The sequence below is a fragment of the Aspergillus tubingensis genome, assembly GCF_013340325.1.
Source record: "Aspergillus tubingensis WU-2223L DNA, scaffold_8, whole genome shotgun sequence".
NCBI lineage: Eukaryota > Fungi > Ascomycota > Eurotiomycetes > Eurotiales > Aspergillaceae > Aspergillus > Aspergillus tubingensis.
The window spans coordinates 2,955,951-3,203,398 of record NW_023336282.1 but is presented as its reverse complement, the minus strand read 5'-3'; the positions used below and the strand labels follow the sequence as shown (position 1 = coordinate 3,203,398).

Genomic DNA, 247,448 nt, shown 5'->3' with positions numbered 1-247,448 from the left:
ACGAGAATCTGGGAGAGGAGAGGGAAAGGAGAAGGCGGAACAGGAAAAGATGGAGATATCGCACTGGTGCGAACAATTTTACGACGGCGTCCGAGCCGGTTCAGCGAAGCCGTTGATAGTCGCTGGGGCGGAGCGATCAGTATTACGAGAAATGGTAATACTACCTTTACCTTTTTTTTTTGTGTACTAATCATTTTGTAGTATTTAGTATCCGTTGTTACCTACTGAGTAACCATGGTTTATCTCCACTGCCACTTAGCAAACACCATTATGAAAGACTACTCGCACAACATACACAACACATACCAGATATAATCATTTTCATCCTGGTTTATATCGAGTGTAAAATACTCCCATGACCTGTACTCTCCTTTCAAATGGGGTAATTCTTTCGGAACGGTATTGACAGGAAAAGCCATCGGCGTATTTTGTGAATTGGAGAATACTGGTCTCTAGTGGGGCCATGACCGCCGAGCCATGGATGTCTGGAGCTCACTAAACCACGCAGTGGGGCCGATCCAGGGACTGGATACATTCAAGTCTCAAAAGGACGGACTCTCGGTACGGGTAAACCTACGGTATCTGAGTAACTACCCCTGAAATGCTGGAAATACTTAACCCCCTCGGACTAACGTTTCAGAGAATGCGAGCAAATATGGTATAGAAATCACCCGGTTAGGAAGGCGTGAGGTCATCGTGGCTGCACGATGTAGTCAGATATGAGCTGAGAATTCTCCAGGTTAAAGTTGCATCAACTATCCAACAGATATCTTAACTATTAACTCCAGTCTGAATCACCCGGAGACCCGTCATTTTCCCATCCCTTGCATCCCCAGGTAAAATGGTCCGTCCAGTCAAATGCTTCAGTGCTAATGCCCTACACGGAACTTGGACCTATCTTTTGCATCAATCTGCTGCCAATTATCGGAGATTTCTTTTCATCATTACCATCACCATCACTATCAGCCTAGCCACACTGAGGCTTTGGATTCTGCAGGCTCCAATATCCACTGTCGATTATTGAAGGCTGCCTGTCAGCTATGTATAATGAACGGTGTCTGAGTGGATTACGCCCCTCATGGAGTGACCATCAGCAGCGAAAAAAATACACATCGGGGTGGTGTCTATTGATACTCATATATAGCGATCCTCGTTGGACCCGGTAGTGGTATCCCGATAGGCTGGTGCTTTTGCACAATTCAGCAACGATTGGCCTTAATCTCGGTACTGGACCGTCGATCCTCGAACGTTTGCTGTCATGACGAGGAAGCAAATCGAGTCCCATCCAAGCGCTGTAGGCTAAGAGCAAGCGGAAAGTCCGGTTGGCATGTTTCTCCTGAGCTTCTAGGTCGGTGTTGTTATTCCCCTTTATCCAGTAGAGAAGTGAGTCTCAACCGGATACGTAAGCGGCAAGCGGTACAGCTGCATATCAACGGGATCCCCACCGTGGAAGATTTCCACCCGAAAGGTTAGTTTGTCTGGGCGGGTCGCTCCCTTCCCCTTCCAGCGTTCCCTGGGACGGCACTATACTCGCTTGGGGGTTAGTCCACTTGGTCACAATCGCTATTGAGAGCATTGAGTCGCCTTGGGCTTATTACAAACCTGGTCCATTTTTGCTCCGGAGAAACGGAGGTAACGGAGAGCGCACCACACGGACAATGAAGCAGCACGTCCTCTCATATTTTTCCATCCACTTATGCGCCAGTGGCCACCAAGCGGGGATTCTTCTGAATGATGATCATCAATATGACCGACCATCGTGCTGGCTGCCTGAGGGAAGGTGCGCGCTGAAGTCCAAAAATATGTGCTGTGGAGGAACCGTGGTGCTGGTGGCGGTTCTCCCCACTTGCGCCCGATCGGAACTCGCAGGTTCGGTACGGAGTATGGTAACCAAACACCCAGAGTTACATCGTCTCGTCCCTTCCCGTATCATCAAATTGGATAATACCATGTTGCCAAAACTCTATATTACACAACACCGGACAGTCGCAATATACCTAGTCCGTACTAGGTAGAGAAAGAGGTTGCCCGCTAGTGCAGACTGTGTTGCCACTGCCTTGCACAGCTATGGAATGCTTTTTAGAGCATTGTGCTAACTGTTGTGCCCCCGTCCCTAGTGAGGCCTCCCCGACCCTCTGTAGCTTACAATTGAAATCGATGAGACTATTGAACCGGACCCAAGGATTCAGCCCCCAGTCAGCAAGATCCAAGGTAATCACAACGGAAAAAGCAACACGCTGACTCTTACCCTCTGCAACTCTATTTTATGACGACGGATGATCAGCCTAGGGTTCGCGCCGTAATAGAGGATTCTCTGGTCCAGGCTAAGGAGCATAAGGCTTTTCTGGGGATTGCCCGGCACAACCTCAGTCACCAACTGGGGGTTTAGACGTGGGCGATCTGGCTTCTTGACGGGTATCTTTCTCTTCTGAACACGGCTGCCATTTCCGAAGTTGCCTCCAAGGCCAAAGTCGATACGTTTGTCGATGTGGCAATATTATCCTACTAGTCCCTACCGACCAAATAGTCAAAATGACACACTAGATACCTAGAGACGGGCTTCCACCACGGAGGCAACCTCGGTATGTGGGCTTAGTACGCCATACTAAGCGCATCGTGCACCATCATCATTTCTAAAGCTCTTTGCCTCAAAACTGAGTTAACTGCCAGTCTTTCATCCGATTGGCTGTTTAATCAACTCCATACCATGGTCGGTCCCTCGACACTTAGATACATCGCCCATTTTCTTCGCCTTTTCCATTATTCTTCTCAACCGTGGAACCGCGAACCGTGGCAAGAAGGCAAGCAAAGCTGAGCCAACCAAATCGCGATCACGTTCCACAACAATCAATCTTGGGCGCTGTCAGATTCAGATGACGGCACAGTTCGCATGCGCACAGTGGAATAATATTTACTTACATGGTACCTACAGATCGGAGGACGATCCGGCCACAATTAGCAGTTGAATATGACTACCCGCATCTGTGTTACCTCAGCAATGAATATAATGATGCAAGATCACATAACTACCCAACAAGACCCCAACATTACTCACTAGTTTTCAGGAACTATCGCAATGATATGCAGAAGAGTGCATTGGCCCCATAATCATGCACGGGTCTTGAGTCGGTGATGAGAGACGCCCTCACCTGCCAGTGCCCAAAGCCCCTAGATTATTATCCTGACCCTACCCCATCATGGCGCTGGACAGGTCAAATATCCGCCTTATGACTTCAACGGCCAGGGTCAAATCTTGGTTAATGGACCAGTCGGACAAAGAACTGCTTTGGTACATGTTGTATTGGGTTAATCTAGACTGACGTTTTCTGCAAATTGATAGTTAATACGGAGTATTATCCGCTACTCTATCCGGCGTAGTTCGGGTCATGACTACGGGCGCAACCATGCTGGAAAGAGTAATCCCGACACATTGCAATATCTGAGATAAAATACCACTCGCACCAAGACTTGACGGTGTCTATTAGCTCCTTTTTATTCTGGTTCCTTTCGGCCCCTAAGCAGTCGGTAATTGGAGCTAGACTAACTAGTTCACTGTATGAAGAATACAGAAATGCTGGGGGCGGGCAGTAATAGTATTCTTGTTATAGAATACTTCCCCTGAAACAATCGTGAAACCACCCCTGCAATATCCAACTTTGGGGCAGAACTTAGCAACTACTTGACTAGGTTCACCATGCCATCCAAGCCTCCTTCCCCTTATGGTCAGGTTGGCCAAATGACACTCGATGTTTCAAACACACACAAAGTACCGATTCACTCCCATCGATGCAGGCACCTGCGGGATTTGCTTTTAGGTGTGGTCTGATCACCTCCGTCCTAATTGTCAGGCAACACGAAATTAACTAGACGCACAGATGAACACAGTAGAATCTACTGTAGAGCAGTGCATTCATTCCTTGGAATTGATGCGACTTGTCATGACCGATGTGCCCTAAGTTTATGATATGTAAAACTCCCCCTCTGCCCAGCAGCGCCACTTACAAGGCAAATTTCCTACTTTTCTTTTTTCTCTTGTCCTCAATTTCTGCATATGTCCAATGACCTGCATTCCTTCAATCAATTAAACCTGCATACAGTAGCCACTCCCTGCACGGACGCTTCATTTTTCAGCTCCTGCTACTGCTGCTCCTGCTTCGCATTTCCCGGAATGCTCCCGAGTCCCGACACCTACTGCTACTCACTGACTCGTCTTACCCCGACTTCGGCTCCCGACATAGATAGTATCCAATGCAGCATTGACACTCCCGCACAGTCCATCTTTTTGACGCAAGGTACTTTGCCTTCCCCTCCAGAGTTTCCCCCATACTGTAAACTATAACTATAGTTAACTTGTCACTAAAAAACTAAGCAAGTAGATTCCCCGACGATCTTCCGTAGATAAGTCGATTCCTCCGGCGTTTGATAATCCAGGATCGGGATTGTCGCTGGCCTACCATGGTTCGAGCACAAGATTAGGTAGGTAGACTACTACTACTACTACTACTACTACTACTACTACTATAACCTTGCCGTGCATTTCGGAGTACCCCGTAGGGACCCGACGACCTACCTACCTACATACGGACATGTCTGAAAGTGCCAATTCCAAGCATTGATTGGCGGATTCATCAAACCCTAATATTGATTCTAGATTTCTCAAACACCAATCAAAATACCTTCATTGCCATGATCCCTGTCTTTGTCAGCGGGACTGGATATAAACCCATCCCCACTGTGCGGGCTGTCGTAAAAAAAGGGACACGGGAGAGAGAAAGAAAATATGTAACATACTTAGATAGGACGAAAGTACGTACGTCATTACTAACGGATGATTCTGGTTTTTCGAGACTCGAGTTGTCGGACTAAGTTGTTAGACTCGAAGTTTACTTTGATAGATGTTGGGGTTGGGTGGTTAGTACCCATAGTATTCGGGCCCGCTTTCCGTTTAGGTGAGCGGCGCTGTGGTCACTGAGGGAGGAGATTTCGCGGAGTAAGTACTTTAGTCGCAGAGATGACTTGAATGGGTTAGGTGGTTGCTGTCAGGTGTCGATCATGAGCGGTTTATCTGGGTAGTTATCGTATGTTCTTTAAGGATGTTCGGTCAGCACTTACTTTGGTTGCGGTTTGTGGGATTGTTTACTTTTTGTAGATTTCGGTGTCGTTATTGGGATGGCTGTGTATTACGCTGTCTAGCTACGATGTTATTATTTTTTTTGGCTCATGGGTTCTTTCGATTTGGGAATGGAGAGTTTGTAGCTGTAGACGGTGTGGAAGTTGAAAATGGCACATGCACTATCGTAGTTCTGGACACAGTTGCCAGACCATTAGATATCCGGGAAATTTTTCAAGATCTGTAACATAGATGTTTTTTTACTAGGTACAAGTTATACTAAACTGATCTGCATCAACTTTGAAACCCTCAAGAGGACAATACCATAATGGTGCTACTACAGCCTCGGAGTGGCCGATGCTGTCACAGATCTAATTCATCTAGATATCTGCGGACACTGTAGTTACTTACTAAAATCTGTGATTGTCGATCTGACTAACTGAGTAGAAAGACTTTCGCATTAATAGTACAAGGTTACAGCAGGATGTCAGATCAAACAATGGATCGATATTCCGCGGCAGGTAGTCCCGTCATGACCATGAACAGTATGAATTTCTGCAATGACCTTCTTATTTACTTAATCCTCCACCGTGCTTCCTAGTACACATAAACGGAATAATTTAAGAGTTATTTTAGTGAGCATAGACAATTGTGTCATACTATAGAGTAAGAAAGAAAGCACCTCACCCACAACACAGCTTTATGTCTCAGCAGAGCCCTCATTCTCACTATGCCAACCTCAACCCCGACCCCTCATTTCTTTGATATCATATTCACTTGGCAAAACCTCTTATCGTTTCTCGATCAATTAACTCACATTCTCTCGAGAATCGATACCCTTGATACTAAGTACAATACTATGTCAAGCCTGAAGCCTCTGGGACAAAACCGCGCAGTTTTCTGCGTCCAAGCTCATTACGCAGCAGTTTCAGCGAGCTGGACGTGTTTCAGTAGATCATACCATGTAGATGATCCCTTCCCGCTCTGATTCAACATGTTGCACCATTTTCTCGCATAATGGTCCGCTGGTGCGAGATAATGTCCGCAATTTTGTTCCGGGTCGTAAGGAATAGATGTGCCAGTCTGACCCACAATATGCTGTGCACCTATGTAGGTGATTTATGTAGGGAATAAGGGGCACTAAGCGGCCAAATGCACGTGTGCATTGCTTTGGAGGAGTGAGCAAAGTATCAGTGTTGTGGTACAGGCCGGGGCTGTGAAGGGCAGCGATGTTGATGATATATGAGGGGTTCCATGCGATATAGGGATGCCATATTATGTCAACTTTCAAGATGTCCATTAGTAGAGCTCGTTCAATGATGCCTGCTTAACTACGGCATTGTAGACTATTTTCATCATTCGCACTATTGGCATCGATGAAGGCTGGGCACGCTAAGTCTATGTCTTAGGTAATAGGGAGAATTTGACTTGTGACAATGTAACATTGACTGATGACAAGACCAAGTAAGGTTCAACTTAGCCTAACAAAACTCTTTGAAGAGGCCCTATGCCCCGTGGGCTCCATAGGATTGGAGGATACTATGATGGTAGTCTACAGATCTAGGCCACGGTCAGGTTGGAACTGACCCCGCAGTCTCCGATAATTATCCTGGGCTATATCCATACGCAAATCCCTGTTACTACTACGTATTACAACTTCTAATTAAGAATATTAATTTCCTTGGCTCACTAGAAACGGCTTCATTTCATTCCCTTCTTCCCAGGGCAATAGTAGCCGACTATGCCCCTCCCCGCATGGTACACAAAAGACCCAGGCCATGCAGGACATAGTGTGACACCAACACCACCATGCATGCAATAATACCTGCAATAACTATCGACTATGTCGTGCAATGCGAATTACAAATCCTCCAAGGCTTAAGTGAACTTGTGTCACCCAAACCCATAAACAATGAAAGAAAAAAACATGCCACTTTCGCTACGTGGTATTACTTCACCAATACCAAAAAACCAACCATTCATTCATAGGTATTAACAACGCCATTGTAACATACTTTACCAAGCCCATTTTCAACCCGCTAACCAAACTTTATCAAGAGAAACAAACACCCCACTATAACGAACAAAGTTCACAGCTCCCAGAACACGACAAATGGGAAAATAGCCTCTGGTTTTCTAGAACACCCCAGAATGCCATTAGGGTTTGGTATCCGAGTCAGAGGGAGAAAAACTATCGTCGGACAGCAGTCCAGAAAAGGCAGTATGTCCTTTTTTTTCCTCTTCTGTTTTCTCCAGCTCAATGCTACTAGTTAATGGGGTTTTAGTTTTTTGCCCTCCCATTCGGAGTGTGGAAATGAAATCGAAAAGCAAGTTCAAAAATTACAAATTGCAAGTAATCTATCATCCTGGTAATGTAAGAATGTTACATTGCTACTGGCTGTAGGTAACTCTCCCAACACCGCTCCAGTTGGGGTCAAGGCCACACACACACACACACAGGCCATGATCTACACATCTGCATCCATCTCACCCGCTGACCCAAAATCTGGAATTCCGGGTTGAACAATCATAAAGTAATTGGACGGAATTAGCCCCCAAATATATCCGCAATTTTCCCGTGTATGCAACCAGCCCTGCTACGCCTTGCTCTCCGTGATTCTGAGAAATTGAGAATAGCTCGTTCTTCCTTCCCTCTGGAATAGTGAGTAGTATTTTACGTACTAACCGGTTACACAGGAAAGCAACTAGCGCCGATGGAAAAGGATGGTCCGCTGGAATTCCATTTTCTAGCCCCCGTGACGAACCATCTCCGTGCGTAAAGTAATATAGTTTCTTAATTTGGGTCACCTTCAGCTTATCCACTTTCTCTTGCCACGTTTCGCAAGGGGGTCGCTCCCGTCTTGGGCTGAGTTGCTCCGTCTATTCCTTTGATGCTCGGATTTGAGAATCGATCTACATCTATGGCTGCGTCATGGGCTGATGTCGTGCTCACCGTTAATGGGATATATGTGTGAAGTAGTATATACATCAGCACTGCCTCTTAGGATTCAGTGTCGTGTCTGTCAGACTTCCTTCTGCGGTGTGCTAGCATTCCTGTCCTCTGCCGACGGATGATGACACTTTCGCCCCATGGCTGGATACTGATGCTGACGCTACGCAGAACATGTTACATGTATACACCCTCGGTTGGGGCGCATTTACCACTCTCTGCTTCTTTACGTTCCATTGCTGGAAGCTAGGCAGTCGCATATGTCTTCTCGACAATGCAATCGAACCCACAACGATCGGAGGTCTTGGGCCGTTAATGCTTCGCTACAGTGGGTTCTACCATGATTGTCTCGTTCCGCGCAACAGAGCAGTCGAATCAGATCCAGATCCTATATCTCTGCTGGGCTCGACTCAGGTTGTATGACATCAGTCCCAAGCCTGACCAGCTCCCTCCGTGTGCTAAATTCTCACCAATCGCGTATATGCTAGGACATCGGCTATCGCGGGATTACCCTGGCAATGCAAAGCTCCCGCAGTATCCCTATCGTGGGCCAGATCTCGCAAGCGTTCATGCAGATGGGTATCCTAGAGGATTGGAATCCTTGCGCGTATATCTGTTGGGTAGTCGGCCATTGTTGTTGGCTATCAGCCATCGTGTCAGCCTGTCATGCAGATTGCTGGCCCGTCGCACATGGCTGAGCAGCACGTGGCGCAACGAACTGGCCCCAAGCTGGGTCTTACAAAATTCGTATTGTAAGTATACCAACTTATAAATGTCTTCTATTTCTGGCCCCAACTAACACCGCCATAGTGTAGTCGTAGTGAAGGTGGCTTTGACAGACCCGTATGCATGGGGCCAGAATGTATGCAAGGCATGCGGCGTCTGTTTCAGGTATTGTAGGATAGGCGAAGCTGTCTGAGCCAAGGCTGTCTGGAGAGCCGAACTCAGTTAAAGGCTTCGTCTCACCCACATTTGCATTTGGAGGGCAGAATCAAGAGATAGACGCGGTGAGCTGCTACGCTTATCGGATATAAATCCTAGCTCGGAAACCATGTGTTCGGACTTTTGTCCGCATGAGCTTGATGGAAGGTTATAACTGCCGGTGGTCATTTGCTGATGCAATAGCGACCACTTCTGCTGAACCGGAAAACGCTGATTCCAAGTCGGGACAGTAATGATATGGTGCACATATTAACATGCTCTCACGCATGTCGCCATACTATCTGTGAGGACGTGACCGCCTTTGTTGAATCAATGCTGAGACAGGCTCGGAAAGACACGGAACCCAGTACTGCCTTAGGCTAAGAGTCGGTCTGGCCAGTGATCGGGTGAACAAAGGTCCGATAAACAGCGAAGGAGTGATGTGGTTGGTTGGCCATGGCGATCAGAGGGGCCCGTTCGCCGTAACGAGCTCAATGGCGCAATTGACAAGCTCAGTTGATGGAAGAAAGATGAGCCTGTGGATTGATAGCAGTAGCAGAGAGAGAGAATTAAAGGAATGAGTGAATTGAGGCCAGTAGAAGAATAAAAGAAGCAGCAGGCGTGAAAAGAACAGGTGTTTGTGTGGTTTGCAGGGGCCCTACACCGGACGGCCCCGAAGGGAAGGGAAGCGGGCTTAGATAAGCCGCCTGCCGAATTCCGCCTAGCCGCAGGGGAAAGTTTGTTCCCAACATCTCCGTTGAGGAAGTTGAAGATAACAGAATCTCCCTTCCTCTCCTCCAGCTCCTCTATACCCTCCCCGGTTGGACCCTCCCTCTCGTCCATCATGTTGTTCCGCGCTGCGGTCCGTCAGTCCGCGCCCTTGAGGCGTCAGGCCCTCACTCCTCTTGCTCGTCGCTCCGTCACCACCGACGCCGCTTCGTCGCATGCTGAAAATGTCCCCCAGGTTCGTTGAGAGCTCCCTGGATATCCCGGGTTGACCTCCGCAATGGCCTCAACTAATGCGATTATCATCTGTCTATAGGAGGATGACAAGCCCTTCACTGTCCGCCTCTCCGACGAGAGCTTCGAGACCTACGAGATCGACCCTCCCCCGTACACCCTGGAGATCACCAAGAAGGAGCTCAAGCAGATGTACTACGACATGGTTTCGATGAGGTATGGCCGCCGTTAGGCCCTTTGCTTTTTTCCACAAGCCTCATGCAGAATCTAATCTATCGCTCAGACGTATGGAGATGGCCGCCGACCGTCTTTACAAGGAGAAGAAGATCAGAGGTTTCTGCCACTTGTCTACCGGTCAGGAAGCCGTCGCCACCGGTATCGAGCACGCTATCACCCGCGACGACAAGGTCATCACTGCCTACCGTTGCCACGGTTTCGCCATGATGCGTGGTGGTACCGTCCGCTCCATCATCGGTGAGCTGCTCGGTCGCCGTGAGGGTATCGCCTACGGAAAGGGTGGTTCCATGCACATGTTCGCCCCCAATTTCTACGGTGGTAACGGTATCGTCGGTGCTCAGGTCCCCGTCGGTGCTGGTCTCGCTTTCGCCCAGCAGTACAACGAGGAGCCCACCACCTCCATCGTCCTCTACGGTGACGGCGCCTCCAACCAGGGTCAGGTCTTCGAGGCCTTCAACATGGCCAAGCTGTGGAACCTCCCCGTTCTGTTCGGTTGTGAGAGTAAGTCAACTTCACTCCTCCGCCATTGTCTTCCATGACAGGCATAGCTAACAATCTTCTGCTAGACAACAAGTACGGTATGGGTACCTCCGCCGCTCGTTCCTCCGCCTTGACCGAGTACTACAAGCGTGGTCAGTACATCCCTGGTATCAAGGTTAACGGCATGGACGTCCTGGCCACCAAGGCCGCCGTCAAGTACGGAAAGGACTGGGCCGTGGCCGGCAACGGCCCCCTGGTCTACGAGTACGTCACCTACCGTTACGGTGGTCACTCCATGTCCGACCCCGGTACCACCTACCGTAGCCGTGAGGAGATCCAGCGCATGCGCAGCACCAACGACCCCATCGCTGGTCTCAAGCAGAAGATCCTTGACTGGAACGTCTGCTCCGAGGACGAGCTCAAGTCCCTCGACAAGGCCGCTCGTGCCCACGTCGACGAGGAGGTCGCCATCGCCGAGAAGATGCCCCTTCCCGACAACACCCCCCGCATTCTCTTCGAGGACATCTACGTCCGTGGCTCCGAGCCCAAGTGGATGCGTGGTCGCACTGTCGACGAGACCTTCTACTACTAGATATACCCATAACCACTCCAATCCAAATCTAGATATGTTTCTTTAAAAACACAAGGCTCCCTATTTTCCAGTGTGAAGAAATGAACCTTCAGTTGGCAAGAACTCTGGATGATGATGACAAAGAGAGAAAAAAAAAAGAAAAGAAGAAGAAAGGAGGAGCAAGTGAAGGAAAGAGGTCATCCTTTTGTTTTTTCTCTCTGTTTGAAAACACAAAAGTTTAGACCGCGCACGCACACGCACATCACGCAACCAGACCATTTGGGATTTGGCAGGCTCCTACCTACTACTTACTTACTACGCAAAGGCATCCATACCATGGATATGTTTACTATGTAATTTAGCCCGGGAAATTTTTCTGTTTTTATTTATATTTTTTGCATTACTCCAAGCTTTCGATATCTTGAAGTTTCAGGTCCTCTTCTACTAGCTAGTATGTCTATACCTGTAAAGCATTAAGTTAGAAGGTAATGCCTCTGGGGATAGCTTAGATGTCTGTCGATAGTGTCGAGTGAACACTACTTCTTACACATATGGAACTTGAGTGTAGTGAAAGTATAGGTAAGTTAGTTATATATGTATTGTTTCCCCGAAAGGTCATAGTGAATATATGAAAATGGAAATAATGGAAATATGAAATGAGAAGAGAAAGGATGTTGCCAGCAGTCAGTCACTCAGTCAAGTCACATATCCGTACTGCAGCAGTCAAAGAGTATAGGAAAAGAAAAGAAAGCTAATAGAAAGAGATAGAATATAAGATAGTCGACATACTCGTCCATGGGTATCATCTGGTAAAAAAAAAGAGGACGCACGAATATTTAAACAGAAAGCAAGAGGAGATAGTGAGTATGAGAGAGAAAATGAGAAAATGAAAATGAGGGAGGAAGAAAAAGCGATTTGTCAAGCAGGCTCCTGTCTCAACATCTCAAGGATCATTTCCTGCGTCCGCTGCACCGAGTCCAGTTTCTCTTCAAGTGTAGCTCGATCTTTTTCTAGCTCGGCACGCACTTCAGCGCGCATTTCCTGTCGGAGTTCATCTTTAAGTTTGTTGATGAAGTCGGATGACAGGTGCGTGAGTCCGGTTTGTGCGACGGACGCAGGAGGGGGATCATGTGTAGCCGTGTTGAGTTCCGCTGGTTGAGCGTCCTGGCGCTGTTCGCGAGCACGGGATCTGGAGGGTGACGTCGGTTTCTTGGGCGCAGATGAGGTAGGTTGGGTATTGACCGAGTCGAGGTGACGATTCAGTTTTCCCAGTGTCTCCAGCATAGCGCTCATCATAGAATTATCCGTCCCTGATGGCCGATTGTTTGTTGTTGTTGCTGCTGCTGGAGTGGTGGAAGGCGTTTCCCGCTGTTGTGTCGCAAGCCCATCCGGCACACTAATCGCCGGAGATGGGGTCTGTAGTCCTTGATTCGAAAACATACTATCGAACCCTGGGGGTAGTCGCACTGTGCTCTGCGAAACAGGAGTCACAGGTCCAGGTTGGTGCTGGCTGACAGTAGGAAGCGGGCTTGCTGTGCCCTTCCACTCGTCACTGGGACTCATAGTCCATGTATCCCATGGCCGGTCTTTCCTCTTCCTCGGTTTGCGCGAATCGCGCTTCTCGATCCGCCGTGCCTCTGCGTCCTCCCACCTCCGCCATGTAGGAATCCAGGCGTCCACTGCTGCCCGCCACCGGGGATTCGATAGGTCTTCGCTCGCGTCCACACCCTTGTCGCGCTGCTCGTCGAGGAACTTCATACGCTGTTTTGTAACCAACTCCACTTTACGGCGCACCGAATGCCACGAGTATGGGTGTCCCTGGTCCTGGGTGAACTCTTCTGTAACAGTCATCCACCATTTACAGAGATTACTGCGCTGTCCGAATTCGCTCGCATGCCGGTTGCAGATGTTGAACAACGAGACTTCTTCAAGGGTGGTCAATCGTTTTCCATGCTTGCGCGACCGATCGCCGTTTGGCGCGCCATCGGGATCGTCGTCATGGTCTTCCATTGGATAGGGTCTAACGACACTGGCTGCTGCTGCATGGAGTGCGGCTCGATTAGCCGCGGTGCCGTTAGGCATAACCCCGGCGGTAGTCGTAGGTCTATGTGCGGACTGTCGGGAAATATTCGTTCCCTGAGCTAGATTATCGGGAGATGTGCCGTAATCGGGATCTGCGAGAGCGTCGGCGTGGGTGGGGTCGCGCGCACCGGGATCCGTATTGTCACTTGCTTCGCTTTCAAGGGTCTCAGTCAGTGGTTGTTGTGATCGCGAATCGATAATAGCTGGTCCAGGTTGGCGCGTTTGCGGGCGTGCTGGTTGGTGATTGTGTGGATGAGAATGGGTATGAGGATGGGAGAGGGCAGTTTGCGGCTGCGGCTGCGGTGGTGTTTGAGAAGGCTGCGGCGATGGGTGCTGTTGTTGCTGCTGTTGCTGTTGTTGCTGGGCTATACGAAGATTGGAAGACGACAAGGTGGGAAGAGGTGTTGCGCGCGATATCATAGACGGGAGCCATCGTAACCCAGGCACTTGTAGGGAGGATTGAGTAGTGGAGGAGGGGGAGTCGATGCGAGGTCCAGAAGAGGCGGCGGCGGCATTGGTCGTGGAGCCATGCCAGGGATACATTGACATGGTCTGTGATACTGAACTGTCTGTGCGACTGGCGGGGTATAATAAAGAAGACAAGAAATAGAAAAAAAAGGACGATGGGGATGAAGCAGCAGCAGTGGACGCACTGCCGGCGTGCTGGAGATTGAAGAGGAAAGAAAGAGGAAAAGGAAAGTCGAAGGTCGAAGTCGAAATCGAAATGAAAATTGCTCGGTCGGATTTGCAATTTCGAGGGTTGACAGGCGAAAAGCCCCCCGCCGATCGGGGCCCGGCGTGTATTTTTCAGCTGACGGTAAGCCGACCACCATGGTCACTTCCCTTTTTGGCAGGTATACAATACATGCGGTATTGCGTCAAAATGGTAGACAAAGAGATCATACGGAGACTGTGTTAAGATAATTAGACTGTATAGCATAATTTGAATGTAGAAGAGTGACAATAATAGTAAGAAGTGAGGATATATTTCATTGGTGATTTACATTTGTGATCATCCTGCTCCAACACCGCTGCAACATGATATTGACCCTCTCCTATCAACAGAGGACCAGACAGATAAATATAAAGATACACGGTGAGCACACCGACAATGCAGAGAGAAAGATCTAAGAAACAATCAAACCAGCGACCCAGTAATACAATAAGACTGTGGAACATGCCCGCAGAACAGCGAAAATAAACCCAAAGAACAAAAACAGATGGGGGCAACTAATTAGTACAAGCATTTCTCATGCGTCTACCGCCGTCTCAGGTACCAGTGGTATGCCAGCGCTCCAGTCGCAGGACTGAAGGGCGACGGCACCTCCGACAAGCCCGGACGAACCACGGGGTGGCGCAGGTAAACGGCCGCACAAGCCTTAGGGTGCACCTCCAAGTAGCGAGGGATCGTGGCAAAAGCGCTCATGAAGTCCCGCGGCCGCCAGGGCGTAGCGTACGGCTTCGAATGGTCGATCGGGTTATCACGCATCTGGACAAGGGCACGACGAAGAATCTGGAACTCCTCATCGGTCAACTCGGACGTGTCCACCTCCTGTTCGGGGTTCTCAGCAGCCTGGCGGAATGCCTCGGACAGCTTATCGCCGGGCTGAGTCTCGCTGTCTGCCTCAGCAGCGGCCTTGGTGTCGGTGGACTTCTCGGAGTTGGCAGCTGTGGTATCCTGTCTTTCCTTCTTCTCTACCTTCTTGGCCTTGAGCAGCAGAGTCAGCTCGGAAAACTGAGCCTCCAGGTTGTCGGCGAGAACGTTTGAATCAGAGCGAGACAGCACGCGACGGACGGCCTTCTGGAATCCACGCAGCTCCTGCTTCCGCTTGGCCGGAAGCACCGACTTGCTGTCGGCCATGATGTTCTTGGCCTGAGACAGCAGAGCCTGCAAGGTCTGGCGCGGGGACTGGACCTCCTGCTTATCCTCCTGCTTATCCTCCTCTTTGGCCTCACCCTCTTCCTCGGCTTCCTCGGCCTTCTTTTCCGTCGCCTTCTCCGCTTCCTTCTCAGCAACACGGGCCGCGCGCCGGTCGTACTTGTTCTTCGGAGCACCGGTGGCAAACATGACACGGTCGGTCTCGACCTGGAACAGATCACCAGGGTTGAGCAGGTAACCGGGGTATCTCATCTGTCAAACGTAATCGATCAGCATCAATGGCAGCGCCTGAATGGGAAGGACCATGCAGCGTTCCAGGCACACTCACCTTCTTTCCATTGACCGTGACGGCTCCATGAATGACAAATTGCCGCGCCTGCCTCGTACTGCTGGCGAACATAGCCCGGAAGACGGCCACATCCAGCCGGCGCTCTAGGGGAGCAAAAGTCGCCTGTGTATAGGGAAAAGGTCTGTCCAATTGATCGGTCTCGACTCTCTCGAGCCTCGAGACTTTAGAGTACGCGGCTGGATCAGGCCGCGGCTCAACACCCATACCACGACCGGCGGACAAGGCAGAACCATCGTCTTTGGCCAGTTTGGCGGGATCCATGGGCATCACGCTGCGAATGCGGGGAGAAAACATGCGCACCCAGTGCTTTTCGGAGACCTGTTCACCATGATATCCACGGGCCATCGATTTGGCATCCCATTTTTGCTGGAAATGAGTTCGGAACATGGGGTTCTTGATGGAGAACCGCTTCATGTTATATAGGTTCCATTTGCTCCATGATTGCCGGACTTTCTAAGCAAAGCATACAAGAATTAGCAATTGCGGCCAGATGAGCAAGGAGACAGAGCAAGGAATATTTTCATACCGGCTTGCTCAGATGCTGGGTCGCCCTGTTCCTCATGATGGCGAGATGGGCAGGGTATGGCCTGCTAGCAGATGTCTTCTTGTCTGTCTCGCTGCCCGTCGGCCTCTTTTCCCATGCTTTCCCGGCCGCCCAAAACTTCGCAGGCGCACGTGATATCAATCACGTGTGGCTGAACTGCTTGATGCCATCTGTCTGAGGCATCAAGTGCCTTTGACAACCTGTGTCTCTGATTGGCGGAACCAACCTCGCTTACTCTTAGCGTTCTTTCACCGCCTCCACCCCCGGGTATATAATCTTCGCTCGCCCGCCCAACTTTTAGAATCTTTTTTTCTTTCTTTTCTTCATACTTACCTTGTTTGGGTGGCTGCGATCAAGAAGGCGGTCCACCACGGATTGGTCCCTGCATTGCACAGCGCGGCGGAACAATCCGTTCAACGGCCTTCGGGTCATTGACAGGCGTATTCTTTGGCACTCCTCCACTTTGTGGAATCTCATTTCTTTTCATCATTTCTTCGCCTTGTGCGGGGGTATGGAGAAGAGAACACTTGTAGACACGTAGTAAACATAAAATAAACATGTTGCAGACAAGGGTAATACGCGTTTGACAAGTGCTTGGATTGACCCTGTGTTGTCGCGAGAAGCTCTGCTTGCTGCAAAGCAAGGGGGAGCTGCCCGTACCCGTTATAGCATACAGTTACCTACGGCTCATGTCCTGTCCGGTAGGAATCAATCACTACTGTCGAGCCATCACTGCCTGTTTAGACTATCCTTCCTCCAGAATACTATCCTGGGGCGAGCAGTACTCGAGTCTTCCCATTGAATCTCAGATACGGTACTTTTACTTGGCCCATTGTATATGTTTCTCGTGAATCAGAGAGCTCGAATGAGCAGTTAACCCGGTAGATACTCAGTCTAAAATCTCTCACTCAGGCTGCGACTCCAATTGCTCATAGCCAAGTTTACTACTTCACACCAGACCCTACCGGGCCACCACTACTCATATTATGACTTTATCTACGTAGAGCCTCCATTCAAGTTCAACTTCTGGAGTCAAGGATTCTCTATTGGTCATGTAGCCCAATCATCACTAGACCTTAGTGTTAGTTCTCCTTTTTCTACTTACCCCCCAACTGGCACTTACGGGGACAAGATACTTCGACTACACGATAGATATTAGCCAACACATTACAGCTCTACTATAGTATCTGATCATGTACCACTCTCACGGCCTCTGTTCTGTGTTCTTCGCCTTGTGTATCTAAAAAATCAATTCACCTTTGTTGTTCCTCTGACGGATATAGTACCCTCTAACTCGTCTTTATATATAGTGCCGGCATCCACCGCGCAAGCAAACTAGCAACGGCGGAAGTAGCCTTACACCAAAAGATGACACCATTGGCGTAGTAGCTGAGAATACTCATTTTAATTAGTACTAGGTAATGCCTCCACATCGAGCATCAATTCATCCCAGAAACCACCGCAGCCCTCGTCCAAGCCTGCAAGCAGATACTAATTAGTCAAGGACTTGTTCTAATATTATACCTTCTCGAAGTAAGTGCTATGTTTCATTATAGCTCTAGATGAATATACTACCAACAATTAACGGTAAAATGTCTTGCTTTGGTTGTGTCGTTTAGATGCACATTTGGATCTGATTTAACGTCCACTATTTACTACTAGTATGCGCGGGTCAAAGGCCTGGCACTAAGAGAAACGTGACGATTGGGTGGGATGTTTAGATGCCTATAAATACATTGGAAGCTGGCATTCATTCAACAGACTGGACATTTGCATTAAGTTATCATATTCTATCGTATATCATTACTCTGGTATCGTTGGTATCGTTGTATAAATATTCGAACATCCACCCTTCCACATCCAACCATCATAAATTATCGGTGAACACTCATATCAGCAGATCAAATCTGCCTCAGCTACAGGCAGCAGCTTAATCCTCCCGCTTGGCATTCGGAAATGCCTCCTCTAGCGCCTCAGCTTCCTGCGGCGTTACGGCATCATCGAGGATTTCATGGGCCATTTCAACAGTGTCGTCATCAATCCCAGCTTCTAGCACTAAGCCTTCGCTGAACGCTAATCGTGTCATGACCACCAGGAATTTTTGCTTCCCGCCAGGAACGCGGGACAACTTGGGCTGCAGATCTGCCTGTTCGCGATGGCGCTGTATAACGCTATAGACGAGGCACATGAGCCCGTTGACCAAGGCCGCGTGGAGGTCCTTCTCCGGTGGTTGTGTATAAAGAGCTTCCAGCTCATCATGCATCACCCGGATTAATCGCGCCAGTGCGGTGGGATGGGATGCGATGACCATGCTGCCGTGCGTGCTGTCCGGTATACGGGGATTGAAAGCGACGCTGGTAAGGAAGGCTAATGCTTCTTGCCGCATGCCGCAGACCTCATCTGGACTGTACGGCTCCTGTCCCTCGTCGAGCAGCGGTGGTTCGCTTAGCAGGTTGGCGACGCGATCCACGATGTAGTTCTCAATGGTGAGCTGAAATTGCTCGGTATCTTGGACGGGACCGAATGAATCAGCGCGGATGCTGGCTGAAAGTAAGCTTAGCATCAGTGTTATGTCGTCAATGCGCTGCGAGCAGTTCAGCATTGTCAGCACAAAGTCGTAGCGCACATGTCGCCACAGCTCAATCACATCCTGTCCTACGTGCATCCGAATGCATGCCATGTCATACAGCAGGCCAAGAACCTTGGTCGAATCGACCAGCGGTTCCAATTCGGATAAGGGAGTCTTCCGCGCCTGACCTAAGTTTTGTCGGGAGACAGGAGAGGCCTTGAACCGGGGGATTGCGTTGACTTCCGCGGATACTTGCAGAACCGGCACTAGGTGCGCGTACAAGTCACGATCAAATGCTTGTAGGCCCTCCAATATGAGGCAGTGCATGATGGAAACGAACATGGGGATAGGTTGAAAGAACTTTTCTGTCAACGCACGAGACCACAACGATATGATCGCCCGTGCGTACTCTACCATGTAGTTCCCAAGGTTCAGCTTCTCAGTCTCCTCCAAAAGGATGGTGGAAAGCATGCGCTGTGGCTCTGACGGGAATGCCAATCCAGCCATGACTTCGATATCGGGCTTCTCATCCGGGTGTGTTCTGTGATTCATGAGGCGTTTAATTATGCTGGGGTCCACAACGTTAGGTACTGCGCCTATCTGAGCCTTATCCGGCACAGCATCTAGCATTGCATCGTCCGACAGATCTTCGGCCAAATCAGCTGCCACTGGCTCCACTTGCGGGCTTAACTGCAAGGGTGTCGTGGTATCCTGGCTGTGCTTTCTTTTCCTTTTTCCCGGTACGAGTGGTGTGGTTCGCCTGGAACGTGCTGACTTGCTGGGAGAAACGGCGAGAATTTCATCATCGTCGAAGCCGTCGCGGAATGGTAGCACCTTCGACTTCTTTGGAGTCACCGGTGGCGCCTTTTCCTCTGCTCGACCTTTTGCCTTGAGCTGATTGGCGCGCATGGCCTCCTCTGCTAGGTCTTGCCTTAAAAAGGCGTTTTCCGTGGCGAACATCTTGCCCTCCGCACGAGCCGCCGCAACCTCCTCCTCATGTTTCGCTATCTCATCCGCCATTGCCTTTCGCAGAGCTGTCAGTTGGCGGTCATAATCGGCGATGAGTTTGGCCTGGTTGGCCCGGATGATGGAGATCTCGCCGGCTTTCGTTGCAGCAATTGATTTGGCTGCAGCCAGCTCCTCGGCCATTTGTTTTTGTCGCGCGCTCTCTAAAGCTAGCTATCGAGATGATTAGGTCACATAAACTCAAGGATGGTGGTTTTGCATGAATACCTTTTCGCTAAGCTCAGCATAGGCTCTGTGTAGGTCCTGAAAATGAGAGGCGCCATCTTCTTCGACCTCCATGGGGTCCAGTAGATCGCCATAATCATCTTCTGCCACGGCCGTCGCAGTAGCAGCATTTGGCTGATGCTGAGCTGTAGCAAAAGTTGCCGCCTGATCCAGTGCAGCATTTGACTGAATTGGGACCCCATTGTCCAGAACCTCGGCATCCAGCTCCCCTATATCCCACACATCATATTCGTTACTCAACCCGGTATGCAAGGCAGGAGGAGGTTGTAAGGAAGCGTTGGAGACGAATGCATTATCGGAAAATGCCCCACGGTTCTGAGCTGAAAAGGGTCGCGACGATCTCTTTACGTCAGAGACCGAGTGTTGTGGTTGTTGTTGCTGATGATGTTGTTGGGCAGGGTTTGGGGCCTGAGTTGCGCGATAAGCGTTCTGCTCCAATTGGAACAAGGTACCGGGAGGGATGTCGTCGAAGCCATCATCGGAGAAGAAATCATCGTCGTTATCTTCCATGCCCTGGATTGGACGATCGCCATGAACGGAGAGGGTGGAGATTAATTGAAAAAAGGAAAGCGCTAGTTGGTTGAGTTATTGGGGGGAAAGATGAATGTTGAGTAAAGAAAGTGAAGGAAGGAAAGAAATGCGGGATGCGGAAAAGTTGACGTCGTGTTGGGGAAGAGAGAGAAATCCAGATGGAACTCTCAAAGTTGGTTTGTTGCTTGCCAGTTGCTGCCTCACGGGATCTCATTCTCTTCCCTCTTCAACAACTTCTCTCTCTCCTTCTCACTCCGACCAACCCGCACCTTTCCCTTCTGCCTTCGTGACATCCTGAATTGACCCGGATCCACAGCAGTTCGCATAGTCTCCAAGACCCTCAACTCTTTTCTCCTCCTGGGGATCTGATCTACTACTTACTTTAGTTGCCCACCGCTCGTGCTCCATCCCGCTGTTCCCCCGGTCGCTATTATTTCACATGAATTTTCGCTAGACGACGATCATTGCTCCTTCGCCTGCTCCGTCTCGTCTCCCTTTTTTTCCTAACCAAACTCGATTGTCTCCTGCGCTCGCGCGTCTCGCCTGGTCGGTCAAATTCCGAGCTTGATTACTCTCCCCGCAGCCATACGACTCGAGAAGCCGCCGTGCTCCGTCGCTCTCCCCTGCTCCCCTGTACATAACTTTTCGTCATGTCCAAATCGCGTCGGAACGTCAGGTTCCCACGTCGGATGTCCAACTCCTCTGAAGGTCGCCGCTTGAGCATCTCGGATGCCAGCGATGTCCTCTCCGACCCCGGTAGCCCGGCCAAAGATGGCAGCGTCACCGCGCCTGCCACTATTCCCGAGGAGGTGAGAGAGCTACTGCGAGCTTCCCGGAAACCCCCGTGAAGCTGTTCAAACCCTGTTAGACAAAAGCTGACATGACGACCAGAAATCCGAGAAACCCCAGTTGTCCGATTACGAAAAGAAGAAACAGACCTTTATTACACGTACGATATGGACCTTTGTGATGATTTTCGGCTTCTTCGTGGCCATGTTTTCCGGCCACATTTACATCATCGGCATCGTTACCGCGGTCCAGATCATCTCGTTCAAGGAGGTTATCGCCATTGCCAACGTGCCCAGTAAGGAGAAAAACCTGCGCTTCACCAAGTCGCTGAATTGGTACTTCCTGGCTACTACCATGTACTTCTTATACGGAGAGAGCGTCATCTACTACTTCAAGCATGTGCTTCTGGTGGACCGGGTGCTGCTGCCTCTGGCTACTCACCACCGCTTCATTAGCTTCACGCTTTATGTTATGGGTGAGTTTATCTCTTAGCGCGTACATCCTCGCCAGTTTCCTTGCTGATAGCTATTCCTAGGCTTCGTCTTCTTCGTCGCGTCCCTGCAGAAAGGACAGTACCGGTTCCAGTTCACCCAGTTCGCATGGACGCATATGGCGCTCTACCTGATCGTCGTTCAGGCCCACTTTGTCATGAACAACATCCTGGAGGGCATGATTTGGTTCTTCCTTCCCGCCTCTCTCGTCATCACGAACGATATCTTTGCCTACGTCTGCGGTATTACCTTTGGTCGCACCCAGCTTATCCAGCTGTCCCCCAAGAAGACAGTCGAAGGCTTCCTTGGCGCGTGGATTTGCACCATCATCTTCGGCTACTTCATGACCAACATCCTGATGCGCTACAAGTACTTCATCTGCCCCGTCAATGATCTGGGTGCCAACGTCTTGACGGGTCTTCAATGCTCGCCCAACCCGGCCTTCGTGCCTCAGCCCTACCATGTCCCGGAGTGGACCGGCATGCACAAGACCTTCCATATCGAGCCCATCCAGTTCCACATTCTGATTTTCGCCACCTTTGCTTCCCTCATTGCTCCCTTTGGCGGCTTCTTCGCTTCCGGTCTCAAGCGTACTTTCAAGATCAAGGACTTTGGCGAGTCGATCCCGGGTCACGGTGGCATCACTGACCGCATGGACTGCCAATTCATCATGGGCTTCTTCTCGTACATGTACTACCACAGCTTCATCGCGGTGTTCAAGGCGAGCGTCGGAGATGTCATTGAAGCTGCCATCAACGGTCTGACGGTCGAGGAGCAGCTCGAGGTCGTCCGGGGCCTGAGCAAGTACCTGTACAACCAGGGTACTGTCTCTGAAACAGTAAGCCAGCCTTATACACGGTCTACGTTTTGAATCATAACTAATGCATTTTACCTAATTACAGATCCTGGATTGTATCAACACTGAGCTCCGCCGTTAGAGCGGAGGTATGATGAATCGACCCACCCTTGATCCGACGGATCTCCGTGACGAAAATCCTATCCTTCTCTTTCTCTCTCTATAGTTGCTGTTGAGGGTAAAAAAATGAGCTATGTCCCATCTATACACCTTTCTAATCACGTCTTCTAGCCTCCCGGGATGCTCTCACTCGTGAGGACAGCACCGGGAAGCTCTTTCTTTTGGAAATTGTGCAGCACCCTGCATGCATGCATGTATTTGTCACGCTTTCGCTACTTATATTTACTATTCCTTGCTCTTGCATTGGGGGTTGTTGTTCATTGGTGTATACATGTTTTTTTTCAAAAGGGCGATAAAGAGGGAAGCAGGAATCAGGCATAGGTGAAAACAATTGGAGGGTGAGGGTTGGAATGCAGCAGGAAAGCGCGGATACGAAATCCTGAATCCTGCAACATGACTTTGACATGACTGATACTATGGTAGTTATAGTCATCTTATCATTCTTTATTCCTGTCCTCCATCCCTCTCTCACACACACACTCTCTCTCTTCATTGAAGCTCTTTCCCGAATACCGTATTCTTCTCCTGATATGCTCTTGTTTTGTGATAAGAGATGAGGAATGTAATAATGTAAGAAACAGGACAATAACGCAGGAAATTGTGTAAACGACAATTCCAACTTGTACTGTGTTTCCGTCATGCTATATCAAGTTATAATCTCAACTTCTACCCCCTATCCCGTCCGGCATAGATACTTACAAAATGCACGTCTTAGCTACTCAGACTGCACTTGCGCTACATAACACTTATAATACTAATGTACAATGTATAATGATAGAAGTTTGACCTTATATATAGATAGTAATATACATTGCTCACTTTGTCACAGTTAATCTATGCGATAATTTATTAAAGCACTTCTATATAGGTGCAGTCATCTTCTCATGGACTGGTTCTATCCTCCTCGTGACCTCTATGTCACCAGTTACGCCAAGTATTTTGACTCAACAAGGAATCCAGATGACCTCTGTCTGGGGATCTCAACATGTCGGCACACGGCGCACGAAAAAACCCACCAGTGGGCTCGCTCACCAGGAGTCACATTTCGGCCTTGTCGCTTGAAGATATCTGTCCGAGAGCCATCCATCACTCGATCAACGATTGAGCAGAGCGCGGATGTGCTCGCTCGCCTGGGTGAGACCCGTTGGGTAACGACACGACCATGCTCGGTGATTCACCCCGCCTGCTCAGACGAGACGGGCCTCTATGCAGGATGCATTGCGTTAGTAACACATGCAGAGCGATGTACGTTCCTTGCAGCGGGAACGCAACCCAATATTCATCTGATATATGAGAAATTGAGAGAGTGTGTTTCTGAACCAATTCACTCCTCAACCTCGTACTCTTCCATCTCGACTTTAAAGTACGCGGCAACGTGGGATTTCTCGGCATCAGCGCACTCCGGATCCAGCATGAAGCGCACGGCGCCGTCGCGGCCCTTCTCAGTCGCTCTGGGACGGTCTCCATTAGCGGCGACGGGAGTAAGAGGGTGCAGTTTAGCGGTGGCGTCCTTCGCGGCTTTGTCGCCGTTCGTGGCCTTGCTTTCACGAGGTTCCGGAACCCAGTTCGTGTACCGGGGGAGTTTCTGGGACTCGGCTTCGGTGTTCAGTGGAATGCGGACGGTGAGGAAGCGATCCGCTGGGAAATGGGGACCGACGGTGGTGTGTCCGCGGTTGTGGGTGTACAGTTCTAGGAGGTCGAAGAGGGTTTCTTTCGATTTGGTTAGCCTTGAGAATCTCAGTGCAGGGAACGCGGGCTCGGTCATACCCATTACTTCCTCGCGACTCGTCTTCCAGTTCGCGTAGTCAACGCCTTGCTCTACGGCCTCGATTCGCTGGTCAAGTAACCGCCCCGCCAGTTCCAAACAGGTGAAGGCCATGGTGGAGGTCGTTTGCTTGATAGGCGCGTACGTGCGATAAAGGTCTTGCGAGATGCGATACGCCAGGTTCGAGACCTCCGATTGCGACGTCAGCCCGTACTGTCGGGCGAGTTTGATAAGAGTCTTTTGCGGATGACGGGTCCGGAAGTCGAAGCCGGATGCCTCTAGCATCAGTCTCTCCAGGCCGATGATGCCTCTGGCGTGTGCTTCGAAAACCTGCCTTTATTAGCATGCACCTCCTGAGAGAGAGGTCAGAAGTCGCAGCATACCGGATTATCAGGAGCCATGTGCTCCTGCGGCGGCAGCTTGAGATTATACGCAGCGCAAACAATCTCCCGGGACCGCTTCAACGTGTCCTCGATTTTGCAAGCAGTGAAGAGCGCAGCTGCAGCGGCGTCCTAAATCAAAGTCAAAAATACGTTCAGTGATACAATAGGGGGCACGAAGTGGGAAGTACCATATAATTATACTCGTTGTCAGGATGAACGAGTCGGAACTTGTGGTAGTACACCACAGCCGTGTTGAAAGTGCGGATCGGGCTAACTACCTGGTTAGCTATTTTGAGCAGTAGAGAATCCGGCGCATGGGCACCTACAGGTAGAGCACACGGCGGACGTTATCGATCCAGGTCACGCCTTGCAAGCGAAGGGATTCTTCGCGCAGCGGATTGACTCCCATCGCGGCAATACATCGCTGAATGGTCTGCTCGAAGATGTACGGCTTGGCTACCTGGATGAAGGATGGGTGGATGGGCGGCGGGTCAGGAATGGCAGCATCCGGGGAGGATGCTTCATCCTTTTTGTCGGGAGCCATGCTGGGGTTATTGATATATGAGCGATGGCTGGACAGGGAAACTCTGGTTGGGATGGAATTAATGGGATGCTTCTTGATGCTGATGGAGCCGACGACGGCCATTGGCCGGCTGGTCATGTGACGGGCGCATTTTCAAAGAAGAATTACAATACATAAATTACGATACTTGGTATGGTATAATGACTAACCGGTGTAGTTGCATAACAGTGAACATCTCGACATTATTGTAATTCAAACACACTGCTCTCATTCTAGCAGACATCAGTAGTGGGAACTAATTACTAGCCATGGTTACAACCTGGAGCTTCTAGCTTAGCGACCCACTTAGCTTTTCTGTTCGCTTAGAAGTAGTATTGAAGTATCTCTGCTTACTATCAATACCTATCCTATCTACTTGAACCCCATATTGTATGGCTAGCGCAGGTTAAGTTTGTTCCCGTGTCTGAAGGATATTTGATTGAACTAATTGATTTCCTTGTCAGATGTAGCCTGGACCAACTGAGTACCTGGAACCTCTAGTCACTTCCCTCTAGAAGCTCAAATGAGTAGTACCAGACTATATAGTTTGTATATAGGTTGTTGAGACTATACTTAGTTCCAAAGCACAACGTGATAGTATGGATATATCATCTCATCAACTCATGGAATCATTGATCATCAATCATGGAACCCCCTTCCCCTCTCTTGTCGCCCTCGCCAACCAACTCTGCGCCTTATCATCCGCATACCTTTTATAGATGGGCAGATAATGGACCGCCTCACTCGTCGTCTCCTTCGAACTCCTCCGTCCCTCCACAGCCTCCAACCACTTCCTCCACTTTCCCCAAACCTCTTCATCCTCCCCTCCCTCCCCAGGCTCCGGAATCCCTAATCCGCCCTTAAACTCATCAAACGCCCACAGCCGGAAAGCCCACGGCGCGAGCACCAAATCCGGGAGCGACACCTCGGAGCCCCAGAAATACGGGCCCGTGGAGTCGATCTCCTTAGCCCATTCCTTCAAAGTGGAGAGGAACTCCTGACGGGCTTGGTTCAGACCCTCGATTCCGCGCGTCGAGGGCTGGTACTGGAGAAAGCGGTGCAGGGTGGGTATGATGCGCGAGGTGACGTAGTCAATCCAAATACGGGACCGTGCGCGCTGGTAGGGGTCCGAGGGGAGCAGGGGCCGGTGATTGGGGTATGCCTCTTCGAGGTATTCGAGGATGACGGTGGATTCGTAGAGAGGCTTGGAGGTGTTGGTTGAGGGGTCGGGCACGGAGATGGTGGGGACGAGGCCTCGTGGGTTGAGGGCGAGGAAGGAGGGTTCTTTGTGGTAGGGGTTTATCTCGATGTACTGGTAGGGAATTTGTTTTTCTTCGAGGACAAGCCAAACACGTTGGACTGGAAATTGATTAGTTGATTACGAATGCGATAGTGAGAATGTATGAGGGTTGTGAGGTATACCGAAGCTGCAAAGGCATTAGTAGAAGTTCCGAAATGGTGTACTTTGGTGGGGGGACTTACGGACAGAACCAGCCGGCATACAGCTTCAACGGCTGCTCGGCTTGGTGTCGGTCGACTAGTGCTTTAGCTGCACCGGTAGCTTCGGGGTGAACGTCTGCGTCGGGGACGGGCATTGTGAGATGGATGTGGAATTGACGATGGGATGATCCGGTGGGCGGCAGGGGCTGTTTATTTATACTCAAGGGATGGTGTCATGGGCTTATTAATTGATGGCATCACAACCCCGCATGCGGTAAGGGTCAGATATGCTTACAGTGAAGTAGTGATAATGGTAATCTACTAAAGATAAGAGTAGAGAATAGCTCAATTGTGATACCAGCATGAATGTCGCCTTTAACGAGCAGAGAACAATCAACGTAGATGGCATCTCAAGGCATTCTAGAAACGAGCTCAATAGCAGCTACTCTGTCCGGGTCAAACATTAATCTCCATATTTCCTCAGCAACTTCTGCATAATAGATACAGCGCCCGATCGGTATCCGGCTCCAAAGATCGCATGGTGGTTCAGATGATGGTATCTGTGTTTGGTTAGCTTCTTTCTCGCGGATCTAGATAGAAAGCCAGGAGGACAACTCACAGCTCGTACAATCGCACACGGTCCTCATATTCCTCCACTGGCTCGGTTTTCGGCACAATCTTGTGATAAGCTGTGAAGAAAGCCGATCCAAACCCGCCAAACATTCTCATTATCCCCAATTCATATTCGCTGTGTGCGTAGCATGCCGACGGATCGTAGACCACATCGCCGACCTCCTCGTCATCCTTGCGACCGCTACCTACAATATGACCGCGATCTGCATTTCCACTCCACAAATCCCCATGGACAACGACAGGTATAATGCCCTGTCCATTCCCGTCCCTGTCGTAGCCTAAGTGTCCGTCCCGCAGCAACGCAGGGACCACTGTCCGCGCCGTCCGCTCCACCAGATCCCGCAAGCCAGCATCACGACCATTCCGAGTTTCCGATGACTCGAGGATGGTGAGCAGCCGCTCATTGGCATAGAAGTCCGCCCACGAGTCGCAGAAGCGGTTGGGCTGCTTGGTGTCCCCGCAGAAGGTCGGAACAGGGAATCCGAATCGACGTCGTCCCGTTGCAGGGTCGGGGGGCGCTGGTGTCGAATGTAATTTGCCTAATCGCTGGGCTAATGTATCTCCTCGACCTCGACGGCCACCTCCTCCTAATTCCAAAAACTCAGTCGCTAGGAAGAAGCTTGTCCCAGCGCTTTCCTCCAGCGGGCCCCAGGCGAGTGCTCGGGGACAGAAACCGGGCACGGACGTCGCGATCGCATTGAGTGATTCATACTCCCCACGGAACATCTCCTCTGCAGCCTCGCCATTTGGAGAGGTCTTGACAAAGTAGCGACGTTCTTCCTCCCCTGAGCCATCGGAGCGGGGAACTGTAGCTCGTATTGCACCAGTGTTTGTGAAGCCCGACCCCAGACCGGCGGTGGACAGGCTGGCTTTGGCGGGGTCAGGGATGGAGAGGGCACGCAGCAGCGTGGCAGGCACGGGGGCCATCGTCTCAATCAACACACACGCGACTGAAGATGGAACAAGGGTCAAAGTCAGGAACAGAGAGGAGAACAAAGAGGGGGACCACGGAAAAGAAGGGGAAACCAGGACGAAAACAAACAGCAGCGAAGATTGGCCGGAAACGATTTCAGCGGCAGGCCTTCCGATGACGTCGCTCGGACCTTATCTTATCGATAAGATAACCCGCTGTGGATGCCTGAGTTTGAAGATTGATCATTTTCACTGTGGATGATGGGAGGATAGAATGTCATAGGAAAGAAGAGGGCCCAAAGCGCCACGAGCAGAATTCACACAGTAGGAATGGATGAGTCTCCTGGTGCAGGTCAAGCACCGTCTACGTGAGTAAACCAACGCTTTGTACACAACAACCCCTCGAACGCCTCCCAGATTGTCTGGGTTTCCACTTATCCAGTCCAAATAGTCCGCAGAATCCAGGCACCCGAATGCATGGCTAGCCTAACATGAATAATCCTTTTTTCTTCACTATGTGTGCGTCAAGTGATTGACCAGATCCTGGGCTGTCCGTGTCCGTTCCCGCACGTCCAGATCGGGATCATCCCCAAGACTGGACAGCCGATCCATGACTCCCATCGCTCGTAGCCGGAACGCCCGTTCTCGACACCCTTCCTCCTCACTCGCATCATCCTTGTATGTCAGGTTAATCACCACCCACACACAATTGGTGCGGACTTCACGATGGGTATGATTGAAATACCCCATTAAGTAGCGTAGCAAGTCCCGATGTGATACCAAAAGCTGGCGGTGCCACGGAAGGCCCGCAGCGAGATGGATCATGACAAAGGTAACTGACACCAGGATTTCTGTAGGAACACTCAGAGGCCGGTGCGCTGACGACTCCCCCCGGTGGGGAAGTTGGATCGACCGGGGCCGGAGCTTATCCGCCAACGCATCCAAAATCAAGTCCTGTCCTATCACCTTGAACAAATGATCAATCATTTCGGCTGCGCCTGGCCCGCAGATGATATTGCGCAACAGGTCGAAGGTCTGTTCTTGTACTGCAATATCATCCTGCCGGGCCTGGGTTGTCTGGTCGAGATTACCGTGCAATGCCAACTTGCGCCGTCTCGTGGCATCCGGAAGGAACATATCCAGGCTCATCTTGGACGGGGGCATTGTGTCTGCCATCTTCATGTCCTCATCTTGCCCAGCGGCGTTATCAACCGGGTTGAGCAGGTCCACCTGCTCCCCTGCTGAGTTGGCTCGACCCATCCCCACGTTGGAACCGTTGTCCATCTCCTCATCCATCCCTCGTTTGGCCAATGCGTTGGTCGGATCTTGGGTGATAATCTGCCGGATATAGGCGGGGCTCAACCCATCAATAATTCTCACCTTAACGTCGTTGGTGGAATTATATGCTACATGCTTCAACGCCCAGAGCGACTCAATGCGAAGCTTGGTGTTCGGAGAGTGTGCATGCTCACAAAGGGTGGGGAGAACGTCGGCGGTAATAATGGCCTAGACCTGTTAGTGCATTCTCTTATGTGGCAGAAGTATGGCAGAACTAACCTCTTTCATTGGACTGAAATCCAAGGCTAGGTTACATATCACCTGTGTCGCAGCGATTTGCACCTCAATATTGGGGTGCTTGATCAAGACAAAGAGAGGCGTCGCCACCCCGGCATCGATCATACTCGTCCTCAGAACACTGACAGAGCGCGTCAGCATCCGCGCGGCACCGCAAGCAGCTAACAGGGTTGAAGTCGGGTTGCCATGCGAAGCGGTATTCTTAGGACCTGACGGGTCCGCCGATTGGTCGTCCGAACACGGCTTCAGTGAGTCGATAATGTACGGTACCACGCCGTTCTCACAGACAGCCTTGCGATACTCGTCCTTGAAAGGGACTAGAGCTGCTAGAGCCTTGAGAATATTCTCCCGGTATCGCATGATATGGCAGTGAACAGGAGAAAAGCCCAGGGAACCCAGGCGGCACTCTGCGGGCAATGTGTCGGGGGGACTATCGATACTTTCTTCAGCATCGGCATGCCACATGGGACGAGTGACATCCTGGACTGGATTGTATGTTTCTTTGAGCAGTTGAGAGAGTCGTTTGATGGCATTGCCATCGACTGCATGCCTTTGCAGCTCGAAATCATCGATCACTAGGGTAGCCAGCACAAACGGGGCCTCTTCACGAAGACGTTCAGTCGAAGGGATCAAGCCTCCGTATTGTACTCCATCGTCGCCGTTCATTTCGTAGTCCTTATCAAGCATCCGAATCAAGATCGGTATCAGCAGGTAGCACAGCATAGAGACCCGGCGCTTCTTAGTTAGGCCCAAGCGAAAAAGGACGGTCACAAGACGAGCCGCCATCAACCGAACCATACCACCTTCCGCACGGACAATATACAGGAGCCACGGAATGATGGGATTTTCCTCGTCTTCAGAGGTTGGAGGATCGTAAGCGGACATCGGCGTAGAATACGATTGGCTGTGTCGGCGGTGCGTGGTACCCTGATGGCCTAAAGGCGGAAAGTTGGGAGTGTTCGCCGGTGACTTGCTCTGCGACAAGGGAACCGATGGCAAAAGGTGCTCCAAGGGACTTGCGCCTGCATGGCGGGGAACGGCGGAACCAGAAAAGTAAGTTGAGCCCCATGGTCCCTTCTTGATGTCTGTCGGAGCAAACTCGGGGAGCTGCCTGGGAAACACAGTAAGTATACCGGGGGATGAGAGAAAGTGCTCTGCGCGCCACTTGGAATGCTCGATTATGACCGTGACGGCACGAAGAATTGGTGCCAGTTTAGCTCCTGCTGGTGCAGGGGCTGGCAGAGAACCGAGAGCACCTGTATCCTGCACATGTGCTTCCGCACCGGGGAGCACGAAGCCCTGGGCAACGATGAAAGAAGCCACCTTCACGGCCAAGGCGTCTAAAACCCCGCACTCCGCCAGGATGGCCTTATGAATTTCCTCCGTGCATAATTTACCAACCAGAGATGCAGTAAGTTCAATGGCTGCTTGATCGTGATGGCTTTCATACTCCTGGCCGAGGATACGGGCTAAGCAGCCAATGTGATCGTTGGAGAAGAGCAGATCGGCCAAGCGGGTGTCCTTGGACGATAGCTGTTGACTCTGGAGCGGCAGTCGATCCGCCACGTTATTGAGGGTTCGGAGAATCGGCAGAACGAAGAATGAGGGACACCCCGGCGCAGAGAGGATGGACAGAAGGGCCGGGAGAACACCGCTGGCGAAAATGGGGGAAAGGAAGGCCGCACCGCCTGCTCGATCATCAGTTCCCGTGCCGAGATAAGAGTACGTGTAAAGTACCCGATTGACCAGAGCGTGAATTTATATACCTTGTGCTAAACTCCCCAAAATAATGACTGCTTGAAGGCAAGCTTCATCTTCCTCCGATGTAGGATAGCGGAGCTTGGATCCCCCATTGAGCTCCGCGGAAGCTGTGCCTTTTCCGGGAGACTGCCGGGCGGCCAGGATATTGGCTAACACGGGAAGAATCCCCCATCGAACCCAGGACTCTTTGCGCTGGTCATGACCAATTGTCTCGTTCTTCAGACTTCGTAGGGCAGCTGCCTGGGCAGACAACGTTTCTGCATTCTGTAGTTGTAGTAGGAGTGGAGGGGCCGAGGCGCGAGTCATAGTGCGCAATCGCCGCCTCCCGCGGGAGGGATCTTGAATGGATTACGTCGGAGAATTTAGAGGGTCAAGCTGATCGCGTGGAAATTGGCGGTATGGAATAAAAGAGAGAATAAACTGGACAATGTATGGGGGAATAGGGAGGGTAAGAGATTCGAGGATGTGTTTGACCAGAGGGAAGGTTGCGTGCGTATCGCCAGCTGGCCGGAGGCGATGGTTAAGCAATTGTGAATTGTAATGGCGTTGCAACTGAAATGAGTGGTGAAAGTACCGGATTAGTACCACAAGGAAAGAAAATGAGATTCCGAGAAGGTCTAGCAAATATGACAGAGTAATAACAAACAGTACAGGCTATGTACGGAATGAAGCAGAGAGATAATAGATAGAAACGAGATCCGCGACCAAGGGATCTGGGGTTTGAGCTGGACTGGGGGAGATTGGGGGGAGCTTCTGGACGTTGACTTAGTGGTGATACTTTGGTCCTGCTGCCCGGGGAGCCATTGCCTCTTACCGCTTTCGGCCGGAGCCGTCAGGTGATGTCACCTGATGGTTGCGGTTGCGTAGTAAGCTGACAGTGCTGAGTCATCTATCGCCGGACACAGCAGGGCCATCATGTGATTCAGCCCTATCAGTATTGGCTGCAGTCTCAAGTCTCAAGAGGTAGTACTACTACTGTAGTAAACCATGTATCCCATGGTATTGAGGTCGTGCCCCGACTGCCAAACAAGGGACGCAATCAATTGTGAACCGTAAGGAGACATGCATGAAGAACTATAGCTTTCAATAATGGGGAAGAAGGGAAGCAATGGTGTCACTAAGTAGAAGCTGCTGTTTGAGGGTTTCTCGGGGAGTTGGAGAGGAGTTGGAGTAGTTGTTACTAGTAGTGAACCGAAGTGCGGGTGATGGGGGTAGATTGGTACGCAGTATCGCATGATCTTAACAAGTGACCGGGAGATGGATGTAGAAGAAAGGGTCTCCCTGAAACTCGGAAGGACAGGAGAGAAGCTTCTTGGCCTATAGACCAAAAGGGATGCAGCTCCTCGCCTCGTTTGCTCCCCTGGAATCGATAGATTGATAGGTCTGTGTCACCATCACCTGACGCCAAGTTACTATCTATACGGGACTACTAGTAGTAGTATACACACACACTGTTATAAAATACAGAGCAGGCACTTCTGAGTAGCTCTACGCAGTGCTCCATATAGTATGTCATGTAAGATCTTCTGGGGAGTGTCAAAAAGACTCCGCCTTCCCAATTCATGGCTGCACTGTACCCAATTGAGTATCTATCTCCTATTACGAACCAGCAAAAGAGCGAGTCCGAAGTACAAAGTAGTAATTTGAATCTTTTGCCGAGATGCGTCAAAAAACAGGGGAGTTGTAATACGGCAGACACTAAACCGAGATTAGACCGACCAGCGGCGACTCCTATTGGTGAATGGGGCCACGCAGGGCGGGATTCCCTGCTTTGTTCCCTGCGTATCAAACCGTCCTCGTACTGCCCCATACTGACTTTTACTCACTTTTAGTTACTGTCAAACTTACACGGGCCGGTTTGAAGAGAAATTTTCCCAATGAAAAACCCCCTCTCTTTGCTGGATCGGCGTCATTGTTAGTATATGATTTCTCGCTCGTCGGAGTTCCTTGCTCTCTACTAGTACTTTTTTACTTCTTCTAATCTCAATCCTCCTCCACTTTCTTTCCCTTCTCCTCTCCCTTTTCCCTCTTCTCTTCCTCTCTCTCCCCGCCTTTCAGCCTCCTTCCATCCCTTGAAGAGCTGAATATTTTCGCTCCTCTCCCTTTCTCTCCCCCGCAGATCACGATGCGTCTGTGCACGCCACCTTCACCCCTCGCAGCAGCACAAGGTTTCGCAGCGTCTGCCAGCTCCGTTGCACGTCGTTCAGTCGTGCGCCCACGTGGTGGCCTCGTTGGGCGGAAATGCTAGTTTCGTCGCCCTCTCCGTCCGCCGCCCTGCGACCATCCCCCTCCCCTTCCACCACCACCACTACTACCAATACCACTCATCATTCCCATTCTCATCCCCTTCCCCATTCTCAGTCGCATCCTCATCCGTCCCCTCACTCCCAACCTTCTTCTTCTTCTTCCTACTCTTCATATCCCCGACAGCCTGCGCGTCAGCATTATGAGCCCGCCGGGCACGCTTCTTCTGCAGCTGCATCTTCCAACTCTCGTTTCGACCCGCAATCCTCTCGGCTGGCCATCGAAGAACTTCGATCGGCCCTAAACCGGCATACCGTTGGCTCATCCCCTCCCGGGCCCTCAGGGGATATCCCTCGCGGTCGCATGTCCGCCGGGCTGACCTCCTCTGGGGGCGGAAGTAGCACCACGTCTCATCCGCCTGCTGACGCCGCCATTCCCGCCTCCAATCCCATGCGCCCTGCTCAGGATCGTCCTGCCAATAACGTGTCTGTCCCAGCCGTACCTGCAGCCTCCGTTCCCGCCTCAGGTGCCCAATCTACGTCGACTCCCCCAATGCCGGTCCCCAACAGCGCTGGCTCCGGGTCCAACAAACGTAACAGCCCGAACGACCCTCCGGTCGGTGGTGAGCGAGCCGCGGGTCTAGCTCACGCTGACCTCGAGGGCTCTCAGACGAAACGAATGCGACCGGACGTTCCGGCAGTCAAGTTGCTGCCGGAGCGGTACGAGCTGGCGGATCCTCGGGATATTGTTGTGTTGATCTCGAGTATGTTGATGGAGCTGATCCGGTTTAACGACAAGATCCCTCTGAATCAAGGTCGCTTGACTCGCTTCCACTCGCGGTCGCCGCCGCGAATTTCGGTGCATGACTACCTCCAGCGACTCACCACCCATGCTACGCTGTCCCCTCCGATCCTTCTGAGCATGGTGTACTACATTGATCGGCTCTGTGCTCTATACCCCGCCTTCACCGTGTCCAGTCTGACGATTCATCGATTCCTCATTGCGAGCGCCACGGTAGCTAGCAAGGGTCTAAGCGACAGCTTTTGGACCAACAAAACCTACGCTCGGGTGGGTGGTATCACCATGACCGAGCTAGCCCTGCTTGAGTTGGAGTTCCTGTTCCGCGTAGAGTGGCGCATCGTGCCCGAACCCGAAGTGCTTGTAGACTACTACAAGAGCTTGGTCGAGCGATGTGATGGGTATGCGATCGGACGTGACAGTTGATCCTTTCTTTTCTCCGACGTCGACATTTGAGGTGCTTGCGAGCCACGCATGAAGATTTAGATCGATTGCATATATTTCTGGGCTTGGATGGCGCAAGCTATGGATTACTACTACTACTATCTGGAGAGTTTGTGGGAAGACGATGTGTTTGTACCAGTACATATCACACATACACGGACATGGAGTTGATGTTGTTTCTGCATATTATGATGGCGGGGAGCGATCGATATCCTTTATGGCTGGTGTTGTTTGATTTACCGTTTTCCCGTTTTTGTTCCTTTTGATCTTTTCCGTTCTAGTGTCGTGTCTGGTTTTTACTCGTATACACACCCTGTACAGCATTCACAATACATGATATATTTCACTCTTCTCGGACGATAGAGGGATCGATTGGCCCACTATGTTCCACCCACTCGACCCATCGCTGGGCCCGCTCCGTTACCCCGAGTGGTTTAGGCGTCATCGAAAAAGACAGTGCTGGCTGTATTTGCTTACCCGTGCAGAAACATGACATGACGTCTTTTCCTACTCCTCTAGTCCCAATCCATCTTCTCTGCTAGGGCTTAGGTCCTAGGGCACAGGGTCTGCAATCCCGTGCATCCAGACGGAAAGTTATTCAGCTTCATCTTGCCGCTCTCACATCTCGACCCATACGGCGCAGCTAATTCCACCAAATTGAGCATTCGCATTGAAAGAATGCCGTGATCGGACACATCGGCCATCCTCACTCTTCCCCTCCCATCGTCAAACTACCCCTCCTCCACCCGCAACCCCGCCATAAAAGCCATCACCCCGCGAGACAACCCACCAAACTCAATGGACGTCGAGGAGCTTCTCCGCGGCATCAAGCCCCTCGAGGGCCAAGTCACCGCAATCCGGACCGTCCAAGAAACACGTCCCCGCGAAGACTACGGTGCGCCTGCCCAATCTTCCCCACAATGACCTTACACGCATCTAACAACACCCCCAGCCGACGCCTACGTCACGGAAGTCAACGTCAAATGTGCCTCCAAAGTGATCAAGTGAGCTCTCCACCCCCAAACACACCTCAACCCCCTCACAGCTCACCTCCATCTCCAACACCACAGAGTCCTGGACTCCCGCTTCCCCCGCGACTCCTCCCAACCACTCAGCCACCTCCGCCGCTTCGCAAAACACAACCAAATCCCCGAACACCTCCGTCCCATCCTCCTGCGCGAGGGATCCTCGCCGGCGCAGACTATCTTCGTGCTCATCTCCCCACCTCTCCCTGATATCGAGTCCCTCCAAGATGCTCTATCGCCATTCGCGCCCCCGAACCCTGCTCCGGAGGAGAACAACAACAATTCGAGCCTCACCTTCCACACAATCCGCATCCCCCTCCAACCACCCCTCACCCCCGTCCAAGCCGATGCCTGGTCCAAAAGCATGTGGCCAGTCGTCTACAACCCCGCCGCACCGCGCGCCATGATCGCCCCGCCACCGCATATCCTCGCCCGCGCGCGCGACTCCATCCAGCCCAAAGCAGGCCAGTACCTCGCTCTAGCGCAAAGGGTGGCAGACGAGGCGGAGCGATCCGGTCTAGGTCGCCGTGTCGGCGCCGTTGTCGTGGACCCAGACCTTGAAGCAGAAGCAGCAGCAGCCGACAACAATGACAACGACGATGGAATCCACTGGTCCGACGCCGTCGTGGCAGTAGCCGGCGACGGCCGATACACCCGGGCAGCCACGGGCACAGAAGAAACCCCCAACCCTCCGAACCAAATTGCAACAACCTACTCCCCCGACCACGAAGGCGGGCCCGAACTCCACGCCCTAATGCGCGCCGTGGACCTCATCGCCAGTAAACGTCGCGAAGACCGCCCAGGCTCATCAGCTACAAACCGGCCCTGTCTTACCGAGGTGGAGAGATACTTCCTATCTAAATCAGACGTCGACACTACCGCTGCTGCTAGTACACAACCAACCGAACCCAACTCCGAATTCGAATCAAAGGAATCTACCCCCGTCCCCCCACCGGAGAAATATCAAAAGACTACAGAAACCTCCGCACAGCCTATCCATACTCACACCGAGACAGAAGCATCAGCGTCAGCATCGACATCGCGCATCCGCCCCCGCTCTCAAGGCGGATACCTCTGCACTGATCTAGATGTATACTTGACCCATGAGCCATGTATCTGCTGCAGTATGGGTCTGTTGCTCTCGCGCTTTCGGGCTGTGGTGTTTCCTCGGTCGGGGAGGATGGTCTCGGGTGGGTTGGCGTCGGAGCCGGTGGTTGGGCCGGTTCCTGTGGAGGAAGGTCGGGACGAGGTTAGGGATGAGGATGAGAATGTTGCTGAGAAGAAGGATAAGGATGATGATGGGTCGGTGGAAAGGGAGTATTATGGGTTGCATTGGCGGAAGGAGTTGAATTGGCGGGCGTTGGGGTTTGAGTTTGTGGAAGAGCAGGGGAGTGGAGAGGGGAGTGCTGAGTTGGGAGTGGCGTTTCATGCTTGATTTTATGGTGTGGGTATAGATGCATATGGTATAGGCGTCATGAAAAGGGCATTGTGTGGGTAGGTAGTGGGTGCAGTATTGTTAGTATAACTACCAAGTCCTGATCCAATGGACACCAAAAGAGTTTGAGAAGGCTACGTCTACATATTAATTTACAAAAAGCATCATGCTAACCTCGTCATTCATAATATTAAGCTAAGATATTATCAAATCAATGACTGGTTCCATAAAACCAACCAACTATTCGCATCTCATATGCAAGCAAGCGGCGGCTAGACATTTCCGCGTTTACTCATCCAGGCATTATTTCATCAAAGACCAGGACGTAGACCATTTTTGTTCTGTAACTTCTTCTTTTCCAATTCATCCCCGCAGAAGCCGGGCACGGCGCGACAGAGGCGCAATCTTGCGAATGATGGGGTCGTGAGGCGAGGTTTCGGCAACAGACATGTACAGCGCCTCGAGCCGTTGGCTGAGGATGTCCATGATTCTAGGCACAAGCTCGCGGATATCCGGGTCCTGATGTCTTGTTAGTACAGGTGCATGCATTAAGATCAGGTGATTAAACATACCATCGGGTTGACCGTTTGCAGGACCACTTCCAGCCATGTCAGACGCTGCATGATGTTGGTCTGCAGCGACGAAGTAACAGCAACGCCGACAGACAGACTGACAATAGGCGAGAGACTGGTCAGGTAGGAGGGATTCAGGCGCACAAACAGGTTGTCAAACAGGTCAGCCTGCTGGGAGGATTGGAGCCACTACATCACAATTAGCAAAGTCCTTAACAGTTTCATAAAAAAGACGCACCTTGACTGAACCCTCTTCGAACCGACCGGCGTTGATCAGTTCAGCGATTTCTTCCAATTCAACTCGCTCGGGAGTGCTCGTGTCGGTAACCGCGGGTGCAACAGGCTGCTGCGGCTGCTGCTGCTGTTGCTGTTGCTGCTGCACTGGTTCCGGCTGGGCCACCGGGGAGGCCAGGGCACGATTGAGTCGCAAAACTTCGCCCTGGAGCTGGGTCTGTGCCGTCGCCATGGAAGAAACAGTTTCAGAGAGTTCTCGCACGAGGGAAGTGAGCTGGTCAATCTTGGCGGCGTCATTCTGACGCTGCAGCTCGAACTGTCTTGCCTGAGCTTGCATCTGCTTCTCCATGGAGCTGGCAACCTTCTCCGCAGACTGCGCAGCAACATTCCGAATAGCCGGGGCAACGGTGTTGTGAACAGCCTTGGAGACCTCGTTCTCTACCTGGCTAGCCAGCTTCTGGCCCACAGCATCCGACAAGACTCTCATCAAATCGGGGTGCTGGACGGCGCGAGTGACGGCTTCAGGGAGGGCCTGGCGCAGTTCACGGGGAACAACACCTCCGATCTGCTGAGAAATAACGGTGTTAAGTTGCTTGCCGACAGCAGCGGTAGTGATATCGCTCAAAGCAGGCACAACCTCAGTCTGAATGTTGCTCGACACGATGCGAGCCAGATTCTTCTCCACATTGTCAGACAGGGTGCTCGAGACCAAACGCAGGACTTGATCCTGCTTGGCTGCCGAGGCCGCATCCCAGCTACGGCGTTCTTCATCGAAGCGCTGATACAGCCCTTCCACCTCACGGCCAAGGCTCTTGCTGAACTCGGATGACACAGCACTCTGCAAGGCTTCCAGATGCTTACTCAGAACAGCTGCAGAGTCGACAGTCACCAGGCCAGGTCCAGAGGGCGCCGAGGGAGCAGAAGCCGAGACGGGGGTAGGCGCAAGAGATGCCTTCTGTACATCGCCGTTGGATTGTTCAGCACTCGCAGGAGTCTGAATAGAGGCAACAAAGTCACCAGTGATGGGCTCAGTTCCGGTTGCAGGTTCCTTGCCCTTGACGGATGGCTCACCCGTTGGGGTGGCTGTCGCAGCACTCTTCTTCTTCTTCTTTTTATCAGCCTTGTCGGTGCTAGTAGCAGTAGTAGCAGGCTCAGGCTGTTCTTGGGCGGGCCTCCTCGTCACCAACTTGGTGGGAGACTGAGTACGCAGAGTGCTAGGACCGGCGGCGGCAGGAGCAGCGGCAGCCTCAGTGTTCAACTCAGGGATCTTCTTGGCGATCTCCTTAACTGCAGGCTTGGTAGGAGTAGGGGCAGAATCACCGTTGACCGAAGGCTCGTCTGCTACATAGGTGGGGAAGGTCTGCAGTTCAGCGATATCGATGAGGCCCTCTTCCAACGCATTGACAGGGCGAATGATCTTGTTGTCCGAGGTCCATCCCAAGTCTTCTTTCTTGATGTTCAGGCACGTCACTCCACGGGAGTGCATAACGTAGAGTTCGAACAAGCCGTTCTCGTCGCCAGCGCTCTTAGTGACCGGGAGAAGGTCCAAGCTGCGCAGCTGTCCCTTGGAGGCGAAGGAGATCTCGCGGATGCCGCTCATGCATGCGGTAGATTCCGGCTTTGGCAGGCTGCTATCCTTCTCACCCGAGCGCTTGATGAAAGAAGCCTGCGACATCGCCTGCAGGTTGTACCTGGGGGCGGACAGGTGGACGAAATAGATGGAGTTCCTGGTGGGATGTCCGACGACAATGATGCCTGACGCAGGGTGGTAGGCGACACTGCAGATGGCGTCCGACTCGTTCTCATGGGGGAACTTGAGCTCCTGCACAGCCTTGCCCAGCCCAATATCCCAGAGCTGCAGGGTGTGGTTCTGCTTAAGACCCACCAGCACGTAACGAAGCGCCATCGACTTGACATAGGGACGCAGCTTGTCGATAAAGAGCACCGAAGTGGGCCACGACTTCTCGGTAGGGGAACCCGTAACGAAAGTGTTCAATGGAACTCGTACCTCAGCCGGGCCAGGCCCAGCGGTAAAGAAGGCAGGATTGCTAATCGCCTCCCGGATGTCCCAGAAGCGCAGTCGGCCGGTCTTGTCAAGAGAGGCAATGACGGTGTCGTCGTCGCTAAACATGAAGTCCTTGCCGGCCTTGCCGGTCGAGATTTTCAGAGCACGCTCCTTGAAGAACTTCTCAGTGTTGACGACGCGTTGGGGGCCTGCGACACCATAGCTGGGGTTCATAGCAGCCTGTGGCGAAACAACATAGATGTTCTTTCCACGGCCAATGGCAAAGAAACCAGGATGGCGAGAGCTCCGTTTGGCCCGCGTTTTCAGCTGGCCGCCCGAAGTGTTCTCGTCCGAGGCCGGGAAAGGTGGGAAAATGAGGCTCTCGCTCTCGAGAGCGTCCAGTTCGAAAAGATCCTTATCGGCGCGCGAGATCAAGGCCCAGTAGACTGCACCGCTCACGCCAATACCAAGGAGCGCCTGTTCCTCGGTGCTGCGGCCAGTTACCGCCTGCGAAGTACAGACAGCAACGTTGAACACGCGGTCACGAGCGGAGCGGAACACTTGCTTGTCACTTCCGTCGTCCTGACGAATGATACGCATGCCTCCATTCTTTGCCAATGCATAGACGATGTAGTCGGAAGTAGCGGACGTCAAAGAGCGATCAAGCTGGTCGAAGTCCTTCTTAAGCCGAGCGATGTCCATGATACCGTCATCTCGCAGAGTTGCAAGTTTCCCAGCGTGGGCCTTGACGATGATGGAGATGAAGGGCTTCAGAGGGAAGTTATGCACGGAGACGACACGCTCTTCCTCCTTCTCAGCGCTGTCCTCCGCGCTCTCCCAGCTGTCGGCCAGCGCATCGCCGCTGCCACTCTGAGAAGTCTCCTTCGCAGCAGGGGACGGGGCGGTGCCTTCAGTTTCTTCCTTGTCGGTCTTGTTGTTGACAGGTTCAGTGTCCTCCTTCGCCTCAGCCGCCGTCTCGCGCAGGTGAGAAGCAACAGACGAAATAACTGCCTGAGCGCTCTCTTCCTGAGCTGACGCGATCTGAGACACCTGCTGCTCCGCAGCTTTGGAAGCAGCAGTATCCACCTCACGGCTGATTTCCTCCACGAGCTTGTCAACCACTTGTGTAACAGCTTCCTTCTGCTCCTCGGCCAGAACGGGCGATGTGGCGCGTTTATCCTCGGTGGACTCCACGGGGTTGGGCGCCGGCGCATTCTCAGCCTTGGTAGCAATGCTGACCTTCTTGGTCTTCATGATTTCCACGGCTGGACTCTCACTCCGAGACTTAGGCTGAGGAGACTTGACTCGAGGGGAGGCGGCAGCCAGCTGCTCAAATGGATTGACGTAAGTAAACATCGATTCCTTTCCAGAGGGCTTGTCTAGATTCCCAGACAGAGGCTCCTCCGGACGGGCAGCCGACTCTCCGACAACCGGACCAGATGGCTGCAGGATGTTTCTCAACTCTGCCTCGGGCACGGGGGACTTGATGGGAGAGACAGTAGATGGAGACTGAGAGACAGGTCTCACAGGTCCTTCCGACACGTCCTGTGCGGGCTTGGGGCGGTTCAGCAGACGAAGCAACATCTCCTGAGTATTCTCTGCGGTCGGAGCAGCAGAAGAGGAGCTCTCCGCCACACCGGGACTCGCAGCCGCCGCCCCAAGCTGACCAGGGTGAGTACCCGCCGGTCTAACAGGTGGAGCAGTGGATTGACCCTGTCCAAAGAGCGACGCGACAAGGTCGGACGCAGAGATGTTCCTCGCATGGCCCGACGAAGCCTCTTCCGGAGCAGCAGCACGCGCCTCGGGGTATTTGGGCTGATCGATCCCAGCCATCACCGCGGGCGACTGCTGCTGCTGTTGCTGAGCAGGAGCAGCCGGAGGCTGGTTGAACTTGAGGAGGTTCAACAGGTTGACAGCACGGTCGGGGTTTTGCGGCAAGGGCTGATGATGCGGCTGCCGCTGCGGCTGCTGCTGGGGATAAATGTCCGCACGCGGAGTGGAAACGTTGGGACTAAGGATATCCGAGCCATGATGAGGCGGAGTATTAACCGGCGACGGGCTATGGATATTCGACGAGACGGATGGATGACGGTAGCCGTGGTGGTGGAGGTGTTGAGGGTGAGGGTAGCTCTGGCCGTCATAGGGCGGCTGGAACTGCTGCTGTTGCTGGCGGTAAGCAGGCTGGTACTGGCCGGGGTGCTGCTGCTGTTGTTGCTGCATGGGAGCATCATGAGCAGGGGTGCCCGATGGCGAGGGGCGCGGCCTGATGCTGGCCAGAAGGGCCTGAAGATCATTGGGGGTGGACATTTCTGTCACTCGCCGGGGTGGAAGAGGCGACCTCCAAACGAAATTCAAGCTCTAAAGGTCGTGCGAAGAAGCTCTCTTTCGAGAGACAACAAGCGAGGCAAAGGAAAGAGAACGCGAGAAAAAGGAGCAGGCAGACTCGCGAAGGAGAAAGAAAAAAGGAATGCAAGCAGAACAAGCAAGAAGACCAAAATGACGGACTGACTATAGTACACAACGAAGGGGGAGAAAAGGGAGAAGGGAAGGAAGAAAGGGAAAAGAGGAAGAGAGAAGAGAAAGCTCGGCGAAGAGCGAGTCGAAGCGAGAAGCGGAAGAAATGAACGGCGGAGAGGTTTTTGTGGCTAGTGAATTTGGCAGGCGGTGTGGCTGATTTACTTGCTTGTATGGTCAGGTATGGTATGTCTGTATGTATTGGGAAAAAGGATGAAGGGAAAAGGAAAGGAAAAAGAATCACGAACCATAAATACCATATCATCATCAGTACTAGTTATTATACTCGAGTCATAATTCACCGACATCAGTTTCACTTACAATTCAAATTCACACCTCACCAATTAACTGTCCATCCTCGGAAGTGAGGTACCTCGAACAACCTTACCGGTACCCTTCCCTTACATTTCCCTCGCCACCATCTCTTACTTACTGTCACACTGTCACCGTCACTCAACCAAACCAAACCACTTTATCACCGATCGACATCATTGCCGCAATTCCGTCCAAATACCTACCACCTACTACCCTCACCAACCACTATCCCAAACGACCACCGACAAAACCAGCACCATGTTCTGTCTCCGGAGGTAAGCAAGCAAGCAAGCAAGCCAACCTAACCCATCCAACCATACCGATCTCTCCAAAATCATATCATATACTAAATGAAACAAAATACAGCTGGCTCCCCCTCCTCTTCATCCCAACAAACGCCTCTCCCCTCTTCATCATCTCCTTCGTGACCCTAACTTACATCCTCCACCGACCCTGCATCTACTGCTCCGCGCTCCTCCTCATCCTCTTCATCTCCTCCTGTCACTGGTCCGACAAATGTTTCTTCGATCTCCGCGGTGACTGGTTCTCTCCGCGTTACTCCACCACATTAGATACCACCACATCATCCAACGAAACCCTCGCCAGCTACGTCTTCGAAACAGTCAACAGCACCACCAAGGCCCTTGCCGGCGCCGTCGTCGAAGAAGCGCAACGCAGACTCGCCCTGAATGGAACGTTACCCGCGGCGGCGTCGACGGGGACGACGACTTCCGCGCATGATGAGTGGACGGGTATTGGGCTTGAGTGGTTGAGGAGTCTTTTGGGGAGGAGGGAATGGACGTTGCCGTGTGTGGATGTTAAGGTGAGGTTGTAATTTAGGGGGGTGTTCACTTATATTTATATACTATATTGGGTGGGGAAAAGGAGAAGGGGATGGTGGTGGTGAGTGATATGGAGGGATTTAGATTTATATGGTCTAGTTTCTGTGGTTCTCTTCTCACTTTGCCCTCACCCTTCATTTCAGTTCATTTTATTGTTTTGTCTTGTTGAAAGAGATCGGCATTCGCATGTTGTGTATATCTTACTTCTCACTCTCACATCACCACAACCTCCCCTCATCTCTCTCCTCTGCACCCTCTCTCCTGTTCAAGTCCGCAGTCGAGATGGACGTCGATATAAACATAGAGAAATCGCGGTGGACTTGCAGCTAGCTGCATACATGATGCATATTATATATGTCCTCCTTGAAGAAAGACCTGGTATGGAGTGGATTCGTGGGAAAATTCTCCGGTGTAACCTGCGGGGCTTTTATGTACATAACTATCATCTTCTTCAATCCTTGTCCTATCTTGTGCTGAAACGGATTGTCGTTGATAACACGGGTGCATATGGTAGTCACTCTTATGTTCATGGTGCCATGTAGGTAGTTGTGGAAGTACGGTAGCAATTCTTGGGGTATAGATAGTTATATCATTATCGCCGGTCTCTGCACCCGAGGTCATATTATAGTACTGGTGATATATCGAGCGCGAAACCATAGTCTCCTGCAAATGTTGGTAAGGAAAGTAACGTCATCGTACTAATTACAATGCAAATAGGTATCTAGCTGGAAGCAAGAATTAAGCCCAAAGATAGGTAGGTACCGGCTGCGATCACACTTGTCAACAGGGCAAGTAGAACACATCCCACAGTAGATAGAATCAAGTCATAGTCGAAGCATAAAACCACACCACGTCGCATCAAAAACATCATAAAACGTAAAAAGGTATCACAAAAGATGGCGAGAACATAGCCCGTCGTAAACTCCGTGGACGCGTCGAGTATGCGAAGAGCAAAGGGCGGGTATCGAAGCACCGATGTGCAAGGATCGTAGAGAAGTAATATAAACAAGTCGGACATGAGGAGGGAATGAGGGGAGTATTAATGGGGGACGAGGAGCTTTCCGCACTGAGTGCTCTAATGGTATGCACCTCCGGTTGTTATCGGCATAGGCCAATCGTCTTCGGTAATGCTGCTCCAGAAGCTCCATATCGTCCCAACTGCCAAAAGAGTGAATAGTGTCTCGAACAATGCGCCGTTGATCTTGCTGCCGGAGGCGTGGCAGAGGTGAACGCTGATCACGTATTCAAAGATTTGTCCGATGGCGAATAACAGGGCAGCAGCAGTCAAGTAGACTATCGACAGGTTAGAGTCAGATGCAACAGAGGAAGATCATCCGGAGATAATTTGTGAACATACTCATTGGTCGAACTTCGCCCAAGATCCGAACAACTAGGACAGCCTCCAACACATAAAACGCGACGAGGCAGATGAGAGGAAAGAGTTGGTACAGCACATAGAGGGCAATGTTGCGATAGTTGTTTGCCTCGGTTGTCGCGAATTCACCGGTCCAATCGAAAGCCGTGTCCAGGGCGATATAGCCCGTACCGATGAAGAGAACCAGGGCGGAGGCAAGGATTAGACCGATGGAGGCCGGGGTACCGTCGTCGAGGAATTGATAGCCCACCACGGCATTTAGAAAAAGAATCCAGCATGTTGCGGTGATTGCAGCGACATGTGCAGCGGAGAAGCCCTATGCATGCTGATTAGACACAGCAATCCGTGTGAGGAGTCGCACCACTAACCTTGCGCACTGCTGCATCCAGAGGGAAGCCGCCCACAGAGAAGATCTCGCAGATTTCAACGACGATAAATGCCAGCAGAAATATTTGCATTTCCCTATTCCAATCAGCACTTTTCCCTCCATATTCCTTGTCCAATCATTTGTCGCGTACCTCCTTCCGACAGCCGCCCGTTTGCGATCCGACCTGAACAGCAGGAACAGCGATACTAGAATGGAAATGAACGCGAGAAGAATCGAGCCTGTGGAGATTAGCGCTAAGAATTCCACCATGAGCCTGTCTGGTATGCCATACCCAGATTGCTGAGGTAGCGGTTATCGCTGAGTTCGATACCGTGAAGCGGGCATCCTCCGTACGCCTCATTAGGGGGTTGGTTGTTGGAGACAAAGAGCTATCGGAAGCACATGGTCAGCCACATGGAATGTATCAATTGAGCATTGACGGCCGATGACAGGAACAGGAAAAGGCAACTGGGGATAAAGCAAATTGGGGAAGGGAAAACGTACATTGCAGACGGGCAGTGTGGAATCTCGACAAAAGTCCTGCACATGCAGATCATTCACGGTCAGCTTCTTCGATATTCCGGCAGATGCAGACGATAGATCAGTCGCAAACCCACGTTGAAATTGCCAAACTGTGTCGAACCCATGGCTAAAGAGGCACGAAGCGCGACACCATGCAACCAAGGTCACGGAGAGTAGGTGTGGTCAGACGGTGGTGGTGGTGGTGGTGATGACGGTGAATAATTCGATCGAGTTCGGCAGACCCACGTCGGTCACGATGGCTCCGCTGCAGATCTGGAATGTGGGAATAAGAAGAGGGCACCAATTATGATTACACAGGAGTGTGATAAGGAGCAATAAGAATTATTTTTTTTGACAGGGTGGGAAATTCGGCTTGAAATGACGGGAGAAAGAATGGGGCCAACAGGGACAGAGAGTGAGAGAGACAGGCTGCCCACGAGAAGGGAAAAAGAAGAGAAGGAAGAGAGACCAGGGGGAGGGGAGGGCCTGAGAGGCCGGGTTCACAATTCGACGTGCAGTCGGACAGTTGAAAGAAAGCGGGAAAGGATGGAGCGGATTGATCGGAAGATTGAAAGACGAAAGAGGAACCGAAGGGGAAAGGAAGGGTAAATAATATCAGCAAGTCGAGGGAGACCGAGGCGTGAGCCAAAGATTCGTGAAAGCGATAATCTCAAACACCGGCGCAGGTGGACGATCTGTAGGGCCGGGTGGGTATGTGTACTACAGTAGTAGTATTGTAGTGGTAGTTATGTGTGGGGACGGGAACAAGCAGCGTCGTCGAGTAACAAAGTCATACACAAGTCTAGATGAGACTGTGTGAAAAGATGAACGATCGATCAAGTTAAGATGAGAATAATAGAGAGGGAAGATAGAGAGACAACGGAGCGAGGAAGGGAAGAAGAAGATGATGATGCTGAGCCACGCTGTCCGGGCGAAAAGCGTCGGAAGAAAGCGAAAGAGAGAGAAAAGGAAGAAGAAGAAGGGGAGGGGAAATGATGGGGAGAGAGATAGTACTAATTCAGTACACAAGAAATAGACTAATCAATGTCGAGTCTAGCTCTGCTGTGCTGGAAAACAGAGCGTCGAGGGAAAAAGATGGGATGGAATTAGTTCCAGACTGGCGCGGGTTTAGCGTTGAATTGGGAGATCTTTCGGGTGACGATGATAGGCAGTGCGAGTCCATCCCACCAGTCAGTCTAAGACTACTAAGACCCAGAAGGAAAGAAAGGCCCGTTGCGCGACGCCATCCACAGCCAACGAATGGCCCCTAAATAAGGCATTGTCCGTCATAACTGGAAACCCTGCAGCTGAAGCGCAGCAGATCCAGGAACCAGATAGGCTGGCAAAGCGGGAATTACTTCATGCGGCTGGTAAAGACTGTGTGAACACTGAACAGAGACACAGTCTATACTAACAACAACCCCTGTACTTCTTCCACTTCATCAGAGTTTTGACCCCCTGTGGAAAACATATCCAGAATCTTACAATTCAAGTACCATGGATCATGTTCTCCCTTTTTGCCATCCATGGCTCGGGCTTTCCTGAAATTTTTTTTCTCCATTTTCTATTCTGGTTCCGCTCTCAACCCGCGTCTTGGTCCCAGTCATGAATCATGGCAAAAATAAAAAAGAAATCGCTACATACTACTTACGTATTGGGGCTAATAATAGCAGTTGACAGGCAACATTTTCCTTGGGGCTTGATCGATCTTGCATGAAAATCCGGATGTGAAATGCCGCTGCGATCTTCTTAGTTCTTCCATCCTTCGACTGTACTTACTACTTACTTACTATGATGTGTCTTACCCGCGCGGTTCCTTCGCCGAATGACGCCTGCAGGACCTCCCCAGCCACACACAATATCCACACACCCTGTCGGTCAGACATGGTTCAACAACATCCATCCTATGTTCATGTTCATTCTTACTTATGCTTCCCGGAAAACTATCTGATGCTGCATAATGTCGTGTTCTCTTGTAGTAAGATGCATGTCCCGTTTTACAAAGTAAATTAGATCTCACCCAATCTCACTCATCCTAGTGGGACTCACAGCCAAGCCAGGATCTCTGTCTTGTATCTGTCTGCTCGGCACCCTTGCATCCATACCTTACCTGTGGTATATCCAATTGATCATACTACAAAGGAATCGTCTAAAGGGAGGTTCAGAGAGCAACATTGCCCTTGTAAAACTAGTAGATGGAACAATCTGCAGGACGGAGAATGCCGTCAATGCCAAAATGCTGGGCAGATGGTGGAAGTCGTCACACCGATTTAGTTTCCCGATATATTGTCGTTGCCTATTGATACCATCATCCACCCACTGCAACAAAGTCCGCAGATCCCATCCTCTAGTACTCTAGCACACGTCTTCAATCTTCAACTCCTTCCCATCATGCTCTCCCAGATCCAGCTTCAGCGTTCGCCCGAACAACTCCAGCAACATCTCAAAGCACACCTTGGTAATAGCAGGGTCATACCGTCCCTTGCTGAGCTCATCGCGAATAAAGGCATCTATTGAACCCTTGTCAGCGACCACACCCTTCTACTCCCCCCTTTCCTAAACAGGTCAAAATGGAGCACCTACGTTGAGCCCAAGCCACTTCGTAAAAGCTAAACAAGACTCCCTTGTCATGAAGGGTCTTGCGGATCAAATCCCTTCCCTCGGGCGGAACATGGGTATCGTTCTTTCCAAAAATCTGCGACAACACACGAACAATCCCTCCTGTTAGCACTACTTATTCCCTCGCGCACGCGAAGTGGACTTGAAAGAATGAAAACGCAGGGATCCGATCTCACCATGAGCATCTCGCCCTTGATATCCCCCGCCCGGGCCAAACTATCATCATTCTTGCCCAGCCCCAACGTCTTACTATGGATGTCCGTGGCAAAGTAGCACACCGCCGCTTTCACGCGGCTGTCCAACGCGCAGCGATACGCCAGATGTCCACCAAGGCACATACCCGTCGCACCTACACGGCCATTGCACGTGGGGAGTGACAGAAGATAGTCGACGCACAATGAGGCGTCCTCATCGTAAGCCGCGATTTTCTATAATAAAAATCCCTCAGCATGGCCTTGCCCATGTTTCACGACACAAATTGTAATTGAATGAAGTGGACAAAGAATCTACTCACCTTGCTTATCTTCCACTGATTGCCCTTATCCGTATCCTCGGCATCATACTTCAACGGCTCAGGGCCTGTGAATTCATGATAACTCGAGGGTGCCGCACAGATGTATCCCTGTCCGGCGATTTGGCGAGCAAATCGCGCAACGGGGCCAGTTACTATATGTATAGGTGTGATCAATAATGATACCTTCTCACCACAGGGAATCCTCCTGGGATTGATTTGTGAGATCGAGCTTGCGACCTACCTTGATAGATTTCACTAAAGACAACTACACCGGGGAACCGCGCCTTAGGATATCCGGGAATAGTAGGGTGGAACACATAAATGCCTGAATTGGGAACCAAGTCAGCAATATTCAATTTGATGGAAGATTAGTAGACATCCTCAAGTGTAGCCGCAGCTACTGGTGGATTATAGGTGAATCTCAAACTCGAACTACTTATGGGTAACATACGCATAGTTCCACTGCCGTCCGCCTTGGTCGGCACATCGTGGAAAGATTCCTGGATCAACATAGTGGATTAAGCTTGCAATTGTCGTAGACAAGGCGTAGTATAGAGCTATTCGATGTTTGAAGGAGCTCAGGACAAGCAACCAATCGTCAATTGTAGAGTTTTAATTCTGAATAGAACGTTATGGCGGGGCTCAGTTGTTGTTGCGATAAGATTCCCGAAGATGGAGGGGTAGTCATGTGATTTGAAGTTGAGGAAGGCATTGGGATGACGATGTGGAAAGTCAACCATTATATGAGTAATTTGTGGCAGGGTGATGAATTGTACTTTGTTCGAGCTGCAGTTTGACCATATCATTGGTATCTGCCTTGTATTAATTAGGATACAGTGAGATGCTTGCTACCTATTGGTCGCAACTAGGTTCGGGAATACATGAAGAATGAAAGAAAGTTGAACGGAGACGAATGGAGAAGAAAACAAGAAGCACAATCTAATAATGTACATAGAATGTTCATAATCTAACAGGGTAAGGTGAAATGCGATACTCGAGGAATTATCCTCATGCAGAACTAAAATCAAGACATAATGCATGTACTGCAGCGTAGTCGAGCCACGACTCGAGCGCATGGATCGAGCAAAGAAAGAGATTACAACAAGATATGGTAAAATCGGTCAAAAGCAATGAAGCTTGTAAATGGTAAGGCCCTACCTGCACCTTAGACCAGGGGATGTGAAACCCCCAGGTTGCGCTGCGAGGAGTGGGCTGCCGCATCGAGACGCTTAGAAAACATACTAGCCGTGAAAGTCAGCTGTCGGTCTGCATTATCAACACTCGGCAGTGAACTTACCGGGATGAAAAGATAAGGAACCTGTCTCTCGTACTCCCTCCAGGCCTCGCCGTACTTGTTCCGGCAACGCTCAATATCGCGCATCGCACGGTGGGTGATCATGCAGGCAAAGAACAAAGGATAGAACCAAGGAAAGGGGCTGCTGAACCCAGTGATGAGACCCCAGTTAAGGGCAAAGTACAGGTCACAGGTGTAGTGGATCTTGCGTGCCTTGCCATCTGTAGTATACGAGTTTAGCGCAATGTATGACATGAAAGGTAAGATATGAGCAGCACTTACACCAGCCGTCGACGAGGATCTTCGAACCATCCTCAGCCGTAATGGTCTTGGGGTTCTTCAGCGTCTGCCAAGGCAGCTGAGGGAAGGTGCTGCGGAACACCATCGTTCCACGCTCCTGTTGGCGGTAACGGTTCTTCTGGCTGTTGGTCGTATCCCACACCCAGTACACAAAGAGGTAGGCAATGTAGAGGAATGTGAGGAAGTAGCGGTTCCAGTGGTACGTGGCCGGGTCGTGGTTGGCCAGGTAGATTGTGCAGTGACAGTAGCTCAGAGGAACACCAGCGAGATTCCAGAAGATCAGCATGAAACCCCATTTTTCGTAGTACATATCCCTGCAAATAAATCAGACTGTGACACACTGTCGCAAGTTCCGGGAATAACTTACCAAGTTGACACAATGCACTCTTCACCCTTAGAGCAGGCGTTCGCGTACAAGAAGTGCGCCATGAGAAGGAAGCCAACTTCTCCAGAGACGTAGCCATAGACTTCATACTGCCTGGCCGCGGCACCCAAGGTAACGAAGAGCAGAATGTACCAGGGAAGGCGAACTTCAAAGAACATCTTAAAGTCCAAGATCCCAAACATTCTGGGGTTAAGCTCGGCACCCATGAAGAAGTCGTAGACATGGTACCCGGTCATGCGATGTTGCGCCCCGCGTGCCAATGCCGAAAAGTAGGCCACGAAAGCAACAAGGAACCCAGAAAGGATAGCGACGCTCATAAGAGGGCCGAACTCGTCAATGATAGTGTACAGCTTAAAAATGCCAGTAACATGAAGCAGGGAGGCCAGCACAATGGTGGTGTAGAAGGACCAAACAGCAGAGCAGTAGTAGGGCAGCTGCTTGCCTCCCAAGTGCGGCAGAGGACGACCCATCACAGTGATACCGGGAAGATACAGGTAGCAGATTCCCTCGAAGATGAAGAACACCCAATAGATCGTCCAAGCCTTGAGAGACGGGAAAGCACCTTCGTATACCAGGTGTCCCAGATGCGCAAAGAAGTCCGCCATACTCTGTCCATCGGCGGGGCGAGGAAACTTGCCATCGTAGTAGGTGGCACCAATCCACATGTAGTACATCAGTAGCGGGAATCCGATCATCATGGACGCTACACCGAACGAGCCTCCAAATTCAAAGTGGCCGCTGTAGTCGACTTTGGGGTCCTTCCCCTCTTCCCAACCATCCACAATCCGAGCCTTCTTGACACCAGAATTCTCGGCATGACCATTGGTCGCGAATGGCTTTGACTCTTCCTCCACAGGTTCAGTCTTGATCTTGACAGAAGTGCGTCTCCGGGTTGTCGACTTCGACCCTTCAGCTGTCGAGTCGGAAGGTTCCTCTGACAGTCTGGCGCTGGCGCTGCGGGTTACTCGGCGGCCAGGTGTCTCGATGAAGCCGGGTCGCTCCATTTTCCTAGAGGAATTGATCGACCGGTCAGCCAGAATCAATTACAAGAAGCAGAGTGAAAGGTTCGCATGCGAAGCGCAATTGGGGTAGACCGAAGGTAAGATAATTTCACGACTGGGGTTCCTCACTCGGTCCCTGGTTCATCGTGCCTTCTTGTTCTCTCCCATGGAACTCTCACTCCCTTGCGCAGTTAAATGACTTACTTTGGGGTTTTCCCCGTTTGGGATCGAGTGACGGTCATTGTGTGCTGACCATAAGAGGCCTCAGGCCAAGGGTTCTATAATTGATTGGGTATAAGTGAAGGGAAGAATGGGCGCAATTGACGCGAGGAGAAGGGTTAGGGAGATGAGGGAGAATCTTTAGGCGGTCGCAAGAACAACAACAACATTCAGGTTGGGGATGCACTAAAAGGGAGTGGGTGCGTTGCCCGCTGCGGCAGGATCATCGTCCCTGGAGCTTATTACTGCAACCAACAATAATACTACCCGCGGAAGGCTTGTACAATCCCACAATAAATGAAAGGGGTAAAGGGTCCGATATAAAGCACGGACTATCATAAGACGAACGGATTAATTTAATGAATCAATAACTACTAGTACTATCAGGTCATACAGAAGGGTCATGGCTCGCTGGCTTCAACCATAATTTACCAACAAAAACAGACAGGAACAGCAGCCATTCGATATTTAGCATATCACGAAAGCATTCCACGTCGTTGAACTGTCATGCATAGAGCCCCACTGATAGCCACAGGCATTCTTTGAAAATGATCCAGCAATGTTTGTACAAACATCAATATGTTTTGGTATATGAGGAGGGATGCGTGTGCTTTGGCGGAAGAGCAGTCAGTACTACTTAGTGGGTATACTTTTTCTGCTAATAATGAAACCCGTGCCTTAATCGTCTGCCGTACAGCACGTGCCTGAGGCTCCGGTCGGCCGCCAAGGCATGACATACTCGCCCCTCCCTCAATCTGCCTCTCCTCTTCCGTTCTGCCTCTACTACTTTTTACGGTAGGGGAAGCTTCAGGGTTCTGGTGCTTCTCCTTTCCTGGTGCTGCCCTCGGGGCTTCTGTAGCCCTTCTTTCTATCTTTCATTGTTCGACTTTACCTTGCTCAATCACAATCCCCCTCCTGCCTCAGTCGGAGGCTGTACCGCAACTCCAGTCATATCTCCGCATTTTCCTTCATAACTGCTTTTTTTGCCCCCGCCATACGAAGGTACTTTCACGCCTTTACCTTAGAAGGCAGAGTGAATAATGTCGGGCAATCCTAGTCAGATTCCTACCACATCTATGAAAGCGGTGAACATTCCGAGTCAGCCAGCCTCTGCGACATTTACTCCATCGTCATTCGATAGCGGCTCTCCGCGGTCTCAGCGGCGCCCGGGAGGTTCTGGCAGCTTTGGAGCTGGCTTGACATCTCAGGCTAGGAACTCAGCCACTCCTAGGCACAATCAGGCTCTCAGGAGTCAACACAAACGACAGCGGCGTCCTCGATTGCTGGATGATGAAGATTACAGCGAATCGGTACGTATCTCGAAGCTCTAGGGAGCGGCTACAGCTACACCACCCTCACTCCAGCCACATCATACTGCCAGAATCCCCTCCCTTGTATCAGCCCTACTTGGTTCTCTTTGTGGATCCTAATGCGAAGGACTTTGGGAAGTTTCCTTGGGAATCCCTGGACATCGTATACGCAAAAGGCTTACATAAGATGCTTAAGGAGGGGCCTGCGCATGCAAGATAATCTGGGGGTTGTAGCAGAAGTGCGACAAGTGTGGCTGCAGTCACTCACTATGACTTTAGTTACATCTTTTGCTAGCCTTATTTACTGACTCATCCGTCTCCGCAGGCCATCATGAGATCCACGACCAGTCGCAAGGGACAGACGTCCATCACTCATCTGATGAACTTCTCCCTTCCCCCTCGTCCTCAGTACCATCCTCCACCCCGTAATACTCGCCGCTATACGTCTTGGGGTCCAGGTTCCGGCTACCATGCCATGGACAAATCTCGCTACGTTCATGCCAACTATCGTTTTATCGTGACGCCGAATCGCAACTACCATGCACAAGCGGCCAATGCTGATGTCCATCTAGACTGGGACTCAGTTATGCAGGTCTTGGTATCAGAGCAGACGCAGTCAGCTAGTTGCCCCATCTGTTTGTCCACGCCGGTAGCGCCACGAATGGCTCGTTGTGGTCATATATTCTGCCTTCCTTGTTTGATTCGCTACATGCATTCGAGTGACGAAGAAAAACCGGTTCCTGAGAAGAAGCCACGTTGGAAAAAGTGCCCCATCTGTTGGGACTCTGTGTACATCTCCGAAACTCGGCCTGTGCGATGGTTCCGTGGCCAAGAAGGGGACCTCCCATTTGAAGGGGGTGATGTCGTACTAAGGCTAGTGAAAAGAGAGCCTGGAAGCACTTTAGCACTGCCACGGGATGGAGCTGAGGGGATTGCGCCAGATGAGGATGTCCCTTGGTATCATGCTGCGGAAGTGGCTGACTATGCGCGCATAATGAAAGGAGGTGAAGATTATATGAAAGAACAGTACGACATTGAGATTGATGAGCTCCGCAGGCAGGAGCTTGAGGATGAGCTTCTATTTGGGGATGATACTACTTGGACACGGAAGGCGGTTGCAGCGATTGCAGATGCCAAATCCAAGGTAGAAGGTATAGGGAATCCGCCTGAGATTGTGCGACAGCCCGTCCCAAGCCAGGAGCCAAAGGATCCCGTCGCTGCACACTCACCACCAGAGGAGGTTGCTGCCATGTATGCATCGCAGCATGCAATCAAGTCAGGCCAAAGTTCGTCTGCGGAATCTATTCCCGCGTCAGATACTGGGCCTGGTTCGGCCTCCACTCCGGAGACGTCCAATGATGTGGATCGTACATCTGAAGCTTTGGGCCAGGTTGACTTGAATACAACTTCTACCCCGAAAAAGAAAAAGAAGGATCCTGGACACGGCCGAAATAACATGCCCTCAAAGCGAGGTCCTACTACATCTGACCATGCGTTCTTCTTCTACCAAGCTCTACCACAATTCTACCTTTCGCCCTTGGACATCCGCATCCTGAAAGCTGCATTTGGTGATTACTCTTCATTTCCGGCCACCATTCTTCCAAGGGTTGAGCGTATTTCAAGCGGTCATATTGTGGACGACGAGCTACGCAAACGAGTCAAGTATCTCAGCCACTTGCCTCAAGGTTGTGAGGTGAATTTTCTCGAGTGTGACTGGAGAGATGTAGTTGTACCGGAGGTGCTAGAGACTTTCAAGTCCGAAACTGAAAAGAGGCGGAAGCGCAACAAGGAGAAAGAAGTGCGAGAAGAGAAGGATCGCATTCGAGCGGAGAAAGAAGAGGACGAAAAGCGCTGGGCAGCGGCGCGCCGGAAGAGGCCTAGCATAGGCCCCATCGATGAACCTCCCTTCTCCGACCGCGATTTTCAGCCGTTATCGGGCTCTGCTGGTGAGCCTTCTGGCTTTGATATAGGTTCTTCCTCTGCCTCGCCTCCTCCCTCCTCGAGTCCTCCCGGATCTCGTACGGTGTGGGGAACCGTGGCCGCTCCGACACTTTCGGCTCCATCGAGCTCACAAGCCCCTGCCGATGGTTGGCTGCAGGGCTGGGAAGAGGAGCTGTGGGCCCAGCAAGAAAGGGAGCTCATGGCTCAATCGGCTGCTGAGGCGAACACTGTAGCCTCTTCCTCTGGCGGGAAAAAGAAAAAGAACAAGAAAATTACGCTTATGTCGACCAATATCCAAAGAGGGGCATAGAAGGTGCGACTACCTGTGCGTCTTCGTCCACCAGCTCCTGGTGATCTACTTCATCGTTTACAATTTTTTTATACGGTACTCTGTGGATTTTTATCAACTATATCACGAATATTATGTTATAATCATATGTGGGGGGTTGTTTGCAGATACATTTTGGGAAGAGCATGGGTCAGGAGTCGAACGTGTTTTTATGAATTTTGATGGCCACATATGTGTACCAATTACAACAAATAGATAAAAATGATAAACAGCTAGATAGATGAAGCTTTTCTGTTGGGCTCATTCGGAGTCACGGCGCGTCTTTCCAGATGGAAGGTGCTAGTAACCTAGCTCTCTTTCCTAATCAGGACAACACAGTCTCAAGAGAATACTGATCGGAGAGAGATCTAAAGAAGATGAAAACTTTGATCATGATCCAATCCATAGTAGACCACTACAAGCTTGCCTGTTATTATTATTATTATTCAAAGAGTAAGTATACCTGATTCAAGAAAGAACGTAACATCTGGTGAGGCTCTGTTGGGTTTGTTGGTGAATCTCCAGGGCCGGCGATCCTGCCGCAGCGGAGCCTCAGGCACGTGCCGTCCGCCAAAAAAACATCATCCATCTCAGCTCCAGCAATCTACCCACTTCCCCCCGATTGTGCTGTCCGGCCCTTTACCTCTTGTCTTCACCACCTCCCTTTCTTGTCTTACTGGCCTGCTTTATTACCTCTCTGGCCTCATCTTTCATCTACATATCCTTATAGCTTGACCCCGCGTTCTGCACAAGGTTCGTACCACGTCTCGCCCAACCAACCCTTCCCCGATCTTTTGCGCAACGTCCAACTTCCGTCGTACACCACGCTGATCCTTCGAGCACAAATAGGCGCCAAGCTTCGGTCTACAATTACCTTATCTTAGCTTCCAGTGTCCCGCCCGGGGCGTTAGGATGGCTGCTTAGACGGGTGCTCGCCCCCCAGTCTGCTTCCTTTCGCTTCTTGACCTCGTATGGCTCCCATTGAGGCAACGCGTGGCTGAATAGTCAAGGCGACTCTACGACTGCCTGGACATGATGAACCATCATATGCCCGCAATGCCCCATGGGCAGCCACCCATGCCTACTCCTCGTCGACAGCAAGATGTTCCTTACACTGCAGCTCCTCCCAACATGCGATCCCCTCCTGCCTACATGGGGTACCATCCCCATATGAACGGCCACCCTCCCCCGGCCGCATACTCGCCCCAGCAATACCCTCAATGGTACCCACCTTATCCTGCCATGCAGCTCCCTCCACGCCCATACCAACACCCTTACGGACCGATGTATGTGTCTGCCTACCCGCCCTCTCAGCCTATAATGGCGCCGGCCCATATTCCTCCCGTGTCTCTTCCCATGCAGCCGAGGACCTCCACTCCTTTACAAAGCACCATGTCTCCGCCTGTCGGACTTCCACCTTTGCCCATTACGACTCAGGCACAGTCTCCCGTCACTGTTCCTGTGCACCCGGCGCCAAGTTCCGCTGTGTCATCGTCCCCCGCTCCTGCTCCTGCAAAGGTTTCTCCCGAGCCCAGGGAGCCTTTCCGCCCACCGGTAAGTGGTATAGACTGGCACGCACTCAGTACTTCGCCTGACATAAATCACCAGCTACCTTGGCTTTCCGTTCCCGACCACCCTTTCCCTGCTCGGATCCCGGGCAGACGTAGGAAAAGCCGTCTTCTCCCTACGTCATCTGTGTCCGTCGAGCTTCCTACCAAGGAGCCTCACCGGGCTGACCAGCCTGAGAGACAAACCGAAGTTCAAAGACTGGAGCCGGAACAGTCGCCGTCGGAACCCCAAACACCAACCTTGTCCGCCGCGCCATCAGTTGCGAATTCGACACAACCCACAACTCCATCTTCAGTTGCACAGAACCTCCCTCTGCGTCCTCAGTCGCAGTCCAAGGGAGCCAAACCGACGATCCCGGTAGTCCCCGTGGTCCCAGTCGTTCCGGCGCCTAGTACTCCTCGTCAGGCTACCAAGGATGAGTCGAGTCGCTCGTCGGAAACCCCCAAGTCGGTCAGTGGCACAGCTCAGGAGAAGACAAATGAGGACATTCAGGAGTTGTCCCAGAATAAGACGGAGGAACCTGTTAAGCAGGCCTCGCCTGCCCCTGCAGCGCCAAAGTCGTGGGCGGATTTGGTCCGGTCAAAAGCACTCGCTAAAGGAGCAAGTGCTCCCAACGCGTCGCCTGCTGTGTCAAATGGCGTTATCAAGCCCAAGAGCGAGTCTCTGGCCGACGTCTTGACGACACTAGGAGACGATGTGTCACAGTATAGCGATAAAGTTGCCTTTCTCCAACCCAGAGGACTCGTGAATACCGGCAACATGTGCTACATGAACTCTGTATGTTTATCCAAGTTGCCAGCACGAAGTGCTACTAGCTAATGACTTTCCTCCAGGTGCTTCAAATCTTGGTTTCCTGCGTGCCGTTCTACCAATTTCTGGATCATATTGGACGGAGGGCGTCCCACAGTTTCAACAGCGACTTTCCGATGATCGACGCATTGTGAGTAACCTGATTTTCTCCATTCTTAGTTCCTCGGTGTTCTTCTTGTCGTTATTCGTCAGTCTTGCTAACCCCTTACAGGATCATGTTCATGAGAGAGTTCCGCATCATTGATGCTGCACACACTGAGGAACAGCTGAAGCTCAGGCTGAAACCAAACGAGCTCGAGGATTACGGCGAAGCCTTTGTTCCGGAGTTTGTTTACGAGGTTATCAGGCAATTGCCACGCTTTAGGGACATGCGGGTAAGTCTGATTCCTTCCCTAATTTATGGGTCCATGCCAGCTAACACGTAAATGTTTTCTCAATACAGAGAGGCCATCAGCAAGATGCTCAAGAGTTTTTGGGCTTCCTTTTGGAAGAAATGCACGAAGAGTGCAATCGTGCCGCCAAAGATGCCCCTGCAATTACGTCGGCCTCTGCGAACCCCGAGGCAGAGGTCGCAAATGAAGAGTCCGGCGATGGCTGGTTGGAGGTCGGTCACAAGCAGAAGGCTGCTGTTACGCGCTCATCTGGCCATATTGCTTTGGAATCGCCAATTACGAAGATCTTCGGTGGAAAGATCCGGTCAGAGTTCAGGGTGCCTGGTAACAAGACTTCTGTGACCCTCGAGCCCTACCAGCCACTTCAGCTTGACATTGGAGCTCCTGAGATCAACAATATTGTTGATGCTCTCAAAGGACTCACTAAGCCGGAAAGCATTCAAGGGGACTTCAATTCTTCCCGCGGTCCCAATGTTACAGCGACCAAACAGATCTTCATTGAAACTATGCCGCCAGTTCTTATCCTTCACCTGAAACGATTCCAATACGACAGTGTGACCAGAGGCACACAGAAGATTTGGAAAAAGGTTGGATACCCGCTCGACCTGGAGATTCCTCGCGAGGTCTTCCCGCCCAACAAGCGCAATATCATGATGGCGCAGGGTGGCCTGCCCAAGTATCGCCTCGTCGGCGTCATCTACCATCACGGCAAGAACGCTAGTGGCGGCCACTACACCGTCGACGTCCGTCGTCAAGACGGACGTGAATGGATCCGTTTGGACGACACTCTTATTCGTCGGGTTCGGAGTGAGGATGTTGCGCAGGCCGGGGGCGAGGAAGACCCCAAGGTTCTTGCGGCGGCGCTCGAGCAACACAAGCGTGATGGACCGAATGCCAACATCTTTGATCACATTGACCAGGACGACTTGGAGCAGTCCGATAACGAGAGAGGCTGGAGCCAGGTCAACGGCGCCAGCGGCCATTCAAGCAAGAAATCAACCTCAGGTGCAGCTTCAGCACCGTCTTCCGGTGTCCGCACTCCTCTTGGACGGTACGGATCCCGAGATAACAAGGTGGCTTACCTGCTATTCTACCAACGCATCGATTGATTTGGCATTTTCTGGAGAGAATCAATCTCCAGGAGCGACCGGTGAACTATCGAGACGAGAGAGAAAACCAACAAGCGCAATTTGCTTCTTTACATCCTCCCGTCCTCTCCTTATATAGGGAGAGGTCACAGCATTCCAATGCTGCCTGGTGGTACGCCTAATGTGTTCTGGCGCCTACCCAAACACGTATCAACCATATACACTAACTCAATTTTTGTCTGTCGACTGCGCATACAACATGACATCGACCCGGCGGTTCATTAGAGGTCCGTGTTTTCACCGACCATCAAGGGTCGCTGCTGCGGAAGTGGAACGGATATTCGGGGAGTTGTTGGGCCCTTCTTTCCGACTATCCGGACAACTTCCGTCGCGCAAGGACCCCGTCTTATTTGCTCGCGTTTAAATCTACACCAATGGTGGGCATTTCCCAGACTATTGCTGTGTGCTTTGCTTTTACTTGTCATTATTTTCCCGTTCCCTTCCGTGTTCCTGATGACATTTTCCCTGTAGCTTATCCATCTATCTCGCTTATGATCTTGTGTGTTCGCGGTGCTGTATCTGGTGAGATGTCGCTCTGATATATACCCCTAGTTTCCTCGCATAGCCCTTTGGTTTGCCTCGCTGATGCAGATGGGTTTTTTCTTGATGTGGCGTGGACGGGTTTATAACGACTGCATGATTTTCCTTTTCTCCCCCAATAGACATGTCTATCCAGAAAAAAGAAGGGCTGTGGAATTTTTGGTCGGCGGCTGGCGTGCATGCTTTATTTGAACGAAGTTGGAGATGAGGAGTCCGGAGGATGGTGATGAGCATGATACAACAACGCCTTATGATGGAGTTGAGTTCAGGTCAAATGATGGGAACTACTGTTGATTTTCTTTGACTCCCAGATGATTTTGGGCCAGTTGTGGTGCAGCAGATCCGCCCATCATGGCTGGTTATTCTATGTCTTTTTTTTTTTCTTTTCTTCTTGTTTCCTTTTTGCGCCATCACACACAAACACAAACCTTCGTTTCAACAAAAATCACACATACATTTTTCCTATACTCTCCCTATCATATTAATGACGAGATACGGCGGATTGCAAAATAGGGTGGTCATCAAAATCAAGGCATGGTTTAGGGTGGGATGAATATTTATTTATTTGTTGATCTATTTCAGGCACGACTTGAAGAAAAAGCATGTTTAGGCAATATTACTATATCTATAAAATCATGGACTTCCATTACATCATCAACTAGTAGTAGTCATCACCCACACCATCACGACAGTATGTATATTCAGCTAACTAGTAGTCTATGTAGTGAACTAAGTTCTAATGAATCACTGTCACTAGATCCTGACTAGTAGGCAGAACGTCTCTTTATACAGCATCACTTCTCTCACTCCCACATATTGTCATCTCATCTATACACCACCCCATTCATCTCTATACACTCAACCATCCACAAATGCTCAGCCACACACATGCACCTCAACTCTAACGTTCATCATCTATATGTGCAGCCAATCAGCTGCATTATCACCGTATACACATCACGAGCATCATCTTGTGAATAGAGACTAATCACAAAAGATCTCCATGCAGCTCCAGCCTCAGCTCCAGCTCGCAACAGCAAGGATTCATCACCGAATCCTGCCCAGATACATCTCCAAGCAGACTAAACGTGCTGTTCGACTGCCGGAGTCGGACTGTTACTGTTGCTGCTCTCCTGTGGACTATCCTGCTCATTCTCCCGAACAATCAAGTTAACAGGTCGAGCAGGTTCATCCGCAGTCGCTGCTCCAACCTGGACTTGCTCCTGCGAAGAGGTGGTCCGAATAACAGACCGACCGATCTGGAAGACGGCCGGGTCGGGCGGTTCCCGTCCTGCTTGACCGCGCTTCCGGTTCCGGTTGTTCGTGGGACCTACGCCACGTGTCGCAGTGCTGTGCGTATGCTGCACATTAGCGATCGGTACGGGGTCGGGTTCAGCTATGGTGCTGGTGCTGAGGGCTTGGGAGATTGTCCGGGGGAGATGGTAGCCGGCTTTTGCTAGGGGGATACAGAGACCATGGACGATCTGCGGAGGGAGTCAGATTATATAACAGGTTGGTGGCGTCAAACTTACGATGCTGCAAATGACCAGGAACCAGACTACGACATTCACGGCCTCGGACACCTTCGCGGCGTCTTCGCGGACTTGACCATCGACGGTGATCTGGTTCAGAAATTCCCGGCTGACCGACAGGTAGAAGACAGCTCCGACTCCGATAGGTCCGAAGAAGCCAACAAATGCTGCCTGGTAGAAGTGCTCGATTTGGTGGATGAGCTTGTGCATGGCGAAAATGATGAGCATTCGTCGGACTAGCAAGATTAGGATTCCCAAGAATATCAAGCGATAGATGGGAATCACGCTGTTGTTCAGGAACGATGACCACGGGCAGACAGCACCGAACCACATGAAGACCGCCAAGTTCAGCAACATATCGATGGTTGGCTGCAAGGAGTCATCCATGGTTTCCAGACGAAACCAATCACTGCCTTCGTCAGCAACGGAATCAATGCAAATGGGTGTCGATATCTTACTCTTGCGTAAACACATTGCCGGCAACAAAGCAGGCCAGGAGGTCATCGGTCCCTATCAACCCACATGTGCCGATGATAAATAACTTCATTCGGTTAGCAACGTGGAATGACCGAGAGAGGAATTCAACCTACAGAAAGAGCGATAGCGAACACAAGAAAGCTCTCCCGATCAACGTAATGCTTCTCCTCTGCCCAGTGAAGCAGCTTACGGGAGAGCCACCCAACTACGATCCCATAGACAACACTCAGGATCACAGTATAGACCCAAGTTTCATAGAACCACAGGCCTATAGCTTTGCCAGCGCCTCCACTGTACCCCTCGCCGCCCATTCCAATATACTTGAGCAGATACAATCCAAAATAGAGAAAAGGATAGCCGAGACCATCATTGGCACCTGACTCGGCCACGATAATGCGCTGCAAGGGCCGAGGCACATTCTTGTCGGCAAATTTCCCCTTTACGATGGAATTGGACAGGACGGGGTCGGTAGGAGTGATGCACGCACCCACGACAAGGGCATGGAGAAAGGGAAAGTTCGGTACCATCGCCCAGATGACCAGGCTGCTACACATCCACATGGCAGCCATCCCAGGGCCCAAAAGGAGCGACAGGCTCTTCCATTCTATCTGCAAGTACCGTTTGGGGAGCTGGACACCGGCAAGGACTAGCTGGACCCCGAGAACGAGACGGGTGAAGTACAGGGTGATCTCTTCTAGGTTCTGCTCGGAACCAAGTGCATACTCTTGGGGTCTTATGAAGTTGGCTGCATGAGGGGAGAAGATCACTCCAGCTAGCAATGAAATCACTGTACAACGTCAGTCATCCACCGTCTAATCAGCGACGACACGCATAGCCGAGGGGAGATCGGTAGTATCGGGTGGAAGGTTGGAAAGGCAGGACGGACATGCTTCAGAAAGATAGAATCTCTCCTTGAAGAGGTAGGACACCAGTCCGAAGACGGATATAAATCCTCCCAGCGTCGCACAGACGATGTTGAAGTTGATCAACGATAGGGTAGGCATCTTGCCGTTGCGCTCCCCCAGGTGCAGCGCACAACGTCTATTGCTGATTATGGCTTGATCCCAAGCAAGGATGCCGGAATCTTGAAGGTTTACAACTCGCTATCCAGCTGGAGCGCGGGGTAAAAGAAGGTAAAATGGGGGGGAGAACAGAATAATCAAACTAAGTCACAAGCACGTGTTATTCAATCATAATAGTATAGATATCTTTGATGGCAAGCTCTCCTGGCATCGGAAGAATGTGAAATTCCTCCAACAGCTGGATCTTTAACAAGACGAACGTCGTCGTCGAGAGCACGAGTTTCCAGCCCGATAAACTTCGGGGGGTGGGAGGAAGTAAAAAAGGGCGATACGAGAGACCAGACACGAGGCAAGCAGACGCAGGCAAGCACAGACGCGACGAATGACCTCGAGCGACGATCAGACTCGATATGAGCGACTTTACGCCAGAAGCGATGCGAAGATGCAGCGGTACGTGGGGAGAGTGGGAAGGAAGAGGAAGAAAAGCTAATCGGGGAGAGGAGAAAAAGTTCCGGGGATCCCAATCAGTTCCATTTTGGTTTGCTAATGGCCCGTGCCGCTTTCGGGTAAGGCACACCCTCGTGGTATTACTTTTATGTCCTACTACTCTACAATCAACTCTTTCTTTCAGCTGCCCGTCATACAGGTCATATCACCTACAGCTGGCCCGTATCGTGCCAAGTAAGGCATCAATTCATGCTGCAGTTCTAGGTCAACTTTCTCTCCCGCCCGGGGGAGGAACACGTCATTTCTTGAGACCGACATGATAGAAGTCACGGATCGCATCACAACAGTCTACTCAGTACGTCGACAAACAATACCCATCGCCATCATTGATCTGTCTCTGGGAGCATCTACGAGGATACCTCGCGATTGGTAGCTCAGAATTCGTCGTCATCCTCCTCAAAAGCCTCGTCCGGAATGTCCCTGACTGCTTCCAATGCTGCAGCCTTCTCCGAGACTCCTCGTCGAGCACCACTCACCGCCAGACGATCGGCGGCCTCATTCCCAGGGTGGGAGCTATGTCCCTTGACCCATTCGAACAAGGTCTTCACCTTCAGCTCATTGCGTTCTTCGATCTTCGAGAGAATAGATTCAACCAGGTCCTTGTTGTCCACCGGCTTGTTGCCAGCGGTCATCCAGTTGTTGCGCCGCCACTTTGTAAACCACACCGTCACACAGTTGATCGCGTATTGGCTATCTGTGAAGATGGTCACGTCCCGATGTCGTGGAGCTATGTCAACCGCCCGGAGGATGGCCGTCAGCTCGGCACGCTGATTGGTCTGGCGACTACCTTTGAGGGGCTCGGAAACATTTCTGCTGGGAGAACAGGCGTCAGTATTAGCCAAAGGTAGACCCTCTCCGGGATAAAGACGATGCGACAACGCTAAGGTGAGCGTCAGGGGGGACAAACCGGGAATCGCCAGGTCCAAAGTAAACCCCAACACCCGCTGAGGCAAGCGCTTTGCCATTTTTCAAGGAGCTACCGTCCGTGTAGATGCGCAGCATCCCCGGCGGACCAGTAGATTTTACCTTGGTCGCGGCCTTCTGGTCCTGTGATTTATAGACCACTTTTCCTGTTTTGGGATCCAACAATACATTGGGGTCAAACCCATCCTCCGCTCCGGTCGGCAGAGGGCCAGTGCCCGCCTCAAAAGGTATACCCTGCGCATCTGCAGGGACCCCGTTCATCATTCCCGGTGCACCGGCGAGCTTCTGCGATTCCGGGGTCTTTCCGAACGTAGCGCCGGATCCTTGGCCTTCCCTTGCAAACTCCTCTGCCTCCTCCCTAGTCGAGAATTTCTTGTAACGTGGCTTGGGAAAACCTTTGATCTGCTCCTGCGCTTTTGCCCAGTCCGTATAAACACCAGGTATTCGACCGCGCTGGACACCGTAAAATCTCGTGGGTTCAGAATCCAGGGGAGTACCGCCGCGCGCAGCGGGCGCACGGGTCCCGGTAAGGAACGCATTTGCTTCTTCGTACGAAGGGAAGGCCTGGACTGAAAGAACAAGTCAGTTTCAGGCAACTGAATGCGGACTATCCGGGAGTTACTTACAGACAGCTCCCTTGTACCCGGTAACCTGGGTCAAACAATCGTGCCAATCATAGTAAACACCGGGCTGGTAGCCAGCCTTCACGGCATAGTATTTCGCCGCGGATGCGCGCTTGCGTTTCGTTCCAGCCGCTACTGAGGGTGATTTCGAAGTCGGAGATGCTTTCGTGGCGGGACCCGGAGTGGGAGAAGGGGTGGTCGTGGTGTCGTTCATGACGTCGTCCCCGCAATCTGGCGCGGTCAAGAGGAAGGTTTTTAGGAACGAGGAAGGCTGAGAAGGATAATTCGAGTAGAATCTCTTCGGAAGATTCCTGTCGCGCGGATCAACTGAACCAGATCCAGGGGCCAGAGATCTCAACCTGCAGCTTGAAATGGAACACCTAGGTCCCAACTTCGAAGCTGTCAGGCAAACCCAAGTGAGACGCGTGGTGGGAACAATCCGCTGCTCTCTGACTTGACCCTATCACTTATGATTTACAAAGATTGAAATCTGGGCGACGTTGTTGAGAAAGGAGTTCAGACAAACGCGGGTCTAAAGTTTTGGTGGACGAGCGGGGGGGGATGGCAGAGAGGTCAGAGGAGGAGGGGGGGGGGGTGTGGTCAACCCCCATCATCAAGCAAATCCCCGACCATAATGCGGCTGGATCCGATGCGCCTTTCAATGGTGTCCCAGCTGACCTCAATGACAGGCTCACTTTCTCTGATGGCGCTCAGTTACTCTCAAGTCTAGAAGTGACTTGAATATTGTCAGATTTGTTAATCATCGATGGTCAACAGGGACAGGCCTGGGTCAGATTGTGGACCCAACAGGGGTTCAGGCATTCGGATGGAAACATTGGCTTGGAATCACTGATGAGTCTGGAGACTTTCCAAGACGATGTTGAAGATGCATGAACAGAAGTCAGAGGACTTTTTCCTACCTTGTTCTAGTGGTAGCGGATTGCCTGATTGAACTGGGTGGTCTTCCTCCTGCTGCTGGCTCTCACATCACGTGATTGATGAGTAGATCGGTTGGCCAGACACTATGGATATACCATAGTCACTCAGAATTCTTGGGATTTCAAATCAGTATACTCTGATTGTTATACTCAAAGGTTGAGGTAAGTAGCACGATTCAGAGCAAAGTATGCTGTGAGCAATGAAATGAGTTGTAGGCCCAGTACTTATATTGTACCTACTAATCACTATCAAATATATAACCGCACTGAGAGCCAACTCTCAATTTAAACCTAGTAGCTAGAGAAAATGAAGTACCCCATTGGATTCTGTTGTAGCTCTTTCAGGCCCTAATACTTACTAGTCATGCCTTCAATTGGCAGTGAAGAGGTTCAAGACTGTTTGTGCAAACGTTTACTGGACAACAACAACCTTCGCTTCAGGATGTGACCGATATGTACGGTCACGGTCTTCTTGAACAAAGTGCCAGAATAAACTCCCGCATTGCCCGAGTACCATTAATTTAAGTAGTAGTTGGTGATGGAAATGTTCAGAATCTGATTTGACGGTGGTTGCTCTTCTTGCCAGACATCATCCAGGGTGTCATGCCTGCGATTATTGCCGGAGTAAATAGCCTCTTGGTTGCTCTACAAACCCATCTTCTGCAATGAAGGCGACATCAGCATCGTGAATAATAAGCATCAAAAGACCAATCTCACAGTGGCAGAGATTGACAGCAATATCATAGACAAATTGAGGACTTTAAGGGTGTGTTTTCGGGATCGTGCTCCTATACTTCCGGGCCAAAATCATATGTCTCCGGACCCTGGTGGGAAATGAGACTGCAATAATGTGTGCAGCAAGCTAATCCTGTCCACGTCACCCAGCCACGCATTGCCCCTGTGGGGAGTTGGGTCCAGTGGGGGTCAGTACCCTGGCTGGCTACTTCGGCAATCCAGAGTATTGGAAATTCGGATATGGATCGCGATAACCATATAGAGGTTCTATTATTGGTGGAGGCAAAACACAGGATTCAGGGAATATGATTGAATCCGTAGGATTTTTGTATTTGTTATCGACGAATAGTTGTAGTGGTCCGACTTAGATTATAGGGCATCTGGTTGTGTCAAATCTGACGCTGAGAGCAGCCCCTGGAGTTTGCATTCTGATCAAACCCACCAGGGAGAAACACATGATCTGGTTCTTGATCCCGTTCTCAATCTCTCCCTCATCTTCCTCCCTAATCCATCCTCTCTAACCAGATCAGATTGACCAAACAGGAAATGGTTATATGAGACGCCATGATTGTTTCGTTCAATCTGACAGAATATCTGCCATGCCCAAATGACTCCTTCGGCAAGACTTCGGAAGAAGAACATCAGGGAACTAAACTAATCAATGGGTTCGCGTTACGAGGCTTCTTCGCACCCACAATGCCAGACTTAACAAACGGACTCCGCCTGTTTGAAACTACGCCACTTAAGACTTGTTTCGAGCTTAGAAGCCCCTCGTTGGATCTAGGCCTAATCTACTAGGAGAAATGTTCCTCTGAGAAAAGGTGCATATGGTTAGTGTTCATTCTCGGCGTGGTTCCGGGTTGGATTCACCAGCATTACTGTTATCAGAGCAAATCCCGGCCATTTTTCAGTTTCCACACTTCCTTCATCGCGAGACCCACCACCTCAGCCCTAGCGCCGGTCCTTGAAGGCTTAGCATCTCTGATTTAGCTCGATAGCTATTCACTTACCCTGCCCATGAATTATAGCTTGAGAAAGGGACCAGTCAACGAAAGGATCCATCAGGGCTGACGTGAATTCTCAAGGGTTTCCAGAGCACAAGCAATTTGCCCTCCGCCGGCACCCGTTGGCTTTCCCTCGGTCTTATCATTGTTTCCTACTACGAGGGGGAAAAAAGTACCCGAGTCTGATCCTCTATCCTGCCGAATAACAAGAAGCTTGTGTCTCTTACATAAGGACCGGTGCATGCATGGCAAGATTCGTGACTAATGTTCACCTTCTTGCAGTGATAACTCAGGCGAACCACCGGGACCAATTAGCGCACATTCCCCGAAGGCATGTCGGCAAACCCAGCAAGAGGGCAAGATGACGCGTTGCCTGGGGTTAGACTGTCGCCAATCACCCCCGAAAGGGCCGAACTTATCGCGTCATACGGGACGCCGGCGGTTTCACGAGCCACAAACACCAAAGACGTCGGGATTTCCGACTTGGCTTCCCGGAAGCCGTATATTCAGGACAGGCACGCTATCTAGGAAAGCTCGTGGTTTTTAGAGTAGCTATACGTAAGATGCGTGGATCTATCAAGTCCACTGACCAGTAAACCGACTATGATACGACTCGTGCCGTACATCATTCCTCACAAGGGGTCGGCGCAGGTCTCACAATGAGGATGCTCTAAGTCTAATAGCAGAGGATAAATGGTACAATAAATGCCCACCTCGATCTAGAAATTCTGGATCATTTGTTCCCAGATAACCTCACTCGCTTTCTCTAGCAGACCCTTACTATTTTTTTCGTCACTCCTTATTCTTTCCTTTTGTCCCTCTTTATATGGTTCCTCAGTAAAATGAAAGTCCTCTCCTTCATCGTGGCCGCGGCCCTTCTGGGCCTGACCGGTGCGTCTTCTTCGAACTCCAGCCTGGGGCTGTTGAAGTCAGACGGTGGTAAGTACTGGACACTCACCTGTACGCTTTCGCTGAGTCGGTCCACTAATGTCATATACAGTGGCCCTGGGAGACTGGGACTCCGCTTACCAGAAGGCCTCTTCCTTTGTCGCCGGCCTGACCACTGATCAGAAGCTGGCTTTGATCACGGGCAGCAGTGTCAACTCCACTAATGGCAGCTTTAGTGGCCTTACTTTCCTTGACGGTGACATGGGTCTCCAGAACTTCTACTATGTATCCGCTTTCAGCTTGTCTTCAGCAGTTGCTATGACCTGGGACCGCGATGCCATCTACGCACAGGGCAAAGCTGTCGGTTCTGAGTTTTACAACAAGGGAGTCCAAGTTGTCGCTGGCCCTACTTCTCAGCCATTGGGACGTACGCCCTGGGGTGGGCGTAATGTTGAGGGTTTTGGCCCCGACCCCTATCTTAATGGCTTAGCCACTGGGTTAACAACTAAAGCCTACATCGACGCTGGCGTTATCCCAGGTGCTAAGGTAAGTAGTAGATGCTGTCTCCCTAGGATGCTGCTGTTCTTTGACTGACATAATTTGCACTACTGCACAGCACTTCCTTCTCTACGAACAGGAAACAAATCGGACTGGCGGCGGCGGCGGCGGCGGTGGTGGTCCTGGCGGCGGCGGCGGTATGCCTTCCGGAGGAATGGGGCCCGGCTCGTCGAACACTTCATCCATGGGCGCGAAGCCTACAGGATCAATGGGCCGTCGTGCTGTCAGTCCCAGTTCCGAGTCGGATAGCGGCTCGGCACCATACTCTTCCAATGCCGATGACAAGACTCTGCACGAGACGTATCTTTGGCCTTTCTATGACGCAGTCAAACATGGTCTGGGTGCTGTGATGTGTGCCATGACGAAGGTTAATGGCACACTAAGCTGTCAGAACTCCGATTTGTTGATGAAGCATTTGAAGACTGAGCTTGGCTTCCCGGGATTGGTGTGGCCTGATACTAATGGCCAGAGCAGTGCTTTGGAGTCTGCTCTCGGCGGCGAGGATTACGGTTCCAGCAGTATCTGGAGCACTTCTACCATGGAGACTCTGTTGTCCAATGGCTCTCTGAGTGAGGCTCGCTTGGACGATATGGCCATCCGCAATCTGATGGGTTACTACTATGTGAACCTGGACAATGGGCTCCAACCCGAGGAACAAAGTGAAGATGCGTACGTCGATGTGAGACGCAACCACTCCAAGCTGATTCGGGAAAATGGAGCCAAGTCGATGGCCCTGCTGAAGAACAAGAACGCTCTGCCATTGAAGAAGCCTCATGTGATGAGCGTTTTCGGTGCCCACGCTGGTCCTGTGTTGGGAGGGCCCAACACGGCCATGGACATCGAGGGTTCGGGACCGACATACCAGGGTCACTTGGCCACCGGCACCGGTTCTGCTCAAGCATCCTTGCCTTACCTAGTGCCACCTTACGTTGCACTGACTAACAGAATCATTGAGGATGGAACAATGATGCGGTGGGTGCTCAACGATACCTATACCTCTTCTAGCACTTCCGGCTTGATCACAGAGGGGACTGACAGTACCGCCGTGGACCCCTCGTATGCCAACTATGCCACCAACTCCGATGCCTGTCTCGTCTTCCTGAATGCCCTTTCCGGAGAAGGCGCTGATCGTACTGAGCTCTACAATGACGACCAAGACACCATGGTCAACACCGTCGCCGATAACTGCAACAACACAATCGTCGTCATCAACACCGTCGGCCCGCGCCTGATGGACCAATGGATCGAACATGACAACGTTACTGCTGTTCTCTACGGATCCCTCTTGGGCCAGGAGTCCGGTAACTCCATTGTCGATGTCCTCTACGGAGACGTGAACCCCTCTGGCCGCCTCATCCACACCATCGCCAAGAACGAGAGCGACTACAACGTCAAGCTCTGCTACACAGCGCAGTGTAACTTCACCGAAGGTAAGCAGCTCTAACACATCACTCTTCTCCACATCCTCGCACGTACTTACACATAAATCCTCATAGGTGTCTACCTGGACTACCGCTACTTCGACGCCTACAACGTCACCCCCAGATACCCCTTCGGCCACGGTCTCTCCTACACCACCTTCTCCTACTCCGACCTGAGCATCGAAAAGCCCTCCACCCTATCCAAGTACCCCACCGGTGAACAAACCGTCGGAGGACACAGCGACCTCTGGGATATCGTGGGAAGCGTCTCCGTCAAGCTCGCCAACACCGGCTCGCTCGACGGCGCCGAAGTCCCCCAGCTCTACCTCGGATTCCCCACTGCTGCGCAGCAACCCGTTCGCCAGCTCCGTGGCTTTGAGCGCGTCGAAATCGCTGCTGGCAAGCAGAGCGAGATTACCTTTAAGCTGCGCCGCCGTGACATCTCCTACTGGGATGTTCGCGCCCAGCAGTGGCTTGTTGCTTCGGGTGACTACAAGGTCTACGTGGGTGCAAGCTCGCGTGATCTGAAGTTGAATGGCACTTTTGCTGTTCAGACTTCGTCTTAGATGTAAATTAGAACTGGGAGGGCGGGTTCCTTTTGTCTCTTCTTAATGGATAGCGGATATATCTTTTCTAAGTGATGTATATAGCGGCTATTCCATTCCTGTTGATTAGGACTTTTTCACCCTTGAATGATTGTTGAAATGTACTTTTTTTCGGAATTACAATAATCACAATCAAACAGCCACAGAGTAGACAGCTCTTGTTACTACTATAATTAGGGGTTCAAGACTTTTATTCTTCATGTTTCATAACAAGCTTGACCGTTAACCTACTTTACCTCAGATCATATCAATCATAACTCAGAAGAAGCTACATGTTGTCGACCAGAGAAGCATACATCTACAACAAACTGTAATATTACAGCTTGGCTCCTGGCTTCTCTGCCTCCGTGACCCAAAGAAGCAGCTCATCTTTCCCAAACTCCTCCATAACTTCCACAGGTAGATTCACGCGGACTTCCCAAGCACTCTCACCTCTCCTAGCGGGATTTCTATCAGGTAGTATCAGAGTCAACCCATCGGTTCGGCCGTCGATGGTATCAAAATCCAACAGTGGCCCCAGTTCGGTACCCCAGTCCGAGGTATATATGTCAGTTTTTCTAAGGCTGGACATTATGACCTCCGCAGGGGCACCAGAAACGGATGAGAGGTCATCGCACTCTTCCACACGGCCTATGAGGCCACGGATCTGCTCGTCTTGAATCGACTTGCATTTGGCTCGAGACATCAGGGCTAGTTTGAGTAGTGCGTTGATCGTTTCTTTGTCCATTCGCTTTCGCATTACAGGAGGGGTTTCCTGTGGAGTAGGTATATCTTTCCACTCGCACTGGGTTTTCGCTAACACGAGGCTATTCCCCAGGTAGCTTCTTGGAAGAGGAGGCTGGAGTACTGAGCGAACCTCTATATTTCTGGATAAAGAGGATACGCGCGGCAAGTCTGACGAATGCTTAGAAGCATGTCGACGACGAGCGCGGGATACAGAGAGCCATGCTAGAGCAGTTACCAGGTCGTCACTTGAGATGGTTTCTAGTTTGTACTGGCTTGCAGTCGGTGAGGTTTTCTGTGACGTTGAATGACCCTTGGCAAGCTCACGGGCAAGTTCGTTGCACGAATCCTTGAGATAGTTGACTCTGTCTGTATGCATAGTATAACGACGACAGATGATTGGGTTGGACTGGCGTCCTCGTATTTCCTCATAGCTAATCTCACAGTATGCATCCTTGAGGTCGGGGTTGCTGGTGGTGGTGGATTGGTTTATCCTCATTCTTGCCTGCTCTTCTTTATCGAGGTCCATCGGAAGAGGTTTGGGAGCGGCGCTCTTTTGATCCCGTCCAGAGCAAGATCGAGCTAGGGTGTGCAAGACTATGGTGACGCCTAGCGAATCCATTACCTGGTGATGCCAGGCGAGGCATAAAACAAGCCCGTCTTGCATTACATTGGCCTGGAACCGCACAGCAGGTATGGGGTTGGAATTTGAGAGTGTCTTCGGAACGTTTAGCATTTCATAATCGATGACTGGGGAGGCTAAAGCATCTGTTATAGTGTGTTGATGGCGTTTGAAACGTAACAGGGGGCATTGGAGGAGGTCCGATGTCGTCGGTGGCTGCAACTCGGTGACGTTTCTTCTTTTCTCCTTCTGCACCATCGCAACATTGCCAGCCAAGAATGGCCACTGGGATATCAAGTCTGATAGGCCCAATTCTAGCGCTTCAACTGCTTCAAACGGCTGTTCAGGTCGAAAAGACATATAAGCGAACACATGATGAGGAGGGAGCAGGTGATCTAGAGGCGTGAGGGTATAAGACTGGAACGACGGAGTATGAGTTCTGGCGGTCATTTTGTATGCCGAAGAATCACACCGAGTGTCGTGAAGGGATGGGTCTTTGAGATCCTATATATAAATAATGCCGTGGAGTATATAAAATTCGAAAACCTAGTCGAATGAAGATAGAAAGTCAATTGAACTTACGCGCAGATGATGGCATCTTAAGCTTTCAATTAACGTCCTGTAGCCAGGTTTCGTCTGTATGTATGAACAGGTTTCTTCAGGGTTAGAGGAGGCTATAGCATGTAGATAATGATTGTAATGTTCCGCCCACTGTCCGTTTTATGGATGTGGCTCGTAGATAGCCAGTTGATGATAGGTTGTCCGTCTGCAAGCGTATCCCACAGTAGACAGAAGCACGCATGGTAGAGGTGGAGTATGGTAAGGTTTCGTGTCGGGAAATGCTCAATTGAGGAATTGACATGATCTTTTGAAATGACACGTTTGACCAAGTTTCAGACTCAGCGAATGTATAGTTCTGGTTCCATTGATAACTTCGTGATGCAGTCAGTATACCTGGGGTGCTCATTGTTGATCTCTTGCACACTTGAACTAGATGTAGTCGCGATAGCGCATCCCACTTTCTCGCCAAGCCAAAGCGTGACTGCATAGAAGCGACTTGTTTCATTATAAGTTGCTCTACTATAGGGGGTTAATGCTCTTATATTAGGGAGAGTGATGGTGGTCTCAGATGGTGGGGATTTTTCGATTCTAGAAATCAGACGATGCAACATCGTATCCCAAAAGGGACCCCGACATCATGACTCAGCAGAACAACCCTCTTTCACCAAATAATTATTAGCTAGCTATAAAACTCAATAACCCCAAAACATACTCAATTGAGGGCATAGTCGAGCTGGATACTTTGCAAAGAAAAGCAACATGTCCGACAATGACCTCCTTGCCACCGTATCCCAAGAACTCGCCGGGACTCGATATGCCTCGTCCTCTCTAACCCCACTAAGCGGGGGAACCGCCAACTTTGTCTATCGAGCTCAGCTTGATCAACCGCTCCCAGATGGAACAAAATCCGTTATAGTAAAGCATACGGAGGCATTCATTGCCCTTAATCGGGAATTTAAACTCCCGGCTGAGCGCTGTGTTGGTATCCCCTTGTGAAGTCAAACAGACTACAAACATTGAGTTAACATATTTCATATAGCTTTTCGAGGAATCTATCTTGAAGGCCCTCGATGGATTCTCTAGTATACTTGACACTACCAAGAAGTCTGAGCCACACGCTAAAGAAGTGATGGTCAAAACGCCTCGTCTCTTCTCATTCAATCGCGAAACCAACACTGCTGTTATAGAAGATCTCCCGGACTCTCTGGACCTCAAGTCCTACTTAATCTCCACAGCTGCTTCCAACAACGTCACTCAAGAATGGGCATTTTCCATAGGTCGTGCACTAGGGAAATGGCTACAATCATTCCATCACTGGGCTGATAATGAGGCCCAGTCTGGGGTGGCGGCCGAGATGGACAAGAACCAGTATATGAGAGACTTGAAGTTCATGGTCAACTACGATGCTCTGGTGAATACAATTGATAAATACCCGACTATACTTGGAGATTCCCGGGATGTGTTCAGCAAGGTTCGGGAAATGGCGGCCGCAGAGCTGAGTCGAAAGGACGGAAGTGGGTTTGGGATAATTCACGGTGATTTTTGGTCGGGAAAGTCCGTACCTCCCCTGCCTTGATAGAACGAAGAGCAAGCAAGCTGATGCAACATAGTGTCCTTATCCCCAAAACGGCCCTCGAGCAATCAAATCACCTTCCCTTATTCATCATCGATTGGGAACTTTGCCACTGCGGTGCTCGAGCCCTCGATCTTGGCCAGATGTTCGCTGAGCTCTACCTGTTGAAGCATTTCAAGGACATTGATGCCGCGACGTGGATTATTCAAGGCTTTATGAAGGGGTACCAGGATCTGGATGATGAGACGGTCTTTCGGGTATTGATCCACGTTGGCGTCCATTTCATTGCCTGGGCACCTCTAATTCCTGGCTGGGGTACCTCGCAGCAGGTTGAAGATGCTGTTCGTCTGGGTAGAGATATCGTCACCAAGGCATGGGAAAAGGATAGAAGCTGGTTTGAAGGGGTATGGAAGTCACTGTTTCGAGATCGGTAGATCATTCTGAATCTCAACACCGTTCTCCATGTATCTAATCAGCTGTGATATTGGGTGGCACGGTGAGAGACAATTCACCTAACTGGCCCCACCCTTGAATCATAAGCCAAGCTATCAAGGAGACTTGAACGAAAACCCGTGCACATTGCCGGTTGATTCAGTGACAGAAATTCCCTTTTCTAAGAATAGGCGCACCCTACCTTATTGGGCAATAGGGTCAAACGGCGGGCCCTGTTGCACCCCAACCCAGTGATCGTGCTTTTGCTTCCTCCCATCATCTCATCATTAGACACTGACCACCTCACTGAACATCTACAAGCCATGGCTCCATCTAAGAAGAAGCGAAACCAGCCCAAATCGAATCCCTCATCATCCAAACGTCACAAGATCGTGGAGACAGCTCCTGAGGCGCCTGACCAGTCCGAGAACACTGTCCCTCTACCGACCGTTCCACTCCAGGCTCAGCCTGTGAGCCCGGTAGACTCATCATCCAGTAACGTCTCCTTCAAACTCCATCAACGCCTCGAGCGCTATGACGAGCTTGAACCGTCCGGCATTATAGTCGACGTTGAGCCACCGGACCATGTCAAAGAATATGCATATAGCACGGTCCTGGGTAGCAAGAAGCTCCGAATGGTTGGGCAGAGCAAAGTAGTGGAAGCGTTCATGGCGAAGATAGCTGAGCTCAGCCGCAGAAATAACATGAAACATGAGTGGGTAGGGCTCATACATAATGCCATTCTTTACATGAACCTAGAGAACAGGGTAGCGTTCAGGACTGTTGAAGATAAAGGTATGTGAGACAAAATTTTCCCTAAGTGTTGATTGTCTTTAGCACCAGATCTGACATCCCAGAAAGAGTTGCAGAGAGACATAATGACAAAGCTCATGCAAAGTTCAGAACACCGACCTCGACCTGACATTTGTGTTGGGTTAAGCGAGTCTCACCTACGAGAGATCCTATACAAAGACCCGGACGATGCGGCCGCAAGAGAATATTGGAACAAGTTGAAAGAAAAGGATGGAGTGATCAGTGATCCATACGCGAAGCCGCAGTATCTGCGCTTTCCATTCTTCATCGTGGAAGTCCGGGCCGACTTTAACGGGGATAATTTGCATCAGGCCCAGAATCGAGCTGCAGTTGGTGCTGCAGGTGCACTCTGGATGCTTCAGATGCTCTCTGAAAATAAGAGTGGTACGAAAAGCGCGAAGTCCAAGAAGGGCTTTGATGTTACCAACCTTCCGGTTTTCTCACTTGTCTCGGAGGGCGCTACATTCCAACTCTGGGTTCATTATCGGAAAATGGTTCCGGGGGACAGCACGGACAAGATCGAATACTGTTCTGCCCACGTGAAATCATGGCATGCAAATGGTGAAAAAGCCTGTTATAAGATTCTGAGAAATGTTTACGCCATTCTAAGATGGGGAGTGGGTGAATACAAGAATAAGGTGGTTGAGGCGCTCAAGTCATATGTATAATGGCTCTTCTTCGACTACTGCTTTTGCTGGTAAGGGTTCTTCCTATTTGTTTAAGATATTCTACAGAAAAAATGCTAACCCCTGGTCTTAAAGACTTTGCTATTGAGGGGAGACCCTATGTTTGGGCTCTATGAGATCACAAACCCCCATTCTTTCTATTTTTCAGATTTATACTTTTGTCTAGGAATTGGTTGTTTTGTCGTGGTTTAGGAGTGTTCAACATCTCTCTGTTTCTGGCTACTTATCGGATTGTTTCATTGGTCACTTTAATACTTACTGTTTACGGACTACAATTTCTTACTTGGGCCACTGATATTCCTTCATCTTTCAATACTGGACACTATCATTGCTTTATCATCAAAACAATATGAAATATCAAAAAGCTTGCTATACTTGTTGATAGTCATTAGATATCTTCATGCTTCCCTCATTTACCGAGCTATCACTGTTACGAGTCTCTTTGCAGTAGACTGTATATGCATTCTACGGACAGTCAAGTCAGGCTTGCAAGTATCGGCTACCGCCATGTCTATTTCTGTGCAGACTACAAAGAACAGAGATGCTAGGATATATACTCGCATTCCAGACGAAGCCCAGTTCATAGTTTGGCACGGTATGTGCTCCGGATACCTTCCAGCCCTGACGGTCCATCGTAGATTTGCTGTTCTGCAAGGCGGGTGTTGATCTGTCGCATAGTCGGTTAGTGCTCGAAAGACGCTAAAAGAAGTGGAATGCAGCCGACACTTACATGTTGGGGTCCTAGATCCTCCACACGCTCAACACCGAGTAACCGCATGCATGTCTTGGTCTCGTCGGACAGAACTAAATATCCCAGTCAGCAGATGTCCTATCTGATTCTCGGATCCATATACGTACTCTGCAGAGTGCGCTTGACACCCTCAACACCACCGGCTCCTAAGCCCCACAGTGCAGGGCGTCCAATACCGACGCCCCTGGCGCCCAGACAGAGTGCCTTGACAACGTCTGTGCCACGGCGGATACCGCCGTCAATCCATACTTCCAACTTATCAAAGACCTCCGGGCAATATTTCCGGATTTCGAGTAATGTGTGCACAGCTGGAGGGGCGGTGTCGAGAGCACGTCCACCATGGTTGGAAAGGATAATGCCTTTAACCTGGGGAGTGTGGAGGGATGCAATGTAAGCATCCTCGTGAGTCTGAAGACCCTTGAGGACAATGGGTAGATCGGTTTGCTTAGCCAACCACGGCAGAGTCTCCTTCCATGTTAGGGTTGGATCCGTGCCCGCGAAAAGCTGACGTCCGACACCTCCCCCTCCGTTGTTGATATCTTTCGAAGACTTGTCTGCGGCCTTTGTGGCGCTCGGAACTGGTGCTGATGCGCCCACGGTGTTGCCGCGCTCGTCGTCCTCTCTCTTTCCAGGCACAGGCGCGTCCAGAGTGAGAACAATGAACTTGATTGCCTTGAGCTTGTTTATGCGTGCCAGCATGGCCTCGCTCTTCTTCCGGTCTGTTTGGACATACAATTGCCATCCAAATACTTGGTCTGGTGCGGCGTCCTGCACGATCTGCTCTGGGGTCATTGAGGCGTTGTTGGAAATGATCTGCATGGCCCCGAAGCTGCGACAGGCCTCCGCAATGCCAGCTTCACCTGCTGGATGGCCCAAACGAGCCATGGCTGCGGGGGAGACGTAGATTGGCATGCCGATCTTGTTGCCCAGAGCTGTAGTATCCAGATCACATCGCGTGCAGTCGATGAATACCCGTGGTCGCAGCAAGATGGATCGGTAAACTTCAGTATTGAAATGTTTCGTGATTTTGTCGTCAGAGGCTGAGTAGTAGTAGGCCCATGCCTTCTTGCTGACATTTCTGGTGGCCACTTGCTCGAAATCGTCCATGTTAAGTAGACTCTCCATCGGAGGCGGGCCTTCCTTCTCCCCCGCATCTGAGGCTGGCTCCGCTTGTACTTTCGGCAGCGTGTCGGCATTTACCGTTCCCAGGAATGCTTCGGGCTTCAGATTCTCCTCCAGAATGCCCGGGGGGTGAATAGGGTCGTATTCCTCTGTGGCATCTTTTCCTGCAAGCTTAAGAATTATTTTGGCACCACCAGGGTGCTCTGAGAGAAAGTCGGTAACCTGATTGAGTTGGAGTGTTTAGTTTCGGTTAAGCCACAAAAGGATGTATGATTGGGTGAACATACATCGTAAACTTTTCCGTAGAGTATTACCCAGCAGCTCTCTGGAGTGTTGTGTTTTGCGACTGAGGGTCTTCAGTTAGTTTCTAGAATGTGACTCTATCTTGAGATGACAATTGTGCGCTGCATGGGGAATTCCGGGGTATACTAACCTTCCGCCGCATCGAATACCTTGCTCATATTGCTATTCAGAGAGATGTTTGGGTCGTAGCAATTGGTCTTGTTACAATTGTCGAATGCGACCCGCGAGAGGGAAGAGGGAAGAGAGATGAGGAGAAAGCAAGGTGAGTCAAGAGAGAAAAAGACGGTAGGAGGGAGATGAAGTGTTCGGAGCGGTGGCCTCGAAATGTCTCCTCGCATTCAACTAACCCGGTTAAACCCACCCCCATTTACGGCTCGGCCTGAACTCCGACGAGGAGACAAAGTTGGGGGCGGCGATTGAATGCCGCCTGTTTGGGAAATGTCGGTCGCCGACGGGGACTGCTTAGAGAAAGACGATCGGCCATTGGTGGACAATCCGGGGGCCCTTGATGTCATGGCTCAAGCCTGTCTCCAGTTTTCTCTCGGAAAAGTACTTATCTTAGTATGCTCTTGAGCTTCATCTCTTGGATATGAGTAACCCATTTGCAACTCTACAATTGACCCAGGAAAGCAAGTCCTCCACGTAGCGAAAAGGCTATAGGCTACAGGCTACAGCAGACGATGCAGCTTAATGCCAAGTTGAGCCATCAGGTGCCATGGTCGCGTGCTATTCCTCTTCCAGTGCAGCTAGACCACGTGAAAGACCAGGCTGCTTAGCTTAATCCCCTCATCATCCTTCGGCTTGCCCAACGTCCATCTTGAATTTTTCATGTCGACTTGTCGACTTTCGAGGCGGCATACTTTTTGGGGCCTAACTTCAGCCATATCGGAAGTCCCCTCAGTTCGCTTCTCATCACCAAACGAGGAGCCAAACAGTCGCCCCTTCACTCCAGTATCCCGTCGATCGGAGAACTCGAGTCGTACCACTCAGATATTACATGACACGTCGTGATGTTTGAGGTGCGTTGGCTGACTGGCGATTACCACACGGCTTATTCTTCCTACAATGAGATTTGCATCTATAATGATGTCTCTGTACTGACTGGCTCCAGCGTCGCGCCGCGGACCGTTACCGGCTGCGGATGCACCGTGCCCGCACAGTCGCGCTAACTTCGGATGAGATTGTCGAAGTACGAGCAGCGCAGCGGACTTTCGAAGGCGCCTACATCCGTACAGCTTTATCCCAATTTTCTTTCGCCCTGGTGGTATTGAAAATCTTCACCAGCGAGTTCTATAGCACTGGAGCGCTTTTCGCCATCTACGGCACGGGCGTGCTTATCATCGGACTCTTCCGTCGTCAACAAGGCAACCGGCAATTCTTTTCCGAGATAGGGGAAGATGGCATTCGTCACAAGTTCAGAACTAGTGGAAATGCCGTGGTGGTGTTGACGGCCCTTAGCATTGCCGCCTACGCGACCCTTATCGCGCTGACCGTGAGGCTGGACAAATAGGCGGTCACGCCTCGCCAAGACACTTTAGGCAGTATGTCTACAACCTCACTGCGTACCTGCCAAGTACATGCAGAATGCGACGGGCGCATCCCAGGCTTCTCGTTTCCTGCTCCAAGTGCAGTCGAGAGACGTGGCACGCGGTGTGCCGAGCCGACTTCCGCCAACATCAAGCCATATCGACGTTCCAGCGCAAAGTTGAGGGGTGGCCCAACAGGGATAAGCTTGCAGCACGAGTAAGACATTTCCTGCCCGGGTATGTGGGACCTGCGGTTTATGACGAGATGGAGCATTACCGCTTTCAGCCACCCGAACTGGCAGCCTCACTGTCTAGGATCATCATGTTGTCAATACTCAAGGCCTTGCTTGCAATACTCTTAGTTCATTACACGGCCGCCGTCGCCTACGGAAGATTGTCACGACTCTAGTCTCGATTGCGGACATGTAATAGTGGTGGCGCTACTGACGATACGTGACGGTCCGAAGCGTGCTCGGGACGGCGTGTCGAATCTTCGGATTGATCTGCAGTTCTCCTTGCAAGTTGCAACATGTCCCGAAGGGAATAGTTTCTATACATTACCTTCTTGTATGGTTAATTCGTCTCTTCGTATTCAATTACTGAGGCTCATATTCATACTTCTATTCACGACCCCTTCCCGACTTCACCAGCTCTTATGTAGCCCTCCAATATATAAACTGCAGTTTCCTCCGTGCAGTTTCCTCCGTATCCAACTCTCCCCTTCATAAAATCCCATCATCTTGGATACGTGGCACCTTAATAGCCGGGTCGATGAATTTGATAATATAAATAGCCAAAGTATCATATACATTAAAAAACTAGTCACAAAAGCCTTCTATCTCTGGGAAAAGATAATCTTGACTGTTGTAGATGTCTTGCTCATCGACTTGACTTATAATCGTCTCTTGGCTTTCCGTATCACTAGGAAAGGACGAGGTCCACTCCACAATGAGTGCCTTATCTGTTGAAAGAAATATGGTCCCGAATATAATCAATGGAATCTCTCGGTAAAACCATGACACAACTGCGTTGGCTGAGCACTTTCAACAAAGAGACCAGCGTAAAACATGAACGATCTGCAGAAACAACAAATAAAGCTCATTCATATTAAGCAAAGTCGCTTAGACGCAGAATTGAAGCCATACCACAGTGTCAGAGCAATGGCACTGCACTGGCGTGTTAGCACAATGCATATGGCACACCATTACGGGCTGCACAACACCCTTAATGGCAACTTATCGCGGACATGCCAGAGGATCTATTGGTGAACAGAAGAAATCCTGGACTATATTTTTAGAAAATTATCCAGTCACCAGTGGCGATATCCTCTTATTAAATAGAGCGAGTTATAACAGCCCTCCATCGCACTAATCCTCAGATGCTAGAGAGCCGATACGGACGACAAGCTGTCATATACTCTGCAGCGAGTAAATAGTCCGTATAATACAACTACCAAAGCCCATCATTACCAAGGGATGTCCTTTCGATATCAAGAGCCTCTTGTCACGATGGCCTGGTATCAAAAGACTGAGATTTTCGACTACACTACCTACACTACAGGTATGTCCTGGAATGAAGACGATGTCTCTTCCCACAGTGAGGGGCTCAAGATGTCCCTTCTTTATTGAACACATTGCGAGAGTTTGGCCCAATTATTTTTGTCCTTATTGGTTCAAGTTAAAGCGTCCTGGAAGACGCTAGTCTAGCGATCTGCAAATCCTATTTTGGTTGCTTATAGAGTAGCTATAATGGCAATGGTATGCAACCAACTCAGCGCTGTATTATATGAGTATATATTACCTTGGAGGTTGAAGGAGACCAACATGTGGTCACAGGTTGATGCACTTGATCATCGGACTGGGCAGAACGTGGCCGATATACAGAATTTGATTTAGATGTCCAACGAAGAGTCAACCGCAATCAGCCATAAGATACCGGGTGGTTTGTCGGTACCCTAATACTGACGTCTAACTTAGAAATCAACAAGTCACACTATTGTCAGCATTATGTTTTGTGCCAGATGGCAGAAACGCCATGGAGTCACAGGAGAACGATTGTTATTCTCTTGCGAGAGATATAAATGTCGACGAATGATATGTGGGGTGACTCGCAATCAGAGATGAGACAGGAGTACAGAGAAGATTCAATCAGAATATGGGACAGGCTATGGGGGGCATGTTTCTGTCAGAAGGACTTGATATAAAGTTCGGCGACTTCAAAACTTGTGTCTTGCTTGAGGCCTACAGTCGCGTACCAGACTCATTGGTACGAAATATAGCCGGTTCTCCTCTTGCAGTTGGGGAATTTAAAGTTCCATGGGTTCCATTGCATAAGATAAGAGATACTCTGAGCAATAGAGATGGTCGTTTCAGATGGCTTATTGGCAAATCATCACTGACATATGGAAATTTGGATATGACATATGGAATTTAGATATAGCAGCTCACAAGTCAATGTGGTATTAAAGATATATATAAAATTAGTGGTTGAAGGTATAGCCACTGTACATACTACTTTTCGGCCAGCAATAGAAGAGAATATTCATCATGTTTTGACCCTATTTATCCAGAACAAAGAGTGCTTAGTACTAGCTAAACCTGAACCGAAGGGCTCTGAAACGTAGCACTAATGTAACTCAACCTATTATAGAAATATCCGGTTGCAGTGTAGAAAGCGAAGAGCAACAGCTCTTTGTTTGGATGCCTAGCGGATGCTGATAGCTGTCGCTTCGTTTAGCTGAATCGGGACAGGGAACTGCATGTCCTGCAGACATCCGGCTTGGAGTTGGACCACAATCCATGGCCAGATCGTGAAATAGATCGAACTACATTCTGGGAAATAAAATGCTGAGTCGGTCAATATCTCCGTCCACTACTTTTGCTCGCATCCGGACTGAAATGATCAGGTTGTGGATTTTGAATATATTGAACATGACAACCTGATGTATACGGAGAAAATACGAGGCCGAAACTAGCAAGACTGGGTAAGCTGCAACGGAGGCGATCGGATCTGTACAGTGCAGGACAATGTAGATGGAACTTGGAAGGATTGTTGACTTGCCTTGCTGGCACTAAGACATCTGACACCCTTACCTGGGCCAAGCATTCTAGATTTTCTCGGTGACTATCGGTACTATCTATCTGCAAACTTAGTGCGGAATTCAAAGGATTCACTTTAATGGTTGTTTTATTTGCTTTTAGCTCTATGATCGACAGTGCAGAATGACTAGCGGACCTGGTTGGACATTCTGTAACCGCAGTAGACTAGATACATAGTTAAAACCGGGTGTACCAAGTAGTGTTACTTTCTAAATATGTACTTTGGTACATAAGACCACATATTGTAAGAAGTAGCAAATTAGTGGATATGATTTGACATCATGGGGTGGCCATGGATGTTGATCAATCCGCGGAAAAGCTCCACCGTTTGTCATGAACGAGTGGGCGGGAGTGACTTCATCAGCAACGGACGTGACCCTCTTATATGCCCGGTCGCAGTTGGAATCTCTTTGACCTCCAAGACCCTCCGTCAACCCAGATGATAAGAATCATCCAACCGAATTAGCCTTTACCACCTCGTGCACAAAACCCTGGCCTATAACTTCACTTATTAGTTTCAACTGCGCCCTGCAGTTTTGCCTTCGGAAGAGCCGGAATAAGGAGCTTTGCATTGCATGGTTCCGCCGCCCTGGAAGAGCGTTGCGTGCTGTGAACTTAGCTCCGTTCTGCGGGATTCTGCCAGCGTCTATCTAACTCAAGAAGACGCGGTGGTGCAGTTGCTACCGCGTGGTGGTATAAAATTCACGACCGCGACTGTAGGGTTTCTCTCTCTCTCTTCAGAAAGAAGTGGACTGGCTTGCATTCACGGAAAGAGCGAGCAAAGTGACGAGTTGTGTGCCGAACAAGTGAATTTGAAGTGACGTTTGGTTGGGAGCGCGGATTTGACTCATCCCGCCCGCCTCACAGCGCGACGACCAACACAACATCTTCCCCCTCACTCTTTTTTCTCCATCCTTTTCCAAATAACTAACAGTTCCTACCCCTCGATCATCATCATCGCCTCCGTGAGTAAAGACTGTGGTTGACCCAGTTTTGAGGTCGCTGCCAGCATTAGATCGGAGGTGATTCTCACTGTTGTCATCCTCTCATTGGCTCTCCCTCTTATTCTGTTGTTCACCTATCGATTCATCTTTGCATCTCGGCTGCATCCCTGCGCCACTCGCGGGGATGTCTCAACACACCGATATTGCACGATCCGCCATCATGACGTGCGCGTCGGCTCCCGATCACCAACGTGTCGGTGCTCCAGGAAAACCAAATGGATCCGTTTCTCACTCGGGAACTGGGAAAGACGCTAATCTTATGCCTCCCCCCAAATCACTGGTCGGACGAGCGCTAGGCAACGAACTGCATTCCGATTCCCACAGGGGATCGCAGGTGCCCAAGGATGGTGTCGGGTTTGCCCTAACAGACACTCCGATTTCTACCGCACCCTCGTCTCCACCTTTGTATGTTCTCCCGCCTTTTCCTTGCTCCTGTTGGTCCGTTTCTTTTTCGTCTGCTGTCTAGATCTGTTTCGGGGCGTTTTGCTTTCGAATTCTAGATCGTGAAAGCCCTTTTTTCCTTTTTTAAGATTTTAGTTTATTATGTATTCCCCCGGAATGATCGACGGCTGTCAATTCGGGTTATATTGGCCCGGCTGATGACCCGGTCTTCCCCGCGCGTTTGCTTCATACTTCCTTTTCTCCGAGTTCATCCTCTTATCTTGGTTCTGGGATTGGGCCATGTGTCTATCTTCCCGGGAGTCGTCTCCTTATTTGTCGCAGCTGTTTCTGGACACTGTCAGGAACAGAGTTTGTGGCGTTGCAAGCTAACCAGCTATCCACATTAGTACTGCCAATACTACTCCGTCGACCCCGGGTCGAATTCGTGCCACTACCCTCGATATCCCAGGTCTGACCAAGTCGAAGGTCTCTCCCGATGGACGTATTGCTCAACGTGATGTGGGCTCAAAATTGGTTATTGTCATGGTCGGCCTCCCTGCTCGGGGAAAGAGTTATGTCACCAAGAAGCTGGCCCGTTACCTTAACTGGCTGCAGCACGATACCGAGATCTTCAACGTAGGAGAACGTCGTCGTGTGGCCGCCGGAAAGTCTCCAGCTACCGATGGAAGACGTCCGAGTCACAGAGCAAGTACCATTCATAGCGAGCTCGTTGATTCCGTGCGTCGGCTCAGTGTCAGCGTTGGCACTATGAATCAGCCGTCGAAGAAGAGTGACCTTAGGGCCGAAGCAGCTGCGAATGCCTCGGAGGTCGCGGTGACCTCGCCCCCTGAAGTTGAAGGCAACGTCCCGCCTTTCGATGGCAGCCTTCCGCCTCCTGCTGTCCCTACCAAGATCCTCGTCAACGGAAAGGAAGAGGATCCTTCCGAGAGCACTATCGTCCCACCGATGAATGCGTCGCCGGCAGAACAGGATACCATACGCGAGGCGTCTCCCGAGCCCATCGACCAGTCAGCCAACTTCTTCGACCCTAAGAATCAGCTGGCCGTGAAGCTGCGAGAGCAGGTGGCCTTGGACACGTTGGATGAACTGCTGGATTACATCCTCGATGAGGGCGGCAGTGTCGGCATTCTTGACGCCACAAACAGCACCATGGAGCGCCGCAAGGCAATCGTCGATCATATCCGCAACCGTGCTGGCCCCGAGCTGAACATCTTGTTTCTTGAAAGCAGCTGCGTGGACGCGGAATTGCTGGAAGCTAACATGCGTCTGAAGCTGTCGGGCCCCGATTACAAGGATCAGGACCCTGTCAAGGCCCTCGAAGACTTCAAACGACGTGTGGCGCTCTATGAGAAGTCCTATGTTCCTCTCGGCGAATACGAAGAGAAGCACAGCATGGCGTACATTCAGATGATTGATGTTGGACGCAAGATCGTCTCTCATCAGACCCATGGCTTCCTTTCGTCGCAGGTTGTCTATTATTTGCTCAACTTTAACCTCTCCCCGCGTCAAATCTGGATTACCAGACACGGTGAAAGCAAGGACAACCAGCTGGGCCGCATTGGTGGTGACTCCGAATTGAGTGAGAATGGCCATCGCTATGCAAAGGCGCTGAACCGTTTCATCGACCATCAGAAGCAGCAGTGGGAGTTGGTTCAGAGACAGAAGGAAATGCTGCAGCGTTTGCCCCCTCGTGCTGGCGATAGCACTCCTCCCAACCCATCGTACATTCCCCGCGACCGGCCTCGCAACTTCTGTGTTTGGTCGTCGATGATGCAACGTTCCGTGCAAACCGTCGACTACTTCAATGAAGATGAGTATGATGTCAAGCAAATGAAGATGCTTGATGAGCTCTATGCTGGCCAGATGGAAGGAATGACTTACGATGAAATCCGCGAAAAGTTCCCTCAGGAGTACGCAGCGCGTCGGAAGGACAAGCTCTACTACCGCTACCCCGGCCCTGGAGGCGAAGGGTATCTGGATGTGATCAACCGGCTTCGCGCCGTGATCATTGAGGTGGAGCGGACGACCGACCATGTGCTGCTGGTCACTCACCGGTCGGTCGCCCGCGTCCTGCTGGCTTACTTCCGTGGCCTGAAGCGCGATGAGGTTGCTTCTTTGGATGTGCCTCTGGGGATGCTTTACATGTTGGAGCCCAAGCCGTACGGTGTTGAATTCAAGGCGTACCGTTACAATACCGATACGGACTGGTTTGACTACATTCCCGACTTTAAGTTGCAGCAGACTTCCCAGTACTAGACTACGCTAAATGCCCGGTCTAGCACGATTAGTGACAACTCTGCTCACCTTACAGATGCCTTCTACGAGCAATGACTCTTGACGACGTTTCTCTTCATTTCTTCAACTTTGCTTTTCTCTTCTGCTTTTACTCGGTGTCATGGAGCCTTACGCTGGACTGGTTGCCAGCTGTTGCTTCCCCCCATTCCCTTTCGCATACGTGTATTATCCCGGGAGACGTCCAGTTGCGTATTCACTGGGTCTTGGCTTTAGCGCGCATTTGCTTACTCCGGCGCCGGAAGGGTTGCCTTGTCTCCTCTTTCTGAATTCATCCGGGGATATTACTTGCTCGCATTTGTCAACTCGGGCGTTTGGGGATCTTCTCTGGGGTTGCAAATTCTCCTCCCCACTGCAAAGACTTATGGTTGTGAATTATCGGAGGACTTAATGGGCAAAAGGATGGGCTGTCTTATAAGACTAGACTCCACTACGTTACACTTCTCTCTGCTTGTGTTACATATTTGCTGCCTCCATAGAGCAATGTAATTTGCATGGGATCAACAGTACCTGTAGATTGCCTTATATACCCATTCTAACATCGTAATCCCCTTGATTCAAGAACTCTTCTTCACCTGCTTAAACACCTCCAAAAAGGTCTCCGGCTCATCCGCCCCTTCCACAGCATACTGTCCCTGAACCATATAATACGGCACGCCCGTCACCAACTGCCTTCTCGCCTTCTCAGCCTCCAAATCAACCTCCTTCCCTCCCTCCTCCCCATCCAACAACCTCTCAACTTCACTTCTCTCCAACCCAGCCCCAACCCCCGCCTGCACCAACACCTCTCGATCCGTCACATTCTTCTCCTCTTCAAAGTACGCCCGGAACAACTCCTCCGCCACCCTCGTCTGCAACCCCCCAATCACCACATTCTCTTCTTTCTTCTCTTCTACATCCTTCTTCTCCTTCTCCTTCTGCCCCGCATACCACATCAACCGATGCGAGTCCCGCGTATTCCCCGTCCTCCCGCCAAAACTGAACTTGATCCCTTCGCTCTGGCCCACGGCACCCAGTCGATCGAAGATGGCAAGCGCACGGTCGCCGCCGAACTTCGACTTGTAGTATTCGGTCTTGTCCAGACCGGGGAAACTCGGCGAGTTCGGGTTCAGGTAGAAGGTGTGCCAGGTTAGGGTGAATGTGTCCGCGGGGTGGGTGGCTTTGTGGGTTGTGATGGCGCGGGTGAGGCGGCGGTAGCCGACGTAGCACCACTGGTTGGTTTTATGTTAGTATATTGTCTATTTGAGAGCAGGTGTTGGTTTGGAGGGTGGGATGGGCCGGGTTTTGAGGGGGGTAGGTTTAGGTACCGGGCAGACGGTGTCGGAGATGATTTGGATGTTGAAGTTGGTCATTGTGTATATTGACCCTTCTTTAGGTTGATCTTGTATTGGATTAGGTAGAGGAAGATGAATCGTGAAGAAAGATGTAGCTGTATAGTTAGCTGGTCAATGGGGACAATCTCAATGGATTTGTCAGCAGATTAGCAAATTGTGGGGGAGATTCAACCACATGGACTGCGATGGAAACAGTCATTGGTGATCTGCTTGTAGAGCCCGAGTTCCGATCCATCTATTAGCAAATATACTAGTATCGGGGCTGGTCTTCATCTGACCAGTTGGAAAGTGCAGTTGAGTACTAAGTACTAGTGATGCTGCAGGCTGATCCTCCCTCTTTTTCTTCTCCCCGCATGACATCATCTCACTGGTTTGATTGGCCGACGGAAATCCACAGAAGATGATTGACAGACTGAAGTATCTCCTGTAGGGGTCCAATGGGTGGACTTTCCTTCAATAGAGAGTCAAACAGAGTTGATTCAACAATATTATATCACGCCCGGCACTGACGCGAGTCCGCCTTGGCCTCGACTTGCTGGCAGGGCTGGAAGGCAGGGCCGGAGTGCTAGCCAACCCGACGCATGGCCTTGTACCATACGGCGCCTGAGACCGGGTGTTGCAAAGGTGCAATATCTGACGCATTGGCAAGTGGTCTAGGAAGACTTTGGTTAGCAACGTCCACAAGGCCTCGGCAGTGTTCTTCAATTGAGCCATCCTTTGTGATCGTGCTGACCGTGAACTCGTGCCATGACTCCTTAGTGCTGGAGCACGGTTGCAACGACAATAGGATCAAGGTGCTACTTTTTGTGTCCAGTGTGAGCATTCGGGGGAATGTCACGTTGGGCAGTTTGAGAGGGAGTTCGGAGATGGAAGTCCCCTCTGGGATCTGCCCAGTTGCATACGTCTTCTGGTAGATGGTTTCAGTAGCCATAGCAATGTAGCCCGCCGCGGGGAAGATGACGCTGTCTCCGAGAAGATGGTCGCGCAGCCAAGTGATGTCGTTTAGCCGCAACACATTCTTCCATGTTGGATCAGTCCATGGGCTGCCGAGGATATTGCTACCAAAGAGGTCATGATAGGGGAATTTTCGGAAGCGCCAGTCTTGACTGGATTCGCTTTCGTGCCAGTATTTCACGGAGTGGTTCCACTGGTAGTTGGGTAGGTCCGACACAAAACACAGGGCGAGCTTCGCCTCCATCATCGTTGAATGTTGTCAGGGATATGGGGTAGCCCATGGCGAATAACGTCCCGGCTGCATGTAGCAAGGCCGAGATCGCGTTAGGGCCGCGCTTCCAGGCCGAGACATCCTTGACTGATGAGGAGGCGGCGTTTTTTGGTCTGGTTTATCGGTCCGGATAGTGCGTCACTTGGCCCAGTTTCGAAAAGAAAATCCACAGCCTCTAGTCCCGTTATCAGCTCGTGTGTCGCCTGTCTAAAGAGCACAGGCGAAACCATGTTGACGACCCAGGAAGCAGGCCCTGGTGGGGTTTCGAGTATCTTGCCGGTGGTCGACGACACCATTAGTGAGTGCTTCTTGTTCTTACTATGCTTCGGCCACTCGACATGTTGCCTCAACAGATTCTCATATCGCCCAGCGAGTACATCACCTTGGCCGAGAGGGTGACGCTCTGCTGGCTGTTAATGCAGGCAATCTCAATAGTAGTGCCCTCCAAGTATGGTAAGACCTGGTCAGGTCCAAGACCAACAGCCATCATCCCGACAAGTGCCTGGTAAACGGCTTCGAATGTAGCTTTACCCCGATAATACGCTATCAAGATAGCCTGCTCGGGGGTGATGTAGCCTGCCGCGACAGCTGCTGCAATCTCCCCGGATGAATGCCCGATGACCGCTTGAGGCACCACATCGGAAGCCTGAAATAGAGCTAGCAGTGCCAGTTGAAGTGCCGTGACAAGCGGCTGTGATAGTTCCGGACGTTGGACCTGGGCACCGTCGGCCGTCAACTCTTCGTAGAGCGACCAGGATGGCGCATCATGAGCGTCTTGTAGTATTCCATCCAAGTGCTGGATCGTATGTGCGGCTAGAGGGAAAGTTTCAACGAGCCTCTACCTAACATATTCGAGATTGTCTTATTTGGAATCAAATTATACATGATATTAGGACTGCTCTCATTGTAAACACAGCCTGGTCAGGTGACAGGACCGGGGGTATAATCCTTCTTTATAAGACGTCCTCTCCTCCATCTGCTTTCCCCCTCCTTGCTTGATCCCCCCATCTGGTGGTAATCTTTCCTTACCACTTCTCCTTGACAATGTCCAAGGCTCGAGGACATGCTATAGTTTCCTCCACGTCTAATTCCCGCACTGATGCGACTGGCAGCACTCTTGACAATGCCACTCCCGCACCCGCACCCTCCCCGTCCAGGGAGTCCGGAGCGCGTCTCACCACCACCACAATTGCGTGGACTATGATGTCGCTTTGTTTGTCTGTGCTCCTCTCCGCTCTTGACTTAACAATTGTTACTCCTGCAATTCCCGCTATAGTTGGCACGTTCAAATCTTCGGCCAGCTATATCTGGGTGGGAAGCGCTTATACCCTGGCCTACGCAGCCATAACGCCAGTATGGGGCTCGGTCTCCGACATCTGGGGCCGAAAACCCATTATGCTCATTGCAGTCGCTGTTTTTCTCATCGGCAGTCTTGTCTGTGCCCTTGCACCGCATATGGATGCTCTGATCGCGGGACGGGCCATTCAGGGATTAGGTGGCTCCGGAATGGGGATCATGGTCAATATTGTTGTCAGCGATATGTTCTCGCTACGAGATCGGGGGTTGTATCTCGCAATCACTTCGCTCGTATGGGCAGTTGGCAGTGCCATAGGGCCTGTTCTGGGTGGCGTTTTCACATCGAGGCTCACTTGGAGATGGTGTTTTTGGATTAACTGTAAGATGTTTCATCTAAACTGATGGCCCTTAGCTTACTTTCTCGACTGTATAGTACCAGTCGGAGCCGTCTCCTTCCTGGTCTTGCTCTTCTTTATGAGGGTTCCGAGCCCTCGAACACCCATTGCCGCCGGCCTGAAAGTCATTGACTGGACAGGCACTCTTTTGATCATAGGCGGCTCTTTAGTGGTCCTCCTTGCCCTTGACTTTGGCGACGTCGTCTACTCCTGGTCTTCTGCAACCGTCATCTGTCTATTGGTTTTCGGAACGGCAGTGATGGCGCTGTTTGTGGTTAACGAATGGAAGATTGCCAAAAACCCAATTATTCCAGTTTGGCTGTTCACCTCGCCGACCAAGATAGCGCCTTATGTTGTCTTCGCGTGTAATTCATACGTGTTTATTGGACAAGCATATTACCTGCCCTTATATGCGCAGTCCGTTCTGGCCGCAAGCGCGCTAAGATCAGGCCTCTACCTTCTACCACTAATCGTCTCATGTTCCCTGGCCGCGGCGGCAGCCGGGATCTTCATGCAGCAGACCGGGAAATATCTCCCGGTGATGTATATTGCCCAGGGCTTTTTAGTTCTCGGCTCCGGTCTACTAGTTAGTCTTGAGTTTGAAGCTAATATGACCAAACTGGTCATCTTCCAGATCCTAGTCGGTATCGGTGTAGGCATGAACATCGAAGCGCCGATCCTTGCTGCTCAGGCGGCAACCAGTATCCGGGATACAGCAGCCGTCACTGCGACAATGGGGTTTGTCCGGTCTCTCTCTACAGCTATTTCGGTTGTTGTCGGGGGTGTGGTGTTTCAGAATGAGATGAGTGCGAAAAACGAGGAATTAGCAAGCCAGCTGGGTTCCAACTCTACTTTGGCCAGCGATTTCAACGGCGACAATGCCGCTTCGAGTGTGGAGGAGATTAGCACTCTCGGACTAGATGCAGTTCAAGAGACCTTGGTTAGGAAGACGTACTTTGAGGCGTTGAGAATGGTGTGGGTCATGGTAGGTCGTTGCGATATATCAACACGTCGCATTGCTCTCTTTCAAAACCTTCAGTGCATCTGTGCTAATGTTGTGCCCTGTGTGCTATTAGTATGTGGCATTTGCTGGACTAGCTACCGTTCTTAACCTGTTTGTGCCAGCGCATAAGCTTCGGACTGAGAATGAGGGCGCCGTGCTGGGGGCCGACCGGTCAAGGCAACAGGGGAGCCCTGCTGCTGGGGCCGCCGAATTGGAGTTGCGGAATGAGCGAGAGGATTAACGTTGGCTGTAGTGTTGACATACAAACCCAAGGGTAAGTGACTGGGTCGAAGTCCTCGGTTGCCAGCTACGCAAACATTCTACGTAGCCTAACCTGCGATCGGTTACGTCCTCATCATGCAGCTGCAGTCATTATAGTTTCTTATGGCCTTACGTACCAGATCTAGTGCATATTAGATATACGTGGTAGATTTAGACTTGATTGTCATATAGATTTCGTATGCAAAATGCTTGAAAGATCAACGAAAGGACAAAGGTGTGCTCTTATGAATCAATCCGCAGGCTTCCTATCTCCGATGAATAAGCTGGCATCCTTCTAACCAGTCTAAAACAACTTTCTGGCTTAAAGTGCGGCATATTGTGTCGGAAGCCCAGCAGGAGCACATGATGAATCTAATAATAAGCATGGGACCGATGCTAGTGAGCATCCAGAAGGCCTTTAATCGGAACAGTTTCAGTAGTGACCGACACACTATACATAGTATATACAGTCTATAGAGTTAGTGGTTATCTATTAGACTTAACTCACAAGCAGGAATTACCGTAATATTGCCTTGAAAGTCCGTCGACTTTTTGGCGAAAGATAGACGGGTTTATACTAAATTGGGCGGCATACGGCGGTTAATAGCGGCCATCGGGCAAGTAGGCGGGAGCTATGAGGCGGCAGGTGACTTACTTAGTACTAAGGCTAGGTAGTATAGTTACAAAAGCAGCAAGAACAACACGGGCGCGATCCTCGACGTCATAGGACAGGCGGTGGATAGCGGCAGACCGACAGTTCAATGAAGCAACTGTTTCTGGCATCCCCACTAACCACATGGCATCGAATAGTTATTATTTGGTTACCTGTTGACTAGGCATCGAATAGTTATTATTTGGTTACCTGTTGACTACTACTTACTCTTTGCCCCTCTACACCCTCCCAGATCTTAGGAACCAGAGCCAGTCTTGCCTTGCTGCCTCCTCTCCATGATCATTTCGTTCCTTCTTCGCTGCCATGATTCCATCTGGGCCTTTCTCCATGCCACTATCCTCAACATCCCTCCATCCCGACTATATATCTTCCCTACCTTGGCTGGTTCAGTCTGGTTCCTGACTCTGGCGTCTTTGCTTCTGACATGGCTGGCTCGTGGAATGCCCGTCTATCCGGGCCAAAGTAATCCTCATGTCGCGTGGGTGTTCTCTCTACCTCAATTACAAACTACATACTCGATGGATATTAATTTCGAGGATAGCTTCATCTCCGACATTGCCTCCTTCGAACTAAAACCCCTCTTCCTCATAGGTGCTTCTATGACCGCCGTAGGATTCGTTTTCACAGTAGCTGCCGTGCACGTCATGCGCTACGAGCCCGGTTTCGCCTTGGTGAAATGCCCAGTTATCTCTGAAGAGACCTCAAACAACCAGGGGAACAATAATACCTACACCCAATCTAGCGGCCACAACCACCGAAACGCCTATAACCACATAACCGGTGGCGGACATAATGAGGGAGAAGAAGAAGAAGGGGAAGAAGAAGACCAAGAAACAACCCGCACTCTCAAAGTCATCTCCCTGTTATCAATCCTCGCAGCCGGAACGGCCAGCACAGCGCTCATCCTCCTCGGGGTAATGGATACATTCCGCTATAAATTTGCCCATCACATCTTCCTTCGCATCTGCTTCGGATGTCTTGCTATACAGTCAGCCGGCACAGCGATTGTTTACTCAACGGAGGTCCTGAGTTTCGTGTCGTATCTGTACCATTGGGGGGTATGGGGTAATGATTGGGGGAGGAAGAGGAGTACACGAGTTAGGATATTGTATGTGCACATTATCCCTCCTATTCTTCTGCATTACATCGCCAGATACACACATCGTTTCTAACATGCCGGGAATATATAGCGCATCCCTCTCCACCATCCTCATCCTAATACAACTCTTCCTCGGCGTGGCCTTTATCTCTCTCACTATCCCCGAAGATGCAAACGATTACAGAACAGCTGGTATTCTCGAATGGATCATTGCGTTCCTGGGAACGATCTATCTATGGCTCTTCTGTGGGTTTTTTGATCGGTAGGACTCCTCCATAAACATCATATTATCACCATCATTACTGACCGCCAGCAGAACCTCCTTCGAAGGCTACGTCCCCAGCATATTATATAACGCGACACCACATGGCAAATTCCTCGGCCGTCCCGCAGTACCAGTGGTAGGAGTAGCCGAAGCTGAGTCTTCGTACAACCCTACTGATGATACTTTGGATGTGGATCCTGAGCGGGCGCCGTTGCTTCCTCAGTCTCAGTCTCAGTCTCAATCTCAGGGTGGGCTTGGGACGAGCTATACGTGATGATGATGTAGATGACAGTTATGTTTAGATATGATATACTATGATGTGATGCTCATGTAAGGCGTGGCGTTGGGTTTGTGTGTGTATATAATTTCATATTTAGCTGTATATACAACTTGTATGAAGAGAACTCAACGATTTATGATGAGGTTGAGGCTATAATACTAATGTATGAAAGTAATAACTAAGCTGACTTAAAGGTACCCTATAAATATAATATTCACTTCTCATTTTCATGTTACTCGCTCGTGTCGACATGACAAAAACCCATCTAATCACATAATAACATGCTAAAGATACGTACATTGACAATACACCACCCCCATATATACTTCAAGTAAAGGGGGGTGGGTGTGTCGACCGTCTCATACAATCTATTTTGAATTTACAGAAGTTGTGGTTGTGGCTGTGGCTGTGACTGACTACATTCTGGGGCCACAAATCGCCTTAAGAATTGAAAGAAAGGGAATCATCTCACAGAGTCTGACCACCTTGGTTAACGAGTTGCCACATGTTGGCCTTGTTCAGGAACGCAGTCGAGTTGAGCCCGGGAAGGGGCTCCATGACCGCAGGTTCACGGTTTCGGAGCTTCTCCATGGTAGAGTTGTACTAGATTTGAGGTTAGTTTGAGCTCTTTAGTAGGGATGCAGGCGGGATAAGAGCCTACCTTAAACGCAAAGTTTAATACCAAGGCAACGGCCAGACCCACGCAGACCACGATCGGACCAAACATGTTATCCAGGTCCTTTCCGCTCCGTTGGCGGATCAGGCGGGCGCGCTTCTCGTGCATGTACCATCCCCAGGCGGCAGCGAAGATGGCGAAGCAGGTGTAGACAATGGATAGGGCGCGAGCAATGTCATTGTGCTTGCCAGCTGCGTTGTACAAGCCCAAAGATAGCGAAGAAAGCAGGATGCTAATGTGGAGCCACTTGATAAAGGTACGCTGGTTGGCGAGCCAGACCTTGGTCTCGACACGGACTGGGCCCGAGTCCTTGATCCATGTGCCCGGCTCACGGACACCGGGGGGCAAGACTACATTGTCTGCAGGTGCGCGGTTCTGACGGGAAATGGTGAAGGAGGGGAAGAGAGAGGCCAGGCGCTTCATGGTGACTGGCTGTTCCGCCTCTGCGGCGGACTGTTCGGCAGGCTCCTGACGCTCAGGGGTCGGTTGTGACATTGTCGGGGCAGACGGACGAGGGATCGGCTGTACAATTTGGGAGGATTGGCGGCGACGTGAAGGCCCCGTCTCGGTGAACATCTGGACGGGGGACCCGACAATGTGTCGAGTTGACGGTGTCTTGCCTCCCAAGAAGCTCCCGACAGCCATATCGTCTTCGGCACGCTTCGCCAGACGCTCCTGTTCTTCGTGGAAAGCCGTCTCAGGGTCCCGCCTGATGTCACTTTCCAACTCACCGAGCCAGAAGGGGAAGCTGTTGACATAGTCTTCGAACAACTGGGCGACGCCATGTACGAATTTGGAGAACCGCGGGGCTTCCTTCACGAGATGGGACACCATCAAGTCCTTGACCCATTCCGCGCTACGTGCCACATCCCCTCTGATTTTGATCTCCAGCAGGCCATGGGGGAAACGAGCGATTTCGCCGGTTCTGATCGACTGGAAGGGATATTCCATGCCAGCATCGTCAATGTCCCTCCGGTGCCATTCATGTGCGTCACGGCACGGGCGCAGCTCGTCCAGCGCATCTTCCCGGATGAGTGCCAGGTTCGTATCAAGAGAAATACGAATTCGGTCATCTCCAGGGATCTGGAAGGCAGTGCGGGTGTAGTTGGCGCGGAGCATGGGCTGCAGGTTGTGCTCCTTGATGAAGGATTGGAGCTCATCGACATCCTTCTTGAAAGCTTCCGCTTGTTCGGAGTCTCCGTTGCCCATGTTCTCCATGCGATGCACCTTCTTATCGAAACGGTACTCTCCGTCCAGGAACTCCTTGACGTGCTTCTGCTTGAGCTGCACCTTGACCTCTCGACTGCGATCATCATCGGTGACCACCTTCTTCTCCAGGAAGATGGCGGGCTTATCCCGTAAGTTGCCAGTCCAGCGCAGCCGCAGCGAGCCCGCTTCAGGGGCACGAGCCACCTTCTGGGTGTAAAGGTCGAATTGCGGGTTGTCGAAGTAGAGGGAGGTAATCGTGGGGTCATCGGGGATGGTGTTGAGATCCTTGGAAGTGCCAGGGTTGTAGATGAGGACAGGCAGTTGTCGGAGGATGTAGGTCTTCACCTCCAGGATGTTGTCTGCATGAACCCAAAACTTGAATGAGGAGTAGACATCCTGACCGACACGAGGCTCGACGGGGTCCTTGGCTTCGATTATACCTTGGCTGAGGATCTCGCGGGCGAAGGAATACATCACAGACAACCGACGGACCAAAGGGGAGTAATCCTCCGAGTTGAAGGGAAGTTGCGAGAGACGCACTTGCAGCAGAGGCTTGACACGGTAGCGAGTACCACGCTTGCGATCATGCTTCTTTGCAGCTTTGAGGAAGCCGGTAAAGTTGATACGGCTGTACTTCTCGAGCTCTGTCACCTCTTTTGTGATGTTGTCCAGTTCCTGTAGGACATCGGAAGCAACACGCTTCTTCTCCTCTCCATCCACCACGGTAGGTGCATCATCCTCGGGTGAGGTTGTCAACGGGCGCAAGCGGGCTTCGCAGGTAGTGGTACGCTCTCGCAACTGCTGGAGGGTTTCCATCTGAAAAGCATTGACCTTATCGAGCTGGACGTTGATGAGCTCTTGGACGAAGGCTTCTTCATCCTGCTCGGTCCATGGGTTGCTTTCGGAGTCACTGCCATCACCAGTGACATCATGCTCTCGGAGCAAGACCTTTAGCTTATTGTAGTCGATGTATTTGCCCGCCCAGGGGGCATAGATAGAGTTGCGTAGAGTCTTCCCGAAACGCATGACTGTGATGGGCAAGTACGCACGCGACAGTTGAGAAGATCGGAGGCGGGGAAGAGAGAGAGATGGACTCCGGGAGAGACTAGAGATGTAAGGAATGTCGTCCTAGCGGAGACGATTCCGGGAACCACGGAGGGCGATCGATGCAAGGGGGATAAGCAATTAGCTATATGCACCGTATTTTTGTTATCGGGGTCGAGAAGAAATTTTTCAGGAGGGAAGAGAAGAAAGAGAAAAAGAAAAGAAGAAAGTGGCGAGGGGATCAAGCAGCAACAGCATCATGACTAGCAAAGAGGACTAGATAGCGACTACTTTAGCAGCTTCAAGCCAGAAGGACTGCCATCGCTGTATCCTCGCACGTGCTCCCGTCATTCCTTCCCTATGACACTCTGATTGGCTAATTGAGTTCAAGCTATCCCCGGCCAGTTGAAAGCTAGTATCATCTTGATATTGTGGTATCAGTAATACCATTACCATACTAAGCCTCGGCCCCATCACTAATCTCCGGCCTTCATCTGATGTTATTCGCATCCCTTCTGTTGCCTGTCTTTCGCTGACACCTTATAGGCTCAGCTATAGGCATTCCGTGCCTGACACAAATTCCCCTTTCCCCCAGGCTCCTGGTAAATGGATCCACCATCGATTACAATGTCCGCCTCGTTGGCCCCGTCCCTCCATGACGTCCTGTCAGACTTACACAACCGTCCATATCCCCATGTCCCCAATCCGCCGTCGTGTAAGAAACGTGCCTCTGTCGTCTTGATCCTCCGTGTCCGTCCCACATACCACCACTGGCCCGATGCCTCGTCTGTTTCACCTCCAGATGTCTCTGCCTCCGTTCCGCAACGGCTGCAGACGTTCTTCGCCCAGGACTGGGTTCAGAATGGAGAACCGGAAGCTCTCTTTATCAAACGAGCGTCGCGCGTCGGCGATCGCTGGACTGGCCATGTCGCCCTGCCAGGAGGGAAACGGGATCCAGAAGATGTCGACGATAAAGCAGCCGCGATTCGAGAAGCCGTGGAAGAGATTGGACTGGACTTGACAACGAGTGACTGTATTCATGTGGGAAATTTACCAGAGAGAGTAGTAACTTCAAGTTGGGGAACAGTACCGTGCGTGTCTTCCCCCGTCTCCTTATTGTCACTTAAAGAAAGCATACCACTGACTGTATCCTTTCTAGATTGATGGTGTTATGTCCATATGTCTTCTTGTTAACGTCCAGTGACTCTCCCACCCTCCGATTGCAGCCTACGGAAGTCGCTTCGACCCATTGGGTACCCCTCAGAGCCTTGCTTTCTTCATCCCTAAGAACGGTGGAACATGTGGACATGACTCAGAGGTTGGTGAATATGGGCGGGCTTCTGGCCCGCCTTGCATATCGCTCCATGATGGGCTACATGCAGTTTTCTGCCATCCGACTGGCTCCAACTGAAAGCCTACAGTGCAACTCGACCCCGGGCTATCTTCCAGAAGGCAACCAACCGTCCACATCTCTGTTTCAGCGATGGAAATCTTGGTTCATGGGCAGTCAGACGCACTTCGGCAGCCAGGACCGGCCACTCCTCCTCTGGGGCTTGACACTGGGTATCATGGCTGATTTTCTAGATATGCTTCCACCTCATACCGCTGTACAGTTATGGAAATATCCCAATTTCACAGCACTAGATTTGCGATTCATCATAAACGTCCTGACCTATCGTCTGCGCAAGCACAACCGAAGCCAGGTCCGGTCGGGTGCCCGGCCCAGCAACACGGCGGTGGATAGCCAGACCGCTGCACTGCCGGTCACGAAGACCACAGCGACCCATGGGAATGCGGAACACAACCAAGTTGGCATCGGAGGGCTTGGAGTAGGTAGGTATTTTGGGTCGTCTGATACAGACCCTACCGGCAGTGCATATGCAGTGGGTATCATGCTCCGGGGCTACTATGAACGGGTGCGGATTGGCATCTACATCATTGTGGCCTGGAGGATCGCACTGGGCTCTACAGCCGCCATCTATGCATGGAAGCTGCTTCGTCGGTTAAAGTAGATATTGAATATGTCCATGCCTCAGATTTTATATATAACCTCTGTGAATAACGATGTTGATGATGACACACCTTCCCATCATATATTTCAAAGTGTCGAAGCAGATCCCATCATGCGGCGAATTAGGTACTTAATTTGTTATTGCCCGGTTCTCGATTAGATAAGAAGGTGATTGGGAATCCGTATGGTACGGTTTGGTTAGAGACCGGGGTAAATTACACCAACAGGGCAAGCGGTAAGGAAAAAGCAGCTAAGCTTGAGAGCTCGAGTCGAGATCAACTTCTAGTGGTGAATCTTAGTAGTCATGTTTATTGTTCCCATTATCTATTTCCCCCCTTCCGCCGCCCGTCCTGATCCACTTCACTTACCCTCAGCACCACCGCCTCAACTGATAACCTCGGTGCTGCCAATCCTTTGCGCCAGGAGCTATTATGGCAGCTACACAAAAGCTATACCCTCGCGCGACCGTCAAACGCGTCGTCAAGGCGCACTCCAACCGCAACGTGAGCAAGAATGCCGATATTCTGGTAAGCTGCGACACTGAACCCTTGTTAATTACTATCACCGTTCACTCAGAAACTGACGTGCTCGTCTTTACTGTATAGATCTTCCTGGATTACATGCTGTTCATGCAAGAGTGAGTCGACGTCATTGTTTACGGGTTACAATCACCTGGGAATTGCTTGGGCGGAGTAATATGAAGCTAGTTGCTAATGTCTGCTTGTCTTTGCAGACTGATGCGGGAATCCTCAATTCAATCGCGCAAAGCGGGCGAAAAGAACATCTCCCCAAACAGTGTTCGGAAGGTGACTGAGGTATGTTTGCTTTGTTGGATTTCAAGGATAGCCTGTTATGATCTAGGCTGACTATGGATTTCCGGCGATTTAGAGAACCCTTCGGAAGTTTAAAGGATAAGCTTGTGCACCGTGTGCGGTTCGGCCTTCTTCTCCGGGCTCCTGGAGAGCATGTATGATGTCGCGATGGCCTTGTAGTGACGGGATTATACTATAACGAGATGGCGTTGGACTTGGGGAGGAATATCCGTAGGAGGTTGACTTTTGCTCCGGGGTTTATTTTATTTTGCGCACCATGCCTCCCCCACGGGACAATGACTGATGAGACTTGGTCAGACGATGATGGGAGGTGTGCGCGGCGTTTATTAGGAGTTGTTTGTGATGATACCCAACGATCATGGTGATCTAAAGCAGCAGGGATTCCCCCTGTTGAATATCAAACCTTTAATGCGTCTGAGACGCTCCTCCAACCACAATTTCTTTTGTAGGCCATTGAGTTCACAATAAGCTGCGCGATCGTCCGAGCGTCGTTTTGGGGGCAAAAGTTGTTGGGCTGGCGGCGAACAGCACGCGACAAAGCAAAGGCGGCGCTGCGGTTCGGAAGCCTTCCACCCGCATCTTCGTCGTCTTTCGCTGTGTCTCTCGCTCTGTCACTTCTGCCGCCTTGGCTTCCTTTCCTCTTCTCTCTCTCTCTCTTCTCTCTTCCTACTCTTCTCCAGTTACTTTCCCTCAACTTGCGCAAATACCCTTCTCCCTTTCCTCCTTTCCTCTTTATTTCTACATTACCTTTTTTTCTTTGTCCTACTACCCCTCTTCTCTACCAAACAACTAGATTCCCTCCCAGCGTCTAGCATCTCACAACTCAGCTACAATGGCCGCCGCAGCTGTCAACACCAACCCTCCTCCACAGTCCGAGACCTCAGAGAAGCACAAGCCGAACCATGCTTCTAGCCCTTCGATCGCTTCCAAAGCAGAGGTCAACGGTTCCGATAACCATGAGCATCAACACTTCAAAGAACTTCAAAAGTGAGTCATCCGAGAAATCAGCCTCGGCGCTTCCCACCATTTGACCGGGGAAAAGAGAACAAGTTAGATAGGATACTAATTACAGTGCTATAGGAGCCTGCGCAATGCTATGAAGAAGCTGGTTCGTTCACCCGACTCAAATTTAGGTCCCTGTACACCGCTCACATTTGCCCCATCCAGAATGCGACCGCTAAGGTTGACGCCATCATCGCCGAAAACCCTGGGAAGTCATTGGACGAGCTCGTCGCGGAGAAGAAGATCAACGTCGATCAGAAGGCTCAGGCCCTGAAGAAGCCTTCCCTCCAGGCCGCTGTTGCTCAGATCGAGGAACAGATTGCCCAGTTCAAGAGCTTCGCTGCCTATTACGAGGAACGCTTGGTCAGCCAGAAGGCTGAGCTGGAGCAGGCCCACAAGGAGCAGCTTGAAGCTGTTCAGAAGCAGGCCACCGAAGCTGCTAGCGGTGTTAGAGAGACGGAGCTCAGACAGAAGCTGCTTAACTTGAGCAAGTTCCTCTGTGCGGCTGCGCGGGTTAGAAACTCTGGAGACGAGACCTCGAATGAGAGCCGTGCCTTTGAGGGTGTCCTTTACCAGATCTACGGCGGTACTCAGGATGCTGTCTCTTCCATGCTTAAAATCATCGATGGCGTGGACGAGAAGGTGGTTGGCGTTGACAGCACTCTCCTCGATGTCACCTGTGAGCACTGCCGTCATCCCATGTATGTTGTTTTGCCTGTTGCTAACGATAATCTGTTGATCAGACGGAAGAGTAAAGCAGGCCGCTGCTGAGCTTGCTGGACCAACTGACGAGACCACCACCGCCACCACCGAGGCCGCTCCTCAGTCGGACCCTACTATTGCCAACGCCAGTTACACCGAGCTCCAGGATTCTTCTTACAACACCGACGCTGCTGCTACCGTTGCTAACGAGTCCGCTACTGCCGCTGAGCCTGAGGCGGAACAGGTCCAGCCGCCTGCTCAGACTCTCGTTGGCGAGGGTGGTAACGCAGTCGCGGAGGCCAACTGGGATGCCAATGCTTCTGGTGTCTCCTCGGCCAACACCGAAGGCTGGGTTGAAGTCCCTCGGGACCCCGCCGAGACCGATACTGGCCTGGAGGCCACACCTGCAGCGGCGCAAGCTGAGGTAAAGACCAGCCCGGCTGCCGAGCAGGGCACCGAGAATGTTACTGTGCCGAAGGACGGCTTCGAGCAGGTACACCACCACCAGAGACAGCCTAGTGTTCGCGGACGTGGTCGTGGCGGACATGGCCGTGGACGTGGTGATGGTTTCCGGGGACGCGGACGCGGCGAGTTCCGTGGCCACGGTCGTGGTCGCGGCCGTGGTGGTCGGGGCCGTGGCGGAGCCAACGCCAATGGCAATGGCGCTCCCAGTGCCGCTCCTGCTGGAAACCAGTAAGCCAGTGCAGCTGGGAACGGGATCGATCCGTCGCCTGGCTTGGGGGTTGTGCTCCTCTGTGAGAAGTACATCTCAAGGCCGACACGGTCCTGATGCTGGCTCCTTGCCTTCTGAATGGCACTGGGCCTTGTCCATGCTACATCTTTACATCTTCCCCGCTTTTATTATTGCAGCCGTCGGGGCGTTGTGCTTTCCTTTGTCTATCCTCTCTCATACTAATAAACTCATGGGTAATGGCGGTGTCATGGTTGACGAAAGCAATGACTCTTGAAATGATTACAACACGGAGCTATGAGGGCGACACGCTGCCGATGAACCAGTCATCCGGTAGCATTGCTCGACGTTTCTTTTGGATTCTCTTCCCTAAGGTTCCGGTTGTATATGTTTGCAGTTATTGAGCGTGCATAATGTTGCTCTTTCATATCTTTTCTTTTACCTTGTCTTTCGAGCTGTGATGACCGCTTCCACGGGGCCATTGCATTCGGATGGTGGCGGCAAAGCTCGTCATATTGGCCATCTACTATTCTTTTCCTGTATTTTATTCATTTGCATCTTATGTTGACATGGAGGGTTGCAGGCCAGGGCGGTTCGCAGCGACAGGAGCAGGGGAGAATGTCTGGCCGTTGACGGCCGGGACGAAGTTGCTAGGAATATAAGGTCAAAGTGCAGCTCGGCGGCAATGGAAGCCAGCGGCACACTTACTTTTCCTCGCCAGATTGGACGAACCAGTATAAGACCATTGTAGATGCAAGTATGAATGTAAGCGAAATGAATAGATCAACTAGAATTGACCCGAAAAGGCAGCCAAGGCCGAGTCCCGCATCTGATAGGGCTCAGGGCTATGACATAATTGGCAGGTGCCTCGGAGGAGAAGATGCCATCGTGTTGTTGTTCTTCTTCGACCTGCCTTTCTTATGCTGCTGAACGCTGCTATCCTTCGTTCCATTTCTGTTCCTCATGTTTAATTAAACCCCTTTTATTCGCTCTCTTCTTCCGCTCTTCTTTTCTCTCTCTTTCGTCTTGACCTTCTAGTGTTTCCCGCACCTCGCCGTCTCACCACTATGGCGGTCGCCGCAGACCAGCGGAAGAAGATCCTCAAGGTCTTGATGACCTCGTTGCTCTTGGATTTGGTATGTTTTGCTGCTGTTACTCTCGTTCTCATGATTTTCTTTCTCTAACCGTTGATCTAGATATCCTTTACGTTCATTCTACCTCTCTTCCCATCTCTCCTCTCCTTCTACCGCAACCAAGACCCCTCCCCAAACTCGCTGCTGAACCGCGTCTTCCACTATCTCAATGCCTACAAGAACTCCTTCGCAAAGCCCATCGACTCGCGCTATGATATTGTTCTCCTCGGTGGTGCTCTCGGATCTCTCTTCTCCTTTCTCCAGGCCCTAGCCGCCCCCTTTATCGGCCGTCTCTCCGACCAGCGCGGCCGCAAGACTGCCCTCCTCTACTCCATGGTTGGCAACACTCTCAGCGTCGCTCTCTGGGTCGCTGCTACCGATTTTCGCACCTTCCTGGCCAGTCGCATCGTCGGTGGTCTTAGTGAAGGGAATGTGCAGCTGGCCAACGCCATTGCAACCGACATCAGCGACCCCAGCCAGCGCGGCTCGACCATGGCCCTGGTGGGCGCCTGCTTCAGCATCGCCTTCACCTGCGGACCCGCCCTAGGAGCGTTTCTCTCGAACATCACCACTGTGGCAGCAAATCCCTTCGCGACCGCAGCCGGCGTCTCCCTTCTGCTCATTGTCGTCGAAACCGCATACATCTACTTCTGTCTGCCGGAAACCCACCCTCGTTTCACCAAGCTCACTCATACCTCTTCAACCACCACGTCTGCCTCGAAGGCCCCCACGTCCACATCCACCCCCACTCCCAAACGCAAACAACACACCAACAACCCCGCCATCCTCAACGCAATCCACTTCCTCTTCCTCCTCCCCTTCTCCGGCCTTGAGTTCTCCCTCCCCTTCCTAACCGCCACCTTCTACGCCGGCAGCCAAGCCAGCCCCTCCGCTCTAAATGGCCGCCTCCTCTCCATGATGGGTCTAATCGCCTCGCTTCTCCAAGGCACTGTCGTGCGCCGTCTGCCCCCACTCGTGACAGTCCGCGCCGGCGTCCTTGCCTGCACCGTATCCTTCTTTATGCTCGCGCGCGTTTCCTCCCTCTCCGGCCTTTACGCCGCCGGCAGCCTCCTCGCTATCACCAGCGCCACGGTCGTCACGGGCCTCAACAGCCTGGGTAGCTTCGAGGCACAGGAGTCAGACCGCGGTGCGGTCTTGGGTAGACTCCGTAGCTGGGGCCAGGTCGGGCGCGCGGCGGGACCGTTGCTCTTCTGTTCGTTGTTCTGGTGGGTTGGGCGCGAAATCGCCTACACCACGGGTGGAATCGCGATGGTCACCGTTTGCGTGGCTGTGTTCACGTGCTTGAAGTCGCCGAACATTCCTGCCAAGGCGTAGTTGTCAGTCGATTTTTGTTGGATTGTTCGAAAATTCTGTGACGATAAAGATAGATTTATAGATTGATGTCTTCTGTTGAGTGTACGTTATGCATCTTTGCGGTCTCATCAACATGATGTGCAATAGATCAGATAAGATTTACTATCTACTGGCTGACTGGCTGTATCAGTGAGTAGTACTAGCAAAATATATATCCACGATACATTACAGAATACAAAACATCTTCAATAGTAGTATAGTACTGGGTATAATACACATTGGAGAGGGGGTGGTAAGCGAAAGGATACATATAATTAACAAGACAAGGAGTGGAGAAGAGAGGAGAATAAATATGAACATCTAAAACACCGAAAAATCGCCACGAACTGATGAAACGAGCAAATCAGATAGCCAGCCACCGTGAACAAACAGAATCAGATTAATTGAATACAATTTCGAAATCGTGCAATTCCCTTTCTCTTCGCACCGCCTCGCAACTGCCTCTACAGTTTGTTCCCCTCGGTAATGGGAGTAGAAGAGATTCTCAAAGAGTGGAGTATTGAATAAGCAAATGGAAACCAATATGGCCATATACCCATATCAGTAATATCGGAAGGGTAAAAACGAGGCCTGAGGGCCTACGATCACCGACCATGAGGATAATAATGTTGTTCATGATGGTACCGATCCCTATCGAGGTACTCCTGCGCATCCTGCCAATGACAGCCCTGCATAGCTAGCCCCGGCTCTGCAGCAGGGTCGAGCGATCCTCTCGCCTTACCGATCAACCAATCAGTCAGAGTCACGAACTTGGGCGTGCGATTCCATCCGCGCGCATCATCCGCGTGCTCGATCGTATGCGACGCAATGCGACCTTCCTCGTCGAAGGAGAAGATAAACAGGCCCGTGAACTGCTCTTCCTTCTTTAACTTGAAGATTGGGGCATCCCCGCCCAGCAGGACGCTAAGGCCTTTGTTGATCCCGGCTTTTGAAGATGAGAGGTGACTGCCATTACTCTTGTTGGTGCCTTGGGTATCGCTTGGTAGCGTGGGAGATGCGGCGGTGAACGATGTGCTGGAATGTTCCGAGTTGGAGGAAGTGGATTCGCTCCGCGGCTCGGTTCGCCAACGCACGACGAGACGCTCGTCGCTGGTATCGTGGTCGTTATCCGGTCGTTCAGGTTCGAGGACCGTTCCTGCGCGGACAATGCGCTCACTGAGGATTTGGAGCTTCACATTTCCCAGTAGGGGGAAGCTGCTCCATGCTACTGGGACGGTCCAGAGCGCGGCGCGGTAGAGTGTTCGGCCCTTGACGGTGGGGAGATGTGGGTGCGTGGAGGGGAAGAGGTGCAGGGCTATGCTTGGGGAGAGGATGTTCGGGGGTAGCGGGTTGATGAGAAGGGTGGGGAGGAGAGGCGAGAGGATGCGGAGAGCTGTGGGAGGTTGGCTCGGTCAGCACCGGGTCCATTCTGTAGGATGTCCTGTTGCGAGGCACTCACTCTTTCCAAGCTTCAGGATGCGCTCGTCGGGAGGTTCATGATCTCGTTTCGAGCCCCCGTCAAGAGGATCCAATACAGATGGCCGGAAACCAGTTTGCGAGAAAAGTGTCGGGGACTCGCGGGTCAACTGCGGGCCATGTAGGATATCGGGTCGTGGCTGGGCCAGAGTTCGCGGGGAAGGAGAGACGAAGTATTGTTCTCGGGAGACAGGTGGTTTTATCGGAGAGGGCGTTGTAGGAGGTAGTAGACGACGTCGGAGAGCGCGTGGCGCAGGGCCAGAGACCAGCTTCGGCGGCATTCCCGGAGGTTCACCCAGGGAGTTTGTGTTGGGAACAGATCAATGCATGCCTTGCGGGATGGCAGCGGAGGGGTTGAGTCAAGTCATAAGCTGACAGATGCATGAGACAGCAAGTGCAGAGGGAAGATGGAGTGAGGATGGAAGGAAGTCGAAAAGTAATGGAAATGGCATCGAAATGCAAATGGAAGTTCAATCGAAAGTAAGCGGAAGATGACGTCGGCCCGCCCCGTCGCAGCCTGAGGCAACACAGAAATATAGATCGAATCAAGAAAACGAAGATCAAGAATGCATAAACTCCGTGCATTTGGTATCTATTTACATCCGTAGCATATGATCAAACTGCTTTCTCATGCCAATTCATCATCATCATCTGCCCCCATGTACCGTCGCTCTGCCAGCTCACGGATCTTGTCCTCCAGCACGCCTCGTCCATAACGCTGCGCAACCTTAACAGCTGCCTCCACCATCTTGCCATTGCGGTCGCGCATCATCTGCACCAGTTCCAGAGCCTTCATGCCTCGCTCTTCACCCTCGCGACATTCCACCGCCAGTAGCTGCAGCAAGAACTTGTCCACCTCCAGCTCCTTCCGCGCCAACTCTGCTCGCTGGCCGGTAGTGGCGTTGGTAGATCCCAAGAGGTCTTCAAACAGCGACAGCATGATGTTGCTGCGAACAAACGCCTCCTCGAGTCGTGGCCCCTCTCCGCGTGTGCTGCCTTCTTCCTCATCTTCATCCGGCCCCTTCCCAGGCGTGTCCGTGATGGGGACGCGGAAGTCGAATTCACTCAGCAAAGGCCTGGGGAAGTACGGGTATTTATCCCCTCCCTTGAGAATGATGCAGTGGAACTTGTCTTGAGCCACGGCAACGGGCCAGTAAGTCTCCTCCTTGCGGCCGCTCGTAAGACGCTCGAGCTGTCTCGTATCCAGCAGCGGTACCCAGCGAGCTTGCCCGTTTGTGCGCCAGTGTTGCAGGATGAGCAGAACGCCTTCAGAGTCGTAGATACATGGGTCCTACAGACAGTCATTAGCACATCGAACCTGGTGAACCTGCTCAGGGTTTACTCACTCCTGCATCAGAAAAGAAGACACTCCGCAGCTCGGCACCCTCAGGGATGGCGACCACATCCTCATTCTGGCACACTTCGTCCCGCTTGACATTCTCCACAGTGTACCGCAGGGTGGCAGTACGACCATCGCTTCCTAGCGGGCCATTGCCCACTGTCATGATATAATCTCTCCAGGCGGCGCAAGTAACCGCCGGGCTCTTTTGTCGGTACACTTTGAACGGTGTGCCGAATAGCGTATATACACGGACATAGTCCTTTGTCGTGACAGCGACAATGTAGGAATCACTGAGCGCCAGCGCTGCCATTTTATCAGCACCCTCAGTCTCCTTGGGTGTTTAGTCGGCTGGTGCTTACCTCGAATGAACTCGCCCTTCGGCAGCTGTGTCCGCCAGTCCGCACGCGTCGTCCACGTCTCATGCGGACGATAGAAGATCGTAGCAGGGCTGCCGTCTGTGGGGTTGTTGGAGAATAGCGTTCCGTGCTCATCTAGATATCGTCAGCCACACCGTTGATCCGATCTAGGAGATCCATTAAACATACTGAGACACGCCCGGTCGTATAGATAGGGATCAGTGAAATGGAAATCGCGATGAAGTTCACGGTCATAAAACTCCACTGTCACTGTGTTGTGGGTTTCTTGATCGACTGTCCAGACACAGCCGGTCAGGTTCAAACCTAGTAGAGTCAGCACACCTGGAACCAGCACCACTTAAGCTGCTTGAGCACACATACACAGATAGCGTCGGTTACCCCTCCAAGGCGTACTTCCCGGCTGAAGAGGGGGATGCACCTTAGGTTTTGCAAACGAGGTCAATAGCCGCTTGTCCGGACGGCCATCTGCATCATCGAGATGAGAGCCCGCACGCTTGCCCCGTGCAAGATCCTCAGCATACCCAGCCCCATCATCGTCCTCCACGAAATCCTCCATGCCGACGTCATAGTCGAGGACATCATCCAGTGAATCGGGTGTGCGCGCCCGCCGTTCAACTGATTGCTTGGGCCGGTTCGCCAGCGGTGGTCTCACGTTGTTCGAGATCTCAGTCAAAGGTCCAGAAAAGATCGGCGCAGCCTGAAGCGGCTTCTGGAGGAGTGGTTGGTGCTCTCTCGGAACAATACCGTCATAGATGAACAACTCTCCGTCGGATGTCGTGAACGACAGCGAATTATTGCTGGGGTGCCAGGCGAGATTGATCACATTCGCAAAATCGTACCGTTCCAGAACTTTTTGAGTCTTCGTCTCCCAGAGCAGAACCTGGCCATCTTTACCGGCAGTCGCCAGTAGTGCCCCATTAGGCGACCAGCTAATCGCCGTGACCTCTCCGTTATGCCCACCAGAGAACACTTTCTCTTTCTTCCACTCGCCCACCGAGAAGATAGCAATATCCCGAGTCGCTTCCGCAGACGCAAAGGCCGTTCCATCCGGATGCCACACAATCCGCGCGGTCGCTTCATCCTCCGGTTCCAGCCTTCGGATCACTCCATCCACCTTACGGACCAGTTCAGGCTCGTCGGAAAGCATCGAATAGATGTAGAGCATCCCGTCCGTACATGACACTGTAACGTACCGCCCGCTGGGGTCGAAGGTGACATGCTTTGTTCCCTTGGCTTGTTCCCGGAGATATTTAACCTTTGTCATGTCCTCGATGTTCACGATCTTGACCGTAAGCTCACTAGCAGTAGCACCCAACTTATTAGCCATTCCCCTGATACCTCAAGTGCTCAATATAGAGGTAGGTTACTAACTCGCTCGCAACAGCCACCCACTCCCCTTCCTTCGAAACGGCAATATCGCGCACCGGTAGCGCGCATCGAACAAGTAGCTTCTCCATCCGGCCAGACTCGATTTCGTATTGCCAGACGGTACCGTCTTCGGCGCCCATAATGAATGATTCATTCTGTCGCGGGATGTATTAGCATATTATCCAAGTGTATTGATCACGCATAGCATGTCAGTAGAGCATACAGTAGCTCCAATTCCAAGATGTCCATCCACACCCTCATCAATTGTCTTCGGCTCTCCATCCTGTCCAACAGTGTAGATCCGAATCGCAGAGTTAGAACCGCCCGTGATAACACGACGTCCATCCGGTGTATATGCTAGTACTGTAGTCCCGGGGGTATCTGGCAGGCAATCACACAATGTGAGTTAGGAAGTCGAGGAAGGTATAGGGCGATTGTATACTCACGGGCTGGTCGGCCCCGGGGACGCATAGCTTCAGTAGCCATGGTGGGGTGACGAGAAATATGATGCCTCTGGTATTATGAGAAAATAAAATAAGTAGTTTCAACGCATCGATCTAGCCCCGATCTGACATTGTATGTGACGCTCGTGGTTGCGATGCGGAGGTGAGACTCTCTCCGGCTCTCCTGCAACGCGCCGCCCGAGTTGGGGAACGCGTTCCGCGCGTTGCATCTACTTTTGCCTATTCCGGCGGGAACAAAGGGCTTAGGGCATTGGGTCAGGGCTGTCGATTATCTACCTATCTCTTCCCTACGACAACTCAATATCAATGGTTCACTTTCCATCATTTAATGATGGCCCACTCGCTGCGAGAAAGTCAAAATCAGCGCCTTCCTGTGCCTGGTTCACCGATCGTTCATACAGTCCCCGATAACCTCTTTTCTGTTTGGCATGCGATTTTTCCGCCCCGCTAGCTTTGAGCGCCTGTTTCCGGGCGTCAATTCGCCGTTTCAGCTCTTCATCTGAAATCTCAAGCTGAAGCTTTCTCGTCGTAATGTCGCAAGTAATTAAATCTCCTGTTTGGACCACTCCGAAGGGCGACTCCCGCAGCGCTGACTCGGGTGATATATGAAGAACAATAGTACCTCCTGCTGTTCCGGACATGCGTCCATCGGACAGCCGCAGCATGTCCTTGACGCCTGCGGAGCCAAGCTTACGAGGGATAGGTATCAGGCCTGCTTCGGGCATTCCAGGGTTGCCTATGGGTCCGATGCCCTTCAGAACCAAGACTGAATCTGGAGTGACCTCGAGGTTGGGATCATCGATGCGCTTAGCAAGATCTACGGAGTTCTCGAAGACAACGGCCAGTCCGGAATGAGAGAGCAAACGTCGATCCTTGGATGCAGATGCTTTCATGACGGCTCCATCGGGCGCAATATTTCCCCGAAGAATGACTAGCGAGGATGAAGGGTGGAGAGGATCAGATAGCGGTCTGATGATCTGCTGCGAAAGGGGAAATGTCCTGAATGGTGAAGAATCCAATACTTCGCCCAACGTTTGACCGCTTATGGTCATGGCTGAGAGATGGAGAAGTGGGCGGAGAGTATGAAGCAACGCCAACATTCCACCTGCATTGTGGAAATCGTTCATGTAGTTGTCACCACTTGGCTTTAGATCAATGAGGAGTGGTGTCCGCTGGCCGACTTCCTCTATAGTCTGCAAAGTGATCACCCCTTGTAACTTCGGATGTCTGTTCACAATAGCCATTAGGTGTACAACGGCATTAGTCGAACCTCCGATAGCTTGTAACACCGTGATAGCGTTCAAAAAGGACTCCTTCGAGAGTATATCTTGAGGTTGTCTTCCAGCGCGTGCCACCACCACTGCATTTGCCCCTGTTTCCTCGGCCACTCGGATTCTGGCTGAGGAGACTGCTGGCGCGGACGCACCACGGAGCGGCATCATACCCAGAGCTGCTGTGATGCATGCCATGGTACTGGCAGTTCCCATAACCCCACACGTTCCGACCTGTAGCAATTATAATCAGCAAATATTAAGGTCTTCTAGAGGATCATATACTATAATACGAACCGTCGGGGCCAGCTCCTCATTAATAGCCGATATTTCTTCAATATCAATTTCCTTCGCTCGAAACGCTGCCCAGTTATTCCGGCAATCCGTACAAGCCCCAATGCGTTGCCCGCGATGACTCCCCGGCAACATCGGACCCGTGATAAGCGGAAGGATGGGTTTATTGGCAGAGATGCCGCCCATCAACTGAGCAGGAACAGTTTTATCACAGCCTATGATATGTTAGCTGAACAGAATTTTCTGAATTTATTTTCTGTGTGTCTAGAGATAGGAAGGGGAAAGGTGGCATGTCCATACCTCCAATCATAACGCACGCATCCAACGGCTGAGCACGAATCATCTCCTCGGTATCCATACTCATCAAGTTCCTCAGAAACATGCTTGTTGGATGAGCAAAGCTCTCCTGGATACTAATCGTCGGAAACTCGATAGCAAGCCCTCCCTGGAGATGAACTCCCCGTTTCACGGCTTCGATCAGCTGAGGGGCATTGGCGTGGCATGGATTGAACCCGGAATAGGTATTGATAATGCCAACTATGGGGCGAGAGAGCGCCTCATCGGAGTATCCCAGGGCCTTGATGAAGACCTTTCGCAGGAATAGAGAGAAATGCGCATCACCATAGGATGATAGACCTTGACGGAGTCCAGAGGTGGAGGTTATGGGGGTCGATAGGTCATAGTCACTTTGAGGCAGGGTGTGCGATTCATTCTCCATGGTTGACATTTTATGAGGGCAAAGCAAAACGATATTTTCCTGAAAATCGAATGTTATCTGCAATTGAGATGGGGCGTAATGATGTTATAAGAGCGATTGTGGGTAGGTTGCCCGGATTCTTTTCCGCAGCATAAGCTCGTCATACCCCCAAGTTCTCTCTCCCCATTGGCTTCGTATGACTAGTTGCTAGCTTCAAACCGAAAAAGCACTAGGTTCGGTACCTGGGTAGTCTACCTAACCTTCGGGCTAAGTCGCCAGAGCCTTCTCAATCGACGTGCTAGCGAACAGTTACAGTTGCTGTTAAGAGGAACGGAAGAGAACGATGCAACTTTTCGGCCCGAGCATTGATAACCAACCGATCAGCCTCAATTAGCTTAGAGGATCTATGAGCGAGAACATAATGGAACTGAACTCCGTGTCAATAATCTAGTCCTTCTCTGGTACAATGCCAAGGCACAGGCACTCCTCCACTAGCAAACTGGCTGTGTAGTCTCGGCTCCATCTCCGCATTACAAAAATACAATCCAAACGAAGTCTTTCAAGCGTGATTGGTAAGCTATATAGTAAGAGTCGGACACAGTTCCCAAGTAATTTCAATTCTTCAGCGATCGGACAGCGTCATAAGAGGTACCTGGGACACTTTGAGGCAGACCATCGGCCCCTGAAGGTGGAGGGAAGGGGGGTTTGGAAGTGCAAGATAACTTTGGCAGTGACACGGGCTTATTTTGGAACTCCTGTAAGATGTTTTCCATCACTCCCTCCATATCACAAAGATCCGTGTGCTGTGGAAATCGTTCGGCAGGGGAGATATCCATTATGAATAGAAGAGACCTAGATCAATGCAAGGCCAATGAACGTATAGAGAAGTGCATCACAAGGGTTGAAATGCATATATACTGATCATTAAATGGCCCGAGGAGACGAGAAATGGTAGTGCCGCTTATAATGCATGTATAGCGGCAACCCACTGGCGTCTCTATGAAGTGAGGCATTAGGGCTAATAACATATCCGTCACTGGCCGACAAAGTCCAAACAAAACGACGAAAAGACGAGAAATCCAGGTGACTCCGAGTCCATCTCCGCTGACACAGCAGGTTAGGTGGGATATAGTCTTCCGATTGGAGCACCAAGCCTTCTCGAAGGATGCTCAGGGCATGAACTGATCAGCGCACTAAACCAAAGATCCTACTTACTTTTCCCCTCAGTTGTCCTATCGGAGCGCTAGAACGGCACTCCGGATGCAGGGGCCAGAACACGTATGTTGATCCGTTTGCTCAGATTCGCTCGAAAGACCGAAGCATGTAAAGGACTTGATAGAGATTAGACATGTAACCTCAGAGCCATCTTTAACTATCTTATTTGCGTGTATCAACGCTGGTAACATGGACGTGGTCTTACAATCTAGGTCATGCCACGGATGGCAGTCTTTCCTGACAGCAGATTATTTTGGCCTACCGTCACAAGTAGCCGGCCTCCATAATTACTTTTCTTTGAGATACTCCAAAGCCGACATCTGGGAAATGTTCCCAGCGCCGTGATTCTCCGTCATCTAGGAAGAATCTTCAAAGACTCTTGAACGATAAAGGAAGGACCAGTGGTTGCAAATGATCTGTGGAGATGAATATGGCAGGTATGCACATCCAAAGGTCGAAGAAGGTGATGATATTGTGGAGGCACAACTGCTAAGGAATATGTGTGCAGCGTCATAACGCCGCATGAGGACTCGGCTGTTCCTAGTCGGTCTACAAACTTTGTCAGAATCACTGACTCCTTAAATTGATTAGAGGTATTTCAGATTATACTCGTAATTAAATGTACTATAGCCCCCACCGCTCCTTAAGCACGCTGCGTGATCCGCACCCGGACATCCTTCCGAGGCAGATATGCCGCGCCAGACGGCCGATGTTCAGGAATGGTGAAGCCTCCCTCTTGGGCTGGCTTGACATCCCACATGGTGATGATTGCCGCGGCGAACGCAAGGAGCTTCCTCTCTGCAAAGGCACGGCCCTTGCATCCAGATACTCCGCCACCAAATGGCTTGATGGTGTGCACGTTCGCTTTCCTCTGCCCAGTTTCGGAGTCGGTCGAGATGAACCTCATCGGGTCATAGTCACGAGGATTCGCGAAGTATTTGGGGTCTGTATGGAGAACAGCGTGCGGAATAGCCACCGTATCGCCCTTCTTGAGTTCATAGGACCGAGGCTGCGCTACGCCAGCGATGGCGGCATCTTCAGCGGATTCCGTGATGGTTAGGTCAGCGGTAACTCCCCGAAACGACAGAGGCGCTGAATCCAAGCGCAATGTCTCATAGAAGCTTGCCTTCAACAGCGGGCACGACTTGACTAGTGCTTCTGTATCGATTGACAGCTTGGGGGCTTCTTGGAAAGCGAAGCCGCTTTCCTGCCGGACAATCTTCACATAAGGAGCGACCTCCTTGCGAATTTCTTCCAGGAGCGTAGGGCTGGCATACATCCGAAGGAGGTGCCAAAAGACAACATTCGGGGAGTTTCCATTCATCGCCCAAAGCAAGGATAGATGTGTAGGTGCGCTAGACCTTGCAGAAAGTCCTAGCTCTTTGCATTTGCGGATCCGCTCCTTGATAGGTTCTGAGATGTCGTCAAGATCTCGAAACGTGAGTCCAGGATCAATCCCATCATCCCAAGCAACAAAGGCCTGATGGTACTCTGTAAGAGAATCGAGGAGCCGTCTACGGGCAACATGCGCTGCAGAAACCCCAGGGTGGGCCAACCGAGGGATGCCCATGGACAGAGGCACAAACTGGTTGTCCAGCGTGAACACATCTTCCAGCAGGGCAGGGAAAGCCTCAAGAATGGCCTCACCCATGAAGATTGCCGTAGTGACGTGTCCAACGAACCTTCTGATGAGGGCGAAAAAGTTCACCTCGCAGGCAAGTGGGTCTTCCCCGTCAATGACAATAGCCTGGCTTCCGCGCTCCCACAGCATCTGGTCCACGATGCTTCGGCAGTTGGTCACCAGATTAGGGATCTCCCGTTCAATCAGGCGGGTAGCGGTTCTTGTGCCTTCGGTCAAAAAAGGCTCCCGCATAAGAAGGTTGGGAATATTGTGGTTGAGCGTATGATGGTCTACAGGATTCAATTTACGAATCACGCCTCGGTCGCCAAAGATTTTCTCAAGGGCATAGTTGATCAAGTCCGTCGAGGAGGTACCCCGAGCAGCCAGTACCGAGTTAACCATGGATGGGGACACGACAACATCGTGTTTGGTGCCACCCATATAGATTCCAAACACGGCCTCCTTCATCGACTTTCTGTAAAATTGGTGAGAAGTTTGCAGCAGCTAATTGGCTGTTTTAGAGACAAACCTGGACTTTTGAATGAGATCGACATGGTCCCAGGCAAAGGCCGGGCCATGGCCTAGCCAGGGTAGCCAATATGGCACCGTCCTTACGGGACGCGGACGTCCCTCGGAGATCCCACGGGAACGACTCTGATACTCGGTGATGAGACGAGTCACCACGCAGATGGAGACCAGAATAGCCACTATGGCTGGCCATCCGATAGACTTGAGAACCTCGCCGACGAATCGTACAAGATTCCCTGGCGCTAATAAGTCATACTGTTCCATCGTAATGAACGAGGAAGAACCGGCCCGAAAACGGGGGCAGAATTAGGGAAAAGAAGGACGGGGATTGCGATCACAGATGAGATGACATGAATATCCAGAAAAAGGGATCGCAATTTATACCAAGTATAAATGAACAATTTCCATTCAGAAGGGGAAGATTAAAGAAATAGAAACGTAAAAGTAAAGAAAGATTTGTGCAACGCCTGAAGCAAAAAATAGAAACGAGAGTTTGATGCTGCTTTGAAATGATGGCCAAACTGGATTATCAGTAAATTACCGTACGGGCTGTGACGCTTAGCTCAGCCACACCTGATTTGGCCTGCGGCTAAAGTCGTTCCCGGTTAGTTTCATCTTCAACTTGTTTACTACTTAGTACTTACTCTCTGTACTATTTATGGCTCATCATTCATTCAGTGCAACTAACTATTTATTACTATCAATGATACAGGAATATACACATTTTCCTCGTGGTCAATGCTCTCGACGCAACACCTTCTGTAAGATGGCACTCTCGTGCTCGTACTGGCTGATCTTGTTCTGCGAACTTGCCACCTTCTGCAGGAGCCATTGAATCCGTGCGCTGAGCTCCCGGGGCTGCTTGGGGAGAGATCCCAATACCTGCAGCTCCTGCTCATATTTCCCAATGCTCTTGTTTTCACTACTCAGCAGCTGCTTGACGATGTCCAGGTCCAGCCGGCTACTCAGCGTCTTGTTCTCCGTTAACCGCTTAAATACCGCCCGATAGACAGGCTTGCCCGGCTTCACTGCGTCAGGACATCCGTTGACGGAACTGATTGCGATAAGCTCGGCTTGTTCAAGGGCTCGGAGGGTGGCCTCGCCGTTCTCCTTGAACAAATCGGAGAGGAGAACTTGATTGTACGGCAAAGTGCCATCCTGGGAGTGGGCTAGCGTCTTAATTAAATGCCAGGCCTGTTCGTGGCTCCACTGTTTGGATTCAATGTCAGGGTCAAAGACGAACATCTTCAAAATCTCGGATGCCGATTGTTCGATGATGCGATTAACTGCCGCTGTTTTATTTTTAGCCATACGCGCCATTGATCAGCCAAAGTGGATCCAACCTACCTCTGGGCGTTTCTCCAGTCTCGATGCGCCGTGCCATGAATTCAAGGTCGGTCACTCGGCCTCCCAGCACCTCTATGCAGCTATCCAGGGTACCCAAGTCTCCTACTTCTTCCATGTTCTGGCCTGAATTGGCTCCATCCTTTGCCCCATGCTCAAGATGGCTGAGGACAAATTTCCTGCCCACGTCGAGCGAGCAATCGCCTAGGGAAATGGTCCGGAACACTGAGTTTGGCAATGCCTTGCTCAGAGGTTTGGAGAAGGAAACGTCAGTAGTCAAGAATACTACATGAGCGATGTTTCCAGTCGTGAGGCCTGCAGCCCACTCGGTGATCTTGTCGTACACCACACTGCTCTCAGAGGCATTATGCAGAAAGTTGTCGATGACTACGACGGGACGCTTCTCAGGGTGAGCTTCTAGGTACTCCTCGTCTGAGAGGTGTGCCTCCTTGTCGTCACTTTTCCTGTTGGACAGGGCAACCTTCTTTAGAGCAGTGGCAGTATTCTGCCAGATCTTGCTGAGCTGCGCATCCAATGTCTCGGAGAAGCCAGCCTTGGTGCCGATCATGCCCTGCGCAGCTAGGTCGATAAAGCTGCTCATGCTGTTCATCCATGAGAACACAGGCCGGTAACCGACCTGGCTAGCAGCACGGGCTATCTTTGCAGTATCGCCTTTGGCGTCTTGGATCTGTTTACAATCGATGACGACCTTATACTTGTAGTTCTCAAGGGCTCGGTCCAACACAAGCTCTCGCTTTCCCGTGCCTCGAGGGCCGTGGATGACGATGAACGTCTCGGCATTTTCCATCAGCCAGGACTGCAACTGCTTAATGTCTCCCTGGCGATCCTCCCAGATCGCAGTGAGACGACGAGGATCTGTCCTCTGGCGCCCGAAGTAGATGATGTTGGCCTTGTTGACCTGATTCCGGATCCATTGAAGGACACTGTTCTCCTCAGTTTGCAGAGTGGCTTTGATCTTCATTTCGATAAAGAAGGTGCGAATAGGGTCGAAGATGGTCACGGTGATGGCCGCAATGAGTGCGGCAATGGCAGGGATCACGATCCTCGGATGGTTCAAGATCCAGTCCTTGATGACGGATAGCTTGATCTTCCGCTCGTACTTGATCTTGATCCTCGTTCCGGACTTGCCGCCGCCTTCTTGCTCCGGGATGGTGAATCCGTGCATGCAGTTCTTGGCCATGACTGCGTACTTTTGCCGCGTGAATGACACAAAGGCATATCTCGGGGCGATCTTCGAATCTGTCGGCTGTCTCTCAATGTCCCGTAATTTTCCATATCTCCTGAAGAAAGAATACAACGTTTCCGTGGTCAGTTCCGTTGCGGCTCCATCAACGGAGCCTGGCAGGAATTCCACGCGCAGCCGCTGGCTTGGGATGCGATATAGATCCTCGATCCACGGTCTTCCATGCACGTGGGCAACCTTGACCTGCTGAAACGGGTTGAACCAGGGCCGGATAGGATTGTGCTCCAGATGGTCCTGCACAGCGGTTACAATGTCAGTGTCTCGGACACCATCCTTGCGAACATATTTCACAAAAGCACCGCCTTCTCTGAAGCGCGGAATGACTTCCCGGATGTCGACGTTCAGGCTCTGGGGGAAGACACGGCGGATTATATGCAATGGATCCGACGCCGCCAGATGGGGTCTGTTGATTCTTTTCAACGCCTCTTCGTAGGTTTTAGTCCCGCTCAGCGGGCCTTGTAGCAACCATTGTAGCTTCGACGGAAAGATATCTACTCCCAGCATGGATTGTTAGCAATGCATACAATGCAGTATCTGAGACGCGAAACCCATACTATTCACAAATACAAGACCCTCGTCGTCTTTCACGTCAATGTGCCCAGTCTCGATGAAAGAGGCATGTGACGAAGTACGCCGACTAACGATGAACGCCTTTGTCAAGGAAGGAATCGCAGAAGGTCTACTGAAGCGTGCATGGGGTAGAGTTGCGCGCGGCACCACCGCTCGATAGGGGAGTCGCATCATCTCTGCAGACCTCACAGCATTGTGCAGGAAGCTAGAGGGGTTCCTGAAGAACAAGAGACGCTGTTCCTGGAGTCTCGAACTATGACGTCGACTGGATGATCTGGACCAATACATGATGTGACGGGTATTATATCTTTGCTGGTGCGGGGCAGCTCCGCATTACCGTCACGGCGCGTTCGGGTGAAATTTAGGATTCGATCCGCTTTGAATCCATTCAACTTAATTCCGCCGCCTCTTCTTGTCCCCCATCCAAACATCCCCCGGAGACTCCCATTCTATCCTCCATTGAAACCAGTCACTGCCATGGGTTGGTGGTGGAGCTCCGCCCCTGAAGAGGGCCAGTCTTCCACGCCTGCTGCCTCCAGTTCTCCTGCCTCACAACACCCTCTAGAGACCACCTCCGCACCTTCACAACCACCGCAACCCCGGACTCTCACCCGCGAGGAGCAGGCCGACGCAGAATGGAAGACGCTGATCGCCAGCCTGGAGAGCGATATCAGTGGTCAAAAGCAGCAGCAGCAGACACCATCCGCTGGTAATTCCACATCATCCGATTCCGCATCATCCCCATCCAACTCCGCCGATCCTCAAGCACCTCCCTCGTCCATTGCCCCCGAATCCCTATACGATGATACCATGTCCTGTCGCTCCGCATTCGACTATGCCTTTTTCTGCCAGTCCTTCGGAGGCCAGTTTGTCAACGTCTACCGCTATGGTGAGCTGCGGTCCTGCAGCGAACACTGGGACAACTTCTGGATGTGCATGAAGACCCGCACGTTACCGGATCAGCAGCGCCGGAAGGCAATTCGCGATCACAACCGGAAGAAAGCCATCAAGTACAAGACAGGTCCCAGCAGCGAAGACGTGTGGGACGTGCGGACAGAGCCGGTGCAGAATGCGTTCTCTGGGGATTTCGCGGCCCTGGAACGGGAAATGCAGGCAGAGGAAGAAGAAGCAGCGCGGCAGAAAGCTGCTACGGCCTAAAAAAGAAGCCAACCAATCATGACCCCATCCATTTTTTTCGTCTTTGTGTCAGATCTCTTCACACATACCTAGGGATCTCCCATTTTTTCACATTTGATACCATGTAGATGGATACCTATCTCCCGAACTCCTGGGGCACGTTGTACAATAGCATTAGCAGAAATCAATCACCCATCATCATCTGAGCATCCCAATTGTCTCAGCCACCATCCTCAGGACAAAGGAAATATCCGTCTCTAACGCACACAATAAAGCGACTTGCTTCCGACGGACAATCCCGATGTGTCTTTATTCCTCTTGACCTATCCTCCTCTGTGCAGCTCCTATATATAGACCTCACATAACAACAGCACCCTTGTCATCACCAGCAACCACCAACAGCCAACCACTGGGCCATTCAAGCACCATGGCTACGATATGAACTTCTTCAGGAACAATAAACATCTGATATGATGCGTCCTTTTGGGTCTTTCAAGAAACCTCTTCGCATCAAGCAGAGACTGAAATTACCATTAACCGCCACATATCGCATGCGCACGCTCTTCCATCGCATTTCTGCCATGCTGACTACCACCAATAATTATACGGAAGACTCAAGTTCTGAATCTACTACTACTATCAAGGCTAGCAGCCTCACCAGGAACTACCCTAACATGGACGTGAATATGACCACAAATATGGAGAAGACGCTGGATAATATCGAAGGACCTGCCTTCCCAGCTCAACGTCGTCAACTTCCTCACAGACCACCAACACCAACACCACCACCAGCATCAATATCAACATCAACATCAATCCCACCACCAGCCCCAACAACCACCCACCCCCCATTCCCATTCCCATCCTCATCCTCCTTCACCCACCCTCACCCTCATCCTCACTCTCACCACCAACAACAACCACCACCACCCTACCACTTCCACCCCCCCAAATCCGTAACCTGGGGTCCCATCACCGAAATCCCCATCTACTCCCCTTCCCCAACTCCATCACCCCAATCCTCCCCCTCCACCTCCTGGATCGACCTCAGCACCACAACAACACCATCATCAGCAACCTCCTCCACCGCAGCCCTAACCTCCTCGTCCACCTTCTCCCCCACCATCCCCAAACCCAGCCCACCACGAAGCCACCCCATCATCCACCGTCCCCTCAAACCCATCCGCAAACCCCCCACCCAACTCGACAACGAAATGTTCTACCGCAACCTCTACCACATGTCTCAGATCAGCACGCTCCGATTAAACATCGTCTACGACGCGCTGAGTTTCCTGGGCGGGGACTTCCTGGACCAGGTCCTTCTCATGGAGGAGGGGTATTTGATGCAGGTGGCGGTGATGCATGCGAGACAGGCGCAGCAGAGGGATTTTGCAAGGTTTTCTGTTGCTGCTGCTCGTGCTGCTGGTGGTGCTGGTCCTTTCGGTGGTAATGGTGGGTTTGGGGCGGTGATTCCTCGTCGCCCGAGTCCGGTTAAGGGGGGTCGAGTGGAGAAGAGGAAGATGAGGAAGATGATGAGAAAGAGAAAGGCGTCGGATGTTATGGGGGCGGAATTTTGGGAGCAGGTGAATGAGAGGGAGGAGGGGTATGAGATTGATGAGGATGAGGATATGGATACTAGGGATTGGGTGTAGAGCTGCCCGTCCTATTCTATTCTACTATACTTGTCTTAGACTGGCTTGGCTGGGGTTAAGAGGCTGTGTATATACCACGCTACTGGCATGCGTCAAGTATATGGGAGTCCGGTCATATGCACTTACTCTGCGGAGCCATACATACTACTTTGATAGATGGTATTTCGGGATCTCTACTAGTGCGTTCTTATGAATTGGAAAGGGGGGTACTTGGACTGAACCATGGGATTGATATGGTCATGAAGAGAATATGTACATCAAAATGTATTGGACGGAAATCACAAACGCTCCGACACCTAGCACCTCTTTTGAGAAGGAACAGAACGCTGCAAATCATCCTTCGAAATAGCAAAACCAAATAAAATATAATTTCATCGGACTGTATCCCTCCCTAAAACTTCCATGAAGACGGACGCAACGTATCGTAGTAAAGATCAAAGTAATTGCCGTGATAAATATGAGCCACCCAACATGGCCTGGCCGAGTCAAAACACTTTTTCTCTTTTCGACATAGAAAATCGTAGATTCGTTGCTATCATGACTGAGGTTTCATGCAGTCAACGCTAGAACCAGTCTAGCGGGTTTAGCGGCAAGGCGCAACCTCTGATGGACTTAAGCAGATACTGTCTGCTGAGCAGCCTGAGGAACGGCATCGATAGCGGGCCGGCGCACAATACCACCAGTGACAGGGAGTTGGGAGCTGATGCCCATCAAGAAGGTGTCTACTTCACGGGCGCATTGACGACCTTCGTTGATACCCCACACGATGAGAGACTGGCCACGACGGCAGTCACCAGCAGCGTAAACACCCGGAACGCTGGTGGAGTAATGTCCTGGTGGGGTCTTGACGTTCTTGCGGGCATCACGCTCAATTTCCTCGCCCAGGACCCGGTCCTCGGGCCCAAGGAAGCCCATGGAGAGAAGAACAAGGTCCGCGGGGAAGAATTGCTCACTGCCTTCAACGGTCTTCATGTCCCAGCCACCAGAAGCGCTCTTGGTCCACTCAACACGGACCGTGTTGATACCCTTGACACGGCCACTACCGTCGTCAACGAACTCCTTAGACATGACGCAGTATTCACGAGGGTCCTTGCCCATGTGCGTCTTGACCTCGGAGTGACCGTAGTCGACACGGTAGATACGGGGCCACTGAGGCCACGGGTTGTCGCGGGCACGCTCCGGCGGAGGCTGAGGCAGCAACTCGAAGTTGGTGACAGATTTGGCACCGTGACGCACAGATGTACCGATGCAGTCGTTTCCAGTATCACCACCACCAATAACCACGACGTGCTTGTCCTTGGCGGAGATGTACGCCCCGTCGGCAAGGTTGGAGTCCAGCAAAGACTTGGTGTTACGGTGCAGGAATTGCATGGCGAAGTGAACGCCGTCAAGCTCACGTCCAGGGACCTTCAGGTCACGGGCCACCGTGGCACCAGTAGCAATGATAACAGCGTCGTTAGTCTGGCGCAGAGAGTCTAGCGTGATCTCATGCTCTGGGCCGACGGGGGTACCGGCAGCGAACTTGACACCCTCAGCAGCCATCAGGTCAACGCGACGCTGCACGACCTTCTTGTCCAGCTTCATGTTGGGAATTCCATACATCAGAAGACCACCGATACGGTCAGCACGCTCGTAAACAGTGACGGTGTGGCCAGCCCGATTAAGTTGATCGGCAGCAGCGAGACCTGCAGGGCCAGAGCCGATGATCGCAACATTCCTGCCCGTGCGAGTCTTGGGAGGGCGAGGAACCATCCAGCCCATCTCGAAACCACGGTCAATGATGGCACATTCGATAGACTTGATACCCACGGGGTCTTCGTTGATGCCAAGGACACAAGCACCTTCGCAAGGAGCAGGGCAAACGCGACCAGTGAATTCAGGGAAGTTGTTCGTCATGAGTAGCCGGTTGAGAGCATCCTGCCACTGGTTCTGGAACACCAACTCATTCCACTTGGGAATGATGTTGGAGATCGGGCAACCAGTGTCAGATTGGCAGAAAGGCACACCACAGTCCATGCAGCGCGCGGACTGGTACTTGAGTTCATCCTCGCTCAGGCGATTAGAAAGCTCAGCCCAGTCACGCGTACGAGTTGCCGGGTTGCGGTACTTCTCGCTGCGCCGGTTGTATTTCATAAAGCCCCTGGTCTTGTCCAAAATGAGCGCAGACCGCTTTTTCTCAGTCTTAGAGTCGCTGATGCTATCTTCGATATCTAGCATCTCAACCTTCTTGGCATCGTCGGACTGAGCTTTGGGCTTCTCCGCAGGAACTGGAGTGCTAGGAAGCTGAGGCAAAGAGAACTCTGCCTTCTTGGCGGCTTCAGCCTTGGCAGCTTCCTCCTGTAGGATCCGCTTGTAATCCGTAGGCAGCACCTTAACGAAGTGAGGAAGGGCACGAGTAAAGTCCAGCAAGATACGGGCGGCGAGCTCCGATCCGGTGTAGTGATGGTGATCCTCGATCAAGCCACGAACGAAGGCGATCTCGGCGGGGTCTTCCAAGCCGGAAACCTCAACCATCTCCATGTTGACCTTGGAGTGGAAGTCCTGCTTCATATCCAGGATGTAGGCGATACCGCCAGACATACCAGCAGCAAAGTTACGGCCAGTCGAGCCAAGAACAAGGACGCGACCACCAGTCATGTACTCACAACCGTGGTCACCAACGCCCTCAACGACTGCGGTAGCACCGGAGTTACGGACAGCGAAACGCTCAGCAGCCATACCGCGGAAGAAGCAAGTACCGCGAGTGGCACCGTAAAGGCAGGTGTTACCAACAATAACATTTTCTTCAGCCTTGAATGCAGCTCCACGAGGGGGGTAGATGATAAGGCGACCTCCCGACAGACCCTTACCAACGTAGTCATTGGCATCGCCTTCCAGCTCGAGAGTGATACCAGGAGCAAGATAAGCACCGAATGACTGACCAGCGGAGCCCTTGATGTTGGCGTGAATGGTGTCTTGGGGAAGGCCTTCACCACCATAACGGCGACTGACCTGGTAAGACAAGGTAGCACCCAAGCCACGATCAGTGTTGACAATGTCACACTCGATTCTGCAAGGGAGGCCCTTCTCCAAGGCAAGCTCAGACTCGGCGATCAGCTTGTTATCGAGGCGAGTGTGGAGACGGTGGTCCTGCTTGCGGACGTTGTAGGTAGCGACGCCGGGGCGCAGGGAGTGGGCAGGAGTAAGAATGAGCGACAAGTCAATTTTCTCCTGCTTGGCATTCCGGATATCGTCACGGACCCTAAGAAGCTCGGCACGTCCAACCATCTCATTCACAGTGCGAACGCCCAACTTGGCCATGATAGCACGCATCTCGTTGGCAACATAGTAGAAGAAGTTGATCACGTGCTCGGGCGTACCCTGGAACTTGGCCCGAAGTGCCGGGTCCTGAGTTGCGATACCGACAGGGCAGGTGTTGAGATGACACTAAGCATGAGTTAGCACGGTTCCAAGGGGAAATTCCATATTCATCTTACCTTGCGCATCATAATGCAGCCCATGGCGATCAGAGGGGTCGTAGCGAACCCGAACTCTTCGGCTCCGAGCAAGCAAGCGACCGCAAGATCGCGACCAGTACGAAGTTGACCATCAGTTTGCACAACAACACGTCCACGCAGGTCATTGAGAACCAAAGTCTGGTGGGTTTCGGCCAGACCCAACTCCCAAGGAAGACCGGCATACTTGATACCGGTCCAACGAGAGGCACCAGTACCACCATCGTGACCAGAGATCAGGATGTGATCAGCCTTGGCCTTTGCGACACCGGACGCAACGATACCAACACCAACTTCCGACACAAGCTTGACAGAGACACGTGCGCGAGGGTTGGAGCACTTGAGGTCGTAGATGAGTTGCTTCAGATCCTCGATAGAGTAAATATCGTGGTGGGGTGGCGGCGAAATAAGACCGACACCGGGAGTAGAGTAACGGGTGTGTGCAATGGGGCCGACAACCTTGTGACCAGGAAGCTCACCACCTTCTCCAGGCTTAGCACCCTGTGCCATCTTGATCTGCAGTTCATCGGCATCGGCAAGGTAGTGAGATGTTACACCAAATCGACCAGAGGCAATCTGCTTGATGGCGGACCGCATTGTATCGCCATTTTCCAACAGCTTGCTTCGCTCGGGATCTTCACCACCTTCACCAGTGTTCGACTTTCCGCCAAGGCGATTCATTGCAATGGCAAGGGTGGAGTGAGACTCCATGGAGATGGAACCGTACGACATGGCGCCCGTAACGAATCGACGAACAATCTCGGTCCAGGGCTCGACCTGATCGATAGGGATCGGTGTGCGTTGCTCGAAATCAAAATCAAGCATACCACGGAGGGTGCAGTTCTTGATCTGCTCGTGCTCAGCCTTGGCATATGCCTCATAGGACTTGTCGTTCTTCGTGCGCACAGCATCCTGCATGTTTGCGATACTGACAGGGTCGTTGATGTGCTCCTCGCCACCGTCACGCCAGTGGTATTCACCCGACTCTGGGAGACCGGGGATATCGACAATCTCGCGGGAGGGGTATCCACGCTCGTGGAAAGCAAACGCGTCTTGGGCAATCAATTCAAAGGTCAGACCACGGATGCGGCTTGCAGTTCCAGCAAAGCAACGGTCAATAACACTGTCATCGATACCGAGGGCTTCGAAGATCTGAGCACCCTTGTATGACTGCAGGGTAGAGATACCCATCTTGCTCATAACCTTAAGGATACCACCATCACAGGAAGCCTTGTAGTTCTCGATGACCTTCTCATCGGGAAGCTGCTTGCGGATCAGCTTCTCCCGGTTCATCTTCAAGATACATTCCATAGCAAGGTAGGGGTTGATGGCGTCAGCTCCGTAACCGACGAGGACACACATGTGGTGCACTTCACGAGCCTCGGCAGTTTCCACAACGATGGCAGCAAGGGATCTCCACTTGTTGCGGACCAGATGGTGATGAACAAGACCGGTTGCTAGAAGGGCAGACACTGGAACTCTGTCCGCACCAGTGGCACGGTCTGAGAGGACGAGGATCTTGTCACCGTTCTGAATAGCCTCGGTGGTGGCATCGCAGATGGCATCGAGGGCCTCCAGGTATCCCGGAACGCCCTTCTCCTTTTCGAAAGTGATATCAATGGTCCTCACAGTCCAGTCCTTGTGGGCCTGGGAAATGTTCTTCAGGGCGTTGAACTCGGGGATACTGAGGATGGGGGAAGGAAGCAACAAACGGTGGCACTGCGACTGTTCCATCTCCAAAAGATTTCCTTGAGGACCAACGTAGCACTCCAAGGACATAACAACAGCTTCTCGGATAGGATCAATAGGAGGGTTGGTGACTTGAGCGAAGAGTTGGCGAAAGTATTCGTAGATAAGACGAGGCTGCTTAGCGATACAAGCCAAGGGGGCGTCGTTACCCATGGATCCCAGAGCTTCCTTGGAGTCTGCGGCCATGGGACCAAGGAGTAGACTGACTTGCTCGAATGAGTAGCCAAAGGCCTTCAGACGAGGGTCGTTCTGAATGGTCGTTTCGTCCAAGGCATGTGTCAAGTCCACGCGTTGTTCGTCCAGGCTCTCTTTGATGGCAGGCAACTTGAGGAGCTCCTTATCCAGCCACGAAGCAAAGTCATGTCTGTGAGATACAGTGTATTTGAGCTCAGAGTCATCGATGATGCGTCCAGCCACGGTGTCGACGAGGAGCATCTTTCCAGGCTGCAGACGACCTTTCTGGACCACGCGCTCGGGGTCAATGTCTACAGCACCAACCTCCGAGGCACAAACGATGCGGTCATCATCTGTCACGTAGAATCTGCAAGGACGCAAACCGTTACGGTCGAGGTTTGCACCGCAGTAGCGACCGTCGGAGAAGGTAAAGAGAGCCGGGCCGTCCCACGGCTCCATCTGGCAAGCCGCCCATTCGTAGAAAGCAGCCTTGGCCGGATCCATAGCCGGGTTATCTTGCCAGGCTTCCGGGATCATAAGCATGACCGCCTCAGGCAATGAAAGCACACCGTTGATCATCAACAATTCAAGAACGTTGTCGAACGCTGCCGAGTCGGAACCACCGTCCTCAACAATGGGGTACAGGGAATCCAGCTCCTCACCAAAAATGTCCGACTTCAGCACACCTTCTCTGGCGCGCATCCAGTTCTTGTTGCCACGAAGGGTGTTGATTTCACCGTTGTGGGCGGCCCAGCGCAAGGGCTGTGCACGATCCCAAGAAGGGAATGTGTTGGTAGAGAAACGGGAGTGGACGAGAGCAAAGTGACCTTCGTAGTCAACGTTTACCAGATCATGGTAGTACTGGTATACCTGAACGGGGGCCAGTTGACCCTTGTAGACAATGTTTCTGTTGCTCAGGGAGCACAGATAGAACCAGTTGGCGAGACCGATAACGTGAGTAGCCCGCTTTCGCAGGACATACAATTGACGTTCGAATGTCTTCATGTCAAACAGCTCTGGGTCGGTAAGCTCTGGCTTGTTTCCTTCGCCATAAGCCGACTTCAGAACGACGAAAGGCTGCATGATGGTAGGCTCCCGGGAGAGAGCGGCGGGGCCCAGAATGGTAGAGTCGCGGGGGACCTCACGCCAGCCCAACACCCGTAGTCCCAAGGATGTGGCAGTTTCCTCGAAGCTCTGTACAGACTCCTTTACGGACTCCTCCTCAGGCTTGAAGAACAGGTTGCCGACAGCATACTGACCGAGGGGAGGGAGATCAACTCCGACCTCACGGGCAAAGTTCTTGATAAAGAATTTATGGGGAATACTGGTCATCACACCAGCACCATCACCATCGCGTGCATCCGAGCCAACGGCACCGCGATGGGTCATGTTGCAAAGCAAATTGCGAGCTGCAGAAGTCAGTTAGTATACTCCCAAACCTACCAGGCATATGGAATTGTAGATGCTTACCATCACTGACAATCTTGTGGCTAGGCTTGCCCTTGATGTGACTAGATTGCGAGAGAGTTGCTGTTAGCCCGTCGATCCATGAAGCCAGGGCGCAATCATAAAAGATCATTCCTTGAGGGGGAGATGGTTCCCTGCTGAGCACTTACGCTGCAAAGCCTACACCACAAGCATCCTTCTCGTATTCGGGGTCATAAAGACCTTGCCTCTCGGGCAAGGTGTTTGCCCAGCCATATCCCTTCTTCGGCTGGTACTCCGAATACTCATTCGGAGTCTCCTCGTCCACTATAGGTTTGCCATAGAGTTCCTCCAAGTTCAGACCCATTCTTCCGCCGGTGGCCGACAGAAAATGGAGTAGCGAATCTAGGGGAATTGGTGTGGTTGTTGATGGGGGGACAATGGGATCGCCGCGGAACAAGTCGGGGCGGGGGAGGGGGGGCAATGCGTTCTGTTATAGATAAGAACGATGTCGTCACAAAGACGGGGGGGAGTGGTGTACAATGACGCGGGCAAGGAAGGGGCAAAATTCAGAAACTTTTAATGGTGATGGCCCAGCGTCTGACTCCTTGTGGGATGGATAATGGGAGAAAGAAGAGAAAGAAGGAGAGAAGGAGAGAAGCGACCAGGGGAGGGGGAGGGAGGGAAGGAAATAATAAAATGGGCAAGACAGACAGAGAGAGCGGGAGCTCCTACTACGGGGGGGTGCGGTCCGGGGATTCACCTCGAGACTCCTCCGATACTCCGTACCAAACCAGTATGTAAAATTGGGGTTACCCCCCCTTCCCTTCTCGGTCTTCTGGGCGGATGAACGCACCTCCAGTAGTAGTACTAGTAGGCTCAGGTCGGGTGAATCCACCGCCAGATCCAATTTACTCTAAAAACGCCCAAATGGTACGGAAACCGAAAATTACCGAAGGTGGGGATGATCAAGAGATTCCCGTGGCAAATCGTAGCTTACCTAGCTTCAGGAGCGAAGACGGAGTGCTAAAAAGGAAATACAGTCGTAGTTAGTAGGTTAAAGCCAGGCAGGTGTAAGCAGTCAGACGGTGGTTGTTGACGGGCGCAGGGAAAAAGGAACTAATGCGGGCTGGCAGATGGCAATGAATTCTAGCGCCTACTACGGAGTAGACTACGGAGGGTACTGTAAGGGGGGTGGGTGGAAGGAAAGGCGCGTTGAATGACAATCCATCCCATCAATCATTCATCATTCTGTTGCCCTCTCTCTGCTGCATCACTGCCGGCAGTCACCAGAATATCCCGTGTATGATGTAGTTCCATATGCATACATGATGGTGATCTACAAGAGGTAAGTTTGTTATTGCTTCTGTCATCATGGTGCAGAAGGCAAAAAAATAAAATAAAATAAAATAAGAAGGTGGGTGGTGTAAGAGTGAGTGGCTTACGTCGACTTTTTGTGGATTAAAAATGCTGTCTGGCTTGTTAGTTAGTCTGGCAGCAGGGTTTCTGACTTGTCTCAGAGAAGAAAGCTTTTCCATCCGCTCATTGTATTGAAAGGGAGAGAGGTGGAATGGAGAGAGAGAGAGAAGATTAGCCATTTTTCTCATTCACCAAGGGAGACTGAACTGACTGTTACAGTACTTCACCTCCAGCCGGGGATTTGTTCTAGAGAAGGAGATAAGACTAGCGTCCACCAATCAGCATGACGGTTTTACAACCTTCCGCAGAAAGATTAGGTTTTGGCTACGTCAAGATCCAGGCCGGTGGGGCCCGGGCCAAAAAGAAGAAAAAGGGAAACAGAAAAAGGTTGTCCGCTGACGGCGCTAGTGGGAGTCTACTGGGTACTTTGTTTCGTATCGTCCCGTAATGCTGTTTCTCTTCGTTCGTTCAATACGAGCACCGACGAGTTTGTGGTATTCAATCAGATTACGGGACGCAACATAGTAGTAGTCAAAGTAGTAGTAGTAGTAGTATTTGGTCTCCATTGTATTAATGCACTGCCTCCAAGTGGGCATGAAACGTTTTTTTTCCCCATCATGCACAGCTCCATTCTGGCATTCATGTCTGCACCACAACTCTTAATTACAAATTGACCCATCAGGTGAGAGACCTGGCCGGTCTTCTATCAAGTGGGCTGGCTGGCATACCCAGTCAGGTCAGAAGAGGACCCAGAGAGCTGTTGGAGAGGTTGGATCAACCGGAACATGATCGTCCTGGTGATGATACCTACAACAATCCACAAATGGAAGAAGTAGATGCCCTGGGTGGCCTGTTGCACTTCATGCTCATGGGATCATAAGTCACCTTTCTCTGGTCCAATGTACGAAACCTATCACTGCGATAACAAACCACTGTAGGTACCTGGTGGTCTTATTCCCTGAACACTAATTCGTATATGCTCGCATGATTAATCCTGGTCGTGACGGCTATGATCGAATCGCATTCCAATTCAACTGTATCTACCAACAGTTCGCAAAGATTCGGTTCATATCATGAGCTACAGTGTGCCTTGGGTGGTGCAAGCACTGTTAGTCGAAAGAATATTTGCAACATACTAGTAGGAGTGTATACGTATCGTAGGTAGTAGAAAGTACCGAGCAGGAGCCCCATAGACACGCCAAGCGTTCCGTACCTACTAAATTTTTGGAGCACCGCATATACCAGAGAGCCCATCTCAATGCCCGTGTGCAAGCCATGATGGCTAGGATAGTCAATGGATCGTCTGGGCTACACGACTCGCAGTTTCTCATCTTCCTCCAACTGTTCGACCAGAGCAGGAGGGAAAGGGCCCAGCTGGATGGAATGATTGGGCGTTGTATAAGTGGGGCAACGCAGGGATACAGTGCTTATCCCCGATTCTGTCCCAATCAGTTGGTCGGCCTGTGCTGAAAGTGCGCTGCTGCACATGGTAAGTCATCCCCAAGTGGCCTGGGAAACCCGGAAAAGAGGACAAATCCGGCGGCACTGCAAAAATAAAAGGTTACTAAAGAAGCAATTCTATTTCTACTCCAAAATTGCTTGGCAGGCACTAGGCGTTACATTAGAACAGTAAGGAGATGAAGTCTCCAAGTCGATTATTTCTATGTATAAGAGAAAATCCCAGTCGTCCTGGGAGATGAACTTTTGTAGTCATAGTAATTGGGATGTAGTCATAGGAATTGAGGAAGTGGGTGGCCCCTACGGTGTGTGTCAGTATACCGTGATTAAGTACACGGCCCGCAAGTGGCCTCTGCCTACATCGTATACCACAGGAATTACGGAGTGGTAAGGTGCACCCATACTAGGTTGGTGACTCGCTTCTCCGACTAGGCTAGGCAATAGATTGCATGGTGCATAAATCTGCCGCCTAAACATCTTTGTGAAGTTGATCAATCGGAAATAGTCAGAAAGAAAAAAAAAAAAAAAAAAAAAAAAAAAGGGACAGGGCAGAACAACCGGCACACGCGGCCTGCAACTTGCAAGAAGACTGCAACCGAAGGACTTTTGACCCAGACGCTAAGTGGTGCATTGGGCAATAGGTGATCTCGCCCGTGGGCTGCTCTCTAGACCGAGGGAGGGCCCTAATAGAAACACACGCTTCCTTTGCCCATCCTAAGCCAGAGGAGGGAGCCTTTGAACTAAAACTCGCATACCCCACGCTGAGGTGCAGGTGGTCGGGCGATCAGTGGTAAGTTGGTAAGTTTGCCCGTTACAAGCGTATACGCTGTTGTAACCGGTATATGTATTTTTGGCCAGGTGGAATGGTGGGTAAGTTACTGGCACGGAGCGGTACCACTCACCTCAGCAATAGAAGCATGGCTGAGTGCTGTTGTCCGCCCACCTTTTTTGATTCCCGTCAGCCCAACCTTTCCGACAACGGCCAAGCTAGGCACCTTTCCCTATCCGTCCCGGAATCCCTCCTCCCTCTCAGTCCCTCCCTCCCTCCCCAAACAATTAACCCAACCCCTCTCCGAGCCACGTTACCTCTAGTACAGTCTTTTAGGCTGCCTTCTCTTCTCTCCGTTACATTCACCCGTAGCTTACTGCCTAGTAGCTTTCCCGTACCCCTGCCCCGCCGATTTCGGGGCCCGCCACTGCCCCGAGACGCACCTTGCGTTTCCAAGAATGCCAGTGGGTTCGAACCGGTTGAATTTCTCAAGCTCATTTCTTGAGGTCATCCAAACCTCTTATCAGTCACCCTCTTCAAATAGCCACATTCTTACTCGACGCCCATCTGTCCATCTGGCATCTAGACGTTCCATCCGTAGATCTTTGAAACCTTCCATTGACCCAAACCTAGGTCACTCTTCTGGGGAAAACCCACCCTCCCCGTGAAATGATTCCCATGGGCTTGTCCGGGTCTCCGGGAAGGACTGAACGGACGGAGTAGGAGTAGGACCGTGGCCATTGATTGGCCCCGACCAATGAGCATGCAGGAAGAACACACACCAACACCCCGGAAATACGAGCGGTACCAAGCCGGTATGGCTCTGATTACACTGGTCAAGTTCAGGTCGGGATCTGCCCATACTAACGTATCCTTTCACCAGCTATCGAACTAGTAACCTTTTCCTATCCCCCCTCCTTTTTCCCCTTCGGAATAATCACGGGGTGTTTTATGCTGGCTAACTCGGAACCCTGGCCCGATAAGAGCTTATTTATTCGAAAATTAATAGCATGAGTATGATTATGGTAATACATAAATCAATTGTTTTCCAATCTCCCACTCTTACCCTTACCCCCCCCCTCCCTCGTCCGAGTTGCCTGGACGGTGTTGTGTTCACCTTCTACTGGCTGACAGATCAATGGATCCCACCATGCCAGACTGGCAGCCAATTTCATTTTCCCCCTCTATAGATCCTTAATAATCATTGTTTCCGTGCTCCGGCAAACTTGGAGCTAGGAGGTGTCCGACAGTTCGCATGGGTACGAGGGTGGCCCGATTGGAGGGCTGGCTTCACGGCTTCAGGCGTGAGCTCCCCGGGACGGATTGTCTTGAGACGAATGACTGAGACGGTTCCTTCCTTTCACCTCTGAACGACTAAAATTCTCGGCCGATCTACGAAGGCCGAAGAAATTCGCCCATCCTCTCTCTCTGGTTCACTTGTCTCTCCAATGGCCAAGCAATAGCACCTACTAGTGGGCGTGTCCTGACGCCTCGATAATTACTGATCCTCTTAGACTTACTTGCTTGGGAGGCACGAGAGGGATGGAATGACTCGGAGCTGTGGAATGATCACTAATTGCAAGACTGCGCCTGGTGCATTCATTGATGGGGATCGATCTATCGAGAGATGGAGTATTACGCAACAAAGCTGCCGTGTTACCTCTGTCCAGAGGTGCAACTACTGTTCCGATTCTCCCCTTCGCGTATCCATCGCATCTCAGACCTCGTTTCGGGCCAGCCTTTTGGCAATCCGCAGACTGAAAGGATCCGCTTTGGAGCGACGGGCATCACATGACCGAGCGGAGATGCCAATGTTTCCGGTGTCCGTTTTCTCCCGATCCTTCCTGTTCAGGCTTGTCCGCTTTGGGCTCACCGAATGTGACCTTGACAACGGAGCGGGAGCCTGCAACCTCTCGGGAGTTCTCGGGCCTGGCAAACGGAAGCGACCGAAAACCGGGCAGGAGGAGGGGGGCCCAGCAGCAGGTCGGTTTTCGTGATTACAGGAACAAACAACACCAGTAGCATCCGGTAAGGTACCAAACGGTTTGGTTTGGTTTGGTAGGTCTTTATGCAAACCGAATTAATTTCAGCGTGACTCTGATTCATCTCTCCGCTGCAGAGGCGCCATAGACCCAGTAAATTGTCTTCATCTGACTGGATGATATCTGGATCTACCATGTGTAATTTTCCAGGCTATCCTGGCTATTTCTGAGCTGCTACTGCCACAGCCTTCTTTTATTGAAGACGACGCTGCCCTCCTGCAGAAGGACACTGACGAGGATGTCAGATCAACATCTACAGCTGTGCGAATTGGTGGAGCAGAGTAGTCCGTCCATGGCCTGATTTTCTCACGGCTCTCTGTTGCTGCTTTGCACACTTTGTACAGCTGGCTAGGCTCATGCTTCAGGTGATCTTTGTGCAGTTATACTCGGCAGCTATGCAGGACTACGGAGAACCCCGGATGCCTCACTGTGGGCTGATGCGGGCCTTGGTGCGGAGCGTGGGTGAGATAGATACATACAACCGCTGCTGTGCATGCGTCCTTGTTTCTGGCCTGGCTGGTGCGACGCATTGAAGCAGACACAGGCACCGCATGAGGGTTTCCCTTGCTTACGGCGTGTCCGGAGTCAAGCCTCTGTCTACGTGCTGCAATGCGGCCAGCCAGCAGCAATGTCAATATGCACGGTGCACCAATTATCGATGGAGAATATGGTCTTTACCTGCACGTTTGGGGGACGGATTTTTGTCCGTTGGTAGATAGTCAAGTGGACTTGAGACATGAGCCACTAGTTAGTCGATGAGCCAGACTTCTAGTGTGAATAATACAGTGTTGCTACTTAGCTGAATGGTCTGTCTCACAACACAAGAGGCCGACGCTAGGATGGAAGTGCAGGGAAGTTTGTCTCTATGAGGGTAAGGTTAATAGTAGTTCGCAAGAATCCTTCCATCTAGTACTGTAGTAGACTGGAGTCCCCGCTTAACACACGATACTAATCCCAAAGTACCATGCAGCCCATTTTTTTTTGTTGTCGAATCATGGGCGATTTAGATAATACTGCTTCGTACCGTCCGAGGTATGAAGTGTGACACAATCGGGAATTGAGTCTCGGGATATATATTATTAAATTAGTACGGAGTAGATGGGACATGAAGCAACACAATGCAAGTCCCATCGGTTCCAAAACAATCTCCACCAAACTATATACACTCTTCTTGTTAGTGTCTATGAAAGGGTTACACAGATCTCAAATCTTGCTGCGTGACCAGTTCGCCAGTAAAAGAGTAATCGCAAAAGGAAGCGGGCGAGACGCATCCTGCCAGATGCGGTAAGTCGGGAGATCCCCGCGCGGGAGCTTGTCTGCTTTTGTTTTGGTTTCCCCTCTCGACCTCTCCGATTTCTCCAATTCCGCCTCTTCCTCTCCAAACAGATTCAAGATACCCCCTTCAGCTATCTACCAGTGGTCTCTACTACTGATCTAGCGTCACAAATTCGACTCGATTATATTCCGATAAAATTGCCTAGCTGGTCTTGCGCATGACGACGGAACAACTCTGGCTCAGAACCACCTCTCGATAAAAACCAACCGACCTATATAGAGTGCGAATCACTCGAACTTCTTTCCATCTATACATTGCAACTCAATTGAGTTTGAACGAGTACTTCCATATTCCTTGTGTTAGCTCAGGCTAGCACCGCCAACAACAATGCTCTCCCTTCCACTCATTACACCTCGCGATGTACGTGCAATCAGCTTCTGCGAGCTCCCCACACAGACACCCTTGACCTCCGATTGAAGTGCATCCTTGGCTAATTCAATTCTATTATAGTCTCACGAACTCTGGTTTGGCTCCTCACAACCTTACCGCACCTCCTCCCAGCACCAGCTGTCCGCCGGAGAAACACAACCACATGCCCGTCGCAATGGCTCTACTGCGCTAGGTGGACGTGCCTCAGCCTCTGCGTCAGGAAATATGCTTTCATCCCTTTTGTTGGAAGAGCGGGCTCTACGTGCGCGCAAGAACAATATTGCCTCGTTCGGATACTCGTGGATCAGGCCGGCCGGGTGTCCCAAGACGATGCTGGGTATGAAAGAGGAGGAGGCAGAGCGAGAAGAGGCGCTGGCCGCCGCAGCGGCAGAGAGAGCAGCGGCGGCAGCGGCGGAGGTGGGCGTGGATGGGTTAGACGAGCTCGGGAACCAGACGCAGGGTACTTTTGATGGCGATGGCCAGGATGACACGGGCATGGAGAGAGATCTGGACGATGATATCCCCGACGCGGATGCGGATGGACTGGTTGAGGAAGGCGAGGAAGGGCTGGAAGAGGATGATGTCGTGGATGAGGGAGAGTACATGGAACGTGATCTAGACGATGATATTCCGGAAGCATTCCCGGACGATGATGACCTGGATGAGGAAGACTTGGAGGAAGAAAATGACGACTTTGACAATCAGCCGGACCTGGACAATGATATCCCCAGTGCAGCTGAAGAAGATTACGACGATGAGGGAATGAGCGAAGACGAGGAAGACATGGGTCGGGACCTGGATGATGACATCCCCGAGGCAGTCGAGGACCGGTCAGAGCAGGAAGAGGAATGGCAACATACCGACACCGACGCCGAATTTGACGATGAGGAGGATGTCAGCTTCTCGCAAGACCCTTTTACGCAGAGCTTCCGTGCCAGTACAACCAGCAGTCGAGGCCTGCCACCGCCTATACGACGGGAGAGGGAAACCGAAGCCCAACGACGGTTTCTACAGAGGTGGAGTGGTGGTGGAGATGCCTTTGACACTAGCAGCATGCTCGTCGACGATGAAGACCTCCGCGCTTCTTTGACGAGTCAGGGCAGCCGACGGAGTTTCTTTAGTCGATTCCCTAGACGGCGCACGGGAGGGCCTAGAGACAGCCTCGAATGACCGCAAGTTCAGTTCTAAATTACATAGGTGTACTATAGTTCCTCGGGATGGGGTTATGGAGTCCTGGGTATATCGCAAAAGGAGGGATGCTTGTGCTTATATAATTGCATGAAACCGAAGACGGCGTCTTGGGCACATACAGAATTTAATAGACTCATTCTATATTTATAACTATTACGCATGGTAGAATGTCGTTCAAGGTAGCGGTCAAGAAATATCTATCGTATTGCAAGCGAAAAGGTTCATATATAATATGCATGTAGATAGGCAGGTAGATGACATGATGGGTATGAAATTAGTATACTATACATCTCACATAGCATTGTACAGCAGAAGAGCAGATGCCGTCCTATGTATGGCGAACAGACCGAGCAAGCAAGCATTCATAACGTAAATCGCAGAGGCCCAAACTCCCAGCATGCACTATCATCGGTAGAGCACAAGGATGCAACCTTTATGAATGCCCAGCCAGGTAGAACTGTCGGTCGTGGGAGAAAGAAAGAAGAATGGGTATGCTCCTATAGGCCGCTTATGTGCAAAGATGCTAATTATGTCGATGTCGAAGGAACGTCCTTGGCCTCAAGCCATGGGGTTCTGTGGGCAAGGAGCTGGGCGGATGAAGGTGAAGGGATTGACACAATTGTGTCCCTGTATATGGATATATAGCCCAAGGTCATGGCCCTCTGCTATACAGCCACGCCAAGAATAAAGAACCGTTGCACTGGGCCAATGGAGCTCCCGAGATATCAGGCTTGGCTAGATTAACAGCAGCAGCAACATGTCCCGTCCCTCACGTCAGCCAGACGTAGAAAAAGAGCAAGAAGACGGCGAAGAAGAAAGCGAGCCACACTTTCCAGCTAACGCCGGTGCGCTCTGCCATCCGCAGCATACGGTTCATGTTTCCGCGGAGACGAACACGAGTGTTCTCGAAGGTGTTATTGAGGTCCGATATGGTGGAGGTATCCCGAATCTCGTCGCCAATAGCAACCGTGAGCTAGCATTGGGGTATTAGCATGTGTACGTACACCCAGTCTTGATGAGCGGGAGAAGCAACTCACATCTTTCAGCATCTTGACCTTGGCGCTGATTCCTTCGACCTCTGCATCATTCTGAGACTCTAGGTGGGATAGTACAGCATCGGAGTAATGACCCCTAGAGACCGGAATTGTGAGCTTCTTGCGCCGGAAGGTCCAAATCCAGCTTCTCTCTCCATTGTTGTAAGAACGTACTTGGCGTTTGGGGTCGCAGAGCGAAACCCTCCCCTGGAGTTGCCATTCACGGAGCCATCCCCGGCCGGGGGCGTGTATCCTCCATACCCGTAACCACCTACGCTGCCCGGGGATTTACTGGCGGGTCGAGAACCGCCACCGTATGAATCGAAAAGGGACGAGGAGGCACGAGGATCGCGCTGGTGTAGGTTAGAGCGTGGGAATCTACATACAGGCCAGTAATTAGTATCGGCTGGGGTAGCTGGGGAAGGACAGATGAATAACACCAACATACCGTGAAGCCATAACAGATCGTGAGATTTTTAATTGTGAGAGTTAAGGTGGATAGGATATGATATTTTAAAGGAGGCGATCACAGCCAGAGGGGGCACATGTCGCAAGACGGAGGCCCTAAACAGCAGGGGAAAGATGGGTGAGCGAGCAGGCTCTCGAGGAGAGGAAGAAGTGAGGACAAATCGTGGCGGAGAGCTAATAGCTGGCCGTCCCCGGAGACCATGGGGTAGCTCACGTGACTCTCTAGAAAGTACAATCTAGCAAGTGCAAACTCTACATTATGAAGAAATTTGTTTGTACAATGTACATGGGTTCTTTTTTATTATTGAGATATTTGCATAGATATCTCCTCTGTAGACCATGAGGTGAGTTTAGCATGGAGGTGATAGCTCAGTTGAACCCCATTGCGAGGCGATAGTTTGCAGCCGAACCCTGGCCCCAACAGAAAAAAGGGTCCAGGGTGTGCCTATCGGGAAGAACATTGGATAGGGAAAAAACGCATAGGCAACCATAATGATCCGTATCCATCCCAAAACCTGGAAAAGAAAAACATCATAATATGATTAAGAGATGAAAGTGTAACCGGCATAAAGGAACCGAAGAAACCCTCAAAACAGACCCTGCGCCTATCCATCCCAATTCCCATATGCGCTCGCCGCCCCTAAGTGTGTGTTGGTATCGTGGTAGCTTGATCCAAAAATTTAATCCTGCATCTTGTTGTCCTCGTCGTCATCACCTGCGCCAACGTAGTCGTCGTCCTCATCGTCATCCTCGTCCATGCCATCATCCTTCAGACTCTCAGCGGCGGCTTGGAAGTCAATGTTCTTGCCGCGTGTACGGCGGCCACCGGAGATGATGTTCTCCGAGGAGATGGGCTCCAGGTTGTCGTTGTCTTCATCGTCATCTGGCAATGAAGATGCGCAGTTAGTATGGGGTTCGAGCTAGGAAGGACGAGATCCGTGTCCAATGAACGGAGGAGAGTAAAATCAGGGCATCATACCATCATCGACCTAAATGGCACAGAAAAGGAATCAGTCAGCTGGACATGTCCCATTGTTTGGAGATCTAGTCAGTGGGTAATAGAAAACTCACCATTTCTTCGGCCTCGCTCTCGTCACTCTCATCATCGTCCATGCGCATGTCTTGGGTGGGGTCTGTGGCCTTGCCCTTGCCCTTATCCCAGGCAGCAGCATCGGGAGCATTGGCGGCAGGGTCGAAGCCGGTGGTAGCTTGGTTGTTGTCACCCATGATGAATGAAGAAGAAGAGGAGTAGTGGTAGTACACGGGAGGGTGGTTCTGAAGATGGATTGGTAGGTGTGTTGGAAGTAAAGGCAAAGCCAATCGAGTAGGTAGAGAAAATTCGTTAAGGAACAGGAAATTCAAAAACAGGGGATAGCAGGAAACGTGGAGTTTAAGTAGTTAGCGGTGTCAAGGGCAGCGAGGATAACACGCTCTCTCTGTCTGTCTCTCTCACTCTTCAAGGCAAGATCAGTTCCTGTCGCAAGGGGAGATTCACCTCGGCGGGCATTGGGGCGATGATTGGTTGCCAGGGGTGGCGATCAGCTGCAGCTCCCGTGATGGGGCTTTGCCCTGTTGGGAGGGCTCATAACAAACAATGTTTAGAAGTTCTGGCCCTGCAATCAAGGGAGTTGCCATTACTGCTTTCTATAATCAGGCATAGTCACTACAAATGGATATGAGCTTTGGTCTACTAGTGCTGCTGCAAATTGGCAGAGTGACAAACAACAGAAGCTTTGTTTGAGTGCAGTGCAGCGGCGGTTTCTCAGACAACGGATTTTGATCGCGGGGAAGATTTAGCAGCAGGGGGTAGCTGGAGTGGAAGTTTCTCAAAAGGATGGATATACAGCTACAAAAACGAGGACTAATATTATGTGGAATGTAATGGATTCTTTAAAGGAGTATGTATTCATGAGGAATATTGCTGGAGCGATTGATGGCTCTGCTGGAAAGGGGCTAGATTCGTTAGTTATAACTAACTAATTGTTGTGCCAGGTACCCTGTCAAGAGTGACTCAAATCATGTGACAGTTCTGGACTGGCCAAGAATGCGTAGGAAAGAAAAGAACAAGAATGGAAGTATGGAAAATCCATCGAAATTCTCCGAAGGAGAAGAAAGAAGAAAGAGAGGAGAAAGTGATATGAATCAGCGTCATTATGACGGCCTCTATTCTGCCCAATTCCATGGGTGTCCAAAATCTTCCCCAAACAGGGTGAGAATTGAGTACAGAGTAAGCCATGTTGTACAATTAGCACTTCTATTCTACGACTATCTGCACAATTTCTCAGGTTAGATATTGAAGAGGGGGGATTGGGCGGCAATTCATTTTGGGATTCATTCTTTGGGAAACAGTAGTATCATGAGATAATAATAAAACACTACTAACATGGTAAAGTAAGAAGAATAACTCAAAATAGTGAATTACACGCGAGTGAGTCATGGTTGTGAACCAAAGATCGTGTAAAATCACTAAAATTAAAATCAAATCAAAAATAATAAAATGTCAAAGAAAATTCGGATTCTGCCCATTACGTCATCCGGATTACCCCGCCAACCGCCCACCAAAAAAATCCCCTCAGAGAGTCATTCTAGATCTATCCATCTCCAATGCTGCAGGGAAGTAGATCGTAGCATCACAGAGAGAGAGAGAGAGAGAGGGAGGGGAGATAGTAACTAGTGTTAGATCGTAGCCAACCCCCCAGATCATGCCAGTGCCCTCTTCTCCCCTAAACCCTGAACGAGTGAATTCTCGAAGGGTCGAGTGAATGCTGGGCAGGACTGGGGCGCGGATGGAAGCCAGTCGAACCCGATGGATGCCCATCGAAACGGGCAATTGCTAGAAGCTTCGCTGGAGCAGCAGCTCACCGCCCGCCACTATATCAGCTTTCGCTCTCGCACAAATTCTCGTCCCCTCGATTTCTTTTTCTCCCCATCAATCTCTTCCTCTTTATACCCCAATCTTCCCATTCTTCTTTTGTGTTTTGTACACTACTCTCTCCTAACGAATTCCCTTCTCCCTCTTCTCTCTCCCTTAACGAACCTCCTCTTACACACATAAACACACATACACACATTCATCATGGCCCCCGCTGTCGGTATCGATTTGGGAACCACCTACTCCTGTGTGGGTGTCTTCCGTGATGACCGCATTGAAATCATTGCCAACGACCAGGGTAACCGCACTACCCCCTCTTTCGTGGCTTTCACCGACACCGAGCGTCTCATCGGTGATGCCGCCAAGAACCAGGTCGCCATGAACCCCCACAACACCGTCTTCGATGCTAAGCGTCTGATCGGTCGTCGTTTTGGCGACGCTGAGGTCCAGTCCGACATGAAGCACTGGCCCTTCAAGGTTGTCGAGAAGGGTGGCAAGCCCATCGTCGAGGTTGAGTTCAAGGGCGAGGCCAAGCAGTTCACCCCCGAGGAGGTCTCCTCCATGATCCTCACCAAGATGCGTGAGACCGCTGAGGCTTACCTCGGTGGCACCGTCAACAACGCTGTCATCACTGTCCCCGCCTACTTCAACGACTCTCAGCGTCAGGCCACCAAGGATGCTGGTCTCATTGCCGGCCTGAACGTTCTCCGTATCATCAACGAGCCCACCGCCGCTGCCATTGCCTACGGTCTGGACAAGAAGGCCGAGGGTGAGCGCAACGTCCTCATCTTCGATCTTGGTGGTGGTACCTTCGATGTTTCCCTCCTGACCATTGAGGAGGGTATCTTCGAGGTCAAGGCCACCGCTGGTGACACTCACTTGGGTGGTGAGGACTTCGACAACCGCCTCGTCAACCACTTCGTCAACGAGTTCAAGCGCAAGCACAAGAAGGACCTCACCTCCAACGCTCGTGCTCTCCGTCGTCTCCGCACCGCTTGCGAGCGTGCCAAGCGTACCCTCTCTTCCGCTGCCCAGACCTCCATTGAGATCGACTCTCTCTTCGAGGGTATCGACTTCTACACCTCCATCACCCGTGCTCGTTTCGAGGAGCTCTGCCAGGACCTCTTCCGTTCCACCATGGAGCCCGTCGAGCGTGTCCTCCGTGACGCCAAGATCGACAAGTCCTCCGTCCACGAGATCGTCCTGGTCGGTGGTTCCACCCGTATCCCCAAGATCCAGCGTCTCGTCAGCGACTTCTTCAACAAGGACGCCAACAAGTCCATCAACCCCGATGAGGCCGTTGCCTACGGTGCTGCCGTCCAGGCTGCTATCCTGTCCGGTGACACTTCCTCCAAGTCCACCAACGAGATCCTCCTGCTCGACGTTGCCCCTCTCTCCCTGGGTATCGAGACCGCTGGTGGTGTCATGACTGCTCTCATCAAGCGTAACACCACCATCCCCACCAAGAAGTCCGAGACCTTCTCCACCTACTCCGACAACCAGCCCGGTGTCCTGATCCAGGTCTACGAGGGTGAGCGTGCCCGTACCAAGGACAACAACCTGCTCGGAAAGTTCGAGCTCACTGGCATTCCCCCCGCCCCCCGTGGTGTTCCCCAGATTGAGGTCACCTTCGACCTTGATGCCAACGGTATCATGAACGTCTCTGCCATCGAGAAGGGCACTGGAAAGACCAACAAGATCACCATCACCAACGACAAGGGTCGTCTCTCCAAGGAGGAGATCGAGCGCATGCTTGCTGAGGCCGAGAAGTTCAAGGCTGAGGATGAGGCTGAGGCTTCCCGTATCCAGGCCAAGAACGGTCTCGAGTCCTACGCTTACTCCCTCAAGAACACCATCAACGAGGGCAAGCTCACCATCAGCGATGAGGACAAGCAGAAGGTCACCTCCAAGGTTGACGAGGTCATCAGCTGGCTCGACAGCAACCAGACCGCCGAGAAGGACGAGTACGAGGCTCAGCAGAAGGAGCTTGAGGGGTATGTTCATCCTTTCCTTTCATCTTAAAACCATGTGAAGCATGACGCTAACTATTTGACTTACAGTGTTGCCAACCCCATCATCTCCGCTGCCTACGGTGGTGCCGCTGGTGCCGCCCCCGGCGGTGCTGCCCCCGGTGCTACCCGCACTGCTGACGAGGTCGAGGAGCGCCCTGAGGAGCTCGACTAAATGCTTTAACCAGCTGCGGTCTCGATTCTTTTCTTGTTCTTTCTTCATTATACCTCCAGCCGTTTGCAGATAGGCGAGCGGTTTTAATGGATCTGCTTGTTTCTTTTTCCTAGTATCATGTTAACGAATTTATGGGAATCACTTTTTCTTTGTCTATGCATAGATTCGAGTTGCTAGTTGTTACTGCATGATGACTTGCTCTGCAGACTCTGGGAGGGAAAAAGTTTCCTTTCGACGAATACATTACTTTAATTCAAATTCGTGCAATTGTAGATACAATCGACTTTTCATACTAAAACTTGCCCACTTATTGTTCACTTGATTTTGAACTTTGTTGTATCCCGTCACAACTTTCTTGTCTAGACCACCTAGTCTGATTTCTACCAAAATACTGAACTAGTTAGTACTTTATAATTGATCTGGGTATATCTCAATCAATCATCGCATCATATGTATCCAGTAAAGATCGCTCAATCCCACAGAGTGACTGATAATAACAATAGAACCCTTAACGCCCTACCCAACCCACCCATAATATACATTTCATATACACACATCCTCACCCATCCAACCCATAAACATAATCCTCACACCTTCCCCACCAACAACACATCCATATCCTCATTCTCAACCTCCAATCCACTCAATCCACTAGTCATAGTATCATACCCCAGCACAACCCCCCAACACCAATACAAAACAAAGCAATGTCGACAGAGACCAAGCGACCGGCCGGGTATAAAGAGAGAAAGGTAATCACAACCCCTCAAAATCCCCCGCCCACCACCTCCTCACTCTCCCCGCGCCCACCGAAACCACATGTCCAATACCAATCTCCTTAGCCTGATCCGGGAACTTTTCGCGCTGGTCGCGCTGAATGCGCAATAATGCCGCCGAGGTGCCGATGGTGAGGGCGAAGATGGGGTCTGCGATTCTATTTTTCATTTCGCATTATTCGTTAGTATTGATATTATGATTGTGATTTTGATGGGTTGGTGATGTGTGATGGGTGTATGTATGTATGCGATCTGTCGATTGAATTCAAGGAACAGGTAGAGAGAGAGAGGGATTATTGCCATGCGATGTCGAATTCCCATTAGGTAGGTAGGTGGATGGGTAGAGGTGCATGCATGCGGCAGTGAGGGAATTAGGATATATGTGCGCTAGATAGAACGACGTACTTGGAAATCAGGTAGACTGGCATTTTGGGCGGCTTGGCTGTGCAGGTTTTGGCTGGTGGGGAATGTGCGCTGGATGAAGATGAGTTGTAGACTTGAAATAAGTACTAGTTTGAAGCTGTAGCTGGTGTAACTCCGCGCCGGATGTCATGGGTCACGTGATATATAGGCTGGTTGAGGTGTATCTCGATTCGGATTGGTGATAAATGTCTGTTAAGTTGTAGATGGCAGTGTGCTGGTGCTGCTACTATACCTGCAAAGTTGGTGGCTGGTCGATATGTAGCTACTCTAAACGTTTAGTCCCTACAATGGCATTGTCTTCAATACCGGCTGCAGCCAGAAATATGCTTACCGGTTGAGAATGAGCTGCAATACGTTGAACAAACCCAGTAGACTGACATCTACTACTGCCACAATTCATGATTAAGAGGAGTTGTATTTCGTATCCAAGAGCATACCATCTTGCACCCATCATCCGGAACAGTGCCGAAGGGAAAAAAGAGTCTATCATAAATACACAAAGGCTTAACAGAATGAATGCTCTATAACAGCACCAAAACAAAGCCCCGAATCGAACATAAAAAGTAATAATGTCAAAAATAACCCCGGATATGGGTAGAAAATGAGAAAGACACTCGCTTTTCGGATCAGCTAATCATCAACATCTTTAAACAACCTGGCCAAAGGCGGGGATCAACGTCTGAGCCAGCCAGAAGCTGAAAACGAGCTTGGGTCCGGTCATCAGGAGCTTGGGCGTCAGACCCTTGAAGAAACTGGAGACACCCTCGTTCTTGACCATGTTGGACAGAATGCGGAAGCCGGACTCGGGGTTCTCGAAGTTGCGGTTCTGGATACGGGTCTTGATCACATCCAGAGGAGCCGACACAACCAGGGAGGCACTGGCACCGCAGATGGAGGCAACGAAGTTCTGGCTCCAGGAAGCAGTGTTGTAGTCCTTCAGGGAGTAGATGTACTCCTTGGCGAAAGCGGAACCACCGAAGAGCTATTTCCAGACATTAGTATCAAACACTCATGAATTATGAAGAAGGCAACGATCGGGACCATGGGAACATACAGCGAAAGATCCGGGAGCGTTACGGGCGGCAGTCCAGCCAGCACCACGGTAGAGACCCATACCCTCATCGGAGATGATCTTGAACAGACCACGGCCACGGAAAGCCTCGGGGTTAGTCTGACGCTTGATCTTGAGGACGTCCAGGGGCAGAAGGACAATCTCTCCGATACCGATCAAACTATTTCCATATGATTAGCCAGAGCGTTACCATCGATGGCCGGAACACAAAACGAACCTTCCAGCAGTGGCGTGCATGATGGCCTTGCCGGAACCCTTGCCGAAAGCATTGTCGAAGTCGGAACCCCAGTGCTGAGCGAGGTAGTCGCGAGCGAAAGGCTGACCACCGTACTTGTAGATACGCTGGAGAACCTTGTAACCGGCGGCATAACCCAGACCGGGGAAGAGGGAGGTGAACTTGCCGCCGAAAGAGGCGTTGGCGTATTCCTTGAAGACAACCTGGTTCAGACCGGCGGTGGAGGTAATCTAACCCAGCTCACAATTAGCCCAATGCTTTCCTACAGCCTTGTACGGCTAAGGGATAGGAAGTGTCGTACCCGAGTCTGGTTGCTCATCAATCGCTTGGAGATGGTATCAACCTGGTCGATGAGTCAGTTTTTGATTTCTCAGGCGAGAAGAGCGCAATCGATGTGCAAAATATTCGAGAGGATAGTGTATAATCGTACAGGGTGGAAGACCATCAACTCCGCGATTCCGGCCGTTCCTAAGACGGAGAGTTAGTCCTTGAGCGCAACCCCCACGCCCTGGGCACAGAACGGGTGTGACACATACCGGAACCCAGAAGACGAGCAGTCGCGGATTCTCTCTTGACATCCTTAGCGGCAGAGCCAGCACCGGCTTGGGCCATAGCGGGAGACATCTTGATTATGGGAATTGGGCTGAGTTGGGCGTAGTCGGGGTAGAAATTGGAGAGTATAAAATTTTCCGGGCCTGAGGCTGCTTTTCCGTCGGGGAGATGAAAAGGCGATTCAGAAGGAAAGAGGAAGGACGGAAAGATTTATATATAGGACAGGAATGCCAACAAAGACAGGACAAGAGACCACAGCCGGGGCTAGGCAATGCAGCAAAGAAAAGGATGATGGGTAAGGCGGATGCACGAGAGAGGGAGGGGAGGAAAAAGAGCAAGAGGAAGAGGAAGAGACCGAGAAAGATGGACTGACTGACTGTTTCTGCGCCGACTCGGAACCGCTCCAAGCGTCGCGGCCGGTGCTTCAACGCCACTAGCCCCCTTTGGGCCTGGCACTACCGGCCCTGGATCGGAGCGGCTCTGATTATCTCAGCAGCCGGTGATAAAACTAACTGGTTTTAGATAATCTAGTTAGTTATCTAAACTACTAATCCATACATTAGTTAGCTAGTTCTAGTTATTCCATGGTCCGGAAAGTATGTAGTACGTAGTAGCTTGTTCAATCATGACTATTTTGTTACACCTGAATCTACGGTCACACAAGACAAGCTTCCATCAATAGCAACGATTGTTTCTCATTTAAACTACCATCTGAAGAAGAATACTCATTTCGCCAAGAGAGTTCACGAAGATTAATGAAGAGCCCCCAAGATAACGCCCGCGTACAGCACAGCATAGAAACATCACAGCGTGGTCGAGCTCGCCATCCACCCCTGTCCTACAGCAACCAACCCCTACATCCAGGAAGTCAATCTGCAACTTCCCCAAAAGAAGGAAATGGCAACTGAAGGAAGTGACTTGAACGATGACGGCAGCGAATTCACTTCAAGAGACAGGGAAATCAGACCAAAAGGGAAAAGATGAGATCGACCAGCGCCTAGCAGTCACCGAACGTATTCTCGCCGGAGTACCTAATAAAGAAAGATCCGGGTTAGCACTATGCACACAGAACAGAGATACTAGGGTATCATAGGGGTCGGCATACGTGATATACAAGAAGCCATCTTCATCTTTGTGCTCTTCATAGATGCTGCTCATCAGAGCAGCCGTAGGTGGTAAAACCTCATCGACAAAGATAAAGATCGCCTTCTCAGGAGACAGCTTGATCCGCTTACGGATCACGTAGACGAACTGTCCAACTGTAAGGTCGGCAGGGACAAGGTACTTCTTCTTGTCGATGGTAGCGATGTCCGATTTTTCGACCTTTTCGCAGATTACCTGTAGGATAGAAGCTGGGTTAGCGACTCGAACAAGCGGTGAGCTAGGGACCCGGTTTCTCCCCCCAAAAGACCATGAAACCAAAATCACAGTAGGAGGTAAAATAGAAGATAGACGTACTGGGATGCGATCGGCATATTTCTGGCGGATACGCTCGGCCTCTGCCTTGCGCTTCTCGAAGGGGTGCTCGTCCTTAAACTTGGAACGCATATTGATAAGTTGATGAGGGCGGCTAAGAGGTTTGGTCCGACGGGTCCCTTAAGGGGGAGATAGTGAAGAAGTAGACGAAGAGGAGCGAAAGGGTGACAGAAGCTGGATGAAAGTTAAGAGATAACAGAGCAAGGGTGAGATGGCCGATGGATAGATGGATGGGATGGGATGGAGAGATAGATGGATGATGACAAAAGGTGAGCAGGCTGGCAGTTGTAGAGAGAGTTGAAGGCGACAGCCCCGCGTCATTTGGTGAGGGAACGGCTTCCACGGCTGATAAGGCCGCCAGGCAAGCGTGGATCACGGGGTGGAGGCGGTGAGCGGCCCCACACGTGAGTCAGGTCGGGTCATGTGCTGGCTCGATTCATAGCACATTCGATCATCTTTCGGATATCTAAGCCAGTCCGTCAGGGCAGTTCCTGTCGTCATCCTGGCACGTGGATGTCGTGCACTCATCCAAATGACCAATGCGGATGATACCGTCTGGTTGTCATCGAGCTGGGCCGCCTTTGCGTTACTGCATCGGTAGTGAAGTGGTAGCTCGGCGGGCGATGCCTCCAGCCTCCACTTAGGATCAGCGCCTAGATTATGGGGTTTCCCATGCTAGAATGGTTACTGTCTACCACTTCGTGCAGCACCCACATTTCCTGCACTCTATCTAGTTACTGCTGTTGAGTGACTCAAGATCGCTCACTATCTGCATAGTAGTTAAATCTACTCCGCTAGTGACTGACACATTCTTCACTCATGGAGCAACCCCGCTTGATGTTGTGCTGCTGCCTTGGGGGGTGTTCGGACCCAGGGGTTGGCATCGGCATTGGCATTGGCAGCCCTGCAAACCATGCAAAGTGCTTATCTCAGCCGGGCCGGGTCCCACGTCCAGACAAACCCAGCAATCATTGCAAACCGCGCAAACAGAGTTCATATCCTCACGACATTCGGGAATATCGAGGCCGCAGGTGGTCCCATACTGTGCCTCGGAGCCGATGATCTGAACAAATCCTCCATTACCATATCCCTACCCACTACTGGCTCTAGACCATAGGTGGAGCTCGGAGGGAACAACAGCCGGTTGATTCTCGACAAGCACTATACCTGGCACCACCTGATCTTTGGCAGATCAGCCAATTCCATCAACTCTGCAACAATGGCTGTTCCCCGGCCATATATGCCTCTTCGGAGGTCGCTCTGCCAATTCTCATCTCGATCCTGTCGCACACCTCGCAACCTCTCAGCGCCCTTTCGCAGATACTCTTCGGAACAGAAACCCCCTCCCGAACCCAAGCCATTCACTGTCTGGAGACCATACCTACGGCTGGCCATTGGTGTGCCCTTCATCGGTGCTTTGGTGTATTCCATGGTAGACTCTACCCACCATGCACTTTGCCCAAATGTCATAATCTGACTAGATTCAATACAGATGACGGAAGAAGTAACCGAACTCGACTCGCCTTCCCTCGTGGAACTCGATGAAACGCTCAAGAAGCAAGCCACGATCAGCGAACAGTCTCCCATGCGCCTGCGCATGGAGAAGCTGATCAAGGATCACCAACAGAAAATCATTGAAGAGCTCAGCCGGATAGATGGAAAGCAATTCAAGACTGATACCTGGACGCGCCCTAACGGCGGAGGTGGAATATCCTGTGTCCTTCAAGACGGAAATGTCTTTGAGAAAGCCGGAGTCAACGTATCCATCGTCTACGGCGAACTTCCCCGGCCAGCCATTGAGAAGATGCGAGCAGACCACAAGTCCTTCGTTGGCGCCGACGTGGACTCCTTGAGCTTCTTCGCTGCCGGTCTGTCCCTCGTTCTCCACCCCCACAACCCCATGGCCCCAACCGTCCACCTGAACTATCGGTACTTCGAGACATCCGACCCCAAGGACCCCCTCAATGGCGACAAGAACTGGTGGTTCGGCGGTGGCACCGATCTGACCCCTACCTACCTTTTCCCCGAAGACGCCAAACACTTCCACCAGACCATCAAAGACGCCTGTGATCGCCACGACGCCACATACTACCCGAAGTTCAAAGCCTGGTGCGACAAGTACTTCTATATCCCCCACCGTCGCGAATGCCGCGGTGTAGGAGGTATCTTCTTCGATGACCTGGACGCCAGCTTCCTCCAGTCCTCGTCAACCTCCTCACAGAACCCCCAGGAGACCCTTTTCTCCTTCGTCTCGGACGGTCTCGCTTCTTTCCTCCCCTCTTATGTCCCCATTATCGAACGCCGGAAGGACATGCCTTTTACACCCGAGCAAAAGGAGTGGCAACAGCTTCGACGCGGTCGCTACGTCGAGTTCAATCTCGTCTATGATCGCGGTACTAGCTTCGGTCTCCGCACCCCTAATGCCCGCATCGAGAGTATTCTGATGAGTTTGCCCCGCACGGCAAGCTGGGCTTACATGGACCCCGTGTCGGGAACCCGGACGGAGGATTCTGTAGATGGTGATGAGGCACTTCTGGGCGAGGGCAAGGAGCGCGAGAAGGAGATCATGGATGTTCTGAAACATCCTAGACAGTGGGTGTAATGCTGCTTGGATTAGATGGATCATGGATCATCGGCAAGGATATGGTTTCTTTTCCTGAAAATTATGTATTATCTGCATGTATATTATTTTATGAGCTGCATCTATGGGCTACGTCACGTCAAAAGCAGCACTGTCTCTAGAAATCAGAGAAAAGAAAGACTTTCAAAATATACACTTGTCTAACACATGCAACAATGCCATAAAGGTGCGTATGATATGTTTATAATGCCGATCAAGCTCCAACGGAAAACCCAGGGGTAGTAGTAGTAGTCGTAGTAGTTGAGCCGCAACGAGCTGGTATAGCGCGGCGAGCAACGGAAACATATGTATGTAGAAAGAAAAAGGTATAGCAACAACAAACACAGTCTTGGTAACGATAGAAAATGCGCAGGGGAGAAAAAGGGGGAAAGGGTAGAATTAGAAAGACATGTACGAAGAAGAGATAGGACGTAAACCATATCGCCAACATACAAACCGGAGCTTTATCGACCAGCGACCACGCTTCTTTGCCTGGCTAGCCAGCCCTTCTGAGCATCGGCCAGGGATCCATTCCGATACCGGGCCAGGCCAATGTTGTTGTTCTGTAATCGATTCTGGAGTTCGTACCAGGAGGAGCTCATCAAAGTCAGCTCCCGCGCTTGAGCATCGATTATCTTCTGGAGTTCGAGCTGTTTGGAGAATTTGAATATTAGTGGCTTGCAATAGCTAGTCCGTGTCAAATGACAACTTACCTCGCGCTCTTTGCTGATTCCATCATCCGTATCCTCTTCAAGTTGCTTTATCCGCTCTTGGAGGAACTTGATGTGTTCGTTCTGTTGATGGATATACTGCAAGATGATTCGTATTAGTCTTTTGTAGGCCGTAAAGTGTAAATGGGATAGGATGTATCAATGGGTCAAGGTGGCAGCCGAGCCTCAGCGCCTGAACCGCTTGGCGATTAATCGACCCAGGCGCGATAGGCCGGGTGCCTTCGCTGCTAATATCTGGGTCGAATCGCCAAATGGCCGATCCGCAAGAAGATCGAGACGTTTCCTGTCGCCACTGAGGCTACCGAGGCGAATAGCCCTTGCTTGGTTCGGGATAACACAGGTTAAGAGCCGATGGGGTTTCTTGTAACTAACCTCTGCACGTTTCGCCAGCCTCTCCAGATTCTTTTCAATCTGCGCGGCGACTTGTCTAATGAGCTCTACAGCCGACTTTTGAGCAGCTTCGGGATCATCGCCATTTTCCTGTGCAGTGAGTTCGGCCAGCAGCTTCTTCATTTCCTCTGCAGCTTCATAATCTTCCGCACGGAACTCCGCTTGCTTCTTCTCGAGCAAGTTTCGCAGATCGTCACGTTCGGCACATGTGACCTGGACCAGAGCCTGGGTTGAATCAAGCTCGGCCTGCAAATTGTACAGTCTGCGCATAGCATCATCTTCTCCTTCACGAGCCTTAGTCAAATCCGATGCGCTGCTCGCTTTGATCTCGGCAATCAGATCCATGTTCTCTTTGTTGGAGAGTTCAACTGTATTCGTGTAAGCAAAGTTCACACACACACGGATTTCGCCGAACAGTAGCTACTCACTTTCCGCTAGCGCATCGTTTAGCGATCTCTTGGATACATCGAGAGCTTCTTGGGCCTCGGCCAATCTCTTGAGGGCAGATGTATACTGGTCGTACAACTTCCAGTAATCATCACTGATGCATCGTTAGCGGTTATACTAGCTAGGCTGCTCCTAGTAGGAAATACCTCTGCGAAGAATTTGCGCGGGCCTGTTGCAGCGTTTCATTGAAGGCTTCGGAAAAGTCCAAGCCCACCTGTATTACCTTGTTAGTGGCTTCATATGAGATGATAGTAACCATAAAAAGCAAACATACGGATGGCCCTTTCAGAGATTCCACTTCCTTCTTCAGCTCTTCATTCTCAGATTTCCTGTAGCGAGTTAGCCTAGATCTCCGTCGCTGTAGCACAGGGTCTTCTAACAGCTGTGATTCCTTCACACCGATCGCCTCAAAGTCTTTCTGCAGAGTGCCCTCGAGCTTGGGAGTTTCAGTACCCGGCGTCAGGGATGGGCTTCCAGGAGAACCTTCCAGTTCACGAATTCGCTCACGGAGCTCGCTTATCAAAGCATCATCACGTTCGCGCTGCTCATCGGCGTTACTGAGTCGCTCTGTGAGAGCATGGTTGTTGAACTCGAGCTGCTTCTTCAGGTTTTGGATTTCACTGCACTCCTGCTCAATGCGAGGCAAAACTCTGCGGTATTCTTCAAGCTCCACCTCACGCTCGGAGTTCCATTTCTGCTGCGAATCCGCCTCCTTCAGCTGTTGCTGGAAGTCTTTGATCTGGTTCCTGAGCGACTGGTTCTCCTTCTCGAAGTCCTGGCTAGCCTGCAGCTTCTGGCGGTACTTTTCGGCCGCATTCGCCTTACGGGCGAGTTGATCTCGCTCAGTCTTCAGCTCATCATAGTCATCCTGAAGCTTCTGGAATCGTTGGTTCTTGACGCGTAACGACTCCACCGTCATGCGTAAACTGTCGATCTCATCCTGCGCTGTAGCCAGCCTTGCTTCCTGAGTTGCGATAATGTCTTCCTGTTGGCGGGATTTAGACTCGAGAGCCTTTGCGCTGAGTCCAAGATCACCCTTCCCAGACCTCAAGTTGACTAGTCGGTCTTCGGTCGATGCAAGCCGGCTTTGTAAGGTATCGTTGTTCTCCTGGAGGCGCGCCAGGCGATCGTGCATATCATCGATCTGTTTCTGCATGTCCTTTTTCTCACGCGCCATCCGGTTGTTCTCCGCCAACACCTTTCCGACCCGCTCTTCAAACTGCAGTTCCGGGTCGACGGGCAGATCCCGCTCCTCCTTGACATCGTCCTCGCCATCGATAGCCTCATGCTGACCATTCTGAGCTTCTTCGAAGATGTTTTTCAGGGTCTCTTGCGTCGGGGTACTTAGGCTCTGAAGGGTCTCGACGTAGGTCTGCGCGTTGGGGGAGCGGATGGCGGCGATCAGAAGGAGCTTCAGGAGTTTGTTGGCCTCCTTGACGGAGTTCTTTTCGGCGACCAATTCGAGGTTGGGATTGGGGTCAAGACCCGTGGGCATGCCATCGGGTTGTTGGCGGATGTAGTTGACGAGCAACTTGTGGATATGTTTCAGGTTCTGCCATTTGGATAGCCAGTGGTCGGACGGGGCGCGCTGGGGGATCTCGTCGAGGAAATACTGCGGATCGATGTCCTGCAAGATCTCCCAAATGATGGTGCCATCCGATAACTCCTCGGTCGTCCGGATAGTCTTACCCAAGGCGAAACTGTTGACCCATTCCAGCAGGGCCTGGGTGACGGTATGCTCCGCAGCCATGGTCGGGCGATGTTGACTGCAATCGGGGGCAATCAACTGGGCGGGGAACACGGCGGTTGTTGCAAATTCCAGGAACGGCTTGGTGGAATTGCCGGCAATTGTATTCGGATCGCGGCCAGGAGGGGCTAATTGCGACCCCTCAGCACGGTTGAGTTTAAACCTGGACGGCGGAGGAAGAGGACTGTGCCTCGATGAGATCCTTTTTTGAGCGCCTCCGGGGCGTTGGAGGCGGGATCCACGCTACGCGCATCGACGAGCTATAAATACCGAAGTCCCGCTTGGGGGGAAAGGAATGATTTAGGGTCACCCACAGCGCTGCTTCCTTATTTTCTACTTTCCCCATGTGAAACAATATCCACTGAGGATGAAAATGGTTTGAAAGATTGGAAAGTGACAAGTGATCCCTATCATGTATTCATATCTTGGTTGCTTTTGTGTTGTTTGTTGAGTGATGGGAAACAGTCGCCGGCTTTAAAAGTTATGACATAAAATGGTCCATTAGACAAGAACAAGACACAAACTTTCTTTCCAGAAACAGAAGAAGACAAATGATACATAAGAATCCTGAATTACAATCTAAGCTAATTTTTTCCCCATCCATTATCGACCATCAATGGTCGAGCCCCGAAACCAGCGGGAACCCCATCCATCATACAGTAGTAATTTGGAATAGAGAAAAGGGAGCTTTCTTCCCCCGGACTATCCAATATCGCCCTCACTGAATAGTGACAGTCATGTCTTTCTCGACAGTTGGATTGTATGCCGCGAATTCAGTTGACAGCTGTTGGACCGAGTCGGCCTTGGTGTCGGCTGCGAAGCCCCTGTGTGTATGTATGTCAGACCAAGCAAGCACCTCAAATCTTCCAAGAGAGAATTACTTGAGCAAAGCTATAGAGAGCAATATGTTAGCACTGCCATTACCCAAAACGCAAGGATGACTAGGGATAACTGCTTACTGTAATTATGGGTGATCTTGCCACCCTACCAGAAACGGCCAGTTAGTAACATATAGATGTGCCAACGCTGTCAAAGCACCCGGTCACATACAGCGTCCTTAACTGATTGCTTTGCCTGATCAACCACCGAGTCAGGGGTACCTGAAGGGAACGTGACCAGAATCGATTCGGCCAGGGCCAAGGGGAGCAACCCCAAGACGGTAACAGTAGCAGACAACTTCATGGTGAAGAAATCGACACAAGGCAATATTTCCTAAAAAAAAACCGATGATAGTATTACAAAGGCCCAGATTCAAGTACCAATGGTTGTAATATAGAGATAGAGGCGATGAAGAAGGAGTTGTACCTAGTCAAGTTGGGAGAGTAAGGTGTGACTGCGTCATACTACCCACTCACAGCGATTCACGAGAGCGCTGGAATGCATTGCCCGAATAGGGTTAGTCTGTAACGGATAAGGAACCAGAGTCTCAAACTAGTGCGCTGACTCAGCCAGTCACGCCGCGGCGCTGACGCTTTCTATTCTTCGGACCTCGTGAGCGCAACTTCCGCAATTCTGCCTGCCTCTCCTGCTCCCTGTTCGCTTCCCTTTCGCTCGCTTCTTCCCGGCCGATTTTGGCTGCTTTGCTATTTCCTGGTCATTCTGGTCGAGCTTTGATTTTCATATTCAGCTGGTTTTCTTTTCCCTTCGTCCCCTCTGCACGTCCGATCTCCCCATCGAGGTGTGTAACTGCTGGGGGTATTTCCCAACTTCACTCCGAGACCTTCCCCCTCCCCTCCATCTCTCATCCACTCCCCTTCGTCCCGGTTTGGTTCCTCTACTAGTTATTGTCTACTGGAAGGGTCAATCAGTACGGGTGATTGTATGAGATAGATTGATTAACACTGGGTTGACGGGGTGTTGTAGCGCGGGTTCTTTGTTGACTATCGGGTTCTGGTGGAGGATTTGCGCTTGCGGCCTCCTGTTGTTGTCTCAAGTCTGACCAAGATAGCTAGCAAGCATTCTACAAGTTCCGACAGCTCTTTCCATCTCTTGCACTCAGGAGATACGTTTATTTGGAGAGAAACAAAGCACGCGGATATAGGAATTTTTATATACGGTGGTAAAAGGGACAAAGCCGGGGAAAAAGCCAGAGGAGAAAAGAAGAGAGAAACAAAGCAATAAGAAGGACAAGTTCCTAACAAGAAAGGAGAAAAGGGAAGAAAGCCAAGAAAAAAAAAAGCAAGAAAACAACAAGAATAACAAAGTCTTAAGGACGAGGAAAGGAACTGGAAAATACACTGAAAAAACAATTAATAATATAAAGAGGAGGATTCAGAGGACCAAGAACAAACACAAGGACATAAATATTCTTTCCGAGTGTTACGCCCTTCTTTAGCGCTTGTCCATTGTTCATTTCTTTCTTCCTTGTCGATACCCTTTTTCTTATTCTCACTTTCCCCCTGTTCCCCCTTCATCAGCCTCATCAGCCTTTGTATCTGCCCACCATGTCATCCGGGTTGGCCTCCGACGAAGTTGCCGAGGACTACAAGAATTCCTTGGAAGATCTAACCAACAATGACAGGTTTCAGATCAGCAATCTGACTGTCATAGCCAAGGAGAACACTGAACATGCGATGGCCATCTCCCGCGTGTTGGAGAACCACATTCGAACAGTAGGTGACACGCTCTCAGAATACCACCGGTTGGGCCCTCGTCGAACCTGACGATGGCGCTCAACCCGTCTGTAGTCTCTCTTTGGGATGAACGAATTCTAATCTGCTCTGTAGACTCCGCCGGCTCAGAAGTTGCCCGCCTTGTATGTAGTCGATTCGATTGTCAAGAACGTAGGCACGCCCTACACGCTGTTCCTGGGTCGCAATCTGTATCAGACCTTCATGAACGCCTACACACTGGTCGATTCGCAGACGCGCAAGAAGTTGGATGAGATGCTCAAAACCTGGAAGGAGCCGGTGCCGGGTTCCCTCGACACCAGGCCCGTTTTCCCTCCAGAAATCACTCGCAGTATTGAGAGTGCTCTGATCAAAGCAAGGACTGCAGCGCTTCAGCAGCAGCAGGCTCGAACTCAACAAGACATCCTCGCTCGCGGTCGAGTTGGCACTCCTCCAGCGTGGAACAGCACTCCGACACCACCGCAAGGCATGGGCCGCCATCCACCTGCTGCAAATCAGGCTTTACCCATGCATTACCAGCGCAATGGCTCTGGTCACGGATATCCACCATCGGTAAGTATCATCTCACATTTTAGTACAGTGGCGGAAGGTCTCATTTGATTAGCAGGGTGAATCGTACTCTTCACGGGGAACCCCGACTCCCCAAGCCCAGCCACGTACAACAGAGGTTGATCTCGCGGCTCTCAACCGAGATATTGAGGCTCTTATTGCCACCGCCAGAAGCGATTTTGCCAACAATCCACTAGACCCCTCGATACAGCAACGACTGAAGGCTCTTTTGGATCTTCAGGGTATCTTGCAACGGCAAGAACTCACCCAGGAGCAATTGAGACTCGTCCGCGACCAGGTTTCAGCTCTCGCTCCGAAGCCTGCAATTCCGGCTCCACAAGTTATTGCTCCAACTGTTCCGGCTGTTTCAACGCCCCCCATGGCTACTCCCCCAGCCCAAACACTTTCGCAACCTTTACAACAGCTCCTCAATCCTGGCACGCTTGCCGGGCTCCTCAAAGCTACTGCTACACGTCAGCAGCCGACTCCGCCGCCTCAAATCCACAATATCCTACCACAGATGCCCACTAATACCACCGCGCCGCAACCATCCGTCAGCGCCGCACCAGAAAATCCTCTCATTGCAGCCCTAAGAGCGCAGGGCTTACTTCCACCGGCCTCGGCACCTCCGGCCGCTTTCACTGCTGCTCCGCCACCAAATGTCGCGCCTGCTTTCCCACTAATCGTACCGGGTCAGGTGCGAGTCACGCCTCCCGTCGCGACGCCGCAGGCACAACAAGGTACATCGAATGCGCAAATAAACGTTCAAATGAGTACATCGTCCATTAAGATGTGAGTTTCCTGTGTCATGCTACATTGGTTTTCCTATCACTGACTGAAATGACCCCCCAGCCCTCGACCAATGCTGCTCTCCAGCCTCTACGAGACCCGGTCAAACCGGTGTGGAACATGCGGTCAACGTTTCTTTGCAACGGAAGAAGGGAAGGAGAAGAAAGCTCGTCATTTGGATTGGCACTTCCGAACCAACCAGCGCATGTCTGAGGCAGCTAGGCGGGCCCAAAACCGCAGCTGGTACGTTGATGAACGGGTAAGTCACACACCATTTCCGAACCAGTTATCCTGCAGTACTAACTATCTCCAGGATTGGATCAAATCCCGTGAGGCGGGAGATGAACAAGACCTTGCGGAGACGGAGGCCTCGGCTGAGGGTGTTGCTGGTGCTGACGGCGCTGCGACGAAGAAGGGGCCTCCTAAGCAGTGGATCCACGCCCCGAATGACGCGACATTGCGAAACACCCCTTGCCCTATCTGCCAAGAGAAGTTTGAGTCGACATGGTCAGAAGATGTACAGGACTGGATCTGGCAGGACGCAGTCAAGGTGGGAAGTCGCGTGTACCACGCCAGTTGCTATGCCGAAGTGACCAAGGACGGACCTACGCCAGCCAACCGGGGGACGCCGTCAGGACGAACTGGGACTCCCGAGTCTGTTTTGGGCAAACGCAAGGCCGAGGTGAGTGATTCATCAATGAGAGTTATCTAGAAATCTTTGTGACTAACACGTATTATAGGGAACTGATTCTCCTGGATCCAATGTACGGATCAAAACAGAGCCCGTGTGATCGGGGTGTACACTCCCTTCTCTCCCTTCTCTTCTTCTCCTACTCTTTGTTGATGATTCTCTGCTTTTGAGCGAAGATGCATCGTTCATTCAGCTTCACGGCTGAATTTTTTGCATGGGAAGGTTGAATGAATTCCCTTCCCCTGGGCGTTCCGGGGCAAGTGACGATGGTGATGGATCACAGGACACATACAGCACTCCCGGGCTCGCTGCCTTGTATATAGTATCCCATTGTAGAACCAGATGAACCAAATATCAGGTCATTTATATACATCCTGGATGTCTTTTATGTGAAATATAACGTAGAACCACTATATATAGATACTAACCCCCCAGTCTTCATAGTCTCGGCGAATGACGTCGGCAAATGAAGCTGCCCCGCTCGGCGCAACTCCGCCCAGCACAGCTAGAATTACTTTTATTCCTCACTTCCCCTCGACATCTGTCGAACATTCTTCAGAACCCAAGACATCCGTGCGACTGTCCAGCACTCCTTAGCCTTGTTGATCCCTGTTCAGCCATCCAAGAAAATCTCCAGTCCTCCATCTTCACAATGGCTCCCCACAATATCCGGTGGGGTATCATGGGTAGGGACCAATTTCCCCGCATCCAGTCAAACAAACAAAAAAATCCCAGGCTAACGAACATGGATGGCATTGCGCCTCTACAGCTACGGGCTGGATCGCCGATGGTAAGCCTCTCCTCCGAAATTTCACAGTCAGCAAGTTTTCCTAACACCAACACTATAGTCTTCACCCGCGATCTCCTAAGAGACCCCAGCATCCGCAACGTCACCGACGTCTCTCACACCGTCGTGGCCGTAGCATCCTCCTCCAACGCCGCACGAGCAGAGAAATTCATCTCAGACACCGGCATCCCGTCCCCCTGTGCCGCCTATGGCTCCTATGAAGATCTCGTAGCCGACGCCAACGTCGACGTCGTCTACGTCGCAACCCCACACTCCCACCACTTCCAGAATGTCATGCTGGCTCTTAACGCCGGAAAGCATGTACTCTGCGAAAAGGCCTTCACCGTCAATGCGGCTCAGGCCAAGATCCTCTGCGAGACCGCCCAGAAGAAGAATCTCTTCCTCATGGAAGCTGTCTGGACTCGCTACTTCCCTCTCAGTATCCAGATCAGGGACTTGATCAAGCAGGGTGCTATTGGTGAGGTCTTGCGGGTGATCTCCGATAACAGTTTCGGAGACCCGGTCGAGGAGAGATGGGGTACGGAACACCGTATGGTTAATAAGGATTTGGCGGGTGGTTGTTTGTTGGATTGTATGTGGTGTCTACCTACCATTTCCCTCCTCCCCTGAATGATGACAACGACAATTGATAACTGACCATATTCGATCGCACAGTGGGAATCTACTCCCTGACCTGGGTCTTCCAGACCCTCTACCACACTCTCCCCCGGGAGCAACGTAAACCCCCCTCTGCCATCTCCGCCCACATGACCCTCTACCACCTAACCGGCGCCGATGAGGCCACTACCATCCTTTTGAGCTTCCCGACCAGCACCCCCTCCAACCTTCCTCACCCGGGCCAGTCGCAGGCTGTGGCCATGACACATCTCCGCGTCTCTACTGATCCCGACGAGGCAAACACCGCCCGTCCGGCCATCCGGATCCAGGGTACGAAGGGTGAGATCCAGGTGGATGGGCCGGCGTTCCGGCCTGAGCGGTACCGTATCATCCCCGCCAAGGGAAACGGTGAGGTGAAGGAGGTTGAGTGCCCGTTCCCTGGCGATGGCAAGGGAATGTTCTGGGAGGCGGATGAAGTGGCGCGCTGCTTGAGGGATGGGAAGTTGGAGAGCGAGACTTTGCCATGGGAGGAGAGTATTGTGATCATGGAGGTGATGGATGAGGTTAGACGGCAGGGTGGGTTGACTTATCCGGAGAAGATCGAGTCAACTGTCTATCCTACGCAGCTGTAGATTTAGTAGTCATGTAATTCGGATAATATGATCTGGAATTTCAAGTTTTGTTCATATGTGACGGTCAAGAGTATATATCGTTGGCCTGTATACGCCAGTCCAAAAGATCAATAGCTACGCGATCATGGCGGTTTACTTGTCGGAGGTTATTCGCATTCCGAAATTACTACTATACAAACAGAGATATCCCGCCGGAAGGCATGAGTCTATATAAGGACATGAGAAAGACAATTTCCATTCCCGGATAATGCAGGTCTTTTTTTCTGCCTTTCTTCGCCGGCCCGTGAGGGCAATCAAAAAAGCCTCTACCTCCGGGCAAAGACATAAGCACCGGAACGATGGGTATCACTAAGGTACATCACTCCGGCCTCAGAGGTGGACGTCCTCTGCCATTTAAAGGCATCTAGTTCTGGCGGAAAACACCGAGCAGGCTCTTCCAGACCTGGCCAGGCTCCTGGCTGGCGTCAATGCCGCGCCAGATACCGGTCTTCTTGTAGTAATCGACAACGGGAGCGGTCTGGGCGTGGTAGGTGCCGAGACGCTTCTTGAGAGTATCGGCGTTGTCGTCGGAACGCTGGATGAGGGGCTCGCCAGTAACGTCATCCTTCATCTCCTCCTTGGGGGGGTTGAAGATCTTGTGGTAGGAGCGGCCGGAAGCCGGGTGGACGAGACGTCCGGTGATACGGGCCACCAGAAGGGCATCGTCAATCTGGAGCTCAACAGCGTGCTGGAGCTTCTGCTGGCGAGCGTTAAGCATGTCGTCCAGACGCTCAGCCTGGGCAACGGTACGAGGGAAACCATCCAGGATGAATCTAAAAAGAGGCGCGCGCCGTCAGCCAACTAAGCAGAATCGCATAGAGTTTTAGGTTACCAACCCGTTCTTGCACTCGGAGTTGTTGTCAAGCTCGCTCTGGATCATGTTGACCATGATCTCATCGCTGACCAGACCACCCTGATCCATGATCTTCTTAGCCTCCTTGCCCAATGCGGTCTTCTTGGCGACCTGGGAGCGCAGCATGTCACCGGTGGCCTGCACAAGTGAAATTTGACATTAGCATCGGGCTCAAAAGCATTTTTATAACATCCCAGTGATTAACTTACCAAGTGGCAGACACAGTACTTCTCCTTCAGGCGGGGAGCCTGGGTACCCTTGCCTAGTTTGGAGAATCGGTCAGAATTCCGCAGGACGGAAAAGCAGGGAACGAGAGGATGGAAAAAGAGTCCAAGGATTGTCAATGGAGAACATACCGGCACCAGGAGGTCCCATCAGGATGATGCGCATCTGCTCAGCAACCGACTTGGGCTTGACCTGGTTGCTGAGGCGGCCCTCCAACTCCTCAACACGAGCCTCCAGCTTTCCGATAGTGTCCTTCAGGCCGTTGACGACCTCGTCCGTGATGGGAGCCATTGTGATGTGAAAAGTGGAGAGGAAAAGGAGAACGCTTCAAAAAAGTGTCCGGAAAGGGAACAGGAGGGGAAGGAGGAGGGAAGAGAGGAGAGAGAAGTGGCAGGAATGAGGAAGAGATATCAACCAGACCGGGGAAAGGGAAGGGAACGGAGAAAGTGCATGTTGGGGGAGAAAAGAGGCCGACCGGAGGGAGTGGAGTCTCCCACCCGAGGTTCCTGCGCCCTGGGAAATTCGCCTCGACCGGCACCCTAGTCTTCGGGGTTCTGATCGGAGGTGTTTGGTAGATCCTCAATTGCCTTCAGAGGCGTCCATTGACCCGGAAGCAATCTCTCATCTCCAACATGACGTCCTTTCTTTGAGCCAATCTCCACTGGTTCGAGCATTGAAGAGTCCAACTCGGGACTAGTCCCGGAACACGTGTCCCGTATTATATGCCTGAGGCAAAAAAGGCACCAGTAATGTAGATGTGTGGCTGATGTTCAGGTGTCGAGGTGTCAATGTCCACCATCAGCCACTCAAATGTGGCTCAAGCACGGAGCTCCAATGAATCCAGAGGCTCTCCGTTGATCCAACCAACAACAGCTTCCCTCTTCATCGTCATCGCTCCTCCTCCTCCTTCATCTCCCCATCTTCATCCCCTTGCTTATCCCGCAACAATCCCTCCCACTCTCTTCTGACATACCCTTCATCCTCTCCTCTTAGTCCTATCCCCACCGGTGACAGCTCGTCTCGCGTTCCTTCTGTCTCCGCCATGCCTGCCACCACGGCGGACGCCCTCTCCCTCGTTCAGCGCACCGTCACGGTCGCTCCTCTAGTTCTTCTCTCCGTCGCAGATCACTACGGCCGCTCGGCCAAGGGTACCCGGAAACGTGTGGTTGGTGTGCTGCTGGGTGAGAACTCGGGTCAGAATGTCCGGGTATCGAACAGCTTTGCGGGTGCGTCATTGACCTTCTATTACCTTCGGTATCTCTTTCAGTGTCCACATGCTGACAGTTCCTCTCCCAGTGCCCTTCGAGGAAGATGAGAAGGATCCCTCTGTTTGGTTCCTAGATCACAACTTTGTCGAGTCGATGAGGGACATGTTCAAGAAGATCAATGCTCGTGAGAAGCTGGTTGGGTGGTATCACTCGGGCCCGAAGCTGCGGGCCTCGGATTTGGAAATCAACGAACTCTTCAAGCGCTACACACCGAACCCTCTGCTGGTGATTGTGGATGTCCAACCGAAGGAGGTTGGCGTTCCTACGGATGCTTACTTTGCCGTGGATGAGATCAAGGATGTGAGTAGCTTTGCGCGCCGTCGTGACGGGCCTCGTCTGTGGACTTGTGGACTAATCATCACAATCTCTGTAATAGGATGGCACCACAACATCAAAGACCTTCGTCCACACCCCGTCTATAATCGAAGCCGAGGAAGCAGAGGAAATCGGAGTGGAGCACCTTCTCCGGGATATCAGGGATGTCGCTGTCGGAACCCTCTCCACCCGCATAACGTCGCAGCTTCAGTCGCTGCAGGGCCTGCACCTGCGTTTGCGCGACATCGGCCAATACCTGCAGAAGGTTCTTGATCACGAACTCCCCGTCAACCACGCCATTCTGGGCAATCTCCAGGACGTCTTCAACCTCCTCCCCAACCTTACCACACCAGCCGCCACTCCGCGCATCAGTGGCGCCCCCGAACAGCCGTCGGAGAACAGCGAACTCGCACGGGCCATGAGCATCAAGACCAACGATCAATTAATGGCGATCTACTTGAGTAGCTTGATCCGCGCCATCACCGCATTCCACGACTTGATCGAGAACAAGATCCAGAACCGGCAGCAACAAGAGGAGAATGAGCTGAAGAGGGAGCAAGAGGCCAACGCGGCCAAGACTGAGAAGGAGGCCGCGAAGAAGGCCAACAGCACCGCCAATGGAGAGCAGAAGGAGGGTCAAGACAAGGAGAAGGCCAAGAAGAGCCAGAAGGAGTAGACGGGTCAGGGACTCTATGCGATACGATCATCTAGAACAATGCAGTCCATCGAATGTATATTACGGTAATCTCTACGCGGCTGATTGCGACCTCGGGGGCATCTGCTTGTTATAGGCCAGCACACGATGCTGCTATATCTGTATTGGTAGGATATATCCTCGGAGCAGCACTTGCGTGAGGTATTGTCGAGGATGAACTTATGGAACTGCAAGCTCCCAAAGCTTTCATAGTGAACTCCACATTTTGGAGCCGTTCACAGGCGGCACAGTAATAGTAGTCTTTGTAGACCGGCACGTATCCAACAGCCGATCATCCCACTGCCCTGCACACGTCATGCCATAGTGTTGCTGGGTCATCTCCCACGTAATGGCCTCCAGCCATCATGACTCGGGTTTCAATAACATCGAAACCCCTCCACCACGATCCTCAATGGGACCTAATCAATGAGACAATGATTAGTATTCCACTCCTCATTAAAGAGAGACAAAGCATACCATGCATGTACTCCACCCAGAAAGAACAAGGCAAAGAACAAACACCCAAGAATAGCTTTAAATCTCTCACCGACTCGAAACATACAACGAACAAAGCAAGCCTAGAGCCTTCATCATCCACCCCACCCAGCACACCAGCCCGCCAATTCCTCCGCACTGACAATGGAAACAGACCTCCCTTCTCCGCCCCCAAAAAGACTCGGACACCGCACGGCCAGGCAACAGGCCAGAAGGTGCTTGCACACGGGAGGAGAGGAGCGAGTAAAGTTCCTGGTTAACGAACCCCCGAATGGATAGTACTTATCCTTTGTTAAGGACGGGCCATCGTGATCAGTGGTGGAGGATGAATCCTCTTCGGATTCAATGGGTCCTGAGTCTCGAAATTCATTCAGGGTAAAAGTAGGACACGTGCAGTTCCACGCCTTTAGGCGGACTTCGTAGCCTTTTGGGTCTGGTTCTTTGGCGTGGTATGATGAGGTTGACGTTGAGGTTGAGAATGGGTCGCTTTGGTCGGGGGAAATGGTAGATGCTGAGCGGACATAAAAGACATCAGGTATGTCTTTGGTGGTAGCATTTGTTGTTGAAGAATGATGGTCGGTTGTAGGGTGAGATGTTTGACTGCTGGTATTGGTCGTGTCGTTGCATATGAACCGGTTCACTAGGTTCCTATCCAAAATGTCCAGAGCGAGAAGAAGCTCATTTGGAAAGATGCAGTGGAGTGTTAACATTGTTGCCTTGACTTCTGCCATTTGAGATGGAGGGAGAGTAGAGAAGGGTGTGCGGTGGTGTCGGGCTGGTGGTTGATGCCGGTGATCATGATTACTGTCTACGGGCGGGACGGTGAAGGTGGAGAGGTGGGAGATCAATTGATCGATAAATTGGGCAGATGAAGGAATTGTTTGGGAGGGGAGTTGATGGTCTGACTGGTTTTGAGACGCCATTGGGGAAAGTGTAGCTGGAGATGAAAAGTGTAAGATAGTTCTGGATAGTAGAAAAGGGCGCGGGAAGGTTACAACCCGATTGATTAGGGAACTTCGCTGTCCTCAATAAAAGGTCGCATGTTACTAGCATCTCACAGGTATAATATCAATAGAATCTGAAAGTTTAAATGGTGATAATCAATGAATAACCCAGCGTAAGCATTGTTGAATCCATCAAATCTCGAATTGTTCCGAACGCGACAGGACGCTAAGCTGAAGTACTATGGAAGCATTGCATTGAGGTATCCGCACACTAGAAAGAATATATAATCGAACAACACAACTACCATCTCAATCTCCACACGACTTCCAGCAGATTCAAGTCCAACCTATGAAGCGTCTCTCAAGAGAAGCCCCCCTAAGCGGATCGAGACCGCTTCTGGCTACTGGCTTTTGTAATTCTCCCAGAGATAACCCTATCTTGAGCACTTCCCGAAGGTCTTGCTGACCCGTTGTCTTCCCTGCGGACCCCGAGTCGTGTTTGTGTTGCAATGTCTCGTACAGGGGTGTCCGGCCGTGTTCCAGCGTCATATGGCTCGAGTAATATATCTGGCTTGAGGGGAATGATAGCTCGCCCTGTGAGGACCTCTCTCGTCTTTCGGCAGACAAGTCTAAGCCTGACCTCGGCATGTTGAACCTTTTTCCCCGGTTTCAGCCAGATAAGGGGCCCATCTCCCTCAGGTATGACCAGCTGGTCATCGACTGTCCATTTCAATCTTCGTCCCTTTAGGTGAATGGATTGTTCCAGGCATACAGCATTATGAGGCGCGATGCTCATCGAACCTGGGCCAGGTTCTGGGGAAGAGCCCCTTGGAGAGCCTGCATCGGGGCCGCCATGGCATCCAAGGTTGCTGGGCGGTTCATCGCTGTCAGTTGCTTGCATGGCCGAAGCCTGATCTTCCTCCCAGTCCCCTGATCCAAGATCTAATGGCCTCTCGAGAGGTACACGGTGGTAGACCGCCCAACAGACGCGATCATGGTAGGGAGGCTTGAATCTTGTGTGGTTATCCATACCAAAATCCAAACAACCTTTCAGCGATCCATAAGTATTGGTTTCCATGTCGTTTTGATGTGCCCACTTATTATCTGGTCCCATGACAGCACAGGTGTAATGGCCCATCTGAATGTCCGTCTCATGTGGCTCATGGAATACTATCCCGAAAAGCTCATAACGAGCGCAGCCTTCGATTTTCACTGTATCACTCAATAAGCCAGGTGGGAGTTCTATGTCTTTTTGAAGCCAGACTGGAACCCTAATTCTCCTGGGCTCATTCGTGATTTTGTCGTATTTCATTCTGGGAAATTGAACAAGAAGAACTTCAGGAAGGTATAAAGCCTTCTCAGACATAATATGGTCTGTCTCTTGCCTGCACTTGCCACACTTTTCCATCGAATGCTCTGGCTTGTCTAGCAGTCCTTCCTCGATGTTTGCGTACCCAGGCATATTTTCATCCTCAGGAGCATACACCATGAAGAATTTTTCATCAGGCCGAGACTTTGATTTCTCACATTTGCAGCACTTGTCGTTCCTGCTCAGTCGAATCTTGAAAATATCATTCAATTCGCGGCGGCTATAAGCAAGTTAGCACCGGGCGTGTGGCGTGCGTATGAAGAAAGAACCTTACCCCTGTTCATCTACCTCTGCAAGTAGCTGCTGGAATATGCTTTCCATGAAATCACGCGCATCCTGCTGCCCTTCGGTAAAACCTTTCCAGGAGGTCTTTGCAAGTATTCTCCACAACGGTTTCAGGCATCTCTGCAATCTCTGTGTTCCATCATCTTCCTCGACCCAATAGAGATGATAAAGTCGATAAAGACAACAAGTCAAGCATTTCTGCAGTTTTGGAGTACACGCTTCGTGGGTTTTGCGATATCTTATAAGCCATTTCAGAAAGATAGGCGTATTCATAAGTACAACAAGCACCACGTTCCGGTAGCATAAAGTACCTGGATTTCTGAATCCCCTGACTTTCTCCCGACTGAATCCCAGAGGGGCCCAGCCAGAGGTAATAAGGTCATCCTGCCAGTCAGTTAGTCAAGTAATCTTGGGCTAGCTCGGCCACCCATGAGTACATACCGATTCTGGTGACTGTGACAGCCGTCGATGTGGTAGTTCCGGTTCCGGTTTTGGTTCGCTCATATCTTGGACTATCAATATCTTTCGTTCCTTGTCCAGCGAGTAGTAAATATAAAGACGGCTGTATGAGTGTATAGCTCGAGAATAGACGAACTTAGCAGGATAGAGAGACGTTCTGTATCATGATCAAGGGGTATGCCCGCAAAGGAGAGTGCTGCTCGCTTTATGTCTGAAAACCACATAGCGACAAGGTGGGAATGGAAGAGAATGCCTTATCTCGTTTGCACTTGGTGCAGGGATCTTTTCACCTCCCTGATCTCTTTGAAGTGCTTAAATGGAGACAACCTGACGCGCCATTTAATGAAAGGTGCCGTGTGATCATTGGTTTCCAATGACAGCATTGCTATTGACTCACAAGTAAACATAGAGATTCAGAAAATATGAATTTATATATAGGCCTTGTTCGATAATGGTATCCAGACACTGTAGCCCTTGTGAAGACGGAGAAACAAAGGACCATACGGCCTTGCAGCAGTTATTGTCGACCACCTCTATAATGGCCAGGTCTCCCAGAATAGAAATTTAGGATGCCTGAACAAAGAAAAAATTAAGGTGCCTATTATGGCTGTTCTTCTGGAGTCCATCAGTGTTCCGCATCCTGTTTGTCCGAACTAGTGGGTGGTATAGTCCAAAGCGATGTAGGCCCGAGGACTTGGGGAACGTTGTACTCATGCATAAGGATCTGAGCAGAAAGAAGCCCCAACATGTCTATCAGGAGCTCAATTGAAGTTCCCGGGTCCTTGATTTCCTATTCAGTACTGCGTAGTAGACAATAGAGTCACATGATTAAACCAGATGTCACATGTTAATATCACTATGCGACTCTTGCTTCCTTCATCACCACACATCCAATGCCCATGTGACGTGTTCAGCTATTATAGGACATCGGATACTGTTTTCCTTATTCGACCAGCAGCTGCTCACTCAAAAGTTGTACGGAGCGATTCAGCGCAGGGACTGGGTCCCGATTACGGAGTACTTGCATCCTAGTATCCTGTATGGCCTTTGCAATGACGTCCTGAGAGACTCGCCGACGGCCGAGATCGAGTGGGGTTCAACCCAAGTTCTGGCCGGCTGCCAGACCACCCGCGCGGAAATGAGAATTCCAGACTTGACCAGTCAGGTACACCCTGGCCCGGTCCGGCAGACATATCCATAGTACCCAGCCCTGGTACTTGCGACAAGGACTACAGGTTTCCGGCCAGTCCAGCCTGGGTAGATTACCCTTAGTTGGTTCTACGGAGGTAGCGAACGATGACGGGGCTGGCGCTCTCAACGACAAATGAGATGGACGTGAGCTCTAAGAGTTGTCTCGAACACGGGAAGTTTCGAACAGGATTATTGCAGCGGGATACGGCACCTGGCCGTTCAACGGTTGTGTCAGTGTCAATGGTTCAGTAGATAGGCCATGATGACGGGTATCCGTTGGAATCAGTTCACCACTGGTTGTTGTTAGGAGAGGCGCCCAGCTATGATAGTCAAACCGTCCATGTCACACGAGCCCGTTGCCAGTGTGCTTCTGCTGTGTCCGTTTGGTCCTTCATGTGTGTTTTGGGAGGATCCGATTCGATCCGCTTTCCTGCTCATGTATGTCAATAAACCGGCAGGGATGAAGGGTTATCTGAAACACTTAACATGACCATTGTATAGTACAAGTTAAGTTACTATTCGCTCCTTCATCAGCCGCTTTCCCTCCGTCATCCTCTCCCCCTCCAGTCCAAAGTGATACGTTCAATCTACCACCAAACCAACCCATAGCCGAACACAACCAGGATGGAGAAGAGAACCTGACGCGAAACCAGAAAAAAAAAAAAAAAAGAAATCTCCTTCGAGTCTAGACCACCCGTCCTTCACCGATGAACTGGTTCTTGCTAGTCCAGTAGTGTCCGGAAAATATGCATCACGATATTAAATTCCCCTCCCCCCTCTTTCCCTAAAGTATACTCTCCCATTGTTCTGTCCCTCCTCGATCGCGATCCAAAAACCTTCTAATTACTAGATCATAGATACTAAAGTAGACTTAACTCTGGTCGAACAGACAATAAGACTCCTCTCTCAACCAAGATACCCACGACTAAGATAAATTAAATCATTTCTAGACGCGTGGTAATTTCCTACCTTTCCCCACAACCCGGCCTCGGTTTCGGTTTCATCTGGTCATCAAGTGGAGCGGAATTAATTTACCACCCAAAGAAATTGGCCTTTCCTACCGACAGCCCGGACGGACCCCTTCAAACCAAACCAAGACCAAACCAAACCACCCCTCCTCTTCTTTCTCTCTCACACTACTACGTAGTACTCCTCTCCCCCTCTTCGTTTTCTTCATCATCGTCAGCTAGATAGATACTAGACTCGAACTAGAACTAGACCAGCATCATATATTGATTACACCGGGACGAGCTTTTAATTAATCTCACGCCCCAAGTCAATCTCTATCGGCTATCTCACCACGAAACTTTCCGTTGGGTCGGTCCTCTCTCTCTCTGTTCTAGTTTAGTCTAGTCAAGTCCTTCGACTTTCTTTCCTTCTGACCGACCACATGGTCTGATTCGGGAGAGAGCATGTTAGACAAACATACATACACAGAGAAAGGTAAGAGAGCTGAGACCCAGTCCAGGAGCGTCGCAATTCCAGATAGACAGAGGGAGAATAACTATCTTTACTTCTAAACACAAAACCTTCCATTTTACGTTTTACATTCACAAAGTAAATAATGTAACCACTTACTTCACAACATTCTCGCACTCGCTCTCTGTCTCTCTTCCATGTGAAATGGATGGTTAGCGAACCTTTGACCCATCGGGCCATACTCCTCCGTAGCAATCAAAGTCCCACTACGAAGGAAGTAGTTAGATAACAGTTTAAACCTGCATCTAATCTGTGACGAACCATGGTTTCCTGCAGATTAACCAAGTCGGAAAACCCTTACTTGAGAATATTAAAAAAGAAAAAAGAACGCAAAAGTGGATGATGGGATTCGAGCGGAGTACCTCAATCGCGGAATTGCGATCTCTCTTGTGAGTGACCTGTCTGCCAAAATTTCCATAAGTAGCTAAAGTAAGTAAAGTAACTAACGGAGTTCTCCGTAGGTCGGGTTCGGTTTGGTTCGGTTTTCTTTTTATTTTTTACTTTACGTTAGCTTTTCATTCAACATTATTATTATCCAGGTAGCTGGGACGGCGCTGCCAGTAGAAAGATAGTACCAGTACCGGGTTTTGGTCGGTGGGATTTTTTTGCCTTAGTGATTTAGTTAACGACTTAGTGGTTAGCTTTCTTTCTACTCCATACACATCTTCCTAATGGTATATACTTGCCTTAAGTTTGTTCAATTGCTATTATAGGTAATGATTATTGGCTTGTGCTATCTAGGTAGGAGGTAGGAAGACTTACTGCGCAATTAGTTAGGTATCTCCAGTAAGTATAGTATGCATGCATAAAGGTAGGTTCGTTTGTTCGTGTTCAGCTCTGAATGATCGGCTGAAGGGGAGGGGTAGACTAGGATACAGTTGGTGGTAGATAGGTCCCACCATCAATTCCTTCCTGCAGGTCAGTAACTAACTGACTGACCAACTACGCACAGTAGATGCAGATGCAGAGACCGGCAATTGAGAACAGGTCATACAAAGTACCGCATAAAAAAAAAGAAATCATAGAAAGGGAAGGAAGGGAAGGGGGGTGATCGAAAAAAGAAAGATACTCCCAAAATTCGGGCCTACAGAATATGGAGTATACAAAACAAGCAAATACCCAGAGAGAAGGGGGCGAAAAAGAAAAAAATAAACCAGAAATGAAAAGACATGGAAGCAAGGCAACGAACAGGAGAAGGGAAGGAAGAAAAAAGACATGGATAATTCTTCCATGGGCTTTGTATGGGTCTTGTTTAGTCTGCCTTGGGAAGGTGACAGCTGAGTTCCTTTGCCAGCATCCACAGAAACCCACTTTTCGAGGGTTGGACGTGAGATAAAGCTCCCTAAACCACCTACCGACTACCTGATCATCTTACAGAGGGATAATTGCGGAGTCGGAAAGCCACACACTATACATCACACAATGCGAGTATCAGCACTCGTCGGAACGGAGGCTCGCCCTTTTTTGAAGCTGGGCTATATCCCACCTATACCATGCATGGCCTTTGGAATGATGGATACGTACACCTACCACTAGTTACTACCGTAGCATATGGGCACCTAATCACAAGGAATCTATTTCACCTGGTAGTACAGCATAATGCTGTAGATACCGGAGTAGAATAGGGATAATTGCAAGCTCCCTCCCAAGTTCGCATCTTGATGCCAACAAAGTACCTGCTTCGGTGGCAGCCAATTCTAGGCCTCCAGTTGACTCGCAGATCCACTCAGGTTGGGCAGCGCCGAGCGAGTATCAAGCGTTCTGCTCCAGGCTCCATAGCCACGGGACCACCTTTCAGCTTTGCCACGAAGCGGTGATCCAATGCCCGTTTCGATTTGTCTTCCAGCCCAATGCAAGCCTTCCGACGTCTGATTTGTAGACTGAAACCTATCCGTTGTTCTGTTTCCTCTCCCGGCAGTATGCTTGCCCACGGATTTCCCGGTAACATACTCTCTCTCTATCTAAATTGTTGGGCCACGCAAAAGTCCTAGTATCGATTACTACTACCACCCTGGCCCTGCCTACCCCACAGGCACAGACCATGCGATTGAAACTTTGGAGTATCTTCAGGAAGGGATAAGGCTGCCTGGACATGGATAGAGTTGGGTTACTAGTATAGACTATCGAGATTATCGGTCACTCGGGCTAGCTGAGTTAAAAAAGTATCATACCACCAAGGAGTGATGGATAGGCTGGGATGATCGTAACAGTTCCCCAAAATGAATCAAGCACCACAAGACAAGTCCGATGATAATTTCCCAGTTTCAGCCATAGCCGAGTCTTGGCATCTAGATCACGGCATTACAGTCATTTATTCTATCTGGCAGATGCGCCGAGGAGATAGATGTATAGGAAATAAAGCGCGGAAAGGAAAAGGGGACTAAGTAGACATGGCCCCCGAAGCGGTAGAACCGAACCCTCAAGTCATGACACACGGACATGAGGATGCGACCATGGGTGTGTGGGGGGGAAGAGAAGAGAGGGCCCTCTGTGAGGTCGTCGGACATTTTCCTGCGACGATCACTGCGAGCCAGGAATAGATAGAGCAATGGAATCATTGCCCGACTCCACTGGCGTTGGTCCAATGACGGCTGTCAACCACCCTCGAAGCCGTTTGGACTTTCTGGTCAACGTCGCTAACAGACGTACTTACTGCGCTCTAGACTGGAGAAAGATCCGTCTCCTTCCCAAGAAAGACATGTAGCCCCGTCCACGGCTCAAAGTGCCCAGCGGGTCGGAGTGTGACCGCCTTAACCAGATGTCCACTTCAGTGAGCTCTTGTTCAAAGCTACTAAGCATTGGTCGAGTACCGAGTATGCTCAGATGCGGTAACTACGGAGATGAGCGAGCTTCCCGAACCCTCAATGGGATGCTGATAGACAGTTGAACCCCCTCCCAATGCTAGCGGCTGGGGACTGATCTGCTTGTTGTACAACAAGCTTCAAAAGTTACAGCTGGTTTGACCGAAGTGCAAGAGACATGAAGTGGGAAAAGAAAAGAAAAAAACAGAATGAATGAATAAATGAATTGTTTTACAAACTTCATGCGCGTGTAACTCCGAACTTGCCTTGAACACGAGGGGAGGGGCGATAGACCGCAACAATTCAAGGTCTCCTTCTTCAACCAACCGGATGTGGAGGCTGATCTTGCCATCTGGCCACCCGTTACGCAGTGGAAGTTTTGAGTACTTACTCCGTACTAGCACTACTACTAGCAGCAGAGACTATAGTACTTTTTGCTTGGCCCCTAAGTACTAGTCAACTATCATAAGGGGTGATGGTTATGATGATCGGCTGGAAAGCACTTAGTCTGGCCACAATCGGGATTTGGATCATGTTCGTTCGGGCCCTAGACTCGACTCAGCAAGCAGCAGCTTGACGCGTTTCGACAAGAGGAGAATATTGTAGTAGATGCACGAAAAGTTCTAGACCAACGGCAGAGCATAACCCACAGTTGTTTACGCTATACTTAGTGTTTCGCCTGGTATGGACGGTGGCATCATCATCGTCATTGGGCAATATTTAGGAGGACAAATCCAAGAAAATGATGAAAGGGTGAGTGAAAGCAGAGTGTCTGTCAATAAAAGTCAAGATCAATCGACAGAAGAGCCAAAAAAAAAAAAAAAGGCCTCATAGAGAGGTCGCCATGATAGTGATGATGATGACGATGATGTTTATCGATCGGGTCAAAGCTGGATGTGTTACAGTAACATGGCTCGCGTCACGAAGGGGCCCATGTTTGCGTCGTTCAGACCCATGAATTCTCCGAATGGATCTATCCGGCGGTGACTTACCGCCCTCTGGTTCCATGGTAGGTGGACTGCATCTTCTGCGTCACCCTGGATGCCATTGTGTGTTCATGGATTGCTCGTTCGCCAAAACTATAATTGGTAAATTCGCAGCCTGCTTTCCATGGTTTGTCGGTAGAGTCGCACCGAGTTGTTTAGAAAATCAGGAAAAGCGGAAGAACAGCCATTGGCAAGTGTAATCAATTCAAGGCAACGCAAATTGAAAGCTACTTTGCACATGAAGTTACTACACAGGATGGTAGAATGGTACATGGATACTTTTTAGGTAGGTAGGGTACGCAGCTACCTACGATGCGAATTGCGTTGCCACATCGAGTTGTACGTAATGCCCATTGGAGTGTATACTAGACAACGGCTTGACTACCGGTGAGAGTGAATAGATAGCTGCTAGATACCACTTAACTATAATCACTACTATACTACAAGTAGTAGTAAACACTCAACGCTGAACAGATCCAGTTTGAAGGGAATTGGAGATTATTGGAGCATAGAGGGGAGGAAGGAGGAGGGGAAAGTAGAGAGTAGAGAAGAGGGGGGGGCAAAATGGGACTACTAGTACTTCTAAGAGTATAGTACACAACTAACTACATTTAGGCCAAAGAAGCCTCGTAGCGAGTATCCGCCCCTTCACCCCTCTCCCAATAAGGCCCATCAGTGCGAGAGACAGAGACAGAGACAGAGAGAGAGAGCTTCGAAATCAAGCCTCGCGCCCTGCGACCGCCAGTGCGTTTGCCATGTCACTGAGTAATGGAACGGACTAAGCTGGCGTTGTCGGTCCCACTTAGCCTGTCAACACGGGGCCCAAGCTGGTGCTGATTGGGCATGGATGGCCTCTGGTGCCTCCGCCACTCTCGTCGGAAGAATGCTTTTAAGGCAAGCCACCGTTTGACCCGTCTCCACTGGTCCCTAGGTAATCTTGCAGGCTTGCAGCTGCGCGGGAAACCCCTTGTTCCCGCTGGCCCCGTCGTTCGATGTCCAGCTGTGATCCAGGTTCTCCGCAGCCCTCCCTCTTTTTACCCAAACATACCCATTGTTACCCTCTGTTTCCCTGAACCAGAAGATTGTTCTCTGTTAATTATATCTTTGGAAAGGGAATGCTTTACTTACATACTTAGTAGTATGTAGGTAGCAGTGAGCTCTTACTTAGGACTGGTAGGTGACGGGAGTAAAAGAAAAAAGCATAATAAGCTAGTCAAAAAGAAATGAGAGACGAACGGCACATCGCCCTCGTTCCCTCCTCCCGAGATCACAAGTGTGAAGGACCTACTGTGTTGAAGACGATGTGAATGGAACATTGACCCATCAATCTTTGCCATATGGATACATAGTACCAGAGACAAGCGCAGAGAGGAAAGAGACCGACGCGTCTTTGGCGGCAATCAGTTCGGTTTAGCGAGTCTGGAAGCACGCCGTACCAGCACTTTGGTGGTTCCAGCCCAAACGATCAACAGTTCCTAATTAAATGGGAGCCATCGAGACCCGGAGATCGCGAAATCTCAACCGTCATCCGTGAGGGTTTAACGGGACGGTAATCAAAACCTATGACCCCATAGTATCTGCCACAGGAATAGAACTCGAAGAGCCACAGCGGACTTTGCAACCAGGCAATAGTTTGTCGCCGACCAAGATTTTCGGCAACAAGCGCTAGATTTTGAGAGGTAAAATAAAATAAAATAAAATAAAAACAAGACGAAATAGAAGGTCGTATATACTGTACACTGTAGTGAGCTATGGTACCACCTGTTCTCCTATGGCACCATGGCGCCCCTCCTTTAGCAGGCAATAGACTCGAGGTGATGGTACCAATATCATAGCAATCCAAATCAAATCTCATACAATTGTTCTTCTTGTTTGAAGAAAAGGAAAAGGACCAAAAAAACAAATTTGCCTACATTAGGGTTCTTGTGTTTCATGCATCTAAGACCCGAAAGAAACAAATGCAAAAGCCTGAATGGCTCGTCTTAATTGTACCAGCTGATTGGGTGGGAGAATCTTTGCGTTCTTGTTATTACTACTACTGTACTTTGTTAGTAGTATCGACAAGATACCAATATCACATTCTGCTTGTAACAGGGCCATTGACATGTTGACTGATGGATTCGGAGAATAAGTGCGTCAAACCCGACAGGGATGAGGGTAGAAACCTTGCCTGCACATGCTTTTGGGGGATGGGGGAGATGGAAAGACAAAACAAGAAAAAGCAAAAACAGGGAAAGGCAAGAAAAATAAAGAATAACTAGAATACAGCAGAAAAGCAAAGACCGCTCTCCAATCTCTGCTAGCCTGACGGAATAGGTAAATGGACACTAAAGACAACCTTAGGACGCACCTAGCTACAAAGTAGGAACAGAGAAGCGAAGCTTCATATTACCACTTAGAACATTAAGGGAACAGAAAAGCCCACTTACGAGAGATGAACCCGCGTTGATCCACCAGTGCAGGCTCGGCAGAGAACCATTTGCCGCCTTGTCACCTGATTGACAGCACCACGAGTGGATGTATCACTTTTTCCTTTCACTCGAGTCCCTTGCTGAAGCTGCCAGATCCCATAGGGACGGATCTCATCACTACAAAATACTCACTCATAATCTTACTTACTTCCACTCCCATCTGAACTGATCAAAAGGGCAAGGCTGTGAGGCAGCCAAATGAGTCAATTTAAATTGGTCACAACATGGACGCTCAGACTTACCCGAAGAACGGGAAAGATATTCATCATGGATGGGACTATGCTGACGTTTGGACCGATAAGGCCAGTCAATTAAGGCATGAAGTGCAGAAAGGTGGACGAGGCGAACTGGTGCTAAAAGACCCCGGATCCTAGTTAGCGCCTGGCTAGCGATATTACCTAGGACGATACTTGCCGTTCCAGGCTTGGGGTTCGTTCGCCGTTGACAGATCCATCCAGACGGTCTGGGACTAATTGGCTGGAGCAACCCATGGCCGTTGGGCCTCGGAAATTTAATTAGATTGAGCGGCGCCCAATCAAAAATACCATGAAGAAAACCGGAAATTCCACAAAAAGGTAAATAAAAAAAAAGAATAGGGAAAAAAAGGAAAAATAACAGTAATTCGAAACAAATTGGTATGAATAAGTAACAAAATTTGTGAGAACACGGGAAGCGAGTAAAATGAGCTTTATACTTTGGTCATTTCTGAAAGCACTGAATTTCTTACCATCTATTAGTAGTACTGTTTTGGTTCCCTAAAAGAGTAATAATGACAGAAAGTCAGCCGATTCCTTCCCGTCCTTTTCCAAGTCAAAGTGAAAAGTACATTCCCCTCTCCCTTTTCGCCGTTTCGGCCGACGGGTGGTGGTTAAAAGCCTCCTCTGGGGACTTGACGCCGTCGTCGTTACGCATGCTCCCCATTATCGGCCGTTTTCGCCCTCTGGTTGGAGCTTCTAAGACCATTCCACTTCCCGGCTTAGGGCGGTGGTCTTCTCCACAGGGAGGAACCATGCTCCTCAACCGTCTAATGAGATTATTTCCTCCTAATTTCTGTTCAAGACAATTACCCTAACTAACCTTCGGGTCCTATACCGGGGTTCCCGGTTGTTCAAGGCCAAGTGAAAAACAACTCCCCACCACCTACCCACTATTATTACCCACCTGTGGCTTAGACATTTGCTGCTCACTGCCCTTTCCTTCTCTAGCAATACCAATGCTGCCCCTCCTGAGGGTTACCGAACAGTGTGCTATGCATATACTCCGTACGCAACTTCCTCTTCCCTCCCACACCCACATAAAGCACCTAAAAAGCACCCCAAATGGACCAACCAAGTTCAAGTTAGGATCAGTAGGAAAGTTCGAAGATAATGCGGTCTAAATTAAGATGCAGCACAAGACATTTTCGATTGTTCTGCCTTCATGCGTATGCCAGGAAGTATTCCATCCTACAACTCACAAAAACACTTTTCGGGTATAAAAAACACAGACAAGACATCTATGTACCAATACTACTATCTATACTTCGAAAGGACCAACCTACCTACACCCGGAGTGAAACAGGATAATGCACCTGAATAGAGTATCGTCGTGTGTTAATATCGACTGTGTGTCTCCATCCTGTTCACAGCATTAATATCACTCTTATTATCCATTTGTATTTGTGTTTTTTTTTTTCTCTATCAGTACGTTTATGGTCATGACGACGATTATGTTGACGGTTATCATCATGGCCGACCTAAAAGGGACTCGCGTCCCAGCTTGAGCTTTTCTTGGGTAAGTTCGGAGCAGACAGTCAACAAGTCTTGGTAGGAGGTGGGCAGGTACCTTAGGTAAGGCTAGGACGGAGTTGATTGCATCCATCCTGTTTCGCCAGCCAACTCACCAACCAACCAACCGAGTCATTAACATGACCGAGGCTGGGCTCGAACGTTCTTCCGGAGAGGTTTGACCGCCAGTAAGGCCCTTCCCGTCAAGTATAGTACCCGGGTGTGGAACCGTTTTGATAATCATCGCCGCGTTGATAATAATATTTTATTATTATTTTGGTTAAGCCCAGTGCCGGTTTGATTCTTGCTCTGAATGGGGAGGAGGGGGTGGGATTATTGTTGAGGGAAAGATGAATCTCATCATTTCATTATCATGATGATGATCAGTGTTGATTTATTTTATTGTAGTTTTCTTCTTCCTTTTCCCTTCGTTTCCTTATTCCCTCCTTATTTACTTTGTTATGCGCCCACAGACAGTACTCAAGCCAATGTACCAGATAGATAAATAGATTACTTTTATATCTCACTAATGGAAGCACCGCAGTATCTGATACTCTTCCGTTGTGACTTGACGGCTGGGCGTGGACCTTAACCCTTTCTGTCTGACTTACAATTGGACTAAAAGGCAGTGAGTGAGGAGGAGAGGAGGAGGAGGAGGAGGAGGGGAGGATTAACGGCTTTCCCTCGAGGGGCAAATGAGATTGAGACAGAACAGGAAAACGGAATAGGATAGGAAGAAGGGGAGGGGGAAGGATAAAGAAAAAACAATAATAAAAAATAAAAAAGAATAAAATAAAATAAAATAAAAATAATCAAAAAATAATAACGACCGCTAACTAATGATCTCTAGTAATAATGTTTATTTATTTAACGGTTTCTCGAACCCACTGGCCCTGGCCTCGCCTCTTCGTTAGCTTCCTTTTCCCTCCCCATAGCAGCAATATTACTGCTGAGCTTCTTATTTGCTGCGCCAACCAGCTGTCAACGGTCCCCGATGATCTCTCTTCTTATGCATCTCCAGACGTTTCATCTGTCTTGTCTGGCCCTTTCTCCCTTTCCCTGACTCTCTTTTCCTTCCCGTCTTCTACTTCTTTACCTCTTCTTCTTCTTCTTCTTCCATTTACCCTCGTTGACTATCCCACTCTGTTTGACTCTTGCTTATACTTAACTGGTGCCCACTGCTACCTCTAGTACATTCTTCAGCCCCAGAAGTATTCTTCACTGTTCAGACACTACTATATTTTGATCCCTACTATATCTCGCTCGATTCCAGCTTGACGCCATCGCCTCGACACCTATCGGACATATCAACTTTCTCTCCGACCTGAAGGCCCCGTCAATATATATGACAGTCGCCAGACGAATACTCTTGTCTGCATTATCGCTTTGCTTTCCATCCATTTCCTCCTTGCACACCCACTCTAGAAGTCTCGGAGTCTAACTGGCGGCCTCTCTTATTTTACCCTATCGACACTGCCGCGGTGCCACCAATACACTCGCCACTAACTAGTGGAGTTTTTTTTCCCGGAAAACAGAAGAAGAATCAACAAGGGTACTAATTCATCTCACTGGTTGGGACGTCTTTGGTAACCCAGGCTATCTCTCTTTCCTATTTTCGGTTGATATATTCTTGATCTCTTTCATCTTCTCGTTATCCTACAACTTCTTCCCCTCCCCCAGTTCGTTTCACCTCTGCATCTAGTCTGGTTGGGCTTCTGAGCTATCATTTTCTATACATCTTGGCATATGGTGCTCTTTGCTATACATATCTTTACTTGAGAAAGGAATTTTCCGCTGCGAACCGCGCATATGATTGCGTTACAAAATCACGCTATCCTGCCTCCTCCCGCCAAAGTGGATATCTCACTGCTGCTGAAGCCTCAGGATGAAGAGGAAGCCGCCTCGGTGACTACAGCGCCTAGCTACCCACCCAGCGCAATCCCACCACCCTCGGTGGCACCGACGTTGCCAGTGGCTGCCCCAGCGTCGTTGTCCTCGGTCCCTCCAGTGCCCCAGCTTACGTCCAAGATCCCGGCTACGGTGCCTGCCAAGCGCCTTCAACCTGCCCACACAGCAGAGTCGCCGGCTAAAAAGCAATCCAAGTGGTCCCCGGAGGAAGATGCCCTGATCATTGAGCTACGAGGGAGTGGCATGAAATGGGAGGATATTAGCAAACGGCTTCCTGGCCGAAGTGCCATCAGTTGCCGTCTACACTATCAGAATTATTTGGAACGCAGAAGTGAGTGGGATGAGGACAAGAAGAACAAACTTGCGAGGTTATATGAAAGGTATGTTCTATGCGACAGCGAGGCGGTGCCTGGAGATTAATCAAACGGTTGTTGATTGTCATTGCAGATTTAAGGCAGAGATGTGGTCAAAGGTAGCAGAGGAGATGGCCATTCCGTGGAGGGCTGCAGAAGCCATGCACTGGCAACTGGGAGAACAGGAAATGGCGCGTCGAGCGGGAGTAGTCCCATTCTCATTATCAAGTACCGCCATAGATCCACCAGCGCCCCGAACTCGCAGAGCCAGCACGTCTCTAGCTCGACCGAGAAAAGGGTCGACATCTCGTCCAATCCCTCCTCCGCCGCAACTTCCTTCGGTGGAAGAACTTACCGCTGGAGTTCCTGCATTTGCACCGCACCCAACTTTTCCGGCTCCTCGCGAACCCTATAGATTGGGGCGACCCTTGGACCTGGGTGGTCACAGTGGTCATTTGGGACCCAACCTCGGTCTGCCCCCTCGAACCCTCCCGTAGAGGGTATGAAGAAAACGATGTCTATGCCTGTGTGTTTTGCGTTATTACGAATTGCATAGCGCTGGTTGGAGGTATATCTTCTTCACTCATGGGAGGGCTTGTCATATAAGAGCTCTTCCGAGTGCGTGTGCGCGCTTTTTTCATTATCCTCATCTGGCTTTGATCTTGCTACACATGAAAAGGCACCTTCGAGAGGAGGCCTCAATTTAACGAGTCCAATGCTCGTATCGTCATTTCTGTCGTGAGTGCTATGCAGATGTGGGAGACGGGCTTCGAGGCTGGATCTCGATGATCCCACTGCATTCATGTATCTCATGGTGATCCTGGGTTTGTCCGTGTTGCGATCGCCCACCAATTGTCTTTCTCATATCCTGATTCCAGGACATGGCCTCCCGCCTTGTTGATATCCTGCTCGAGTTCCGACTCCTTGTAAAGGTGGTAATACCGATGGAACACCTTGGGCTCGTTGGAAGGAGCGTCCGCAGAAGGGGTTCCCTTCATGACCCAGGGAACCATTATATCTTGCGGATCACCTTTGTCCCAACCTCTACGGCTGCTTTTCTGTTCCAGGGCCCAAGCATAGATCAGCGCTCTCCCGCCCGGAGAATCTTCGGTAGCAGGTTTCAGCGTACGCAGGATCTCGCGAATAGCTTGAACCCTTCGTTCAGGAGTGGACAGGTGGTGGACGACAGCAATCGAGATGGCGAAGTCGAAAAAGGAATCGGGATGTGGGAGGTGGAGAATATCGGCTATGATGGTTGAATGTGGCTGATGCTTTTGTGCAATTTGGGCCAAATTCGCGGATCTGACATGGAATGATCAGCTTTTGAATACAATGGGAGGTAAATGCCTGCGTACAACAGGCTCTTTGGGACAGGAATGACATGAGAATACCCATATACGAAGTACGGTAGATAGAAAGAAACAAAACTGAAATTGAATTCCAATATTCCAAGACGAGACGAGATATTCTGCAAGGAAAAGAAACATACCTATCCGAAGCAACAATAAAGACCTCGCGGTTCACGGCCAGATACTTGCCATTGCCACATCCCACATCCAAACCAACGGAACCGGGCTCTAAACCTCTGAGAAACTGTTCCACAATGGGCCAAGGCTGTCGAAGGGTTAACACAGAATCCCGAGATTGCAATTGGAATATCGAGGAGGGGTTGAGTTCGGCAGGAAAAGAAGCGGTAGTACCTTATAACGAGTGGAGGAAAAATGACTGGCAATTTGTTGGTACACTTCATGGACATTCTGCTCTTCATACGATTCCTGATCAGCCGAGGGAATGTTTGCCAGGGCTGGAACATTCGGGGCAGCCATCCTTTTTGTTGGTGGTTTTCCCTCTTGGTTTCCCACACTGAATGAACACTGATTCTTCAGATACCCCTCCCACGATAGAAATTAAATTTGTTGTTTCTACGAGAGTTTGGGGATCGTTCTCTAGAGATTTTTGCACCCCGCTGTAGGCCAGAAAGCAACCCAGATCTCTGAAATGCAGTGCGATGTAGAGGTTGATTGAATGATTGGTGCTGAAAACGTGCAAAGAAACGAAACAAATTTGGATGTTTGGACCAGGAGGGGCCGAATTTCTCCTTCTACACACAAGACGTCATCTCGCACTGTGTATGCTGTATGGTATCGGTAATACTTTCTAAGAGCTCCCTGTATGTAATATTAATCATCAAGTTAGTTACCGTACACCACGTGCTCATTGGCGGTTTGGCATCAAAGGAAGCAAACATCCCCACGATTATCAGGAACATTGAGACTAGTAGCAGCAATTCCTTTGCTTGTCAATTCTTCTCGGCGTTGATTATCACCAGCCACTGCTCCGAGCTTAATTCTAGCTTTTCTCCATCTGAGAAGGCATCTTGATCTGGTCAGTATCATAATCCCCCCTTTCAGACCTTGTAAGCTATTCAAGAACGCACCTTTGGCCCCTCCCAATTCTGTATATTCTCCTATAGTGGAAGCCCCTCCGCGGGGCAGCTTGATTTATATAAAGGATGAATAGCCTGACCCTGAATATTACTTGCAATTCCACTGAGAATTCAAGTCTGTTCATGTTATTTTCTTTCGTCTTCTGCAGATTCCCCTTGGCGCTACTCTATCTAATTCGTGAACATAGAAAGAACTAAGCCCCTCCCTGCTGGACTGCAAACACGGACAGACACAACGCTGTAGATCGTTGAACTTCAGAAGCAGTTCAGCTTCCACAATCTTTCTATCTCAAGCACTCTGAAGAGCTTCAGGCTGCTCCAAAACCATGGCTTTTCAACCTACTCCGGCGGACATTTCTGTCGCCATTACCACGCCCATGGCAAGTTCCAGTGCCGAGCCACGCTTGCTAACAGAGCGTCGTATCACTCCCACTTGGAGTGTCTCGCAGCTTAAGGGCAAGCTGGAGACTATGACAGGCGTACCTCCCGGTAGCCAGCGGCTGCTTCTCAAGTCCCCCGGTCGTCCTGACCAATGGGTTGAAGGCGACGACTCCATCATTGGGGACTGGGGGTTGATGAAGGGTTGTGAGATTGAGGTAGGTCTTGTTCTTCAGTTCATCTCAATTTTTGGAATCCCCGACGTTCTCCAGTCTCTGGGATAGTAGATCCTGGTCAATGATCGGTTTCGATTTATTACCCGCTCAACGAATCCATGTGTTGCTTCATTGAAGCCCTTGGTTTTCCTTTCATTCATCTTGGAAACACGTCTCAAGCAGGAAATTACCAACTATATCATGAGCATATACTCATGTCTCAACCTAGGTTCACGACACTCGTCCTCAAGCAGCCCGGCCAAATTTCACCGACCTATCATCCGTCGAGAAATACGTCCTTCCTACATCCACCTACGAATCACTCTCGAACTCTGTTCTAGCATGGAAGAAGAACCAAAAACTTGGCCGGTTCGATCCGAACGCTCTAACCCCGGAAGAGTCGATCCGTCAGCAATCAGAGAGAGATGCTGCTGAGATTCAACAGAGAGGTGAGTAACCAGATGTCCTTGATCTGGTTACCCTGATCGGGGTGTTGGCTTAGCGAACTTTCCACTCGAAAAGGACCTGTCCTGGGGCTTGAAGCAGATGAATTCTGATGATTTTACTTATGTAGGTATTGCTGTTGATAAACGTGCTATCGTCTTGCCCTCGTCCCCGCCTCATATCCGACGAGGAACGATTCGATTTGTTGGTCCAGTGCCTACGATCCCTTTCCCGGGCGTGGACCCAAAGAAGGTGCAGTTAGATCCCGAGGCTCTCCCTCTCTGGGTGGGCATTGAGTTTGATGAGCCGTTGGGGAAGAACGATGGCAGCGTAGGCGGCCAAAGGTTCTTTACCTGCCCGAATAAGACTGGTGTTTTTGTGAAGCCCGAGAAAGTCGAGGTAGGAGACTTCCCGCCGTTGGACTTGGATGACTTGGATGATGAATTAATGGAGGAAATTTGATATGTTTCTTCCAAAGCGTCAAGTATGAACACACGGATTAACACAAAAATAAAGCAAAGCCTGCTACAATGTACTCCTAATCTCCCTCAAGTTACTCCGATAAATCTACAGCTCATGTCCCCTTGTTCATTGATAACCCACTGTCTGCAAAATAAAAGGGGAGAAGAGAAGGAAAGAACACAGGAGAAGAAAAGAATGGGGGACGAAGCCTTGAGGACGTGAGCAGACTTCCATCCCAACAATTTCACGTAACTAGCGCTAATCCAGAGGTCAAAGCCCGGTGCTGGGCAGGATATAGGTGGTGGGTGTTTCAAGATGATAGGAGACGTATAGAGCGAACTCGGACACAACGTTGCATACGAGATCACGTTGCCTTACGTCCGCCCGCTTTCTGTTTGCCCTTCGGTCGACCTTTTACGCCGGTCGGACGGCCAGTCGGTGTACTTGAATCCCCGTCCATGGCTCCGGGTTTGGTTGCCGACCCGGGAGCAGAGTCGTCGTTCTCCACCGGGACGCAGCCTTGTGTGAAGAACAGCCGGGCATCCTTATTCTGCGTATTGGCAAAACTGTAATAGTTGCCTGCAAACTCGATTAGGATCTCCATCGGTACGGGGCCAAGTCTCCCATATTGTCAAGGAAAGTTGTAATACGGAGCTCACTCACCTCTTGGTACCTGGAAGACACATCCTTTGCCGGCACTGAATCGTACACCGGAGATGTCTACTTGCACCCGACCCTGGCAGATGTAGAAAACCATGTGCATCTTCTTAGAATTCTTGGGCTTCTTAACCCCTCCAGGCGGCAGTTCCACAATCCCAGAGCCCAAGAAAGGCGAACTGAGAAGTTTGGCAAACCGCCACGAGGAGTCCTTGACACTCCTTGTCTCCATTCCAGCAGGGGCGTACGCAAGGTCTACGAGCGACTACGTTAGTATACGGCAACCATAGTTAAAGGAGAGTACATACCAACGATCTCCTCTTCTTCACCAACCGCCTGGGCTTCCTCGTCCCACCTCCTGATATAGCCATGCAAAATCCCGCTTTCCTTCTCCCAGGGATCAACATATCCGTCTTCTTCATCCGAGGAATCGTCGTTTTTACCCTTCCTTGATTTAGATTTCTTATTAGGGCGGCGCTTGTTCGATTTCTGTTTCTCTGGTTCGAGTTCTTCCGTGCGAATGATCTCCTTGATGGTCGATAGCGGATACCGTTGGCCCTCCACAGCTTCACCATCGCCATAGACGCATCGTTCATTTCGCCAGTATGCAAGAGGTCTGACAGAAACACGCCCGGATCGTGTATGGGTGGCAGCGCCTTCGGAAGGAACTTCGCGCTTCAGGATATAGAGACTCCGACCCTTCAATGGCCCTGTGCGGTTGACATAGTTCTCCACCACCTTGTCCAGCTCTGCATTGCCTGAGGGACTTGGGTTTTTATCAGCTTTGTCCGATACCCTAGGCTTTTTCGACGGCCGTTCTTTCTCCACTTCATCGCTAGACTTGCGTTGCGTTCGCGGCGGCCTCCCAGGACGTTTGCGTTTTGGTGCCGGCTGTTCTTCCTCATTCTCCTCAATCTCCTGCGCCTGCGCAGCCGTGGATGCCCCGGCCCTTGCACCTTTCACACCTCTAACAACCCTTGGAACAGGTTTGGCCTGTCCTCTCTTGCTGCGGGATTCGGAGACGGTTACCGGCGAGTCCAGGTCGGCGCCAGTGTCATCTTGTTCATCTGCATGGTCGTCCGTCGAGGCATCATCGCCTGCATTGAAACTGTCCATAAAGTCATCGTGTGTCTGTGCGAATGAATGCCCGTTCTCGTCTCTGTTTAGCTGATTCTCGGTATCGCTATCGGAAAAGCCGGAGTCCATAGGCTCCTCTGTTGGTTCATCATTAAGTTTGTTGTGCCGCGCACCATTGACTTGGTTTAGAACCGGTGGCGCATTTATGGAACGACTAGTAAGTGGAGATACATCTCGTCGTGATTCCCCCCTGGCACTCCCCAGGCCTTTACCGTCTGAGGGACTGGAAGACGGTTGTTCGCGTTGCGGGCTTTGGGAGGATCGCAAGCCGGGAGTCCTCCGAGGTGAGCCAGTCAGCCCGGTCTTCATGGGAGAGCGCGCAACAGGAGGCGGGAAGTAAGAGCTCCGTCTGCTCTTTAGGAAATCGGTGGGGTTCGGACCATTCCCTGCCAAATAGTCATCATCGTTAGTATTAGCTACAATAATGACGAACTGTGAAACGCACCTTCGTCGATAGACATGCCATCCGAGCCGGTAGAATCCTCAGCTCGGTCACTGAAGCCATTCTCTTTTACGGGCGACGTCTCGGGCGAAGAGAATATCCCATCAACTTCTTCCATTCCATATTCATCACGTTTCCCTTCCTTCAACATTAACCCCGTGCGCCTGTGACAGTCACCTGCATCAGCCTCCCGAAATTCTAATAGGTGGAAGCGACTTGAACGGGAGCAGGGGATAGAACAAATACTGAACAGGGGTGATCAATGAGAACTGGCATCGATGATACCGACCTTCCAGCTTTGCCAACATTGGCATAATCGAACTCGCGAGCCTTTGCAGGGCCCCGGGGAGCCATTGTTCCGGAGATTCGGGAGCTGTATGCGGCAGCTTTGAGAGAGGCAACGAGAGGGGTTCAGTGGTGGTGAGACGCGTACGGACCGGGCAGGATGCGCGGGAAACCTGCCGTGTAAAATGTAAAGTAGGCGACTGTAGGAGATCACAGTAGTTGCGATTTAGCGGAGAGGGGAATGAAAATCCCAGGTCTTGGGGATGGCGAATGAATGCTGCGGAGGGGAGTTGGAATCCGTGAGGGCGGCGAACAAACACGCGCGGAAGCGCCGCTAGTCCGGAACCGTTTGGGACGCGTCCAGCTTTCACTTTCAACAATTCATCTCAGTTGCACTCCCCGACTACACCTTTCTTTACCTTTCGCTCGCTTATCGTGATCGCAAAGTCCCGCCTGGAACCAACACAATCATGGGCGATTCAGCAGACAACTCCACTGGCCCTCCTCCCGGGGAGTCTCCCGTTACTGCAACAGGCCTCTTCATCCCTCCAAGTATAGATCACTCTCGGCTCTTCGCCGGAGAGTCCTATGCTTACTATTCACCTTGTCCTCCTGTCATTGCAACCTCTAAAGGCACGGAAACTGCTACGAGCTCTTCACCAAATCACCTTGTCTTGGGCGTAGACGAGGCCGGACGCGGTCCAGTTCTAGGCCCCATGGTCTACAGCGCTTTCTACTTGCCCCAAGATCTGCACCATTCCCTCTTGACTCGTGATTACAGCTTCAACGACAGCAAAGTTCTCACGCCCGGCGTGCGCGCTAATCTCATGAAGCTACTATGCACCCCGGGAAATCCCCTACACGAATCCTGCGGATGGGCCGTGAAGCTACTATCAGCGCGTGACATCTCGTCCGGTATGATGCGGCCTGGAGCGGGAGCTTATAACTTGAATGCGCAGGCAATGGATGCTACAATTGAACTCATCCGTGGGATCATTGAGGATCGCAACATGGATGTTCGAGAGGTCTACATCGATACGATTGGAAACCCCGCAACCTACCAACAGAAACTCGAAAAGATATTCCCATCACTCAGAATCACCGTGGCGAAGAAGGCCGACTCGTTATATCCGTGCGTGAGTGCTGCAAGTGTTGCTGCCAAAGTCACCAGAGACGTCGCATTGGATCTCTGTCATCAGGCTATATATGAAGACGTCCATGCGGAAGATGCATCGGAGGCGGTGGTGCCACAGAGTTGGGGAAGCGGCTATCCCTCTGATTCAAAGTGTGCCAATTGGTTGAAGAAAAACATGGATCCGATCTTCGGATGGGGCAACGAATGCCGATTCAGTTGGGGCACCGCAAAAGAGTTGCTCGAATTGAAGGGAAGGCCAAAGGTCGACTGGCCTGGAGAAGAAGAAGAAGAAAATACGCAGCTCAGGGACTTCCTCTTATCTTCAACCAGTAACACTACTAAAGCTCAGCACGAGCTGCTGGAATGGTACGGGTCAAGGTCCACTGAGGTCCTCTCTTAGCCAAACATGAGTTTATCCCATATCATACGCAGATGCGGAGGTGACGATAATAATGACCAAATGATACCCACTTTCTTTATGCAACGTGATTGCTCTTAGGTTCTATGGAAGCATATGAAATTGTTGTCATCTTGCACTTATATGGGCAAGTTGAAGCGAAAACAGAATATAGCGGTTTAACATATTAAGAGGGGATAGCTTGGGGATGGTAAGCCATCGGGTATCTAAGTTAAGTACGAGAAGACGGCTGTGTGAGGCACAGGAGGCTCCCGAGGTAAAGCAAAATGCTGGCAAAAATGGCAGAAACATCTGACGCTGGCAGAACATAGCGAACTTCACAGTGTTGTAGTCGCAAAGTAGTAGTTGTCCCAAAGATACTCGTAATCGTCAATGACGCTGCCTACCAAATCAAGCAGAGGTTTGCCCCTCATCTTGCCGGTCAGGCCTTTCAACCAGGATCTGTGTAAAAGTCAGTAAAATACTCTATCTCCTTGTCGGTAGTGTGGGAAAGGCGGGAGTGCCGTACTTGGTAATGTTTTCATAGAAGGCCCCACGCATAAACCACCAACCCATCGCCCAACCTCTCTTCTTCAGTTCCTCCCGCTCCAGCCCGGTCAATCCCCGAAGGCCGCCTGCAACTCTTTCGCGAAGATCAGCTTTGGCTAGTTGTCGACAGCCATACTCCATGCCGAACCCGATAAGCCAGGGTTTCCAACTCCGCCTGTCTTTGCAGTATCGTTGCAGCATAAGCGCATAGACTACTGGTCGGAGGATGTATAGAATCTCAGCGAATTGGCCCTGGCCAGTGACTCGGTGCAACAGCGTCTTCGGTGGCTTGATATCGTCGGCCGTAAGAACTTTAGATATCAAGTAGTTCGAAAGGTCGTCCACATTAGGCAAAGAAGGAAGCGACAGGCCAGTGCGAGGCATAGTCCAGCACAAATCCGACGACTTTTCGCTAACAGGTGTCTGCATGCCATTCCAGTCGCTATTGTCCTCCTCTTCTAGCGATCTGGGATCTACTTCCCGTTCAGGAAGTGGGGGACTGACTAATGGTCTAGAGTTGGTGAGACGAAGGAGCAACAGGCGACAGATGGCCTTAGCGGCTTCGATTAGGACGATGACACGCCAGCGCACCTTCTCGCCACGACGCCGAGCCGCCATCTCCCACAGCAGTTCCGTATACTGAATCATCTGTAGTGCGATGGCGATCCTCTGATACAGTGAAGAGTGGGAGGTCCAATACTTCGTGTAGCGCGCATGAGGTGATGGTGTAGGCCGCGGGATCGTTGAAGGTAACCTAGAAATGACTCGCGAAACCAAAGAGTCATGGTAGAGAGACAGAAGCTGTACCCCTGAATGCACTTTTTTTCGCAAAAGTCAGTATTAAATGAACGACTTCTTCGTCTGAGAGTGAAACATTAGGAACGCTTGAATAACGTACCGCACTCTGAGCTTATCTCCGAATCTCGGTATCGTCCTACACATGGTCTTCAGCTTTCCATTTCCTCGGCCAAGTTCCTGTACCTCAAGCTTCATGCACTAACCTGGGATGATGTATGTTAGAGACCTCAACGCGGACTCCACTTGGCCCACAGAGCTAGCATTCTTCGTCACGAACTCCTCGTACAGTGGAAGCCATTTGGAAGGTTGCAACAGTGCAGCAGGTATCGGGTTTTGGGCGCGCCATGATGATTCCATATTCAGGGCAAAACCATGGAAAATATAGGGTGAGCTTGATGTCTTTGATATCAAGAAGTGCCTTGAAATAATATGAGTGGAGGTCCCCCCAAGCGTACCCAGTCGTGTCAGCTGGGCTGGAAGAACGACTTTATCTACGGCGTGAGCTAGTTCCGGGTGGGTAGGGAGAGGTAGGCCGAGGTAGGCACCAGGGAAGCGGCTAAGGCACGTGTCGCAAGCTTGCCAAGAAATGCGATATTACAATAATACAGTGATCATATTAGAAAGCATGGACAAACAAGCGATAATGCTTGGGTTGTATTGGAAGCCCCGATAGAAAAACATTGGCATCTATCTACTGCCTAGGTAGCTTTTGTGGAAGCTCTCCTGTAAACCCAAGCGCAGCCCTTAAAGCCCAGTGTACTGTGTTCACTCATCTGCAAACTTCCAAAGGCCACCGGGACGCATTGCCTCTCGATATCGGTCTCGCACCTTCTCCCTTTCAATCTCCCTTGCCTCCTCATGATCACGCTGTAATTCCTGTGTATCAGGCATATCTGTGCGCCAGTATCCCGGTGGCGATCCCGATCGCTGGTGGTGATGCCTATGCTTCCCAAACCGATTGGCAATAAGCCTGGCGTTCGCCTCTTGCAGAAGGCTATTTCGATCCTCCGTGCTTAGTTTATCTAGTATATGTGCTTCCTCTCCCAAATAGTCCTCCAAAATCTTCCGCTCTTCCTGTTCTCTGTCCTTATTAGAGGTTGCGTTCGTCGGAAGACCGCCCAGGCGTGCCATGGCATGGAACTTGCCTCCGCAGCAGCTGGGGCGCATACAACCCTTTGCACACTTGCGCTCGTCTGTGGTGCGGATGACGCTGCTAAACGCAAAATTTACCCCTTGGTTATAGTTTGGATTAATCCTGAAATGGGCGAGTTCGAGACAATGCAGCGGCAAAGTTCTATATGGTATACGCGTGGCATTCTCCTTTACCCGTTGTGCTTCGCTTCCCGAAGACGAGGTGGCCTGAGTGAACCCATGTTGAATATCAAGTTTCGAACCCCCCTGCATGATTTCTGGTTCAGCATTTGTCTGTCCTCCCCTGCTATTATTAGATGTTTGTGACAAAGTTCGTCCAACAGAAGAAGAGCGCTGCCCTGTGCGGCCCCTTGTGAATTTTTCATTCATATTCTTGGGTTGGAGCTGTTGTTTAACAGGCACCGGTCCTTCAAGAAGACCCTCCAGTCTCTGTACGGCAAATTGGCCTTCCTTTCCTGGGTCTGGATGTGGCGACCTAGCTTCAATCGCCGACGTGTTAAATCGGTTTGGTGTAGCGACGTTCACGTCATTCTCTTCGCCATCCTCAGCCATCGCCGAGATGGGGTATTTGAGTCTCGGTTTTGATCCCTTCGCGGCTGCTGTGCCTAACCGTTGGTCATGTCTATTGATGCTTGTGTTGCCATTGACCGATTGCAGTACCGTGGGTCGTCTCGAGAATGATTGAGATGTTGCTGGGGGCAGGCCTTTGCGTCTGGCTTCAATCGCTGGTGAAGCCGCTCGCTCGGAGCCAATTTCCTTATACTTCTTCCTCTTAGTTGGCGTTTCAACCAAGACACCAACCTCGTCTAGGTCCTGGGTCTCAATAGCCCCGCAACTAGATAATGGCCCCCCCAAAGGGCTAGATGACAAGCCCTCGTCTTTGATAGAGATAGGCTGGCTTGAACCACTGTTACCATGATTAGGGGCATTATCGTGAAGTGTTGGGCATATTTGATGAGGCGGCTGTGATGCTGAACGTTTCCGTTTGATAGTTGCGGCCGGAGCAGTTGCACTCTGAGCTGCAGCTGGCTCCCTTGGCACGTCGGCATTCGAAGATTCATCATAAGCACCTAGTCCTAAAGTATGCATAATAGGGGCGGAAGCTCCTCGCAAAACTGGATGCATGGCCGATTCCGAAGAGTTTATTGGTATAGATGTTGATAAGTTAGTGAATAAGCGTGAATGTTCTTCACAGCTGTTTCTCTTAGCCCGCTGAAAATCAACTGCTTCCCCATCGAGCACCAATGTGAAATTGTCGCGGTCGAGGCTCTTTCTCCAATGCATTAATTTCTTTTTGTGACGTTTGACTTGTCTTCGAAGTTCGCCAGAGGCTCTCATAAGCGTCTGAGCTTCTGTGTAAAGCGCGGCATACAAGTCCCTCACAGCCATTATCTCAGTAGAGTCGAAGCTCTCGGAGTCCCTGCGGTTGGCACATATACGATCTATAGCACGATGCGGCGCGTACGTTGCTTCCAGTTCGAGGGACTTCTGAGCAGTAACTTGGTCTTCAGTGGACCCAACATCCCCGAGACGCAGCTCATCCCGTAGAAGAGTAACCTCATCCTTTAAGGCTGTCAATTCTGCATCCGCTCTTTTCCGTGCTTCATCTGCAGTTTTAAACCTCTCCTCGGCCGCCTGCACCTTCGCGTCTCGGAGAGCAAGTTCTTGTTGAAGGGTCTTGTGGACATCTTTGAAACAATCGCCAAAGGCTTGAGTAACAGAGATTTGGAACTGTTCAAGAGCCTCCATTGATTAAGACCTATGCTACATACAGGAGAGGTCTCCCTAAGGTACGTAGTAGCATAGGGCGGCTATGACACGCGACTTTGACGCGCAAAGATAGATACCCGCAGTAATACCAGTAGTTTCCTGATTGTATGAAGTACAGAGGACCGCTATATTACCTCGGCACGTACCGTATCGTTCGAGACATCGGTCCGCCATACATACCGTATCAACCACCCTCCGATAAGCCTCCGCCCTGACATTATTAGGCGGACGGGCGGAATAGGAAGTGGTACCTCCGCCTCAAGAGGGCGTTCATCCAGCAAGCACTGACTTGTGCAGTCGGTTGTTCCGAATTTCGTGACTGTCTTTACCCCAGCATTGCATTCCCAGTCACAAAATGCCAAAGAGGCGCAATGTTGAAGATCTTCCCCCGCCAAAGCGTCTCCGCATGACCCCCAACGGCCATCTCGATCACATATCCAGACTAAGTGACGAGCTCCTACTTCATATATTGTCTTTTCTTCCCCTCCCCTCTCTGCTTGTCTGCCAACAGTATGTCCTCCTCAATTAGAGTACCGGCCTCACAGCTCATCCCTTCTCCCCACATAGACTCTCGCGTCGGTTCCATGTCTTAGCTGGAGATTCGGAGCTCTGGAAAAGACAGTATTATTCTCGATGGGTACGGCCTCGAGCGCGTCGGTTACCAAATGCTAGGCGTTCACTATCCCGCTCTGAAATCGAGTATTCGCCTAGGGTGTCTACCTGGCTTGACCACAGTCACTTGGCAAAGGAAGGAGTGGCCACAAATTGGAAACGACAGTATCGTCTCCGACACAACTGGTCGAGGGGAGTCTGTCGGGTCACAGAGATCGAGTTTCCACAACCGCTTCGTCGACAGATGCTAGTAACATTTTGTGCTGGCATTGTGTTTACAGCGGATTCAGATCACGGCTTAAGAGCTTGGGCCGCCGAAAAGCCTGAACAATGCTTAGCAAGGTCTCCTTTGGCAAAATCGCCGTCGCGATCGTTACCTGCTCCCACAGCAATGGCGGCTGCAACGAGCGGTCCACAGCAGAGCTTAATAGATGTCACAATTGGGTTTGAGGATGGCCGTCTCGGCGTCTATACTCTAGACACAACAAATTTCTGGATTGAAACGCGCTTCGCCTACGTCGAAGGCACCGGTGAAGCCATCACGGCAATGGCCTCGTACTCCCCTTTCCTGCTTTTAGTTTCTCAACACAAGGTTCTATCTTTGTATGAAACAATCACAGACGAAGACGGTTGGTCATTAACTCCACGACTACTGACTACTCTCAAGGCGGACAGTATATTGGAGCCAATATCGCTATCTGTCCGCGCTGCGGGTCCCAAAATAGTAGCGTCTATAGTGTACAGTTTTTACCATATAGGCTGCGGCTGGTCACTAGGTATTCAAGAATTGCAATTCGGCTTGGACGGTCAGCAGCTGAGTTCTCGGCTTGCTACCACAGTCGACTGCCAATACGGGATTGTGTTCCCAACTTCTCGCGGCCGGTCAAAAAGGGACTATCGCACCACAGATGTGGTAGGCTCCGGGAATGAGCTAAATACAAGGCTACCCGGACCTTCAATATCACACTATGAACCACCAACCTCGGTGTCCTATTCTCATCCTTACCTTTTGACTTCGCACGCGGACAATACCTTGACTGTGTACCTTGTGGTCTCCACTTCGACGAGCCTTTCCGTGACAAGCTGCCAGCGTCTCTGGGGCCATACATCGTCCGTCTCAGCCGTGCAGGTTAGTGATCGTGGTAAGGCAGTTTCGGTGAGTTCTAGAGGAGATGACATCAGAATATGGGAACTCGAATCTTTGGTCTCTTCACTCGGAGGGCACAGGGCGTTAAGGGACGGGAATAGCATCCGAGTAAGCCCAGGAAATAGGGCAGATCAGCGACATGATAGCCTTGACTTAGTGTCGGAGTCTTCTCAGGGTCAGCTCAACGCAACCCGATCAAGCTCGGTCGATAATACCTACGGGTTAACGAGGATGCACAATTGTGTTGGCTTCGATGATGAGCGAGTCCTTCTACTCCGCGAAAAGGAAGTTGGGACGCAGATGCTCGAACTATATGACTTCACGTGAAATGACAATTTTGTAATCTATAGATACCATAGATCAGAATTCAAGCCTGGTCAGGAAAGCCTTTATGAACCACCTGCTATCCAAAAGTCTGACTATGTCGCTAATAAACTTCCAAGGTATTCATGGCAAAAGCAATCAGTAGGATGAGAAAAACCGAAGAGTAAGCGTAGGCCATTCCAGATCGACATGACAAAACCTCAAGTTGCAAGCAACCAAGGTGTCCGGTCCCGGAGAGGACCTTGGGAGGGAGCCATGAGAGTCACGGCGTAGTTTAAAGCGCTACCATCCTGCCCTGAAGTAACGGACAGTTTCCCTCTCCTCGTACCTTTCTTTCTCCCGCGGTCATGCTCGATGTTATGTACTGTTCGACACGAGCGGCCTACTAGGGGACAGTCTCATCACAATGTCCACACTTCTACCCTGCGATATATGGCTGCGCATACACTCGCTAATTGAAAGGCATCAAATTTGCCAGCACCTAGTGCGAAATAAATTTCTCAGCGACTGATGAAAATATTATCTAGGATATGATGAGCCTGCTTTCGTCCTCGTTGTCGCAGAGGAAAAGCAAGAGTAATGTACTAATCTCACGAAGGTCTGGTTAGGGACCCCGCCAAAGACCTCTCCTTTCTCATCGTGACTGCTGCGATCGCCACCACATGTACGGCATAATGGCGGATCGCTAAACGCTACCTGGAAAAGCTAAGTAGGACTTGGCTTAAGGGCAGAGCATGGGTGTGGGTATGGCGCGAAAAGCCAGGATCACACCCAGGTCTGGAAGCGGGCAGGTGTTGTGTGTTGCGGCCTCCCGGCGTTAAAGCCCTGCAGGAACCACGGGAAGCGCTCCCCCGCACCGACTGTCCGCATGTCTGATTTATTTTTCCTTCTGGTTATTATTTATCGGCGCTAGCAAGAAATCCCTACCTAAATTTCTGATCGCCCAGTTTCCACCCCCCTCTCAAACCCTCACCTGGCCATCACCATCCTCTCTCTTACTTACCTCTTCACCCCAAAAGTTCTTTACCAGTTCACCTACACCCTATATTCACAATGAGTTTCCAAGCTGGAGGTCGTGGCTGCTTCAACTGTGAGTCCTTGCCCCCCGCTCTGTTCCGTCGATTGTCAAACCTGAGCCCTTCGATTCTGTCATGCACCTTGTGTGCCTCCATTCCCGCAGCTCCAGCCGAGGGGGAGAAAAAAACGGTTTTTCTTGATCATGATTGCCCATCATCCACCGAGTTTTACTTGGTGTCCTTAGTTTACAGCTGGGATCCCTTGGCCTTCCATGATAACCTATCTATCTGTCCCATTTTTCTCATAGCGAATGGTCCTGCCGTCTTAGCGCGGTGGCTACCATTCCTGGTGAAGCGAATTTCTGGATTGGCACGGAAAAGCTAACAAAAGATCTTCATTCATTTTAGGCGGTGATGCTTCCCACCAGGTAAACCTTTCCCTGTCACCATCGTCTCCTCATAGCATCCTCGGCCAGCATTTTCTGGGATTGTCTCTATAATCATGGTTTGGCAACGTTCTAATCTCTAATCTCTACAGGCCCGTGACTGTCCCAAGAAGGGCACTCCTACCTGGTATGCTTAACTTGCACTGTCCATTTTCCTCTTACTGTAAACATTATTGACTAAATTCGGTAGCTACAACTGTGGTGGTATGTCTCCCGACCTTGTCTCTACATCAATGACCAATCTCCCTTATTCCTTTTCGTTCACTGGCCCATTTTCATTGCGCCTCTTTCCGTTGATTCTTAGCCACTCTATCTAACCACACCTTTGTACCATCACAGGACAGGGACACGTCAGTAAGTCAACCAGCGAATTCTCCATTTCTCCGTCTTTTGATCATATATATATATATATATATATATATCTTCCTTTGTCTTGCCAAGATGCTAACAAGCCTATCATGCAGGCCGTGAATGCACTGTAGCACCCAAGGAGAAGTCCTGCTACCGCTGCGGTGGTGTGGGCCACATCTCCCGTGAGTGCCAGGCTAGCCCCGCCGAGGGTTTCGGTGGTGCTGCTGCTGGTGGTGGCCAGGAGTGCTACAAGTGCGGCCGTGTCGGTCACATTGCTAGGAACTGCCCTCAGAGCGGTGGCTACGGTGGTGGCTTTGGCGGCCGTCAGCAGACTTGCTACTCTTGCGGTGGCTTCGGACACATGGCTCGCGACTGCACCAACGGACAGAAGTGCTACAACTGTAGGCTATTGCACCCTTCACAATCTCTCAGGTTCAGTCAGACACGCTAACACTGTTTTCCTAGGCGGTGAGGTCGGCCACGTCTCCCGCGACTGCCCTACGGAGGCCAAGGGTGAGCGGGTGTGCTACAACTGCAAGCAACCTGGTCACGTCCAGGCTGCTTGCCCTAACTAAATAGTTGATCTGCATGCTGCATCGTTTGTCTTCTGTCGCGCTATCATACGCGAGACCAGGATATCGGGATGACCTTTATCGCGCTCGCCGTGATGATCTACAATCTCTTTACCCCGATTTCTCTGGTCTAATGCACGACTTGGCTTGCGAGCCTGTCTCTGATTGACTTCCTCCGCCGGCTGACAATGATATCCAAAATGATATCCAGTTATCGTGGAATCAAACGGATGAAGTCCGGTGTTCCAAACAATAAAAGCGGGAGAATCAGTTTGTAAGACTGATAAGTGGTGGCCTGGGTTTGCGGGTGGGCAAACATGTGAAATGATGTGTAATGCGGAAGAAAACTTGTCCACAAAATTAGCATATGAAAGCAATTTCAATTCCACGGTTCCATCTTAGTCAGGCCTTTGCCTGCTCGGTATGTACCTCCAGGGAATCGTTAGGGGAGTAGTCTTTATCTGTCAGAAAGAGGGTGGAAACAATATTTTTTTGATCATTTTCAGTTCTCCGTAGCATCAGCTACTTGCATCAAAAATTACATTATTCTAAACACATCATACGCCGCGGACTTTAATGTATCGGTCGCGGTTTATGGGAACACGTTCAAGAACTGCAGCTGCACATCATGGCTCTCTTGAAGCGAGGGACATCCCCACAAAAACGCTCCTCTTCATCATGATTCTGCCCCCATTCTTCATTGAAGGGATTAAGTGCCATATGCATCACCCTTCCGAGTACCTCTCGATCTCCACGGCGTTCAACACGTTCAATAACTTCATCGAGGATCCAGCCGCGAGGCAGAAACTAAAGAAACATAACCACCCATTAGTGTCGTGGCGGGCCAGCAGCGAAACTAGTAATGGTAGGCTTACCTTTGGGTTTGTACTCTTCATGATCCTTTGTCTTTCCAAGTCTTGATCAACGCCCCAGTCTTCTATAATTCGTTGTCTCCACTTGTCAAGCCAATCTCCGACTCGTTGCCTCGCGGAATCCTCGGTGTATCCGATGCCACCAAACCCTTCGTTATGAAAGAAGATAGATGCTATCCTCTCTCTCATCTCTTTGGTCTCTATATCCGACAGCGATACGTTTGACAGTCTTCGGAAAAAGTGATTGAAGTCCAACTCCAAAGCCTCCAATGTATCGAGCAGTTCCGAAAACAGGACTTGGAAGTCAGTTTCTTTTTGACTGCGCAAGCCTAGCCTGTTGCTCATGATGCGTTTGTATTCGTTCAGGAACACCATCCTGAACTCCTTGCCTGTTCGGTCAATGATCTCCTCCGCACGTTTAATGATGGCAGGCGCGGCTTCCTCTGTCACACCATCCCTCACAAAATCTTCCTTGTCAACGTCTTCACCTGCACCAATGAGTTCTCCGAGTGACTCGCCGAGCCTAACCAGATTCCACCAGATAATGCTAGGTTGGTTCTTGTAACAATATCTCAGGAGATGGTCATCATGGTTAGGCGTGTACTGAGGATCGAAGTTGTCCATGAACGCGAATGGGCCATAATCTAATGAAAGGCCATAGATTGAAGTATTGTCAGTGTTCAACACCCCGTTCATAAATCCATATGCTTGCCAAGCAGCAACGGTCTTAGCATTTCGTCGCGCAATTTCACGGTACAACCTTGCAAACCGATTCTCTTCCGAGCCTGGCGGCCCTTCAACTTGGTCCCAGGATACATGTCTGGGAGGGTTGTCTACAGTATCAGATGACTGACTTTGGTCCAACGGCAGCATAGCGGGCAAAGCCTCCCAGCCCTGGAACACATCCTCTGCGACATACGTCGCCAATTGTCTAATCAGCTCACGGTCTCCTCGTGCCCGTAGGAGGTCAAATGTTCCGATCCTCAGCCACGATTCAGCAAATCGAGCAACTATAGCTCCGGGCTCCAAACGTTCGCGCAACACCTTTGACTGAGGCAATAGGGTTATAGACAAAGCTCGAGTGGTTGGAACACCAAGTGCAGAAAGGGCTTTGCTCGCAGTTAGTCGAAGCTGCACTAATAGGACATGCGGAAGCAATACCTTCTGATACTATGTATTCCCTGATGCTAGAGCGAAGCACAGCCTTTCCATCGGCGAAGCGGGAATAAGGAGTCCGCCCCGCACCTTTTAGTTGTAACTCATAGCGAGTACGGGTTTTCGGGTTTGTAGTTTCGAAAAGGCTGATTGCACGCTGGAAAATCAATTATTAAGCTCCATCATTGAAGAGTTGTATCTAGAAACAAGCACTTACTCCGTCGCCGAGTTGCCCAGCCCACGAGCCGCTGCGATTTGTCAATTTCGAGAAACAAAGATATTTACTGTCAGGAAACATACAATTGCCATCCTTGAAGGTATTAGTGAGTATTAATCTCCGTCTAAGAAATTGAAAGGTCTCCGACGTCTCTCACCTCCGTAACATTGTGCCCAAGGATATATGCCACCCTCGTTTTCATCCCAGTAAAATTCATTTCCCGCAACTAAAGCTTTGAACTTCGGGGAAAGCTCTTCACCGGGCTTTAAACCAAGATCATTCATGGCCTTTGGACTCACCCCCAGAAGTTCGCTCTCCTCCGCCGGCTCAGGTCTGACGAAGGTATATAAAGCACCTTTTACTAACCGTGGGCCGAGTGTCTCACGGGGAGCTCGATGTGACACCTCAGGGGTCTCAAAAGCTGGGTCGGGAGGAAGCTTGGAAGTGAAGACATTGGACTTAGGGAGTTCGGCCAACGAAAGCCCTCCGTTTGCGTCGGAGAGCTGCGACGCCATTTGAGTTAAGCGATTTCGACTGATCCGCGATGGATAGAGGGTACTGCGGGCCAACATAAACCGAGCGCGGAGAAGGCCAGGATGAGCGACAAATAAGCCCATGGAAGACCTAAAACAGTGAGCGAGGGATGTGTCAAATATATACGGACCCTCGACAAGCTACTTAGGCAAATAGGAGGATGGCTTTTACCAGGTTCTATAAGGAGAGTAGCTGTTAAGTTTAGTTTATCAGTTAGTTAACCGACGAGTACTCTCTGTATTAGCAATTGACCCGGGTCAGTTTAAGTAAGCCGGCGAGGCGAGACCTGGGCTATGACATCATTCTCCTCAACCATTTCCGCCTACCGATCCCGCATTTGTCTGCCCCTTGATGGACTACACGCTGGTAACGCAATGTCTACCATTGTAAAATAGAACCTCTTCGTCGGACTATGGTGGGGCAAGGCGGAAGGCTCGGAGATTCAGGACATGCGCAGCCGCAGCGCGGGATGGAGCTGGATGATGGCTTGTGGAGCCGGAGCTGATCCGATCCGGTTCGTAGTACGGAGTATTAATACATCATCCATTCTGCACCCGAGTATAGAACTTCCGAAGATCTCCTCTGCCTTGCGAAAGAAAAGAAAGAAAGAAAGTGGGGTTGGTCGTGTTTACGAACAAGGATATCACCACACCAGTCATACTGAATAGCAACAAAGATGGCCAACACCCTGAAATCTATGCCATCCGTCAGGTTGAACGATGGCACGTGTGTTCCCCAGGTAAGTTGTGGGAGCAGCAGACTCATTTGCAATTTTATCCTTCTGGCAACCAATTCAGTTACCCTTAATAACGGAAGCAGCTTGGATATGGCTGCGGCACAGCTTGGTATAAGAAGGAAGGAGACACTAGTATCAACCGAGAGCTCGTTGAATCCATCAAAGATGCTATTCGACTGGGGTATCTCCACCTTGATGGCGCCGAGACTTACAGAACTGAGCCTGAGCTTGGTCTTGCTATCAAGGAGAGTGGTGTGGAACGAAATAAGCTATTCGTAACCACCAAGGTGAGCGTAAATATCGCAGATATTCCGAGGGCAATCGACGCAAGTCTAGAAAAGCTTCAGCTGGATTACGTTGATCTGTAGGTGATCGGCCCGCCAATATGTTTCTACCGGCTCGAAGAACTTTGGTTTACTGCCAGATGCGAGGACTAACGGGTGTTACATATAGGTATCTAATTCACTCGCCTTTTTTCGCCAGCTCAGATAGCGACCTTCAAACAGCCTGGGCTGCTATGGAGCAGGTGAAGGCCGCTGGAAAGGCACGGTCAATTGGCGTGTCTAATTTCCTGCAAAGCCATTTGGAGGCTATTTTGGAGACAGCCACAGTTCCGCCATCCATCAACCAGATTGAATTCCATCCCTATCTACAGCATGGCAATCTACTCGACTTTCATAAGAGCCAAGGCATCCAAACAGCAAGCTATGGGCCTTTAACTCCTATCATCCGATCAAAGGGAGGGCCAGTGGATGACCTGCTGCCACATCTGGCTAAAAAATATGCAGTCAGTGAAGGGGAGATCCTCCTGAGATGGTCCATAGACCGTGGCTGTATAACAATCACGACTAGTAGCAAAGAATCCCGCTTAAGCAGCTATTTGCGCGCCTTAACCTTTCAGTTGACTCCTAGGGAGATTGATGATATCTCCGCTGCCGGGCAGCAGAAGCATTTCAGGGCATTCTGGCAGGGAAAGTTCGCGTCAGAAGATCGTTCGTGAAAACGATTGGTCATATCTGTATACAGTGTCAAACTCAGGCCTGTTCTGATATTGATGGATGAATTTAGATTCAAGCCTGGTGATTTCTGATAAACCGTCTAGCGAATGGTATCTGAGGTCGTTGCCTTTAATGCGGATTTACCAGTGATAACCAAGTACTAGGACATACAGACCTGAGTCTTCCGTTTGCCACTGCACATAGATAGGGACAAAAAGAACGAGGGCCATGGAGAATTGCAAGCGGTACGTAGTCGGAGAAGACTGGTTGAGAAGTAAGAGCTTCAATCTTTGAAGTATGGTACGGAGTGAGGTGCCTAGTCTAGTAGATAAGCGGAGGAGACCCGCTCTAGACTAATCATAAGCAAATCAATTACTGCCAAGCGTTTCCGCTTCGACCGCCAGCCAGCATCCCCAGTCGCGACTAAGCCCCCCCCCCCCCAACCCACCCTCATTGTCGGACGGAAAGGCGATCCCATCTCCAGAGGAAGCTCCTCGGCGCTCTCCTTCCTTGTCGTCTATTCCTTGCTGTTACGCCCACATCAACACTAGCGAGCCAGAGGCTCCCCGTCCTCTATCCTTATGGCCTCGAGAGTCTCATTCTAGCTCCGGCATACATTGGCTGTTTGTCGACGCTACTTCTGTACGACAGGTCGGGGCTGGTTTCTTATCGCGTTCCCCATTCCAGCCAATTTTGTGCAATTTTCCCCGCCAGCTGAATCCAGACCGGCTGGCTGTGGGTGAATCTATTCGGATCCAAAGCGCTTGTGTTGTTGAACGCTCGTTTATTTCGGTCTTTCTCTTAGCGTCACAGGTCGCAGTTTTGGGGGGCAGTCGGCAAAGGCCAACGAGGAGCTCAGTCCGCTCAGTATCCAGATTCTGACACAAGATAGAGGGAAAGGGGAAGACTCAATAACAATACGAAGGCGCGCTGGCAGTTCTTGAAAGGTGACTTTTCACAAGGTCACACTACGTGATCCCTGAACCTGTTCCTGGGAAGTGCGATGTCCGATAGTGGCGGCAATTGAACTCCAATTCGCGTAGCCACATGATACTGGGAGCTAACGCCACTCAGGGAGGTCAAAAGAGAAGGAAGGAATACTTGGTATTGGTTCATGGTCAGTCGAAAAGAGCTTGCTCGCCGTCAGCCACGTAGGCTTTTGATCAACGGACTGCAATGTCGGGGGACCAGCCCTATCGCTCCGCGGATGATGAAATAAAAGACCCCAAGTTCATTAACGAACAAACACATAACTCCGGTCAATCTTCAATCGACCAACGATTGAAGCGGCTTAGGGAAGAAATCCTTCCGTTCTACCCCTTCCTTCTCACTGTTCCCACTGATGTGCCTTTCCGCCTGGGGAGTCGCTTTGTCAACAACTGGGCTGTGGGTAATGACGGGCCGTTTACACCGGAGGAGCAACAACTACAATATATGACATTCCTTACACATCACGAAGGAGATTCCTTGCTAGTGGCTGTGGGTGACTGGTCTGACGCGACAGGAAACGTCATGTCCGACCAGCGTTCCGGAGGCCAGAGTGCTGCAAGCACACCATCCAACAACTCGGTGAAGAAAAAGATAACTTTTAATGATTACAGGAACAGAAGGAAGAGTGGCGCCTCCGCTTCCCCTGTCGGCCCTGAAGTCAGTAAGCAAAGCACCTCAGTCCTTGATACCCCCGATGCAAGTCAGCGAGCTGCTAGGGCTAGCCTTCCTAGCAATGACTCGCAAAAGCCCGTGGGAAAACCTCCCGTCCAATCGCGAGCTGCGTCTAACTCGGGGGGCATCGAGCGCAAGCGCCCGTTTGTCGATGGCACCTCCGATTCTTCGAGGTCACAGCATAAGGTCGCGGCCCCCAAAAAGCCGAGGATATCGCCGAGTCCTGCAAAGACCGAACGGCTGAAGGGTAACGGCTTGCCTGCTCTCCTGTCACCGACCCTTCCCCCTACTTCAAACAGTCCAAGACTGCCTCGGCTTCTGTCTCCTACTCTTCCGCCTGATATTGAGAAGGAATTAGCTGGGCTTGGAGAAGGCCCCCTGGGCCTAGGATCATCACAAAGCGACGGCGCTTCGAATAATGATTTATCATCGGGATCAAAAATCCAGAAGGCCAAATCTGCCGTTCACGCTTCGTCACAGCCAGACTCAACACACTCTTCGGGCTTGCATAGCAAGCAATTTTATCATGGAAATGACAAACGACGGCCCTCAAGCACGGATGTCTCAACTTTGGACAGTTCTTTGGCCTCCAAAGGTAATCCAAAGAACCATGTCGGAAATACGATGTCAAGATCAATCGGCTCGCCACCGGTTCTACAGGATGCTTCGGCTAGAGTGCAGTTGGTCGTGAAATTGAAATATGGAAGATCAAACCGGAAGCGGATCGAGGCTCTCCTGAAATTTTCTGGCAAAAAGAAACCGGCCCCACCGGGGTCACCTGTGAAGAGTGCACCAGACATTGAGCCCTCTCAGACTCAGAAAGCCAGGCAGGCGGCAGCGAAGGCTCCAGCGTCGGAACATCCCGATCACAACAAGCCACAACGGTTGGAAGGGAAAGGGAAGCATATGGGCACAATTACCGTCTCTCGGGAGCACTCAAAAGCCCCTGAAAAGCCTCAAACGCCTATGTCTTTCTCCTCAAATCTAGCTGTAAATCCATCAGACAGATCGAAAGCTAGTTCAACGACGCCGGTAAAAGACCCTAAGTCTTCTGCCAGCCGGTTTGATCCATTCAGCGGCAATGACGGAAAGCCGTCTTCTCATCCTGCCGTCAAGCGCCCCGGTAATTCGGCCACTCCTACAAAACTCGCATCTCCGCAATCGACTAATACGGCATCACGTCAATGCGACCGTCGAGCTTGGAAAGATGAGTATCAGAAATATTCAAATCTGGGACGTGATTTAAAGCATGCTGCGGAGCGACACACAGCCAAAGATCACGTAACTACCGTTGATGAAAAACTCGCGGCCGCTACAGCAATTGAGGCTATTCTTTGCTTCATCGTGGCATTTGTTGCCGATGATCAATCCAAAGCGCTATCCCGGCAAACTGCAGATTCGTCTTCCTGGCTATCTATCCTCGCATATTGGCGTGTTGTAAAAAAGAATAGCACTCCCTATCCGCGCCTGCATAGCCTCTGCCTCATACTTGGTGCTGTCTCTTATGATGCCATTCACGCACTTGATCTTGAGCGACTTGCCGCCACACCTTTACCTGGGGAGAACACGCCAGCGCCCACTCCAGGGAGCGATGAAAACCCTGCTGCATCGGAAGACCATAAGAAGAGCCGGAAAGAGTTTGTGGAGCTGAAGAATAGACCGCACGAGTGCTATAGAGAATCCCAGAAGTTATGGCTCGAAGGCTCACGCGGTCTTTGCGAAGATGTGCTTTCGCGTGAGTTTCCAAGTACCTGGTCTAAACGATCCAAGAATTTCTCAGAGTTGGGAAGGCAACGCTTGAGAGCTGGCGACTATTCTGGCGAATTTTTTTTGCCAGTTGGACGGACCAACGCCCCCCTAGAGGTAGTCCGGTTCAGTCACGCATTTCTGAGTGAGTGGTGCGCCAAGGAAGGTGTGGGATGGAACAGCCGACTCAAGCTGTAAATGTGACGAGTTCATCCAGGCGTTCTGCTATGTCGTTCGTGTCACAATCTGCGGTCCATTTCAATGGCTTTCAGTTGGCGTTTGTGGCAGCAGGCGTGTACAGGGAATAGATTTTGCCTGCTGTTATTGTTACATGATACCACGGGTTGTATGTGCTTATGCTTAAGAGGAGGCAAACATTCATCATTTATTTATCTGCAACGTAGGTCTGGGAGATACGTTGGGGGTGCAAGAATTTTCAATCGACTATATTGCTATATCATTCAGCGTACATCTATGGGATTGGAGCTTAGAATTTGAGACCCGGGCACTGGGGCCTGTAGGGTAATGCGCCTGTACACTTAGTAACCACATCTGGAAAGCGAATCTAACTACGCTACTACGCTAGTGGTAGTCATCTTGAATTTTTATCCTTTCTTATTCTATTCTATTTATCTTATTCTCTTCCGAGAGAAAGTACAACCAGGCGAATGAAATACGCTCCGAGGTGCCTTACGCCAAAGTGGCAAAGAGTCAAATAAGATGATATAGGCTCTAATAACGATCTAGATATGATACCTGGCATAAGTCGTTCATTTAGCAGCAGATGTCTCCCGCAGACATAGTGATAAAGAATAAACACAATCGCTAAGCCGAAGCCACTCAAACCCCCCGAAGCGCAATACCGCCATCACCAGATATTCGAAAATCCTATTCGAGCTCAGGATTGACAGTGCGGTGATTACTAAGCCGTAGATGTCCTCTCAATGAGAATCTGACATTCCTTTCATGGTCGCACAGAGATACCTACCAAGTGATAGCTCATGGATCCTCAAAGCGCGTATTCCTGGAAACAGACCCAGGCTCTTGGCCGAAGAGCCAGCCAGCTTCTCGGCAGTACCTTGCTTCCCGGCCGTAGGCTCCAACTTCGCTACTCCAACAAATGATTGATGCATCGACAGTATCTGCAATTACACCTTCAATTGCTCCCAGCACACTCCAACCGATCGTCCCAGCAATGATCCCGACCATGTAGGCATACATGCTTCCGCGGATTGAACCGTTGGTACCCATCACACTTAGGCTCCGAGCAGTGCTCACCCAGCCACCAAACCCAAGTGCAAGAGACATCATGAGACGGGCCGCATGCAGGATGAGCTTGGAAAGTCGATAAGGAAGAAGAGTTGCAGAATGCCCACGAGACCAAGAGAACGACCGTGGGTGTAGAGAAGTCGTCGCTATGGAGGGCGTCAGGTTTGTCATCTGCACCAGACCACGAGCGGACACTGCAAGCGGCTGGGAATGAATGGACGCATATGTGAGGGTTAGAGGGTCCGTGAGGGCAGTTATAGGAGTTGGGACAAAGGAATAGGCGCAGAAACTCAAAAGTGACGCGATACGACCGGGAAGCAACAAAAGCGGGACGCGGATCATTAGAGCCAGGAGGCTCGATAGGCAAATTGTACCAAAAAGGGTTGTAGCGGAGTGCAGAGTTGCGGCTTGGACTATTTGCCTGGAGGTCGGCGCTGGCGTCGTAAAGCGATGAAAATACCATTGACTCACCGCGGCAGCTGTGACTGTACGTCGAATACCAGCGATGACTCCCAGTGACCATGCGTAAACGAGCACATAGTAGATTCCTAAGCACCAGCTGCTTGAATCGACAACAAAAAGGCTGGACCGAGAAATATGACCTTCCAAAAACACTCGCGTAAACATGAGCATCCATAACCAGGTCCATAAGACAATGAGAATGAGGGCACCGAGCCCCAAAGCTAGAAGCTCTGGATTCACGGCGAGGATGCGGCATGCAAACTCAAGTATGTCGACGGCCCTTCCTATAGCGCGGCGGCCTCGAACGACGTTGTAAATCCATGCGCTAGCCAAAATAAAGGGAATAATAGACCCGCATCTCATGACTTTGTCCTGAACACTTGATCCGTGCCAGACACCCCCAAAGCTCGAGATAAAGGGGTAGAGAAAGAAGGAATACAGTATTATGGGAACGGCGACGAGGATAGCGTAAACCAATGGACGTACATAGGAGCGTAATAGTGCCAGCCAAAGCAGAGATATAGATATCGACGCGATGGTATAGGTACCCAGCAGGTAAAATGAACTGTGGATGGTCAAGTAGACAGTGTCACCCCATTTGGACTTGTCACCGGAAGGAGGTGAAGTGTGAAGGTAGATAAGAAATGACGTAGCGAAGAGAGAGGCCACAGATATTAGAAACAAGTGACCCCAAAAGCCATCATGAGCTGGAGAGCTAGAGCCTACCGGTGGGGTCGACGTTCGATATGGCCGTGACGTGCCTGGCGGTTGAGATGTTTCTGGCACTACTGCGTTATCTGAATCTATAGGAAGGAGAACTGAGTCTAGTCCGAGATTGCCCGTTCGTGACTGTGGCTGCTCTCGAAACCGTTGAACGGAAGGCGGTTTATCATCACCAAATCCGGGAGAGTCAGCCCGGTCGCGGCCAACATCGGATGCCAGTGTATCTTCCAGGTGAACGTCAACTAATTTCCCCCTGAGCCTGCTTCTACTTCGCTCTGTGTGAATAGACTCCTCCGTTCCGTTTGGCTCCCCGTCGTACTCAACACGCGAATCTTGCGCTCTGTCACTAGCTTCGGCGTCGCGCCAGGAGCTCCAAATGCCCTTCTTCCTAGTATAAGGGGGCTGTTGTTCCTTCGAGCTGGCAGAGTCGTTATCGTCGCCAATTTCTGAAGACTCCCTAAGGTAGCTGCTCCCAAATTGGCGCCGAGATTTTTGTAAGGCATAGAAGTCAGCAATCTCTCGCTCATGCTCAACCTCATCATCCTCCTCTCGGAATTCATCAGTAGCGCTGTAGAAGAGAGGCGCAGGTTGAGACACAACCCTTGAACCAAACGGGAAGCCTGATAGTTGAGAACCGGCAGGTTGGTATGGGTCGGCCGCATTCCTGTGGAAGAAAGAGCGCGAAGAGGGCAAAAGAGAATTTCGAGGTTGTTGCAAGAGACGTTCATGCCCCTTTCTTCGGGGGTCTTCTGGATGGTTCATGACCCGTGACTGGGACTGTGCGAGAAAACGGGAGGCATCTGGGCAGGGAGTGAGCGATGAGGAGCACGGTATATGATGTATAAGAGACGGAATAGTAGAGGGTATTCATACATTCGGAGAACATGTCGGACCTGGTTCTCTATCTTTGTTTTCGTCTTCTTGACACCTTGACTCTTAACCAATGAGCCGCTAAACCTTCTTATATTCAAATCACTGGTTGTCCAGATTATAGCAGACGAAGCGGTGTGAGCGGTATCAACCCGATGCAGTTGAAATTCAGTGGGAATCGAAGGACTACATAGCAAAGAAGCAAGATGGGACAGGGCTATCCATCAAAAAGAAAAGAGATGACGGATTGGGGTATAAACTGCAGAAAGAGTTCAGACAGGCAGAAAGCGTATGAAGGTAGCAGTAGTCTTCCCTTGCGATCAGTAGGTGAGGTTGCAAGCGTCATCAGGCAAGGTCATGGTGATAGATGACTCAGCATCCATGCCATTCGTCTGATCGGTTTAACTTGCTTGGACTGCAGAATGCGCCCAGTAAGTACAAATGTTCTCGGTGTGCAGAGCAGGAAACTGGAGCACTTCAGACCATAGCGGAAAGAAAGAAAAAAAAAAACAAGGGGGTTGCGGTGGACTTTTCCTTGCAGTCAATATATGTGAGGCTTGAACAAGGTAGGATAACAGTAGTTTGGGGAACTACTACTAGAGGGGACTAAACTATCGCAGCTCCTCCCGTACTTAACCAGTGGATAACTAGTCAGAAAGACCATCATTACATAACAGCTACTTGCTCTGTACCCAGCATTCCTCGGTAGCTCCACTATAGCTTGGTTGGTCATCTACTGGCTACTCCAGACTGGTTATCGATTCCGTCCTACTACTTATCTTATCCCGCACTTTCCTAGTAGGTTGGAATCCAGCGTTATACCCGACTGAGTTTAGTAAGGCTGAACGTAAAAAGAGAATCCCTTCCCGTGCTGAGGACGAAGAAGTTCACAGAGTACTTAGCATCATTAATTATCGTACGATTATCTCCCCATAGGCCGACTGACACCAGGTTGAGCCAACCTTTCCATTTCCCAAGGCGAGTATCCGTTTTATTTGGTCGCCATCTTCCATCAGTTGATTTTTTGGGAGCATGACTCCTACAGACCTTTAAAGTCCACGGGCATTGATCGATCGAAAAAAAAAAAAAAAAAAATATTCACCTAAAGTCTCGAGTGCCGGCATAAGCGACATTCCTCTGCTGTATCCATGTCACAGCCATGGGATTATATTGCTAAACTTGTTTGCATCGGGGACTCGGGAACTGGGAAGTCTAGTGTGGGTACACTCACGCTTGACAGACCATCATACCGCTGACACACGGCCGCGACTTTCTAGTTGACGATCCGACTCTGCGAAGGGCGCTTTTCGTCCTCCCATGATGTTACAATCGGCGTCGAATTCGGTTCACGGATCGTTCCGGTGGGCCCGCCGGCTTCAAAGGCCTTGGGAGGCGAGTTCGACGATTCTATCCGCAATCGTGCCCCTTCACTCACATCTTCGCCCTCATTGCCCGCTACGACTACAGCCAGCGAATCAGTCGCTTCTGGACTGCCCAGTCCTCCACGTAGGGTACAGGAGCTCCAGAAAAGAATGAAGTTGTCGCTATGGGACACCGCTGGCCAAGAAACGTACAAATCTATTACCCGCTCTTATTTCCGTGGTGCTTCGGGTGCCCTACTGGTCTTCGATATCACTAGACCTTCTACATTTGTATCGTGCACACAGTGGCTCCATGATCTGCGGCAAATTGCGGAAGATGGCATTGTAATTGTTCTGGTCGGCAACAAGAGCGATCTTGCCGCTGATGAGTCGAGATCGCATCAGACAGTCACTAGGCAAGAAGCGGAGGAGTGGTGCCGTTTGAATAACATCACACGGTATGTTGAGACAAGCGCGAAATCCGGAGAGAACGTGGAGCGTGCATTTCTTGAGGTAGCCGAGATGATATACCGCAACATCGAAGCTGGCAAATATGACCTCTACGACCGTCGAAGTGGTGTGAAGGGCTATGGTGCTACTGGTGGATCAAACTCAGGTATCCCAAATACTGTCACTTTAGGCGTGGATGATGCCATGCGCAAGGGTGGAAGTGGCCTGGCAGGAGGCTGTTGTTGATGGATACAGGATATTATACCTTATATCGAGCTTGTTGTTCAAAGTTGTCACGGGACAATATCTTGTGCAAACATGTAACGGTCCTTTATAGTCGCCCTTGGAGAAGTATGGTTGTGTAGGAATATGGAACAGGCTCAGATTTCGCCCAGTAATCTCTGTGACCTTAGTTTATATACATCTCGAGCCAATGAGGATCGAGGTAATTGGTACAGAAGAGCGAAGCAATATACATTGACTGCTACAAAATAACAGAGGCGCGGGGCGCATATACCAAAACCTGAAACACAGCCAATCTAAATATCTTACAGCTGACTAGAGTAGATAGTCCACGAGCCAACAATAGTAGTGACAAGTATGGTATTGCATATGAGGTACAGCGATGACGAGAAGCGGTATATGTAAACAGGTGTTGACGATAAGGGTGGCGATTACGGTGGTGGTGATGAGATGGAACGGCTCAATTGGCAATCCGCCAGCCACTGAACCAGTTCAAATGAGACCACTGCTGGCTGGGACCTTCAATACCAAACACAATAGCCCGGAAGTATGCGAACAAGCCAACAATCGCGCAGTACAGCAAGGTATAGATCGCCCAACGTAGCTTGTTGCTCATCTGCTGTGTGAACCAGTCAACGCAGAATCCGAATGTGAGTATGGCATAGTAGAGTGCCGGATAGTAATGGTGAACGTAAGTCACTCGTGCCATGACCGCAAAAGGTAGATAATGCAACACCCACCCAATGACTGGGTATAGACCGGAATAGTGGATGTGGTCAATATCCGCTTGGGTAAGTTCAGTATATCCTCGCTGCCAACGCACGAGATACCAAAGAACCAGAAGGGCAAATATTCCAAGACTTAAAGTACTCCCCCAATATACGAAGGGGTTTCCGAGAAGGTAGTACTTGATGGTGTTGTCATCCCAGGAGCACATACGAAGGCCCACATTGAGTATGGGCCATTGCCAGAACTTAGAGGCGAGGTCATCTTGCTTGTCCGGATCAGGGACAAGAGCATTGTTGGACGTCATCATAGCGACATTCAGATGGATAAAATCCTTCCAGAACGGAGACTTGTAAGATCCGGGATCACCTGGTGGAACTGGGTAACAAAATCAATATCCGATCGCCACAATCTGGGAGGAATAGACCAGAAATAGGGGTAAACTTACGCCTCTCGTTGTAGTGTGACTCGACATTCCAATGAGTATAGACATCACTGGGCTTATTCTCCTTCACGCATGTGGTCTCAATCTGTTTGAAGCCCCATTGGGGCAGGTTTACATTTCCTGCACGCAAGTAACAGCCCAGGACAGGATGTTTCAGGCGAAATGCCGTAGTAAGAGTTCGAATCCTGCTCCTGTCCCTGGATGCAACATCATCAACGACTTCAACCGCCCAATGATCTTTGTCATCGCCAATGGTAATGTTGCCATAACAGGAGACTTCAAATTGGCTCTTAGTAACCGGTGCAGATATAGCATGCGAATGTAGATTCCGACCCGTCTGCCCATGGATTAGACGGATGATGTCTCCGTCACCAACGAATCTCAAGGAGCCCTCGGGGTCATAGTCCGGCTCATACCTATTGGGGTAGATGAACCAGTCGTTGTTGGAGTCCTTGTGATGATAGCACGTCACCTGCTGTTGAGTTGACCCTTCAGGATACGTTTGGATATGCGAATGGAGAAGTCCACCACCATACCCCATGTTTTTCAGTGTCACCCTCGATCCCAGTGCTATCTCAAGAGGACTATCCTTCCCGACCTCGGTGCCCTTCAAGTTTGCCTGGAAAAGTGAGCTCATCTGGGCATCTCCTGGACCACTATTCTCGAGAACCCAGAAATGAACATAGAAAGACAGAATGTAGACAATGCAGGGCACGATAATGAGGCCCACTATGCGAGCAACTAGATGTTTCGCTACCACAACCTGCCGAGCATTAACCACCGAGCTGAAGTCGTTTACATTCCAGTAAGTCACTTACCTCAGGCATTTTAAGGTCGCCGAACTTGTTCCATAGATCTTCAACTGTATAAAGGCCCACAATAGCGGTGCAGAAGAAACCGACCCATTTGACACTGCAGACACAGCCAATGCTCACGCCGGTGAGAAAGAGCCACGCAAACCATTCTGCCGAAAAACTAGCTTTCTGCAGTCGATGGAATTTGGCCCAACATAATGTGGTTGTAAACGTGAAGCAAAGTAGCATGGAATCAAGGAGGATGAATCTCGAGATGGTGGCATACGAGTTTTCGAATAGCACCATCAGACTGATAAGCCAGACAGTAGCCTTGCGAAAACCCAGCTCCCGTGCGGTATAGTAAGCAAGCGGGACACATACCGCGCCGAAAGCCGCATTGAAAATACGCATGAACGTATAGTTGACGTCTTCGGGATACTTCTCACCGGATTTGAATTCGAACGAGCCATTATAACCAGCAAGAAATCCCGACAAGCCAACTAGCATCTTCCCCAGAGGCGGGTGTACATCAAAATAAAATTCGCGCTTCAGATAGTGTGAGCCAAATTTTCCGAAGCTGCATATTATTATCAGGACAAGACGTTAGCACTCTATACTGGCAAAAAGAAAGATTAAGATAGAAAGGTTTTTGGTCTTACTGTGCCTCATCCCATGTCACGATATCTGAACGACCAATTTGATACATTCGTGTGAAAATTGCCAGAGCAGTCAGAAAGAGAGGCGCAAATATAGGCTCCCAGCTGGTCACCGCAGAACGAAACGAGGAGGGCTAAGACACGCGTCAATATTATCGGCCATCAGGTGCAGTAAAGCTTTATGAAGCTTCGGTCTAGAGCGAGCATCATACCTCTTGCTTCGATTTCTTGGCATCATATGCATCATGATCAGGAGCACGGCTGAACTCCTGCGTAAGAGGGGCAGTTCTGCGCCGCACTTCAGAGGAGAGATCAACCCCAGAGCTTGACGCCTGGTTTACTCCCGCCATAGTTGCGGTATAATGAGCAGCTAAACAAATGCGGGGACAGGGAGTGGCGAAAGAGAAAGCAAGTAGAGAGTATCAGACTGCCACAGGAAGCTGGTTGAATGTAGAGCAGCTCGCTGGGATTGACTTCAGGTGTGAGTTGCAAACATTTCTTATGAGAAAATCACAATGATTGGTCTAGCGTGCAGTACTCCAGCTTTTGTTGAGAGTCTGGAGAGAGGAAAGAAAAAAGAGAGGGGCCGATGAGAAGGTACCTTGAGAACACAAGGCAAAAGTATGGAGGGGAAATCAGGATAGATTGAGCAGACACCGCTTAACCAGGGTCAAAAGGGTAAAGTAAGGTAAAGAATGGAAGGTTTGTTAAATTGATAAAGGCAATCTGAAAATTTGAGGCAATGAAAGGGAAGAATAGAAAGATCGGAAGCAAAAGAAAAGGGGTCGAATGTTGAGGGTGGGAAAGAAAGTCAGCCTCTCGAAGGGTTCCCTACTCAGAATGTAAGACGGAGTGGAAGCGCAAATGGCGAGTTGGCCTGGAGATAACACGGAAAGCTCGGGCGCGTGGCCTGAAAGCTCCGTTCCGCCTGGGCCACTTCTGAAACCTCGACTGCATCCTCCGTCTTGTTCGTCGGCAATGACGGCGAATTACTGAGAGAGGTATAGCGTGTCTAATGGGGGCAGGCATGTATGTCATTGCCATCTGTGGCATCATATATGTGTGTGACCTCTACAATGGAAATTGTACTGACTGTTCAAAGGGTGGTCAACCTTCCCATCCCTGGACAGAAATTCGGTCCCAGATGCTTCGAAGTGGCCTTACTGTTCAACTGGTTCTCCAATTTTCCCCATACTTAACTAGCCGGGCTTGATTACTGTCATGATTCATCACCGTCGTGCCTCACTGTCGCGGATTAAAGATATATTAGAAATGCGACCAAAAAAAAAAAAAAAAAAAAAAAAAAAAACAGATATTGCCGTGGGTTGGCGATTCCAGCTTTTGCTGCTCTCCTCTAATTCAAACTGAACTGAGTATCACCAGCAGAACAGGCATCTGACAGTCTATTAACGAAAAGTACTTATCAGGCAGGTACCATGGAGTCGATGAAATTTGCCTGTTACGGTATTTTGCGAAAGTTCACGGAGACGAAAGCCAATCTGTCGAATCGAATGCAGTTATGCAACGCACAAATTGACTATGAATGGGAACATTTTGGTTGAGTCAGCGTATCCTACCTCACCGGCTGTTGGTTAATTAGATATTCCATGTTCGAATGTAAAGGTTCTCCACCTCTATTCAGGGAGGAGGAGGAAGGCGGTGTAATCTGCCTGCTGATTTAGCTTCAGGGCATAAGGAGCCACGGACAATTCGTAGATGGTTCGAGGTATAGATTGATAATGAATGAATCTGCGCTGGCTGTGTGTACGCAACGAGGGTCGTAAACCCGAACCTAGACGAATAACGTCTACGCTATCACTATGACAGGCAGGGTGCTTTATTTCACATAGGGACACAAGTGCGTGCCATGGTAAGCTTCCCAAGCTTCTCATGTATCTAGGTCGGCATAAGACGTACGAAATGATTTTTTTTTTCTTTTTCGATAACCTCGTTGGTACTATGATATACAAGGGGATCAGAGATTATTTTTCTCTAATCATTTATTACCACCCTTCCACATCGATGGATCGTGGCAGCATATTATGCAAGTCAGAGAAATACCTCTGAGCCTGAAAGGCCCTTGATAACACTGAGTCTTCGAGACGAAAGTTGCTCGCGGATTCTCATTTCTGAAGTCACGGAGTAGGATATGGCGCGATATGTGCCTTACGCTTCAAACATTTCACAAACTGTCATGTTTTAAAACCTATTCTGGGGCATGGTATACGTCTCGGTATATATTTACATGCATACATGTAGATGATGTCAGAAAGAGAAAACGGTGCAGTAAATCGAAATAGAGCCTCGGCAAGATCAGCATATGCGAGACCAGGGTCGAGAATATCCTAGTGTCAGTCCACGAGAAAAGGAAAAGAATACAGTTAAGTCGGTGTACATAAGGATGAAAAGAGAAAACAAGAGTGAAAGAGGTAGGTACAGCAACAGGATGTTTATATGTCTGTATCGGTTACATGAGACTGGACCATACGCGGTGGCCCTACTCATTCTCCTCCTGCCCAAGACGTCTATACTGACCGGCCTGTCCTGTTGATTCCGATCCTTTGTGTCGGGTAATCATATTCGAAATCCAGCCTCCAAAGCCCTCTGGTCGACTACTAGTGTCTTCCCGGAAGCCTGTCCTGCCAGGCTTGCTACCGGTACTAGAACTTACATTCGGTGGGTCAATGTCCAAGCCAGGAATGGCGCTGTCTGCCCCCAGACGGCCATACTGGCGTCTGATGTCAAGCGAAGGTACAGGAGAGCCTGCACTCATGAGAGAGCCACGTTCTCCCTGAGTTGCTGGTGTTGGCATGGCAGTAGTTGCATCCCCAAACAGCAAATTCATGTCTTCCAAGCGGACACCACTCGTTTCCGGATATAAAAAGTAAACTGTAGTAATGTATTAGACTTTTGGTTAATTATGGGAAAATTGACATGGCGCTTACCCAGGACAAAGCTGCAGGCACAGAAAAACGCATGCACCAGGTACAAGCGCCACTTGATAGCAGCTTGTAAAACAGGCGTGACCTCTCCGACAAGCCAATTAAAAGCCCAATTAGTGGCTGTACTAAGACTTGCGCCTTTTGCACGAATGCTCAGTGGGAGAATTTCCGGGGGGTAGAGCCATGGTATGGGTCCCCATGATGCACCAAAAGCAGCATTGTAGATCATGACAAAGATAACAGTGAGAGTAGGTGTTGCCACGACGTCGATATATATGAAATATGAAATCAGGGAGAGTGAAACAATCATTGCCACCGCTCCAGAAAGAAGGATGGGGCGCCTCCCCCAGCGATCCACCAGATACCATGGAGGTACTGTAGAGGCCAGATACGAGATTGCGTTGATCCCAGTCATTAGGATAGCGTCACGGCCAGCCCAACCTGCTGATTCGAATACAAGCGGGGCGTAATACGAGATGACGTTAATACCGTTGAGCTGAGCTAAGGCCTGTGCCGACATCGCTATCAAGACCCTTTTGTAGTAACGCCTGAACATATCAGCGTAAGATCTTTCGCCTTCTTGCCTTTGCAGAAGAACGTTCATCTTAATCTCTCTATACTCTTGTCTGGCTTTGTCACTGTGCAAGTCTCCACTTCCATATAGATTTGCAATGACAACCATACCCTCTTCATCGTGGTCATTGTCCAACAGCCACCTAGTCTTGCATTAGCATGGTGAAAAGCTAAGTTTTCTCCTGCATCACGCATGGACTCACCTTGGCGACTCGCAAATGATGAGGCTACCCACACCAAGAAGAGCACCCATGACGCACTGGAACAACAATGGTAGGCGCCACGAGTAATTACTTTCTATAAAGCTACAGAAATAATCCACCCAGACGCTGGCTGCGTATCCGGAGATGTTCCCTGTAAACTCGATACATGCCAGTTTTCCTCGGTTGTGGGGAGGCTTAGAGAACATTAGCAAAACAACCGAAGCATTATGCAACAAGGGTGATTGTGAATACCGATATTTCAGACTGGTAGACTGGTACAATTGTCGACAAGGCCCCAACGCCCAAACCTGCGACGATTCGACCGGCCATCATCATAGGCAACCCGGTAGCAAAGGCCTGCAATGCACCGCCAATAAAGAATACTATGGAGCCATACAAGATCGTTTTGCGGCGTCCGATTAAGTCGCCGAGTCGACCGACAAGTAGAGAAGATATGAAAGCCCCTACTTCGAGGATCGCAACCACCGTACCTATTGCAGCTCGCGAGGGTTGATTGAAGTAATCCTTGAAATACCAGCCTCTGATCGTGTGTCAGCAAAGCCCTCCATTCCGTTGAAGAAAGATAAGACGGACGTTATGATCCCAGACATAACACCTTGGTCATAGCCAAAAAGGAAGACGCCCAAGGATACGAAAACACTCGTGAAGTACCTACATAGCTGGTCAGCAGAGCTAGTAGGTAACATTTGTCGATGACGAAACCTCTTACAGTAATGGCTTCCCAACCAAGCCATGCACGTGTGCGCTTTGTCGATTATTGGGCGACATTATGACAGCTAAGAGGCGCTCTGCCCGAGGAATCTTCCGGGGTGGAGGGCAGGGTATTTCAATCTTCTCAACGTCGTCTTCGCCGATAACAAGCTGGCTGGGGTAATGGACACGATTCTGTTTCTCGGTCCGTACACTGGATTCCACCCGACCAGAGCTTTCACGATCTTCTGAGCTTCTGAGTGGGATCCGAAGATAATCTTCGGCATTAGCAAGCTGTTCCGTCAGATCTCCACTGTCAGTCCAGGTAAAATGCTCAGACCCAGTGGAGTGAGTCGCTATAGAGGAAGAGCGTCGACTGCTCCTCCCACTAGCAGGTTCTACTTTTTTAGCGGGTTGAGGGACAGAGGACCTTGAACTTGAAGGAAGATTTTGCAAGGGTATGCCAGAGGAAGTATGGGTCGGGGTCGTTGTGAGAGGAATGTTGGCGGTTGTAATGGGCTGGGATTTACAGCCCCCCTTTCTTGGTTGAATATTAGCTTTTTTCTTTCTGTCACCACTCTTTCACGCGACCAGAATATAAGATCGCTGCGAGTAAAAATCAAGGAGAGCTGGTAATTTTCGTAACGCTCCGCAACAATCCGAATTGTGAGTTTTCATCAAAGCGGCATGTAAAGACAACTGCTAATCTATTTGGAAGGGATGGATCAGAAGGACAGCGGTGCAGAGTAATCGCTGCAATAGGATGGAAGACCACGCGCCAAAGCGGAGACAAGCGAGTGAGGTGAACCAACTGTTCACAAGGATACCGAAAGGGTGTAGAAAGCGGTGATGACAATCCTTGGGGGGTTTGCTCACGAGACAGGCAATACTTGGCAGATCAACAGCGCAGGATGACGGTGCCCGGAGGTCCAACAGCCTAAAAATGATCAGGTGAAAAACTTAAGAGGGGACAAAGGAAAGCAAGATGAGGTAAGGCTAAATGGCATATGTTTGGCAATCAGTCCAGAGGTAACCTTTGGCTTGTGTACATAAAATCGTCCCAAGGTTGCTTGCTGGGTTTCCCAGGGGGACTAGCCATGAATTAGGGAAGGCAGCTGTCAAGCCATCGATGTGACTACCGTTACGTACCTTGATGGGGTTCTCGGAGACCCCGCAAACACTGGCGCTAAGTGGGTACGAGATTCTGCCCAGTAAACTACGTAGTACTTTAGTGTACCAACCATGTTACCGGCAGTGCCCATCAGCGATTCCATCTGTGGCGGTGCGATCAACGAGGGTACCCTTCCAGTACGTGCCTAATGATATTTACGAAGATCAAGAAGACTTAATATGAGGCGCGGTATTATATGATTCTCACGTACAAGGGTCGCTATTCAATTCTGACTATATATAACATCTCATTTGGTGGTATTGTTTCAACAATACTGTCATGCAAGGCATATCTTTGGGTGGATCCCTTAGAGCCTAGATTATGTGAAAAGAGCCCATATAGATCCAGGAATCAGTATCGTATCATCGATCTCTGTATTATACACTCCTATATATAGACCTGTAATTGTAGGCTTGTGGTGTCTCGGCTAATTACTCGTGATACAATGAAATGCTTCAAAGGGAGTGACGCAAAGCTGGCTGGTCATTGCGGCTGTCGCCTGGAGCACACAAGTAGACAGACTCCTTGATGTGTTAGCAGAAAATTATGATTATTCTGTAGGACATCGTTGGTTAAAGAACATTGTTGTTTATCGCCTGTTTTGATTCTAGTAGATAGGTAATCATGCACGGGTAACCCCTTTGCTACTCGTCGTTACTATGTATACCTAGCTTTCATGGACCACGAGCGACAATGAACTTTTATCATCTTGACACTTTCTATCCGAAATCAACTTAGCGGTTATACCGAACACACTACACATCGTTTCTCGATGGCCAATGGCTTTTTCTTCCCCCTGGGGGAAGCGCAATGATTAAACCAGCATATTTATCATGTCAAAAGAATGTCATAGCCATCTTTCTGGATATATACAGCGTCTGCCATATTAGCGTACTTACGACGCACCAGCTCGAATATCACCAAGCCTGCACTAGTGCTAGGTACTTGACGGATGGCGTCCCTTGCAAACCCACGGAACAGCCAACGACGCCAGCCACCTGCTCTGGATGCCTTTCTCCTGCATCTCTTCAAGGTTTCTTGGTATGCAGAGTAATACAGGCGCAGCATTTCTCGTCTTGAAGGATGAAGACTCGCTTGATGGTCAATGTATTCCAGGCGAGCAACATGGAGACTTTGGATAGCACTTAGCGGGTGCTGTATACTCTGTTGAGCAACTGAAGCTGCAACACCTGCAGCCATCAAGAAACATGGCTCCAGAGCATAATGTGGCCTTATGAGCGGTACGCCGCGGTCACTCGATTGGATGTGCTGTAACTGTTCCGCGTAATGAGTCCGCCGTGAGCCGTAGTACCAGGTCAGAAATGAATAGTAGGCCTGCGACTTCACGAACTCGAAGAAAGAGAAAAATACTGCATAACCAAAAGCGTCGCGAGTGAAAGATAAACCCCACCCTGCGAATATACCACGGACTCCAATCTGATTGAGTTTATGGCGGCCATAATGCCACATGCTCTTGTATGGGCCCTCAAGCAAGTCACTCGCTCGGAGACGGACCTGAAGCGCATCCAGAGGAGCGGCTACTACTGACTGAATTGTACCCGCTATAAACCCAGCTGCAAATGTGTTTGAAGGGGGAGCAGGTGGATATACGCGTTTGATGCCTTGGGACGCCGGTTCGTACAAAGCGCCAAGGACTTGTAGATATGATGTGTAAAGGACGGCTCCGATTCTATCTATAACAGTTAGACAACCCAGGCAACCAAATTTGAGACTAGGTAAACCAACCCAGCGTTCGCTAGGAGAGGTGGCATAACTTGATTAGGGATGAAGCGCCACCCATATGTGCGAACGGCATGGACAAGTAACCCCGGAGTAGTTGTGTGCAGAGACCAACCGGTTTTCGCAGAATGAGGATTTACAGCTCTAGCGAAAGACTAGCGAAATAACAGGAAGAGCCATATATATCAGTTGACATGGACTCCAGAGATCAGTGCAACCAGGCCGGCGAAGGAACAATGCAACCGCATACCATATAACTGAACAAGAGCATGGGCTGTCAGTGACTGAAGGGACAATACTTGTGAGACAGTCTAGTATCATACTCAACTCGGGTGCGAAAAAATGCCTTGATAGGTGCTCTGAAGTAGAATGCAACCAATTGTGCACTAAGAGCACGCACCCCCGCAGCAGAGGCACCAGTAGCTGCATTCTGTCGCGATTTTCTGCGTGACGGATTCCCCGAGTCCAAGCTCGAGGTATGATCAAATGCGGGTAATGTCTGAGTAGTGGCCATGCTGAGGCGTGTGAGAAAGCATTAGAGGTGACAGTTTATCAGTGATATACAAATATAAGCATAGCGCTTATTCCAATGACATTGCCAGCCCGCGCTGCAAGATTCCATGAAAGATGTCCTAACTAGAGGCACATCATACACTGAATGAGGGCTAACTCGTAAGGTGAGGATAGCTATGATGAAAATTGTTGATGACTAAATAGAATGCCAGCTTCATATGAGGAGCTAGAAGTGAATAGCCCACGAGATACTGAAGAAGTCAATGTCCGAGATGAAATATTTAGCCTTGAGGCGGAGAGGTACTAAGCATGGAAGGGTACTTTTGAGCAAACAACTCAAACACCGCTGATTTGTCAGGAACACTTGAACGAACGCGCCTTCGGAGGTTTCGCGTTTGCGCTACCCTATCTTAGTTTCTTCTACAGAAGTAAGAGCTAATCGATGAGTCTCAATCTACTCTCTTCCATTGCTCAAGTGAAGATATCCTCCAGTATATCTCTTTTTTTACCTTCCGCAAATCTGGTACATTGGATTTCTCATTACGAAACTTCGCTCACTGACCTCCACTAAATCCCACCCTACCTTCTAAGGTTCCTACGGGGACTTTCTGCACAAGCTGAAGTTTACGCCAAGCTGGCAGGCTGCACCGATTGATACACTCACATCATGGCCGAAGAGATTGTGATAGACAAATCTACTTTCTTCAATAGATTATCAAGCTTCTATAATGCATGGAAAGCCGACAAACGATCTAGTCATGCCAGTTTCGGTGGTGTGTCGTCGATTGTAATCCTAATGGGCAAAACCGACGAAGCGAACAGCTTTCAGAAGAACAACGCAATGCACGTATGTCTTTCATCACCTCTTCATCCTATTCTTGTCGGCTCACCTGCCATCATAAATAGTTCTGGCTCCTTGGCTATGAATTTCCGGCTACGCTTCTTGTTTTTACGACGGAGATGGTGTATGTGGTGACTACCGCGAAGAAAGGTGAGTTATATCATAAGATGTGAATTTAGCTTGCCTCGATTACTAACATGCACATCTTGTTTGCAGCCAAGCACCTTGAACCCTTGAAAGGTGGCAAGATTCCGGTTGAGATATTAGTGACATCCAAGACTCCAGATGAGAAGATGAAATCTTTCGAAAAGTGCATTGACGTTATCAAAAATGCCGGTGTGAGTCCTACTGTCCTCAGCGTTAGCGATCTCGGATGGAACTGACTGTCCTGAAATGATAAGAAAAAAGTTGGCGTATTGCCGAAAGACACAACCGCAGGTCCTTTCGCAGAAGATTGGAAGAAGGCTTATGCAACATTGTCAAATGAAGTTGAGGAAGTTGACATTTCGCCCGCTCTTTCAGCTACTCTCTCTGTCAAGGATACTGATGAATTAGTAAGTTTTACATGTCTTCGGAGGTGTGACTGGCTGACACGACAAAGGTATCTATACGTAATGCATCGCGGGCATGCAGTGGTCTGATGTCTGAGTACTTTGTGGATGAAATGTCCCGCCTACTTGATGAAGAGAAGCAGATGAGCCACAAAGCTCTTTCAATGCGGATTGACGCGAAAATAGACGACGCAAAATTCTTCAACAAGTTAGCGAAATTGCCAGCAGAATTTGACCCCCAACAAATCGATTGGGCATATGGACCAGTGATCCAAAGTGGAGGGAAATATGATCTCAAGCTGACTGCGATATCCGACAACAACAATTTGCAGCCGGGGATAATAATTGCTGGCTTCGGCATTCGTTATAAGACCTACAGTTCGATGATTGCACGCACCTACCTAGTGGATCCGACGAAAACTCAGGAGGCAAATTACGCCTTTCTGCTAAACGTCCGCGAAGCGATTTTGAAAGACGTCCGTGACGGGGCCGTGGCTAAGGACCTATACAGCAAGGCAATGAATATGGTTCGGACAAAGAAGCCTGAACTTGAATCTCATTTCCTGAAAACTGTCGGCGCTGGCATAGGAATAGAGCTTCGAGACGCTAATATGGTTCTTAACGGAAAGAACGATAAAGTTTTGAAGAGCGGAATGACATTTGCTGTCACAGTTGGTCTGACTGACGTTGAAGACGCGAGCATCAAAGACAAGAATAGAACCGTTTATTCGATGATCATTACAGACACTGTTCGCGTCGGAGAAACCGGGCCTCTGGTTTTTACGAAAGATGCTGGTGTTGACATGGACTCTGTATCGTTCTACTTTGGGGATGAAGAAGAGCCACAGAGACCAGTGAAGGAGAAGAAGGAGGCGAAATCAAGCTCTGTTGCCAATAGGAATGTTACGAGAACGAAGCTTCGTGCTGAAAGACCCACTCAGATTAATGAAGGTGCCGAAGCACGGCGACGTGAGCATCAAAAGGAGTTGGCTGGCAAAAAGACCAAGGAAGGTCTGGACAGATTTGCCGGTACGACTGGCGATGATAACGGAGTCACACAGAAAAAGTTCAAGAGATTCGAGTCTTACAAGAGGGACAATCAGCTCCCAACGAGGGTGAAAGACCTAACCGTTTATGTAGATCAGAAGGCTTCCACGGTTATTGTGCCAATTATGGGTCGGCCAGTACCCTTCCATATTAACACGATCAAAAATGCTAGCAAAAGTGACGAGGGAGAGTATGCGTATCTCCGAATCAATTTCCTTTCACCGGGTCAAGGCGTGGGCCGAAAGGATGATCAGCCTTTTGAAGACCTCTCCGCACATTTTCTGCGCAATTTGACACTCCGGTCCAAGGACAACGACCGACTGGCCCAGATCGCTCAAGACATCACAGAACTTCGAAAGAATGCTCTGCGGCGGGAACAAGAGAAGAAGGAAATGGAAGATGTGGTAGAACAAGACAAGTTGGTTGAAATCAGGAGTAAGTATTGCTACTCAACCATCTGAATGCACGGGGACTGACTAGTTTAGATCGTCGTCCTGTAAAACTGCCTGATGTATACCTTCGGCCTCCTCTGGATGGTAAACGTGTTCCAGGGGAAGTTGAGATCCATCAGAACGGTCTTCGTTACATGTCACCTTTTCGAAATGAACATGTAGATGTCCTGTTCAGCAACGTGAAGCACTTGTTTTTCCAACCTTGCGCTCACGAATTGATTGTTCTGATACATGTTCATCTGAAAACACCTATTATGATAGGGAAAAGGAAGACTAGAGATGTGCAGTTCTACCGGGAGGCAACCGAAATGCAGTTTGATGAAACCGGCAATCGTAGGCGCAAGCATCGTTATGGGGATGAAGAGGAGTTCGAAGCCGAACAGGAAGAGAGACGGCGGAGAGCCGCTCTGGATCGGGAGTTCAAGGCTTTCGCCGAAAAGATTGCAGATGCCGGAAAAGACGAAAGCGTGGATGTTGACATCCCTTTCAGAGAAATTGGTTTCACTGGCGTACCAAACCGCTCTAATGTTTTGATCCAACCCACAACAGATGCTCTTGTTCAATTGACAGAGCCGCCCTTCCTGGTGATTACTCTGAATGAGGTAGAGATTGCTCATTTAGAGAGAGTGCAGGTAAGTGCAAATTTTACCACTGGTATTTTACTGCTGCTAATGTCACCAGTTTGGACTCAAAAACTTTGACCTGGTTTTTGTTTTCAAGGATTTCCACAGGGCCCCTGTTCATATCAATACAATCCCTGTCGAATCGCTAGAGGGTGTTAAAGACTGGCTAGATTCTGTTGATATCGCATTTACAGAGGGTCCACTGAACTTAAACTGGACAACAATCATGAAGACAGTCGTAAGTGACCCATACGGTTTCTTCGCTGATGGGGGCTGGTCATTCTTGGCCGCAGAGTCGGATTCAGAGGGCGGATCAGACGAAGACGAGGAGTCCGCGTTTGAGCTTTCTGAATCAGAGCTGGCGGCGGCCGACGAGAGTTCAGAAGACGACAGTGAATTCGACGATGATGCCAGTGCCGAGGCTAGCGATGACTTCAGTGCCGACGAAGAGAGTGGCGAGGACTGGGACGAACTCGAAACGAAGGCAAAGAAAAAGGACAGGGAAAGTGGTCTGGATGATGAAGATCGTGGGAAAAAGCGCAAGCGATGATCTGATCCCGCATACTACATGACAGCTAGCTGTGACATTCGAACAAGTGGCCTTTAATTTGCATCAATCGCTATTTAATACTTGAATTGTACGAGACGTTCATAAATTGTAATCGTCAGTTCCCAGGGAACTCTAAGGGCCAGGAATGAGACATTAATATTCGTGCTGCCATTGTTTTCTATCTATAGCTGGTATATGTGCAAATTATATATACCCCTGCATGCGTCCGTCACTTCCCTTCCCGCATAGCGGACCACATGCTCCTCATCCTCTCAGCTTGATCTGGAGTAAAACTCTCATAACAGTCATCAGATGAATAGTCCATAAAATTATGGATTGCATCAAGGCCAGGAAGATCTGGACATGAATCCTTCTCGGCGGGGCATCCGCTCGTAGGCTCAGATTGCTCAGGGGTGTCATCAATGTAATCTCCTTCATTATCAGGGGAGCACGATTCACCTTCGAACGTGTGCAGCAGCCCATTCCAATGGCCAACCTCATGAACCGCTGTGCCGCCCTGGTTGTACTGCGCTAAACTACCACCCGGCATGGTATCGGCTAACACGTTACAACCATCCTTGATGTAACTAGAACGAGGGCTGCTGGAATTCACGCTCGGGTCAGGCAACGTACAGAAGCCAAGGACAGTTGTTGATGATTGATCCGATACATCTGTTCGTCGATTGCCGTTATAGGGGAGGCCCCGAGAAGTGTCGTCTGAAGACGCCTGAAGATCTGTTTGGAAATAGACATTTAAAGTGCTATAATTGCCCCTTCGTAGGGCATTCTTCATCCCCAATTCGTCATCATTCCGCGCCCAAGAGTCATTTATATGACGAGTAATGCCCTCCAACCGATAGCTGATAGTCGCACTTTCATATGCCTTCTGAAGATAGGAAAGCTAGGAGTTGTTAGTCCAAAACAGGATATTGCGCAGGCATAAGTCAACAAATCAACGGTGACGGACCTGACTGGTGATCATGTCGTCTGATACTGTGTCGGATGCTTCATTGCTGCTTACGATATGAAACCATGTCTCGATTTCAATCATAGACACCACCTCCCGGCTTTCCTCAGCGGTGCTGCCACGTTGGTCCTGTAGATCATACAATCTCCTGTGCTCTGCTCGGAGTGACTCATCGGGCGCCGGTGTGGAGCAAAAGTCACGTCCAGAGAGCAGTGCGCTGCATCTGGTAGAAAGATTGGCAACAACAATGACGGTAAAGAGCGCGTGTAAGTTGAGTAACAATGTCATATTGTGTATAGGGCAGTGACGATTTTCTATTGCACCGAAGACAAGAGACGAGGTGAGAGATATAAGATCATAAGCCTCATTGCCAACCGCTACGTGGAATCTGTAAATATCCCAAACAATCCCCCGTGTCAGGAATGCTGCATGCCAGAGAAATGTCCCACAGAAGGGATACACGCGTTTCGCCGAGAAGATTGACACTCTCCCAGATCGCGCCAACAGGAAGGGCACAGTGACTAGCAGGTGCGGTTTATTTTTCCTAGATAGACAGATTTGTCGAAACTATCATAAAACATAGGCCCACGGGAAATACCTGTGGGTATCAGATCCTGTTTAGGAACGCCACCTACAAACGCCTAATAAAAATTCACACTGTAAGTTAGGTCCGTAGACCAAGAAGAGCATGAGCAGAACCAACATCGATGAACAATAAGTGAAGGGGAAAGTGAAAGTATGCTTCTTAAGTAGCATGAGAACCAAATCTGCCATCCCGCCCGGTTGCCACAGCCGAGCTCTCCTGCTCATTGTTCCAGGTCAAGTAAGTGTGGTCGCCAAGTTTCCTAATAAATCAGCCTAGGCACGGACAAAACACGTCAAGTTCACCAAATTTCCTTACCTCGGCCGAACAAGATGTGCAATGGTAAATAATGCCCCGAGAACAATGCATAGTCCACCTACAACGACGTAGGCAATACCCATGAATGGGTTTTGCCCGCCCATCACAGTCCGTGTTGATATGAGTATCGATTTAGTACCTCCGTACTCGGTGACAGGGAAGCCTGTGCGCGTTTTAGCGTTGACCTTGATGTTAAGTTGGATCTGGAAGCTTACGGTCTTCAATGTCCAATTGATAGATTCCTGCAGTCATTGCCGTTGTGTCGTTTCTGCGGGATAGCTTACTGAAAGCCGGCAGCGCAGCAGTTCTCATCCATACCATAAACTCTTCGTCTTCGTGAAGATTAGGTATACCGTCGACATAACCGTTAGGGTATCGATCGTGCCAATTAGGCGGAGGAACCACCTGCCATTTATTATACTGAGTCTTCTTGATGAGCTGCTTGTCACTGTCCCAAGCAATGCCTTTATTAGTCATGTTGTAGGTCTCAGCAGTCACACCATTGTTAATAAGCTTTGGGCTGCGGATGGTATCGTTAAATTGAGAATTGGCTATAAGGCCGCATGGATAATATGCTTTGCCAGTTGAGGGGTCAAGTTTGAGGGGGTCACAAGAGCCACCATTTATGGTGTTGTTGTCAACTGCTTTTCCTTTCAACTGATCTGTGTCCATGGACTTAACGTATCTCCGATGGTTCTGATAGAAGTTCGTTAAGCGATAATATAGAAGCACAGGCGGCTCCAAGGTATCCGGAATCTCAAACGTCAATCGACAGACTGTAGTTCCGCTCTCATTCAATCTTTGCCACGTTGGAATGGAATTATCGCCTGATGATTTGAACGAAGATTTAACTTGGTCTGAAATAGAGGCTGCATAGGTGGGCGCCTTCTCGGCACATTCAGAATAGTCTATGACAATCTCTTGTACCTGGTGATCGCTCGTCGGTTATTAAGAAGAAACTCTATGGGAGGTATTACATACCTGTGAACTTGCCCATAGCAGGAGACCACCAATGGGGGCGAATATCACACCGATAACAAAAAAAAGAGGCAGTACGCTCTTTGGGGTCAATATTGGTCTATATGCGTCAGCACGAGGGCAAAGTATACCGTCAAAGTAACTTACTGCCAGGCTTTCAAGCGCTGCTGTCTGAACGCAGTATCTGTGGTAATAAACTAGAGTTAGTAAAGAATGGCCCAGCTCATTCACAAGGAGTCAAAAGTCTCACTTGCTGGTCTCCTGTTCTTAGACTTCTTATCGTCAGCTCCCCCCCTATGTTCTTGCTCGTCCAAAGACTCCGCACGGGTCGCTTCGGGATGGGACATTGTTGTTCAAATCCTCCATTAAATGTCCTGGGCAATTACTACAGCAGTTGTAGAAGCACTAGAACAAGTGATATTTTGAAAGAGTAATTATAAAGATGGATAGAGAGTGAGGGTGAATGATGGTGGCGCAGGCTTAGCAGGCGACGGGATTGCGTAATTGGCGGGCTTTGACATCCCGACATCCGCTTGGGGGATACTGTTACATTGTCATGAACATTATTTTTTGTTCTCGGACGCTCCGAAAATTCTGATGCGCTCCAAAGCAGTGCATGAATTGTCACTGTTACAATACTGACTATGCTACCCCACTGTGAACTTATTGTTGGAAACATGTCAATTGAGCAACGAGAAACAATCTACCACTCTAATGAATACTAGACGCCATGGCAAGCCGTCGGCATAATGATCGGGAGAACGACATGAGAGACAAAACCTAACCTATCGCAGCCAATTGTTCCAGCCCTTGAGAAACAATAACGCCAGACAAAAAAAAAAAAAAAATAAGGGTAATTGAAAGCTGTCTGAAGACGCCAAGTGTTGAATCGAACCAATAACATCCGTATTTGATGGCCTAACGCAGCGAAAGGGAAATGGGGAAAAGAAAGAGCAATATAACACCGTATGCAGCCTTGCCACTTGTTGCAGAGAATCCAGCTATGCTCAGTGACAAATGTAAGTACCGTACCAATATCCGATGACTAATTGACGGGCGCGAAAGTTGTGAGTTGAGAAATGCAATTAGACTAATGATGGTACAGGCATGCGACCACGTCTCTGACGCATCATTACCAGTATATCAATGGGGAAGGCAGGTCATCGGGATCCACAGGATTCAACAGTTCCAAGCATATTATCTTCGATACTGTCGAAAATGTTCGGGATCGAACCAACCAACCCGCTCATACGCCGTCCAGAGCTTGCTTGCTTTATTGACATCAATCTTGCAAGCCTGCTGAGCATCGGTCTTCCGAAATTCCTTACCAACATTCAAAGCCTTCACGCGGGCTTCGAAAATGCGACGCTTGCTGCATAGGTAGGTCGCACATGAAAGCCTTAAAGTAGCAGCAAGGTTGAGCTCTGCAGAGCTCAGCAAATGCCGATCCGGATCATGGCTAAGATCTAACACTTGGCCTTTCCAATCTGCCTTTAGTGCCTTTGCGTTGCCTCCTAGGGTCTCTATTGAGGGGCAATAGTCCTTGATGGAATTGTAATCTGTATCATCCCGGTTTGTGCCTATGGCGCGAGGCGGCTTGGCACTCGACGGGGGTGAGTCAAATGTATCGAGGATCCTTTGCTTCGGTGTGGACTTTGGCGTCCGCTTTACCCTTGGTGTCCGTTGCAGACGAGGCTGGGCAGCAACTGCCCTCTTTGCAGGAGCCGGAGCGATCTTCTTCAGCTTCGCATCCATAGCACGTGGACGACACCGATTCATCATCAAAAGCTGGCGTTCTAAGGTCTCCCGCTCTTCCCTAGCCCATGCTGCTGGGTTCCGGTTAAATTGGGCAGATACAATCGGCACGCATGAAAGAGCTAGAAGATATTCGTCACGCGTCGGCTTGTTAAGTTTATTTTCAAATCTCGCCATGTGAGAATTTATATGCTGGTCAACCAACGCTTCCGCAGATGGGGGGAGCATGGACCCAAACAACGGCTCATCAGTGGCAATATCAGTAAGGCCTTCGTGGCGGGGAAAGAGAACAGGGTCCCTGGAGGAACCGACGACGGCATCCTTATCAATCGGTTCTGGTCCATTCGATCGCCGTTTCTTATTCCCAGTATAGGGAGTGACTGGCGGCGATGGCAAGTTCATTTCCGACTGTGTTCGCTTGTGATCACTCGGCATGGGAGGAAGCCTCACTTCATGGTTATACGGCGGATCCTGGGCCATTGTATACGGTGAAATTGTGGTGGGACTGAAGCTCTCGAGGGGCTTAGTCTCTGGGGGGGACATTAAACTCGAGACAGACGGCAGACGACTCATATTGACCTTATCACCACGACTGGTCAAAGAAGCAGCAGTGAATGAGGTCATCGCCTGAAACAATCTGATGGTTTGATTGCTTCACAATGGGAAAGTGAGCAGAATGAGTGGTGGGACGACTAGCTGAGAATAAATACAACACGAAATCTGCTTCTGAGGTCAGTTTCAGGTAGTCATCTGTTTGAAGGCGAAAGAACGTTTGTACGCTGATGAGATGGTGGTATGGAAGTCAATGGAACAGATGTTTGGCAATAATGTTGGCAGACACACGTGCAAATGATTTGTCAGGGCCGCCTCTTTGTCTGGTGGCAATAAATGGATATTGGTTGGGTCTCGGCGATAAGGCTCACAATGGCCGAGTAGACTAGAGTTACTGAATATGAGTAATCAATCTATTTCGCCTGGTGTTCGATTGTGTGTCCAAGTTTACTCGAAAATTTGGGGTTCCTTGAGGAGCAGAATCAATTAAGACTTGTAGAACAGCGAGCTGGTTCCTATTGACGGGTAAGAACCGGCACTCAGGCGTATGAGTCAATGTGCCGGATGGGAACTACTAGTAGCAGTAATGAAATACATCAACATTGTTCATGCGGGGTTGGCGCGTGGCAGTAAAGGGGAACCGTGCCAGCGTCTAATCCCAAACGCCTAACACCGGATAGCTGGGAGCAAGATCAGAGGTTGAGGCTGGTGACCTAGCGCTTGAGCAATTACAAGTCAAATATGAATCAGAAGGAACGGCCTGGCGCTTTGACAGCGAATGATACGATGTTATGGGAAAGCCATATGATGAGAGGGTTTGGTAAATGATCTACCACATGACGACAACAGCCATGGGAAAGCGGGGTCGAGTACTGATTACTGTGTAATAAATAGAAAAAGGGGGGTGGAGCGCAAAGGCTGTTGGCTGTCTGTTTGGGATCCATTGAGGGGCACCAATTCCGTTTAGCGGTGTACCCACCAATGGCTACTTCTTGTGACTTGGTAGGCTTTCTCCGGCATGTTAGGCTGAAAACTATGACTATCTTCGTACTGTGTACGGACTTAACAAAAGTCAGATCATCTGTTGCTGCATCGCAGCCTAATAATATACAGTAGCTGACACTGAGCCCCACAGATTCCATTGTTGCCTGACAAGTCAGACTGGGCATCCTTCATGACCTCCTTAGACAACGTATTGTACACAGAAGAGGGAGGGGGGTGTATTTAGCCGTCGATGAGAGTTGTGATGCAGTGGCTCCGTTGACCCTTGCATAAATAACTAGTGGGGTGTATGTACTTACAGTTCTCTGATTAACAGCCGGACAATCAGTCGTCATCTGTCCTGCATAGGTATAGTACAGGCAATGAAATATGTTTGATATGATAATCTATATACGGTTTACCAACAGACAATTATAACTGCTTGCTTCGCTCGTACTGATTCTGATAATTTGGCAACCTAAACAAGTTGCCCACTCAGCTGAGTAAGGTCCCAGTCATCATTTCCCCTACATATAACCATCTATCTTACTTAATATTGGCAAAAGGATGTCCGGAGGTGTGCTCCAACAGTCAATAATAAGCGCTAGTCGTTTAGTGGTAGGCTTACAATCTTATATATATTAAATATGTTATACTTACAATAAAAGGTATTGTGGAGCTATTTGAACTGACCTTTTTTATGTAAATATTCGTTAATGCAATTCTTATAATAAAATCTTGTGTATCTGTCTGCTCGTCTATTTGTTAGAAGCAGAGCAGCCGGCTGGCTGCAACCCGGCAGGTTAGATGATTCGCGCAGTGCTATTAGTCATATGATCCAGGTAACTAAGATTATATGACTAAACTAAACTATACAATACGAGTCTTTCAAATATATAGGTGGAAAGTGATCAGTTCTGAGTAAATCAGTAATTATTATTGCTATGGTGGCATCATCATAATAATAATTATTCGATCTTATATAAGTAGTTATGCTGTAGACTTGAGATGTAATCTATATAATAAATAATAGGAAACTTATCAGAAACCATATGATCTTGTCCTATTAAATAGTTACATTTTATAAATTATATTATTAATTACCATGACTCTCTTATCTTATTGATCATATACAAAATGATTATTTTCATTGATGATCAGGCTGTAATCTAGACCTGTATTAGTTATTGAAGTGATATTTAATTATAATTATGACAGCTGGATGAAATTTATGTTATTAATGTATTTAAACTAGAATATTTAATATAAGAAGGGAAAGTTGGAAGTTTGAAAATATATATATAAATAATAAATATAGGCAAATAAAATAAAATACATAATATCATATTATAGTTGAGACTAGTTGTTCTTAGTCAGAAACATAGTATTGTTGGTATAATTTGATATAAGTTTATTTATTTTAGTAGCGGTAAACTGCTGTAGCAGTTATTTATAAAAGCTAAAATAAATAAAATATTTAATATAATAACTTTATAAATAAAGATACCTTTTAAAGTTTCCAGCTAGATATTATATATAATTAAGCTTATATAATATAAGCTATGATTATTAATAATCCTTTACTATAAATAATTATAATATAAATATATAATAGAATAACCTAGCTATCAGTGTTAAGGGTTGTCCCTGGGTTCTAAGAGTATATTGCCTGTTAAACAGGAAGGAATAGCTAGTATCTAAACAAGATCTCAGAAATTTCAGTATTTTATACATAAATAACGATTAATTAGCTAGTAATGATAAGACTAGCTAGCTGAGTCTTTTATAATATAAAAATTTATTCTATAATATTATTCTTCTTTTTACCAGGTAAGACTTAATTAAAATATAATTATTCCAAATTTTTGCAAAATTTTGACTGTCTTTTCACTTTATTAGAAACTTATAGTATAATAATATTTTTAATTTTTCTTCTTATAGACAGATATTAGAATTGAAGTTTTTATATTTTTTATTTTATAATATTGTGATAGAATAACCCAGCTATTAGAGGCAAGATCATCAGGATGATGTATTATAATGATTCTAAGAATTATAAGATTATTAATAATAATTCTATACTTTTCTGATTATATAAAATACTGATTCCTCTGTAAAAGATTACTAAACTTTTAAGAATTAATTTATTTTATAAATATAGACTATGTTTATTATTATTATATAAATATATAATATTTAATAGCTGATTCCCTATCTAGTTAATAAATATTTTATCTTAATAAGTAGATCCTATTATATTCTAATTCTTTTATTTTTAATTATTTAAGAAAGATACTATCTATTAAGAATAATGAGAAAATAAAGACTTCCAGTAATTAAATTAATCTATAATAATTACTGAATATTATTTTTATTATTAAGAAAATCTGATAATTAAAAAATTACATTTATTAGCTGGAACAAGTTATTAAATCATAAAAAAATTTTAATTTAATAATCTTAAGACATTATTAATCCCTCTTTAAATTAGAAAAATATAAGAAAAATATTGAATTTAGAAATATGTTTTATTTTATTTTAAACTTTAATCTTTAATAATAATGAAAATAAATTATTAATTTAAGATATATATTCCAGAAGATTTCTAAAAAGATATTTATTAAAAAATTAGAAAATTCTTACTATTATTAACTATATAAATCCAGTATGCAGGCAGAGATAGTATTATTTTATTAATAATAAAGATTTTAAAACAAAATTCTCAAAAATTTATAATTTGAATTTAAAAATTAGATTTTTATATTAATCTGAAATTCTGTTATTCTTTGTTTAAAAATTATATTTTATTTCAAGTAAGCTTATTCATAATATAACTAGAATCTTAGGAAGTTTTATATAGATCTTTGAATTTTGAAATTAATTTTTTATTCGACAGAAAAAGAGAGAATTTTATTATACTTTAATGAATTATTATTAAATTTAAATTATTATATTAAAAAATATATTTTCTATCTGCCAGAGGAATAGAATAAATTAATAATTATTATTATTTATTATTATAAATTATAAAAGAATAAAGAAAAATATAAGTAAAATAATAATTAATCTAGTAATTATAAATTATATAAGTACTTCTAAGTAATTATTAATAAAATTATTAAGAAAGATATCCTGAATTACAGGGAAAATCTTATTAAAAAAATAATAATTAATTATAATACTTTATATATAAAAGTATTTAATATCTTGTAAACTAATATTTTATTAAAAATAAAAGAATTTAATTTACTAGAACTTACTAATTCTCATCAGATTCAGAGAAAAAAATAAAAGAATTAAAATAAATCTTATAATTTTAACTTCTTTATATTTATAATAAAAATAATATATTATTTTTATATTTATAATAAAAATAATATATTATTTTTATATTTATATTTATTTGAAATAATCCTGAAATTTTTACAGATCTAAATAACTATATTAAAATAAATATTATTAATTATTAATTTATTAAAATTTATAATTTTTAATATATTTTAATTACTGTACTAAAAATTAAAATTATTAATTAAATTATTATTTTTATTTATAATATATAAGAAAATTTTTATTATTATTATTATTTTATAACAGAGCACTGTATTTTTAAATAATATTATATAAAAATAAATAAAGATTTTAATTAAAAAATAATTTAGTATTATTATTTATAATTATACATATATGATTTTATTAATATATAATTAATAGTGGTAGTTCAGTATATTATTTATTTTTTATTATATAATTTATTAAAATAATCTGGAATTTAATAAACGTATATATTATTATTAAATTTCTTGAAGAAATATGGTTACTAGAAAAAAATCTTATGATTTATTATTAAATTTTTAGATAATCTTAATTAAATTCAAATAATTTTAAAATATATTTTTTAAAAAAAATTTTAATAATTATTTTCTTATAGCCCTGCAGAATATAGTATTAATATTAAGTTCAATAAAATTTTTCCTTATAATTATATATATTTATTAAAAGCTAAACTTAAAATTTTAAAAATTGAATTAATTTAATTTTTAAAGAGTTCTACAGGAGTTATTATTCTTTTTATATTCTAAAAATAATAATTTATATTTTTATATAAATCACAGAAATTCTAATAAAATTTTTATTAAAATTTACTACTTCTTATTCTTTATTTTATTTTAAAGATTCTTGATAAGGTCTCAGGTAATAATTATTTTTTAAAATGAATATTAAAAATATATATTATTAAATTTATATTAAAAAAATAATAAATAAAAGACAGTATTTTATACCTGATATAATTATTTCAAATATATAATTATATTATTTAAATTAATTAATATTCTAGTAATTTTTTAAAATTATATATATACTGCACTTCGTGGGCTTCTTAATAGCTTTTACATAATATATTTAAATATTTTTATTTTTTACTAGATAAGAAATCTTATATAAAATATATTTTATAATTAATCTTTAAGAATTATTATAATATCCAGGTCTTTTGTAGATTCTATAACTTTTACTAATAACATTTCAAGATTACTTTTATATTATCTTATTTTTTATTTTCTTACTTTATAAAATAATAAATGGGTGAAAACCAGAAAAGATTTATTTAATATTATTTAAGTAAATTTTTTTCTATTATTTTATTATTATTTTTTAATGAATACATTTATTGATATATTTTAATCCTATGAAATCCTGCTATTTAGAAATTAATATATTAAAAAATAAAAATAATATCTTATTCTAATTTATCATTAAGAATATATTTGATATAGTTATCTTTTAATTTTATAAGCTTTTTAATATTAAATTAAATTATAATACTTTAAATCAAGAATTATTTACTATTATCTATTCTTTTAAATATTAATAATAGTTTTTTAAAAAGGGTTTTTTAAATAATTAAGATTTTATTTAATTATTCAAACTTATAATCTTTCATACATTAAATTAAAATTAATAAAAAATAAGTTTAATAGCTTATAAGTCTAATCTTTTATAATTTTATTTCTAAATATAAAATAAAAAAATAAATTTAATAAATAGATTTTTCAGAATGCTTACTGGATTTTAAATAAAATTATTTATTTTAAAAAAATATTAATCCTGATTTAAAAATAATTTATAAAAATATTACTTTTAATAATGAAAGATCTTGTTGAAAAGAAATTAGTTTAGATTTTAAAATATATAAAATTATTACAGATTTAATATTTATATTATATCAAATTTAAAAAATTCTAATAATTAAGCGGGTATAGAAACAGCTGATTAAATTATTTAAAATAAATTATATTATAATATAATTAAAAATATCTGAATCTGTCTAATATATTTAAATATTTTTTATAATATTAATTATATAATAATCTTAAATTATTATTAATTCTATTATATTTTTTTATTAAATTAATAATAGATTTTATTACAGGACTGCCCCCTATTATTTAATATAAAAATATTATTAATATTATTTTAATTATTATTAATTAATTTTTAAAATATTATTTTTTCTCTGCTGTTCTAGTAATAATAATTATTTTTAATTTTATAAAATTATTATATAAATAAATTAAATTACTTTTCAGATCTCTAAATAAAATTATATTTAGTTAAAACTTAATTTTTATAAAAAAATTCTAGTTTAGTTTAATTTATAATAATTATATAATTTTAAAGTTATTTATAGTATTTCATCCCTAAACTAATAACTAAATAAATTAAATAAATCAAATCTTTAAATATCATCTTAAATTTTATCTTAATTAATTTAATATTAACTAGTTGTTAATCCTATTAATTATTTAATTTATTTATTATAATATAAATAATATAATTACAGATTTATTATTTTATAATATCTTATATACTTACTTATTAGACTTTTATATTAAAATTAAAAATAATTTTCAAAATAAAAGATTTTATCTATACAGGATAGAATCAAGAAACTTGGATAAATAAAAAATAGTTATAAAACATATAATAATTATAATAAAATATAATAAATAATAATAAAAAATTAGAAGTAATCTTATAATATGTACAGAAAATTATTTTAATCAAACAAAGGATCTAATTAAATTATTAATTTAAAATTTATCATTTAAAAATTAAAAAAAATTAGCTCTGGAGTTTATATAAGTATATTATAATTATTTTGATTAATTTTAGTTTTCATCTTATAATTATAAGTAAGAATCCAGGAGTATTTATTTATAAAATAGTAATTTAATAATTATTTTTTATACAAATAATCTGTTATTTTTTAAAAATTAAAATAATTTATCTTGATTTAAGCCTGATAATAACTAGCACCCTGTAAAAGCACGCCCACAATACTTTTGAGAACACAGCCCTCAAAAGATTATATTTAACTATCTTCTAACACTATCTACATCACTCTCTCAGTAATCTTTAATGTTATATGGCCACAATATTATAAAATCTTATTTAAAACAATTATATAATTTTAAGTAGTTAAATTAATTATATATAAAAATCTATATATTGGAGCAAACATCTTAATAATATTAATAATTTCAAATACTTCCAGTAGCGTAATAATAGATATAAATCTCTAAAAAGTTTTTTCTGAACTTTCTACATTTTATGATTATATTTATAAAAAAAAAAGTAAGAAGATCTTTCCTGAATATAATTATAAAAAATCTTATGAAGATTAAAATTACTATATATTTATAATAAATTAAATTATAGGCTGATCAAGTCTGTTATAATATTAAAAATAGAAACTCTGTATTTATTTAATATTATACTTATATTTAAAAATAATAAGATAAGAATTCATATTAATTTTTAGATTATATATATCAAACTGGCTATTCAAAATAATAATACCAGCTTGATTTAATTAATTCCTATAAAAATATTAATTTTAACTAAACTAGAGCCTCTGATAAAGAATTTAAAATTAGATATATAAAAAATCTTCAGTATAGTAGTCTAATTATTTTATTAGAAAAAAGAGGATTTAATTAACTAGTTTAATAAAAATATTACTATTTATAAAAATTTTAAAATCTTAAACTGTAAGATCACAGCCGGGAAAATTTTTTTAAATAATAATATATTTCTTATTATATATAATATAAAGAATATAAAATATTTTATATATATAAATACCTCCTGGGTCAAGGCCCTGGGAGTAAATATAATATTTAAATATAATAAATACGTTATAGCTTTTATTTATATGATTATTAATATAATTAGAAGTAAATTTTAAAAATATTAATATAAACTAGCTGAATATTCATTTATAATTAATATTCATTAATAAACCGTTACACCAATAGATATTGTATTATAATAAATAAATTAAACCATAAAAAAAGTAATTAAAAAATAATATTTAATTATATTATTAATTAAGTTATCCATACAGGAGTCCTGTATAATAATAATTATTTTGATATTATAATCCATAATAAGAATTAATATATTTTATAATATTATAAATATTAAAAATAGAAATATATATATTAATACTGTTTGTTTATTTATTTGTTTTATTCCTTACTCTGTTTCGGCGCCTTGCAGACTATATTGCAGATTCTAGCTAGATTATATAATCCCATCTAATTTCTTCAGATATAGTAATAGCCATCTCAATCTCTCCCCTGTAAATAAGTTATATAAATAATAATAATATATAACTATCTCAGTATCTCTTCTTTATTTAATATATATATTTATAAGACTTCCAATACTTTACTAATCTTACTGTTTCTTTTGCATATCTTTTATAACTATTTATCTAGTATTTTATTCAGAGTTATTTTACTAACTTAGTGCCGTGCTGCTGCTGCTGATTAATTAATTAATAATTATTATTCTATATTATATTCCACACGCCCTCGCGTTCAGATCTTATATTAGATATCTCTATTAAATCTTTTCATTAAGTTATTTATTAATCTCCTACTGCCTGTTATATTATTTCTACAATATCTATTATACTTAATATTTATATATATACTTAATATTTTCTTAAATAATTACCTGCCTGCCTCACCTGCTATCTTATTTATTATTTTACTTATTATTTTACTATTATTATACCTGCTACTATCTGTATAACTTTATTATTTAGATTTTTTATCTCTGATTTCTTCTCTTTAATAATTTACTAGGGTAGTGGAAGTCTGTATTACCTAGATATAAAAAATAGATTTTAAGAAATAAGTTCTTGTTTTTTAATTAAATATTTAAATCTGTATTAGCAGGTATAAAATAAAGATATTTATATTTACTAGAGTTATTAAAGACTAGATATTATTAATAATCTAATTTAGAAGTCATTACTTTATTTATAAATCCTGACTCAGCAAGTATCTTTATAAGAAAGATAAAATTATTAAAATATATTAATTTTTTTATATAAAATATAAAGTAGGGTGTTTATTATATATATTTTAATAATAAAATATTTATAAGATTAAGAGGCACAGCCAGATTTTATAAAATAATTTTTATATTTATATTATATTTCTGAATTTTCTTTTAAAGCACGTCACATTTCCTGCATATAATTAATACATAAAATATTATTTTTAGAATTCTGTATAATAATAATTATATCAGTCTTTTTAATATTATATTAATATATATTAAAGTTAATCTTTTTTATACAGAGCTGCGTGATATTATTTTATTTAATTAAAAAATTATTATATAAAATTATACTACAGAGAATAGACTCTAGTAATAATCTTTATAAATAATATCTATATAAAAATATTTTTATTTTTTCAATTCATTTTTAAAGTTCTTTTAATCCATGTATCTAGTAAAATATAAACAGAAATAAAAAATTTTATTAAAATAGTAAAAATAACCAGAAAATCTACTGAAAAGTTTATTAAAAAATTAATTAAAATTTTTTTAATTTTATATTTTACTAGCCAGTGGCTTCTTTAGCCTTGATATTAATAAATTTATTTTTTTACAGTTTTTAGATAAGCAGTAACTTTAAAAATAGTAAATATCAAAAATCTATACTAGTTTATTATATAATTTAAGTATTTTTTATAATAAATATTAATTAAATTCCTGAGCAGGCTTCTAGAGTGTTTTTAATATTTTTTAATTATTAATATAAATTTTAATCTAGAATTAGTCAGTAAAAATATATATTGAATATTAATCTTTCTTAAAAAGATTAAGATTTTATCTAAAAATAAAGAGCTAGTAGCAAGCTAGTTATTCTTATTATTAATATATTTTATTCTGTCTGAATATTAAGATGAACTTATTAAGTTTATAAAAAATCTAGATATATCATAGCTATTTCTATATAGCTATTAATACTAGAATTATTTATATAAATTAAAAAGATTTTTAAGATAAACAGTTATTCTTATATAATATATTTTATAATAAATTATTTCTTAATTTTAATAATAATTATCTACAGAAGCTATTACCACAGAAAGACTAGTTATAAGATATATATTTTAAAATCTTATATATTAATATTTATAATTGAGAGAAGTTTTTTTATTAATTTAAATAAATTATATAATAAAGAATTAGAATAAAAGCAGTAGTATTTAAAAATACTAGTATATATAAATATATTTATAATTTAATTTAATATTTAAATTCTCTAAGTACTGTAATTACTTGTAGATATTTTATAATAACTATATTAATATTAGTAAAGTATTTTATAAAAATCAGGTATTAATCTAGAGTAATCCTAAATAACTTAATTAATTTTTATATTAGAAATTATTTAATTTCTAAAAATTAATAATTTTTATATTCTTTATTATTATTTTTAAAGTCTAGTTTAGATATAGTGTTTTTCATCTGTTTATTCTATAGAAAGCAGAAGTAGACTAATTAGAACTTTAATAATTTAAATACTGATATATATATTTATATAATTATTATATTATATTATTATTAAATTTTTATACTAAGATCTTATAATTCTATTTCTTTATAAAAATTTTTATAATTATGTTTATATTATTTAAAAGGTCCCCTTGCATTATAATATTTATATTATAAAAGATATATAAAATTAAGAATAATAGTAATTCCTCCAGGATATCTATATTAATCTAAATATATAATATAATAGATTCTAGTAAGATTAATACTATGTAGTGTTTTTATAAAAAACTCTAGAATTAATTAATATATATAAATAAAATATAATATTCATAAAGATTATATAGCAGCTGCTCATAGGATATATTATTAAAAATTCTAGAAATATCTAGAAAAAGAATAAATATTATATTTTCTATTTTTTAATTAATATAAATTATTTTTAATATTATATACAGTACTGTTTCTGTCTTTTATTTTTTTATAATTTTTGAAATAATTATTTAAAAATAGTCTATGGATCTTGGCCAAATAATTAAAATAATTAATTAATAGAATTTTTTTATCAAGAATATTAAGCAGGCTAATCAGCTAGTAAATTTTTAATATAAAATAATTAAATTTACTAGATTTATAAAGAATTATTATTTTAATTTTATAGAAGTAAATAGAGCAGTAATTAATTTTAATATAATAATTAAAAAAATTTATTAATATAAAAGCCAGGACTCTTGAGACAGTTTATAATATTTAATTAAAAATTATATCAAACCAGGAATCTTTTTTAGCTTAAGTATTTTAATAATTTAATTAATCTTATATTTATTAAATAAAGATATCTTAATTAGCTTAAAATAATAAAATTATAAATATTATTAAGATTTACTACTAAAGAAAGTAAAAAGAATATATTTTTAAAATCTTCATTTTTTTAAAAAAAATAAACTGTTAAATATTTTTTCTAAAAATATATATATTTAACAAATTTTTTATTTCTTAATCTTCTATATAGTTTTCTATATAATAATTATATTGCTAATATCTATAATTTATTATTAGTAAATTATTTTATACTTTTTATATAGTCTGTTTATATATTCTGGATATTTTAAAATATATAATATATATTTACTTCAAAGTTTTACAGCTAAAATATATACAGTAACTTATAATATTCTATTTAAAATATTTATTTAATTATAATAAGTTATAATAGGTCTTATTAAAGCTAGATCTTACTTATTAATTTGATTAATTTAAAAAACTACCTGGTTAATGGCCAGGATAATAATTTATATAATATTTATAATATATTAATCAAGCTCTATAGTAGTCTTAGTAATATTTATATTATCAATTATCTGAATTAGCAGCTACAGCAGTGTTAATAAATATTTATAATAAAATTTATTTAATATAATAGAATTCAGAGTCTTTTAATTCCAGTAAGACTTTTTTTAGTAAGATAAAAATATAGTAATAAATTTGTATTTTAAATGATAAATAATCTGAATTTCTATATATATTTATTATATATATATATATAAATATAAAATCTTTCTTTATTAAATTATATTTGAGTGAAGTGGTCTCTGATCTTTATTAAAAAATATATTTTTGAATTTCTATTAGAAATATTAATTTATAATTCTTAAATTATAATTATTATATAATTTTATATATATTTATCTCACAATAGTGAATTCATGATTTTATTAAATAAATGTTAAATATTATATTATAAGATTCTTAAACTTTTATTTAATAAGGTCTTGTTTTTCTTTTTTTTATTATTTATATTTTAATTTATTATAGATTAAGTCTTCTTCTGAACCAGAAAAATAACTTATAAAACAAATAATTAATTTTAATAAATTATAATTACTTAAATTACTTATTATATTATTTATTAAAATCTTTATAAATCTAGTATAGACTCTGAAAGTTATTCCAAAAAAAACCATATTAAAGATAATAGAAACTATGCTTATTATATTTATTATATTTATTATATTTAAGATAGCCTGCTAGTAGAGCAGTAACATTAGATAATAAAAATATAAATAAAAAAATTAAATTTCAAAGAATAATTCTGGGCAGGGAATATTCAGAGTTAATAATAAAAAATAAATTAATTAAATAAGATTATTGATATACTAGATAAAATACTAGATAAGATAATAAATAAAATAATAATAAACTCTAGAGAAAGTCCTGGAAAAATATTAATAAATATATTAATTATGATATTAAAAATATTAGTAAAAATAAAGCTTAATAGCATGTCTGAAAAGATATCAGATTAAATGATTAATAATCTTATATTAAAAAATAAGATATGAGATTAAATCTGGAAATTTCTATGAAAATATATTTTAATATTAAATCTTATTAATTTTATTAATGTAGATATATTAATTAAATTATTTTTATTTTTATTTTTATCCCTGTCTCTGCCTCTGTTAGTTTAAATTATTTTATTAATTTAAATATTATTATAAAAAATAGTATCAGCAGTTTTATTTTTATCATAATTTTAATTACTAATAAGATATTATTTTTTATATTATATATCTTGATAAAAATTTTGCAGTAATTATTATTATTATTATTTAAAAATTCTATGAATTTTTAAATTATTTTTTAGATATACATACTTACTTTACCAGGTCAGTAATTTTTTAAAAATAATAAGATTAGATATATTAAAAATATTTAATAGAAATTTATCTAGATTTTTTTATTAACTTTTTGAAATAGCTCTGCAAACAGCCTCCTGGAAAAGACTATTATTTAAAAATATTTAAATATTTATTTTATTTATATAAGTCTGAGTCTTTCTAGACTTTAATAATATTATTTTTTTATAATACTTAAAATATTTACCTGGAAGTAATTAGATAGTAAGATCTTAATTATTATTATATTAAAAAAATATAATTTAGTAAATAATAAAGTACAGTTATATAATTATTTATATAATTTATTTATTTTAATAAATAATACAGAGCTTAATATTATTATAAAAATTAGTATATATTTTAAGAATCTATTATAATAAATAGCTAGTAGTATTATTATCTATAATATTATTATTTATAAAATTATTACTAGAAATCTTATTTAGAATATTTTAATTAATAAATTCTATAAAAAGTTTACCCAGAGTACTCTAGACAGAGAGTTTAATTAAATTATTTATTTATTTTTATTATAATAACAGAATTACACTACAGGAGTAAATTTAATAATTAAAATTTTTCTAATCTGCTTTATTTATACAGGAATTTTCTATATAAAACTTTATATAGAACTTTGTATAGGGCTTTATATAAAACTTTATATAGAAATTCTAGTTAAATTATATATCAGATCTTGTACCGGATTTTTTATAAAAGTTAATACTAATAAAATTATAATATAAATACCAGAGATTATAAAAAAATTAATATTATAGAAATTATACTGATTATAACAGCTGCGGGAATAATTAGATTAAATATAATTAAATAAAATACATTAAACTATTCTTTTCAGAGATTATACTTTTAAATTATTTCAGAAATTATAAAAATAAGTTTTTTATTTTTATTTTTATATTATTTAGTCCAGGTATTTTTATTAAATATAATACTTTTCTAAATCAGCCTAGTAGGATTATTTATAATTAATATATTTATATAAATTTAATTATAATTTAATCTTATAATATTTCTTATTATAATTTCTAATATAATATAAATATATTATTTTCTGAATTGTATAAATAAAATTAATATATCTAAGTTAACAGTAGTAAATATATTAAAAATTTCATAATATAAACTATATAATTCTGTCTCAGAGTAAGATTTTTCAGAAATATTTAAATTTTTAAAATATTATTTATATTCTGGGGGTTCTGGAAGGCAATAACTAGAAAAATCTATATTAAAATATTTTTAAATTAATATAAACTTATTTTATAAAGAGAATATAATTTTAATACTTAGATTATTTTATAATAGATTCTTCTTAATCTGCACTACTATCTCAGAAAAAGAAGAAAAAAATAGAAATAAAATAAGAATATTATAGATTAGAATTATATACTAGTAATTAATAATATAAATAAAATTATTATAAAATAAAAAAAAGTTAGATTATATTATTATATATAATTCTTTTCTATTCCATAGCTGTGCTGGTAAAAAAATAATATTTTTATTTTAAAATATTTAATAATAGTAATTCTAGTAGATAATATTACCAGAAAATTTTTAATAAAAAACTTTATATTTCTTACTAAATTATAAAGTTGGAAGTAATCTTATAAGAAAGATTTAATATATATAATAAAAATATATTAAATTTTCATCTTATATAAGTTATACAGGTGGGGAGGATAAGAGAAATAATAAAAATTAATATATAAATAATTATATAAATTAAAATAAGAATTAAAAGAATTAGAATAAAAAAATAAAATAATATTATTAATTATTATTTATATTTACTGAAACACCTGCCTGGCCCCTGGAGTTATTATTAATAATATTTTTAAAATATTTTCTGATAGTCTTAGTAAATAATTTATTATAAAGTGATTTATAAGCAGAGTTATCAGCTGCAGAATATATCTAATAAATAATTTAATTTAAAAATATCTTTAGTTTAAATATTAGGTTAGCCTTTATATACTGTATAATCTATTTATAATAAATTATAAATTGATAAGTTTGAATAATAATAAAATCAAGATTACTGATTTCTAAAATAAGTTATTATATTATTTAGAATAATAATATCTAGTAATT

The 247,448-nt window shown here is 48.5% G+C and overlaps 83 protein-coding genes across 83 annotated transcripts; 36 read left to right on the top strand and 47 right to left on the bottom strand.

The window, feature by feature from the left end:
• Window positions 1-8,400: 8,400 nt before the first annotated feature.
• AtWU_07376 (pyruvate dehydrogenase E1 component alpha subunit) lies at window positions 8,401-8,875 on the top strand (the record flags this gene model as incomplete). Its single annotated transcript, XM_035502485.1, has 2 exons — window positions 8,401-8,812; window positions 8,871-8,875. The coding sequence occupies 2 exons, from the start codon at window positions 8,401-8,403 to the stop codon at window positions 8,873-8,875; spliced, it is 417 nt and encodes a 138-aa protein (XP_035358378.1).
• Window positions 8,876-9,825: 950 nt separating this feature from the next.
• AtWU_07375 (pyruvate dehydrogenase (acetyl-transferring) subunit E1 alpha) lies at window positions 9,826-11,250 on the top strand (the record flags this gene model as incomplete). The annotated part of the gene is made up of 4 exons (XM_035502484.1): window positions 9,826-9,945; window positions 10,024-10,157; window positions 10,225-10,679; window positions 10,745-11,250. The coding sequence occupies 4 exons, from the start codon at window positions 9,826-9,828 to the stop codon at window positions 11,248-11,250; spliced, it is 1,215 nt and encodes a 404-aa protein (XP_035358377.1).
• An 897-nt stretch (window positions 11,251-12,147) lies between these two features.
• Window positions 12,148-13,860, bottom strand: AtWU_07374 (uncharacterized protein; the record flags this gene model as incomplete). Its single annotated transcript, XM_035502483.1, has 1 exon — window positions 12,148-13,860. One exon carries the CDS (start codon window positions 13,858-13,860, stop codon window positions 12,148-12,150), a length of 1,713 nt encoding a protein of 570 aa, XP_035358376.1.
• A 709-nt stretch (window positions 13,861-14,569) lies between these two features.
• Window positions 14,570-16,101, bottom strand: AtWU_07373 (mitochondrial 37S ribosomal protein uS4m; the record flags this gene model as incomplete). Its single annotated transcript, XM_035502482.1, has 3 exons — window positions 14,570-15,442; window positions 15,519-15,992; window positions 16,066-16,101. 3 exons carry the CDS (start codon window positions 16,099-16,101, stop codon window positions 14,570-14,572), a joined length of 1,383 nt encoding a protein of 460 aa, XP_035358375.1.
• Window positions 16,102-18,013: 1,912 nt separating this feature from the next.
• Window positions 18,014-20,413, bottom strand: AtWU_07372 (putative DNA repair protein Rad26; the record flags this gene model as incomplete). The annotated part of the gene is made up of 2 exons (XM_035502481.1): window positions 18,014-19,831; window positions 19,886-20,413. The coding sequence occupies 2 exons, from the start codon at window positions 20,411-20,413 to the stop codon at window positions 18,014-18,016; spliced, it is 2,346 nt and encodes a 781-aa protein (XP_035358374.1).
• A 671-nt stretch (window positions 20,414-21,084) lies between these two features.
• Window positions 21,085-22,652, top strand: cds1 (phosphatidate cytidylyltransferase; the record flags this gene model as incomplete). The annotated part of the gene is made up of 4 exons (XM_035502480.1): window positions 21,085-21,243; window positions 21,326-21,698; window positions 21,759-22,552; window positions 22,617-22,652. The coding sequence occupies 4 exons, from the start codon at window positions 21,085-21,087 to the stop codon at window positions 22,650-22,652; spliced, it is 1,362 nt and encodes a 453-aa protein (XP_035358373.1).
• Window positions 22,653-24,014: 1,362 nt separating this feature from the next.
• AtWU_07370 (putative cyclin) lies at window positions 24,015-25,382 on the bottom strand (the record flags this gene model as incomplete). Its single annotated transcript, XM_035502479.1, has 5 exons — window positions 24,015-24,400; window positions 24,458-24,785; window positions 24,839-24,967; window positions 25,027-25,108; window positions 25,165-25,382. 5 exons carry the CDS (start codon window positions 25,380-25,382, stop codon window positions 24,015-24,017), a joined length of 1,143 nt encoding a protein of 380 aa, XP_035358372.1.
• Window positions 25,383-26,043: 661 nt separating this feature from the next.
• AtWU_07369 (uncharacterized protein) lies at window positions 26,044-26,995 on the bottom strand (the record flags this gene model as incomplete). The annotated part of the gene is made up of 3 exons (XM_035502478.1): window positions 26,044-26,759; window positions 26,823-26,827; window positions 26,883-26,995. 3 exons carry the CDS (start codon window positions 26,993-26,995, stop codon window positions 26,044-26,046), a joined length of 834 nt encoding a protein of 277 aa, XP_035358371.1.
• Window positions 26,996-27,303: 308 nt separating this feature from the next.
• Window positions 27,304-28,400, bottom strand: AtWU_07368 (putative fructosamine-3-kinase; the record flags this gene model as incomplete). The annotated part of the gene is made up of 2 exons (XM_035502477.1): window positions 27,304-27,400; window positions 27,460-28,400. The coding sequence occupies 2 exons, from the start codon at window positions 28,398-28,400 to the stop codon at window positions 27,304-27,306; spliced, it is 1,038 nt and encodes a 345-aa protein (XP_035358370.1).
• A 498-nt stretch (window positions 28,401-28,898) lies between these two features.
• Window positions 28,899-32,027, bottom strand: AtWU_07367 (armadillo repeat protein; the record flags this gene model as incomplete). Its single annotated transcript, XM_035502476.1, has 3 exons — window positions 28,899-29,891; window positions 29,943-31,648; window positions 31,727-32,027. 3 exons carry the CDS (start codon window positions 32,025-32,027, stop codon window positions 28,899-28,901), a joined length of 3,000 nt encoding a protein of 999 aa, XP_035358369.1.
• A 1,935-nt stretch (window positions 32,028-33,962) lies between these two features.
• Window positions 33,963-35,189, top strand: phoB (regulatory cyclin phoB; the record flags this gene model as incomplete). Its single annotated transcript, XM_035502475.1, has 1 exon — window positions 33,963-35,189. The coding sequence occupies one exon, from the start codon at window positions 33,963-33,965 to the stop codon at window positions 35,187-35,189; it is 1,227 nt and encodes a 408-aa protein (XP_035358368.1).
• Window positions 35,190-36,005: 816 nt separating this feature from the next.
• On the top strand, window positions 36,006-37,667 carry AtWU_07365 (putative tRNA-specific adenosine-34 deaminase subunit Tad3; the record flags this gene model as incomplete). Its single annotated transcript, XM_035502474.1, has 3 exons — window positions 36,006-36,102; window positions 36,160-36,211; window positions 36,278-37,667. 3 exons carry the CDS (start codon window positions 36,006-36,008, stop codon window positions 37,665-37,667), a joined length of 1,539 nt encoding a protein of 512 aa, XP_035358367.1.
• A 363-nt stretch (window positions 37,668-38,030) lies between these two features.
• Window positions 38,031-42,785, bottom strand: AtWU_07364 (uncharacterized protein; the record flags this gene model as incomplete). The annotated part of the gene is made up of 3 exons (XM_035502473.1): window positions 38,031-38,186; window positions 38,240-38,428; window positions 38,478-42,785. The coding sequence occupies 3 exons, from the start codon at window positions 42,783-42,785 to the stop codon at window positions 38,031-38,033; spliced, it is 4,653 nt and encodes a 1,550-aa protein (XP_035358366.1).
• A 780-nt stretch (window positions 42,786-43,565) lies between these two features.
• On the top strand, window positions 43,566-44,142 carry AtWU_07363 (uncharacterized protein; the record flags this gene model as incomplete). The annotated part of the gene is made up of 2 exons (XM_035502472.1): window positions 43,566-43,582; window positions 43,674-44,142. 2 exons carry the CDS (start codon window positions 43,566-43,568, stop codon window positions 44,140-44,142), a joined length of 486 nt encoding a protein of 161 aa, XP_035358365.1.
• Window positions 44,143-45,224: 1,082 nt separating this feature from the next.
• On the bottom strand, window positions 45,225-46,538 carry AtWU_07362 (chitin synthase export chaperone; the record flags this gene model as incomplete). Its single annotated transcript, XM_035502471.1, has 7 exons — window positions 45,225-45,442; window positions 45,507-45,840; window positions 45,893-45,986; window positions 46,043-46,130; window positions 46,184-46,280; window positions 46,396-46,431; window positions 46,509-46,538. The coding sequence occupies 7 exons, from the start codon at window positions 46,536-46,538 to the stop codon at window positions 45,225-45,227; spliced, it is 897 nt and encodes a 298-aa protein (XP_035358364.1).
• Window positions 46,539-48,768: 2,230 nt separating this feature from the next.
• On the bottom strand, window positions 48,769-50,058 carry AtWU_07361 (dienelactone hydrolase family protein; the record flags this gene model as incomplete). Its single annotated transcript, XM_035502470.1, has 6 exons — window positions 48,769-48,923; window positions 48,997-49,108; window positions 49,209-49,460; window positions 49,547-49,698; window positions 49,788-49,871; window positions 49,998-50,058. 6 exons carry the CDS (start codon window positions 50,056-50,058, stop codon window positions 48,769-48,771), a joined length of 816 nt encoding a protein of 271 aa, XP_035358363.1.
• Window positions 50,059-50,775: 717 nt separating this feature from the next.
• On the bottom strand, window positions 50,776-52,768 carry erg4 (c-24(28) sterol reductase; the record flags this gene model as incomplete). Its single annotated transcript, XM_035502469.1, has 5 exons — window positions 50,776-50,787; window positions 50,844-51,061; window positions 51,123-51,454; window positions 51,508-52,533; window positions 52,731-52,768. 5 exons carry the CDS (start codon window positions 52,766-52,768, stop codon window positions 50,776-50,778), a joined length of 1,626 nt encoding a protein of 541 aa, XP_035358362.1.
• Window positions 52,769-53,785: 1,017 nt separating this feature from the next.
• On the top strand, window positions 53,786-56,306 carry AtWU_07359 (RING-type E3 ubiquitin transferase MAG2; the record flags this gene model as incomplete). The annotated part of the gene is made up of 2 exons (XM_035502468.1): window positions 53,786-54,055; window positions 54,381-56,306. The coding sequence occupies 2 exons, from the start codon at window positions 53,786-53,788 to the stop codon at window positions 56,304-56,306; spliced, it is 2,196 nt and encodes a 731-aa protein (XP_035358361.1).
• A 1,053-nt stretch (window positions 56,307-57,359) lies between these two features.
• Window positions 57,360-60,204, top strand: AtWU_07358 (mRNA-binding ubiquitin-specific protease UBP3; the record flags this gene model as incomplete). The annotated part of the gene is made up of 5 exons (XM_035502467.1): window positions 57,360-57,878; window positions 57,933-58,670; window positions 58,727-58,833; window positions 58,915-59,077; window positions 59,146-60,204. The coding sequence occupies 5 exons, from the start codon at window positions 57,360-57,362 to the stop codon at window positions 60,202-60,204; spliced, it is 2,586 nt and encodes an 861-aa protein (XP_035358360.1).
• A 1,661-nt stretch (window positions 60,205-61,865) lies between these two features.
• Window positions 61,866-63,796, bottom strand: AtWU_07357 (putative Na/H antiporter; the record flags this gene model as incomplete). The annotated part of the gene is made up of 5 exons (XM_035502466.1): window positions 61,866-62,267; window positions 62,316-62,724; window positions 62,774-62,856; window positions 62,906-63,579; window positions 63,679-63,796. 5 exons carry the CDS (start codon window positions 63,794-63,796, stop codon window positions 61,866-61,868), a joined length of 1,686 nt encoding a protein of 561 aa, XP_035358359.1.
• Window positions 63,797-64,695: 899 nt separating this feature from the next.
• On the bottom strand, window positions 64,696-66,082 carry AtWU_07356 (RNA-DNA hybrid ribonuclease; the record flags this gene model as incomplete). The annotated part of the gene is made up of 3 exons (XM_035502465.1): window positions 64,696-65,131; window positions 65,229-65,814; window positions 65,872-66,082. 3 exons carry the CDS (start codon window positions 66,080-66,082, stop codon window positions 64,696-64,698), a joined length of 1,233 nt encoding a protein of 410 aa, XP_035358358.1.
• A 3,305-nt stretch (window positions 66,083-69,387) lies between these two features.
• Window positions 69,388-71,978, top strand: AtWU_07355 (beta-d-glucoside glucohydrolase D; the record flags this gene model as incomplete). Its single annotated transcript, XM_035502464.1, has 4 exons — window positions 69,388-69,484; window positions 69,546-69,979; window positions 70,050-71,421; window positions 71,488-71,978. The coding sequence occupies 4 exons, from the start codon at window positions 69,388-69,390 to the stop codon at window positions 71,976-71,978; spliced, it is 2,394 nt and encodes a 797-aa protein (XP_035358357.1).
• A 355-nt stretch (window positions 71,979-72,333) lies between these two features.
• Window positions 72,334-73,812, bottom strand: AtWU_07354 (O-acetyltransferase; the record flags this gene model as incomplete). Its single annotated transcript, XM_035502463.1, has 1 exon — window positions 72,334-73,812. One exon carries the CDS (start codon window positions 73,810-73,812, stop codon window positions 72,334-72,336), a length of 1,479 nt encoding a protein of 492 aa, XP_035358356.1.
• Window positions 73,813-74,682: 870 nt separating this feature from the next.
• Window positions 74,683-75,930, top strand: AtWU_07353 (uncharacterized protein; the record flags this gene model as incomplete). Its single annotated transcript, XM_035502462.1, has 3 exons — window positions 74,683-74,901; window positions 74,963-75,477; window positions 75,534-75,930. 3 exons carry the CDS (start codon window positions 74,683-74,685, stop codon window positions 75,928-75,930), a joined length of 1,131 nt encoding a protein of 376 aa, XP_035358355.1.
• Window positions 75,931-76,251: 321 nt separating this feature from the next.
• Window positions 76,252-77,409, top strand: AtWU_07352 (uncharacterized protein; the record flags this gene model as incomplete). The annotated part of the gene is made up of 2 exons (XM_035502461.1): window positions 76,252-76,723; window positions 76,790-77,409. 2 exons carry the CDS (start codon window positions 76,252-76,254, stop codon window positions 77,407-77,409), a joined length of 1,092 nt encoding a protein of 363 aa, XP_035358354.1.
• Window positions 77,410-78,007: 598 nt separating this feature from the next.
• Window positions 78,008-79,761, bottom strand: AtWU_07351 (FMN-dependent alpha-hydroxy acid dehydrogenase; the record flags this gene model as incomplete). Its single annotated transcript, XM_035502460.1, has 5 exons — window positions 78,008-78,094; window positions 78,158-78,231; window positions 78,286-79,522; window positions 79,588-79,646; window positions 79,734-79,761. 5 exons carry the CDS (start codon window positions 79,759-79,761, stop codon window positions 78,008-78,010), a joined length of 1,485 nt encoding a protein of 494 aa, XP_035358353.1.
• Window positions 79,762-80,613: 852 nt separating this feature from the next.
• On the top strand, window positions 80,614-81,113 carry AtWU_07350 (uncharacterized protein; the record flags this gene model as incomplete). The annotated part of the gene is made up of 2 exons (XM_035502459.1): window positions 80,614-80,622; window positions 80,715-81,113. 2 exons carry the CDS (start codon window positions 80,614-80,616, stop codon window positions 81,111-81,113), a joined length of 408 nt encoding a protein of 135 aa, XP_035358352.1.
• A 4,242-nt stretch (window positions 81,114-85,355) lies between these two features.
• Window positions 85,356-87,889, top strand: AtWU_07349 (6-phosphofructo-2-kinase PFK26; the record flags this gene model as incomplete). Its single annotated transcript, XM_035502458.1, has 2 exons — window positions 85,356-85,636; window positions 86,020-87,889. 2 exons carry the CDS (start codon window positions 85,356-85,358, stop codon window positions 87,887-87,889), a joined length of 2,151 nt encoding a protein of 716 aa, XP_035358351.1.
• A 593-nt stretch (window positions 87,890-88,482) lies between these two features.
• Window positions 88,483-89,277, bottom strand: AtWU_07348 (DsbA family oxidoreductase; the record flags this gene model as incomplete). The annotated part of the gene is made up of 2 exons (XM_035502457.1): window positions 88,483-89,136; window positions 89,233-89,277. 2 exons carry the CDS (start codon window positions 89,275-89,277, stop codon window positions 88,483-88,485), a joined length of 699 nt encoding a protein of 232 aa, XP_035358350.1.
• A 547-nt stretch (window positions 89,278-89,824) lies between these two features.
• Window positions 89,825-90,460, bottom strand: AtWU_07347 (polyketide synthase; the record flags this gene model as incomplete). The annotated part of the gene is made up of 1 exon (XM_035502456.1): window positions 89,825-90,460. The coding sequence occupies one exon, from the start codon at window positions 90,458-90,460 to the stop codon at window positions 89,825-89,827; it is 636 nt and encodes a 211-aa protein (XP_035358349.1).
• Window positions 90,461-90,830: 370 nt separating this feature from the next.
• On the bottom strand, window positions 90,831-91,389 carry AtWU_07346 (polyketide synthase; the record flags this gene model as incomplete). The annotated part of the gene is made up of 2 exons (XM_035502455.1): window positions 90,831-91,297; window positions 91,368-91,389. The coding sequence occupies 2 exons, from the start codon at window positions 91,387-91,389 to the stop codon at window positions 90,831-90,833; spliced, it is 489 nt and encodes a 162-aa protein (XP_035358348.1).
• Window positions 91,390-91,528: 139 nt separating this feature from the next.
• AtWU_07345 (MDR family MFS transporter) lies at window positions 91,529-93,419 on the top strand (the record flags this gene model as incomplete). The annotated part of the gene is made up of 3 exons (XM_035502454.1): window positions 91,529-92,159; window positions 92,214-93,160; window positions 93,252-93,419. The coding sequence occupies 3 exons, from the start codon at window positions 91,529-91,531 to the stop codon at window positions 93,417-93,419; spliced, it is 1,746 nt and encodes a 581-aa protein (XP_035358347.1).
• Window positions 93,420-94,387: 968 nt separating this feature from the next.
• AtWU_07344 (Frag1/DRAM/Sfk1 family-domain-containing protein) lies at window positions 94,388-95,750 on the top strand (the record flags this gene model as incomplete). Its single annotated transcript, XM_035502453.1, has 4 exons — window positions 94,388-94,590; window positions 94,654-95,220; window positions 95,303-95,473; window positions 95,528-95,750. The coding sequence occupies 4 exons, from the start codon at window positions 94,388-94,390 to the stop codon at window positions 95,748-95,750; spliced, it is 1,164 nt and encodes a 387-aa protein (XP_035358346.1).
• Window positions 95,751-96,224: 474 nt separating this feature from the next.
• On the bottom strand, window positions 96,225-98,667 carry AtWU_07343 (SPX domain protein; the record flags this gene model as incomplete). Its single annotated transcript, XM_035502452.1, has 2 exons — window positions 96,225-96,359; window positions 96,418-98,667. 2 exons carry the CDS (start codon window positions 98,665-98,667, stop codon window positions 96,225-96,227), a joined length of 2,385 nt encoding a protein of 794 aa, XP_035358345.1.
• A 645-nt stretch (window positions 98,668-99,312) lies between these two features.
• On the top strand, window positions 99,313-100,697 carry AtWU_07342 (NUDIX hydrolase; the record flags this gene model as incomplete). Its single annotated transcript, XM_035502451.1, has 2 exons — window positions 99,313-99,776; window positions 99,845-100,697. The coding sequence occupies 2 exons, from the start codon at window positions 99,313-99,315 to the stop codon at window positions 100,695-100,697; spliced, it is 1,317 nt and encodes a 438-aa protein (XP_035358344.1).
• A 430-nt stretch (window positions 100,698-101,127) lies between these two features.
• On the top strand, window positions 101,128-101,611 carry AtWU_07341 (uncharacterized protein; the record flags this gene model as incomplete). Its single annotated transcript, XM_035502450.1, has 4 exons — window positions 101,128-101,223; window positions 101,302-101,333; window positions 101,430-101,511; window positions 101,585-101,611. The coding sequence occupies 4 exons, from the start codon at window positions 101,128-101,130 to the stop codon at window positions 101,609-101,611; spliced, it is 237 nt and encodes a 78-aa protein (XP_035358343.1).
• A 750-nt stretch (window positions 101,612-102,361) lies between these two features.
• AtWU_07340 (uncharacterized protein) lies at window positions 102,362-103,930 on the top strand (the record flags this gene model as incomplete). Its single annotated transcript, XM_035502449.1, has 4 exons — window positions 102,362-102,516; window positions 102,610-102,637; window positions 102,697-103,210; window positions 103,275-103,930. The coding sequence occupies 4 exons, from the start codon at window positions 102,362-102,364 to the stop codon at window positions 103,928-103,930; spliced, it is 1,353 nt and encodes a 450-aa protein (XP_035358342.1).
• A 1,061-nt stretch (window positions 103,931-104,991) lies between these two features.
• On the top strand, window positions 104,992-106,392 carry AtWU_07339 (putative tetracycline transporter; the record flags this gene model as incomplete). The annotated part of the gene is made up of 2 exons (XM_035502448.1): window positions 104,992-105,060; window positions 105,121-106,392. The coding sequence occupies 2 exons, from the start codon at window positions 104,992-104,994 to the stop codon at window positions 106,390-106,392; spliced, it is 1,341 nt and encodes a 446-aa protein (XP_035358341.1).
• Window positions 106,393-107,015: 623 nt separating this feature from the next.
• Window positions 107,016-108,167, bottom strand: AtWU_07338 (uncharacterized protein; the record flags this gene model as incomplete). The annotated part of the gene is made up of 2 exons (XM_035502447.1): window positions 107,016-107,803; window positions 107,870-108,167. 2 exons carry the CDS (start codon window positions 108,165-108,167, stop codon window positions 107,016-107,018), a joined length of 1,086 nt encoding a protein of 361 aa, XP_035358340.1.
• A 347-nt stretch (window positions 108,168-108,514) lies between these two features.
• Window positions 108,515-111,459, bottom strand: AtWU_07337 (WD40 repeat domain-containing protein; the record flags this gene model as incomplete). Its single annotated transcript, XM_035502446.1, has 8 exons — window positions 108,515-109,177; window positions 109,233-109,531; window positions 109,588-109,719; window positions 109,774-109,908; window positions 109,966-110,903; window positions 110,977-111,128; window positions 111,197-111,354; window positions 111,420-111,459. The coding sequence occupies 8 exons, from the start codon at window positions 111,457-111,459 to the stop codon at window positions 108,515-108,517; spliced, it is 2,517 nt and encodes an 838-aa protein (XP_035358339.1).
• Window positions 111,460-111,748: 289 nt separating this feature from the next.
• ilv3C (putative dihydroxy-acid dehydratase) lies at window positions 111,749-113,720 on the bottom strand (the record flags this gene model as incomplete). Its single annotated transcript, XM_035502445.1, has 3 exons — window positions 111,749-112,942; window positions 113,006-113,217; window positions 113,303-113,720. 3 exons carry the CDS (start codon window positions 113,718-113,720, stop codon window positions 111,749-111,751), a joined length of 1,824 nt encoding a protein of 607 aa, XP_035358338.1.
• Window positions 113,721-115,557: 1,837 nt separating this feature from the next.
• Window positions 115,558-117,327, bottom strand: AtWU_07335 (cytochrome P450; the record flags this gene model as incomplete). Its single annotated transcript, XM_035502444.1, has 2 exons — window positions 115,558-117,010; window positions 117,065-117,327. 2 exons carry the CDS (start codon window positions 117,325-117,327, stop codon window positions 115,558-115,560), a joined length of 1,716 nt encoding a protein of 571 aa, XP_035358337.1.
• Window positions 117,328-117,798: 471 nt separating this feature from the next.
• On the bottom strand, window positions 117,799-120,529 carry yme2 (putative RNA12 protein; the record flags this gene model as incomplete). The annotated part of the gene is made up of 3 exons (XM_035502443.1): window positions 117,799-118,355; window positions 118,411-120,162; window positions 120,226-120,529. 3 exons carry the CDS (start codon window positions 120,527-120,529, stop codon window positions 117,799-117,801), a joined length of 2,613 nt encoding a protein of 870 aa, XP_035358336.1.
• A 189-nt stretch (window positions 120,530-120,718) lies between these two features.
• AtWU_07333 (EMI1 family protein) lies at window positions 120,719-121,399 on the top strand (the record flags this gene model as incomplete). Its single annotated transcript, XM_035502442.1, has 1 exon — window positions 120,719-121,399. One exon carries the CDS (start codon window positions 120,719-120,721, stop codon window positions 121,397-121,399), a length of 681 nt encoding a protein of 226 aa, XP_035358335.1.
• A 449-nt stretch (window positions 121,400-121,848) lies between these two features.
• On the top strand, window positions 121,849-123,030 carry AtWU_07332 (uncharacterized protein; the record flags this gene model as incomplete). Its single annotated transcript, XM_035502441.1, has 1 exon — window positions 121,849-123,030. The coding sequence occupies one exon, from the start codon at window positions 121,849-121,851 to the stop codon at window positions 123,028-123,030; it is 1,182 nt and encodes a 393-aa protein (XP_035358334.1).
• A 612-nt stretch (window positions 123,031-123,642) lies between these two features.
• Window positions 123,643-130,239, bottom strand: AtWU_07331 (glutamate synthase (NADH); the record flags this gene model as incomplete). Its single annotated transcript, XM_035502440.1, has 4 exons — window positions 123,643-126,456; window positions 126,507-129,856; window positions 129,918-129,958; window positions 130,064-130,239. The coding sequence occupies 4 exons, from the start codon at window positions 130,237-130,239 to the stop codon at window positions 123,643-123,645; spliced, it is 6,381 nt and encodes a 2,126-aa protein (XP_035358333.1).
• Window positions 130,240-137,223: 6,984 nt separating this feature from the next.
• AtWU_07330 (uncharacterized protein) lies at window positions 137,224-138,435 on the top strand (the record flags this gene model as incomplete). The annotated part of the gene is made up of 2 exons (XM_035502439.1): window positions 137,224-137,256; window positions 137,347-138,435. 2 exons carry the CDS (start codon window positions 137,224-137,226, stop codon window positions 138,433-138,435), a joined length of 1,122 nt encoding a protein of 373 aa, XP_035358332.1.
• Window positions 138,436-139,225: 790 nt separating this feature from the next.
• Window positions 139,226-139,949, bottom strand: AtWU_07329 (SNARE domain- containing protein; the record flags this gene model as incomplete). Its single annotated transcript, XM_035502438.1, has 4 exons — window positions 139,226-139,429; window positions 139,494-139,587; window positions 139,665-139,868; window positions 139,939-139,949. The coding sequence occupies 4 exons, from the start codon at window positions 139,947-139,949 to the stop codon at window positions 139,226-139,228; spliced, it is 513 nt and encodes a 170-aa protein (XP_035358331.1).
• A 689-nt stretch (window positions 139,950-140,638) lies between these two features.
• On the bottom strand, window positions 140,639-141,185 carry AtWU_07328 (histone H2A.Z-specific chaperone CHZ1; the record flags this gene model as incomplete). The annotated part of the gene is made up of 3 exons (XM_035502437.1): window positions 140,639-140,841; window positions 140,938-140,947; window positions 141,030-141,185. The coding sequence occupies 3 exons, from the start codon at window positions 141,183-141,185 to the stop codon at window positions 140,639-140,641; spliced, it is 369 nt and encodes a 122-aa protein (XP_035358330.1).
• A 1,849-nt stretch (window positions 141,186-143,034) lies between these two features.
• Window positions 143,035-145,014, top strand: hsp70 (molecular chaperone Hsp70; the record flags this gene model as incomplete). Its single annotated transcript, XM_035502436.1, has 2 exons — window positions 143,035-144,824; window positions 144,891-145,014. 2 exons carry the CDS (start codon window positions 143,035-143,037, stop codon window positions 145,012-145,014), a joined length of 1,914 nt encoding a protein of 637 aa, XP_035358329.1.
• A 756-nt stretch (window positions 145,015-145,770) lies between these two features.
• AtWU_07326 (mitochondrial carrier protein) lies at window positions 145,771-146,218 on the bottom strand (the record flags this gene model as incomplete). The annotated part of the gene is made up of 2 exons (XM_035502435.1): window positions 145,771-145,948; window positions 146,196-146,218. 2 exons carry the CDS (start codon window positions 146,216-146,218, stop codon window positions 145,771-145,773), a joined length of 201 nt encoding a protein of 66 aa, XP_035358328.1.
• Window positions 146,219-146,859: 641 nt separating this feature from the next.
• On the bottom strand, window positions 146,860-148,144 carry AtWU_07325 (putative mitochondrial GTP/GDP transporter Ggc1; the record flags this gene model as incomplete). Its single annotated transcript, XM_035502434.1, has 6 exons — window positions 146,860-147,195; window positions 147,268-147,445; window positions 147,503-147,750; window positions 147,822-147,863; window positions 147,951-147,988; window positions 148,057-148,144. 6 exons carry the CDS (start codon window positions 148,142-148,144, stop codon window positions 146,860-146,862), a joined length of 930 nt encoding a protein of 309 aa, XP_035358327.1.
• A 925-nt stretch (window positions 148,145-149,069) lies between these two features.
• On the bottom strand, window positions 149,070-149,620 carry AtWU_07324 (autophagy-related protein 8; the record flags this gene model as incomplete). Its single annotated transcript, XM_035502433.1, has 3 exons — window positions 149,070-149,103; window positions 149,178-149,410; window positions 149,531-149,620. The coding sequence occupies 3 exons, from the start codon at window positions 149,618-149,620 to the stop codon at window positions 149,070-149,072; spliced, it is 357 nt and encodes a 118-aa protein (XP_035358326.1).
• Window positions 149,621-150,767: 1,147 nt separating this feature from the next.
• Window positions 150,768-152,150, top strand: hem13 (coproporphyrinogen oxidase; the record flags this gene model as incomplete). Its single annotated transcript, XM_035502432.1, has 2 exons — window positions 150,768-150,980; window positions 151,041-152,150. The coding sequence occupies 2 exons, from the start codon at window positions 150,768-150,770 to the stop codon at window positions 152,148-152,150; spliced, it is 1,323 nt and encodes a 440-aa protein (XP_035358325.1).
• A 482-nt stretch (window positions 152,151-152,632) lies between these two features.
• Window positions 152,633-155,486, bottom strand: AtWU_07322 (putative microtubule binding protein HOOK3; the record flags this gene model as incomplete). Its single annotated transcript, XM_035502431.1, has 7 exons — window positions 152,633-152,818; window positions 152,882-152,977; window positions 153,272-153,657; window positions 153,718-153,830; window positions 153,883-153,950; window positions 154,011-154,065; window positions 154,117-155,486. The coding sequence occupies 7 exons, from the start codon at window positions 155,484-155,486 to the stop codon at window positions 152,633-152,635; spliced, it is 2,274 nt and encodes a 757-aa protein (XP_035358324.1).
• A 715-nt stretch (window positions 155,487-156,201) lies between these two features.
• AtWU_07321 (uncharacterized protein) lies at window positions 156,202-156,665 on the bottom strand (the record flags this gene model as incomplete). The annotated part of the gene is made up of 4 exons (XM_035502430.1): window positions 156,202-156,307; window positions 156,365-156,374; window positions 156,443-156,467; window positions 156,534-156,665. 4 exons carry the CDS (start codon window positions 156,663-156,665, stop codon window positions 156,202-156,204), a joined length of 273 nt encoding a protein of 90 aa, XP_035358323.1.
• A 1,262-nt stretch (window positions 156,666-157,927) lies between these two features.
• AtWU_07320 (putative mRNA cleavage factor complex component Pcf11) lies at window positions 157,928-160,242 on the top strand (the record flags this gene model as incomplete). Its single annotated transcript, XM_035502429.1, has 6 exons — window positions 157,928-158,095; window positions 158,210-158,665; window positions 158,718-159,454; window positions 159,515-159,710; window positions 159,765-160,133; window positions 160,192-160,242. 6 exons carry the CDS (start codon window positions 157,928-157,930, stop codon window positions 160,240-160,242), a joined length of 1,977 nt encoding a protein of 658 aa, XP_035358322.1.
• A 552-nt stretch (window positions 160,243-160,794) lies between these two features.
• Window positions 160,795-162,179, top strand: AtWU_07319 (Gfo/Idh/MocA family protein; the record flags this gene model as incomplete). Its single annotated transcript, XM_035502428.1, has 4 exons — window positions 160,795-160,828; window positions 160,912-160,932; window positions 160,991-161,521; window positions 161,605-162,179. 4 exons carry the CDS (start codon window positions 160,795-160,797, stop codon window positions 162,177-162,179), a joined length of 1,161 nt encoding a protein of 386 aa, XP_035358321.1.
• Window positions 162,180-162,582: 403 nt separating this feature from the next.
• On the bottom strand, window positions 162,583-163,587 carry adk1 (adenylate kinase ADK1; the record flags this gene model as incomplete). Its single annotated transcript, XM_035502427.1, has 4 exons — window positions 162,583-162,991; window positions 163,055-163,209; window positions 163,281-163,333; window positions 163,428-163,587. The coding sequence occupies 4 exons, from the start codon at window positions 163,585-163,587 to the stop codon at window positions 162,583-162,585; spliced, it is 777 nt and encodes a 258-aa protein (XP_035358320.1).
• Window positions 163,588-164,338: 751 nt separating this feature from the next.
• On the top strand, window positions 164,339-165,555 carry rpn8 (proteasome regulatory particle lid subunit RPN8; the record flags this gene model as incomplete). Its single annotated transcript, XM_035502426.1, has 3 exons — window positions 164,339-164,522; window positions 164,593-164,864; window positions 164,941-165,555. 3 exons carry the CDS (start codon window positions 164,339-164,341, stop codon window positions 165,553-165,555), a joined length of 1,071 nt encoding a protein of 356 aa, XP_035358319.1.
• A 608-nt stretch (window positions 165,556-166,163) lies between these two features.
• AtWU_07316 (uncharacterized protein) lies at window positions 166,164-166,991 on the bottom strand (the record flags this gene model as incomplete). Its single annotated transcript, XM_035502425.1, has 1 exon — window positions 166,164-166,991. The coding sequence occupies one exon, from the start codon at window positions 166,989-166,991 to the stop codon at window positions 166,164-166,166; it is 828 nt and encodes a 275-aa protein (XP_035358318.1).
• A 397-nt stretch (window positions 166,992-167,388) lies between these two features.
• AtWU_07315 (cysteine proteinase) lies at window positions 167,389-169,170 on the bottom strand (the record flags this gene model as incomplete). Its single annotated transcript, XM_035502424.1, has 3 exons — window positions 167,389-168,601; window positions 168,656-169,050; window positions 169,108-169,170. 3 exons carry the CDS (start codon window positions 169,168-169,170, stop codon window positions 167,389-167,391), a joined length of 1,671 nt encoding a protein of 556 aa, XP_035358317.1.
• Window positions 169,171-181,628: 12,458 nt separating this feature from the next.
• AtWU_07314 (MYB DNA-binding domain protein) lies at window positions 181,629-182,577 on the top strand (the record flags this gene model as incomplete). The annotated part of the gene is made up of 2 exons (XM_035502423.1): window positions 181,629-182,107; window positions 182,175-182,577. 2 exons carry the CDS (start codon window positions 181,629-181,631, stop codon window positions 182,575-182,577), a joined length of 882 nt encoding a protein of 293 aa, XP_035358316.1.
• A 312-nt stretch (window positions 182,578-182,889) lies between these two features.
• On the bottom strand, window positions 182,890-183,906 carry AtWU_07313 (tRNA (carboxymethyluridine(34)-5-O)-methyltransferase; the record flags this gene model as incomplete). The annotated part of the gene is made up of 3 exons (XM_035502422.1): window positions 182,890-183,382; window positions 183,570-183,694; window positions 183,781-183,906. The coding sequence occupies 3 exons, from the start codon at window positions 183,904-183,906 to the stop codon at window positions 182,890-182,892; spliced, it is 744 nt and encodes a 247-aa protein (XP_035358315.1).
• Window positions 183,907-184,852: 946 nt separating this feature from the next.
• Window positions 184,853-186,025, top strand: AtWU_07312 (TBCB family protein; the record flags this gene model as incomplete). The annotated part of the gene is made up of 3 exons (XM_035502421.1): window positions 184,853-185,122; window positions 185,349-185,568; window positions 185,622-186,025. The coding sequence occupies 3 exons, from the start codon at window positions 184,853-184,855 to the stop codon at window positions 186,023-186,025; spliced, it is 894 nt and encodes a 297-aa protein (XP_035358314.1).
• A 364-nt stretch (window positions 186,026-186,389) lies between these two features.
• Window positions 186,390-188,615, bottom strand: AtWU_07311 (Cupin domain protein; the record flags this gene model as incomplete). The annotated part of the gene is made up of 5 exons (XM_035502420.1): window positions 186,390-186,604; window positions 186,689-186,937; window positions 186,991-188,205; window positions 188,265-188,425; window positions 188,551-188,615. 5 exons carry the CDS (start codon window positions 188,613-188,615, stop codon window positions 186,390-186,392), a joined length of 1,905 nt encoding a protein of 634 aa, XP_035358313.1.
• Window positions 188,616-189,016: 401 nt separating this feature from the next.
• AtWU_07310 (ribonuclease H2 catalytic subunit RNH201) lies at window positions 189,017-190,081 on the top strand (the record flags this gene model as incomplete). Its single annotated transcript, XM_035502419.1, has 1 exon — window positions 189,017-190,081. One exon carries the CDS (start codon window positions 189,017-189,019, stop codon window positions 190,079-190,081), a length of 1,065 nt encoding a protein of 354 aa, XP_035358312.1.
• A 335-nt stretch (window positions 190,082-190,416) lies between these two features.
• On the bottom strand, window positions 190,417-191,782 carry AtWU_07309 (peroxisomal membrane protein PEX16; the record flags this gene model as incomplete). The annotated part of the gene is made up of 4 exons (XM_035502418.1): window positions 190,417-190,540; window positions 190,608-191,445; window positions 191,526-191,561; window positions 191,629-191,782. 4 exons carry the CDS (start codon window positions 191,780-191,782, stop codon window positions 190,417-190,419), a joined length of 1,152 nt encoding a protein of 383 aa, XP_035358311.1.
• Window positions 191,783-192,190: 408 nt separating this feature from the next.
• AtWU_07308 (SAE2-domain-containing protein) lies at window positions 192,191-194,326 on the bottom strand (the record flags this gene model as incomplete). The annotated part of the gene is made up of 1 exon (XM_035502417.1): window positions 192,191-194,326. One exon carries the CDS (start codon window positions 194,324-194,326, stop codon window positions 192,191-192,193), a length of 2,136 nt encoding a protein of 711 aa, XP_035358310.1.
• A 376-nt stretch (window positions 194,327-194,702) lies between these two features.
• On the top strand, window positions 194,703-196,433 carry AtWU_07307 (WD domain protein; the record flags this gene model as incomplete). The annotated part of the gene is made up of 2 exons (XM_035502416.1): window positions 194,703-194,857; window positions 194,915-196,433. 2 exons carry the CDS (start codon window positions 194,703-194,705, stop codon window positions 196,431-196,433), a joined length of 1,674 nt encoding a protein of 557 aa, XP_035358309.1.
• Window positions 196,434-197,483: 1,050 nt separating this feature from the next.
• On the top strand, window positions 197,484-198,818 carry AtWU_07306 (putative zinc knuckle domain protein (Byr3); the record flags this gene model as incomplete). Its single annotated transcript, XM_035502415.1, has 7 exons — window positions 197,484-197,520; window positions 197,855-197,874; window positions 197,985-198,019; window positions 198,083-198,096; window positions 198,232-198,246; window positions 198,357-198,644; window positions 198,709-198,818. The coding sequence occupies 7 exons, from the start codon at window positions 197,484-197,486 to the stop codon at window positions 198,816-198,818; spliced, it is 519 nt and encodes a 172-aa protein (XP_035358308.1).
• Window positions 198,819-199,421: 603 nt separating this feature from the next.
• On the bottom strand, window positions 199,422-201,574 carry AtWU_07305 (YdiU domain protein; the record flags this gene model as incomplete). The annotated part of the gene is made up of 6 exons (XM_035502414.1): window positions 199,422-199,622; window positions 199,691-200,796; window positions 200,849-200,999; window positions 201,060-201,090; window positions 201,143-201,152; window positions 201,217-201,574. The coding sequence occupies 6 exons, from the start codon at window positions 201,572-201,574 to the stop codon at window positions 199,422-199,424; spliced, it is 1,857 nt and encodes a 618-aa protein (XP_035358307.1).
• A 695-nt stretch (window positions 201,575-202,269) lies between these two features.
• On the top strand, window positions 202,270-203,329 carry AtWU_07304 (aldo/keto reductase; the record flags this gene model as incomplete). The annotated part of the gene is made up of 3 exons (XM_035502413.1): window positions 202,270-202,332; window positions 202,413-202,693; window positions 202,783-203,329. 3 exons carry the CDS (start codon window positions 202,270-202,272, stop codon window positions 203,327-203,329), a joined length of 891 nt encoding a protein of 296 aa, XP_035358306.1.
• A 1,174-nt stretch (window positions 203,330-204,503) lies between these two features.
• AtWU_07303 (uncharacterized protein) lies at window positions 204,504-206,933 on the top strand (the record flags this gene model as incomplete). Its single annotated transcript, XM_035502412.1, has 1 exon — window positions 204,504-206,933. One exon carries the CDS (start codon window positions 204,504-204,506, stop codon window positions 206,931-206,933), a length of 2,430 nt encoding a protein of 809 aa, XP_035358305.1.
• An 801-nt stretch (window positions 206,934-207,734) lies between these two features.
• Window positions 207,735-209,951, bottom strand: AtWU_07302 (uncharacterized protein; the record flags this gene model as incomplete). Its single annotated transcript, XM_035502411.1, has 1 exon — window positions 207,735-209,951. One exon carries the CDS (start codon window positions 209,949-209,951, stop codon window positions 207,735-207,737), a length of 2,217 nt encoding a protein of 738 aa, XP_035358304.1.
• A 1,256-nt stretch (window positions 209,952-211,207) lies between these two features.
• Window positions 211,208-212,116, top strand: AtWU_07301 (secretion related GTPase; the record flags this gene model as incomplete). Its single annotated transcript, XM_035502410.1, has 2 exons — window positions 211,208-211,276; window positions 211,337-212,116. The coding sequence occupies 2 exons, from the start codon at window positions 211,208-211,210 to the stop codon at window positions 212,114-212,116; spliced, it is 849 nt and encodes a 282-aa protein (XP_035358303.1).
• A 457-nt stretch (window positions 212,117-212,573) lies between these two features.
• Window positions 212,574-215,084, bottom strand: pmt2 (protein O-mannosyl transferase; the record flags this gene model as incomplete). The annotated part of the gene is made up of 5 exons (XM_035502409.1): window positions 212,574-213,217; window positions 213,288-214,047; window positions 214,103-214,655; window positions 214,738-214,868; window positions 214,947-215,084. The coding sequence occupies 5 exons, from the start codon at window positions 215,082-215,084 to the stop codon at window positions 212,574-212,576; spliced, it is 2,226 nt and encodes a 741-aa protein (XP_035358302.1).
• A 2,147-nt stretch (window positions 215,085-217,231) lies between these two features.
• AtWU_07299 (putative MFS monosaccharide transporter) lies at window positions 217,232-219,241 on the bottom strand (the record flags this gene model as incomplete). Its single annotated transcript, XM_035502408.1, has 6 exons — window positions 217,232-217,623; window positions 217,680-218,392; window positions 218,453-218,646; window positions 218,705-218,993; window positions 219,047-219,124; window positions 219,183-219,241. 6 exons carry the CDS (start codon window positions 219,239-219,241, stop codon window positions 217,232-217,234), a joined length of 1,725 nt encoding a protein of 574 aa, XP_035358301.1.
• A 1,924-nt stretch (window positions 219,242-221,165) lies between these two features.
• On the bottom strand, window positions 221,166-222,588 carry AtWU_07298 (putative mitochondrial carrier protein; the record flags this gene model as incomplete). The annotated part of the gene is made up of 5 exons (XM_035502407.1): window positions 221,166-221,882; window positions 221,946-222,024; window positions 222,081-222,229; window positions 222,325-222,331; window positions 222,398-222,588. The coding sequence occupies 5 exons, from the start codon at window positions 222,586-222,588 to the stop codon at window positions 221,166-221,168; spliced, it is 1,143 nt and encodes a 380-aa protein (XP_035358300.1).
• A 666-nt stretch (window positions 222,589-223,254) lies between these two features.
• spt16 (chromatin-remodeling protein SPT16) lies at window positions 223,255-226,651 on the top strand (the record flags this gene model as incomplete). The annotated part of the gene is made up of 7 exons (XM_035502406.1): window positions 223,255-223,434; window positions 223,494-223,578; window positions 223,645-223,766; window positions 223,830-223,982; window positions 224,030-225,461; window positions 225,512-226,110; window positions 226,160-226,651. The coding sequence occupies 7 exons, from the start codon at window positions 223,255-223,257 to the stop codon at window positions 226,649-226,651; spliced, it is 3,063 nt and encodes a 1,020-aa protein (XP_035358299.1).
• A 229-nt stretch (window positions 226,652-226,880) lies between these two features.
• On the bottom strand, window positions 226,881-227,906 carry AtWU_07296 (zinc metalloprotease; the record flags this gene model as incomplete). Its single annotated transcript, XM_035502405.1, has 2 exons — window positions 226,881-227,552; window positions 227,619-227,906. The coding sequence occupies 2 exons, from the start codon at window positions 227,904-227,906 to the stop codon at window positions 226,881-226,883; spliced, it is 960 nt and encodes a 319-aa protein (XP_035358298.1).
• Window positions 227,907-228,363: 457 nt separating this feature from the next.
• On the bottom strand, window positions 228,364-229,844 carry AtWU_07295 (CDC50/LEM3 family protein; the record flags this gene model as incomplete). Its single annotated transcript, XM_035502404.1, has 6 exons — window positions 228,364-228,463; window positions 228,520-228,682; window positions 228,735-229,446; window positions 229,501-229,597; window positions 229,645-229,681; window positions 229,748-229,844. The coding sequence occupies 6 exons, from the start codon at window positions 229,842-229,844 to the stop codon at window positions 228,364-228,366; spliced, it is 1,206 nt and encodes a 401-aa protein (XP_035358297.1).
• Window positions 229,845-230,694: 850 nt separating this feature from the next.
• On the bottom strand, window positions 230,695-231,876 carry AtWU_07294 (SWIRM domain-containing protein; the record flags this gene model as incomplete). The annotated part of the gene is made up of 1 exon (XM_035502403.1): window positions 230,695-231,876. One exon carries the CDS (start codon window positions 231,874-231,876, stop codon window positions 230,695-230,697), a length of 1,182 nt encoding a protein of 393 aa, XP_035358296.1.
• Between the last annotated feature and the right edge of the window lie 15,572 nt (window positions 231,877-247,448).